The sequence below is a fragment of the Erpetoichthys calabaricus genome, chromosome 1, assembly GCF_900747795.2.
Source record: "Erpetoichthys calabaricus chromosome 1, fErpCal1.3, whole genome shotgun sequence".
In the NCBI taxonomy this organism is placed as follows: domain Eukaryota; kingdom Metazoa; phylum Chordata; class Cladistia; order Polypteriformes; family Polypteridae; genus Erpetoichthys; species Erpetoichthys calabaricus.
This window is the reverse complement of record NC_041394.2, coordinates 146,493,790-146,753,307: the sequence shown is the minus strand read 5'-3', so window position 1 is coordinate 146,753,307 and position 259,518 is coordinate 146,493,790. Positions and strand designations below refer to the sequence as shown.

Genomic DNA, 259,518 nt, shown 5'->3' with positions numbered 1-259,518 from the left:
ACTGGACAGGATTTGGAAAGGCACACACCTGTCTATATAAGGTCCCACAGTTGACAGTTCATGTCAGAGCACAAACCAAGCATGAAGTCAAAGGAATTGTCTGTAGACCTCCGAGACAGGATTGTCTCGAGGCACAAATCTGGGGAAGGTTACAGAAAAATTTCTGCTGCTTTGAAGGTCCCAATGAGCACAGTGGCCCCCATCATTCGTACGTGGAAGAAGTTCGAAACCACTAGGACTCTTCCTAGAGCTGGCCGGCCATCTAAACTGAGCGATCGGGGGAGAAGGGCCTTAGTCAGGGAGGTGACCAAGAACCCGATGGTCACTCTGTCAGAGCTCCAGAGGTCCTCTGTGGAGAGAGGAAAACCCTCCAGAAGGACAACCATCTCTGCAGCAATCTACCAATCAGGTCTGTATGGTAGAGTGGCCAGACGGAAGCCACTCCTTAGTAAAAGGCACATTGCAGCCCACCTGGAGTTTGCCAAAAGGCACCTGAAGGACTCTCAGACCATGAGAAAGAAAATTCTCTGGTCTGACGAGACAAAGATTGAACTCTTTGGTGTGAATGCCAGGCGTCGCGTTTTGAGGAAACCAGGCACCGTTCATCACCAGGCCAATACCATCCCTACAGTGAAGCATGGTGGTGGCAGCATCATGCTGTGAGGATGTTTTTCAGCGGCAGGGACTGGGAGACTAGTCAGGATAAAGGGAAAGATGACTGCAGCAATGTACAGAGACATCCTGGATGAAAACCTGCTCCAGAGCGCTCTTGACCTCAGACTGGGGCGAAGGTTCATCTTTCAGCAGGACAACGACCTTAAGCACACAGCCAAGATATGAAAGGAGTGGCTTCAGGACAACTCTGTGAATGTCTTTGAGTGGCCTAGCCAGAGCCCAGACTTGAATCTGATTGAACATCTCTGGAGAGATCTTAAAATGGCTGTGCACCGACGCTTCCCATCCAACCTGATGGAGCTTGAGAGGTGCTGCAAAGAGGAATGGGCGAAACTGGCCAAGGATAGGTGTGCCAAGCTTGTGGCATCATATTCAAAAAGACTTGAGGCTGTAATTGCTGCCAAAAGTGCATCGACAAAGTATTGAGCAAAGGCTGTGAATACTTATGTACATGTGATTTCTCAGTTTTTTATTTTTAATAAATTGGTAAAAACCTCATGTAAACATTTTCATGTTGTCATTATGGGGTGTTGTGTGTAAAATTCTGAGGAAAAAAATGAATTTAATCCATTTTGGCATAAGGCTGTAACATAACAAAATGTGGAAAAAGTGATGCGCTGTGAATACTTTCCGGATACACTGTATAGGTGAATCCATCTCTATCTAGATACTACTTTTCAGCAACACTCCTAAGTGATAACATTTTGCAACCCAAGCACAAGTTTGCATTGGCAACGATTTACTGTCTGGTCCTATCTCCCAGATACCTGTTCTCCAGCTATTACTGAATCTGACTGTCACCTTTCACTTTGCTGGCAATTGACCTCATGGTGGCTCTAGACAGGACCAGTGACTCCACTAGCACCCCTTACTAACTTGCAGCCATTACTAACTTGAGTGTACAATTCATATACCTGATTCCAAGCGTTTGGGCCATGATCTTAGGGGAGCTTAAGAACACAATCGTTGATTCAAAGAGCAGGGATGAGGATGGATGTACTTTAAGCCATGTCAGCCAAATACACTGCAAAAGGGAGAGAGGAGAAAAAACAGATAAAAAGTGAGGGCACATGAGTAACCTCATTCAATGAGTTTTTATATTGTACTAGGGCTAAAATCTTATGCAGTAGTCTTTGTCACATTAACATGACTTCCTCCTTTGCTGGCTATAAAATGATCAAGGATTCCTGTCACTTGCATAACTTTATGGTGGGTGTTATGATCACTCTATTATGATATTCAGATTGCTAAATTCCATCCTTTTTTAAATTAGAAGCTTGGAGACCAGCTTGGTATGGGTGTACAATTCTCCAGTTTTATTAATAATGAACCAATGGGAAACTACAAAATAAAGAAACAAATAATCTTCAGCAGATAACTCAATAGCATGTGAAACAATACATGTAAACCAGTCACAAACACACCTGAGTGCCAAAGGAGCATGAACAAATATTCGTAAAATAGCTCAATAACTGATGTTAGGCTACATGTAGCAATATATCATGGTAAATTCTCACATATATAAAATAAGGACTATGCTACCAAAAGCTTCAATAGGCAGAATGGATTTGGGTGTTTAAAGTAAGCACGTTGCTCTAGCAGACATGGTTTCATACTACTAATTAACATTGAGAATGGCCAACTGTAAGTCGACTTAAGAAGGCCAAACATCATGAGGCATGCATATTTCCAAGGACTGGTAGTGAGGGGAAATAATTAACATTGCAAAAATCTTGCTCAAATGTGCAAATGTGACACTTAGGTGGACTAAGTATCATTCTTCTATAACAGCATTTTTCTGTGGATACAAGCAAATTAGACTGCAAAGCCATAGACAGAAGAAGTACTCATGGAAAAGAGTTCTATGATATTTTAAGCCTTCCTGGTTTAGGGGTACTATTTGCTCCTGTACAGATTTTGGTCAAACTGAGCAACACAAAGTCAAAGAACTGCATGACTCAAGGAACTACTCTACAATTGTCACATAGACAGACAATACAGCTGCTGATGAAATGAAAGATCCAGTATGCTGTGAAATATAATGTATCTATGAAAATACTTATGTTTATAACACCTCTGAAGTCCTTTTAATTTGGAGAGCCCTGAAATGAAGCTTATGGGTGATGGCAATCACAATGGTACTGACACCATGATTTTAAGATGTGACGAGACATTAGTGATCATCAGGACATGGATCTGTATTTCCAGCATGCAACACATGAGAAGTTCTCAGGATAAACAAAGAAGTGGAGAATGATCTGGCTATGGACATTGGTGATCTATGTATCCTTGGAACACCAAGCATGGGTACAACTCCAGGTATTTGAAGATAATATCAGTGTCCTCTTCCTTTATCCTTCTTTCATCAGTAGCCGCTAGGGTTTACTACCCAGTATCTAGATGCAGCACCTGCAGCAAATGCTAAAACAATAGCTAAAAAGATGATGAGGGCAGTCTTTTGGGTTGGCATACCCAAGGAGGGTCTAATTCATCAATCAATGCTCTTTGTGTCAAATGTCTTTAAGGAAACAGCCAATCTGGCCATCTAAGCTGCAGTATTCACAACAATTGCTCATAACAATTCCAGTCTAGCCATCACAGTGATGCAAGTTATCCTTAGAGCAACTATCAGAGAAGGCTGCACAAATCTATCTGTGATTATAATATAATATTAAACGTCACTTATTCAGAGGTGAGCCCAAGTTGGTGTCAATTCTTTTTGCTAGGTTCCTGAGTTCAAATTTCTTTGGTTTCTTTGGTTTGTAGTATTCCAAGTTTCAGTCTTCCTCTGTGGTGGTTGAGGGGTGAAAGCACTTAAGCATATGAATGCTGGTATAACAGACAAATCCCTCTCTAGTGTACCCTGCAATTCCTTCTCCATAAAAGATGCACGTAGTCCATACGTTTGGCAACACTCAAAGCTAACTGCAAAGTAAGACTGAACATAGGAAATGTGAGAAGTGTCTTTTCATTAATGGTATTACAGAATCACAGCTGAATGAGGTCTGTGTGGTTATTAAACCATTAGGTTACAGCTGACAATTTAAAATACAGTTCTGCATAGACCCTATGCAAGATCCAAGAGGATATGGGAAAATTATGATATTCCACCAAATAGGCAGCCTCCTTACCAGCTCTGGTGAGACCCATCCACACTTATTCACCAGCTCTTACTGTCACGACCATGGCTCTGATGACATCACAGTGGAATAAGCAGTTAGGATGAATTTCTAGACTGACAACTCCTAGATAAATTATTAGTCTCTTTTTTGCAATAATATTATTTCTGTCTCTTCTGTGACATGATGTCACTTGTGCAGGCGCCAGTCCTTACATTTTTCCAAGTTTGTGCAATGCCCTAAGGTAAGGAGAGGTGGAAAACGTGATCATGAAAATATTTTAATCTGAATTATTCTGATCTGATAAGAACTAATCCTGACATCCAGTTGTACAGTAACTCTCATCAGACTGTCATAGTAGGAAAGACAAAAGCTTTTAAAGGTGCATGACTTTAGATTGCAGAAATAAATGCAAGTGTAGAAATGAGAAGCCAAGTTTTCCTGCTTAGTCCAGGTTTCAAATCTTAAGATTTAACTTTGTAGTTTGTGTGCTTTGAGAAAGAATGCTGTAAAAAATACTATTTAGAGCATACTTCATTACATTTCAAAGGAATCGAATACCGAATGTAGTACAGAAAATCCAGGACATTTTGAGAACTTACAGCAAATAAATAATTCAGTAAGCTGCATGGAATACAGTTAGGCAGATAGTCATGATTAGTTGACACACTTTCTGTAATAATAAAGAAAAAACTTGGAAGAGGTTCAGTGATATTATAGATTTCAACATATACTTTACATTGAACTTACCATTAAAATAACAAAAAAATGATGCTGGAAAAAAACAAAACATTTTAACACTGTGTCACTTGGATACTACTAGACTGTTGATTTGAATACCTGACACCCTGACAGAGTGAAAACTGAGAAAAGCTAATAAATATTGCATTGCTCTTTTATCTGAGCTCTGATGACCCCACCCTGTCTCAGTACTAATACATTCCCAAAGCAAAGTTACAGGTTCTTTTCCTATGCGTAAATGTATAATGTCTTCTTGGCTACTGAGTTTTCAAGATTATGTACAGTCATTTGAGCCATTTTTTTTTGTATGGACACATAAGTCATGTACTAAAAGGTAAACCCTAACCTTCTGATCACTTTAAGCTAAGAGTGTTAAAGATCATGCTTTACCACAATCAACAGAGTTACCTACAAATATGCCAAAAGCAAAATTAAAAACATTTTTGTACAGCACTCTTCACTAAGTGCAGGCACAGAGCACAGTGACATCTCTTCAGGTAAATGTAATTACAAACTTTGCAAAATACTAATTACATAATGCATATGTATTAAGGTGCAGATTTATTTAAACACACAAAGTAAAACAAAGTGGTATCAAGTGGAACCTAGGAATGTCTGTCCATTCCCGTAACTGAACTATAGGCAGTTGACAACAGAGGAGAGAAAAATAAAAACCTCCAGGGGCCTCATGTATAAACGGTGCGTATGCACAAAAATGTTGCGTACACCTGTTTACACACTCACATTGCGATGTATAAAAACTAAACTTGGCGTAAAGCCACACACATTTTCACGCCAGCTTAATCCTTGGCGTATGCAAGTTCTCCACTCGGTTTTACAAACTGCCAGCACCCAGCGTCAAAGCAGTGCTTTTGTTCCAGTGTGGTTTCCCTTTCTTTTTAAAATCCACATCCCTGACGCGGCTTTATCAAAAACACTGAAATTAACCACATATTGTCTTTTCACAGAATACTGATCTTAAGGGTTATGTATATTGATTTGTATATTCAAAGAAACGTAATTCTGGGAGGAGTTAGGGAGTGGCAGCAGGCACGTGCAGGTGCGTTACTTTTCACGCTGACCGGGATTTATGTAGCGGAATAACGTGGAAGTTGGCTTATGCACAGATTTATGCATCTGGATTTTTTTGTGCATATGTACATTTCTGTTTTTGTCCGTACGCCATGTTTTAGTGTGAATTCTATGCATGGCGTTATGCATGAGCCCCCAGGTCAGCAGCATTCCTGCAGAAAATAAGCCTCTGGGGAGTCCATGGTTAGTTAAAAAAACAGAAAGTCAAATGACAAAGTCAGGCACAGTCACTGTCTGGGAGACGTCGGCCAACTGGCCGCACACCACCTCCTGGGCATCTGCAACATCATACCTATCATCAATTGTGATCCAACCTGCCTATAGATTCAGTAACTGTTCATGAAGCTAGGAGAAAGTTTAACTGAACTATTAATCAGAACAATTCCTCCAGGTACATGCAAAGGCATTCATACAAACTTGAAAATCTTTCCAGTACACCTGCGATTAAGACAGTCTTTTCAGACTCTGTGGGAAATGTAGGAGGACAAAACCGCCTATCCAGTTAAGAGATACAGGGGGCCAGAGATGGGTAGAATCTGGTATGAGGCAGGACCCAAATCCTGGAAGGGGACCAGTCCATGATGGGGCAGACAATCTCACAGAGCCACAGTCGCTCATGCAGGGCCAGTTTAGACTCATCACAATAGATTTAATTTGACACTAATAGACAGAAAAAACTAACCTTTAATGTCAAAGTGAAAACAGCCCTCTGCTAAGTGGTCTACACCAGGACATTAACATTGTTGTTTTTAAGCCATTCGTGTGTAGCTTTGGCATTATGCTGGGTGTCATTGTGTTGATAGGAAAAACTCCTCTCCCAAGGTGCACAGTTTCTTACAGACGGCATCAGGTTTTCTTCCATGACTTTGATACATTTTGCTGCATTCATTTTACCCATTACCATTACAAACCTACTAAGGCCTGCTTCAAAGAAGCATTCCCACAGCATTCACGAAGATATTTATGGTTGGAATGGTGTGTGTTTGATAATGTACAGTGATTAGCTTTTACCAAAGATGTCGTTTAGTCTGATGACCAAAAAGATTAATTTTGGTTTCATCAGACCAAAGAACCTTTTTCCAACTGACCATAAACTTTCGCAGAGATGTCATGTGGCACTTAACAGTCACTTCCTCTTTGCCATTCTCCCATAAGGCTATAACTGGTGAATCACTCAAGCATCAGTCTCTCTAATCTCAATCACAGTGGCTTGTAACTCCTTTAGAGTTCCCATAAGTTTCTTGGTGGCCTCTCTCCTTAGTCTTCTTCTTGCATGATCACTGCTTTAGGCAGATTTACAGCTGTGCCATACACTTTACAATTCTTAAAGATTCATTTAAGTGGACTCCATGGGATATTCAGCAACAAAAATATTTTTTGTATCCACTCTCTGACTTGTGCTTTTCAGTCAGCTTTTGTGTAGGTTAGGCCAAGATGCTGAGCCACCATAAGCTGGATCTTCGAGCCACAGTGGCATTTGGACTACAGTCAATTGAAACCCCTTGACACCAGATGTGTGGCCTTTTTTGGACAAATGATGTGACTTCTAAAACCAAATAGATGATGCACAATGATAATCAGGTGTGTCATATTAAAGGGACAGAATACTTATGTGATCAATTATTTTGTGTTTTATATTTGTAATTAATTTAGGTTGCTTTGCAGAGATCAATTTTCACTTTGACGTTAAATAATATTTTCCTGGTGATCAATCACTTGATTCAGTGTTGTATAATAATAAAAAAATTCTATAGAAGGCTTTATTTACATTGTGAGTCTTATCATTCCAATTGACTTGGTTAAAGTGAATATTCTGTAGTTGATAAACTAGTCAGGGTGTTTACAGACCTTTGCTTCTACAGATAACAAGCTTTTCACCCCCCTTTCATCCTCTTCAGGACAGTTAGATGAGTTGCTTGTTCATGTGATTCACAGCAGGGCTGTAAGGTAAGAGCAAAATCCAGGGTTTGATTCATGTTAGAGGAGAAACAAGGATAAATGTTTGCTCTGCTGTAATCATGTACAACACAAGTAATGATCTAAAGCCTTATTTAATTTTTTTTTTGGCAGCTTACTGGTCTTTGCACAAAAACCCTACATGTAAGCTAGGGTTTCAAAACCAAAGACATTCATTTTAACATTTATTTTTCATTCTGAGTTGTTTATAACAATTTAAAAAATAATCATGTTCTCCAGCAGTACCATTTTGTTTTTCTTATGGGCATAGTTATTTTCTGGTCCCATTGCCATGATATAATTTTCCAATTTTCAGGGGGCATGTGCCGAAATTCATGTTGTATAACATTATCAGCAATTCAATGGATTCAGCCAGACCTTAAAGTGACTGGTTGTTTGTTGTTTATATGGTTCTGGCTCACGAATTACTGCTCTATTTTCTGATTGTATAAAAGGATAGACAAATATATGCACAGAGTGTATATATGTGTCTGAAATACACTGGAAGTTAATTGTATGTAGGTCATTGCTCAAGATCCCACTGCTGTGAATTTTCTTCTTACTCTCTCTCTCTCAAAATGTGTTTTGTAATGCATGAAATAATGAAATGCATCACATTTTTCATTCCAACTGATGGTACATTACAACCATTAACACTTTTTTATGAATCTCACACCAAATGGTGCATAACAGAGACATAGCAATCGGATGGACCCACAAATGCATGGACAAACACACTGACACTTATCCTTTTCTTGAGGTGGACACATTTACCTTCCATTTGCTCTTTTAGTAGTATCCATGTGAGATATATGCTTGGTTTCCTCTGGGTGCTCCAGTTTCCTCCCACAGTCCAAAGACATGCAGGTTAGGTGCATTGGTTATCCTAAATTGTCCTTGGTGTGTGTATGTGTCCTGCGGTGGGCTGGAGCCCTGCCTGGGGTTTGTTTCCTGCCTTGCACCCTGTGTTGGCTGGAATTGGCTCCAGCAGACTCCCGTGACCCTGTGTTAGGATATAGCTTGATGGATGATTACATGGTGATCATGACAATGCCAGCGATAGGTGTGTAATGACATTTTGCCAGTTTAAGGAGGGCTGAAGACATGGTAATTGGCTTTTATGATTCCTTTCTGGAAAAGTAAACTCTGTTAACTGTATTTTTATTTTGTCTGTCTGTTGTAGCAATAATTCCTATCTTAGGCTTTTGCACTTTTTTGTGCTTATCGAGCACAACATGTCGTTGTACTTTATGTTGATTGCCCAATAATGTGATCACCCAATTTTCCAACAGTGCAAAGCAATGTGATCATTTACAAGTAGTTATACAGGCAGACACATGTCTGACTACACAGGGTCAGGTAAGCGAAGCAAGCCCTTGCGGACTCTACCAAGCAGTCAGCAATATTACCTAAAAGATGCTTACAAAGCTTCAATTAACTCTAGGCCAAAATCAAAAAACACCTTTCAGAAAAATCAGTTTTAACATGGAAGAATCCAGAAAGAGATTATGTAAACCTTGGTCTACAAGATACAAACAACACAAACATAGAAAAAAATTATAAAAAATCATAACATTTCCCAAATATAAAGACAAAGGAAAAACAAAAACATAATTAATAACAATGTACAAAATTATATTTAAACAATACAAAACTTAATAAACCAGAAATAAATGTAATTTCTGCAACCCTTGCTGTACCAAAGTAACTTTTCAAAATATTAATAAGAGGCACTGTATTTATTTAGATTAACATATCCTGACAGTATTAAATTCATGGCAAAATGTTAGTTCAATTGAATTGCCAAAATAACTGTCAAGTGGTCAGTATCCCAATGTTTGATATTCTCAAAAGTAGCTTTTGCAGAACAGATAACAATTTTGTTAGGGACTTCATTTCTGCTTTAGAATTGACCTTTGCCACACTCTAACTATAGATTTTTGGTTTCTGTTTTGGTAACTTTTGAAAGATTCTACTGACTACCTGGATTCTGACAATGGACATTTTTTTTCTGGCAAAGATCTGCCCGCTCTCCAATCCTTTCATCTCCCTTTTCAGTGTTCTCCCTGGCCATTTTTGTGTCTTCTTTGTTTATTTTTCACTATGCTTGATGTGTTTATTTTTGTCATTTTGTATGTTTTTTTTATTTTTTTTATTCAATATTTATATATCTTATATTATTCCCTGATTTCTCTTGTATTTTGTGGGTGGAACCCCAACCAACCTTATGTCACCACTAAGGGACTGCCTTCAGCCCATAAATTCAGGCTGGGAGCAAGCCCTTTAGTGGCTCTTTGGTTGTCTGACTTTCTAAAGGTGTTGTTCCCATGAGTACTGACTTTCTGAATTTTTGAATTTATTGCTTGTGTTTTGATATTTGGTTATTTGAATTATGATCTGGATTAGCTTCCTGTCTTTAATTTTCCCTTCCTTTGCCATTTTTGATAGGTTGTTCCTCATAATAAATATTTTCATATTGTAAAGATTATCATTTGTGTTGTCCCATCCCAGGGGATTTTATTGTTTTCTCTCTCCCTTGAAGAACATTTTTGATATTTTGCGATATTAAAGTAGATGTGAAATTTTGAAACCAAAAGTACTTTTAGGATCATGTAGGCCAAAGCAGGCCAGTAGATTTTAAGGTCAAGCTTCCATAGGATCTTTAAGGGGCCTCACATCCATTTTGACATTTGACTGCATGGAATTGTGGCACCTCTACTTTGTGAAAACTTAATCTTTTTATCTAAACAGTCATAACAGTCACACATTGTCATTAGTCATGATCTGAAAGAAGGACTTTTCACTGACGTTTTCGTGAAAAAACTAGAGACGCAAAAAGGGATTTTTTGGTATGGTAGAATTTCTTACTGTTTTTAACTCTGGCAAAATGAAAATTTTATTATCAAAAACACTGCTGAAAGAGTATTCATATATTTTTGGAATTATTTTTTCATCATATTGACATGATAAAACTATCAAAACATGAAAAGGTGATTCTACTGAGAAACACACTCTTTTGTCATATGCAGTACTGAGTTTTATTGGTGGTTTTAGGTTATGAATGGAAAAGGACTTAATAACAATGTCACAATTTTGCTAAAACTAGCATTATGGCTGTACGTGCCTATTTTTGGCAACGTTGTTCTGCTGAAAAGTATTTCTTGAAGAAAACACACATGGGTGGAGAATGACATGTCAATATAACACCAATAGCAATATCTTAGGCATCTTATTCAAGTCTAATGATTGAGCACTTACTGTCCCTACAATTCTTTTTTCATTTGTGGCAAGAGCAGTAAATATATGGTACAATTCTTTATAATCAGATTATATTTTGAAAATCCTATAAATCATCTTGCCTTGCAGGAGGTGACCAGTCAATAATAGCTTCAATTTTGGCTGTTCCCTTTGATAATTCTTTATATAAACTGGAAAACAACATACTTTTGATAGTCTGGGAAAAAACACTAACATTTAATTGGTAAGATCCTTGGAACATGTGAAAAAATACAAAACAATGAATGAGTAAAATGCTATTAATCTACAAGGCATGCTGAAGCATTCATAGTGTCCAGTTGTTGTCTTTATTTCTTCTCTTTGTGATCTAAATCAGATTAAATAGATTATTTGCTTATAGGTACAGCTGAAATCCAATTTAGTGAAGAAGACTGAATGGCCAACTTGGTTCAGTGAGGGATTTATTAAAGGAAGTTTATATTTATTTAATGCAGTAATTTTCTTAATTCCCTATAATTTATACAAAGTCTTAAAAAGACATTTTTCTTTGACGAGAAATAAAAAACAGCTGTTATGGGACTGCTAGAAGGGCAAATACATACATTATATAACTTCAACTATAATTCTGCGTATAGAGTAAACACATATCCCTTGAGTAATAAAGCTCTAAGTGAAAGCTCTATACAACAGTCGTAATTCTGATGGAACAGTTTGACAAGGCTTGTGGTTTTCTTTTCTGAACATACAATATATAAAAGATTGGATTATTTTGTAAATAAAGAAGTTCAGGAACATTTTCATTTTACATAATATAAGAAAAGCTCTCCTGTTTATTTCCATATGTGTGTCAATTAATATTCTGTTTTTAGCAATGTAACAACCCATATATGATATTTTGTTCTAATAACTGAATTTGTATTGTTAGTCGCATTGGAGTAGGTGTAGAGATATTGGGTATTATGACATGAAGGAGCCCACCTGGAGACAAAGAGACATGGCTGAGGAACAGAGAGATGCAGGGCATGATAAAAGGTATAAAATGAGGCAAAAGAGGACATGGTGCCTGGGTTAGATTGCTAGCGTCAGTGAACATCAAGGTACTTTCAATGAGGTAATATCCAAACTTTGTTTCAATCTAAGCTTCTGTTTATTTTCAGAGAAGCCAGGGCATGCACCCAAATGTTAAATGGATGAAAACATACATCTTGAACAATTGATTCAGATCAGAGCCACACAGTAAGCTTCATGTCAGGTAGCTAATTGGCTTTTGGTTGCTACAGCTTTTGTTTTCTTAAGCCAGATGTGGTGCTTGTTCTCTCTTCTCCCCATGTGATGCGTCTCTGTCTCTCTCTCTCTATGCCAGTTATGATGCCTCTGACAATGCTTTTCAAATCCTTTTCCTTTATAGAGTGTCTTGGTGGCTAATCATGTAAAATTTAGTTTAATCAGCTGAAAATGGACAACTGATAATTTTCAATGGACTTGTTATTTATCAGTAAAGCTATTTTTAGCTACCTATTAGAAAATGTTTACATCAAGTTCTCAAGCACCTATTTCATATCTCCTTATAAGAATATACAGTACACGCTGATTAATTTATCTGAGCTTAAAAACATACACTTTAATAGTAATAACACTTTTTTATCATTTGACTTTATATTTGCATATCTTGAAATACTCTTCAATCTTTTTTGGATGCATCCCAGTGTTTCCTCTCTAGTATCATCCTCTGAGTCATTGTCATGTGTCTGCTTCTCCCTTGTTCATACAGTTTTTTCCACTCTAAAGCTGCATCTTATCTAAAAATATGGTATTCCTATATTAACACATCACATAAAACAAGTATTACAAATTTTGTTATGTTCACCCCAATACTTTGGACTCTTGTGTGCATGAGAGCTGACAACCAATGAGCGTTCAGATGGAAGTGCAACGTGCAATGTACAGAAGCTTTTCCCAACCTGTGGACCGTGGTAGCATTGCAGGTGGGTCTGATAAAGCAGTGCTGGAATCATGGGATAGATGGGCCCTTTCATTAGATTGGCTGGCCCAGCAATGACACAGCTGGGGAATGGCCAGTCGGAGAAAGCCGGCTAGTTGGCTGAGATCTCCAAGACTCTGACTGTATCTGGCTTGTTTGACTCCTTTTCTGCAATCTGGTTGTGGTTCTACAGTTAACTGATGGACAGATATTGTTGTTTTTCATTTATGGTAATTAGTTTCAACTTTGTTTGTAATGTATTTTAGCAAGTCTGCATTCTTATATGTGGTAGTTCTGTATTTAGTGTGTGGTGTAATCTATTCTTGCATTGTGCCTTGAGAGTTGTCATGGTGCTCTGTGCCTGCACTTGTTAAGGAATACTGTGCAAGAACAAAGTAGTCTGTACTATTGTGTTGTATTTCTGCAGTGGCAATTATAGATTGGCCATCTAGCTCTGTGAAGAGGATTACTTGTGTTCTGTTTTGTGTGTTGTATTTACCCCATTTTTTGAAACCCATTGCACCTCCAACCTACCTGAATTGCCTTTCCCATAATTAGTTCCATTTGTTTTTTAAAACTTTTTTCTTTTCTTCAAAAAACAGGGCCTTTTAAAGCCAATTGAGGAATTCCTTGTGTGACTTTGAGCTGCTTTTGTTGTCTGCATTATACCCCAGACTAAGCTCTGTCTCCCTGACACTGGTTCATTGATCGTGCTCAGTTCATAGCAGCTGCATCTCAGGTGGATCATGGCCAATCCTAGACGACCTTCCTAACCCCTGCTCTAGTGATTATACTTGATTCACCAAGAAGGATAAGCATTGAAGATCGTGCTTGATTCACCTAACGCTCTGATGCTGTGGTGATCTTGCAGGAGACAAGCTTTGTCGATCATGCTCAATTTACCAAGGGGGAGAACCCTACTCCCCCTGCTCAGGAGGACTCCACACCTAGTGGTTCGTAAATACTGCCACGTAAAAAACTGCATCATGACACCACAAGGGTTGGGAAACACTACGGTACAAGGTTTTAGACTGCACACGCAAGTAAGAGGATTGTTTGTCCAAAAATGTGTGTATTTGTACCATTGAAAAGAAAGGCTGAGGCGGAGGCTCAACTCACCATACTTGAGAAATGCTGGTATAGCCACAGGTAATATGTTAATTGGCTGTCAAAGTGCGTCGCGCTCACAATACTTTGGAAACTTGATACTGTATTGCAAAGTCATGATGGAGTCATGTAATCTTCTGTCATTACTAGTCATGCAATCTATCTAACATTCTCAAAGTGACAAGATCCAGCAACTGCAGCCATTAAGTGTGAGATGCTAACTGACTCAAAGTCCTATAATGTGACACCACTGCAAAGAACTACAACTTGGATGAGCATTATCTAACATTGTTTTGCCTTTCGAATGGTTTACCTGCTAATAAAGAAATAGTAAATATGATTTTAGCCAGATATTTTCATAAATATATTGTAACTTAAAAAATAAGATTACATTCATTAAAGTCAGTACATGACTTTACATTTCCTGAAAACTAATGTGGATGTGGTAAAGAAAAGCACTTCAGAGAATTTCAGTGTGCTTTACATCCCTGGCAAGTAGATGTAGTTATTTGGCCCATGGAAAGAAACCATCAGAATGTATGTACTTCAGAACAAAAGTGACACTGGACGTATTATCCTGAGAAATGATATTCACTATATGATGCAATTGGGAGGGATGCTATGTAACTAATTCCTTCTCATTTATCATGGCAACAGAACGTGGTGATGTGTTGCATGTTGGTTTGACATGCATGTAGGTGTTTCACTTTACACTGTTCATGTGATATAACTGCTACTACTGCTACTACTAAACTACTACTACTACTACTAGTGCTATTACCGTCTCCAGGTCCAGCATAAAGTTATAAGACAGGAGCTTGAAGTCAGGAGAGGAGCAGATACAAGGGTTCTGCTGGCAGAGACAAAGAGGAAGTCAAAAGATTGACTAAGTAAAATTTAGAAGGTGGAAAGCAGTGACCTAAAACTGTTCTTACTTGTGTAAGTGACCGAGCCACCACAAGAGTCCTAGTCAGAATGGAAGTCATTGAAAGGCCCACGGTGGCATAGTGTTGTTGTTTTTTTTTTATTTCTTGCATTTTCATTACAGTCATGCCTTTTGTGAAACCTTCCCTTGCAAGTTTCACATTTTATAAATTACTCTTTGGGACTTCCTTGGTGTCTTTCTGGTTACTCCAGAGTGTCCCCAGTTTGACAATATGAAGTATCAAGAGTATGTAGAAACAAAGATAAGACAGCCATAATACCATACTATATGTATTTGTTATGATTCAGACATAAATATATTTTACTGTCCTGTATTAATTTTTTTCAGAGTTTATAGACATTTTGAGAAAGTTTTGGACATCAAAGCCTCTCTCAGTATTGTTATTTTTATAAGTCTCTAGACAAATGAAACATATTGTTATCATTATGTGTTTGTTTTACCACAATGCTATGTTATTTTTCATGGGTACTGCCATGTTGTTTTTCTCATTGAGATGATGTCAGGCATGGCTCTTTGGGGTATGTCCTGGACGTCTTGTCATGTAACACCATCAGCACAGCACTTGCTCTTTGACATCTCAGATTGTTCTTATTATTTATCAATATGTTTGTCTTTTCTAGTGATTTATAATGTAAGAATTATAACAAGCATCATCTGGAGAGTTTGCCTAATGATTTTGGTTTTGGTTCATGGTTCTCTCCTTCTTCTGGTTTTAACATATGCTACGTTTAAGGTTTTGATGTATCTCCTGATCCCCTTTTTACCAGCTTCTTTTTGTAATTGGGGAAATTTGGCTTTTAAAAAAGCCCTAGGCCTATACCAGTGGTCCCCAACTCCTATCCTAGAGGACCACAGTGGCTGCAGGTTTTCATTCTAACCCTTTTCTTAATTAGTGACCGGTTTTTGCTGCTAATTAACTTCTCTTGAATTCATTTTAATTGACTTGTTTTTTAAGATTTGTTCCCCTGAATTTCTTCATCGTTCCTCTGAATTGCTACATTTCTTCCCTTAAATGGCACCCAAACAGAAGTGAAATGTGAAGTGAGTGAGCCAAATGAAGACCAACTAAGTCAGGGCCTCAAACTCCAAACAATTTCACTCCAACCAGTTGCTTAATTAGGCGCTGAGTCTTGTTGTTAATTAAACCCATTCTTTAATTCAATGGCTTGTTGCTGCTCTCATTGTGTAATAGCAGACATTTCCGAAATTGTTGATTTTTCTCTTTTCTAAGAGCACTGTGAAAATGTTTTGGGGACCTGAGCAGATCAACATTCCTGAGACCTTCATCTTCCTTTATTTTCAGATATTGAATTATGGACACAGTTTGATGGTCATGTTCTGCCTCATTTGGTATCTCATTATTGTTTGGCTGCTAATTAATGAAAAAGAATCAATTAAGGGACCTGAGTCTTCAAGAGCTAGTCAATTAAATTAGTTCAAAAGAAGTTAATTAGCAGCAAAAACAGGTCACTAATTAAGGAAAGTGTTAGAATGAAAAACTGCGGCCGCGGTGGTCCTCCAGGATTGGAGTTGGGGACCCCCTGGTCAGTTTGGAAAAGTTTTTTTTTTAATCCCATTGCCATTTTTCTTTGCAGCAGTACAGTATTAGCTCATTAAATATGCAATTGTAATATGCAATTTCTGTTTTCGTCAGTTACTCATTTTTCTGATGATATGAACTCAGTACTTGATTGTAGAACTTGAGACATGAAGCATGGTAATAAATTCACATTAGATGTTTAAAAACATATTGAATGAGATAGTAAGCATTTAAATCATAAACTAAAATTATGCTAGAAATACAAATAAAGGTCTCATCTTAGAAAAACTGAGACCACAAATATCTACAACAAAAGGGACAAACAAAAATCTTAACCAAAATTGGTGCAAAGTAAAATCCCTATTTCCCAAACTTTTGTTTTTAATTTTATCTTTTCAGTAACAAATTCTTTAAAAAATCATCTCACTGTAAACAAAGCTCAGATTATAGTTGCATACAGTATAATGCATGCACCTAAAAAGGCAATGGCCAATATAATATCACCATACAACCCAATGTGGTGACACAACCTCAAGATTTGCAGGAGTATTCTGTGTGTTCTCAAGAGAATCGCAAGATCCACACAGTGCAAAGATCAACAGATAAATAAAATTGATCTAAAACAAGCCAAATTAATTAATGTAAAATGTTGAAACAGCATGCGTATACATCTAGATTCTCAATGTTTCATTTTATTTTATTTGCATTTTTAATTCATACAGTATCTTTAATCATATGGACTAAATATGGCCTGCACACTAATATGCTGCACACTAATGCTCTGCATGCCCCAGTTTTTATTTATGAAACTATTGGTGTGTACAATATTCGGATACTGTATCTCTCAATAGTAGATGTCATTTTTAAAAGGTTGCTACATCTTTAAGATGTGTATTATGAGATAATACCTTAAGAGGACCAGCTGTGATCCAAAATTGAATTAACAGATTTGAATTCAGTTGTCTGTAAATTGCTTAAATAAATAAGAGGCACAAATTAGGGATTATGCTGTGTAAACTCCACACAGACGTCCACTGAGAAATAGTGATAAGTGCACCGCAATGCATTTGTTTTGCCTCGAGTTCAGTGAAAATGCCAAAATGTTCATGAAATTTAGTCAAATGTATTGATGTCAACGGGTAAGGACAAACTAAATTAGTTTTGAGTGGGTTATAAAGATGAAATCATCTTTTAAGTGTCCCTGGGAGCTAGGGAAGCAGATACAAACTATGCTTGACTGACTATTGTGGCCAAAAATGTTACCTGAGCTGTGCGTCAGCAGTGGCCATCTTGTATTCCTAAAATAAAATTATAGTCCACATCCTTTATCTCTCTTTGTGTCTTCTGAACTCCTATCACTATGACTAACTAACACTTGTAAAATCTGTGATGCAAGGGATTATATACTCAAGGTCTGTCTGTGTCACTACCCGATCTGTGCTACATAGCAAGGAGCATTACATGTTCAATCTATGCAGAACAATGAAGTTTTTTCATAATATTCTCAGTATGGTTGGCTAATGTTTCCCTGCGAGAATCAAAACATCGGGTTCATAGACAACTGGGACCTCTTCTGGGAGAGGCCTGGTCTGCATCCAAATAGATTTGGCACCCGGGTCCTCTCCAAAAACATCGCTAAGGTAATTCGTCTCTCTTGACTGTCTATTTCTACTCCTAACCCTTTCTGTAATGCTTTGCTAGGACATGATAATTCTTTAACAAAGTCTTCTGCAAAAGTGCACTGCATTACTACTGTAATAACTAATCTCAATGCATGTAAAAAATCCAGGCAGTGCGGCATAAACATGAATAATTTAATTACAATTACACCTTTAGATGAACAATGTATTAAATCTATAAAAACAGACTATAGCTTAAATAAAACATACTCACAGAGTGTTAAAAATAACTTAATTTCTATTTCAAATACCCATAAAATTCAGCTCTGCTCCTCCGATACATTAAATATGGCACTATTAAATGTTAGAGCATTAATCAACAAGACGTTTTTCATCAACGATCTTATTAGTGATAGAAAAATTGATTTTATTGCACTAAGTGAAACGTGGCTTAGCTCAGATGGTGCGGCTGTTTTAATTGAATCTGCACCTCTGAATTACAGCTTTACTCATGCGGATCACCAGGGAAAGAAAGGTGGCAGTTTAGCAAACATTTACTCATGCCGGTTAAAGTGTAAAGATGTCAGTTTTGGTAAATTCAAGTCCTTTGAGTATCTTGCCATTGTTATTCATGGAGATTCTCATGTTCTAGTATTATCCGTGTATAGACCTCCTAAATTTAATGCATCTTTCTTTGAGGAATTCTCAGACTTGGTGTCAATTTTAATTACGAACTATGATGCGCTCCTAATAGTTGGTGACTTTAACTTTCATATCAATAATCAGTGTGACCAAAAAGTAAAAGAATTCATGAACCTCCTGGACTCTTTTGATTTGAGACAGCTCGTTAATCAGCCTACACATAAAGCAGGCCATACGTTAGACTTAGTAATTACCAAAGGACTAAAAGTTGATGTAAAGTAGATCATTGATATTGGTCTATCAGACCATTTTCTTTTACTATTTAATATAGAAATATTGATAGAAAACATTCATGAGAAGCATATTGTTAAAAAATGCTTCTTTGTTTCATCAGCAGCTTTAACACTTACAAACATTCTAAGCAATCAGTCCGTTTATAGTGCTAACTACAATAGCAAGGATAATGTAAATAGTAAGGTGGAAAAATTTAATACTAAGGTGAGATCTGCTGCTGACATAGTTGCACCTGAAAAGACAGTTAAAAAATCTTCTAACATTGTTATACCATGGAAGACCCAAAGAGTGTCTAATTTAAATAGAACATGCCGGAGAGCTGAGCGTAAATGGAGAAAAACTAAACTAACTATCCACTATGAGATATTGAAGGTTAAAATAACACAATACAATAACACAGCCCGTCTTGAGAGGCGCTGCTATTTCTCTAGAATAATAAATAGCAATGCTAGTAATCCCAGAGTCTTATTCTCTACGATTGATTGTCTGCTAAACCCAGCTAACTCAATGGATTGCCTCCAGAATACTTCCAGTGAAACTGGAGGCTATTGCTGTATTTTTCAATCAAAAAAATTAATGATATTAGAAATAATATAGTATATCTCCCCAACACTGCGCATCCTCTTAAGCCCCAGTACTCCATTATAAACAAATTAAACTCTTTCACCAGGATAGATTTACCTGATTTACATAAAATAATTTCTCCACTGAGACCCTCCACCTGCGTCCTTGACCCAATACCAATAAGTTTTTTCAAAGAAGTATCAGGCGTGCTAATTGATAGTATTCTTGACATAGTAAATTCATCATTAGATACGGGAGTCTTCCCAGACTGTCTTAAGACTGCTGTCGTTAAACCCCTACTCAAGAAAAATAATCTCGACCCCTCTGCTTTTGAAAATTTTAGACCCATCTCTAACCTGCCTTTCTTAAGTAAAATTCTAGAGAAGGCAGTCATTATGCAGCTAAATGACCACCTCAATAAACACACTATTCTTGATAAGTTTCAGTCGGGTTTCAGAACAAATCACAGAACAGAAACTGCACTCGTTAAAGTAGTAAATGACTTGCGGGTAAATGCAGACAGAGGCCATTTATCTGTTCTCATCCTCTTAGAACTGAGTGCCGCATTTGACACCATTAATCACAATATTCTTAGAAATCGCCTTAGTTAATGGGTGGGCCTCTCTGGCAGTGTCTTCAATTGGTTTAAATTCTACCTGGCAGGTAGAAAATTCTTTGTTAGTAGTGGTAATTATACTTCAAAGACACATGATATTCTATATGATGTTCCACAAGTCTCCATCCTGGGTCTGCTGCTCTTTTCTATCTACATGCTTCCGTTAGTTTAGATTATCTTGGGGCATAACGTGAGCTACCACAGCTATGCTGATGACATGCAGCTGTATTTATCAATAGCACCTGATGACCCCGACTCTGTTGTCTCACTAACACAATGTCTTACTTGTCTTTCTAAATGGATGAATAGTAATTTTCTCAAGCTAAATAAAGAGAAAACAGAAATTTTAGTGATTGGCAATAATGGATATAATGAGGTTATTAGAAATAAACTTGATGCATCAGGATTAAAAGTCAAGACGGAGGTGAATAATTTAGGGGTAACTGTTGACTCTGACCTGAATTTTAAATCACATATTAATTAGATCACTAGGACAGCATTTTTTCACTTAAGAAATATAGCAAAAGTTAGACCTCTTATATCATTGAAAGATGCTGAGAAATTAGTTCACGCTTTTGTTTTCAGTCGACTAGATTACTGTAACGCACTCCTCTCAGGACTACCTAAAAAAGACATAAATCGTTTGCAATTAGTGCAGAATGCAGTTGCTAGAATCCTAACTAGGAAAAGAAAATCCGAGCACATTTCTCCAGTTTTGATGTCACTACACTGGTTACCTGTGTCATTCAAAATTGACTTTAAAATACTGCTTATGGTTTACAAAGCCTTAAATAATCTCACTCCATCTTATATATCGTAATGTCTGACACCTTATATTCCAAATCGTAACCTTTGATCCTCAAATGAGTGTCTGCTTAGAATTCCAAGAGCTAAACTTAAAAGAAGTGGTGAGGCGGCCTTCTGCTGTTATGCACCTAAAATCTGGAATAGCCTGCCAATAGGAATTCGCCAGGCTAATACAGTGGAGCACTTTAAAAAACTGCTGAAAACACATTACTTTAACATGGCTTTCTGTTAACTTCATTTTAGTTTAATCCTGATGCTCTGTATGTTCAATTCATAATAATAACTATTCATGGGGGCTCTAAAATCCGTACTAACCCTTACTCTCTCTTCTGTTTTTTTTTCCCGGTTTTCTGTGGTGGTGACCTGCACCACCACCACCTAATCAAAGCACCATGATGTTCCTACATTGATAGATTAAGCCAGAAGTCTACATGACCATCATCATCAAGTCCTTCCATGAGAACCCTAAATACAAAGAGGACTGGATGGTCTCGTGGCCTGGAAACCCTGCAGATTTTTTTTTTTTCTCTCCAGCCGTCTGGAGTTTTTTTTCTGTTTTTTCTGTCCTCCGTGGCCATCGGACCTTACTCTTATTCTATGTTAATTAGTGTTGTCTTATTTTAATTCTTACTTTGTCTTTTTTTTCTCTTTTCTTCATCATGTAAAGCACTTTGAGCTACATTATTTGTATGAAAATGTGCTATATAAATAAATGTTGTTGTTGTTGTTGTTGAAATGAAATGTTGTATGCTTTTCTTTTTAGTTAAACGCACAAGGGCTGCCAATCTGGCTGGATAACCAATTTGGTAGCGATATCCCACATGTGTGTATGTGCTGTAAATTATTTACACATGTGTAAAGCTGATCAGGCACATTACACACGCATTACAGTTCTGCGCATGCATGACACAAATTAGACAGTGTCACACATATGTGCGTGGGAGGCAGCTAAAGGGCCTGAATGAGAGTAGTTCCACACCAGACCAGGGGGTGGCACAGTGCTATGACTCTTTATCTCACTTCTCTGCAGACCTGTTATGGGAAATTCCGCCTGGCCTTGATGACATCACTTCTGGTTCTGGGCCTAATGACGCCACTTCCAGTTCCACCCCATTGATGACGTCACTTCCGGTCCCGGCCCTGATAACACCACTTCCAGTTCCGGACCCATTGAAGATGTCACTTCCTCTGCTTGCCGTTAAAATCGCCATTTTGATCACCTCAAATCAGTTCTATTGTGGAGTCTAACCTGTAATACATTTATTCAGCCAATTCTACAGCCAGGAAATCAATATATGGGTGGCTGCCCCAAACCTTTTGTGTCTGTTTGTCAAGTTTATGACAACAGGTAGAGCAGATCGGGTGGTGACATCCCCATCCACCATGGCTCTATGGTTCTGTGATGTTATGCTGACCTTTCAAAGCATCATAGAGAGCTGGGATAAAACGTTTGTCTAAACCAGTCACATGGCAAATTTTCACAGAAAAAATAAGCAAACAAGGACGCCCCAAAAAACCAGCAAATTTGCTGTGAAAAACACTTTGGCAACTCTACTGAGAAACTAGATCTGTGCTAACTACTGTATTCTGGATGAAACCATATCATAGATAATTAAAAAAAACAATTAAAGACCCAAAACAATGCTTAATATAGAGATATGACAAGATAACTCTAGTAAAAAAAGAACAAATGGATAGCACAGTTCAATACCACTGACAGATTGAGGAGATCGTTCCTCCCCCTAACTATGCGACTCTTCAGTTCCACCCGGGGGGGTAAACGTTAACATTTAACATTATACAAAGTTATTGTCTTTTTTTTTTTCACCTGCATTATTATCATTCTTTAATTTAATATTATTTATTGTATCAGTATGCTGCTGCTGGAAAATGTGAATTTCCCATTGGGATTAATAAAGTATCTATCTATCTATCTATCTATCTATCTATCTATCTATCTATCTATCTATCTATCTATCTATCTATCTATCTATCTATCTATCTATCTATCTATCTATCTATCTATCTATCTATCTATATGATATGAAAAATCTGGGCATTTGTACCGCAGCAGAGGCATTGTTTAATTAATATAATAAACTCAGCTTCCAGTTTAAGTAGATTTTTATTATTACAGACATAAATATGTTAACTAAATGTTCAACTAGTCCCTGCTATGTGAAACACTTACTCAACATGAACTTGAATTATACTGGATGATTTTATTGTAAATATCCACATGCTGGTTAAGTTAATTGGCCATTCCAAAATGATCCTTTATGAGTGTGGGTGAGTGATCCCTTCAACAGACTGGTTTCTTTCCTTGTTTGCAGCACTGCCAGAATAGGCTCTATGACCCTGACTTGGGTTATGGTTGAGAATGCTATGTTACTGTATATATCCCAGACCACCGTTTGTGAAGCCATGCTGTCTCCTCAAGCATGCTTTTCCTCCATTAGACATCTGTTTCATTCAGTTTTTTGCCCACCTGTCCATTACGTGACCTGACAAAGTATTAACCTCAGGTAAAATTCTCTCTAAGAAAACTAGAATGACAAATCTTATGTTTCATATTTTGGATATCCATGTAAGCGAAATTTTCCTTTAAGGACATGAGGTGTTGTTGTAACCCACCACTGTTAAATAGCTGTGGGTTACTACAAACTACTCATCATCTCACCCTCAAGTCTGGAACAGCCCCGCTTGTTCTTGATCACTTCTGTCATTACTTCATATTGCACAGACAGTGCAAATCTAATATGGTTTGTTTCGGGGCTGATATAATATTGAGTACCTGAAATTCAGTAATGACAGTGAAATGCTTTTAGAGTAATGCTTGGGTACATAGAGTGTCTAACCTACCCTGTAGCTATTTCAGAGTTTTATGGACAAGCAATGTACCGAAAAAAGAAAATTCAAAGCCGTCATACTCATCAAATAAGAGTAAACAATGGAAAAGTCAGCAGGGGCTTGGCAAGCTAATCATTTTACAAAAAGAAGTCTTTATGAAGCTCAATCATTTTTTTTTTCAACCCTAATCCCCTAAGGAATCCCAAAGTACTTTAAAAAGATTAGGGACAAGTACCGCAGACTGAACGTTTCTTGACTGGATTAGATTTTTTTTTCCTCCCAACTGTCTTTTTCAGTAGGCACCAAAGGGATAGTATGAGGGAATCAACCAGATAAAGGAGTTGCTCTTTGCATGCCTTATGAAGACAGGACTTGAACCCCAAAGTTCTTTGTGTGTTTACAAAAAGTTAACAATCAGTTCTCTTGGTCAGGAAAAGGAAACCCTTAGTTTAGCCTAGGAAATGAAGAGCAAACTTTGGGCTTAGATACAGGAGTAGCTGGAAACCTAGCAAATACTAGGGGACATAAGGGTGTTTCTTGTCTAATCAGTCTTGTAATCAGACCCAGCAATATCCATTTACTGCACATTTTTATCCCAGTCACGGTGACTGAGCCAGTATCAGGCAGTGTTATGTTTTACATATCTAAATGAATGCAAGGAAATATGCTGAACAGTCTCATCGTGATACTCATACTATAATAGCATCTAAATTACATTGTCACCTCAGACTGATCTGTGCTAGTGAGTTAATTCATTTTGAAATTCTGCAGACTTCTGTCACTCAAACACTCATAAATGTGAGTTTCTTTTTTGATTAAGCAACTTGGAACCAGTGACTAAAAAGCTATAAAAACTGTTATGTCCTGTATAAGACAACAGTTAAACATAGAACTGTAGCTGAGTTTCTGCGATTTTTCTAAAATTATGCAGCTACTAGAAATATTTCGCATGACAGGTACACTAGAAATTCCACAGTCCAGGTACCTTCATTTTTAAAGTTTTTGTGAAATTCCAAGCAAAAACAGTTCACATAACATGAAGAGAAAAATTGATAATATACATACAACAATAACATCATATCTGAGATGCTGGATCGCTCAGCGGGTGGTGGAAACTTAAAGCCGACGGTCTCTGAAGCAGAAAGCACTTAAGTAACAACTGAAAATGGAGAAAATGACATCAATACTAAACGTAAGTTCTATCTGCTCTCTGCCCGTTGAGGGCACGTTTATATGTTGTGTGTCCTGCAGCATGTACAGTTCAGTTTTTCTGGCCGACAGTGTAGACAGCTTCACCTGCCAAAAGTGTTTAGTTAATTTAGAGTTGGTCAGGAAAATACGCGAATTGGAGGACCGCGTTAAGAATCTGATAGCGATTAGGCAAACCGAAAATTGGATCAACTCGGTTTGTTTAGACAATTTGGTTACTTCTGATTAGGCTTCAGTCTCTCCTGGTCCCACTGTAGTCAGTGCACAGCCGAAGTCAGCAGCACCAATTCAGCCACAGGGTGAGTGGGTAACGGTAAGACGGGGGTCTAAGAATCCAAAATGTAGTTCCCCGGCACCCAGGTCACCAATTCAGACCCAGAACAGATTCTCAGCGCTCCGCAGCGCGCCTGTGGAAACTGAGAATAAGAAAGTGCTCATAATTGGCGATTCCATAGTGCGGAATGTTAGAATTCCAAACTGTGTCAAACCAGCAGTTAATGTTAAGTGCCTCGCAGGGGCCAAGATTTCTGGCATAGAGGCCGCATTGGACCATGTCGCCGACGATGAAGTATCTACCTTATTGCTGCATGTCGGCACTAATGATATTTAATCACAGCAATCTGAGGTATTAAAGAGGAACTTCATCTCTCTATGCATCAAAGCCAAAAGAAAATGTCGGAATTTAGTTGTATCTGGCCCCTTACCAAGATTCCATAGAGGGGATGTGATTTATAGCAGATTGCATTCCCTTCACTGCTGGCTAGAAACCTGGTGTGCAAACAAAAGCATAGCGTTTGTGAACAATTGGAATGATTTTTGGGAAAGGCCTGGATTTTTCAGAAGAGGTGGTCTTCTTCCTAACTGGAGGGGATCTTATGTATTATCCCAAAATATGGCAGCAAAACTGCCTGGTTGACTGATTAGAGCACCATCCAGGCCGCAGTCATGTGATCTTAAATCACAGGCTGTTGTTTATCCCACCTGTTACTTTCCTGAAGCTGTTACCCATAATCCTTGTCATGGGGCATCCAGTAAATTTAGTCTTGATACAGACCTTAAATTAATTGATAACCAAAAAATAAGGTGTATAATTAGACCAAGGGATAAAACCAGACCCTCCACCAGGGGCATCTGTAATAAAAATTTACTTCAAATTAAAACAAAAAATATATCAGCAGTTCAGAAAGAACCATGCAGTTTTAAATGCTGCTTATTGAACATTCACTCTCTTGGCACTAAAGCTGTTTTGGTAAATGATATTATATTAAGTACACCATATGAAGCGTCACCAGATGGCTACTTGTTCCTTCATAAGTCTAGAGATTTTGGTCGAGGAGGAGGACTTGGAATAATTCATTGTAACAAAATGCAAATCACTTCTAAAAATTTAGGCAACTTTACATCCTTTGAGGCATTCATTTTAAATACAGTAATCCCCTCGCTATATCGCGCTTCGCCTTTCGCGGCTTCACTCCATCGCAGATTTTATATGTAAGCATATTTAAATATATATCGCGGATTTCTGCGGACAATGGGTCTTTTAATTTCTGGTACATGCTTCCTCAGTTGGTTTGCCCAGTTGATTTCATACAAGGGACGCTATTGGCAGATGGCTGAGAAGCTACCCGGCTTACTTTTCTGTCTCTCTTGCGCTGACTTTCTCTGATCCTGACGTAGGGGGATTGAGCAGGGGGGCTGTTCGCACACCTAGACGATAAGGACGCTCGTCTAAAAATGCTGAAAGATTATCTTCACGTTGCTATCTTTTGTGCAGCTGCTTCCTGAAACGACATGCTGCACGGTGCTTCGCATACTTAAAAGCTCGAAGGGCACGTATTGATTTCTGATTGAAAAACAAACTCTGTCTCTCTCTCTCTCTCTCTCTTCCTGCTCCTGACGGAGGGGGTGTGAGCTGCCGCCTTCAACAGCTTTGTGCCGCGGTGCTTCGCATACTTAAAAGCAAACAGCCCTATTGATTTGTTTGCTTTCCTCTGTCTTTCTGACAGACTCTGCTCCTGACGCACACTCCTTTGAAGAGGAAAATATGTTTGCATTCTTTTAATTGTGAGATGGAACTGTCATCTCTGTCTTGTCATGGAGCACAGTTTAAACTTTTGAAAAAGAGACAAATGTTTGTTTGCAGTGTTTGAATAACGTTCCTGTCTCTCTACAACCTCCTGTGTTTCTGCGCAAATCTGTGACCCAAGCATGACAATATAAAAATAACCATATAAACATATGGTTTCTACTTCGCAGATTTTCTTATTTCGCGGGTGGCTCTGGAATGCAACCCCCGCAATGGAGGAGGGATTACTGTATTAAAACAGATTCCAACACAATTATAGTGCTAGTCTACAGACCACCAGGGCCGTATTCATTGTTCATGACTGAATTTAGCAACCTTCTATCTGATTTGGCTATAAATTATGATCATGTAGTACTGATGGGGGATTTTAATGTACACACTGATGTGGAAACTGACACTTTTAGCATATGTTTTACTTATTTGTTAAATTCAGTAGGATTTTGTCAGATTGTCAAAGGTCCAACTCATATTCATAACCACACATTAGATTTAATTATAACTTACAAAGTTGAAATTCAAAATTTAAATATCACTCCATTAAATGAAGTTATTTCCGATCACTACTTAATTACATTTGATTTAGTCCTGCCCTTGTCAACACACTCCCAGATTAAAACAAAGACAGTGCGACATCTAGATCGTAATTCTGCTTCAAAATTTATAGATACTTTGAGTAAGTCGAGTGTAACTACGGAAAACCATTCAGATCAGTTAACATCAAATGTAAACGTGGAAAACAATTTAGATCAGCTAACATCACATTATAATGTGACCTTGAGAGATGCTCTGGACACAGTGGCTCCCCTTAAAACAAAAGTGATCAAAGCACATAGAAGCTCTCCCTGGTTTAATGAAAACACTCGAGCTCTTAAATTAGAGTGTCGAAAACTGGAGCGCAGATAGAGAACAACAAAGCTACATGTCTTTCAAATTGCATGGACAGAGAGTGTTAATAAATATAAAAAAGCCCTCTTTAAAGCTCGCTCAGAATACTATTCTACATTAATAGATAACAATAATAAAAATCCTCGGGTACTGTTTAGAACAGTGGCTAAATTAACAAATGGAAATTCAGATCAACAGTGCAAAATACCAACAGATATTAACAGTACAGACTTTATGAACTTCTTCAATGAGAAAATTAAAAATATAAGATCCCAGATCTCTGCATCACACTACAAACCAAATACTGGCTTAGCAGACCCTGTCTCACATTGCATTCTGCACTTTAGTAATTTTAATCCTGTAACTGAGCAGGAAGTCTTAACTTTAATTTCTAAAATGAAGCCCACTACTTGTTCCCTAGATCCAGTGCCAACAAAACTAGTAAAAAGTGCAATGAATGTTCTTGCAGCACCTATTCTAAACATTACAAGTAGTTCATTACTGCATGGCGCAGTACCTGATACACTAAAAGGGTCAGTCATTAAACCATTACTTAAAAAGTCAGACCTAGACCCACACATACTAAATAATTATAGACCTATTTCAAATCTACCGTTTCTCTCTAAAATACTAGAAAAAGTAGTCGCCAATCAGCTTCAGTCACACCTTACACATTACAATTTATATGAGAAATTCCAGTCTGGTTTTCGCACTGGTCATAGTACAGAAATGGCACTAACGCGGGTTGTAAATGACATTCTGATATCCTCTGATGAAGGAAACTCCACTGTAATTATGTTGTTGGACTTAAGTGCAGCATCTGACACCATCGACCATTCTATTTTACTACACAGGCTAGAAAATGATGTTGGGCTTACAGGCACCGTGCTCGCTTGGTTTAGTTCTTATTTATCAAATCGATTCCAATATGTACAGAAATGTGCTGACAGTACACCATCAATATACACAGAAGTTCAATATGGTGTCCCGCAGGGCTCAGTACTGGGACCTTTACTGTTTTCACTTTACATGCTTCCACTGCGATCTCTCATTAGGAAACATAATGTTAATTTTCACTCGTATGCTGATGACACCCAGTTATACCTTTCATTTAAATCAGATGAAGTTTATCCGATGTTGTCTTTAATTAGTTGTGTTAGCGAATTAAAGGAGTGGATGAATGAGAACATCTTGTCTTTAAATACAGATAAAACAGAGATGTTAATTGTTGGAGGGAATGACGCTGATCATAACAATATTTTGTCATCTTTTAACTCAGTTGGAATCCCAATTAATTTTACTGAATCAGCCCGCAATCTAGGAGTTATCTTTGACTCTAGCATGTCATTTAAATCGCATATTACAAAGTTGTCCAAAACATGTTTCTTCCATCTTAAAAATGTTAGGAAATTAAGGCGCTTTCTAAATAAACAGGATTCTGAGAAATTAATTCATCCATTTATCCCTAGTAGGATTGACTACTGCAATGCAGTGTTCACTGGATGTTCAAACTGTTCTTTATACAGCCTCCAGTTAATACAAAATGCAGCTGCAAGAATTATTACAAGAACAAGAAAATACGAACACATAACTCCAGTTCTTAAATCCTTACACTGGCTCCAGGTTAAGTTTAAGGCAGATTTCAAAATCCTTCTTTTAACATATAAAGCATTAAATGGCCGATGTCCAGCTTACTTGTCTGAACTTATCATGACTTACAAACCAGAGCGCACATTAAGATCTCAAGATGCTGGTCTGCTTATGGTTCCAAGGATTAATAAAATAACAATGGGAGGTCGAGCTTTTAGTTACAGGGCCCCTAAACCGTGGAATGGTCTGCCTGGTACTATAAGAGATGCCCCTTTGGTCTCAGCTTTTAAATCCCGGCTGAAGACTCACTACTTCAGTTTAGCATATCCTGACTAGAGCTGCTGATTAACTGTACATACTGCATCTCTGTTGTTAGTCATTAGCACTAAAACATAAGTAACATGATAGTTAGAATTGGATATTAATCCTCACCTATTCTGTTTCTCTTCTCGGTACTCAAATGTAGCACTTGGTGCCATGGCCCACCTGTCAAGTTGTTTTGCCTGCCTAAGTTGAAGTCATCCCTGATGGAGGATCGCAGGAATCGTGAGAAAGAGGGGTCCTTTCATCGGATTGGCTGGCCCAACACTGTTTTAGCCGTGGAATGGCCAAATGGGGGAGGCAGCTTGATGGATGAGGTCTCCAGGAGTCTAAAATTATCTAAATCTTATTATGTGATATCATCTACTGCTCCGTACTTCTAAAAAAATTTTAAATTTTTTATTGAGGATTTGTTCTGTTTTGTGTATTGTACTGTATTGTATTGACCCCCTTCTTTTGACACCCATTGCACACCCAACCTACCTGGAAAGGGGTCTCTTTTTGAATTGCCTTTCCCAAGGTTTCTTCCATTTTTTCCCTACTAGGTTTTTTTGGGAGTTTTTCCTTGTCTTCTTAGAGAGTCAAGGCTGGGGGGCTGTCAAGAGGCAGGGCCTGTTAAAGCCCATTGCGGCACTTCCTATGTGATTTTGGGCTATACAAAAATAAACTGTATTGTATTGTATGCTACAGTTATGGGCTTTATATTCTAGTTACATTTCTTGAAATGAGTGTATTTTTTGCTATTTATGTTAATACTTATGTTGGTACTATACTGTATGTATGTTACTACATACCTTTTCCTCACAGTATGTGCATGTTTTTTTCTGTTAGCCCCCTTAAAACTGTTTCTTCCTTGCCACACAGCCACCCCTGTTGTAACTCCTTCTAAACATGAACAGAAGCCTAGTATTCTGTAAGTGCATGCTTCATTACTTTTACTCATAAACAGTAAGCTTTCTTAGTGCATAATTGTAATCGTATATATAATATTCTATTTAAACTCAAACACCATCACAATCAATTCAAAAGACGGACAACTTAACACTTCCTTATCAATGTCCATATTGTCATACTTGGCCGAATAGCCTACAATGTGAACTTTGCAACCTTGCTGAAAATGAAGAACTCTAGAGAGGCAACTTTTTAATTCTCCTCGTTTGGAAGATGATTTCGAAAAACCAAACATCCCATAATATTGATCGTACAATAAAACACGTAAGCTGGAATGACAAAAGTTCTCAGTCATGACCTCAAAGAGAAAAAAGGTTCTGTCACATCTTTTCGTTTCTGCGGAGACCCATTTGAATATCCATTTTCTGTTGAAAGCAGACTGATTTGGTCAAAGGTTTCATTCCAAATATACAAACAGGATCTGGAAAGTGAGAATTCTGATCCGCAGGGCTGTCCCCTTTGCAGCTACTGAGATTATAGTGGATCTTATTGTAGTGGTGGGGATACTAAATGAAACTGAAATATTTCTTGTAAGCATGTATTTGCCACAATTAGATAATAAGCAAAGTTTTAGTGCAGCGGTTCTCAACCTTTCTAGTGCCGCGACCCTTTAATACAATTTCCCATGCTGTGGCGACCCCAACCATAAAATTATTTTCATTGCTACTTCATAACTGTAATTTTGCTATTGTTATGAATCGTAATGTAAATATCTGACATGCAGGATGTATTTTCATTGTTATAAATTGAACATAATTAAAACATAGTGATTAATAACAAAAACAATATGTAATTATATATTGTGAAATATTTATTTCTAATTACAAATAAATTAAATTTTGTCTTTATGACTTACGTTTATTTGTTTTTCTTCATTGTGTATTGAACTGTATTCACCGTATTCATGTTGTATACTTATGTGAAAATGTGAAAAGCATGGCGTAGCATGGGTAACAGTCTTAATATAACAACAGTAAACTACATTGCTACAAAATTGTTGCGACAGTACACGTAAAAAGCTAACGTCAGTGCGAAGGTTGAGGCTGCTTCTTTCTCACCAGATCAGAAATTCTCGGGGCAGTCTTTGTAAGAACACAACGAAGATCATCTTCTGCAACAAGTCTACTTGATAACCAACAAGCTGGAAAACCCTGTTTCGCAAAGATATGTTGTTGGAACTGGAAGAAGAAGGCGCAACACAGTCTCAGACAGAACAGGATATGACTGCAAACACTTAATCCAGAATGTTGTAACTGACATTGAAGATAAATCATTTCTCGCTGCATCGCTGTTAATGAGTTCAATGAACTCCTCTTGTGCTGTCTCAGGAACATCTTCAACTCTGACTGTGAATGGACTTCTGGCAAGTGCAAACAGGGTGTCCGGTAGATTTGGAAAATACGTTTGAAATTTCGTCCGTAAGCATGTGCAAGTGTTCTTTCACAGAAATTATCATTTTAATCCTTTTGTCAGGTTCAATGTCATTTTCCTCAAAGAAAGCAGATAAATTTTATTTTCATCCAATTTTTTTTTTCCAAAGCTGAAGTTTCATTTGGAATGATCGGATCTTTTCAGACAAATCGAGGCATGCTGCATTTGGTCCTTGCAGTGCTAAATTTAACTCATTCAAGATGGCAAAGATGTCCACCAAGTAAGCTATTTTCTGCAGTTCACTTTCATCACTGAAAAGTGCTTCGAACTGCGGTCTTGCTTTCTGATTAAGAAACGTTTTTAGTTCATCACGAAGATCAAAAACACATTTTAAAACTTTTCCTCTCGACAACCATCTCACTTCAGTGTGAAATAGCAGAGCATTGTTGGACGCATCCAACTCATTATAAAGTTTCGAAAACAGTTGACCGTTTAAGCACTCGCTTTTACAAAATTGACGGAACTTACGACGCTTTTCATTACTTCTTGTAATTCTTGTGGCAGCGTCTTCGTTGCTAATATTTGTCGATGAATCATACAGTGAGTTCCTATGAGTTTTGGTGACTCATTCAGTACCAAACGTTGAAATCCTGACCGACATCCTAGCATAGCTGGAGCACCATCTGTGCAAACACCACAAACCTTTTCCCAAGAGATCTTATGCTCTTTCAGAAATGAACCAATTGTGTCAAATACATCACATGTAGTAGTTGTCGTTTCAACAGTGTCGTTAGATAAAGAAATTGCACTCAATTTTGTAATAAATTCGGCTCCGATCATAACTCGAACAATGTCTTTGGCCGCTGACAACAGTAAATCTTCAGCAATGGTGTGAGGTTTCATAGCTCTGGCGATTCTGAGAGCCACCAAATATGAAGCTTCAACAGCTGCCACGTTTTGTTGGTGGTACTTGCCGCCAGTGCCAGTGTCAGCTTTGCTTCTAAAATATTGGGTATCCTTGCCGGCAAAGCTCGGATGCTTGCTATCAAAATGACGTTTCACTTTGTTCGGCTTCATAGATTCGGCTGATAGAACTTCATTACAAATAGCACATTGCGGATTCTCAATTCCTGCTGTAACTATTGAAGTTAAACCATATTGTAAAAAATCGTCACTATATTTTCTTTTCTTAACGTTCTTCTCTACATGATCCATTGTCATGGGCTGGTTCGCTAATGAAAATATTATATAACAATAGCTTCAATAACACGGACTATAAAACGTTTGTTTATGCTTTACTAATTAGAAACGGATGAGATTTCAATTACGTCACGAAATACGTAAATCCCCGCAACGGCGTGACGTTACGTAAAACTGTGTACAGTAATGTAAACAGTTAAAAATAATAAAGTTACGACAATTAAAACGTTTGAAATTATTCTGATTCAATTGTCTGCAACATCTATCCTCGAATGACAATTATAGTAAAAAACTGTTAACTACCAATGGAAAAAATTTGTACAATAACAAGTTTTACACATTAGAATAAACAAAACCCATATTTCCAATGATCTTAGGCGACCCCTGGCAAATTGTCATTCGACCCCCAACGGGATCGCGACCCACAGGTTGAGAACAGCTGTTTTAGTGTTTTCTTTATTATTTTGAATATTAATCTGCATTTCACACTGAACCAGAGTATTCTGGATAAAATGTGTCTGTCAGGTAAATCTAAAGACAGAATGGATTGTTCAGTGGAATAATGAAAAACAGACAAAGAAAATCGATGATAGGGAGGATTATATTGTAGCTATGGAGCTGGACTTTTTAAATTCTACTTTATACTCATTGTATGATCTTGAGCTTGTGCTCCAATTGAAATGTGATGATAATATTTATATATAAGAACATATACTGGGGATCAAAGACATCTTTTTATAGCCACCATTATAATAATATGCCTGTGTATACTATAAATAATCAATTATTTACCTGTACACCACACACGGATGGTTGCAGCACTGGCACATAAGCACAGATAATGCACATATCACTGAACATAAACCTGACCAAAAGAGCTTTGATTCTAAGGGGTGTGAAAAGAAGACACAACAAAGTGAAAGAGTTGGAGCACCACCTCGAATGAACAAAAATGCAGCATGCAATAATTTGCGGAGACGTCTTTCCAGATTCAAGTTCAGAACAAAAAAACTGAGAACAAGATGGCCATTTCCCAGGTTATATAGTCACTCGGCAGTAAGGGGCAGGTCCAGGAGGACAGACAACAGAAGTGTCACTGCCAGTGATGGAGTGGCCGCCAGTCTTCCGTTCTACAGAGGTAGGAAGAGAGAAGGCATTAGACTGTAGCGACAAACCCTGGTTTGGTAGGTAATTACCATCCCCAGTGCTCTTAAGCTGCCTCCCATGTTCACACGTATGACAGGGTCTAGTGCTTTATGCTGAACAAATAATGCATGAATAGTGGTGGCATTTAAATGTAGGTAGCTTTGACAGCGTCTGGTTTCTGTTGCTCCTGCAACACATGTCAAAGCAGTTGCTCCAGGACAATAATTTACCTTCAACCAATTAGCTTACATATCAGCCTCTGAAATTGTAATGTTTGAACTTAATGGAAAGGCTTGCTAGTCCAGATAATTGTGGAGAACCAGGATAAATACCTATCAGATTAAAAAAAATAGAAAACTATCGAATTTTTCCCTCGCAACCTCCTTATTTTAAATACATTTGAGGATTCTTTTCCCAATTGAAGGGAAATTTAGCTTTTTGCACAATCTCAAGAACTACTATAACAAACATCCCTCCTCAAATATACACCAGAATTATTAAAAAGAAGAAAACTTCTTACTTGGCTAAATATAAGATAGCAGTCACACTGAGGCATTATAAAGGCATATAACCATTGGTATAAAGTGTTTCTTGACACACTTTTGTCGGATAATTCATTGGTCAAAAGTACTTAATGATAGTGTGTCAGAGAGAGGAGGTGCAACATTGATCAGTTTTATGTTCATTTTCTCCTCTTCTACTACTTCCACTGGGCCAAGAGTGTGTCCCATAACTGAGTCTACCTTTTTAATAAATATGTTGATTTGGTGGGCCTCTATTGAAGTGATGTTACCAACCCAGAACACCACACCACAGTGTAGATAAATCATACTGGCTATCAGTAAATGCCATTGAACATGTATACCCACATTAAAGGAACACAAAAGATCAAAAAAGATAACACTACTCTGCTCTTCCTCATATAGTTCTTTTGTGTTATGAGACCAGTCCAACCTGTCATTGATGCGGACCCCCAGGTACTTTTAGGGTTCACTATCTCCATAACTGCTCCCTGAATAGTGACAGGGTGCGGGGAAAGCTAATAAGCAGTTCCTTGGTTTTGTTAAGTTGCAGACAATTCTTTCTGCACCAAGAAACAAAGTTCTCCACCTGACTCAAATGTGCTGCCTCATCCCCCTTATTGATATACTTCATTAATGTCAAATCATCTGAGAATGTCTGCAAGTGACATGACCTGGTGTTATATTTATAGTCAGAGGTGCACAGATTGAAGAGAAAATGAGACAATTGTTCCTGGTGGTGCTCCTGTGTTGCTCACAAACGTATCAAAAACACAGAACTTGAGTCTCACCAACTGTGGTCTGCCTGACAGATACTCCATTATTCAGGACACCATAGGGTCATCTACCTGCATGTTTTTCAGCTTACCTCTTAACAGGGATGGGAGGTTGGTACTGAAAGCACTGGAGAAATCAAAAATCATAAATCATGATATTGCTGCCAGCTTTGCCCAGATAGGACTAAGCTTTGTGGAGCAGATAGATAATTAGATCTTCTATTGCAGTTCAGTTCAGGACCAGCCTCTTGAATGTCTTCAAGATGTGGGCTGTATGGGCTACTGGTGTGTTGTCATTAAGTGCCTTCTTAAGGACTGTAACAAAACAAGAGGTATCATTTATCATGTCTGAATAAGAGTGACTTGCCTGTTGTACAATGTGTAGCAAGTGGCAGAAAAAAAAGGTCTTTCTTTAGACACAAAACAACGGAATACCTGTTGTCAGGTAAGATTGTTACATAAAACGTTATCAAATCTTTCATTAAAATCTGCAGGGATAAATCAAAAATCAAAGTCAAAATAAAGCAAAAGTCAAAAGCAGAATATTTCCTAAATATTTCTTTTTGTCAATGGCTCAAATCCTAATCTCTTCTTTTAAAAAGATAAAGATTGCATGCCTGTTGAATACATTAGACCATCATATGTATCATTGATGCCATAATGTGTACAGGTCACACTGTATCATTTGCTTAGCAACCACACGGCATCACAGCAACCAGACACACATAATGATGGAACCCGTAGGAAAAGAAACATGCAAAATGACAAAGGGGTGATGCTGCAGTAATAACAAAAACATATGCAAAAACTAAATTAAGGCTGGAAAACTTAATTATGGCTAAATTAAGGCTGGATTCCAGACAGAATTGCAGGATCCACACATGCCCAATTAACTTTATCGTGTGTTACTGATGAAAGTGACAAACCAGTCAAGGAGCACAGGCGCATGCCCAGGAGAGCACCTCTGGATTAGACTCTCCAGTGTACCAAATATCAAACCTACTGGTGGTGTCTTCAGAGCCAATGAGGCCTCCACAGTTTCTTAGGATTGGGAATGAAAGTGCTCCATTAGAATCAGAAAAGTAGAGAGAGAGAAAAAGAAAGAACTGAGAGTGTGTTCACGGCCATTTTTTGGATTAATGTTATTTAATTTGTGAAGGATTACAAACGAAAGGAGACTCGAGCCTTAGCTGAACATTACTTCACATAGGAATAGCCATCTGAGCTATCACTTCAAAGGATCCTGTCTCTATGGTTACAGTTTGTGATTCCAGTAAAAGCTCCAGACTGTTGAGAAATAGCTGCTTTTCCTTATTAATGAGGCAGCACTGTCTCCCTTCACCATAACATTAATTTTTTTCTGCATTTGTTATCCTTTCACTGTTGACTTTTTCATTTCCATTCAAAATTTATGACTATGATTTACGTTTACTTGAATTTTTTGGAATGTGTTGGGAATTGTTTCATTTGTAAATATTAGTGTTTGGGGGATTCACAGATATTATTACTGTAAAATTTGTCGATTGCAGGGTGTTTGCTTTGGGTTAAGTGTACATTTGTTTGTTAATGCATATGCTTTCTCTTTTTTATCAGCTTTCCAGATTTACTATTTTTGATTATCTTACTAGTATTGTTGTTGTCCATTGGGGGGAATTTTGCATTGGATTAAGCAGTCTAAGTGACAGTGGAAGTCAGTTTTGGGGTTGATAACCCATCTCCAATTAAAATGTGATCTTATAAAGTTGAAAGAGATGAGTGACGTTTCTTATAGAAAAACTATTACATAAAAAGTATAATAAAAAGTGCTATTTTTTTAACCAAATGCCTCCAAAAAATAGTAATTAGGAAGCAAAATAATTATTCAGACTTCTCCCCAAATAAATTCTATAGGGGGACTTAAAAAGGGGGTTGTATTTGCATATTTAATATGTCATTCATTTTAGGCATCCTGCAATAATGACAATGACAAGTTGCTTACAAACTGTTTAGCCAGTATAGGTTAGAAAAAGAACACAGACTGTACTAGTTTGATTCAACTCATTTTTTGTGTGTTTGAATACTGTTTTATAACTTTTCCATTGTAATGCATATACCTGGAGATACATATACTTTATGCATTATAATAAAATCTCACACCTTATCTAAACATACACATTAAAAAAGCCAAATTCAACCTGACAATAAGCTGCATGCAAAATTTTGTGTTAAATTGAAAAATATTGTGGTCAATTTAAAATATAGATAGATAGATAGATAGATAGATAGATAGATAGATAGATAGATAGATAGATAGATAGATAGATAGATAGATAGATAGATAGATAGATAGATAGATAGAAAAAAATGACATGAAAATAATCAGAATATTACAACAGTATTTTTAGAGGTTATCATATTTATTGTGCAGAACAAAGTTGTGACAAGCCAATAAAGAAACATTGGTTTAACAAGCAATTCAAAATGTATAATCAATGTCAGCAACTACATGGGAATAGTAAAGCCATAAAGTTAGAAAACACTCGACAAGGTGTAAAAGTAGGGAGGGGGGAATGAAACATTTAATGGCAATACACATATTTCAAACTTTGCCCTCCCCCTACCCTTTGCTAACACAACTACAATGCACAAATCGTAGAAAAAAAAAAAAACATGAAAAACAAAAACCTTAAATGTCCAGTCTTACCAAGCAGTGGCCAGAAATACAGCAGAGAACAGTCTTATAAAATTTATCCCCCATAAAAATAAACTATATATATAAAAAATTTTATGATGCTCCCTCTGTTATCCTGGCCACAAGCATTTAAGCAGATATTCAGTATGAAAATGAGGTAACAGTAGGCCTTTGGAGGTAGTAATGTGTTCTTTTTCTTTCTCCAGATTGTTCAAAATCATTGTCTTCATTCAACTCTGTTCACTCTCTCAGAGCTACAAGCCTGACAACAGAATGACAGCGGCTTACTTGGACCTGCCATAAAATGAGGTTTCAAAAGCCCTTAAAGCTTCGATCAGCTCAAGTAACCATTATTCTTTCAGTTTATGGGAAATAAAATCCAATTGTCAGGGTGTTCCCTAAATATTCCCTGGTTTATGCTTTAGTGAAGTCCACTGCAGCATTTTAAAACATATCACATTATTAGCACCTCAATAATCCAGACATAATAAATGGTGGGAAGCTAATCTGTCGTTTTTCTCAGACTTATCGTTATTTACTTCCCTAATTTGACTCATCCTGTTGCTTTCATCCTATTCCTATAGCAACGTTCAGTGCTAGCAACCTACCTGTTGAAACACTCTTTCCATTTTCTACCATCCATTTTCTTAACTACTTACCTGGGTGAATGGCCTGGTGCCAGTTCTTTTCTGCACATACTTTTAAAACTGACACTTTGGTTGTGTTTACAGACAACCACATGAATTAGTAATTTATTTTGAAATACCAACATTATCCCAAAAGGCTTGTTCTCTAATACTGGAATGCATGCAGTGCTGGGCTGAGGTATCAGCATTGGAGCACAGACCACAACATTTCTCCGCATGAATAGAATTATTGAAAACGGTGTCTTCCGTAAATCAGCTGTGCTAATAATTCTAAAAAGGACAGTACTCTACAGTCTCTAGCCTGTTGCAGCCAGAAAATGCCCTGGGTACCTCATAAACACAAAGGTTGGAAAATGGAGAAATGGATTAGAGTAAGAGCTTAAGAAAAGATACAGATGAGAGATTTTTCCAGATTTTTCTTCTCTGCTAAATAATACTGTAGTAATTTACATAAACATATGTTTTCAAAAATACGTTCTGATGTATAAATAAGGTTCAGTGCATCAGAGTTTTGATGATTTCAAAATCTGCTCACTCAACTAATCTTTTTCCTAGGCACCTTCCTTATGCTGATGTGTTGAAGGGCAGGCGTCTGTTGTAGACTGGCACTGCGAAGGCCGGATGTGTAGTAACCCATTTTAGATCGTCAGAGCACCCCAGTGTCAGTTCTCTGCCGCAAACTGAACTCTTTAACAACTACAGTGCGACACTTAGTTTATGTGACAGAAGTTGTAGACACATCATAAAGCATTTCTGATGCTTTGCATAGTGGATAGATAGGCATATTGCATTGTGGCATCATTCTTAACTTGGGCACACAACTTATTGTTGTCTAAAGCTAGCAAACATTGGTTACCAGCGTAAAGTTTATTTCTGTGAATCTACAAATATTGCGTAGAATATGTCAGAAAAAAATGATCAGTTTGTCATTGACATCAACAATGTTTATGCCGCCATCAATGTGAACATGCAGTTCTAAAACAATACACTGCCATTCATTTTCTATGAAAGTATATTGACATTACATAATTTAGACTAATTATTTCATATTCTTTATCCAATTAGTTTGTCTTTGATACCCCATTTAAGAAAGAAGAGATAAGGCATTAGGCTTTGGTGGCATTCTGATATAGCCCTAATGACCTCATAAAATAGTTCACCCTGAGATACTACCCTTGGCCCAAAAGGTAATATATACATATTGTTGAGAGTTGCAACATTGATAAGAAGAAAGTGGAATAAATCTCTACATAAGAAGCAAATAAAATACATCTGTTTGAATGATATTATCAGGAAAAGCTCACATTTATGTAAAGTAAAAGAAATAACTAAATCAAGAATATCAACAAATCTACTCATTTTAAACATAACCATGATTGCATTATATAAAACCAGGTCTGTTGTGTTTGACCTACAAAGCTTCAAGTTTTCATTTTGAAGGTTCTAGGTATTCCATACAAGCATTAATGTGTTCCCGACCTTTTTTTTCCGTAGTGTTTTACATGTTTGCAAGAAAAGTCTTTCATTAGGGATCAGTTGCAGTCCTAAATGTGTAACATCATCAAAAACAATGCTGAAAGTCATGAAATAAAACTCATTCCTTTTAATGACTGGAGGTAGGCTTTTGTCAACTGGTTAGTCCATTTCTTTAGAAATAAAAATGCAAAACAAAACAAAGTAAAAATGAATCTGAGGTACAAATGTGGACAGTAACATATTTAACTATCTTTTCATCTACATATTATTTCATGTAGTGTCAAATATGAACATGGTGTTTAAAATTATGAGCAAATCAGTACAAAAATAAATTCAAGTTAACAATCCTTTTTTATGTATGTTCTATTGCAAAAGCTTGAATTCGGGTATTACATTAGACCGTCGTGTTAATCTTAAATCCTGCCTGGCGTACTCACAGCTGAAGCAAAAGATGCAAAGGAAAAAAAAAACAAAACAACATTAACACCCCAGAAATCAGTAATTAATTGCCCCATTTTATTTCCTGCATTGTATGTAGATAGCAGCATGAAGATATTTTGCTGTTTTAGACAATGACGGCATCAGAGGTAGTTTGAAATTGTGAATATTGCATTTGTTGCTGAAAGTGCTGGTGTGAATGAACGTAGTTTATATATTGCATTTCTGACAGAAACATGCAAAATGATCTTCCTATGTCATGCTATTGCTGAAATTGTATATTTAATATCTTGAGGTAACAAGTATTTGTTTTTGAAAGAACATTGTGATAAAAGTCCCTTTTAAGCTTTAGCTGGTTATGTAGGCTATTATTTTGTATATGTCGTAACATATTTTTTTTTACTTTTGTTTATTTCTAGAATAATATCATTGTATTCTTGTTATATTTTATTTTGAGAGGTTTTTTTTTCCTAATAAAAACATACATTTTCAGACCTGCTTAATCTAAGTCATGAACCTGGGGGGGTTGGAGCCTACCATGGCAGCACTGGGTGAAAATTGCTAGCTACCTTTGAAAGAGTGATAGGAGAACACATGCACACACACCCACCGATTTGGAGTTACCAGATAAACTAACCTGCATATCTCTGGGGAGAAGGGAGGAAAATCAGACCATTTACAGAATATTATGAACTTTCAGATCAAATAGACCAGACGTGGGACTCAAACCAAGGGACGCTGGGACTGTCAGGTAAGAGTGCGAAATGTTGTGTCACCACAACAACCCTGACAAAAATAGAACCCCAACAATTCTCTATTATGTGGATTTACACTATCTGAAAAAAAAAAATGCTCCACGGATCCCTTATACTCCTTTCCTTTTTTCCTGAAACTAAAATAAAACTTTCTCTTAGTCTTGACCACCAACAAAATACTACAAAGGTCAGAAAAGCAAATTCAATCATTGGATACGTTGAGATTTCCATCATCACTTGTAAAATTATCCTTAAGGGTAATTTTTCAGCTCTGAAATATTTTTGATTTAGAAGGGAATACATTCCTGTAAAAACGGAAAGAAAATCTTATCGCAGTAAAACTCTTTATATTTTCTGTATAATGTATAAAAAATAGAGATGAATTTCTTCAGTCTGAGTTAAGGTCTCCAATAATTATGCCAAACCTTCCAATGTCCGCTAAACTAATCAAAAAAGATGTCACACAGAAATGTGCACATTCCTACAAAACAGTAAAAATTCTCCAGAATTTTTTTTTCTTTTCTGTGAAACAATACACAGTAATTCCCTAAGGGAAATTCTTTACTTCTACATGCTACGTTTTCCGAAACATTTCCAAAAGGAAAATCATTCCCTTGCTCTTGGACTACAAAAACTTCCAGTGTAAAAGCCTTTACCTGAGCTCCAGGACCACAAAATTTCTTCACAGTGAAACCCTTTTATATCTGCACAAACCTAACTCCTTGATAAAGGCTAAACTTTTCCCATTGCCATGGAACAACAATACAGATCTAGTGAATAATTTATCTTGTGAGAAATCCTTTCATTTTTCAAGGATGATCGTAAAATGTTCTCTAAAGGGAATTCCTTTGTCTTGTCAATAGGAAAATACTGAAAAAATCTCCAGCGGGACACTGTTGTTCTTAAAGATTAAAATTTCCTTAGAGGGAAAATCCTTTCCCTTGATCAGGGAACAATACTTAAAGATTCTCCAGAGGAAACCTCTGTTTTATTTTTTCAATAATACTGAACCACTGTTTTGTTTACTTACAAAATAAAAAAAGAGTTTCTTTTCTCATTGGAATGCTATCAAAAATAGACATTGGTGATTTTTGGTTGAACGACTGTAACCCAAACAATGATGAGGTCAAGAAAAACAAAACATTCTTTTATCTATTTTCTAAAGCCAGTTTTTCCATTATAGGGATATAGATAGCTAGCACCCAATCCTGGCAGAGAACCACTTCTGGACGAGTCCATTACAGGGGATGGTCATGCATAGACCCAAACTCACTCACTCATTCCAAGCTAATTTGGGGTCGCCAATCAACCTAACTTAAACATCTTTGGGATTTGGCCGATTGAAGTACCCCACCCCCCAAAAACAAAAAGCTCAAATGTAGGAATAATGTACAAACATCATACAGAAAGGGACCAGGCAGAGTTTTGTGTCCAAAACTCTGGAGCTGTGAGGCAGGAGTGGGAAAAAAACACTGTGTTTATGTTATTAGTACCTTTACGTTGATCCCCATTGTTTCTAAAAATATTGTAAAATGAACATTTGAGATATGATCTATTTTTAAGTAATTATATATTCACCTGAGCAAAGTTTTGTTTCTGTGTGAAGCAGACCATTCGAATAAACGCTGGTATTTAAATGTGTGTGCAAATGTGGAGAACATGATTTCTGCAGTGGTGTATTTATTTTTCCTCTTCCATCAAGGGACTTTACAAAATCTATTTACACGATACTGTGGTTAGCTCATTACGTAATACATGTTGATTTGAAAATTACAGCAAATGAAAAATATATCAAGTAAAAAATAGATTCTATTAAAAAGGAACCATTTATCTAACATCTTTGGTGTGCTATTAAAGGGGTTTACTAAGTAAAGGTGTGAGTATTTGTTATTTAAGGCCTGTCAGTGATATACAATACAAAGTATGCTTTTCTATGAATGGCCTTGATATTAACCACATATGTTTCAAGTCTCCTTATTTTAATGCAGTGCACTGAATGACTGAATTCAACTCAAAGCTGAAATGACCTATTTATGCTGGCCTAGTAGCCCCATCAAACTTTATCAATATGTTACAAATAGTTACTCTTGATTTAGGCATACGTTCCAAACTGTGTTCCATTTTACAGCAGTGTTTCCCTAATATCTGGGACCATAAAGGACAAGACAAGAAAAGACAAATAAAACAAAATGTCCATTTGCTCTGTGTGTGTGATTCCTAAGGCAAAAAGACCATGAGAGAAAAAAAAAGTGGTCAAGGCCATGTCTTCTCCCTTCAAAAAATCCAACTGCTGAATGAGGTAGAAGTGAAATATTGTGGTTGCTTAATCTTCCTCCACAGATTCCTGTGATGATGTCTTTTCAGGTCCTCCCTGCAGAAAGAGAAAATGGTAATGTTTTATATTAATATTTTACTATAGCTTTCACAGACACCCAACACATTCATATGGAATAGCTCTGCTGTTTCGGGCAGAGCTATTGTATTAGGACTAGGGATGACACAAGAACCAATAGATTGGCGCCTAGTTGATACCAAAATTATGAAAATGTAACTGTACTGGCTTTTTTTTACAGTATTGGTGGGATAAAGTGAAAGTCACAAATGACTTTAGATGGCACAATAATATGTGAGAAAAATGTGAGTAAACACTACGTATGAAAGTGGTTCACACTGGTAATGATACATCCATCTACCCATCCATTTCCTAAACCCACTTATCCATGGCAGGGTCATGGGGCAGTTGCAGCCTATCCCAGCAAGCAACAGGCACAGGCAGGAAAAACTCTGGGCAGGGTGCCATTGTATCGCAGGGTGACACACACACACACACAAAAGGTATGTTGGCAAATATAACATAGCCTCTCACTTGTAATTAACTGAATGCAGGTAACATCGGCCCAGTTAATTTTTTTATTCTGGATTTGTGCACAGGCTAAGCAATAACAAGGTTTGATAACCTATGTAAGACACCTTAAACACAAAATAACAAAGGCTGTTTTATATCCATCCATCCATTGTCCAACCCGCTGAATCCGAACACAGGGTCACGGGGGTCTGCTGGAGCCAATCCCAGCCAACACAGGGCACAAGGCAGGAAACAATCCTGGGCAGGGTGCCAACCCACCGCAGGACACACACAAACACACCCACACACCAAGCACACACTAGGGACAATGTAGAATTTCCAATCCACCTAACCTGCATGTCTTTGGACTGTGGGAGGAAACCGGAGCACCCGGAGGAAACCCACGCAGACACGGGGAGAACATGCAAACTCCACGCAGGGAGGACCCGGGAAGTGAACCCGGGTCCCCAGGTCACCCAACTGCGAGGCAGCAGCGCTACCCACTGCGCCACCGTGCCGCCCCTGTTTTATATGAGTTTTGAAATAAAAGACTAAAATAAAACTGACAAGTCTGATTTCACACAGGATGCCTTACAGCCACATTTGGAAAAGTAAAGCACCACAGGTTTGTGACTATTGAAATTGGAATCAATTTGAACCACCTGTTAAATATGAATCCTAGGAAGTTTTTTAACCAGTTAATTATGCAAATTAAAATCTTACAATAGCAAATGTTATAAAACCTAACAGAGCAATCCTCTGTCAAACCAGATATTAAAAGCACATTGTAACAAAACAGCTTTTGAGAGTTTGTTTAAGAGAAAATGTCCTGAATTATCATTGTAATTCACTAATTCAAAAGCACAGATATAATAAAGTTTGAATATTTATTTTTATTTTGTGCCTATATACTGTAAGATGCAGGCTCTCACTATTAGACATTCTAATTGGAATAAAAAAAGTTTAGAAGCCTTCAAGTTTGCTAAAACTTTTGTTAGGGGTTCCCTTTGACTACAAATTTCCCCCCTTTTTTAAAAAAATCCTCATTTACTTTTTCAGAAATAGTCACCTTTTATCAGCATGTTTCATGTACCTAACGCAAGTTTCTTGATTTACAGTATAAAAACACAAACTGGAAGAGTCCAGCTGGATTTTTCTGTTTGTTTTAAGATTTTACCATTATAACAGCTGATTAAATACCTTTAATAAAAATTAACATAAAGTTAATACTTAATGGGACTAACTTAAAATACTTATACTTTATAATCTAAACTATTGCTGACAATTAATTAATTAATTTTCATTCATTCATTCATTCTTTTTACACTGCTTATCAGTGACTGGGTTGTGGACGCAATAGTCTTAGCAGTGAGGCCCAAACATCCCTTACCACAGCTACATTTACAAACTCGTGCTGTGGGATCCCAAGGTCTTCCCCAGCCATCTGGGAGTTAATCCTCCAAGCAAGCCCTGGGTCTTTCCTGGATTCTCTCTTCCCAGGTTGTTGTGCTCATAAAACCAACACAGGGAGGTGTCCATGAGGCATCCGTATCAGATGCATGAACCACCTCAATTACCTCCTCTCAATGTTGAGGGTAAGTGGCTGTACAATGAGGCTGCACTTTTCACCCTGTCTCTAAGGGAGAGCCTAGCCACCCTTCAGAGAAAGGTCATTTTGGCAGTTAATGCCCATGATTGACAAGTAAATCGAGAGCTTCCCCTTCTGATTCAGCTCATTCTTCACCACTACAGATCGGTGAGTCCACAGCAATTGAAAGAGTATGTTTCATCATACCAATAATGATTTCACATTTCTTTTTAGTACTTTGAATAATTTTATCAAAAATAATAGTTCAGTCTCTATGTTTTATGAAAGGCTGCCTGTCTTCAAATAAAATCCAAATGAAAATTTGCTGTTTTATATATAAACTCTCATTATATGACTTTTGCACAACAATGCCTCTATTTTCTCAGGAAGCTAAGGAGAGCTGACCTCCCCCAGAAGCTGCTGGTTAATTTCTATAGATACACTACAGAGAGCATCTTAACTAACTGCATGATGGCCTGGTACAACAGCTGCACCAAGGCTGCTAAAGAAGCTTTGCAGCGGGTCGTAAAAACAGCAGACGCCATTATTGGGACTGAACTGCCATCACTCCAACTCTTGTATAAGACTCACTGTGTGAGAAGGGCCAAAAACATTCTCAAGGACAAAACTCATCCTGGAAATTCTTTGTTTGAGCTCCTCCCGTCAGGAAGACGCTTTAGGTCAATCCGTGTATGCACAAACAGACTAAAAAATAGCTTTTTCCCATCTGCCATAAACTTTCTGAACTCTGAATCTCCTCAGTCTGAGCTCATTTTTAATTGAACATGTGCAATAAGCTATACTGGTAATGTGCAATATACAAATGTAATACAATATATAATATGTAATGTACTATTCATTAACAAGTGCAAAAACAATTTATGCTGCTGTACTTTGAGCAATAATAATTTGCTCTGGTTACTTGATCACTCAACACTGTATATGACATATTTTGAGTTATTTGACTTTTCTTTAAATGCACCTTGGGGCTATCACAAAAAGTCATTTCGTTGTGTTACACAATGACAATAAAGTGCTTGTTTTTAATTTTCATGTAATTTCATGATCAAGGATTCCAACAGTCACATTTATTTTTCATCTCACTACATTTTTACGTACAGTTAAGTCCATAAATATTTGGACAGAGACAACTTTTTTCTAATTTTGGTTCTGTACATTACCACAATGAATTTTAATGAAACAACTCAGATGCAGTTGAAGTGCAGACTTTCAGCTTTAATTCAGTGGGGTGAATAAAACAATTGCATAAAAATGTGAGGCAAATAAAGCATTTTTTAACACAATCCCTTCATTTCAGGGGCTCAAAAGTAATTGGACAATTGACTCAAAGGCTATTTCTTGGGCAGGTGTGGGCAAGTCCGCCGTTATGTCAATATCAATTAAGCAGATAAAAGGCCTGGAGTTGATTTGAGGTGTGGTGCTTGCATGTGGAAGATTTTGCTGTGAACAGACAACATGCGGTCAAAGGAGCTCTCCATGCAGGTGAAAGAAGCCATCCTTAAGCTGCGAAAACAGAAAAAACCCATGCGAGAAATTGCTACAATATTACGAGTGGCAAAATCTACAGTTTGGTACATCCTGAGGAAGAAAGCAAGCACCGGTGAACTCAGCAACACAAAAAGACCTGGACGTCCACGGAAGACAACAGTGGTGGGTGATCGCAGAATCATTTCCATGGTGAAGAGAAAACCCTTCACAACAGCCAGCCAAGTGAACAACACTCTCCAGGGGGTAGGCGTATCGATATCCAAGTCTACCATAAAGAGAAGACTGCATGAAAGTAAATACAGAGGGTGCACTGCAAGGTGCAAGCCACTCATAAGCCTCAAGAATAGAAAGGCTAGATTGGACTTTGCTAAAGAACATCTAAAAAAGCCAGCACAATTCTGGAAAAACATTCTTTGGACAGATGAAACCAAGATCAACCTCTACTAGAATGATGGCAAGAAAAAAATATGGAGAACGCATGGAACAGCTCATTATCCAAAGCATACCACATCATCTGTAAAACATGGTGGAGGCAGTGTGATGGTTTGGGCATGCATGGCTGCCAGTGGCACTGGGACACTAGTGTTTATTGATGATGTGACACAGGACAGAAGCAGCCGAATGAATTCTGAGGTGTTCAGAGACATACTGTCTGCTCAAATCCAGGTAAATGCAGTCAAACTGATTGGGCGGCGTTTCATGATACAGATGGACAACGACCCAAAACATACAGCCAAAGCAGCCCAGGAGTTTATTAAAGCAAAGAAGTGGAAAATTCTTGAATGGCCAAGTCAGTCACCTGATCTTAACCCAATTGAGCATGCATTTCACTTGTTGAAGACTAAACTTTGGACAGAAAGGCCCACAAACAAACAGCAACTGAAAGCCGCTGCAGTAAAGGCCTGGCAGAGCATTAAAAAGGAGGAAACCCAGCATCTGGTGATGTCCATGAGTTCAAGACTTCAGGCTGTCTTTGCCAGCAAAGGGTTTTCAACCATGTATTAGAAATGAACATTTTATTTCCAGTTATTTAATTTGTCCAATTACTTTTGAGCTCCTGAAATGAAGGGATTGTGTTAAAAAAATGCTTTAGTTGTGCTCACATTTTTATGCAATCATTTTGCTCAACCCACTGAATTAAAGCTGAAAGTCTGCACTTCAACTGCATCTGAGTTGTTTCATTTAAAATTCATTGTGGCAATGTACAGAACCAAAATTAGAAAAAAGTTATCTCTGTCCAAATATTTATGGACCTAACTGTACATTAAAATTTTTTTGCTTTCTAATGTGGTACTATCTTATTTTTGTATACATACCACCATTTTAAGGTGCTCTTTGTCTATTGCTGATAGTGGTTGCAACTGTATGTTGAACGGCCAGTAGTGTGAGATGTGTGATATAATTACAACAATGGTATAAATGGCAGCACCCTGTTGTTCAACTTTGTGGATACAATCTAAATAGTCTAGTTTTATTTTCATTTTAATCTAAACTTATTTTCTGGTCATGCACCGATTTCTGTCTCTTTGACCACCATCTTCACCTTTGGTCCAGTTTGTGAGTAAACTCCTGGTTTTGACTCTCTCATTTCATATCTTGATTCTTAACTTGATTCTTGCTCTCCTGCTTTTGACCTTAGATTGTTTACATTACCATGACCATAACATTATATCATTTCTTTTTTCTAAACTGCTGCCAAACAGAGCAGCTAGTAGAGAAATTATGGATTTTTAGTCACCACTGAACCAAAATGATCAAATTTAAATTTATGATATAATAGCTTTTTCTTAAGAAAATACCAGCAAATGAATGCATTTATTGTGAAATAAATACCGATATGTTACGATTTATAGTTTTCTTAATTTTTTTAATACTCTGTCCTAAATAAATTTTGGCTAATTATATGTCTGTTCCTGCATTTGCATTTATGAGAGACTTATTTATTTGTGCCTCAATGGCATTTTTTTCTTGGGTTCTGCCATTTTGTGGATTCCATTGTTATTATGAGGATCCTGGTTGCTTGGGTGTGATGTCTCCAACTTCAAGGAGACGATTGGTAAGAGATTAAAGGGTTATCTCACCGGTCACATTGCATCCAAGTTTGTGGATAACAAACCTATCTTCTTTTGTGACTTTCGAGACCTTTACTTTTGATTTCCCAGTTCTCAAATCATTTTCTCTTGTCCCTGACCTTTAATATTTGTTCTCATTTTGGCTTTGTTGATAAATCTGGTGACTCTCAGGTTTGATCTCGGTTAGTTTTATCTTGCATATATCCTGATCCTTTTCATAAAAAGTGTATTGTCTGTCAGTAAACAATGTTTCATTAAAGTTTTCTTAAAGTACTTCCTTTAACAATGCGGTTGTCATTGAAATATTATGATTGGTATGGATTTCTTTTTTCATGGCACAGTGTGACTTCTGATTATCTACTGGCAACTTCAGAATGCCTCATTTTTGCAGGAGCAATGAGCAAAGTAATTTATATTTCTTAGGCTTAAGAATAACATTGGACCATCAGACATTGTTCCGATGTGGTTTACTTTTTATTTATTAAATGCTTTCAAATTTGAAAAGTCTATCATAAGCAGTCTAGAAGTCGATAATGTATCCTTTGTGTTCCCTGGAGTGATAATTTTTTCTTCTCAGCATTTGTTGCCACTGGGAGTTATCGTTCTTAAACAGATTGAATGTAGATGATCTTGAGCTCCATTTATCATTAAAATCCTAATGATGTTTATTCTCTACATATAATGAAGTCTTTTAGATGTGAAGAAAAGAATTGCTAGGGATAGGAACTCTGAGCAATGATATTACTAATTATTTCAAAATTTAGACGTTCTTTTTAAGATTGTGTTTCTGTATTTTGCCACACCTAACGTTTAGTTATGAGCTCTCATGGACAGCTTTGCTGATTCAGCTTCCCTTGTGTTCTTTCAAGTGTTGGTATTTATTTTCTTGACCATTTTGTTTATTCTTGAATTATGATTTTGATATTTAAGATTCCTGAATTTTAGAATTTGGTATCGGGGTTGTTCCCCTTTAATTCTTTACTTTTGTTCTTTGTTTTTGAATTTTGTTTATCTTTTTCATTTCTGGAATTACATCTAAAGAGACACTGGAAAAAATATGAGAGAAGAAGCTATGGAAAGTACAATGTGAGATTCCAACAACAATCTTGGTTTAACACAGCACCTTTTCATAGTTAATATTTTAACTCCGGAGCATTATAAAGGTATACAGGCAAAAACTAAGATAGGTTACAGTTAATACTGGATAGTCAGAAATCTTTCATCAAAATTCCTAATCTTAACCAGAAATCAAAGTCCTTGCCCATTGCCAGAAAATCATCACCTAGATGCTAAAAATACATAAACATGCTATCTTGGGTTGGGACTTGTAATCTGGGACATTCTGAAAGTGCACAACAATTATGTAACTCAATGCACACTTCTAGTTGTCCCTGTGAAGCTACCTGGTTAGCAACTGCTAACAATGAAGCACAAGATGGTCGGTAAAAATAAATAACAAAAACAAATTCTCTGTAATGAAAAACCTTAACTGAAACATTAATTCCGAAAAAGTCACAAGTAGGCAAGAAAAATAAAAAAGTAATGTGGTCACAACAGTTAACAACATTTTAAGTCACAGATGCTGACTTTACAACTGCTTATTTTCAAAACTAAATGTCAGGCAAATTAAGACAGCTGATCAGGATCACATTGTTGCCTGGAAGAAGAGACTGAACCAGCTGCATTATGACATTGTACTCCAGTGTGTTAGTTGGGAAAGGTAAGTTTGTCAGCTGATTATTAAGGACTTATGTTACTATCTTAGAAAGTAATAATAGTTATAAAAGGAATACGGATATGTATACAAATTGAACTAGAACAAACGTTGACTGTAAATGTTGGTTAAAAATGGACAAATCAGTCATCAATACAAACCCCCACCAGCAATCTACCACATTTACAGCTGATAATGGAAATGAATGCAAAAAACAATTTAACACAAAAACAGCATTTTGAGGAAATAACATAATTAGAGGGAAAATGTAATTATGTACCTAGAATCAAAGTGAAGCTCCCATTATTTCTTTGCTTCTTCCTTTTCATATCAAGATTGTCCTTGAGCTTAGCAGCATTGAGCACAAAATGAAATTATACTCTCAACAGAACACTGGTGGCACTCTGGTGCAATGAGTAGCATCACTGCCTGACATCGCCTAGGTTCAAATCGCAGTCTTGACACTGTCTCTATGGAGTATGTATGCTCTCCCAAACCTGTGTGTACTCTTTTCCAAGTGCACTGGCATTTTATAACCATGTTTTAGAGATGCAATTGTTTAATTAGTTGGCATCTATTAAACTGTGTCAGTGTCATGCAGTCACATTCCTTCTAGGATTGATTCCTGCTTAGTGCTTGATGTTGCAGACATAGATGCTACGTCCTTGCAACTCTGAGCTGAGTTAGCTAGGTTTAATAATGGAAGGTGAGATCTAAACTTCTCAAACAGTGCATTCTTTCAAGCTAGTTTACTACCAAGATGGGGTCATTAATAATAGAGTCAGATGGGTTTACAAAGTTGAGAGAAAATGTCCTTATTACTTTTGCCACAATGTGCAATGCAGTTGACAACTAATGGCTGCCATACTCTTTGCAATTAATACAATTAAATAAATTGTGTTGCAAAGAGTATACATATTTTGATTTGTAAGCACATGAGGTTGGAGGGTGTTGGTACCTTTGGGGTCACAACTAGGTGAATTTATGCTGAAACCATCATTTTAGGTGCTTATTATTCCATAGCATTAAGGTACTCCACACATTAAAATTATTCTTCCAATAATGTTATGCTCCATCAAAGACAGAACCCACAGATACAGCCTGTTCCAAGCAGAAATACAGCTTTGTTGAAAAATGAAAGGATACCATATAGGCCTACTGTGAAATGTTTATAGATGGCCACCTTAAGAAAAAAAAAAGTTCCAGCTTTAGAGCAAAATACGTTTGATTTTCCATATGGCTTCATTTTGTCTGGGCAGCTAACTGACACAATTTATAACTCTCTTCCTTTCCCAGGCCACTACACTGGGCCATTCAGTAAAAGGCATGTCTTTAAGCTTGTCTGCATAATATGAGCGAACTTTCATTCATTAGTGTTTGAAACACTTCAGCTGTGAAGGAGCTCCTAAGTGCTACCATGTGTGACACCAGTGTTTGAGAGCAATGTGCTTGGCTTTAATCATCCAGGCCCGATGCTCTGCAAACCACCTTATCAAAAGAGTTTCCGACATGTTAAAAAAGGGGGGAAAAAAAGGGGGTGGTGTAAATTGAGGAAGCAAACATGATTATAAATGAATTGAAGACAGGTTACACAGAGTAGTAGAATGGTATCGAGCCATGTGACTTCACACCATTTTTGTTTAGTCTGCTTTAGGCTATGTGGGAAACATGAAAGCATGAAGCATGGATTGTGTTCTCCCCTAAGACCGACTAATACAGTTCAACCAGGCAACTGGAAATAACCTCTGGCCAGACTATATAAAAAAGGAGAGTGAAGGAAAAGAAAGAAAGAAGAAAAAAAAAGAAAGAGACTGAGGGGCGCCTTGATCAAAGCATTTGGCCACTTGCCCAAAGGATTTTTTTTTTTCGGGGTTGGTGTTCGAACACTTAAAAGTTCCAAATCAGCAAATTACTTCATACTTGTCATAAAATAAAGTTTCTATATACATGTATACAGCTACAATTTATGCTAGTTTGTACAGTGATGGAGAAATTATACTGATGAAAGCAACAAAACCAGGGCAATTGAATACTTTAATTTATAAGCTCTTTCTTTTCAGATCCCTCAGCCCTCTACCCAGCCCCCAGACTTTGCTGTTTGCTTCGCTCTCTCTCTCTTTTTGACAGCCTTGGTCATTGCGTCCCACAGGATCTCATGAACTAAACCTAGCAGGGGGTCTCCGCGTGTCAAAGACAAAACGGCATGGACCACCGCGCTGGTGGATGAGAAAACAGCTAACAAACGATTAGAGCCGGCTTGTTGTTTATGGTGGTCAGGTAAATAATAAATCTATATTTTTAAGTTTATTTTTCATCTCAAGTATAAAATACCATATTGGGTGCCAAAGGAAAACAATTATATTGAAGTAACATGCACAAAAGATAAACATACACGCACACACACGTACACACTCACACACACAATAATTTATAATATAGCATTCTCAAACCTGCCTATACAACTCAGTGTACCAGGAGGCCAAAGCCTATCCCAGCAGCACTTGGGCAAAAGCAAAAAAACAGCCATGGACACTAGATGCCAATTCACCCACAATTCAGAGTTACCAGTCAATGTAACCAACATATCATTATATTAGACACAAAACAGATACACATTAATATAATATAATATAATATAATATAATATAATATAATATAATATAATATAATATAATATAATATAATATAATATAATCCTCTTTAATAAAATCCCTGTGTGCGTCCATGTGTCCGTGTGTGTGTCTCTTCTGGTGAAGTACGCATGCGCGGGGCAGGGTGCGATGCTTCAAAGGCCGCCTGACGCGTCACACAAGACAGAGAGGGCGGGACCTATAAAATATCGTGCGGCTGATCCATTCGGATTTCAGTAAATGAGGTAAGACCTAAAACATAATGCACGAAAAATCCAATCGGTTACTGAGACGCGGAGACCAGCTTCCCCAAAGAGGTGGGATTAGTGTTTGTTGTTCACTCTGAGGATGTCAGATTTGCGATTAACAAAGTTGGCCTGGTAAAGTGTAAAGTGTTGTCCTAAATATACAAATTTTCTTGATATTAAAATAGGATGACTTTTAAAAGTAGATTTATTTTCGCGCACATAAAATCCGTTGCTGGGGAGACGCCATACATACAATAATCAGCTGCATGCCAGCACAGATTAAAATACTTGCTGGAGAGACATATTACTGTGAGAGAAAATTAAAGGCACACAATACAGTGACGCATATTACAGCCACATACAAGCCAGTATTACTGTAACAGAAAATAGACGGTCCTTTGCCATTTAATATAGACTGTTCCTACTAATGTTTATGCACTACTGTTCTAGCGCCCATTATTGTAACGGGCTTAATGTCTAGTATAATATAATATAATATATAAACGTCTAAGTGTGGAGGTATGTGTGTCTGTCCAGCCCGGAAGTGAGAGGTGAATTCGAGGTAAGGGCTTCGCCTCCGAGGAAACAGAAAACTCGCTTAGCCGGTAATAATAACACAAGCGATGCCAACAAAATGAAACCTCAGAAGAAAGATAAAGTCTCTCAGCTGCTAATATTGGCAAAATGGTATCCCTTTTACTTTTCCTCCTAACGCTAACACACAAGCGATGCAAGCACGTTTGCAAAATGAATCCTCCTAGGAGAGAGATGCCCAGAGTAGTTCCTTTCAATTACCTGACATCTCTACATTTCAGCTTTTTTTTTTCTGACAATTTCAATAGTTTCTAGGACCCCGGGCTTTTTATAGCATGGGCTTACACAGCTAGTGTAATATAATATAATTTAAAGAATGAAAAAGCAAGAACGGTGAGACAGAAGCTAGTGATGACACCTTATAGTTTTTACTTTGTAGATTTTCCCTGTGTGTTCCAGTTTTCCATCGTCCCGTGATGAACTGATGCAATTTCCAGGCCAGGTTCTTGCCTTATAACTGATGCTTCCAGGATAACTCCAGCCTCCTGACTTGGGTTATGATGTTTTGAGAATGCTATGCTATGTTGGAATGCTAAACATTTTACATGCTGGATCAATATTATGCTTATCATTTATTATGCAATATAATATATTATGTAATAATACTAAGTATTAACCAAGGCAATCATCAATTTCCTGATTTTATCATTTCATTTTATGTCAGCAGCATTGTACACAACGGGGAGAACAAATCCTGGCGATGATTCAAGTCTATCACACAACATACTGACTAATTTTCAGTTCTGGGCTGATAAACCTAGCCTACATGTGTTTGGGAGGTGAAAAAAAACTGGAGCTAGAGAATATATATGTGGACAAAGGGAGAACTTGCATTCATCAAACTGGGATTGAAGCCCAAGAAATAGCAGTGCTGACCACTGTTCTACCAAAATTAAATGGAAGTAGAAAATAAAAGTAAGAATATTGTCATCTGTTATCATATAGTCTGTTCATGGATATTATAATTATGAATTATAAATGTTTTTCTTTCATTTTCTAAACTAAAAAAAGAACAGGAAAGTCAGCTTGTTAAACAGTGGCAGCATTGACAAAAAACAAATTCTCTCTTCTCCTCTTCTTCAAAATGTAGTTCAAAGCAGGTTATAACTTCATATAGTGTGAAAGCATCTACCCAAGTTGAAAGTGAGTCAACATGGGTTCCAGCCAATCTGATCTCAAAAAAGGCGCTGTGGGGCACACAGAACACACCATGTGATACACAGACATCCTCAGCACAAATGTGTGAATTGTATTAAATGGGTTTGAAGTTAAAAGAATGACAGAATATTTTGATTGCCCAGTGAGGAGGCATGAGCATTTGCACCAAAGTGCCAGAATGTTCCTAAAAAATGCAGTGGCCTGCAAATGTATTACTTCCAGATTTTTTGATTAGAATTATTTGTTTCAATGGTATCCCAACCACGGTTAATGCCTGCCTTGATGTTGCCAGGATAAGATTTGACTTTGTGATCTGGTATTGAACTAAACGGGCTACTTCCATTCTGATTGCCTTATGGATTTCTTCCAGTATGTGTAACGCATCTTCTGCATGCACCTGTAAAATAACTTTGGGTTTGAGATAGGAGTTATTATAGCTTTATTAGTGTCTAAAAAATTATAATTATTATAGCTTCATTGGTTTCTTTTATTAGTTAACTTAAAATAACCTTTAAACACTCTGTCTTGAAAGCTTTGATTCTTAGATATTAAATTGCTGATTAAAATAAACTGCTTGGGCTCTGCCACACTGTCACATTATAGACCTGCCTCAAACAAATCTTTTCTATTATCTATAAAGCAAAATTAAAAACTCTACAACTATAATCCAATCTCAACATTATAAGGAAATACGAGAGACACAAACCAATGATAAAAGTGCCACATTAGATTACCCTGATGATGGCAACTTGTCCTTGTTCTATTAGACTTGACACCAAGGGCCATCAACTTTTAATTTACCAACTTGGAAACTCAGTACCTTTTTCACACTCTAGGAGTATACTGTATAATTGCTAGGCCTTGAAATATGCGAACAAAGCAGAGTCTAGAATCTCAGGAAAGTCGAACAATTTCCTGGATGAAAATCTACAATAATTCACAGGAATTCCCTGGGCAGTGAGTAAAGCCAGAAAATTTCATGTTAAAGCTCGTAAAACATCAAAATATACTCACACAAGAAACACTGATGTTTATATGAGTACTTGCACAATGGTAAATGAAAGTCTAGCTTAATCATTTCTAGGAAGTTTAATTATCTTCAGGGGTTAACTCTTTCAAAAACTAAAAAGTGGACAGATTTGCAATTAAGGAGCTACTTTCAATCAAAATTAAGGAGGAAATTGCTGAGCCTGGCTCCTGCAAAATGTGGCCATGCATCACCTGTGAAGCCATGGGGAATTGTGTGTGTGGTGATTGTTAGGTGAAAAATGAGGACAGCTAATATGCAGAAGTATTATGTGTTGGCCTAGCCTGGCTTAGCTGTTTTTCACTTTCCCATCCCTGTTGGGGAACTTTACTTTGAAAAGTAACTAAGTTACATTATTCATTATTTACAAAAAAAGTAACTAAATAAATTTCACAATTACTTATTTTAAAATGTTATCAAAAACAGTGCATTGATTTTGCATTACCTGTTCTTGTTTAGCACGAAAAATTTCACATTTCACTGGCCAGCATTTGTTATTAAATCTTAAGCCTATATATGAACCTTCTTGAAACTGACCTGAAAACATTGTCAAATTTGGTCATTTCTTGTGTTTTATAAATACACAAATACATATTCGTTATGAAGTAAATAGCACCCATCAATCCATTCCCACATATTTGTGGTGTGAACACTGGCCTCTGTGCCACCTGATCACACTGTTTCAAAATATCTATAACAAATAACTAGAATACAACTAAACTGACACTCTGTTTCTGTTACCTAGATTGCACAGAGCACACTCTTTTCTGACTGCCTGTGTGATTGTACCCTACAAAGAACCAGTGTACCATTCACCACATTTGCTTCTTGCCTTTCACCCTGCGCTGCTGTGATGATCACTGGCACCCTGTGACCCTAAACTAAGCCGATTAAATGTACCCCTCAGCATACAAAGGATTAAACGTATAGTTATAACCTTTGTTCAGTTCTTTTCAGTTGATTGCATGCTGCACACATGCTTAAGTCTCCTTCACTGGCAGCCACCAGATGGACGGATCATGCGTGTGCGCACAATGTTATACACGCAATATCTTTGCAAAAAAGGCAATGCTTCTGCAAAATAATGCAGTATTATTTGTTTTGGGAGTGTCTGGAATAAGCTTCCATAGTAATGCAGTAACACATCTCTCTTTTTTTTAAGTAACACAAGTAACAAATTACTGCATTAGGTTACTTGTTGCTTTAAAAAGTAATTTGACTACATAATACATATTACTTTTAAAGCCCCAACCATTGTTTCCCATCCACAGTGATATTTATGTCTTGAATTTACCTTTATGAGTATTTCTGATATTTTATGCATTTTCTTTTAGACACAAAAGTGCTGTTGTTGGCCTTTTAGGATCTCCATCACTTCATGTGAGATAGGACTTTGATGTGCTATTTATGCTATGAGTCTAAGAAACTGCCAGGTCACCCTAATAAGTAACAGGTTTGAACGTGAACCTCATAAATTTCTTGGACAGTTAACCCAGGAATTTTCTGGGTCAAATTATGAAATGGGCAAATGTTGTAATCAGTTCTCACAGCCAATTTACCTGTATGAGTTTCCTGAAAATGATCACAAATTTCTATGAGACAGAATGCTATGTTATGCAAGTTATCAAGTATTGATTCTACACTTATCTCATTATACCATCACTTATCCAAGATTGCCTTTACACATATAGTGATGTCAACTGCCACTGTTATACGAGAAATGCCACCACTTTATATTTGAAAAACATTGACTTGCTTTCCTTAAGCAAAGAACTAGTTTTAACAAATATATTTTTTTATACAGAAGATTATGCAAAATAAAAGCATAATGTTTGAAACAGAGCTATATGATAATAATGCATAAAACAAGTTAACCAGATAGAACCATATCTTACATTTGGTAGATAGACCCAGTTGTGGTGCATATCTGTGTATGGTAATTTAAATTAGGCTATTTGACTTCAAGACTAAATAACCAAATACATGAATTCCTACCTTGCAGTTAGAATGGTTCCAGTTAAAAAATGTGTTTTCCTTAAGTTTCTTGATTCTTTTCCTTGCCCACATTTTTCGCTTTCAGGTGTACCACTTAAGAATAGAAGCATTCTGTGCTGGTTCCTCAGATACTCCTGATTAACCTTCTACCATACCTTTAGTCCATGACTATTTATGGCATTAGTGATATACTGATCATTCAAATTTGAGTACAGAAGACCAGGAAAGCATATACTGGAAGAGCTGTTTAACTTAAAAGACACCATAGTACACCTTCCATTATGCAATATCCATCTATCCATTTTCTAAATGCACACTATATACTGTAAACCCAAATACATCATCAGACACTGCTCAGTCAAGCCCAGAATTTGACAGTTCAGCACTTGGACAGCTCCAGTAAGCTGGATTATCCCAACAACTGTACAAAAGTATTAGAAAGTTCAAATATACAGTACTAGCTATGTCATCATAAGACAATGAGCATCAGCAGTTATATTACTGTTGGTTTATCAGGTATATCAGAGGTACCATTTTACTAACTGGGTGCTTTTCTGTATACTATTTTTTTTTAACCAAGGGCTAATATTACTGGCAGGCAGTGTTGTATTCTGTTTAAGGCTTTGTACCTAAGATTTCAAACCCTGAGGTTGTGGGGTTCTGACCCTGAGAAAGTCACTTCACCCGCTTGTGCTCCAATTGGAAAACCAAAAGAAATGAAACCAGTTGTGTCATAAATGTTGTAAGTCACCTTGGATAAAGGCATCAGCCAAATAAGTAAACATGAATGTCAATGTATCTCAAATGTTGTAAGCTACGTTGGATAAAGGCATCAAACATCCATCCATTTTCCAACCCGCTGAATCCGAACAGAGGGTCACGGGGGTCAGCAGGCATCAAACAAATAAGTAATAATAATAACAACAGTACACAACTAAAAATTCTTTTTAAAAAATTATTTGCATTTATATAGCGCTTTTCTCACTACTCAAAGTGCTCAGCAATTGTAGGTTAAGGGCCTAGCTCAAGGGCCCAACAGAGCAGAGTCCCTATTGGCATTTACGGGATTTGAACCGGCAACCTGCCAATTGCCAGTGCAGATCCCTAGCCTCAGAGCCACCACTCCGCCTGAGAGTTGCTTACCACAAGCTGCACACAATTGTTCATAAGGAAAACATCCCTTCATTAGATCAATTCTAGCTTTTTTAGTGACTTGCCTTTTGTTGATGGTCATTGCAAAACACAATTTTGTAGGAAAGTATATAGGAAAATGCATTCTTTTTTATTGAAATGGGTGATCAGCATGAATAATGTGAGTAAATACAATATTATTATCATTGTTACATGTTTACAATTTAAATTTGTTTATGCCATTATAGTATAGTATAACATTTCTTTTCATCATTTGTTTGTAGCCCCTCTTTAAAGTCTGCAGATGTGAATGTGTATGCAAAGCATGCTTGAAGTGGATATACAAAAGTGCCAATACCCTATGTGTTACACTGAAGTGCCAGTAGTACAGAGCAGTTCTTCATTAGAAATTCAAGTGCCACTATCTAAGACCGATGTTTCTCCCTTAGAGTTTACAGCACCGCAATCTAAGAGGGGTTGTTTTTTGTTTCTTCGTTAATGTTTTAAGTGCCAAGGTTGAAGTGTGGGGATGGGATATGGAATGGTTTTCAGTGCAATGACTGGGGCAGTGGAGGTCGATGGAGCAGAATGTATAACTATGATAAGAACCAGGATACATCTAAAGGTTTGGTAGTTAATAGCAAAAAACAGAACTTGCTAACCATTAAGCTTTGCCAAACTTTCTCTTTCTGTTTACAATGTGATTCTTTTCTCTGCCCAGGACATTGCCTCGTCTTCAGTCATCTGTCCACCCTGTTCGTTGTTGGTGGTATTCACTTGGCCTGTCAGTCTCTTCTGCTGCATCCATCACTTGCATAAAGCATGCTGTCAGCGCAGAGCATGTCATTTAGCATAATATTAATAAATAATGCCAAATTTGTCAACAAATAAAATAATGTGTCTTCTAATTTTCTTTTCTCCATAGTGTCACCATATTTAAGTCAAATCTGGGGTTTTTAGCTTTTCTATTGTGGGGGTTGGGTGGCGGTGATTTACCCTTAATGACTATCCTGCCAAATTGCAGCTTTTTATCTAAATTGGTAATAGCATCTATCTAAAAATACTGTTGTAATATTCTGATTATTTTCATGTCATTTTTTTCTATCTATCTATCTATCTATCTATCTATCTATCTATCTATCTATCTATCTATCTATCTATCTATCTATCTATCTATCTATCTATCTATCTATCTATCTATCTATCTATCTATATTTTAAATTAATTGAAACATTTTTCACTTTAACACAAAATTTTACATATTGCTTATTGTCCTGTTGAATGTGACTTTTTTAATGTCTATTTTTAGATACAGTGTGAGATTTTATTATAATCTATAAAGTACATTTACTTCCACATATATGCATTACAATGGAAAAGTTATAAAACAGTATTCAAACACACAAAAAAATGAGTTCAATCAAAGTAGTAAATCGCAGAATAAACACTACAAGCCCTGCCATACCCAATGCAGTGATGTAACTAGTAATGAAAATCAAGTAATGTTATTGTTCCTCATGTTTGTTAAAACAACAAAAGTTATATAGCCCAATAGTGTTACTATATAACGACACTGATAAATTCTTGCCAGATTGCAAAACAGTTTAAAGTTAAAAATTTAAGGTAATATAAAATCTAATTTTCCTACTGAGTTATGAAATATGTATTTTGATTCTTCCAGCTAGTAATATCCATCCATATTACTAACCGAGAATGCTAAACCGGATGATGGACGCAGGCACATCCGGCAATGGGCCGTAGCTGCAAAAAGACGTACTGCGCCGGCGCAACAAACAGTCCGCATCCGGCAATGGGCCGTAGCTGCAAAAAGACGTACTGCGCAGGCGCAAAAACAGTCCGCATCCGGCAATGGGCCGTAGCTGCAAAAAGACGTACTGCGCAGGTGCAAAAAGAGTCCGCGAGACACCCAAAGCCACATATTCTAAAGTGAACATCAACACCTTCACACTAGACAGCATAGGTGTCAGCATTGGTGGATCTCCTTACAATAAAGCACTATTAACCGTTCAACTGCAGAAAAAGAAACATATTAACAGTGACTGCGATCCTTCTTATTACTTATCCATATTTCACATGCTGAGAAAGAAACAAGTCATGAATACACGGTCACGGGTACAAAACGAAAAGGAAAGGATAACAGGAACAAACACACGAAAACGAAAGAAACAACAAAATAGACGGCTATGCAGCATAGGTGGATCTCATTACAATAAGGCACTATTAACCGTTCAACCGCAGAAAAGGCTCCATATTAACAGTGAGTGCAATTCTCCTTATTACTTATCCATATTTCTAAAAGAAAAAATGTCTCGACTCCAAAAACGCAAAGCTCAACTAAAGCTTCTAACTAACGATGTACCTAAAAGTAAAAACTTTATGAACTGCATTAGATCCTACAATGGTTCATTTGCTTTTGCATATACCTGAGTAAATATCAGGCCACCAAAAGGCAATGGCCCATACTACTTTCGCATATGTGCACAAATACTGCATCGCATTGGAACAGTGCACCCTGAAACAAATCAACAACGCAAATATGCACAAATCTACATCCTAGATCCACATGACGCAAACTATCAATCAAAGTGCTGCATCGCAACAGGCACGGATTCAAAACGAAACACCTCCCGTCTCAGACATACGTTAATGGCAGCGAAGGCTACAACGGGCTTCTCACACAGCACAGGCAAATCGATTACAGCTCCAAAACAACACGTCCCAAATACTACACATGCAACAACGCGCCTCTCAAACGGCACAAGCAAAACATACACCAGGAAAATTCATTCGGATTAATGAATGTCATTTGCAATCATTGTCATTCAGTTCACTTCCCTGAAGAAACAACTGGAAATACAAGTTATACATTTACACGTTGTTGTCAAAAGGGTCAAATTAGACTGCCTTCTTTACATTCATATACTGAATATCTACAGAGGCTTATAACTGACGATGTACCTGAAAGTGAAATCTTTATCAACTACATTAGATCCTACAAATCGGTATCCACTATGAACATTAACGGTGGCACTGCACGTGACATCCGTCTTGAAAAAATGTTGTTTATTGATGAATGTTCAATGGCATGAAGTCACTTACTCAACACCATTCATAAACTTCTACAAACGTTTATGAATAATAATATTCGATTTGAAGGAAAGGTACTTTTATGAGGAGGAGATTTTAGACAGTGATTAGCTATTCTTCCAGATGCCATGCACTCAGCTATTGTTCAGTGCACCTTAAAATACGCAGACAATTGGCATTGCTTTCAAAAGATACAGTTAGTAAAAAAGATACGATGTCCAGAACCAGATCATAACAATTGCTTATTACAACTGAGAGATGGTACACTCACCAATACAGCTGGACTTCAGGCACATATTATTACAATTCCTCAAGCCTTTATCTGCGACAACTTAGTTACAGAGACATTTTGAACAGCAATCTCATTAGACCAAATGCCCCTTTTAACACAACGCACTATATTATGTCCAAAAAATATTAATATGGAAAACATTAATACCCAAGTCATTCCATTACTTCCTGGAGAGACACAACTCTTTCTAAGCTCTGACAAACTTGACTCTGATCACAACAATAACCATCTTAAATGACCTTACAAGTTCTGAGCTGGAATTACCTTTTACACTTAAACGGCGTGTACAAAGAAATTTTCAAATAAACCTTTACACTGTGCCACACACTTTATTGTTTGCTTTCTATTTGCATCATCTACACCGTCACACTATTCTATATCTCATTCATACATCAAGCTCTTTGTCATTCCCAACACCAGGGGTTGGCGAGCGAAGCGAGCAGGGGGCAGAGCCCCCTAGTAGTGTAAGAAATGATGGCGACTTTATCACTAGGTAGTCTAATCCCATCTAAAATTACTCCAAACACTGCTGTAAGGGTATTTGGAATGGTTATAAATCTGAGGCTATCTGATAAATAAGGAAATATGTTTCCTCAAAAATGTTTTAATTTAAGACAGTGCCAAAACATCCATATTACTAACCGAGAATGCTAAACCGGATGATGGACGCAGGCACATCCGGCAATGGGCCGTAGCTGCAAAAAGACGTACTGCGCCGGCGCAACAAACAGTCCGCATCCGGCAATGGGCCGTAGCTGCAAAAAGACGTACTGCGCAGGCGCAAAAACAGTCCGCATCCGGCAATGGGCCGTAGCTGCAAAAAGACGTACTGCGCAGGTGCAAAAAGAGTCCGCGAGACACCCAAAGCCACATATTCTAAAGTGAACATCAACACCTTCACACTAGACAGCATAGGTGTCAGCATTGGTGGATCTCCTTACAATAAAGCACTATTAACCGTTCAACTGCAGAAAAAGAAACATATTAACAGTGACTGCGATCCTTCTTATTACTTATCCATATTTCGCATGCTGAGAAAGAAACAAGTCATGAATACACGGTCACGGGTACAAAACGAAAAGGAAAGGATAACAGGAACAAACACACGAAAACGAAAGAAACAACAAAATAGACGGCTATGCAGCATAGGTGGATCTCATTACAATAAGGCACTATTAACCGTTCAACCGCAGAAAAGGCTCCATATTAACAGTGAGTGCAATTCTCCTTATTACTTATCCATATTTCTAAAAGAAAAAATGTCTCGACTCCAAAAACGCAAAGCTCAACTAAAGCTTCTAACTAACGATGTACCTAAAAGTAAAAACTTTATGAACTGCATTAGATCCTACAATGGTTCATTTGCTTTTGCATATACCTGAGTAAATATCAGGCCACCAAAAGGCAATGGCCCATACTACTTTCGCATATGTGCACAAATACTGCATCGCATTGGAACAGTGCACCCTGAAACAAATCAACAACGCAAATATGCACAAATCTACATCCTAGATCCACATGACGCAAACTATCAATCAAAGTGCTGCATCGCAACAGGCACGGATTCAAAACGAAACACCTCCCGTCTCAGACATACGTTAATGGCAGCGAAGGCTACAACGGGCTTCTCACACAGCACAGGCAAATCGATTACAGCTCCAAAACAACACGTCCCAAATACTACACATGCAACAACGCGCCTCTCAAACGGCACAAGAAAAACATACACCAGTAAAATTCATTCGGATTAATGAATGTCATTTGCAATCATTGTCATTCAGTTCACTTCCCTGAAGAAACAACTGGAAATACAAGTTATACATTTACACGTTGTTGTCAAAAGGGTCAAATTAGACTGCCTTCTTTACATTCATATACTGAATATCTACAGAGGCTTATAACTGACGATGTACCTGAAAGTGAAATCTTTATCAACTACATTAGATCCTACAAATCGGTATCCACTATGAACATTAACGGTGGCACTGCACGTGACATCCGTCTTGAAAAAATGTTGTTTATTGATGAATGTTCAATGGCATGAAGTCACTTACTCAACACCATTCATAAACTTCTACAAACGTTTATGAATAATAATATTCGATTTGAAGGAAAGGTACTTTTATGAGGAGGAGATTTTAGACAGTGATTAGCTATTCTTCCAGATGCCATGCACTCAGCTATTGTTCAGTGCACCTTAAAATACGCAGACAATTGGCATTGCTTTCAAAAGATACAGTTAGTAAAAAAGATACGATGTCCAGAACCAGATCATAACAATTGCTTATTACAACTGAGAGATGGTACACTCACCAATACAGCTGGACTTCAGGCACATATTATTACAATTCCTCAAGCCTTTATCTGCGACAACTTAGTTACAGAGACATTTTGAACAGCAATCTCATTAGACCAAATGCCCCTTTTAACACAACGCACTATATTATGTCCAAAAAATATTAATATGGAAAACATTAATACCCAAGTCATTCCATTACTTCCTGGAGAGACACAACTCTTTCTAAGCTCTGACAAACTTGACTCTGATCACAACAATAACCATCTTAAATGACCTTACAAGTTCTGAGCTGGAATTACCTTTTACACTTAAACGGCATGTACAAAGAAATTTTCAAATAAACCTTTACACTGTGCCACACACTTTATTGTTTGCTTTCTATTTGCATCATCTACACCGTCACACTATTCTATATCTCATTCATACATCACGCTCTTTGTCATTCCCAACACCAGGGGTTGGCGAGCGAAGCGAGCAGGGGGCAGAGCCCCCTAGTATCACCTAATGAAGAGGAAGCTACATGGCACTTCACAATTAAAATCCAGTCTCTGAAATATTTTAGATTATTTTAATCTGTAAAGGTGTTTCTGATCTATGAACAGTTCTAGGATGAATTACAGCATGTTTTGAAAAGATCAATGTGGGATGACTGTTGTGAAAAATCAAACTCCACTGACCTGAAATATTTATAAAGAGGTCTCATTCATCCAAAATCACCCAGCAGTGAATACTATGGCTTCATAACAATCTGGAAAGAGGATCAATATTCTCATCATTACTGGCTAACATTTTTTCCCATGTGGGTGTGGATCTTGACTTGTAAACACAAAAGTATGTTTGTTGAGAGAGAGAATTCCATATTTAAAGTAGTGTTGATCAAAAGAAGCAAAAAAGTTGTCAATATAAAGGTCTCTGAAGGTTGAGATGCCTAATGACTTCCATGTATAATTAAGGGAGGGCTGGTATTTAAAATTACCCTGTAGTTGAGCAGCATATAGCAATATCTTTACCTTAAAGTATTTCCTACATTGGTTCCATATTATGAGTGAGTGAAGCACGATTTGATTTCAAGCAAACTGGCAATAACTGTTGATGACTAGAGCTAAAAGGAGTTCTTACCCGATTTTTCTTTAGACCCAATTAAGTAGCATGTACAGTCCCATATACTTCCTTCCACTGCCTCAAATTACTTGCAACCCATTAGTAAGTTTGAAGTTAAACAGCACCATGCCACCTTCTGGCTTCAACCTTTGAAGTGTTATCTTTAGAATTTGTGGCCCTTCTGCCTTTCATATAAATAAGCAAACATGAGAATCAAGCTTTTTCAGAAAGGATTTGTTAATTAATATAATGGAAACACTCTCAACAATAACTAATAGTTTAGAAAGAATATTCATATCAACAATATTAATTCTACTTCCGCGAGAGAGCTGAAGACTTGATCACTTATTAGCATCTTGTGTAAAGTTATTCAAAGTGCACAAATTGAGTGTAAAAAGATCTTTAAATTTGCTTGTATCCGTTATTTCCAAATATCTGAACTGTTCTGAAAAAGTCAGCAGAAAATGTTCTTATATAATTTGGTGTACTACTGCATTAACTACTGTTTGATAAAACTGCTATTTTTGGATTAGTAACGAACAGAACCATATTGTCTGCATCAAAGGATATTTGTGTACATGATTTTAAATAATGAGAGGTACATTATCAGTCACAATCTACAGATTCTGACTGTATACAGTATATGTAGTGAAAAATAATATTAGGATAAAAATATGACATTACATTTGCAGATGATTCATTAGGAGTGGATTTATACCTTTATGGACATGAGTTTAATATACAGGCAGGTCATTGTCTATGTGGAGGTTTTATGTTCTTCCTCTCTTCACACGGACTTTTTATGGGTATTTGTCTTTCTCCGATATCCCAAAGATATATTAACCAAGTTGTGACTGCTCATTTGTTTTTTTTTATGAGTGCAGTGTATAGATTTAACCGTAGCTTGTTTAGAGTTTTTGTGTGTTCTTCAATCTATTAGTCCCTAATTCCTTTAGCCCAGTAAGTCCGGCAACCTGATGAGCACCCTTGTAATGTCACTACATTTCTGCTAATAGCTTCACAGCTCTACCAGCAAAAGGGAGTGAACAGATGATCGGAGCAGCTCATATATTTTATTGATGAAGAACATACGAGTGAAAAAGACGATGGTGTGATATCACATGGTCATTGAGCTCTCTACTGATGTTGTCAATATATCTGGGTGGTGCTCAGTGGCTTTAGTTGTTTAGTAGTGTCTATGTTTTTGTTAAATACTTAATTGTGTGCTTAAACCAGGGGTAGGCAACGTCGGTCCTGGTGAGCCGCAGTATGTGCAGGTTTTTGTTCCAACCCAGTTCCTTAACGAGAACTCAATTATTGCTGATGAAGCACATATTGCTTAAGTGACATTTTGATGCTTCATTTTAGTGGTCTCGCTTGTTAAGGTTCTCCAACCTTAATTGCTTATTTCAATCTTAAACTGCTGCATTCAGTGTTTTAATTGCTCCTTATTAGCAATAAGATGTAAAAGACAAAGCAGCCAGCAGTTCTCCAGCTAGCTTTTTTCCAATTACATCTGTGTGTGTTCATCATGCACTGTTTGATTTAATAAAACACTTAATAGAAAAATGTGACAGACTGAAAATGATCTGTTTTAGGCTTCATATCATTTGGATGATATCCTTGGAAAGGAAAAAAATCTACGATATAAGAGCCTTACATTGCACAGACTAACAAGCCATAAAATTAAATAAGGGCTGAGATTGGCAATGATTGGTTTCTAATTAAGCAATTGGGTTGGAATGAAAACCTGTAGCCACTGCGGCTCACCAGGACCGACGTTGCCTACCCCTGGCTTAAACCTATCAGAAGCTACCAGGAATTCACACTTACAAGTGATATGTCTAGAAGAGGAGCTTTTGGTTTTGGGTATAAGCAATGATGTACAGTAATCCCAAAATGTTTAATCGCAAACTTTCCAAGTTATGAGATTTTCAAGTTCTGTCTGCAAGAGTCATTAACTTTGGGGTGTCCTTTGATTGTGGTGGTGTTATCGTTTTTTTTAACATTGTATAAATTACTGTATTTTTCCAGAGCCTTTGATCTAGTAACAGGTAGTTTGGTTTTCAAGGCAACAAAAGGGATCTGATTTGTTCCATTCTTTCATTTTGTTTTAACATATATGAAAAATAAGCAGTCAAATTAGGCACATACAGAAAGGAAGTATTTAGATAGGGTTTTCCCATCTTTCAGAATAGGGTAAACCTCTGAAAGGGTTCAGTAATTGTAAACTAATCCAGACCACCACATGGAATAAACATCTGTGAACATATTTAGAAGGAAACAGATGGGGTGGGGAGACCTGGGGATCTTCTCCAAAACTATATATGATTTACAGTATCCTGCAGGAGTGCTAGTGTTCCTTGTGTTTATATAATTTATCACTATTTCCTCAGACAGACATGATTAGGGAGACTGCACGAGTTTCCGCTCTTTCTCATTCCAGCCATGTTTTTTTTCTACTTCATTCACTTTCAATAGAGGCTAAGCTTTTCTTGCTAAGCTTAATTGTAAATGGCTGTAGAACTTTATTTATCTTTCATTTCTGATGCAGGAGCACAAAACTAGGATGCCAAACCATGCAAACCCTAATATAATATAGGCAAAAGTACAACCAGGTTGATTTGCTGTGATCTCTGCCAAAACATTCATAATGACTCAGAGAAGCAAAAACATAACCCATCAGTTACTGGCACAAGGCAATAACAGCCACACAGGTTAAATTAAGATGCAGATTTGGCAGACAACATTCTTCTCTGGAAATAAACTTGGGTCTCTATTGCTTTGTGGTTGCCACACTGTTTGCTGCAATACCAGAACTTTTGCTTGACTTACAGTATTTACTCATAGATAAGCCACTCTTGAATTTGTAACCAAAATACCATGAAAAATGAATCACTCACAGATAAGCTAAATGTTAAAATTTATGACAAAATCAGTTCTAGAAAAGAGCAATTAATTTTGAAAGTAACAAGAAATCTAATGCAATTCTTATTTTATTTAAGTAAATATACAAAAGCATCTTAGGAAACCTTTACCGTAAGAACCCAAAATAAACACACATAATGGTAAATTACATAGACTATGCACCTCTAATTCTCTCCATAAAATAGTCTGCGCCTCAAACCATCCACACATCCAGTTAAACATTTTTCTTTTCTTTGTGCTTTCAGAGAATGGTTTGGCAGGAGATAGGAGCACAACTCTTTTCTTTTTTGACATTTTAAGACACCTGTGGTCATCATGTATTTTAAATGGGTAAAACTGTCTATCAGGGCCATATGTGACACCTCATGTAGAGGGATTGTGGGCACCAAACTACACAAAGGGAGTCCTTGTAGTTTGGGACCAAATAAGAACAGTATGAGAGAAGTGAGACAAAGAGACACAGTCAAAAATGTTGAGTTTTAAACAAAAATGGTGCAGTTTAATTACAGCTATAAGCATGCCATTTACCTCAGCCAATCCCAATTTACACGAATAGGTCCATGCAACGTGACACATTATGTCTCTGCAAGGCCTCTATTAATTTCAATGAGGCATCACATGTGTTCAACCACTTCTGGGGCCTCATGCATAATGGCGTGCATAGAATTCACACTTAAAAGTGGAAATGTACATACACACAAAAAAATTCAGATGCACAAAACCGTGCATAAGCCAACTTCCATGCACTTTAGCTTCGTAAATCCTGGCCAGCGTGAAAAGTAACGCATGTACACATGCCTGCCGTCCCACCCTGACTCCTTCCAGAATTTAGCATATTTTAATATGCAAATCAATATAAATATTACCTTCCCCATTCAGTGTTTGGTTAAAAGACAATAGCAAAAGCACGTGAAAAAAAGAATTTTAGCGAATGTGAAGTGGAGGCAAGGAAAAACGTACTGCTTGTTGGCTTAAGCAGTGATATAAACAACAAAAGGACGTTGATCAAGTGAATCTCAGAATTTCATGCTCAGAAAGTTGCACAGTGCCCAAAAAAACAGTGGTCAGATATTAAAGTCAACGTTAAAAGGCGAGTCGTAGCCCATAAGGAAGCGTATTAGGGTACAGTGAAAAGAATAAAAGTACAGGGACACAGTGAAAAAAACAGGTTGAAATGTCCACTTTCATCTTACAGTTTATTTTGTCATTAAAGTAGAACGTTGTGAACTTAATCTTAAAATCAATGTTAAATTTACTAGTTTCTCAGATCTCATTGTAACTAAAGTAGCACGTTAAATGCTGTGTATTTTATGTGTTCTTTCATGTGCTCTATAATAATAATAATTCTTTACATTTATATAGTGCCTTTCTCATTACTCAAAGCACTCTTCACACAGGGAGGACCTGGGAAGTGAACCCACAATCTCCTTACTGCAAAGTAGCAGCACTACCACTGTGCCACCTGTGATCTATGTGTGTAAATTACTACGTGCTTCTTAAACGGGCTTTCTCTTACACTGACAGGACACAGAATACATCACATTCATGATATTACAGCTTTCTGAACAATTTAAATAGTAAGATGTATACTTAATATCAGTTTCATGATGAAATTAATTAAAACATGTATTAAACATGGGGGCATGGTGGCACAGTGGTAGTGATAAGCTGGCGCTCTGTCCAGAGACTGTTCCTGCCTCCCGCAACCCTTGATGAAATAATTTATTGCTGCAGCACTGTCTCTTTCAAATGTACTAATCCCCAATTCCTGTCCTTCCTTTTCTTTCTCCACGTAACCAATCTCCACACAATAAGTTCTTTAATAAATATCAAGCCATCTGTAAGCTTAGAATGCTGAATCTTCAAAGCTTTTAAGGAACATTGAAATATCTACGTAGTACATGTTTAATTATACCATCCATCTATTCAGTAAGCATACAGCACGAGGTAGGAACAATCACTGGACGGGGCGCCAGCTCACTGCTTCTGCTGCGCCACCATGCCCACATGTTTAATTATTAACAGTATACATTATTTACATGAAACTAAAAATGTATCAGTATAATGTAATATACATACTTGAATGCATTTCATTTTAAAAATGATATCAAGAGCTCCAAAAAGATAGCTTTTGGAAATCTAAATCGACTTAGAAGCCAGTCATTATTATCTGTAAATATGTGCTCTCTTCTACTGAATTGAATTGAATTCCTTTGTTGTTATCCTCCATAAACTTATTTTTCTATAAAATGATATAATAATAATAATAATACTACGATAAGAACAATGAAAAATATGCAATAAGAAAGCATAAGTACAATGTACATGTACATATAGTGTAGACAGTGCAAATGGCTCATAAAGTGGCTCAGGCTGTGCAATATTAAAACTGTAGTGCAGGTTTATAGTGAGGTAATTGTAATTGTACAAACAGCTCTACCGGGAGCACTTGATGAACTGATTGAGTGTGTTTATACTGTAGCTCTTGGGATGAAACTGTTTCTGAACCTCGAGGTTTGTGCAGGAAAGGCTCTGAAGTGCTTGCCGAATGGGCGAAGTTCAAACAGACTTTGCGCATGGCTGAGGAAATGTGTGCTACAAGCTCTATCCTGATAATCCTCTACGCTCTCGACACAGCCTGCCGTAGAGCTTTCTGATCAGCTGCTGTATAACTGTGATTCCACACTCAGATACACTGGGTTAAAATATTCTGAGTGGTGCACTGAGAGTAACAACGCTAAAGCAGCTGTGGTATTTGGAATAGTTTGGCCATTCCGTGGACCATTATATTGTTACAGGTTGATTATAATCAGATGCCTTAAATTTATAAACGATATGTGGTTAATTTCAGTGTATTTGATAAAGCTGCGTCAGGGATGTGCATCTAAAAACGAATGGGAAACCTACACAGGAACAGTAGCACTGCTTTTACTCTTGGTGCCGCCAGTTTGCAAAACCGAGTAGAAACTTGCGTACGCTGGGTAAGGCTGGTGTGAGAATGTGTGAGGCTTTATGCCAAGTTTAGTTTTATACATCTTGAAGTGAGCATGGAAACAGGCGTACGCAACATTTTGGTGCGTACGCAGCGCTTATACATGAGACCACTGGCCTCTAGGCTTGAGACACAATGTCGCTTTTCAAACACTACACTAAGTGTTTACCTGCTTTTTATTTCAGTATCCCCCCTACACAGTAAACTAATTCTTACATCAGTGGCTGTTTAGGACCCGTTAGAGTTGTGTCTGGACATTGTGCAAAGCTATGTTGGCCTTTATAACAGCACAGGTGCTGAACTCTAGTATAAAAAAGTGCCATTTTTTTCCTTTCTTGACTTTCTCCCAAATGTTAAGGTTATTTTCCTTTCCCTTGGAAATGTCTGGCTAGGCACATTACCGCACCATGTACACATAATTCTGAAAACCAACCTTAAAATGAACATGCTCATACATTTTGTACACCTATATGAGTTGGCGACTCCATCGTACAGTGTGAGTAGTTGCTTACCCATGATTTCTAAAAATTGTACAGTGTATGCCCAGCGTAACAGAAACTTGAAAATAAATATCAGTCTAGCTTTAATCCAGCTATTTGCTATAAATACTTTGAAGTAATGTGATCTGGTGGCGCAGCGGCTAGTGTTCATACTGCCAATCTTCTTGGGCTCACATTACAAGATAGATAAAGGGGATGGATGTTATCGACTTCACATGATTTGCTAAACATATTTATAAAACAAAAGAAATGATCAGATTTGACCATGTTTCATGATGGTCCTATATGGACTTAGGATTCAGTGAGAAATACTGGTCAGTGAATTGTTCAGTTCCTCATACAAAAGAAGAAAAAGTAACACAAACGTAATGCACTGTTTTAGACACATCATATTTTATAACATGTAAGTCTACAACATTTACTTTTTTGTAAGTAATGAGTAATGTAACTATGTTTCTTTTAGAAGTAACATTCTCTAACACTGTTGGCACATGACTTGCTTTAATAATGTAGCAGCTTGGCTATGAAATACTTCAAGTTTCCAACAGAAAGCATTTTAACAGTTCAACTGAGTTAATTATTCTGTAATACAGAATCACACAAAAAGGTAAACATATTTGACAATCAGAATAAAAACCATAATGTTAATCCTACCTTAGCAGGCTTCTTCTGGACCACTTGCTGTGGCTATAAATAAAAAAGACAAAAAGAGGAAATAAGACATAAATTATTTCTGGAAATGAGTTATTATACTACTATCAAATACAAATTAGTTTGATTAATTAATGTTGTGAAACAACAGCAGCAACATTCTCCAACCCACTTAATTAATTAGAGAGAACGTCAGTGGACTTGGAGCAATGCACGATTCAGACCTAGACAGGGTGCCAGTTCGTTTCAGGGCTCACACACCTACTCAACTAATTTTTATCCAGCATTTCACCTACTATACATGTCTTTGGGTGGAAATCCTACACAGATGTGGGAAGAATGCACAAACTCCATAAGGACAACATCCAGGGGTGGGACTTGAATCCACGATGTTAGATCAGAGAGGCTTATCACTATTTCACCCTTTTGTTAAACAAGTTTTCAATTTTTATTTTGGCCTTTAAAACTGTCACCCACAGAGGGGCTGATTCATTACTGCCCCAACCCTTAGGAAAAGGACTATAATATAAGGCAGTCTCCACAGTATGGTTACAATGCTAAAATTAATGTATAATGAACTGTCAAGAAATAGTCTAGAAGTGGGTACAAAGGCCTGGGTTAAAGTGAGTGTGTGTGATTGTCTTAGGTGATTGCCTTTGGTGGAGGTTCAATGATGTATTTTAGAAAGATTTTAGATTTTATCAGGGTACTGCTTCTCTGTTTCTCTCAGACTGCTTCATTGGGAAGGCTACCCAGCATATTAGGTACTGAAATATTGCAGGGTAACATGTAGTCACTTACACTTAAAAGTGTTTTGCTTGGTTACCAAACATTATCATTTCAAACAAGTATATACTTTTAAACAGAAAGGAGGTAAGCTAATTTGTGTTCTCTACTACATAAAATGAATTTCTGTATTAGTATTTATCTTAATATACAGTAGTCTTGTTTATCATGATGTCCAACTTTGACTCCCTTAACTATGTTTGTTTAATGTCAAATTTTGGCTTGAAATGGGAAAGAAATTGGAATCAATATACACCCTGCCATTATGCAGAAACCAGAACACCCGCAATAGGGTGTTCAAAAATAGAATATAATGCATAGAAGGCAGCTATGTGCTGAATGAGGACCTACGTTAGACAAAAGATGTAGTGAAGGGAGTCAAAGCAAGAAGCCTTCATTATGCTTCATCCCTGGGTATTGCAGTAGCTAAAGTTTATTTTGGATGTATTTCATTCTAAAGAATGGAAACTAATACATAATGGTAAGGTGGATATTGATTCCCATTTCTTTCTCATTTCAAACCAAAATCAGACATTACACAAAAGTTGTATTTATTAAGTTTAATTTTTCATTATTTTGTTTTTTATTTTCTTTTATGTAAAATGATATACTTCTTTGATAATACTTTCTTTAATCATTTACTTGATATTATGTTTCTATGTGTTTTGTAGTGTTCTCCTATGTTTCCTGGTCCACCCCCACATTGTCACCACTCCTGAGACTCTGGCTATTTAAGCCAGAGAAATGGAGAGCTGAGGAGTGATGCATTAAGTGTTACCGGAGTCTTATGAGTATTGGTTTTTGTTTAGGATTGACTGGTTTTGCTTACATTTTTTACTTTGTTTCTTGGATTTGTCCTTGATTTAGTATATTGGAATTTGTTTGCTATTGGATTACCCTTTAGGCAACTCCTTTTACATATTTTTTTTCTTTTAGCATTTTTGTTATATTTTCTTGCTTTGAATAAACATTTTGACTTAAAATGATTATTTTTAGAGAATGTGTCCTTAGGGCAAACGTTTTTCTACAGTTTTTCCTTTCTCTTAAAAGGCAATTTTAGATTTTGGAGTATTGAAAGTATTTTTGAAGCTCTAACTCCTTTTTGTTTGTAGCAGTCCAGTGTGGTTTGAGGTGAGGAGTCCTCACCTGGCTAGAGGAGCCTTTAGGAGACCTTGCATCCTTTTTTGATATGGTACTGACTCCAAATCATAACTAAGCTTTTGTATAAAAAACTTTTAGCTTCCACTGACAGGAATCAAGATCTAATACATGGATGTCAGAAAAAGTGTGCTGCCATCCCATATAAGTGGGACATGATGACGCTATACATTATGTGACCTCCACAGGCAAAGCAACCATAAACAATATGTCTATGGCCATGCAAATATTGTCTCAAAATAGAAGCCGCCAACCAATTAACAGAATACAAAATGGTACTGATAATAGGTCATATCATGTCATTTTCTAACCTGCTTAATCCAGACAATGGTTGTGGCAGGGGCTGCAGCCTAACCCAGCTAGCATAGACAGGAATAAACCCTGGACAGGGTGTCAGTCCATCACAGGACAAAACGCACCAAATACACGTAAGGGCAAATTTAGCATCACCTCTTCACTTAACCTGCATATCTTTGGATTGTGGGAGGAAACTGAAGCACCTTGAGGAAACCCATACAGATACAGGGAGACCATGCAAACTCCGCACAAGGAGGACCCAGGACATGAACCCTGATCTATTTACTGCGAGGCAGCAGGCTGCCACACCGTTCTGTGCGTATTGATAATATATCAATGTATGTCAAATCTTTAAAATGACTACAAATCATTGTGACAAATTTGGTTTCCACATGTTCTTTTCAACTTCAGCAGGAATACATACACAGAGTTGATTGGGCTCACTGGTGAGTCATAAGTTCTAGTGAAACAAAAAAATCCATGCAGTGTTTTGTACAAGGCACCAGTATTTAGAAAGAAGATAGACATTATATTCACCCCAACTACATATATCCATACTTGCAACACTGTATTTTTTATATTTTGGAATGCATTGGTTATTGATATTGATGAACAAAAACAGAAGAACAGGATCCTGTACTCAAACTATAAGTCCTGCCTTGATATTCTTTGAAGTCATCAATACTACTGCTCACACCTCAGCCACACTGAAATTCTGCAGAGCTTTTTACTCACTTGACCATCTCTCTGACCTCTTACTCTCTCTTTCCTCCCTCTCTTCTGTTTCCTTACTCTCTTTTTTCACCCACCACTACGAAATCCCCACATTTTTGGCCCTGAGCACTGCATTCATGTTAGTAGAGAACACTATACCTCAAAGAAAATCTTCAGAAAGGCCAGCCAGCTCAGCAGATTTTCTAAGAATTAGGCCCTGACAGTTCATTCAGGAAAAGGACAACATTTGAATGGAAGCCAAAGCTGGCTGTCGGCCTAGCACATGTAGCAATGTTTTTCCCGGCTGCTTTTTGTGCAGAGTGAATGTTGGTTTCAGATCAGCCAAAAATGCACTGATAAATATTTCTCTTAATACGCTGAAGACAATGATTCCTTCAAGTTTCCTTGGCCATAACTTTAGATTTTGAATTTCTCATGTTTTACTTTGGCATACTTATACCAAACGACCTAATAATGTTAAGTATAAACCTGACATATTTAACAGACAACTTCAGTAAAAATGTGCCAACATAGGTAATAAACGCTGATGGTCCTCATTTGGTAGCTAGGCCAGAAGTAGGTATTACTTCAAATGCGACTGTTTGCTCATCAGGAAATTTACATTTTAAGGGTTACAAGAATATAAACATTTACTGTGGTGACTTTACAGTTACTGTGATATTTAAATTTAAAATGCAGATTACATAATATATAAAGAAGCTAGCCAGATACTTTTCTGAGAGAAAAGTTATACTATGCACATAGCAGAAATTAACTAAAATCCAACTCATATTATGTAAAGGAGGTTTGTTTTAATTAAGAAAGTGACAAATCATCAAAGAATAAAGATTTTGTGTTGCAAGACATCTATTCACAACAGACTCATTTAGAGCTACTAGTAATTCAACTATGTTTATTTATAATAAACCCAGTAAACAATATAGTGTATTCATTAAAAATACAGTACTGTTAAAATATAGCACAAAATGATGTGTATTTAAAACACAAAACATTCATCCAAAAATCCATTTTCTTAACCCAATTATGCAGAGCAAGGTCACAAGGAAGGTGGCAGGAAAAATCCTTGGACAGGGTGCCAGTCCATCATAAGGTGAGCACACTTACTCAAACACATTGACAAACACACACACATGCACACTCTAGGGTTAATTTAGCATCATCAGTCCACCTAACCTGCAAGTCCTTGGACTGTGGGAGGAAACAGGAGCACCTGAAGAAAACCCACACAGACACAGAGAAAAACAACTGAAAAAAACACCTTACAAAAATACAGGGGGTGCCAAAATGAAGTACCACATTTCTCAAGGTCATTGTGTGAGGTAGAGGCAGCTGAGTGGTCTGGGGTGGTGGTCCTTTGATAGGCGATCCCTTGTAGTTTTCATTCGGCAACATTCCTTGGTCCGGAGGGCACTGTGATTTCGCTGTCAAAGCATTCTTCAAGAACAACGAATCCATCATCACAACGCAATGAGCCTGCCGAACGCACTTCAGCATTCCTCCTAATGGTGATGTTCCAAATAGGAAAACAATTCTTCAGAGGGTGGCTAAATTTAGACAGACGGGTAAAACATTGAACAGAAAATCTCCAGGCTGTCGTTGAACTATACAAACGCCTCAAAAAATCCAAGCTGTAAGGGCATCAAGGATGTCTCCTAGACGTTCAGCGCGCAAACATGCTTCTGCCTTAGGCATGTCCAACATGTCTTTAAGGAGGATTTTGCATGAGGACCTTAATTTCCATCAATACAAAATGATGGTAGTGCAGGAACTCACTGAGGGAGACTGGGAGAGCCACAGAGAGTTGTGCGCAAATATTTTGCAAAACGTTCATCGAGATGACACCGTCATGTGCAGCAACGAGGCACATTTTTATTTGAATGGTTGCGTAAATAAGCAAAATTTTCGCTATTAGGCTGAAACCAACCCTTGTGGACTTCATCGGTGACCCCTGCACAGTAAGAATGTTAGTTTGGTGCGCAGCTGCAGAATTTGGCATTGTAGGCCTTTACTTTTTTGACGCTCACCGTCAATTCAGAACGTTACATTGAAATGCTAGAGAACTTTCTGCGGCCTGAACTGGAAGGAATGGATGTGGTGGATGCCTGGTTTCAACAGGATGGAGCAACAGCTCATACAATGCAGAGATCCACGCAAGTTTTAGGGGAAATGTTTCTGAAATGAAGCTGATGTCCCTGTGTGGCGATGTTGGGTGGCCTTCAAGTTCGCCTGATTTCGCTCAGTGCTATCTCTTCTTGTAGGGCTATCCCAGGTCGAAGGTATACACACACCAACCTCAAAACCTTGAAGCCCTCATGGACACTATTCTCCACGAAATCGCCGCTATTCCCCTCGAAATGACAGAGCGAGTCATGCGAGAGTTCAGAAATCGTCTCCATGAGTGTATCGCAGTGAAAAAAATCTATTTTGTATACCCTTTCTTGTATCTATATGAAGTTTATTTTATTTTGTATCATTTTTGGAGAATAAACATTTGAAATGTGTTACATTTTTTTGGCTCACCCTGTACATGCAGTATAAAGAATTGGAGTGATTTATCTAACCAAAATTAAGTTAAAATAAAGACATGAAAATGGAGTACCTAAATAGCCAGAGGGAGACAGTACCGCTTCCAGAGTCAAGAAAAGAGAGTGGTGGTTAAAAGATGGGAGAAGAAGCAGGCAGGAGAAAGCAAGAGGAAACAAGCTGGTGGACGGGAGTAGAGCACCAAGGAGGAGCAAGTGGCCAGTGCTCAGTAGGGGGATGTGGGTCACTCCTGTTGAGCGTCTTTGGAGCAGGTGCGACCATTATGCTCTGGAGTTGCTCTTGCCAAGAGGAGCCTTTGTGACGGCAGCTGTGGGAGTACAGAGTACCTGCGCCAGGTGGAGCCTGGATTGGCAGCGGTTTGGACGGAGCAGGACTTGGTGGTTACCCGCGGACACCATGGGATTGGCAGCAGGGGACACGGGCCGGAAGAGATGGGTGTATGCACCTGCTGGTCGATGTCTCTCTGGGCTGCGAGGTCCAAATATGATAATCCGGAGATGCTTCAGTTTTAAGGGAAGGCACCAGCGCTTATTGATTTTAAATTTGAGTTTCCTGTACTGCAATGTTTTAACCTCATTTTTAACTGATTTTTCTATTTATTGATTTTAACCTCCAACATGCACTTCATTTTATGGGTTATTTATTGAACTTTTTTGAGCACTATACTTTGGGACACTTTTTTGTGGATTTGTTTTTTTTTTTATAATAAAAACACTTGCACTTTTCATTATCTCCTTACTTGGTGTGTTTTGTCCTCATCTAACATGCTCATCTCGGTTACGGTACTGACCGTGTTGGGTTCAAGAGGCTCCCAGAGGCAAATAGAAGCAAAGATCCTATCTGTACCGTCACACACCGCACTTCTGTTGCAAAATTGGGTATCCTCCAATATGGGAGGTCATCAAGTGACATATAGTAACTCAAACAGGCTTAAGAGATTTACATACTGTAGCTGAAACTGAAAAAAAAAATTCACAACTGCCTATGACTAACAAATACCACCTTAATGTAAAAATGGAATAAATAACAGCCATTATTTAAAACGTCACACAAAATCAAACTGCTGTTACTCACAAAACATATGACAAACAACAACAATTTATTTTTTGTACAGCCCAGTCTTTAACAGCCCCCCAGCCTTGACTGTCTGTATTTATAGATATATTTTCCATGAGCTTTCGAAAATGCGTGCCATGGTTTTGACATTCCAATGTTTCTTGGTATTGTGTCATTTTGAGAAGTGTAGTTTTGCAAGATTTTTTTTCAATGTCTTAGGATTCCTACTGTTCATTTTGTCATATAACCATTATGTGACTCACATGACGTTAACAACATTAAGGGCTATTTGAGAATGAACCTACGTAGTCACTCATACTTACATATTTTCTGATATTTTAATCCATTAATTTTTGCTAGTCATAATCTGCATCTGAGAGTGTGGCAAGTCTAAATTGATTTCAGTTTAAAATTTTAATGTTATTAATACAGTTTCTAAACATGTTCTTGTTTGGTAAAATTCACGAATACCTATTCAAAAATAGCTGTGAATTCTTTACTTTCCCACCAAGAAATACCTAGAACACTGACAGCTATCATTCTGTATGACATGAAAAGCAATGTCTGTACTTTATATATATATATATATATATATAGTTTATACTGTATATTCAAATGTGCTGTCACAGCTGTGCTCATGCGTATTCTTCAAGGGATGTTTAACATAAAGGGACACTAAAGGGATAGAGACTGTGACCTCACTTTATATTCTTTATTTCCACCAGCTGTGAAGTCTCCCCCAGCTCACGAGCAGGTCCCTAATTAGCGGATATGTAAGCCATGCCCACCGGCCTGCTCTCATTAGAAGTACTGAAGGAAGTGCAGGACAGTTCATGACCTGGGAGGAAGAGAGGGCAAATGTATCAAGCACTAATAGAGCAGCAGACAGACAAAGAGAGAAAGAGAGAGAAAAAAAATTTGAATAATGAAGGAGAATTCATTCACTAATGTTGTCACACTTGACATTTTTGCTAAGAGAGAAAAAGAATGATTCTGCATTTTGAGTTTTTTTGCTTGTTTCCAATATAAGGTAGTGTTTTCATTAAAAACTATTAGCTTTCTTGGGTTGTTTTAATCAGTCATTCAAGCCCTGCAGGCCATAAAAATGAATTCAGTGATTTTACCCAACTGTTTAAAAACAGATTTTTTTACTTTTGCAGATTAATAGAGTTTAATTCAGTCAGTCTTCGGAATATTTGTGTTTCTGTATTGTTTATTCTATATCTCTGGTTATGTTTGTTTTAATAACAATTCTTTGCATTTATATAGCGCTTTTCTCACTACTTAAAGCGCTCAGCAATTGTAGGTTAAGGGCTTTGCTCAAGGGCCCAACAGAGCAGAGTCCCTATTGGCATTTACGGGATTCGAACCGGCAACCTTCCAATTGCCAGTGCAAATCCCTAGCCTCAGAGCCACCTTATTTGCTGTAAACAACCACAAAATATTTCATTCACTTAGGAGACTGCACATAAATTACTCACTCTCCTTCTGGGATAGCCATAGTTCATTGAATCAACAAGAGCTTTAAAGATCTCAATTGAGAATCTTCTCTTTGATATTGCACTGTAGACTGATTAGATTACCTGGCTTTATAGATGCCACTTGTCTTGTTTTTCTTTTTGCATATTAATCCTGCTCAGCTAATTTAACCACTTTTAACTTTTTCAAACTGGTTCTGAGACTTTACTTTGGTTTGTCAGATTTATCCTAATTGCAAAAGCAATTTAAGATACCTATTATGATTCTTTTTCAACCTGTGTCTTTATGCCTCAGGCCATCATAGTGGTTCAATGGGTAGCACTACTGCCTCCCACCCTCGAAGTCCATGTTAAACTTAGGGCCAAGCCCACTTTTTGTAATAACCTGGCCTGGCTTACTAGATAGGTCATTATACTCTCAGACAGAGAGCTTAGGCCAACACCAAATCATCAAAGTTCAGTCTTAAGTGCCTCATGTCCTGCCAACACTGTAAATAAGATTTGAAATGAAAAGTACTAATTTAGATCAAATAAAGAGCAGGGATCTTAAAAAAACCAAACAGTTCCTATAGACCTGCACTTCCCTAAATAACAAAATACAAAAATATTGGAAAACTTTATTTATACTGTAGGTCTAATTAGACAGGTCAATAATTAGATTCTTGCTATTTTCCCTGGAACATACAGTAAGAAGAATATATATAAAAAAAATAAAAAAAAGAATGTAACTATTATACCAAATACATACTGTACTCAACAAAACAAGCAAAAATTCAGTTTGAAATAGTCACTAATACTGATGAATAATGTATGGGATGAAATGCTCGCAGATAACAGATGCAAAGTGGAAAAAAAGAGTGTTTTTCCAAGGAGAGAATAAACAGATATCACCTTTCTGAATCTTGCAATTCAGTACTCAGCAGTGTTGGCGATGGCGGTGAAATCCAAATGTTTTCGGTTGGACAACCTATTATACAATGACAAAATACCAGAGTACTTAGATGAGAACCCAGGTTAAATCCTTGGTGGTGAAAGCAGATGTCTGGTATCAAGATTCAAAATCAATGCCTTAAAGACGTTTTGTAAAAAATAAATCTAACAAACTCCAGCTTTGTTAGGGCACTGAATTTTATCCTTCTTGAACTTGAATCAGTTGGTGTAGAAAACAAGAAGTATTGTTCTCATATAGTACTGCTGTCAGTCACTACTTTCCATTCATTACACAGAACAGGGACAATCTACCATGCATATACAGTATATTTGTATCTATACATTGTCACAGTTCACTCTACCTCCTTGTGAGAACAAATTTACGACCAGGGGAATAACAGAGGAGATTCCTAAAGAGTGAAGAGAAAAATGATTCTAGATTTCTCAGAGCATGTTCTTCTCTTTTTCTAGGAGGGTGCCAGAAGGAATAGTGAAATGACAAGGTCCAAAAAGGAATTGGGGTGACTGATGGAGACACAGGGAGGTAATCCCACCTAGCAGTGTTAAAATCAAGAGGCCATTTGTCATATTCAGTCATGTGATGCATCCTCAGTATAAAAGAGGTTCTCCAGGAAAGCAAGTCAGTTTAATGCCATAGAAGGAACCAAGATGGCCCTGTTCTGTTAACTAGGGCACTGGCTACTACAGAAACCTATCTAAAGAGTATCTTATCTATGTTATATTAAAGGAAGAAGAAGAAGATTCTATAGCAGGAAGGGATCTCAACCTCAATATCATTTCAGAGCAACCCCTGGAAAAATTTAAGTCAAACAAGCACTGGAATCATTTGAAAAGAATATAATCTGGGGCCCCAGCATGTCCCACCATTGTTGACTCTTTACATTCATTTAAAATGCTAGATGCCCATAGCAGTTTCTGGACATTATGCACACACTTAAACTGTTTACATATTTTTCAAGGTGTAGAAAAGGCAGGTTAAAAGACTTACTCATGGTCTCACCATTCCCTTAACCAATATGTCACATATGGTTCAATCTGTCTGACATAAGAATCCCTTGCTACCACTTTCTGATTTGAGGAACTCAGCTGAGTTCATTGCAATTTTATAAACATTTTTCTCAATCCGAAACTGTCAGCATATCTACTTCCATGGTACATTTCTTTACTTACAGGGGTTCGTTGAATTCCCGTTGGTCCCTGTTCACCAGTACTGTACTAGTATGTGGAATGATTCCTCATTCAGATATTTTTAAATGACTTTTTCTTTAAACAAATTCTACTACACCTTTCCACTATCTGTGCCGATCTTATATTTGCTGTACGCCAAATAACCCTTGCTATTCAGGAAACCCATCAAAATATTACCATTTTGATGTACAGTGAAAGATGAGTACAGTCTTGCAACCACACATAATCGTAAATGCTATTAGACTGATAGCTCAATGCTAGGATTCAAGGTTACAGCAAATTTCTAAATGTTACGTGCAGTATCTATTACATAATAGTGCAGTTAATAAACACATCGTATAGGTAATTTATATACCCTCATAATGGCAGTCAAGAGTAAATGACTAGTTGTCAATACAGAAGCATTCTGTGAACCTTACAGGGATTAATGTGCTGGGGACACTGGGGAAGGGAATGAGGTGACACCAGGAACTAGCTGACTATGTTTTTCTTTCTCCACAACCAGTATGACCCTGATGTGGAAGAATATTTCTAAGCACACCTCTAGACAGCATCTTAGAAATAAGCATTTTACTAAATGCCTATATGAATTAAGAAACAGCAACTGCAGTAGCATTAAAATAGAAAAAGAGATAATTCTGTAGTCCATTAAAAAACAATGACCTTACAGAAAGTTACAAAAAGATGCAGAAAAGGAACAAGATATTAACTTTATAAGTGTCACAATTCTCAGTTTTGAGCTTATTGTTTACTTTTCTATCATTACGTTTATTATGATTTCAAAATTGTATGTTGTTATTTTTACATTATGTTTGTTACTTTACATGTAAGCCATTTTGCTAATGTTTTCCTTGTAGGCACTGTAATTTTTTGTTTCTATGCTGTCCTGCAGCTCCAGGTATACTATGTTTAGGATAAACAAAGAATATAAAACAATCACTGTCTCTCTCTTTTGTTTGATACTGAGCTCTTTTTGCTCATTTTAGCTACAGCTTCTTCATTGTTTTTCACTGCTTTTTGTCTTTACTCCTAAAACCTGTTTAAATTACACCTCCTGTTCCTATTACTCCAATTTCTGAACTGTTGACCTGCCAGTATTTCTTCTGTTGTAATAGTGAGTGTTTATTTACCTGCTTTATGATGGGTGGAAGTGACAGAAAAGGAAACCATTCAGTATCTTTTGTTAACTAGCAAATGAATGAACGTTTTTGAATCATGAATAAAAATTAAAAATAAAATTCTAAATTAGCCAATACATCCTGGATTGGTTGCTACTTCTGCTATCTCACAGGTCAGTCTAAGCAGCTATCTGAGCTTTTCAAAAGCAGGCCATTTGAAAATCCTGTGAACAAATGGTTTGTTTAGATCCTGCTTTCACTACAGTGGATCAGGGACTCTTCTTCAAATAATATGTTTCTTTCTGTGGTACTACAGCTGTTTGCCCACATCACATTAAAGCAGAATTAAAAGCAAAACTAGATGGAGTTTTCTGAGTGTTTTTATAGTAACAAGTGGGCATTGGGCTAAACATTGTGAATTTTAGGTGTCAATATAAATAAACAAAAAATTTCTTTAAGAGTATGCTGTTGTAGAATGTATTATTACATCTGTCTATTTTCCAAAATCTAATTTCAAATAATGGGTCATGGAGTTAAATATCAAGTATATATTTAACAACTGCTTACATTCCAGCAGAATTTGCATTTATTTACCTGTTTCCCTATTACAACATGTTTCCACATTTTCTTTAGAACATTAGAACACTCTAGATGAGAACAGGCCATTCAGCCCAACAAAGCTTGTCAGTCCTATCCACTTATTTCTTCCAAAAAATCATCAAGTTGAGTTTTGAAAGTCCCAAAAGTCTTACTGTCTACCACACTACTTGGTAGCTTATTCCAAGTGTCTATCGTTCTTTGTGTAAAGAAAAACTTCCAAATGTTTGTGCGAAATTTACCCTGAACAAGTTTCCAACTGTGTCCCTGTATTTCTGATGAACTCATTTTAAAGTAACAGTCTCAATCCACTGTACTAATTACCTTCATAATTTTACACACTTTAATCATGTCACCTCTTAATCTTCTTTTCCTTAAACTGTATAGGCTCAGCTCTTTTAATCTTTCCTCATAATTCAACCCCTGTAGCCCTAGAATCAGCCCAGTCGCTCTTCTCTGCGCCTTTTCTAGCGCTGCTATGTCCTTTTTGTAGCCTGGAGACCAAAACTGCACACAGTACTCCAGATGAGGCCTCACCAGTGCATTACAAAGCTTGAGCATAACCTCCTTGGTCTTGTACTTTACACATCGTGCTATATAACCTAACATTCTGTTTGCCTTCTTAATGGCTTCTGAACACTGTCTGGAAGTCCATAGCTTAGAGTCCACTATGATTCCTAAATCCTTCTCATAGGGTGTACTCTCGATTTTCCAACCACCCATTGTGTATTCAAAACTAACGTTTTTACTTCCTGTGTGTAACATTTTACATTTACTGACATTAAATTTCATCTGCCACAAATCTGCCCAAGCCTGTATGCTATCCAAGTCCTTTTGTAATAATATAATGGATTACAAATTATCTGCTAATCCACCTATCTTGGTATCATCTGCAAACGCAACCAGCTTGTTACTTATATTCCTATCTAAATCATTTACATATATCAAAAATATATAGCAGCAACTTGATAACTTGACTTAACCTGATATTGATTGTTGAAATTCATACTAAATTGCATCTAGTTTTTCTTTTAAGGTTGGTGGAATGGGGTCTTGTGATGATAACTTCAAATATTTTAATATTTCCTTTCACCTGATTTTTGCATTATTTAATGCAAAGGTGTCTGGTTCTTTGTGATTAGATGGCTTCTCAAATAGTTCTTGGTATCCAACAGAGTTTAAAAAAAAGAAAAGTATGTACAAATGGGAAGAATTTAAACAACCCTGCAGGGTGTTCCAAAATATTACCGTAACATGATCTCGCATCAAGAATGTCATGCCCCAAAGACTCCTGCAAAGTTTTTTTTGCCATGATCAAAAAAGGGGCTCCTGTCTCCCAGCTTAATAGTGCACATATCAGAATTCACACAGTTGGAAAAAAAGCCTAAACATTAGATTTAAAAAAAGGGGAAAAAAGGACTTTGAACAGCTTGGGAAGTTTTGGACAAATAATCCTGGTGAGTATAACAGGGATCAACTTCCACTAATGAGGTAACTGTGAAAATCATCCAGCTTCTGCTCAGTTAAATCCAATCCCTCAAACCATTGCAACTACATCTTTCTTATTCTGCATTTCTAAAAGGCTTGGTGCCAAGAATGTGAAAAATATTGAAATCTGCCAATTCAAGTCAAAACGATAAACAAACTTATCACAGGTCATTCCACTCAAGTGGAAAGGCCCCAGTAACTCACTGGAGATTCCAGTCCCTAAACGGTGAAGTGTTTTCAAATGTAGACTTCACTTGACTTTAATCTGAACCCAAACCCTTTTTAGTCAAGTGGAGGTTTTACGTGTCGTTTCAGTGATTCTAGCTCTTAAATCATAGAGAAGCAAAACAAACACAAAATGTAGAAACATTTTTAATATATGCATCAAAACTAAAAAATGTTTCTTTTCCAGGGTTTTTATGTTCTCTTTGGTGTTTGAACACTTACTGTACAAGTAAAAGTTGCATTTTAAAGTGCTAGCAATGCTTTATTCAATCAGTTATTTTTATCATGAATGATGCCTTCTGTAGTTAGAACTGATATAAAACATTTTCAAAACAACCAAGACAAGCTAATAATTTGTCATATTTACTTATTTTTCTGGCATGCAGATCTAAGGTGAGGAAAGGCAAAGTAATAAAAATAGATACTGATTGTTCTCATTGTTTATCTTAATAATGGTATTTCACCAAGTGTAGCATTCATTCTGAGTTATCGTTTTCATTCTATTTTGTGATCTAATCAGTATCAGTGGGCCCATCTTTTAAAAGGTGTGTCCATTGGTACAGATTTTGATGCCTCATGTACTGACACCTCTACACACACTCAAACTCTATAGACATCGATAACATACCTGAATGGACAAGTGGTTGAAAATGATAGCAAAAACTCCAAAAAAAAAATTATTACCGTGTCAGAAACCAAAAATCCAGGGTCATACACTCAAAATAATCTTGGCATTTACAAAGACAAAAGATATTTACATGCAACAATAAATAAATATAGGTGATGGTGACTATGTACACTTACACAGTGGATCAAATTAAAAGTGATGAAACAATGAAAAACCATTCTTTTTCCTTCTGCTTCAGAAAGGACATAAATCAAAAGGACAAAAAAGAACAGCTATCAAAAGCAAAAAAAGTGAAAAAATGGCACAAGCACAAAAAAAAAAAAACAAATCAATATAACTACAAATATATACAAGGATGATATTGAAAGACAGTATCTTTGTTACTTGTAGCTCTTTGCTACTAAATGTCCGTTGGTCAAAAGACAACCACTGCTTTTCTTTTTCCCATTTTATATGCCAGGCACAGTTTACCTGGCCACTCTTCCACCGTTGTGCCTGGCACACCTAACCAGAGACGCCGCAGTGACACCCACCTCATGTTGCCTCTCTTTCAAGTGGATGCCTTGTATATTTTGCTGTATATTTTGCACACATGCTCACAACCCCACTTTCATGTAACTTCCTAAATTCTCTTTCTCTCTGGGATTTTAACTCTTATGGCTCTTTACATTTGCACGACCGACTACGTGCACTCTTTCATGCCAGTACCTTCCCTAACATATGCAGACTAAATGGACATTCTTCTTCAGTATGCAAAAAATAACATCCGAACTCGACGGTTCAAGACAAGCAATAAGTTGCCAGTTTTAGTATAAGTTGCTTCCCTCCCTTGTATTCATGTTGCTGCCCCGGCTCTTTCTCTCCCAGAGCATCCATGAAGCTACCCCACAGGTAGCTTCTCAAATAATTAACTATAAATTTAATAATTAACTATAAAAAAAAGAAAAGAAAAGCTACAATTAGTTATAGTCTTTTCACAAAATGAACTCTGTGATATGGCCTATCACACAGATGCTCACTGTGCAGCTTCCATGTCTGCACTACAATTTCCAGAATTCATGTTGCAATTATATATTTCATATATTACACATTTCACAGAAAAACAGAGAAGAAGGTCAATTATAATTCATCAGCATTATTTTCTGCTTCAGTTGTCTTTTCTTTATGGAAAACTTAACATTGATAGCCCAGGGGTTAGCATTGCTGCCTCACAGATCCAACTTCCTGGCAACCAATTGTTTTCTGTATGTGGTTTCCTCTGAGTACTCTAATTTTCTTCTCGTATACCTAAAGATGCATGTGTGTGGCAGGTTAATTGGTGACTGCAACTTTGCTCTGTACAAGTGTGGTGTATGTGTGAGTGGATCCTGTTCTGGCCTGGTAGCCTGACCAGTAATGATTCCTGTCTTATGCCTGATACTGCTGGGGTGGTGTCTGTGACCAATAATTTTATTTTATGTTGTAAAACAGAAAAGCCTCTATGGATTTAGGAGTGGCACTTCCCAAAGAAAGACCTGTACAGACAGTGCCCAGGCTACAATTCAAACCTAGGATTACAAATCTGTGAGGTAGCAGCATCAACCACTGCTCCACTATGCCATTCTCCTCAAAAAATCAAAATAGAAATATTTATAGAGCAATTACAAGTTTATCATTATTAGCTCTGAATTAACTCCACTTGGAAGTGTATGTAAGTGTGCTGTGATAGAGTAGCACCCAGTTCATAGCTGGTTCCTACATCATGTCCAGTGCTGACAAAACAGGTTCTAGCCCACATGATCCTGAATTGGATTAGATGGCAGATGCATAATATAAATAATTTTAACAACTAGCATACAAATGATATTCATACTATGTACTACACAACATCACTTTAGGGTAAACTTATTTTATGAAAAGTCATAGACTTTTTAACACATGCTATTGCTAATTTTGGTGACACTATGTATTGACAAAAAATTCAAAGGCAGCATGGCACTGTAGATTTTTAAAGCCCAAACGGAAAATGAGAAGAGAAAACAAATCAGCAATGGAAGAAATGATAGGCATAAACAGGAGGTCTGGTGTATTGATAGAACTTGTAAGGTGAAACATGTTAGTGCCTCTCACATGCACACGGCTATTGAAAATCTGGTAGTAGATGCTTCATTTTACTTTAGTTTGTAAATATCAATAATAATTATCAATAATAAAAATAATGCCAATAACTACATGTAAATATTTCATGCAATTATTAATTGTTCCATCAAACCATTCCTAATTATACCCTCTTAGTCCAGGTGAGGGCGCTGTGGATCAGAACCTATCCTGTCAGCACGGAGCACAAGGTGGGAATCAACACTGGAAATGTTATAATTATTTAATAACTGTAGTTTCTGCTACCACCAGTGACCTTGAACTGCAAAAAATTAGCTCAGAAAATGAAAGACTGAGTGAGTTTACCAGTCATTATAAAAACACTAATAAATTATACAAAAAAATGACACACTATAAATAATTTAATTAAAACTAAACTGGAATTTGAAATTTGAAAGAAACAGAAATGAGTATGGATAGGAGTGAGAGAAATATGGATTTGGTACTCTGTAATGAAAGAAGGCACATCCACGGACAGAAATGGTGACTTATGCAACATTCAAGCACTATTGGACAGACTAACAGTAAGAGTTCCTCAGTCAGAAATGAACACCCTTCGTAGTGGTAGCTCTAAACCAAATAATTCAGAGAAAACAAGGCCACCTGAATTCTCCGAGTTGTAATGCAATGTTGACCTTTCACCTCAGTTACCAACATAAAATTAAAAAAAAAATAACTTGGTTAACCAGAAATGGCATTTTAGTGGTGGAATTGTATTGGCAGTGACACAATACGCTTCTGATGTATTTAATATACTTGTTATATTGATATAATTAGCTTAACTTTAAACGCTTTTTGTGCTGACCAAGTAGGAAAGCAGCAGTAACCTTGCGTTTCTTACAAAAATCGAGAAGGAAATTTACATGAATACAACAAAGAGGAATGGTGAGACATCACAGGTGGGAACTCTGAAAATTACCATAGCAAATTAACGTGGTGTTCATGTTTAGGTAACCCCATTAATGGTTACCAAGATCAGAGGTCCCAACACTTGGTCATGGAAGCAGTAATTAATTAAATAGCTGAATACTAGTCTAAGTCTGAATAGTAAGAACTTCCTTATGAAGAAGTTCAAATCTGGCAGAGGATCTGAAATTCTGAATGCCCATTTTCTCCTTTTTTAAAGCAGAAATTTATAGATGAGTGCACAGAATTAAAATGTTTGAAAACCACAGTCAAGATGACACTGAAGTAAAATTAAACAAAATTGGCAGTAGATGAATCATCTACCTTAATGTTGTGAACTACCAAAACTGAAAATGTGAAACAAAAATATCAGTATTAAAAATTTGGATTGGCGTCTATTAGAGTTGAATTTGAAAGTCAGTGACCAATAATATATTTTTAGGTTTTTACCATATGAAAGAAGCTAGTAAACTAAAATAAAAAATAAAATCTCATCTTCAATGCTTTGGACATTTCTTTAACTTTCATAAGTGTTTCTGATATCATACTGAAAAAGTGGAGCACCAGACTTGACAACAGCCTGTGAAAAAGCACTGTTATTAATGAAAATACTACATTAGTAATAAAAGTCCTTCTGTGGTAAATGAATCACATTCCCTGGCTAGTTCCACCCATTGGTTACCCTTGACCTCCAGTGCACTGTTTATTTGGATTTGTTTAACATATAATCAACAATGTCATGACTCAGTCCAGAGAGATATTACTAAATGTTTTGAAAGTGTGGCTGTTTTCTTTGCTTTCTTTCACTCTATGGCGCTATTCAAGAAAAGTTCCTTGACATGAAGGATAACTCCCATTGGAACCACAAAAATGTGAAACTGCACTATTAACATTCCATAAAATTTTAACTGAAAACACGTTTCCTAAATTTGATTGAATGCCACCAGCACACCCCCTCAAAACAAATATAAGCTAAAAAGTAGTATTTTTTTTCATGAATATCCATTACATAAACACAATCTTGCATAAACGTCAATATCAAAATTAAGAATGTGCAAAAATATGAATGAATATAGTAAGAAATGAATGTAACATCTAACATAAAACTGAATTTATACTTTAGATTGGGCAAGTCAGTTAAAGTGCAGATGTAAACTGCACAGATACGTTTTAGTACAACCTGGAACAAAGTTTTTTTTTCCTTAGAAAACCCCAAATTGTTGTGGAGTTTAGAAATGGAAGAACTTCTTTCCAAGTGATATTTGAGAGAGAGCGAGAGAAAGACGTAATACAAACTCTAAAGTTAGAATGTGGCAAAGCACTGAGAAGCAGCTGTTGCAAAGTCAAGCTGCCTAAACAATATTTTAATAATTTAAAATATGCCATGTTCCTGGACATCTTGGACACAGTACTTTTTGAACCACTCCACAGATGCATCACCAGCTGGTCCCTTTTGCCTGTGTAGAGAGGAAATGCCAGTAAACACTAAAACACTTAACAGTTCAAAAAGCGAGTGTCACAGCCATAGCTATATAAAATACACTACGTACAGCTGCCAGCTGTCAAGTCCTGAGAACATCCTTGGACTTCAGATAAGGGGATCAGCAGCTAGACATAGCCCTGCCATCTCCCACACACCCAGACCTTGTTGTGTTAGTTGTTCAAAATCAGTCAGCGAAGGCACTTCACCAAGGAGAAACTGTTTTTCTATTTGTTGTTAACTTAAGTAAGTGCTGCCATCTATTTTTAAAGTACAGCTTAGACAGATCTATTAAAAGAAATAAAATATGGAGCCTTTTTTAAATGTGCGCTCAGATTGATTATCAAACATTTAAGACCAGTCCCAAAAACTCATGTTTACCAGGAGCATATGTCATGTATTTTCCCATATTGTGTAAGGAGTATTATACACTTAACCTTTTTTTTTTTTACAGTTTCAGATGGTCCATTTGTTTAAAGAACAAACAGTACATACTCTTTTAAATACAGCAGTGTTCTGATGACAAATGGTGCAAGAGGTTCTAATGCACACCAAACACCACATAACCAGACAGATGGCTCAAGTGCATCTCACTCTACACTTCAAAATATTTTCAGGAGCCTGCTGCTTGTTTAAATAGCATTGAAACTGACTGCGCACTGTACTATTTCACTAGTTCCATGAAAATGACAAGCCATCCAAATATTCATGTACCTTCTTCTCAGTGAGCCTAATTCAGCTTAACGGCATCTACTCAATAGAAAGTCACTGAATGGATGAACCAAGCCACTAAGCTCCCAACCAGTACCTGTCTGTCTGTATTCTTTATCTGCCTCATATCAATTAAAATGAAATCTATTCCGAATTGTATTCTATAACTGAAATTCTCAATTTTAATCTGTGAAAGTCAATCTCTTGCTCCCTGAATATCCTAGCCTAGATGGCATCAGTCTTTATATCTTACTTCAATATATTATTAACAGTTTGTATAGTTCCTATTGGCATTTTACCTGAGAACTTGTCACAACGCTCAGCGCCTACACTTAGTGAACTGAATTTGACCTAACAAGTTCTCTTTTCTGTATTGACAATCAATTTCTCATTGGTTTGAATATGAAAAAAAAAACTATGAGACTTGCTTTAGTAAGTGCATGAGTGAATTACACTGAAATTTGGATAACAAAACACAGGTTCTTTTACTGGATGAAAATTTTGAAAACAGCACAACAGTACTGATGATTGTTAATTTTGGAGACAGCAACGTTAATTTGCCTCATGCCACAGGTTATTAAGGCTTAATCTTCCACAGTCACAGTTTCACTCTCTAAGATTTATTTTGTTTTAGTTAAAATATATTACAACATGACTTTTTTTTTAATAACCGGAATACAGAAAAGTTTGATCATGCATTTGGGTTGAATAGAAATTACCACTGCTATGCATCACTGTAAGACTATTTGAATAATTTTCTTAATATTATACAATTAATTTAAACAAGGCATGAAGGATCATAACTAGAAGTAGTAAATTTGATGATGTAACTCCAGTGCTTACATCACTACACTGGCTTCCAGTTAAGTTAAGAGTTGATTTCAAAATAAGCCTTTGGACAAATTAAGTTATACTGTAACTGGCTTAATTCTTACTTATCATATGTAGTGTATTAATAACTATAATACAGTGTAATCACAAGATACAAAATTTCTTAAAATTTGTACACTAAAAATACCAATACAGTAGGGAGAGCTTTAAACTAGAGGGCACCCAAACAATGGATAATTTATAGGCCAATATTACAAAGACTCCATTAAACTTAGCATTTAAAGTATAGCTAAAGACTGTTGCATTTTAGTCTATCATCTCCTTGTTGTAGCAACGCTGAGGCTATTCATATTGGGTTTTACCTTACAGTACAAAAACAAACACTTGTTGCTAGTATTGATACGGAAAAAACATTGGCAATACAGTACACTGTATGACTGTTTTTATTTGTTTTATTCCTATTACCTTTTTTATTTTCTTGGTATCATCTAGAATTGTGCAGAACTGCAACATCCATTTGAAATAAGACCTGAGAGTAGAAGCTAAACACATTTTGTATTGATCTTGCACATGTTAGGTGGCACTTGTTAGTTCACAAGTTCATGCATGTAGAAAACCCAACACAGAACACTGAATTTATAGCTCAGTGCAATGGAATATCATAAAATAAAATATATACAAAGACAGCTACTGAACTTACCATTTGAATAGTTCAACTTGACTGAGTCACCACAAAAGTTAGTAATTAACATTGCAGCTCACTGAGAAAAGCATGCAGGACAAATACACAGTGACAGATGTGCTTAATAGTGTGTAAACATTTAAGATAAGATGAACCCTCTTGGTAACAATCACTCCAGGCCAAATTAAATACACATATAAATATTAAATACACATATAAATATTATTTCAATTATTATATGCAAGCCTCTCATGAATAGTGACTTTACCACTGAATTACATACCAGAAAGATAATTAAAAATTAAATACATAAATGAAAAAAGTGTCAAAAGAAAACATAACATGAAACACCATACACAAACGGAGAAAAAACACAAAACCATGTAAATAAAAGGGTAACTGTGTACTGGGTAATGTATAGCACCACATAACGTTCAAATCCTCACAAAATGTCTAAAATAGGTATCTGTCTTATGTCACTATTATCTCTTGCAGATGGTGCTAGGCTGAAAATATATTGACTTATACATAGAGGGAACATCATCAGAAGGCAATAAACATAAAAATCCATTCATCCATTATCCAACCCACTATATCCTAACTACAGGGTCACGGGGATCTGTTGGAGCCAATCCCAGCTAACACAGGGCATAAGGCAGGAAACAAACCCCGGGCAAGGCGCCAGCCCACCGCAGTAAAAATAAAAATAATAACATTTAGATGTGTAGGCAACCCTGTTTGTTGTTTTTACAACACTCTTCTCCACAGCACCTGTCCAGGATGGAGAAAGCAATCCACTAGTTGTGCTGCTGGGAATTCAGTTTTGCATGCATTCTGGGAAATATGAATTCTGAATACCTTGAAGAAAACATAAGACGATACATTTGTCATTGTCTGCATTTATCTTCTGTTATGGTCAACCCAAGTTCCTCCGCCCCGTTCATGTTTAAAGCGCAGCTTTGCCGTTTGCTCTTTAGTGGTACTACCCAAAATTGCACTGTATTGCTCTGCAAGGAAAATAACTACTTTTGTTTTTGCCAAACAGTAACTTTTATTCAGTTCAATTTTATATGTTTCTATTCTGAAAAACACATGCATTAAAACTATATATACATATATAAAAATATGATTTTTAAGAATTTGTTTTGTGGGGACAAACATCAGTTTATGGAAGGCCTGGTGGCTGCAAAATCCCCTCTCATGGTGCAGACCATGGTGACAGATCAAGCATCACACCTTGGTTCCACTAATGTCTTACACACACTACTATCCTACACAATAATATACTAAACATCCCCAGGGAAGGGCTAGAAGGCCAGGTGGCTTAAGTCATCTTTTTTGTCTTAATGACTATGGACCTCTGAAATTTATTTTCTACATGATCCTGCAAAATGCAGGACTTAACTTTTGTATAATGGTGTTGTTTACAGTCATTTGGCTAATCTATGTCTACTGTTTACTTATATTGCCACTATTACAGTAACAGTCCATCAACTCTCTCTGAACCCTGTTTTTTGATTACAGTGCTGTGGCAACTGGAGCTCATCTTGGTAGGTGAAGGTAGGAGCCAAGCTGTATGGAACAACACACTGCCAAGTGCTACAGAATGCACTTTATTTGCAAAGCTTCTTTAGAAGTAACACTGTTTGTGTACTTAGAGAATGTTAGATATAAGTATGGTATGTTAAAACTGCTGTAATAGCTGTATAGTGCAATTTAAAGGACGTTTGACTAAAGTGAAACAACTGCTTTTCAAGATCCACACACTAGACAAGTGGAGATTCTCTTAATGTGTTTTCAATAGATGGTTGCAGAAATATTTCATGGTCAATTTGCTTATAAGAGCTCTACTCCTTTAGACACCAAATTCACATAATTACAAATGTTTATATATTTTGGACAGTGCAAAATTAATCAGTTTTAATATACTACAGTTAAAACTGTAAGAAGAAATTAGGGGACTGAATTTCTTCTCCCATTCTCAGAAACGATAAATAATAAAACAGATTACTAAAATAATAAGATTAATTAATCATGCCCTTTCTAATCCAGTAGTATAAAGTAATAGCATTACAGCTATACTGTTTGGAAATCCTGCAGTCTGAAGTCATTTCAAAACTGCAACCTAAACTCCCCACAAAGCACCTTTAGTAACTAATGAGTGGTTGAGAAGCACCTAAAAACAAGAGCCAGGGAAGCTTTGACCACAAGTTCTTAGTTATAAGGGTTCAGAAAACCGCTTACTTTTGTTATCTTAGTAAGTTCTAATTAAAAAATGAAAAATGACTACTTAGGTCTGGGATTTTTCAAAATTTATCTCAGTGGTATTGAAATTCCTTAAGCCATCTGAGTCCAGTTTCATTGTTTATTACAGTCTTCAAATTAGCACTGTACTTGACTTATGCTATATTTCCTTTTAGCAGTCAACTTTTCACTTCATTCTAACAGCTGTAGTGGGTATTGCAGAAAGCAGCTGTTAGGGAAACACTCCTCTAAGTTCCTATCTGAATCCTTGGATCCTCCCTGAGTGAGATATAAAGCCACAAATCAACTCTGCAAATGAGTAAAATGATAAAAAAAAAATCAGATCTGACAGGCTAAAAGGAATTAAACCTCTATTCTTGGATGTAAAAGGCTCTATGGGGACCTCATCCAGGTCTTCAAAATTCTCAAAGGCACTGATAAAGCTGATCCATCACACTTCTTATTAAATTACTAACTCAAGGACATCGGTGGAAGTTAAAGGGAAGTTCATGCAAGATGGAAATGGGGAAATACTTCTTCACATTAAGGGTCGTGAGAATGGTATTGAGTCACGTACTTGAAGCAGAAACTTATATTTTATTTAAGTATTTGGATGTGATATTGGATCATTTTAGCTGTTAGGTACGTTAATGAGCTTAGAGGGCAGGTCTCCTTTGGTTTGTAGAATTTCTTAAGTGCTTGTGATCAAACTACAACTGACATGTTCTCAGTTTTTCAGTTTTGGTCTTTAGCAAATAAACACAATTCTTGATCCAGTTTATCCAGTACTGTCTCCAAGTATCTAAGGAATAAGGACATAAGGTACATGTCCTAGAATCCAAAAGGTATGATGTGTTAGGAAGGTGTGGTGTGGGTTAAATGGGTCTTGAGTATCAATAAATGACATACAACCTTTCTCATAATTTAAACAATGTAACTAAAACCCAATGTATTGTTTTATAAAAATTAATAACATTTATTCATTTTTCAGAAACTTACTAGGCCACATTCTTCGAAATATTTAAGACCCTCTCAACATCCCAAAACAGACAAACGTGAGTTTTCACTTGTGCATTTGGAACCTCAGTTTTATGTCTCTGTGCCCTTCTGAAGTCTCTCCCTCTCTCTTTATGTTCCTAAGCTATAATATGCAATATGCCTTTTTTTATATCTTATAATTTTATGCTTAATGAGTACTATGAGAAGTCAAGCAAAATGACACCTTTTATTGGCTAACTTAAAAAGTTTACAATAATGCAAGCTTTCGAGGCAACTCAGGCCCCTTCTTCAGGCAAGATGTAATAATTAATGAGTAATAACACTAACACCTTTGTCTACTGTAGCTGTTTTTTATTAATAGGCAGGCTAAGTACATTTTGAGGCTTGTCTGACTCATTTTCTATAATACGCCTGTGGTTCTACAATAAACTGATGGCCAGATATAGTTTATTTTTCATTTATGTTAATTAGTTTTGTGGGAGTGATATAATCTATTCTTGCATTTTGTCCTGTAGTTTGTACAATTGTATTTCTGAGGAGGCAATGATAGATTGGCCATCTAGATCTTTAAAGAGGATTGCTTATGTTCTATTAAGTGTGTTGTATTTAGCCCATTTTTTGACACCCATTGCATGCCCAACATACCTGGAATGGGGTCTATCTCTTTGATTTCTTACATTTACATTTTTCTCTATAAGGTTTTTTTTTCTTGTCTTCTTAGAGAGTCAAGGCTTGGGGACTGTCAAAAAACAGTTGAACTGTTAAAGCCCACTGAGGCATTCCTTGAGTGATTTTGGGCTGTACAAGAAATAAATTATTGTTGCTGTGATTTTAAAGAGGGTCCTTGATTTACTGAATCAACTGTTGACTGCTCTGTATGGCAAATGTGAAAAGCAATGTATTTACATAACTGTACTTTGTGCTATGCAATAGCATGAAAATATATTTTTGAAAACATCCGTAACACTATACTGTGAATATTGGGTGGCAACATGTTGCTCTAGAGCAAGAACCACAAGACATTTTTAACCACATCAGACGAGTAAGTACAACTATATAACAATTAGCCTGCACCAATACCAGAAAATGTGTTCAGTGTCTAACCCTCAAACATTTGCAACCATACTATAATTGGAGAATGTCAAACCATTCAATTTTACTCGAGAGCATAAAACAGTGGGAGTCGTGCCATGCTGGGAGAGTCCAAGACCACAACGTTTTACTTCTTGGTCTAATACACAAAATATGTAAATCAATAATTACAGGGAAGATGCCTAGCAAGGTGTCCCCCGAAACCCTGAAGTTCAACAGTGGCTGCAGGTTTGTTTTTTTTTGTCTGGAAACATACTCTTAATCAATGGCTGGTTTGATTCTCTTTTTCAAAGTTTAATTACTTCCTCTGTGGATTTAAGATGTCCCTGTAGTATGTGTTTTACTTTCCCACAAAAATTTGCTCAAAATAAGCCAAATTTAGAACTTTTGTGAACAGAACTTTAAGAACTCGTTCCATTTAAAGGTTTTTAAAAATTAGTCTCATTTTATGGAAGTGGTGCAGGTGTCCTGGAGAGCTAATATAGGCATTACTAATCATAGGTGTGGTTGTTTGTTGCAAATGACCTGTTCTTAAAACCTATTTGGATAATAATTACAGATTAGTAACAAACAAGCAGTCTAGATGGCAAGGCTGCTTGTGTGTACCGTAAGGCAGATCAACAATATTGCACATTTTGTTCATGTTGATGAACATGGTTGAGTATCCCAACTGAAGATGATAACAATGTTAACAAGTAAGGTTGATTACACACTGAGAAAAGCTTAAAATCATGTGATCTGGAGGTATGAATGTGCTATAAAAGCCAGGCTTAGAGCTATGCAGTACACTGGAAAACAGAACAATCTGCCCTAGTGAGAATTTGAAATGTTACACTAGTGTAGAAAGGAGTACACTGCTAGGACCAGTGTGTCTTTCTAGATAACAATTAACTGGAAGTATTTTGCCTTAGGCATGGATGTAAAAGGCTGGTAAAATAAAATATATAGTACATGAAAAGTTGGCCCTATGTCCAGAAGAGGCAGCAAAGTATTCCTATGTTTAGTTTATGTGGACTTCTGTCACATATTACGTGGGTCCCTTGAAACAGATGCTGGGGAAGAGGGGTACTGTGCTCTCAAAAGAGAGATCTCTGGTAGAAAGGTGGCTCCATGAAATCAACAGGGGTATTCCTTATATTGGTTGTAGGTACTGGTATTGCTCCTTAAGTATCCTATGAGTGTGGTTTAAACCTAGCTTTTGGCAATCAGTATGTTAAATGTGTAACTGGGATATGAAGAGCGTCAAATGCTCAACTAGCAGAAAGAAGAGAGGAAACAGAGTTGAGGGAGAGCATACTGAGGTGGTAAAATGCATAGTAAAAAGGGTAGTAAAAAGCGAGTGCTTACTGTGATACTTTGTGGGGGGTTAAGGGATGCAAACCTGTGCCAAAAGGCTCCGAGAGGCTGGTATCAGGACCTTTTACTTTTGTGTTGTTTTTGAGGTTTAGGTTATTTTTTCTGATAATGTTTATTATTTTTTACCTTCATTTTGGTGATCTGGTTCTTGTATGTTTGTATTGTTGGCTAAGACCATCTCCATCCCTTTGCTACCTGTGGTGGCTGGAAGTCTTGACATCTGTTTAATCTGGAGACATATTATCTGCATTTTGTGAATGTAATAAAAGAAAACTTGTGTGAATAACACTTAATTTTGCTTCAAGGTAGCCAAGAATTTCATGCGTGGTTTTAATTAGAAGTTTGGTTAATATTTTGGGTTTTGCCAATTTTTTTAAATTTTTTTTTAGCAAAGATCCTTGCCTGTTCATCTCATATACATATTTTTGTTGTTACACTCACAGGCCATAATATTTTTCCCTGGCAATTTTAATTGTGACAGACCAGCCAGAGGATTTGTTTTACTTTTTGAATTTTTTGTCCTCTCTTTGTTCATCCCTTCCTTGCATTTAATTTGCATCTAATAAACTTAACCCTTTTTCATTGCTTTGGTAATTTTCATTTTATTCTCATTATGGAGAACAAAACCTCCTCCTAGCTAACCCATATTAGGGCAACAACAACATCCATTTTTATATATCAGTATTCCACACTGAAAATAGCCATGCCAGAGAGAAATTAACTTGTTGGATGTTAGAAGCATATTCTAAATAATAGGGGATGCATTGGTGTAGAATCAAATGACATATGACCCTTTCTTCTTATCATGTGGAGATCAGATTGGTTGTGCAAATAAGTCCTTATTCATTTCCACAGTGTCCAACATGTGGTTTATATGTATTTGAACAAGACAAGGACACATGCCAAGATATGAGCACATCTAATTCTGTTAGACAAATAGCCCTGAAGGTTTTCTCAAATGAAATAGATGGCAAGGTCTTTAACACATAAAAAAAGAAAGCTCGTTGATTTATCCCAGTCTTTACTGAATGATGGCATGGCATATTAAAAAAAAACGGGTGATAGCAGAGATCTGCAGCCCTTTTAACAGTGCAAGTGCACTGTTCTTTTGTACAAGTTGGAGGACACTAATGCTTCCAAGCTGCTGTTGGTCAATGTAAGCAAACCAAAGAAGCAAAAAAAAAAAAAGTCACCCTCTACCTGGGTGGCTTTTTGCTTGTCGGTATTAGGGCTGATGATGGAGAGGCACAGGAAACAGCCCAAGCCCTGTAACATCATGCAAATGATTGAAATGGACATGTTCTATTTAAGCAGTTTTACAGTAATATTAAATGACAACATGAAAATGGCAACGGTTTATGTGGAAAATAATATGGGAAGGGATGTAAATGTTTATGAATTAGCTCCTTCCAGTACAAATGTTATGATAGCTGCTGTCTACTGGAAACCACAAGAGCAAACACTTATTATTTTACCAACTTTATTTTCTTTTTTGTCGGTCTGAACCAAGATTTACAGTGATTAATTAAAAATAAGTAGATGATTTGGCTAAACTTAATCCCAAATTATAAGATCTTTGCATAGAGTAGAACTGCAGGGTAAAAACAAGGAAGATACTTCATACAGGTTTAAATAAACCCAAAACATAGTGCATGTCAGTCTTCCTTGTTGAAACTTTGCAGTCACCCAATGTGAATAAAGTTTAATGACCTGTCTGGAGATATTTAACATATAGTAATGAAAAATGGAGGTAAAAACGGAAAATTTATTTCTTGTTTTTTCTCAAAGCATCTGACATGGACAAACCTGCATGAACTCAAAATCTTCTCTACTTTATTGTTTATGCAGAAAATCACTTCTAAGGCCTAATATCTCCTCAAACTACATTATCCATCAAATCGCCATAATCAAACTAAGTTAATCCTCCATGTCACAATAAAGTTTACAACTTTAAAAAGATCTATATTTATAGATCTTGGATAACATCAAAGTTTTAATATTTCCAAAGTTTTAACTTTTAGGAATGGAACATTCAGAACGATATCATACTTGAACAGTTCACTGGCGTGAATGTGTATGGCAAAAATTGTGCGACGATGCTGTAAAACACCCTCCAGAAGGAGAGGAGGCGCTGTCACTAATGATATTGTCTCTTTCCCTTCCAGCACCCTGGAGAAGACGCCTAGTGAGGGCAATGGACTCTGTCCCTTCCGGTTAGAGAAGCATAAAAACGAGAGGCCGACAGAAGGTGGCACCTCATTCTAGACCCCTACTCGTGAGTGAAGATGCTGCAAACTAAACCAGATGTAACAAAGCTCCTTTGTGGTGGGGCATTTCTGTTTAGTTATTTCTCTATCGTGTGACATTTTTGTTTATTCCAACAAATAATACTGAACAGGGTGACCCGGTTGGCGCTCCAACATTTCTTCAGTTGAATTGTTGTACCTCACAAACCCACACCAGGCAACCAAAAATCAAGGAGAAAGACATCAGTCGGAAGTCTTGAGCAAAAGCAAGAGTCAAAAAACTGAAACAATGTTACTGCTAGGGTCTACTTGGACAATAAACTAACTATTCCATTCAAAAAAAATATATTTTTTTTATCCCCAGGGTTGATGAAGATTAACAGTGCCATAAATTTATAACATACTGAGCATGAAGTCACAAACATGACAGTGAGATCAGGAGTTGTGTAAACAAATAAGACTAAAATGTGAAATGAAACATTACAAAAATTTATCAAAATGAAACTTATACAACAACAATAGAATCTGTAAGTTGAAAAACTACAAACTGAATGAAAATACACAAAATGTATGTGTCATTAACGGTGGATGACTTCATGTTGGACCTATAACTAAATGACAAACTAGAACCCTGTCTGGTCCTAGTTGCTAGCTTATACCTACTAAGATGTACTGTAGCTTTGAATGGATTAAGGGGTTTCACTAATCACTATACTGGGGGCATGAGGCAAACCTTCTCGTGGTGCCCCTGTTAATCTGCCCTACCAGACAGAGACCAATTGCTACACTACACAATCCACTGTAGGGGTGGTAAAAGGATAACTAATCACTATACTGTATTTCAAAACTTGTAGATTACTGTAACTATAAAATAATATTCTTAATATCTTTTTCACTTTAAACATTTTTGGGGTTTTCTGGTTGCTTTTGTGTTACAGAAAATCAGTTTTCACCTATTTTCATGTTTGAAAAGGTTTTTGCTGTAGTCTTTACCACTTTGTCTCATGTGTCGTATTAACAGTAGCACAACACTCCTGACATTTATGTTTGTAACAAATTCTTTCAAGGGCTTCAGTAAGGTAGAATAAGGTATGACATTTAACTATGTGAGAAGATATAATATTGTGAAACATTCATTGAATAAAGTTGAAGATACTGTGGATCATTTAAAACAGAAAGATCAGAATTTCAATACAATGACTAAACGATGTAGAAGAAAAACATGTGGCCTTGAAGATACCTCTGCATTCCATAATCATATAAACATGGTATCAGAGCAGAGGTACTTAAGAAGTTTTAATGAACACAAGTAGTTCAGTCCAACATACTCACTAGACATTTGTGAAAAAATGTCAAGTTTAAATCTGTAGGAGACCGAGGTATTATATACAATCACCATATCTACTGTATGTCAAATGAAAAATCAGCTTGCTTTCTAGGTTGCCTATTAAATCCACATCATTCCCTAAGCTAAAACCCCCACTAGGGTTCACCATGTTATGTGGGCCGGATTCTAATGAATTTGGGTTTTTTATGTCTTTCAAAAAAGTGTTCTGCAGCACTTTACCTTATTGCATACCTAGTGTCATTCCAGTAGCTAATGCTGGTTAGAGAGATTTTTCACGTTCAATCCACAGATTCTTGTGTCTTCACCAAAGGGGCAGGCACAGCAAGGCTGAATGGTCTGTTCATTACTCTACCTGCATAATATAAAGGACTGTGAAGTAAACCACTAATTATTATTTGCTTAAGCAATGGAAAACACTGTGGTGGCGCGGTGAGGGTTGGGCGGTGGTGTGTGTAGGGTGGCACTCTTAAAGATTCACTGTGTGACTATGAGAAAAGCACTGATCCTAACCGGTGTTCTTTCTTGAGATGACTGAAAAAAAAACTGTGATCAACTATGCAGCCATTGATGTCTGCTTTTTGAACAGTGAGCTAAGAGGAAAGGCACAATATAAAAGTAAACATTTTTACTGTTATTACTATGAATGCAATTACCCTCTAACTGGAAAAAACACAAAGCTCAAAGTTAAGCTAAGTATGACCTATTTATTTTTCTTTTCCAACGCCTGGAAAAGAATTTACAATAACAAAGAGTCACATTTACAGCAGAGATGATGTGCCTGATGCAGCCATTTTCAGGCCTTGTTCATGAGATCACAGTTTATGTTTCACAAATTGAAATTTTCAACCTTTCTTGCTGTACTTAAAAAGCAACACCTACATCAGATTTTTTAAACAACATAACACAAGAGTAAAACAAAATGGTATCTGGCAGTGGTGGTGATGGATCAGTCAAGGAGGTGAGTTTGTACATAACCGAGCCAAGGTGGCAGATTCTTTGGAAAAACTACAAACACTGATAAATGTACTAAGCACTTCAGGTAAAAAACAAGACCTGAAATCAAGTATAAAAAGTAAAAAACATTAGAACTTAAAGACAAGGTTCCATAAAGGGAATGAAGAACCTAGTAGAACGGATAGCAAGAAAGACAAGTCTGTACATTTTCAGTAAATATGTCTGTTATTTCACACAATAACATTTTCCAAAATTAGATTAACGTGAAAGCAGAAATGGCTGGAGATTCCAATATAATCAAACATGAGCAGCTAATAACATAAACAAGGAGATCAATCATAGGACAACAGCATAGAGCATAGCATTATAGACATATTTTTTAAAATTTAAAAACTGAGGAACTCAAAGGAACACATAAACATATTTAAAAAGTGTTAGGTGAGGTTAGAAAGTGAACACCTTTCTAAACTATAAAAAGAATTCCACGTATCCCTCTGTTATCCAACAGTTATTCTCCCATTCATAGAAATGGGGGCTATGGGCCATTCTGGTAGCATTGGCTGCAAAGGAAAAACTCACCCTGAGCAGAGCGGAAAGAATAAGTGGATCAGAAAAAAATGAGTTGGAAACATTTAGGAAATCAAAATCAAAGAAGTAAGAGCCAGCAAGCAAACGGAAACAATTTTGGTTAGTGATATTAAAGGAAGAGATTCATATAAGAATATCAGAAGAACAGCAATTGACAGAAAAAAATGGAGAATATCTATGAGATGAATGAGATGCTCATTCTGCCCTTGGTGTCAATGTTTTTAACACTTCACTAGAACATCTTTTATTTCACTTTGACATCTTTCCACATGAGATGCAAAATAGTATTTCTTGCCTTTATTACTTTAAGAACATGTGTCCTTCCACTTTTTTAACTCATTTATCCAGTTCATGGCCAGGGGAGTGTTGGTGCCTATCCCTGCATCACTGGGTACATGGCATGAACCCATTAGAGGTTACAATAACGCCCATACCCACACTCACTCACACAAGATCAGTTTCAGGATGTGATTAACCTAAAATTCACATCTTTGGAATCTGGAAGAGAAAACTGGAGAACAAGGATTAAGACCTCTATCAACACTTGAAAGAATCTGAAAATTTCTCACAAGCATTTCCCAGGTTGGGATTTAAGCTCTGGAGCTGTAAAGCATCAGCACCAGTCACCATATCACCCCATAGTAAGACTAAGCATCTCTCAAATAAATTGTTTTTTTTTTTATATAACATGAATTTTGTTTTCTTTTTTTCTGTTTTGAATGCAGTTATGTTCCCAGTAGTTAATTCCATGTATACCAGGTCAACCCATTTATTACATGTTCACTTAAACAATGACACATCTTACCAAACCTCATCAAGCAAGTCCCCTTCTGTACTGACCTTTAAAGAAGGCATGAACACTATCTGTTTAACTATCTGAGGAAACAAAATGCACTTCGTAAGTAAATACACAAAGAATTTAAAATGAATACTGGAATGATTGCCTTTAGCACACAGGTGTTGAACTCCGGTCCTCGAGGGCCGCAGTGGCTGCATGTTTTCATTCTAACCATCTTCTTCATTAGTGAGCCATTTTTACTGCTAATTAACTTCTTTTGCTTTAGTTTTAATTAACTTGACTCAGGCCTCTTAATTGTCTCTTTTTACTTAATTAGTAGCCAAACAATAATGAGATATCAAACAAGCCACCATATGACAGAAAAAACAGAAAAATCAACAGGTTTGGAAATGTCTGCTGTGGCAGAATGAGAGCAGCAACAAGCCATTGAATTAAATAACGGGCTTAATTAACAGCAAGAATCAGCTTCTCATTAAGAGACTGGTTGGAGTGAAATTGGTTGGAGTTTGAAATCCCAGTTTAGCTGGTCATCTGTTGGCTCGTTTCACGTCTCATTTCTGTTTGGCTGCCATTTAATGAAGAAACAAATCAATTCAGAGGACTGAATCCTTAAAAACAAGGCTATTAAAATGAAGGGAAAAGGAGTTAATTAGCAGTGAAAACTACTCACTGATTAGGAAAACGGTTAGAATGAAAACCTGTAGCCACTGCGGCCCTCCAGGCCCGGAGTTCGACACCCCTGCTTTAGCACATTCTTGACAGGTTTTTACTCAGTGTGCTGCCAGGAATGGTAGGATTCACTAGATGTGGTAAATTTGTAAACAAAAATTAGGCAATATATTTCAAAATTGAACATTTCAGTTTTTATCACTCCTTGCTGCTTGGTGTACCAAGTGAGATTTTTTTAATTCATCTGCACACCAAGTATGTTTCATATAGTGTTTGCAAGTCAACCCACAAAGTAAAGCGGATTGATAGCAAAGCCAAGTAAACCCTCCTCTGACTTATGAGGGAGTTTTTATACATTATAGCGATAAAGCATGGGCTGAAAAAAAGCAAGTTACAACTAGGATTCAAAAAGCTTTTTTGTGGGGTTTACAGCATAAAAATTCAATTCAATTAGTTTATATATATATATATATATATATATATATATATATATATATATATATATATATATCCATCCATCCATCCATTTTCCAACCCGCTGAATCCGAACACAGGGTCACGGGGGTCTGCTGGAGCCAGATCATTTATGACTGTGATGTTATCTTTGTGAAACTTGTATGTTCTGCCTATTTAATCGTCAGTTTCCTCCCTATATTGTCCATAATCCTTTCAATGCCCCCTTAGCTCTCAAATACTAATGGTTACATGTACCAAGAGACTACAGTATTTGCAAGCTTCCCTGAATATCTTAGAACTACTCCTGTATCGCTGCCTCTTCACACAGAATTAGCACAAGCTCAGCAAAAGGGAAAAAAATAGGAAAATCAGCCAGTCCAACAGAAAGCACTGTTTATATTAAAAAAGGAAATTATGGTAAGAGGTGGTATCCATCCCTTGAGAACTACATGTGGGGAACTCACAGAATGTGGAAATAAAGTATTAATTTTTACATACTGTATATGGACATGGTGACTCTGAAGGCTACAATGAATAATGATTTCAAAATAAAGTTAAACAGACACTTTATCCAGAACTGGAATTGTATGCAGACCTCACGCTCTATTCAATGAAACTCAACCAGGTCTCTGCTCTCCATCATTCATTGCAATCAAGCATTTCATTCTGAACTCACGATTTAACCTCTTTGGTGGTACTGCAATCTGCACACCTACAATGCCTGTAATTTTTCTGTTGAAAATGCCTCTTGAATTAGCTCTTCATTAATAAAAATAAAATAGGTGTTACTTCTAATAAACTAAACTTTACATATTTTTAGAGAAACAGCAGTTATTATTTACAGTGTATACATTTATCTGACTTTAGCCTAACTTCCCCCCTCTTCCCAAGCTTTATTTCATTATTCGATGGCTGTCTTAAGTTTAGTAGCTAATACTCTGGTGTGCCCCCTCCGCCTCGGTCTAGAAGTATATACCCTACTGTGCCCACCAGTTTTTCACTGAAGCAGTAAATTGTATCTCTATGTCCCTTGAACTTTATTTTGCAAGTTAAAACCACTGTGTGCTACTGCTTCGTTCTATGCTAACCCCATGCTCCCCTCACCCCTGCCAACTTCTAAGCCACTTTTGGAATGTCCTGTTCTTCTCAAATGGAAAATTCAGAACCTCATCTGTCTTCAAAAACATTCAGTTCCTCTGAAAACAACATAACTTGAACATACATGTGCTTTCATTCAAATTTTGTGACTGCTACCATTAAAAGGTCTTTGGAGACCCAATTTTCAGAAACTACCAAGAAAATAAATCTGCCCAGTGTCAAGGAAGGCGCTTGAAATGCTGACCTTTCTAGTAACTACTCAGAATGATTGACTGTGAAAACTTCAATCTTGATCAGCGTTACATTTGAGCTAACAGTAATTTTCCAATATAAAACTTGTTGTAGGTTCAGAACTGATGACATGTCAGAGCAAAAAAAATGCACATTACAGGTTTGACATTGATATTCTAACATCCTGCTAGGAGTAATGTATAAAATAGCTAATGTGCAACAATAAAACAAGAATATCTCAACATGTGCAAATTTATGTGATATATAGTAACGTTTATGGTAGAAATTACACGTTTCATTGGCTTACTCTACTTCTCTCTGCTAATAATTTCCGGAATAAAAAAAATACTCATTTTGTTTAATTGGAAGAATCGTAACCCACCTATTATAACTCAATGGGAAAGTAATGTTTTATACTTTGTGAATATGGAAGCTATATATTTGTGCATCAAGGAACATTCCAATTTTTTTTTTAATTTTTGGTACAGTTATTGATTCTAAAATAAGCATATTTAAGTATCTACCAAACCCTTTCTGCTGTTTCAGCAGACATAAAGAACCACTTCAGATTGGGATTTATGTCACACAGTTTTCAGAATTTGTTAGGATAAGAGGGTCGAGTGTTTATTTAGATGGAATCTTTTTTGGAACACGATGTTTGTATTACTGTATCAACACTATAATTGTATCTTTTACTGAATTTTGTTTTTCTCCTAATACAATATTAAAATTAATTAAAAAAATAATTCTTTTTAATATTAAATGATGCTACTTAAGCTGACAAGAGCATATTTGGACCTTTAAAATGATAACTGTGATGATAAGACAGCTGCTAATTGAAAATACTGATTTCAAATGCTGCCTCAGGGATAGGTACATTGGGTGGAATTTAACAAAGGCAGTAAGAAACATCAATTCAGATACAGAATCAGTCACCAGCACTAGGTAGCAAGGTTTACATTTAGTTCTATTTATCAAATAAAGGCTAGGTCCCTGTTGCGGACACCACTGTCACTTACTTAGCAGCGAAGTCTTATTGCTAATTTTTAAATGTAAATAATGACACTCATGTGAACATCAGCAAAACTCCCTTAATACAAACTAGGGGTCAATATGTACATTTTTGAAAATATATGACAGAACAAATGAAAACAATTAGGTACAGAGAACTGAAAGCACTTATGTAATTAATAATGCTGCCAACACAATGGTAGTTAAAAACAAGGGTTGGATCCTGTCATTTAATTATTTATTTGGGTAGCACAGGTTTGATGCAACAGAATTCATAACTGTAGAAAAACAGGCATACATCGATCTGGCAAACTTTAGTATTTAGGCATCATTCTGTAGGTAGCAGATGCAGATCAAGTACCTGTTATTCTTAAAGAAAGCTGTGTTTTATGCTAAGAGTCCCCCCTTTAATTGTTAAGTTAAACTGCAATAAGACAATATCACCAAGGCAACAACAAAGTATGAAAAAAAAGCAAAAATGCTTCAAAATTCAAGAAATGAAGGCAAAATGATTAGAGACCATGACAAGGGTTATGAATCAAATAAATAAGACCCAACATCAATGGTAAAATAAATACAGCAGATCACTTAAATCTCTAGCTTAAAAATTCATTTCAGATGCATCTATATAATATTCAAAGTGGCCATAATATGAGTTGCAGAATGAAGAGTAAAGTCTGGTTTTAGAAGATTTCTGTCTGTACCCGTTAATAAATATGTCGATCAGTCACCTGTCATGTATTGTCATGCTGCAGTGCTCATTTCACCCTTACTTCACCTCTATGTTTATTTTAATGTTTGCATTTTTCCCATTTTAGTTACTGCACTGCATATGACATAATGCTACTCACCTTGAGTGATGTTCACTTACTGTAGTTAAGCTTCAGAATCTGCTAATAATTTGATGTATTGTAAGTTTTTTTTTTTTTTACGTTTTGTGTCAACTTTGCATTGGTAATTTCTCAAAGTATCTTCTGCTTTGCATTTGCCTGCTGTACTTCAAGAGAGAGTGCCAGCTGTACAGAATGTGTGCCTAATACTGCCAATACTGCTAAGCCAAGGGGTCACATATTATCTTGCTATGTTTCATTAAACAATTCTCTTATTAAATTCAATTATTTTTGTACATAATAATATAAGGGTGGTTTGATTATTTGCCTTCTTGTGGTGCTCCAGATTGCGTGGTAACGCTATGAAGTAATAATAAGGAGTATTTTTAACAGCTTTCATTCTTCATGTGTGAATTTCAGGATGCTTTGTTGCCAAGGAAGTTGGTCGCTAATATGCATGGAATTCTCAATTCATTTAAACCAATGAAATAAAGACATATCGGATTAGGTCATTATCGACAGAATCAAATTGTAGTAAATAAAGAAGCCTTAATGTAGTCTTCTTAATGAAATCTGGTAGTAGACCTGTTAATTTAACTGCTTATTCAATTATGTAATTATTTAACAGAGAGAACTTGGGAACAGCAAAGAGAGACGTTTCAGGGTTTTGCTTGTTATTGCAGAATTTTACCAGTGAGCCTATACAAACCAGTGACCTTGATTACCTAGTTAAGAATGGTAAAGATGTTTGTGCTATATATTCTGCCATAAGATGTGTCATTAAAAAGGATGATTCTTCTCTTTGCAGCAAAAAAACAAAGCAAATGACAAGAAGAAAATAAATCTGATCCTGTTACTTTGATTTTTCATATCACAGTAATGCTTTGTATAACAAAACTAATCGATTCTGACGCTACAGAAAATGTAACATATATAATAGACTACATTTGCAAAGCAGATAATATTGAGCATAAAAATGTCAAGATTATGCAAATCTTGTTCTGTTTGTGCTTATTATTTATTTAACTATTTCTACCATTATTTATGTTGAGTCATATTATCACGCATTTCCATTTTGTGTTTTTTTGGTATAATCACCACCATTTCTTGTTTCTTGTTTTCTGTTTGTGAGGTTGTTATGCAATACTGATAACTAGGCACAATATGCATATGCCATGTAATTCATGATATTACTGCAGCCATGAAATATAATACAACGACGTGTTTAAAATAGTGAGCATACTTTGAAAATTAAGGAAACACTTTGTGAATAAACATAGTTCTCAGCAATCTCCTAAAGCACTGGGGTATCTGATATTAACTTTATTTCAGTTTTGATTAAAAAACTTGCCAAATACCTTGAACTTGACAATCAGTATAATAATGTCACATGTTTTGACCAAGGCATTGCCAGACTTCTGTAATTTATCAAAAAAAAAACACTCCCCTCAATTTACTATTTTAAAGTTCATTCTCTAAAGAAAAAGCCATTAATGTCTATGGTGCTCTTGACAAGATTACAGCAAGTAAGACAACCTACACATTTCACTAAACTGCATTTATATATCATTCATATTTTTATATGAATTACTAAAGAAGACACACGGAAAACAACATTGAATAAACCTAACCTATGGAACATCGTAAATATCTTGTCATGACATATGGATTAGCAAACATACTTGCTTTTTAGTCGGTCAGGGATATTTTTCATAATGTTTCAGTTGAATGTTTTCAGTTTATATTAATAACACTTTTTCAGGAGTTTAGACCTTATTAAGTATACTAGAACAATGTGTTCAGGTTTAAGTAAAATAATATGTTTGCACGCTAAACCTCCTGAAATATTAATTACGTGTTTCTTTAGTAATATTTTGGCTGAAGCTGTTAGGTAGGCCAAGATATCTGTAAACTTTGAAAATCACTACAAGAGATTCTATAATACATTTCTAAAGGTTAGTCTCTGATCATGGCACTAACAAAATGGCTAGCAATACTTTTGTCTATTCACCAGGAGCACTGTTTTCTTTTGTACAGTCTTCTTTATCTTTGCATGTTTTCCCTTTTGAAATGAAAGTGTTTCTGAAGTTGAAAAGGGAAAATTAGTATTACGGTGTTCTTGAGTAAATTTAAAAATGACATGCTTGTGCTTTCTTTTCTACTAAACTCTCTCCCTTAAAAAAACAGATGCAGGTAAAAATGAATTGTAATCCATTAAAGCTATTAAAGATGTCTTTGGTCAGAGGGATCAATGCATCATTTTATTGTTTTCTTCAGATGGCATTTCACCAATAGAAGCACTTTTATGGGACCCATTGTATTAATGTGATGGCATCTCGTTTCATTTAATTTCAAAATTTAAACCAGAATTAATCCACCAAACTCAGCATTTCATTCAATATCCTGAAGAGTACCTGCAATGTTAAGTTTAGTCTCTCTAGGATGACTGGAGTCGCTTGTTGTTACATGTATAATTTTCTCATAATGCTCTTTTCTATCATCCTATTAAACAGCTCTCATATAAATGTTTAAATGAGTAATAAACTATTTTAAAAGTTCACCTGAGAATTCAGATGTTCCTTAGTTATTTGCCAAAAAATGATCTACTTGCCAATCTGTAGTAATATGTTGCCTTCTGATAGATATAAAAAAAAAACAGCTTATCTATCACTAAAACACCAGTGTGTTTCTTCGTGCTGGTTCCAAGCCCGGGTAAATGGGGAGGGTTACATCAGGAAGGGTATCCGGTATAAAATATTGCCAAATCAATATGCAGACAACCATACAAATTTCCATGCCAGATCAGTCGAGCCCCGTGTTAACAACGACCGCCACCAGTACTGTTAGTCAACAGGGTCCTGGCGGAAATTGGGCTACTGTTGGCCGAAGAAGAAGAAGAAGGAGAAGAAGAGGAGGAAGACATGTCCGGAGGCAGGAGGAGAGGAGGAAGGTAAAGAGAGTGGAACTGAGGGTAGGAACTTTGAAAGTTGGCAGTATGACTGGTAAGGGGAGAGAGCTGGCTGATATGATGGAGAGAAGGAAGGTTGATATATTGTGCGTGCAAGAGACTAAATGGAAGGGGAGTAAGGCCAGGTGGATTGGAGGTGGATTCAAATTGTTCTATCATGGTGTGGATAAGAGGAGAAATGGAGTAGGGGTTATTCTGAAGGAACAGTATGTCAAGAGTGTTCTGGAGGTGAAAAGAGTGTCAGACAGAGTAATGATTATGAAGCTGAAAATTGGAGGTATGATGATGAATGTTGTTAGTGTATATGCCTCGCAAGTTAGGTGTGCAATGGATGAGGAAGAAGATTTTTGGAGTGAGTTGGATGAAGTGATAAACAGTGTACCCAAGGGACAGAAAGTGGTGATTGGATAGGATTTCAATGGACATGTTGGTGGGGGGAACAAAGGAGACGAGGAGGTGATGGGTAGGTATGGTGTCAAGGAGAGGAATGAAGAAGATTAGAGTATAGTGTATTTTGCCAAAAGGATGGACATGGCTGTGGTGAATATGTACTTTAAGAAGAGGGAGGAACATAGGGTGATGTACAAGAGTGGAGGAAGATGCACATAGGTAGATTACATCCTATGCAGAAGAGTCAATCTGAAGGAGATTGAAGACTGCAAAGTAGTGGCTGGGGAAAGTGTAGTTAAGCAGCATTGGATGGTGGTCTGTAGGATGACATTGGAGATCAAGAAGAGGAAGAGATTGAGGGCAGAGCCAAGGATCAAATGGTGGAAGTTGAAAAAGGAAGACTGCAAGGTTGAGTTTAGGGAGAAGGTGAGACAGGCACTGGGTGATAGTGAAGAATTTCCAGACAGTTGAGAAACTACAGCAGATGTAGTAAGGGTGACAGCAAGAAAGGTGCTTGGCATGACATCTGGACAGAGGAAGGAGGAAAAGGAAACCTGGTGGTGGAATGGGAAAGTACAGGAGAGTATACAGAGGAAGAGGATGGCAAGGAAGAAGTGGGATAGTCATGCAGACAGAGACATGCAGAAAGTAGATAAGAGTACAAGGAGATAAGGTGCGAGGTGAAGAGAGAGGTGGCAAAGGCTAAAGAAAAAGCGTATGATGAGTTGTATGAGAGCTTGGACACTAAGGAGGGAGAAAAGGACCTGTACTGATAACTGATAACTGACAAAGGGACCGAGCTTGGAAAGATGTGCAGCAGGTTAGGGTAAGAAAGGATAAAGATGGAAACGTACTCACAAGCGATGAGAGTGTGTTGAGCAAATGGAAAGAGTACTTTGAGAGGCTTACGAATGAAGAGAACGAGAGAGAGAAGAGGTTGGATGATGTGGAGATAGTGAATCAGGAAGTGCAATGGATTAGCAAGGAGGAAGTAAGGACAGCTATGAAGAGGATGAAGAATGGAAAAGCCGTTGTTCCAGATGACATACCTGTGGAAGCATGGAGGTGTTTAGGAGAGACAGCAGTGGAGTTTTTAACCAGATTGTTAAATGGAATCTTGGAAAGTGAGAGGATGTCTGAGGAGTGGAGAAGAAGTGTACTGGTGCCGATATTTAAGAATAAGGGGGATGTGCATGACTGCAGTAACTACAGGGGGATAAAATTGATGAGCCATAGCATGAAGTTATGGGAAAGAGTAGTGGAAGCTAGGTTAAGAAGTGAGGTGATGATTAGTGAGCAAAAGTATGGTTTCATGCCAAGAAAGAGCACCACAGATGCGATGTTTGCTCTGAGAGTGTTGAGGGAGAAGTATAGAGAAGGCCAGAAGGAGTTGCACTGCGTCTTTGTGGACCTGGAGAAAGCATATGACAGGGTGCCTCGAGAGGAGATGTGGTATTGTATGAGGAAGTCGGGAGTGGCAGAGAAGTATGTAAGAGTTGTACAGGATATGTACGAGGGAAGTGTGACTGTGGTGAGGTCTGTGGTAGAAGTGAAGGATGCATTCAAGGTGGAGGTGGGATTACATCAGGGATCGGCTCTGAGCCCTTTCTTATTTGCAATGGTGATGGACAGACAGATGAGATTAGACAGGAGTCCCTGTGGACTATGATGTTTGTGGATGACATTGTGATCTGTAGCGATAGTAGGGAGCAGGTAGAGGAGACCCTGGAGAGGTGGAGATATACTCTAGAGAACAGAGGAATGATGGTCAGTAGGAACAAGACAGAATACATGTGTGTAAATGAGAGGGAGGTCAGTGGAATGGCAAGGATGCAAGGAGTAGAGTTGGCAAAGGTGGATGAGTTTAAGTACTTGGGATCAACAGTACAGAATAATGGGGATTGTGGAAGAGAGGTGAAAAAGAGAGTGCAGGCAGGGTGGAATGGGTTGAGAAGAGTGTCAGGAGTAATTTGTGACAGATGGATATCAGCAAGAGTGAAAGGGAAGGTCTACAGGACGGTTGTGAGACCAGCTATGTTATATGGGTTGGAGACAGTGACACTGACCAGAAAGCAGGAGACAGAGCTGGAGGTAGCAGACTTAAAGATGCTAAGATTTGCATTGGGTGTGATGAGGATGGATAGGATTAGAAATGAGTACATTAGAGGGTTGGCTCAAGTTAGATGGTTGGGAGACAAAGTCAAAGAGGCGAGATTGCGTTGGTTTGGACATGTGCAGAGGAGAGATGCTGAGTATATTGGGAGAAGGACGCTAAGGATTGAGCTGCCAGGCAAGAGAAAAAGAGGAAAGCCTAAGAGAAGGTTTATGGATGTGGTGAGAAAGGACATGCAGGTGATGGGTGTAACAGAACAAGATGCAGAGGACAGAAAGATATGGGAGAAGATGATCCGTGGTGGCGACCCCTAACGGGAGCAGCCGAAAGGTGAAGAAGATCTATCACTAAATACATGCAATCTTCTCAATTGCAATTAATTATTGAACAGGGAAAGCTGAGTTAAGAGTTGCAGACTGACAATTTGACAATGCACAGCAAAACAAAAATGAAGAGGCATACTTTAAAAAATTTAGCCATAGCATATCAGATTACTCAGATGCCATTACATCATGTTGATAACTAAATGGGTTACCAAGCACTGAAAGCTCAAGAGAACCATTATTTTATCTAATTTGGTAAGAAACAAAATTATAGAATCATGTACATTTTGATAAGGATGTTATTTATTACAAGGTAAACTTTTCTTTGTTTCTGCTCTTAACCTTTTCTTCATCCTTCGACTCTTTCATCACCTTTAATTTACTTGTACAACCTTGTACAGTGGCAGTCACTTTGTGAAAAGTCTAATCTAGGTGTCCAACCAAATGCCCTTTATAAAGACTGTTTAGCATTTGAAAAATATACAATTATTTGTTTACTAGGACTTTTTATTTTACTGAACCCACTGTAATTATAGGCATGTATTGTACATGAGGGCTCACCTAGTAATAATAATAATAATAATAATAATAATACATTTTATTTATATAGCGCCTTTCCCATGCTCAAGGCACTTAGTAGACAAATTAATACATGATAATGCTTAGGCAAGGGGCTTCTGCACAGGATTTGTGGTTGGATCCCGGTGATCACGTGACCAAAAGGAATTATAAAAGGTAAAACGCTACCAAAGATATTTAGTTCATCTCTGTCCAAGGGTCCAAAGAAATCCCCATCCAGACAACTCAGGCACGGGCTTATTAAACTGCCTGCTTAACATAATACTTACAGGATGGGACTGCATTATAAAGATAATCACCTCTGATAACTGGACAACCAAAGACATTGTTTTTCTTAGATCTGATTACAGAAGGACATATTAAAAGCATCCGGCATAACTATAATGGAAAGCCTATTTAAAGATCTTGTGTTTTGGCTGTCTCAGCACCCTCCAGTGGTCACATTTTCTTCTTGTTTACCTTACTCTTTAAACTTATTAACTTTCTTCTGTCTTAAAGCTATTTAACATGATTGACCCATTAGACAAGAAATCATAAACTAACAAGTGTACATTCATTAATTTGCTTTAATATGTCACACTGTATGGTATAATTAACAGTATAACCTACTCTTTCAATGTGCCTATTGTATATTTGTACTGAAGAAAAAAGTATACTGTATGCAGGTTCTGGTACGCAATGTAAAATTAGGTGTGTTATTTTAGTGAATCTACGACTGAAGGTAGGAGTTGTATGGCGGTAACAACAATAGCAAGTGTATTTGGTCAACAGTGTAAACTTAAATAGGTTAATGTTGACTATCATATAATTACTTTTCTAAATCCCTAACCTTTTAAAACCAGAGAATCTTATGCAGTAAACAATGTCTAGCATCTAGCTAGCTCGATAAATAGATCTATAGTTAATGTATTTGGCCATGCTAGTATAATTGCATACTTCACTAAATAATACTGGTCTGCAAAAAAAAAAAAAAAAAATTAGTTTAGGTTTAGGTTAGATTTGACCGTGCCGAATACAGTATCTCTGTAAAAGCCATTTAAACAACAACTATCTCTTTTCTGGACAAAATTCTAAATATACATTTCTGGCTATTTTGAAGAATATGAAAAGAAAATAAATACTGATTAAGAGCATAACAAATACCTAATTTTGGGTGGTTTCCACCCCAGTGCACATTAATGTTGAGGAAAACTGATATAAATGAAATGTACTATTATTGTGGCACCTTTCTTTGCTAAATCAGTGCACATTATGGTGTTCATCTATAACAGACCATGACGTGCATCAGCTGGCCTGGGAACTTTGCATTTCAAATATTATACTCAGCAGCACAAGAAAACAAGCTACTTGAATGATTCTGATCTGTTTTTTATGTTTTGCTTTTTGATTTTGAACTGCACTTAATAAAAGACTTTGCTTTCTGGTTGTTCGCATCAGTTTTGGTTGCCATTTTTACTTTGTGTGTTTTGATCTTGCCTGTCTGACAAATTTTTTGAGATTCCTTATTAACTTCTTGTACTTACTTCAACTCATTTTGATCACTCTTCAGACATTCATGCAACATAACAGCTATGAGGTTTATGACCCTAGCAAAGAAACCAATAATTTAATATTTTCACAATCAAGCATTTCATAAATATCTATATATTTTTAATAATGTGGTGCTGTTAAACATGCAAAATTTGAACACAGTTTGTTTCTTAATACTTTTAAATAAAAGTTCCATCTAAGCTAACCCGGCCAAAAAACACACACACACATCCTGTGTTGATTCACATTTTGTCTATTTTTTATAAAGTTTTTACTTATTTGTACTTTTTTTCCTTTGCTTTTGGAGCGTCACTGATGCCTTGATTGACTGTCTCCCTGTCAGCTTAGAATGAGCTGCAGGCCTCACTGCACCAGCCACTTTCTTGAACGAACAGAGAGAGTGGCCCCAAGCCACAGGAGAGGGCCATGTGACACCCCACATTGTGCTTTACTTGGACAAACACTTGTCTCTTTCATTTATGACAACGGAAGCTATCAAACTGAAAACAAGTATGGGCTGTTCCAGAGTTTAATGTGCAAATATGGCCAATTACTTTACAATGCTGGAGAGCACTGTCCTGAATGACTTGATAACCTAAAGCTAAACAGTGAGGTTTTAATTGTTTCTATTCAGTTTTGAATTTTCAAACTGCAATATATTAGTACATTTAAAGGTTAACTCTATTATATTTCATTTTTGATTTAGTTTCATCCCAACATTTAGAATCATTAGAAAGTGCAAAGAAAATAGTCATTGGATTAATCATTTTAAAGAAAAATGTCTATATAATGCGTATAAGGGAAGTACTATAACTCCAAAACTAACAATAAGGATTTGAGTGTGAGTCTAAGTTGACCCAGTGACAGACTAGTGTCCTGGTAATGAGAGGAATTTGTTATGTGTTATAACTGTCTACACTACCCTTCTTGAATGAAAAGCTCTGCTTCTAAAAACAATCCTTCACATGCAAAACTTAGTTTCAGAATTTAAAATAGTGGCTTGTAACTTCTCCGTTAGGGTGCATTCATTTTAGCTGAGATTAGATATATAGCTTGATGATCATAAAAATCAGATTTAAAAAACAAAATAGTGCACAATTAATGTGTTAGAAATCCTGTGTGTGTGTGTGTGTGTGTGTGTGTGTCTGTGTGCATGTTAATGTAAAGTGAGGGGCGATAGTGGTAACGATTCAACTTCATTAGTGAAGGCAATTTCTAAATTCATCAGCCTATTGCCATCCTGACATCAAGTAAATGAAACCCGGCATGCTGGGAAAGTAAACCTGTCTGAAAAGGCTCGACACGACAGAATTTTGGCCTCTCAGCACAACAAAACTCTTGAGCAAATCCTCCCAGACATGCTTCTGAATAAAGACCACATGCACTGTTACTTGAGAAATGGAAGTGTAGAACAAGCAATGTGTTTCCAGTGTGGAGACGGCCCATCCTCACAACAGTGGCTTTGTGATCTCCTCAGGAATTTTCCCCACCCCCAACTTGGGTTTTGTTGATCATGAAAAGATCCCATTAAAGACCCGTAGCCCATCAAATGGCAGACCCCAGAATGAATGGCACCTATCCCAGCCAAGGGTAAATCCAGTGATTAGAGGGAATTTGCCAAAGGGCTTTTGTAGGGGAGAAAAATGCCTACTCCAGGATGGAATGCTCCACATTCCTGGGAGTACAAGCTGTCTTTTGTTGCTGATTCAGGGATATTCTGGAGCAAATAAAAGCACAGACAAATTGGATCTCCTCTGTTCTGAGAGGCTACTCTGTTTGAAGTAAAAACTTGTTCCCAGCATTTTATTTGCTACAAAAAGAAGGATTTTCTTTCCAGTCGTCAATGCTTGGTAGGTGTAAAAAAAAAAAGGTTGTATCATTTTGATTTGAGCGCAAAAGAAGCATTACAATCCCTACATTAAAATGGGCAGCTTAAAAGAACAAAGAATAATATCAGCATTCTGTGTAATTCTGCAGTAGTAAAGACAAATACTGAGATTAATGTCAAAAATCTCCTCTCACCCAGCACCACTGTCCAGATGCTACTGGCAGCAAAACATACCAGCATACCACTTACATAGATTTTCTACACAGCCTATAAATTCTGTACTTTTATGTATGTGAACGGATACAACATGAATTTTTTAATTGAACTGAAACATATTATTTTATTCCACTTCATTTTGCATATAGCACAGTGTAACAAAAACTGAAGCACATGTGTGGCCGGAATGGCTGTTTTTGAGCTGAGAGAAATGATTTACATACATATATCATTGAGATACAATGCAGAAAACATATTTTTAAAAAAACTGCTCATGGGATGGATGGAAACAGTCCTGTATCAGTCTTATATCTTTCTAATGCACTTGCAGTTTATTCACACTGTTTTCTGTATATGGCGTGGATGCTGTGACACAAGTAGAGAAGGCAGTGTGGTGGACACTTAAGGCAAAATGAGCAACACAACATACCTTTGCCAATTTAGAAATTCAAAATCATTGTGGTGGGATTACTAGAAAAGTAAAACTTTTCTGTTTTCTTCTTGGTCTGCATTCCATTTCACTGGATTTGGCACTTTAATAAGACCAATCTGAAATGTGCATCTTAAGAAAATCTTTAAGTGAACATTCTTTGAACTCTTTGAAAGTTGTTTTCCTTTTTAAGAAATAGGATTCACTATATTAGCCCTGACAAGGGATGTAATGACCAAGCAGAAGAGAACCTTTCTAAAGCAGAAAATATACATGCAATCGTAACTACCAACTATACTACAGGTAATCACACATTTATACTACAAGTAACAACACATTTTCTGTGAAAATGACATTGGACACAATAACGGAGCAGTTAGAAACTTGTAATCTGGAGTAAAACAAAACATAGCAATGCTCTAAAAATATACATGCTATAACTCAGGGTCACAAGGCCCATATTCTATCCCAGCAGCAAGGGTCACAAGTTAAGAACAAATTCTTAATAAGGTGGCAGTTCACTGCAGGGCCCACTTACACATTCTCTCAATTTAAAATCATCAATTAAATGAACCTACATGTTTATTAATTGTCTGATTTTTGCGAGATATAATCTGCTCTCTATATACAAAATCCTAAGCCTAAAAGTGCAACGATTTTGTGCAACAATTTTATGTGACATGTTATGTGACTTTTTTGTCATGCTTTAAATCAGGCTTTTTTTAAAACCTACATGTATGTATGTTTGGTATCATCCTTTTCAGAATTTATCGAACTTTAATGTGATGTTGTTAGATTTTCAGATTCTTATTCCGTTTTTAAATTATAAACTAAAAAATATTAAGAACTCACATCCTGTGAGACGAGACTTTGTGCCAAAAGATTTAATCATAAATAAAAGACAAAGAGTAGGACGGCTCCTGTACAGGCTTTTAAATGTTCAAAGCGCTGCATGAGATGCAGATCATGTAGCATGGCAGCAGCACCAAGCCAGCAGCTGATCAAGCAAAGAGAGGGTAAAATAAAACAAAACTGTACTTGTTTCCCATTGTATCACTGTTTAAGAGGGGGTTTCAGAGGAGCAACTGCGTCTCCTTGGGTTGCATTCTGCCCCCTCTTCACAACGTGAGCGGCAGAGACGCGAAGTGGCTGGCACGTAGCGCAGGCCGGGGGGTTGGCGAGTGAAGCAAGCAGGGGGGAACCCCCTAGTACGTCTATACAGCAAGAATTTATTAATTGAGTGGCAGAGATTTTAGGGATGCTCTATAAGAGAAGTCAAAGGTAGCCTAGTCTCATGGGGCCAAATGTGATTCTCAAACCAGAATACATGTCTGGAGGCAACCTGTTAAAAATGTTATAGTGAATATCAGTGAAACCCAGTGCTGCAAAAGCTACACCCACAAGGCATCTTCCTAAAACACCTGCCCACAATTCTTTCAGTCCGTTCATTTAGCGAATCCGTTTTTTATTTCAAAAATAAAAAAAGCTAAAACTGCTGGTATCCATTTAGGAACTCACTAGCTCAAGGTTAATTGAAACTTAATAATTAATCTGTACACTGTATTGACAGAAGAGGCAGACAAACAGACACACACACACCCACCCATAAACACACACACATAGACCACCGCAGCTAAACATGTTTGAGAAGTTCACCTGTTTGCCACGATATCTTTCTGCCATTTTGACTATTGCATAGCATAGCATAGCAACAGCAAATAGAATTTAAATAAGCATTGTGGTCCATGGAGGGCGGCACGGTGGCGCAGTGGTAGCGCTGCTGCCTCGCAGTTAGGAGACCCGGGTTCGCTTCCCGGGTCCTCCCTGCGTGGAGTTTGCATGTTGTCTGCGTGGGTTTCCTCCGGGCACTCTGGTTTCCTCCCACAGTCCAAAGACATGCAGGTTAGGTGGATTGGCGATTCTAAATTGGCCCTAGTGTGTGCTTGGTGTGTTTGTGTGTGTCCTGCGGTGGGTTGGCACCCTGCCCAGGATTGGTTCCTGCCTTGTGCCCTGTGTTGGCTGGGATTGGCTCCAGCAGACCCCCGTGACCCTGTAGTTAGGATTCAGCGGGTTGGAAAATGGATGCATGGATGGTCCATGGATATACTACATTTTCAAATGCTGCAGCTACAGTATATTCTGGTATAGCATGTTTGCATTTCCAATTAGACAGTAAACTTAACTTCCTTTAGTTTCTCATTTGGACGTGCAGTAAGAAGTTGCAGCTGTGCAGCCTTGTCCATGATATTCTAGGGTTGTTAGGCAGATTTGTTGATTTGGGTGTTTTGAGTACTGAAATCAACATCTCCTGTGGCTCTTTGTTATTAGCTCTACTAATGACAGTCCAAGTGAAGGGGTGTGAGACACCATATATTTCAAATGCATATTTTGTAGTTTATAATTCCACAAACAAAACTGCCAATTCTTTCATACTCACATTGACTCCTACACTTTTGTCGTAAAAGATGAACAACAGAGAGCACACACAGCACCTGCAATAACGAATTCTTCATGTTTACCACTCATCCATTGATGTCTTCAAATTCCAATGTATAACCTTCGCTTGAAGTTGGTTATGTTTGTTTTTAACATGTGCAATGTTCTTTCTGCACACATAACTCACGTTTATATGTTTAATAGGGTTTTGTTTGGGAGATTTGTTCTCAGTCGGACCAAGTTAACTATGATGTCACCGTCACAACGGTAAAAGAGTACAAAAGATAGATAAAACTAGAAAAAATATTAAGGTGTTTCTAACATTAAAGGAATATTCCATCAAAAATAATACTTTTTATATGTTACTTACCCCAAACAGTTTGTAATGAAAGCCAACAGAAAGCATTTAATCTTATGTGAAAACATGAGATTAAAAAATTTTCTTGATCAGCACTGCACACTACATGGTGTATGTAACATATGCTATAGTTAAATATAATTTTTGGGTGAAGTATTCCTTTAAATATTTGGAAACCTGCTATGTTATTCTGTTCTTATAGGGGTTCAAGTAGCATTTAACAGTAAAGGTGGTGACAAAAGGAAAGAAAAATGTTTTGGAAAATAAAATATTGTTTACTTTCTCTCTTTAATTTTGACAAGTTGAAAACAACAGCTATTGTATTATTAGGTTCCGAATGAAAAGTATTTGACTGTTCAATATACTAATAGAATTACATTCATAATTGCATTGTTTTGAATAAATTGGATGACTTGCTGATGGCAGTATGAAACTATGCTGATCGCTATCATTAATAGCATTCCCAAAGATGTTAAATCTGTTTCTAGCCAGTGATCTCTTTGCAACTTATAAACAAAAGCAACTTTTCTTGCCATTAGATAACAAAAATATAATGCAGATTTCACTACTACTGTAGAGCCATCACCTTGACTACAATACATATTTGCTTTCTATAAAAATATAACTGATGCATCAAGGGCCCAAATCCTCTGACAACCCTGTACAAAAACCTGCATTCATCAGTGTCTGATTAAAAAGTCTTTAATGCAATTTTGGTTATTCCATTGATTCCATATTTTGCATGTAAATGGTTGCAATAGTAGGTAAACAATGTGTGTAAGTATGCTACCTTAGCTTAAAATAGGGTATAACTTTATAAATGTTGCCATGGCTTTATGTTAAATGTATTATTATTTGTTTTTATTCCTCTGTTAAACAGAAAATAACCAAGAACTGCAAATAAACAACCTTAATACCCACGATCTCGCTTGTGTTGTATAAGCTATAAGAAAGTATATATTAGTTGACGGCTGGATGGTATTAGCAACCTAACTTGTAACAGTGCAGAATGCAAAGAGACTTTGTTTAATTAAATATTTATCAGCATTTCAAATATACCCCATATATTTCAAATTTATATCAATATTTGATTACCTTTCTCTATAATTTGAAGTCTACAACAGCATCCTCTGATTACTTTAATCTTCATAAAAATGTACAAGCACATTCAGAACATAGCTGTGACAAACAAGTGAACTAATCTACTTTATATATCAACAGAATACACTTAAATCATACTTTATCTTCTAGCACTAGCAATTGTAACTGTTTGAAAGAAAAGATTTAGGTGACTATTAATTTGTGAAACAAAGCAAATAATAAAAAGGTAAAATATGAACATATTAAACTATTTTTTTCCAAAACAAGTCATAAACTTTTATTTTTTATCAGGGGGTTATATTTGCACTACCTGGCACAGGAAGGTGTGTGATGGATCCGAAGTAAAATTCAACCCTCATGCCCATATACTTACCAGTTATTTTGATGTTAGATTTCTATTTTCTGTAGACTTCTGAACAATTAAAAATGTAGTCACTAAAAAAAAAGGAAATATGAATAGGCGGGCTCTGTTTTAACTTTGTCGTATACATTATTGAATACTAGACATTAAGCCCGATACAATAACGGGTGCTAGAACAGTAGTGCATGAACATTAGTAGGAACAGTCTATATTAAATGGCAGGGGACCTTGACCTCATTCTGTTTCTTGTCTTAATTTTTTTTTGTCCAAAATATTTTTGCAAGAAGCTTTTTTTTAAAGCTCATTTTCCTGTTCTTCTATAGATCTATTTGCTCTTCTGAGTCTTTCTCTTTTAGCGTTTTTCTGACGCTCATTTTCTTTTTCTTAAATTGATCTATTTGCTCGCATTTTTCTTTGTCTTTGAGCCTTTCTTTTGTTGATGTTTACTTGCTGAGCTGACCGTTCTTCCGGGAGATGTTGCTTATAATATAAATGTAATGAATTATTATTATTATTATTATTATAATCCGTAATATTTTCTCTTACAGTAATACTGGTTTGTATTTACGTAAAATGCCTGTAATTTTCTCTGACAGTAATACTGGCTTTGATGTCCGTAATATTCATTTAATTTTCTGTCACAACAGTGGGCAATCAGCAGAGTATCCCCGGCAACTGATGTAATGTGTGGTGTGCAGCTGATAATCGTGCCTGTGGCGTCTCTCCAGCAAGTACTGTGCAGTTCCCCAGCAAGTATTTTAATCTGTGCTGGCGTGCAGCTGATTATTGCATGTGTGGCGTCTCCCCAGCAACGGATTTTATGTGCGCGGCTGCAACTACCCAATCAGCACTCTCCCCAGCAATGATGTCCTTTATTAAAGAGTGCCCTACGCATGCACGCTTCACCAGAAGACACACACAGACACATGGATGCACACAGGGGGTTTATTAAACAGCATATATACTGTATAATCATCCTCGGGTACCACCCAGATATGAAATTCTGACTCTGGCCGAGAGGGGGAACTAACTGTGTTGTCTTCCTTTGCCTCCATAGTGCTAAGAAACTGCCCAGTGATTGTACATTCCCTTGGGGATTAGTAAAGTATCTATCTATCTATCTATCTATCTGATGACTCCCTTTCTGGTCCCAAGACCATAAAAATCCAGCTACCTAGAAGGAGACGTCACTTGCTGACTGGAAACCTGAACAGATGGAGAGCCTTCAAACCCCAAGCAAAGTGAACGAGGAAGCCTTAATAGACAGAGATTTTGTTAGATAAAATGGAAGAGGGTAACACTTTTTGTTTCTATTTACACACTATTTTATTTAAAGTTTGGAAGTAAACAGAATGGCTAGGTTGGCACAATAACATTATTTGGTTTTTCAACTGGTTGCTCCCTCAGACAACCACTAAATATACAGTACTGTGCAAAAGTTTTAGGCAGGTGTAAAAAAATGCTGTAAACAAAGAATGCTTTCAGAAATATAAATAATGATTGTTTATTGTTATCAATTTACAAAATGAAAAGTGAGCGAACAAAAGAAAAATCTAAATCAAATCAATATTTGGTGTTACTACCTTTTGCCTTTTGCTACCAAGGTGAGGTTGTGGAAGACAGTTTCATGTCATGGCAAGATTGAGCACAGCAACAAGACACAAGGTAGTTATACTGCATCAGCAAGGTCTCTCCCAGACAAAGATTTCAAAGCAGACTGAGGTTTCAAGATGTGCTGTTCAAGCTCTTTTGAAGAAGCACAAAGAAACGGGCAAAGTTGAGGATCGTAGATGCAGTGGTCGGCCAAGGAAACTTATTACCCTTCGAAATCGGAAGATGTCCAGCATTGCCATCAGCTCAGAACTGGCAGAAACCAGAGGGACCCAGGTACACCCCTCTACTGTCCGGAGAAGTCTGGCCAGAAGTGGTCTTCATGGAAGAGTTGCAGCCAAAAAGCCATACCTCCGACATGGAAACAAGGCCAAGCGACTCAAGTATGCGCGAAAACATAGGAACTGGGATGCAGAAAAATGGCAGCAGGTTCTCTGGACTGATGAGTCAAAATTTGAAATATTTGGCTGTAGCAGAAGGCAGTTTGTTCGTCAAAGGGCTGGAGAGCGGTACAATAATGAGTGTCTGCAGGCAATAGTGAAGCATGGTGGAGGTTCCTTGAACGTTTGGGCTGCATTTCTGCAAATGGAGTTGGAGATTTGGTCAGGATTAATGGTGTTCTCAATACTGACAAATACAGGCAGATACTTATCCATCATGCAATACCTTCAGGGAGGCGTATGATTGGCGTATGATTGGCCCCAAATTTATTCTGCAGCAGGACAACGGCCCCAATCATACAGCCAAAGTCATTAAGAACTATCTTCAGCGTAAAGAAGAACAAGAAGTCCTGGAAGTGATGGTATGGCCCCCACAGAGCCCTGATCTCAACATCATCGGGATTACATGAAGAGACAGAAGGATGTGAGGAAGCCAACATCCACAGAAGATCTGTGGTTAGTTCTCCAAGATGTTTGGAACAACCTACCAGCCGAGTTCCTTCAAAAACTGTGTGCAAGTGTACCTAGAAGAAATGATGCTGTTTTGAAGGCAAAGGGTGGTCATACCAAATATTGATTTGATTTAGATTTCCCTTTTGTTCATTCACTGCATTTTGTTGATTGATGAAAATAAATGATTAACACTTCCATTTTTGAAAGCATTCTTTGTTTACAGCATTTTTTCACACCTGCCTAAAATATATATATGGAAGAGGGCGGCACGGTGGCACAGTGGTAGTGCTGCTGCCTCGCAGTTAGGAGACCCGGGTTCGCCTCCCAGGTCCACCCTGCGTGGAGTTTGCATGTTCTCCCCGTGTCTGCGTGGGTTTCCTCCGGGCGCTCCAGTTTCCTCCCACAGTCCAAAGACATGCAGCTTAGGTGGATTGGCGATTCTAAATTGGCCCTAGTGTGTGCTTGGTGTGTGGGTGTGTTTGTGTGTGTCCTGCGGTGGGTTGGCACCCTGCCCGGGATTGGTTCCCTGCCTTGTGCCCTGTGTTGGCTGGGATTGGCTCCAGCAGACCCCCGTGACCCTGTGTTCGGATTCAGCGGGTTGGAAAATGGATGGATGGATATATATGGAAGAGAAGGTCTGTGATACGGTTTGCATATTTGCAGCTGGAGATCCACAAAGGGAGAAAAAATGAATCACGTATCATAAAGTAGTTTTTATTTCTGAGCTTTCAACCCCTGCCAGGGGTCTTCATCAGAGGATAATGCTTAGACTCAATGAAAGTGAGTCCTTTCATCTGACGGCGTTGCGATGTTGCGATTCTTTTTGAAGTTTGTGCTATGTATACCGCTGAGCAAGAACTGCATGGAATGCTATAAACTGCGTTTCGTGTTTCTGCTATCGATTTCTTGTTTTTAGCATTAAACAGGACCGTGCGCGGATTGTTCATGGGTTTGTGTGCTATTCTGACGCCTGACTTGGCCAGGATGCACGCTGTACCTTCAGACACCTTGTGGTGATAAGGGAGTGAGTGCCAGGTGGGGTGGGGGTTCTGATTCAATTCAATTGTTTGCTGAGTTTTTTGGCGTCTTCTGTGTAAGCTCCGATTAATGAATGTTTTTGAGTATCCGTTTGAAGTGAAAAGACGGAATAGATAGCGTCTCTCATTCATTTTTGTTTCCTTCGTATTACAATGGGTGTGGACTCTTCTGAATAGAGTTTTAACACAGCTCCGTTTATGAGATACCGGGTAGTTGCTGGTGAAGTGTAATATCTTGTCTGCGTAGCATTCTTTACGGTAAACACTTGTGGTCAGGGTGGCGTCATTATTTTTTTTGATGTAGATGTCCAGGAAGCTGATGTGTCGGTTAATTTCTTTTTCCATTGTGAATTGGATTGCAGGGAATATTGTGTTGATGTGGTTGTAGAATTCATTCAGCTGGTTATTTTTTTTTTTAGTATGACAAAAGTGTCATCTACATAGCGTATCCAAATTTTGGGTGTGAACTGGGATAGAGCCATGTTTTCAAATCGCTGCATTACCAGTTCCGCTAGAAGTCCTGATAATGGCGATCCCATTGGCATGCCTTCTTTCTGAGTGTAGTATTTGCCATTAAAATGATATTAGGTGCATTATGTCTTTAATGGACAGTTTAGTTCTTGTCTCTATGGTGGGGTCGCTTTCCAGTCTCATGGGACAATGTACAAGTCAAATTTAAGGCCAGTACTAAAAGTGCCAGAGAGCTGGCCGAATCTTGGCTATCAAATGAGAACGCCATCAACAGACACTTGGACATAAATCCAGCATATGCAAACTTAAGATGAACATGTTCATAATAAATAAACTGTACACCCAATAACCCCCTCCCCTCCATCACACTGACTTAGCCACCCCCCCCCCCCCCCCACACCCCCTCCACGTAATGTTTTGCTATATATTGCCTTTGATTCTTGTAAGTCTAAGCAGGAAGGGGTTGAAAGCTCAGGAATAAAAACTACTTTATGATACGCGATTCATTTTTTCTCCCTTTGTGGATCTCCAGCTGCAAATATATATATATATATATACTAGCAAAATACCCGCGCTTCGCAGCGGAGAAGAAGTGTGTTTAAAGAGGTTATGTAAACATATATATATATATATACATAAACATATATACATATATATATACATATACACATCCACATATATAAACATATATATATACACATACATATACACACATACATACATATACATATATATATATATACATACATATATATATATATATACATATATATAGACACATACAGACACATATATAGACATATTTGTATATCTACATATATATACATATTTGTATATCTACATATATATACATATTTGTATATCTACATATATATACATATTTGTATATCTACATATATATACACATATATACATATATATACATATACATATTTGTATATCTACATATATATACACATATATACATATACATATTTGTATATCTACATACATACACATATATCTATCTATGTATATTATATATATATATATATATATATATATATATATATATATATATATATATATATATAGCTGATTACCCAGTGGATTCGCTCACTGAGTGCAAGAGAAAAACATAAAATGTATGTATAAAATAAGTTTAATTGCCAAATTTATTTTTCCACAAATAAAGAGCACTTACAATAACATAGAAATCAATATAAACAACATTAACATCATTATCATATGAGAATATGAAGTAATATAAAAGAAGCACATTGCATATAAATATAAATTATTAAACAGTAAAATGTTCTTCTATAATATGCTACCGTGGCTATTCGTTTGTCTGTCCAGGATTTTAAATCAGCTGTGGCTCGCAAACCGTTTCACCTATTGACTTGAAATTTGGTACACATATACTACGTCAAGTCTACTATTCGCTTTCCCACACATATGAACATACATATATATATATATATATATATATATATATATACACACACATACACATATATACATATACATACATACATACATAGTGCGTTGCAACACGGGCTGTGATTGTTACATGGGAGGGAGAGGACAAATCACAGCTTCCCGCTTTCTAATCGGGCTTGTGATTGCTGCTTTGACGGATGCCCAGATCCCACAGTATTTCCCCTTAGGAGAGGCGTTAGGCAAGTGTAATTGAATAGCGGTGCTGCAAGTTATTACTCTTTTTATCTTCATTTTATTTTATTGTAGAATCAACTCACAGCTGCGCGCACCAGTGCGTGCGTGGCGGATGCGTACGGCTGACGTTTTCATTGTCTACCACCTTCGCTAATTATTCTTGAGGCAGATTGAAGACTTAAGTGCCAGCTTAACTGAAAAATTAAAGAAAACATATTAAGTTTTAAAAAAAATCAGTTTTAACGGGAAAAGATGCCGACGAAAGAAGAAAGCAGCGGGACGCTAGGGTGAAGAGCAAGCGCATCAACCTCTGAGCAAACGAATGGTAAACGTACAGTGAAAGGGGATAAATACTATGAATGGTCATGTCAAGTGTATTCACTCCACGTTATCGTGCAGTGCGCTGTTACTGGTATTTTGATAAAAGAATCTGAATAACATATAAGAAGCGTATAAATTATTAAACAGTAAAACATTAACATTTAAGAAGTAAAGATACATTGAGTACTACTGTAGTGCTTTCGGGTATAGTACATTTTTTGTTTGCCCATTACATGCATAAATGTATACATTTTTTGGTGTACCTACCCAAGAACACGCGACATGACCCGGCAGTTAAAAATTTATCGCTCCAGCAATTTTAAGTCCGTTACAAAGTCATCTAATATGGTATTGCAAACGGCAGCGGGAGCGTTTCTATAAACTCAATTTAAACTTACTGTTTACACCGTGCTTTGAAGATGCATAGTATGCGACACGTGTTTCGCCGTAATTGTGGGCTCATCAGGAGTACACAGTCACTGCACTCCCTTACTGGAATCGATCCTCGGACGTAGAGGCGAAGCCCCTAACGTTGTGCCACAGCGTGTGGTTCGTTCATTTGACAGCATGTAGATCGGGGAAATTACATTGCAGGCATTCGTAGTCTGATTCACAATCTGATTGTATGAGTGGTTACCTACCAGGTAACGCTTGTGGTTGGTGAGCAAGTCGGCTAACTTCTGCCGCGGTGCCCTCTTTCAGTTGCGAGAAGCAGATCATACAATGGTTGAAATAGTTTAATATATATAGCAAAATCACCGCGCTTCGCAGGGGCGAATATGGTATTGCAAACGGCAGCGTTTCTATAAACTTAATTTAAAGTTACGGTTTATACCGTGCTTTGTTTCATATTCTTTTCCTACCTTATCAATTGTGTAATGTGTTTTTTGAACAGGTTTGATTTATGGAAGTGATCACTCCTGCTGCGTTCAGTCACTTCACGTGAGCCGCTCTCTTGTGTGATGTTGCGATGTCCACGGGTTTATTTAATGTTAGCTAAGACCCGGCAGTTAAAAGTTTCTCGCTACAGCAATTTTAACTCTGTTACAAAGTGATGCAAACTCTCGTTTATACCTCGTGTCTTCTCATTAAACTTGTATCTCGCGAATATGGCATTGCAAACGGCAGCGGAAGCGTTTCTATAAAGTTAATTTAAGGTTACGCTTTACACCGTGCTTTTTTATACCTCGTGTCTTCTCATTAAACTTGTATCTCGCGAATATGGTATTGCAAACGGCAGCGGGAGCGTTTCTATAAAGTTAATTTAGACTTACGGTTTACACCGTGCTTTTTTATACCTCGTGTCTTATGAAGATGCTTGTATGCGTCACTCACTTGCTTCTTATTGTTTCGCTGCCTTGTCAATTGTGTAATGCACGTTTTTCCCGCGTGTGACTCGTGCTGTAAATGTCTTCCTTGTTTTTAGTTCACGTGATTACGTAGGAGGCGTGATGACGCGATACGTGACTCCGCCTCCTCCATTACAGTGTATGGACAAAAAATATGTTCCAGTTATGACCATTACGCTTTGAATTTCGAAATGAAACCTGCCTAACTTTTGTAAGTAAGCTGTAAGGAATGAGCCTGCCAAATTTCAGCCTTCCACCTACACGGGAAGTTGGAGAATTAGTGATGAGTGAGTCAGTCAGTCAGTGAGTGAGTGAGTGAGTGAGTCAGTGAGGGCTTTGCCTTTTATTAGTATAGATATATATATATATATATATTGTCACACACATGCGCATGGGAGGTAGCTAAAGGGCTTGAGTAAGGGCAATTCTGAATCAGACCAGGATGTGGCAGAGTACACTGACTCTTTTTCTCCCTTTCCTGCAGACCATTCACGGGGAGATTCCACCTGGCCCTCTTGACGTCACTTCCGGGTCTGAGCCTATGGAAGAAGACCTTGCCGGCTCCGGCCCCAGTGATGTCACGTCCGGGCTTGAGCCTATGGCTGAAGACCCCTATGAACCTGACCCCTTTGATCTCACTTCCTGTCTTCCCCTTTAAAAGCCTCCACCCTTTCCCTATTCCCTCAGTTCTGTTTTGGACTCAGTTTTGTGCACATCAGTGCTGTTATACACTTTGCAACTAGGATACCAATATACAGGTGGCTGCCCCAAACCTTTTTATGACTCTTATGTCTGGTTTTTGCGACATTGGCGTAGTTGGCATGATGGAAAGTTCCAGGAAGAGAAGGGGACAGAACCTGCAACGTACCCAGGTGGGAGTGTACTGTGGCCGAGTTTTCAGGTGGGGAGGGTGTCCCATGGTTTGGAGAGACCCAGTATGAGCTCCGCTCCCAGCATGCATAGCCGGTCGACCTAGGCAGGCCAGGGAGTGTGCAGGAGGGGCTCACAGAATTGTCTGCTCCGGTTGGGGGAGGCAAAAGGGGCTTATTATGCTCTCTCAGAGGAAATTGCCCACCTCCCTATGAAAACAGAGCCCTGATTTCTACCTAGGGGTGCCCCACACTAGCAGGTGTCTAAAGTGAGAAAGTTGAGGTTCCACCCAGAGCGGCCGACCCACAACCAAGCCTGGTCATTATGGGCAACGGTAGGGCAGTGGTTACGGCCACATGAGAACAAGCCCTACCAAATAAAAGAGCAGGTGGCCTGCTACCTGCTCCTGAAAGCACTACCCCATGGCTTCACCCAGCCGGTCTGGGGTAAACAGTTTAAGAACATGACAGAGCTCATAGAGCTCCTGGAGACGCATAGGACGCCCTCACAATCTGAGGGAGCAGAACTGTCCCTTAGTCAAACTCAGCCGGAGTACGTCCCGAAACCTATCACCCCCCCGTACAACCCAGAGCTTGTGCCGATGTCTCCGGAGGTGCAGGTGTGCAAATCGCTTGGGAACGAGGAGGAATGCAGGTGGAGGGGGAGGAGGGGTTGATGTGCTCTGACTAACCCATTGGCGGTCCCACACACAGGCGTGGTGATCATAAATGGGTACAAGACCACTGCCTTACCATTACCATTGTTGTCCGCCGGTTTATGCTGCCGCGACAGTGGTTCAAAATTAAGACCAGTATAACCTGTGTCCCCAGAGAAATCCACTGGTACAGGTCCACCGCCCGTGTCATCAGCTGCAGAGGATCGGTACAGAAATTAACCGTGGCAGTCCTCCCAAATCCACCACATCCGGTGACACTGGGGCGGGACTGGTCTAAAATTAAAAGCGGTGAGACACATACCACTCCTGGTTTTAACCTAGGCCTAATTGCAGATGGGAATGAGCCGTCTCAAGCTCCCTCCACGCCATGTAACCAGCTGGCGGAGAGAGAGACAAAGCGGCCTCCCTGAGTGACGTGGCAACTCCCAGACCATCACGTGCTGATACGTCATCCACCAGCGCCAAGACGGAACAGGAGGAAACCGCATCCCTTGAGGTTGGCCCGTAACCCTTTCTCCCTTTTGTAGTTTCAATTTAGAGAAATGCTAGCTTCTTTTAAAAGGGAGCAGTAGAATGACGATTCCTTTAAGTTTGCCAAAAATACAGTGGTCCAGGTCAACGGCCAGCACACTCACCAGTCAATGCCACAGGGTCCTCACTTTGTGTTGGAAAACGACCTTCTATATCGCATAGCAGAGCATGATGAGCAGGAACGAAGGCTACTGCTAATCCCGCAGACCTTCTGACGGCAGGTCTGTGAGTTAGCACACGCCCACCTCCTAGGTGGCCATTTGGGCACTGTGAAAACCGTGGAGCGGATCAAACTCTGTTTTTATTGGCCGGGAATCAATGAGGAGGTTCGTCGCTTTTGCACTTCCTGCTCGGAGTGTCAAATTCCTAGGAAGGACCGCGCTCCTCTTGTTCCTATTCCCCTAATTGGTGTCCCATTTCACAGAATTGGAGTCGATTTAGTCTGACCCCTAGAACCCTGAGCCCGAGGACACAAGTACATTTTAGTCCTCACGGATTATGCTACCAAATACCCCGAAGCTGTTCCATTGCACTCAGCTAATTCTAAAGCCATCACACGGGAATTGGTAGGGGTCTTTCATCCTCAAACCGATGTATCATCCTCAAACCGATGGTCTGGTAAAGAGATTTAATCAGACTCTCAAACAAATGCATCGTAAGGTGGTCAACGAGGATGGAAGGAATTGGGATCAGCTCCTCCCCTCATCCTTTTTGCCTATCGGGAAATCCCACAAGCCTCTACGGGGGTTCTCCCGTTTTGAATTATTGTATGGGCGACAGCCCTGGGGCATATTAGACATTTTAAAGGAAGGATGGGAAGAAGAGGCCCTTCCCTCTACAAATATATTGGACTATATTGCGCAATTATGCGATAGATTTGGTAAAATCCTGCCCCTCCTTAAAAGTCACATGGAAGAAGCTCAAGCAGCACAGGTCCAATATTACGACCGAGGCACGTCTCTCCGGGAGTTCCGCCCGGGAGATCAGGTCATGGTTCTAGTACCTATCTCCCACTCTAAGTTACTAGCCCATTGGCAAGGTCCATATGAAGTTAAGGTGAGGAAAGGACTCGTCGACTATTTGGTGAGTCAACCCAATTGTCGAACGAGGGAGTGGGTTTATCATGTAAATCTGCTGAAACCGTGGAAGGATAGGGATCCTGATCCTTTCTCCGGTCAGCCCCGCTCAATCTTTGGTCACGAGAGTAGCCTTAACTTTGGTGCGGATTTAAGTCTCAGACAGCGATGGGAGCTGGAAACAGGTATCCTGTCCGTCCTGGAGGTAGTGAGTGAAAACCCTGGAAGGACCTCTCTAATTGAGCACGACATTGTGACAGAGCCCGGGGCTGTAGTCCAAGAACGTCCGTATTGCCTTCCTAAGGCAAAAAGAGCTGAAGTGGAGCTTGAGATCAAGCACATGCTGGAACTAGGAGTAATAGAGGAAAGTCATAGTCCCTAGTCCAGTCCTATCGTCTTGGTCAATAAGCCTGATGGGAGTTGGAGGTTTTGCAATGACTTCTGTCGGCTTAATCAAGTCTCCCAATTTGCTGCTTATCCAATGCCACGAGTGGACGACCTCCTCGAGAGGCTAGGACAAGCTCAGTATTTGACAACGCTGGACATGACAAAGGGGTACTGGCAGGTTCCTTTAACGGACTTCCCGAAGGTTAAGACCGCGTTTAGTACCCCTAGCGGACACTGGCAGTATCGTGTCTTTCCATTTGGGTTACACGGGGCTCCGGCAACTTTCCAGCATCTGGTGGACAAAGTGCTCAGGCTCCATAACTCATATAGTGCTGTCTACCTGGATGACGTGGTCATCTATTCCAGCACATAGACGGAACACCTACAGCAGGTAAAAGCAGTATTGTGGACACTTGGTGAGGCCGGACTTCAGATTAATCCAAAGAAATGTTTCTTTGGATTGAGCAAAACCAAGTATTTAGCCTATCTGGTGGGTCAGGATACCGTGAAGCCACAGTGCTCCAAAGTAGATGCCATTTTGAAATGGCCCAGTCCACGAACCAAGAGGCAGGTTCAAGCCTTTCTTGGGCTGGCGGGATACTACTGACGGTTTGTGCCCCGGTTCTCGGAGAGAGCGGCGCCCTTGACAGTTTTGACAAACATTGTGGTATGGACTGACAAGACAGGAGCTGCATTTAGTGATTTGAAGCAGGCCCTTATGTCCACACCTGTTTTGAAAGCACCTAACTTTTCTTTACCTTTCATCCTCCAGACGGACGCTTTGGACACAGGCCTGGGGGCCATGCTGAGCCAAAGCTTCGACAATGTGGAACACCCCATCATGTTCCTGAGCCAGAAACTGTTGGACCAGGAGACCAGGTATGCAGCAGTGGAGATGGAGGCTTTGGCAACTAAATGGGCAATTACTGAGCTGAGGTACTACCTGCTGGGCTGGGAATTCACCCTTGTCACGGACCATGCACCTTTACAGTGGATGGCCCTGCACAAGGAGTTGAAACCGCAGGTCACCCAGTGGTCTCTTGACCTCCAGCCGTACAAGTTTTCGCTCATTCATCGTCGGGGCTCTCTTCATGCCAGCGCCGATGCCCTTTCTCGGGTTCACGACCTCTCGGTCAGGGTCACCCGACCCGACGGGTCTAGGATGAGGCGGGGGCTTGTCACATACATGCGCATGGGAGGCAGTTAAAGGGCTTGAGTAAGGGCAATTCCGAATCAGACCGGGATGTAGCAGAGTGCACTGACTCTTTTTCTCCCTTTCCTGCAGACCATTCATGGAAGATTCCACCTGGCCATCTTGACGTCACTTCCGGGTCCGAGCCTATGGAAGAAGACCGTGCTGGCTCCAGCCCCTGTGATGTCACGTCCGGGCTCGAGCCTATGGCTGAAGACCCCTATGAGCCCAACCCCTTTGATCTCACTTCCTGTCTTCCCCTTTAAAAGCATCCACCTTTTCCTTATTAACTCAGTTTTGTTTTGGACTCGGTTTTGTGCACATCAGTGCTGTTATACACTTTGCAACTAGGATACCAATATATGGGTGGCTGCCCCAAACCTTTTTATGACTCTTATGTCTGGTTTTTGCGAAAAAAAAAATATATATATATATATATATATATAAATAAATATATATATATATATAAATAAATATATATAAATAAATAAATATATATATATATATATATATATATATATAAATAAATAAATAAATAAATAAATAAATAAATATATATATATATATATATATATATATATATATATATATATATATAAATATATATATATATATATATATATATATATATATATATATATATATATATAAATATATATATATATATATAAAAATCCTGGGATGAGACTTTTTAGCCTGGGAAGAGATGTGACTTCAGAGAGAGATACTTTCATGTCCCGCGAGATGAGACTTTGTGGCAGGAGATTTAACCACGCCCAGGACTGGAAATAAAAGACAAAGAGTAGATGACAAAGTAAAATGTCATAAAGAATTCAAAAACGTTGGCACGATACACATGCAGAGCAGGTTAGAGATAATGGAAGTACTAAAATTGAAAGTCTCAAAAAAATGATAGTAAAGAACGCATTAGCGCAAACAAACGGAAATTATTACTCAGTGAAATAACGGAACAGCAAAGTGAGCGAAGGGAGCAGGGTGCGAAGCCCCCTAGTATATATATAATATATATATATATACAGTATATATATATATATATATATATATATACATACACACACACATAGTGACAGACAGCCAGCAATTGTACTCAGGGCACTGCCTCCCCAGGAGCACTAGATGGCAGCCTCCCTTGGTTACAGTGGCACATCCATGGGAGTTGGTGTCTGGCACAGCCCTGTTGGGTTCTGTGGCAGCTTCCAAGGGTAGCTGCAGAGGCCTACTTTATGCTTTCACCACACCTAGGAGTGATTCCAGACCTCCCTAACGAGCCACCTGGAGTACTCCCAGGTGCAGCATAAAAGGACCCGCCTCACTTCACTCGAGGAGCCAGAGTTGGGAGGAAGAGAACGAAGCTTGCCGGAGGAGGAGTGGAGGAGAAAGAAAGAGAAAAGGAAGGAGAAAGAAAGGGAAAGAAAGTGCTGTGTGCTGTAGACTGTGCTTGATTCTTTGTACTGTGCTGCTGTGGAGAACGAGGAGAAGTGCTTCCTCATGTATAATAAAACGTGTGTGTTGCTGAACTTGTGTCCTGGTGTCTGTTGTGTCGGATGTTTGGGGAGTTGTGTAGCCCCTGGTCACCACAATATTTAAATAAGTATATGTTGAAAAAGAGCAATACTAGGAGAAAAAGAATAAAAAGGCACCATCAGCATTGGCTCAGGGTTAAGACTTTCCAGAAGCTCCAGGATAGACACAAACAGTCAAATTGTAAACAGCACGATATGTCACACTTATGCCAGCAGAGCAACATAGGAGCTGCTAGGGTGCCACATAATATGTATGTGTCATGTGGGCATGTGGGCATTGGGCATTGGCTTGGTGGAAGCATACAGTGTTCTCCCAACACACTAAAAACCAGGAGACCTGGCTGTTGGCATGTCACTTTACAGATTTCTGATATGGAAACACCACTCAGCCATGAAAAGGTGACAGTTACAGAAAGGACCATGCTCCCACTATCATAGTGCAAGACACTACCTGGCAGTCCACAGACTAGCATAAGGAAATGGCAATAGTAACTGTTATAGGAGATCAATCTTAAAGTCCTTGAAGAAAATGTAGGGTGGGTGTTTAAACTCACATTCAGAAGTTCAAGGAGTACAGCATCAGAAAGAGAATAAGGTGAACACTTAGCTGTTGGGAGAAAGGGCTGCTGAGGAGGACACAGATAAGATGTGAGAAAGGGCATGCTTTAATAGGATACTATTGTGGGCAAATGTCTGAGTCACCTCACCAGGATGATAGGGGTTGATTACCCATGTAAATAAACCAGAATTTGTTGTTTTTTTTTTTTTTTGTATTTTGTGTTTTGTCTTTGGTGTGTTCCTCCCTTGAGAATTTTGTATTAATAGAGGAAACATTTACATTTATCTTTCACTTACTTTGGTGCATTTTCAGGAGTGGAGGACAGCCATAAGGACACCCTTCCACCACGTTGAATATAGTATACAACAAAATAGAGACACAAAACATTTCATTGATTTACTGCTTCAGTTTTTTTTTAAGTAGGGACTATTTCACTCAAGATCCTGAATCTGTCCTAAATCAGCTAAATGTAATTAATGGATTATCAGAAGATGGTATCTACCCACTGCTGGGCACAACTTGGGGATTGAAGAACAGTGCATCACAGGGCACAGTCATGTGGACACCCACAATCACTCATAAAGATAATTATCATCTTTGAATCCTGTTCTCGTCTCATAGCGAAACTTATTGTCATGACTAGTGGTTTGTAGTAGCTGAGAAACAGCCCATATACTGTATGTGAATGTCTGCTATGAAAGTAGGTGCCTTTCTAAACACTCAAGGACACCGAACAATAGATAAAACACAGATTATAAACAAAACTAAAATACAAAAATTAAAATCAGACAGAGCAATTATAATCAAAGAGAACCAGCAGTCTTAAACAAATGAGTTTTAAGTTTAGATTTGAAAAGTGAAAATGATTCAATATTTCTAAGCACAGAGCTGGGGAGCAGAGCAACTGAATGCTCTGCTCCCCATAGTGGTAAGACAGACGAAGGGGACTTATGGCTATGACAAGATGTGTGCGTACTCTGGTGGAGGGGAGTTGTGATGTTCACGGTTCTCCTTATCTATGCAGCTCTCTTTCACAGTACTATTCACTGCCAGCTAGGCGTTCCCCAGCTACTGATCCTTGGTCCACCAAACATTGATGGTTACTGATTAATAAAGCAAAGAATATTTTCTTAGACTGTGGTTGCATTAGCTTGCTCCACTTTCAAGTGATGTACTGTATGTTGCTGACAAAGCACATATTCTATCTATTAAAATGAATCTGTAGCACAGTCTATAGCTTTTCTCTATCTAATTGCCATTTGTATATCTCTCTTTAGGTCAAGTCTCGTCATTAATGTTTTTTAGTACTGGGAATAATATGGTGGAAAATCTTTGTTTTTTGGAGTAAGAGAGAGAGTGCAGTGTTGGGTATTTTTAAGTAGCCTAACTGATTTCCCTCATTGGTTGGACATAATTTTTTTATCTATTAAAACTTTCACAAGTGCTGTAGTAGTGGTAATGCTAAATGTGGTGTAGGTGGGTGGGATATGGATAGCCACAGAATATCACCACTGAAAATCATTCAGGGTGGTCTGTAGCATTCCTACTGTGGAGAAAGCATACACCGGCTAGCACAAATTCAGTAGTATAGCCCCCTAGGGGGTCCAAGTGTTGGCAAAATGTACAAAATGGAAATGGCTTGCAGACTCAAGCAGGAAAGTACTCTCTCACTTTCTTTGTGTCCACTGTTAAGAAGCTTGTGTGGTCCACGGGCTAAGGCAAGGGGCTTGAAAGCAAAAGGTTGCAGGTTCAAATCTCACCCAATGAATTTATGAGATGTCTAGAAATTCACTGAACTTGGTTATGCTAAAAAAACGCAAGATTGAGAAATTCAAATTGTATTTTTTGCGCAAAATGTACACAGTAGGAACTCTCTAAGCATGGCGAGTGCACTAAAAGAATGGCACTAAAAGAATGGGATGGTGTTCAAGAAGGGTACGGTATGAAACACAGCTTGATTATCGATCGAACAATGAGTTCACTTTAAAATCAAACGCAAACTCACTTCCATAATGGGTATCACATTTTTATTAGACTGAAGGGGAGCAGAAAAGCCAAAGAACTTTATTAATAAACCCACACAACTGGAAAATTATATTACTGTATTTTGCAGGGGTGCATGCTCCCTAATAGCTTGGTTCTTCAATAATGTTAGCACAATAATAAAGTCACGCACACCTTGAAACAAGCATAGCACATGAACATTACAGAAAAACAGAAATAAGCAAGAAGCAAACAGCTGTGAAGGCACTGCATTAAAATCATTAGACAAGAATTTCTGGTACAACACGAACAAAGGAACAGAACAAGTTTCTGCTCTGAGGCTCTCCAGCTTGGTTTGGAGAAAACATCCACTGTGACGAACAGAAAGGAGTAGAAAGGTTTGATATCTGTTACCATTTTAACATCATATTCAAATAATATTTAGAAAATCTGGGCAATTAACAGTACAATCTCATATGCACCCCTTCCTCCCAGTCTTTCCCTCTGTACCTAGAGATTCTGGCAAGTTCCAGACCGCCATCTCTAAACTTGCTTTCTAATTTCTCTCTGCATATTTACATTTCACCTGAGCCTTGTTTTGCCACTCATAGTGTCATATTCCAAGTACAACTTGAATGAGCATATATGGATGCATATAAGCAAGCAAAATATAAATATGTAAATATAGTGAAAAAAATCACATATAAACCATCACAATCATTTAAATCAGAAATTACAAAATTAAATATTGATTATATTTGCTGCACACTATGCCTAGTATGATTTTCTCTCAATTTTTTTTCTTTGCACAGTCAGGAATTTTGACGAGCAACCAATCATATTTTCCACTAACTAGCTTAAAAAAATAGTTTGGGAGACACTGTATGTTTTTATTTGGTACAACTGAGATTTATAAGGTAAAGCAGATTTTTCCCCTCTTAAGGGAAAAAAAAGCTGGAATGTATTTCCAACAAGTAAAAGCTTATTCATCTTATTGCCGACTTCGAGGAGTGACTGAAATCATTCCTTCCTGGTTCTTCAAAACTTTCACAGTGTCAATGTGCGACAGATCAATTTTTGTTATTGCTGTTGGAATTCATTGTGGAAATCAACTGCATTTGAAAAACTTGCTTTTATCTGAAAGCATTAAAAATGAAAATTTTTTGCATGACGTTTTATGAATATATATTTTTTAATAAGATTTTCTAAAAACATGTTTTCCATTAAACACTAGAACAATGAAGTCAAAAATTTCTCTTTTTTGCAGCGTACATACATAAGCAATTCAAATGTGTGTACTTACATAGGTAATTCAGATCTGAGACAAAAAGATGAAGCATAAGCACATGGAATGTCACCTATGGAACCTGGTATGGTAGTAAGCACTCTCACAAATTAACTTAAAAGTAAATATTGGTTAAGCTTAATGCTAAGTAAAGTTTAGCGTTTAGTTGCAAATCTTTTATATTCAATCCATGAATTAAACCCAACTCACCCATAGTTTTTACCAAAGTAAGGTTTGCTGTACAGAAATGCTTTGCCAACTCTTTAGTTCTCAATAGTCTTTTGTTTGAGGGAAAGTTTGCTTTAACGTTCCTTTTTAATACATGAAATGCACGTATGACTGGAATTAAAATCAGAATATTTACTTAACTATCCAAAGATCTCTAATTCTTTTTTCAGCTGAGCTCTTTGATTGTATTGATGGTTTATTTTAAATCATTTTTCTTCTGTATAATGAAGTACCATCCAGTGACTCTTGAGGCATTACCTTTTGCACAAGTAGTCAAGATGTTTCTGTGTAACCCTGCTGTGTAATCAGATATAAAGACAATTATGCCAAATCCAGAGATGGTTGTCCATACACAAACTCTAAAAGATAAACTCTCCTGGTATATCACCGTACTTTATCCATATTACTAACCAAGAATGAGAAACCGGATATGGACGCAGGGACCTGCCCGTGGACGCAGGAGACATAGTGCACAGGAGCCACACAAAGGCCACACAAAGCACCCCTCCCCAGAGTGAAACAGGAGAGACAACGAACGTGCGCAGGCACCATTCAAAGCCCCCCCCGCCCCAGAGCGAAATGGGAGAGACCACACACAGCTCAACTAACGCGCGATCCACCGAGAACAAAGGAGTTACGGCTTAAAAACGAAAGAGCTCCACTAACATAAATAAAAAATGAGGCCACGCGCCCATAGGCAACGACAAACAGAACAGACTACGGTGTCCACAAAGGTTCACAAATCAAACCCGAGATAGTACGGAAAGCAAATGAGCTCCACTAACATAAATAAGACATGAGGCAAGGCGCCCATAGGCAACGACAAACGGGAAAGACTATGGTGTCCACAAAGGTTCACAACTCAAGCCCGAGATGGTACGGAAAGCGAATTGTACTAAACAACGCGATCCACCGGTGCATCGCAAGAATGACGGCTCAAAAATGACACAGCTTAACTAACTCGCGATCCACCGAGAACGAAGAAGTTACGGCTTAAAAACGAAACAGCTCCACTAACGTAAATAAGAAATGAGTCAACGCGCCCATACGCAACGACACCGCCACACAAAAAAGAGGAGTCAGCCCCTCGCACCAGAGTAAAACGGGACAGACTACGGAGTCCACAAAGGGTCACACATCAAGTTTAAATACCTTACAATCTGCTGCTTTTAATAAAATTGTTCTTGCCACAGATGACGACAGCCCCATACCCAAATGCTTCTTTCTTGACGGCCCTGGAGGAAGCGGAAAAACATACCTTTGTGAAACACTTATACATTTCTTTACTGCAAAACGACAATTAATTATCGCATCAGCTACAACTGGAGTAGCAGCTAATTTGTTAATAAATGGTCGCACATGTCACTCCTTATTCAAAATTCTGGTCCCAATCACAGAAACATCGGTGACCACTATGAAAATGAACAGTAACAATGCACGTGACATCCGTCTTGCAAAACTGTTAATTATAGATGAATGTACAATGGCGTCCAGTCATTTACTCAACACCATTGATTAACTTCTGCAAACGTTGATGAATAATAATATTCCCTTTGGAGGAAAAGTACTTTTATTAGGAGGAGATTTTAGACAGTGCTTAGCTATTGTTCCACATGCCATGCGCTCAGCTATTGTTCAGTCCAATTTGAAATACGCGGACAATTGGCATTGCTTTCAGAACATACAGTTGGTACAAAACATACGATGTCCAGATCCACAATATACCAATTGGTTATTACAACTGGGAGATGGAACCCTTACCAATACAAATGGACTTCACCCAGATATTATTCCAATTCCTCAACCCTTTATCTGCGACGACTTAGTGACAGAGATATTTGGAGCAGCGATCTCATTAGACCAAATACCCCTATTAACACAGCGGACTATATTATGTCCAAAAAATATTAACGTAGATCACATAAATAACCAAGTCATTGCATCGCTTCGCTCGCCAACCCCTGGTGTTGGGAAATACGAAATAGCTTGATGTATGTATGAGATATAGTGTAGTGTGAAGGTGTAGATGATGCATATAGGAAGTAAAGAACGTACAGTATGGCATATTGTAAAGATTTATTGGAATATTTCTTTGTACACAACATTTGTAGTAAAGATGGTGTCTTGTCCTTCAATGAGTTTTCCTTGGCATGGATTATTTATAACCTTAACCTTAATGTCAGATGAATGTCGAACTCGTGAGAAGGCAACATAAAGTTGTCCATGTCCAAATATGGGCTCAGAGAGGTAGACGCCAACCTTGTCCATGGTCTGTCCTTGTGATTTGTTGATGGTCATGGCAAATGCAGGTTTAATGGGGAATTGGCATTGTTTAAGTGTAAAAGGTAATTCCAGGTCAGAACTTGTAAGGTCAACGCTAGGAATCAAAACAGTATCGTTAGCATGTGATCCTGTAAGCACTTTTGCTTCAATAACATTGTCTGTCATGGTGTTGATGACTAAACTTGTACCGTTGCATAAACCTTGTTTAGTGTTAAGGTTTCTTAATAGCATGACTATTGTTCCGATTTTAAGGTTAAGATTGTGTTGTGGTAATCCGGCTGGGTTAATAGTTTTCAAATATTCCAAGGGGAAATTAAGATGGTCATTGTCGTCATCAGAATCAACTTTGTCAGTACTTAGAAAGAAGTACTTCTCCAGGAAGTAATGCAATGACTTGGTTATTTATGTGATCTACGTTAATATTTTTTGGACATAATATAGTCTGCTGTGTTAATAGGGGTATTTGGTCTAATGAGATCGCTGCTCCAAATATCTCTGTCACTAAGTCGTCGCAGACAAAGGGTTGAGGAATTGGAATAATATCTGGGTGAAGTCCATTTGTATTGGTAAGGGTTCCATCTCCCAGTTGTAATAACCAATTGGTATATTGTGGATCTGGACATCGTATGTTTTGTACAAACTGTATGTTCTGAAAGCACTGCCAATTGTCCGCGTATTTCAATTTGGACTGAACAATAGCTGAGGGCATGGCATGTGGAACAATAGCTAAGCACTGTCTAAAATCTCCTCCTAATAAAAGTACTTTTCCTCCAAAGGGAATATTATTATTCATCAACGTTTGTAGAAGTTTATCAATGGTGTTGAGTAAATGACTGGACGCCATTGTACATTCATCTATAATTAACAGTTTTGCAAGACGGATGTCACGTGCATTGTTACTGTTCATTTTCATAGTGGTCACCGATGTTTCTGTGATTGGGACCGGAATTTTGAATAAGGAGTGACATGTGCGACCATTTATTAACAAATTAGCTGCTACTCCGGTTGTAGCTGATGCGATAATTAATTGTCGTTTTGCAGTAAAGAAATGTATAAGTGTTTCATAAAGGTATGTTTTTCCACTTCCTCCAGGGCCGTCAAGAAAGAAGCATTTGGGTATGGGGCTGTCGTCGTCTGTGGCAAGAACAATTTTATTAAAAGCAGCAGATTGTAAGGTATTTAAACTGGAAATCATAGTCTGCGCAATCTGTTGTTCTTCTTTCAGATCTATTGTTGTGGAATGTAGATTTGGTAATGAATCTGGAACATTTGGTAAATTGAAGTTATTCAATGTATATCCAAGGAGCATTAGAGCCAACCGAATGTCATTCAGTGCATAGGCTTCACAGTTGATGCAGGAATCATTTTCTCCATGTAGCTTGTGGCATATATCTTCTGTCATTCCTACTTTGTTTGTGTTCCAGAGGTTCAATGGATCTGATGGGGAGGAGAACGCACAGGTGCTGCATGCATCTACGTTCATTGTATCTGTCCATCTGGGCTCGTTTCTGTAGCTGTGTTAGTTGAGCTTTTCATTTTTGAAGCCGAGACAGTTTTGCTTCCGCGGTTTCAGACGCGCGTTGTAGGCGCCTACGTTTATTGTTTTTTTTCCATGTGGGCTCATGTTTGTAGTTCAGTTACTCAAGCCGTATCATTTTGCACCCGTGATCGTGAATTCATGACTTGTCTGTTCTTTATCGTTAGTAATATGGGTAAGTAATATGGATGATCGCACTTACTGTTAATATGGAGCGTTTTCTGTGGTTGTCCTGTCAATAGTGCATCACTGTAATGAGATTCACCTATGCTGTATAGTTTGTACGTGTTCGGATTACGTATGTTTAATACGGAGCGTTCGTTTATTCTTATTACCCATCAGGTGTTGCGCCTGTGTTATCTGTGGTTGTCCTGTTAATATTGTATTACTGTAATGTGATTCAGATATGTAGTGTAGTTCGGTTTTTTGTTGTTTATGTATGATGTCGGGTGTTTGCTTGCTGTTTTTTAGAAGCGCGTGGATTATGCTGTGTAGTGTGTACGTTTATTTCAGATGCGCGTTGTAGGCGAATGCTCCTTTCGTAGTATCTGCCGTTTTCCGTACCACAATTCGCTTTCCGTAATATCTCGGGCTTGATGTGTGACCCTTTGTGGACTCTGTATTCTGTCCCGTTTTACTCTGGTGCGGGGGGCTGACTCCTCTTTTTTGTGTGGCGATGTCGTTGCGTATGGGCGCGTTGACTCATTTCTTATTTACGTTAGTGGAGCTATTTCATTTTTAAGCCGTAACTTCTTCGTTCTCGGTGGATCGCGCGTTAGTTGAGCTGTGTGTGGTCTCTCCCGTTTCGCTCTGGGGCGGGGGGGCTTTGTGTGGCGCCTGCGCACATTCGTTGTCTCTCCCGTTTCACTCTGGGGAGGGGTGCTTTGTGTGGCCTTTGTGTGGCACCTGCGCACTATGTCTCCTGCGTCCACGGGCAGGTCCCTGCGTCCATATCCGGTTTCTCATTCTCGGTTAGTAATATGGATACTGAATTGTTCTCATCAATTGCTATCATAATTACCTATTTTATGATCAGAAAGATCAGCATCAGAGTGGTAAATAATTACTGAAATGTTATAGAATAGTTTGGGTAACTTAGTTCCTTGGGCACAAAGCCTACTGACGCTCACATCCAAATTTTATCCCCATCTTTTTCCCATCCTCCTTATAAAAAGTGCACTTAAATCAAATCAAAATAAATTTAAATATTGTATCCTAATAGTCATGCTATTTAAATTTGAATTATCCATCCACTTCCACAATGTAAATTTTTGTCCATTAATTATCAAGTGATTACTGTACTTAAGTGTATACATTGAATAAGACAGGCAATTAAACAACCATTTAACCCTATTTTAAATTTCATTGAAAAACATGGAGTATAATTCAGGAGCTATAACTAAAGAATCAACAGGAGGAAGAAAGAAATAATCAGAGCATTCTGTGTAGAGACTTATTATGGCTGCGGTGGGTTGGCACCCTGCCCAGAATTGTTTCCTGCCTTGTGCCCTGTGTTGGCTGGGATTGGCTCCGGCAGACCCCCGTGACCCTGTGTTCGGATTCAGCGGGTTGGAAAATGGATGGATGGATGGACTTATTATGGCTAACAAGTCAAACTGGGGATAAAATAGAACTGTATCAACTAGAACATCAAATAGGAAGTTAAAATAATGAACAATTGGACCTATGTAGGAAGTATGAGAAGAGTAATTTACAGGAACTCAACGACATGTCTCTGTCAATCAAAAACAACAATAAACCTGCTCTTATTATTATTGAGGAGAAAAAAATGGCTAAACTGAGGAATTATCAAACAGCTACAAAAATGGCCAGTGCTAAATCAAAACTAATGGACCAAGTGTTCAACAGAATAAAAATAATTACAAAATAATCAAAACTAATTAATCTCAGAATATTTTACAGTACATTATATGTGAATGTTTCTTTTAATTACAACTCACCAAGCAAAATGAAAAAGAGATAAACCACTACAAAGGAATTAAAAATATATATATTTTCCCCTCTCTCTTATCATTTTTCATTTTTAAACCAGTTTAATTGCACCACCATACTGTTACATTCCATCTGAACTAGGGTGGTGCTGAGGTGTCACCCGTCACATGGCTGCTCTCAGGTTCTAATCTGGGATCTTGAGGTTGTTTGTCATGTGGTAGGTGTCAATATGTTGTATCAACGCATGCTCCTAACTTCTCTCTCTCTCTCTCAAGGAAAGGGGGGGGGGGGGGGGGGATTAGGGCTAAGCCTATATGGCTAGTAGATAGATAGATAGATAGATAGATAGATAGATAGATAGATAGATAGATAGATAGATAGATAGATAGATAGATAGATAGATAGATAGATAGATAGATACTTTATTAATCCCAAGGGGAATTCACATACTCCAGCAGCAGCATACTGATACAAAAACAATATTAAATTAAAGAGTGATAACAATGCAGGTATACAGACAGACAATAACTTTGAATAATGTTAACGTTTACCCCCCCCCCGGGTGGAATTGAAGAGTCGCATAGTGTGGGGGAGGAACGATCTCCTCAGTTTGTCAGTGGAGCAGGAAAGTGACAGCAGTCTGTCGCTGAAGCTGCTCCTCTGTCTGGAGATGATACTACCTAGTGGATGCAGTGGATTCTCCATGATTGACAGGAGCCTGCTCAGCACCTGTCGCTCTGCCACAGATGTCAAACGGTCCAGCTCTGTGCTTACAATAAAGCCTGCCTTCCTCACCAGTTTGTCCAGAAGTCCTTCTTTTTTATGCTGCCTCCCCAGCACACCACCACGTAGAAGAGGGCGCTCGCCACAACCGCCTGATAGAACATCTGCAGCATCTTATTGCAGATGTTGAAGGACGCCAACCTTCTAAGGAAGTATAGCCGACTCTGTCCTTTCTTACACAGAGCATCAGTATTGGCAATCCAGTCCAATTTATCATCCAGTACTTGTCACATGAGGAAAACCAATACTTTAGACCAATCCTTTGCAATGGCTCTTTATGCATGTGTGCTCTCACAAGGAGCCAATTTAGAAATGTCAATCAACCTGACACACACACACACATCTTTGGGGACGCAGGAGGAAAACTTGAGTATCCAGAAAAAAGTCCACACAGACAAAGGGGGACCATTCACACTTCACATAGACAACAACATGGCATAAAATTTGAACCCAGAATGCTGCATCCATGATGTATGAAAGAACACTTCTTTGTCTCCCTGCTACCCCAGAAATTAGTCCTTTTTAGAAGATACAGTTTTATGTTACTTTTTTGTTTGAAAGCTGGGCAATATACCGTAAACAAATCTTAAAATGGATGTTTTTATAAAATTGTAAGTGCATAATATACTGTTGGAAATTCTTGCAAAACTAAAAAAACAACTAACTAACTGAAAAGTAAGGAATACTTGATCTATATAATCCACAATGGCATGAATTAACAAAAGTGAGTCAGTATTCCAACTGTATTATAATAATAGTTGCGCTAGATAAAGCAATAGGGTGTTACATATGGCCACTATCCTCTTCTATGTATGAAAAATAAAGTAATATAATTTCTACACAAGCTAAAAAAATAATCCTATATCATTCAAATATTTTCAGCCTTTTAAAAGTAATTCACTCAAACAGAATTCTAAATGACTCTCCAACTCAGTGGCATGCAGAGCCATTCCAGCCAAGAGCATTGGCTGGCATCCTAATATGCAGTTACGGCGGCCAAAAACATGCTGAGAGAATTGGGAGCCTCCCAAGTAAACAAGGGCATGTGCTCTCACTGCTCTGACTGGTAGATGAATCATAGCTGCACGACTCACTCCTGCTTAGTAATACCATTAAAGACAGACTTGTTAACTTGCCATGAAGGCAGTCAGAAAGTAACATTTGGACAAAGGCAGCCAAGCAGGTTGTAAGTTTGAAAGCAGGAAGCTGCAGGTTCACGCGCCAGCTCAGTTGCTGACTCACAGGTCAATTAACTGCCAAACACACATACCGAGGCTCAGTTAAAAGTAGCTGCGAGGTCATTTTAGATAAGCACTCTACTTTAATCACTAGAAAATTCTTTTTGATCCAGTTCATAAAGAATCATGTGAAAATTTAAACTTTAACAAGTGCATTTTGTTCATGACTAATTTTAAAAGTTTCACTCTAGGCCGTCCTTCATTCTAAAGGGCTACTGAACATCCCACTGTCTTTTTTGAACAGAATTCATATAAAGGAATAGTATGGAAGCGCACATCCAAACAATGTGGGTGCTACAGAAATGTTAGCGATGTTAAAGTTAATAAACAGAAGCTCTTGTCCTGTACTGGACAGTAAATGGTCAGTTAGTATGACTTTACGAGCAATTATGTTCCTGTTTCTCTAATTTGTCTTCTGGAATTATGTGATGCACAGATGATTAGCATCTGTTCACAGCTCTAGACATGACTTGGTTGCTGTGTCTAATGTGTACATTCTTCATTCAGTATGTCTAGGTGACTTTTCTTTAGGTAGTTAGGTTTCACTTCCCATTCCAAAGACACTCAAGTCAAGCTTTCTGGTGACATTAAACTGACTTTTGTTATAATATTACTTCAAATTAAGTTTTAATGTATTGCCTTTGTACTGTGTGTACCTACTATGTTTTCTGATCCTACTATGAAAAAGTCAACTGTTTTCAAGTTTACCATTCTCATTACATAGTACTGTATAATGAAATTCTTACTTGCACGTCTCCTCATTATAGTGGCCGTGATACAATACTAACAAAAGACAAGCAAAACAAAAAAATATCAGTATATATAGGATTCAACACACAAACTGTATGTAACAGAAACTCTTCTAAATTTTCAACCGATGGCCAATGTAGCTGATGTCAGCATTCAACACCTCCAAAGTCAAAGTGTTGGTTTGGTGTTATGTGGAGAATTAATTTAGAGTTGGAGTATTATTAGAACACTAGAACAGTTATGATGAGGATAGGTCTTTCAGCCCAAAATGCTTGCAATTCACTTATTAAGTATGTTTTTACAAAAAAGACCAAAATGCCACCTTAGATGGACTGGTAGCGTGCAGTCGAGTGTATCAGTTCACAATTACTCCACACCTTAGTGACAGGGGACTAATGTGGCCTTGTATCACATTATTGGGCTTCATAGTTTAAAGAAATGATTCTAAAGGTTGTTTCGAGCTGCTATCATAGAGCAATATAATTCAACAATGATAGATAAACTTTAACTTATTTGATTATCATTTTTACATGAATACAAGCCAAAAAACATTTCACATAATTGAAAATGAGAAGACATATTCATGATTAATTATGCTTTTCTATTAAAACAAATAGAAAAAAATGTGTGTTTAATCATTAAACTATAAACATCATCTAGGTCATTAGCCAGCACAGTAGAAGATAACAGTGTAGCAGCAATGAAGTTTAGATTTGGGTGCTCATGTATAATTCACATCAGGATTACAGATTTGAGATATGACATTAGGGCCATACTTAATCAATGAAATTGAGCCATTACTCTGTGTTTGTGTGTGTCATTAAGAGTTTTGATTACTCAGAACATTTTAGCCAAGAGTGGCTGGTGGCACAGACTATGGGTGCTTAGGATACTTGCTTCTGGTGGAGGCGTGTGTTATAGCAAAATTATGCAGCCGCATTAGTGCAGACATGAAGTCTTTAATGAAGAAAATTAAATTCACTTTGTTTAGGAAATGTGCAGTGGGAAATCTTAATATGCCACTACAGTGGTTAATTAGGGTCAGTCTGTAAACACCTCTAAATACTATCTGGGTAATTTATATGTTGGAAGTATTTTTCTATGGTCCTCGTGATAATTTCAGAACATGATCCATATGCAGGGTTCAACACTGATCTTTGAATATTCAATACTGATAACACAACATTTACATTTGGGGGAAAAAAGAAATATGTTTGGCACAGTAAAATCACACATGCATGTGTTTAATACATAGTCTTTAAATTTCTGCAGCTGAAAATGACTGGTCACATAACACAATGAACTCAAATGCATTGGGGACACATTAGCACTCCAGGTTCGTGGACCAAGCTTTAAACAACCACATGCAAGCAAATGGAAGTGCACTTTAACATGTACGTTAGCTGTGAAACCGCATATTTAACTAAACTCACTAATAGCACTTGTTTTAATTCAGACTTCATGTGCAACCTGATTGTAGAGTGGGAAAATGGGAACAACCATGGCATCCAGCAAGCCCAGCTTCATCACTCATCCTGGCCATCTAACCATGGGAGACCAACCTTATTCCAAAATAACAGATCTGACTCATCTTTCCTTACCTGATTTGTTTTGACTGAAGCGATCTTCTGCAAATACACATACAATGCTATCTATGTGTTAAATATTTATTATTTCATTCTATACCCCAAATCTAGTTAAAAAATATTGTATTTTAAAGAATCCCTGTTGTATTTTGTTATGCATATCAAACTTTTATTTTCAAATTTTGGTTTTCTGTTAAACAATGTAATGTCCAACACCTAGAATAGTAATGATAAATTTACCTTTTTCAGAGCTTTGTATAATCACTGAACTGAATTTCCCCATGGGATTGATAAAATGTATCTAATTTAATCTAATCTAATCTAATCTAAATATTGTGTTGTGGATCACCACAACACAATATTTAGATTAGATTAGCTATCAATCAAGAAAGAAAGACATAGAGAGAGTAAGAAAGGAAGCTCTACTCAGACACTAATCAAATAATCAATTAAATAATTGTGGACGGGCAGCACAGTGGCGCAGTGGGTAGCGCTGCTACCTCACAGTTAGGAGACCCGGGTTCACTTCCCGGGTCCTCCCTGCGTGGAGTTTGCATGTTCTCCTCGTGTCTGTGTGGGTTTACTCCGGGTACTCCGGTTTCAAAGACATGCAGGTTAGGTGCACTGGCAATCCTAAATTGTCCCTAGTATGTGCTTGGTGTGTGTGTGTGTGTGTGTGTGCGCCCTGCGGCGGGCTGGCGCCCTGCCCGGGGTTTGTTTCCTGCCTTGCGCCCTGTGTTGGCTGAGATTGGCTCCAGCAGACCCCCCGTGACCCTGTAGTTAGGATATAGCGGGTTGGATAATGGATGGATGGATAAAACATTGACTCTTATGTGTAAAAATATACATATAATCAGGAGGTGTACTTTTGTAAATTTAAGAAATAAATAGCATTCTCCCTTCAGCCACTCAGCATTCCTTAATTGTCAGCATAGTGGTTCACACACAACACTTGCAGAGGGATGTTTAATCAAATGTTTCCTCTGTCCATACACTAACTGATTCAACCAGTGACTCACACAGCTTACTACAGGGAAAAAGGCCAACAATTTGTTAGGATTTACTGCCACGACAAAAAGGAAGCCAAGTTCAACATGTTGCCTTGAAGGTTTGCCTGGACTGTAAAAGTCTGTGTGTTTGTCTGCGTGAGCGAAATTCCCAAGTCCGCCTCCTGATTCCTCTCTGATGGCTCTGGTATGGACTGCTATCATGTGGAGTGCTTCATGCACTGCCAAATTCTTTTTTGCTATTGCATGTCTCCTCCTATTTCTTTGCCAGCTTGTTCAGGGTCCCCACGGCCAAGAATAGGCCAGAAACCGCGGCACTAGATGGATATCCTCCCTTTCTTACTTCCCATCTAAGCAGCCAAGGAAGGGAGTTCTCAGCATGTCCACACCAATGTAGGAAATGAGAGGGTAGGTGGGAGTGAGCAGAATGAGAACTTAGGAGAAAGAGAGCAGCAGCAGTGGCTCTGTGAGTAAGCGGATGAGGACAAGGTGTAGGTGGCATGTGTGGTGAGCACTGTAGTAAGGAGGTGGTGGTCAGGAAGAGTCAAAATATGATGAAAAAAATAGAAAGAGGAGAAAATAGAGGTCCTGCCACACAGCTGTTTTCACTTTTTTACCCTATGGAACCCCCCACGCAGGTAAAGGCTGACGCAGCCTTTAACTGCCTGCTGCGTCTCCCCCGACAGCACAGTAAAAAGTGTGCGTCTGTTTCTTTGATTTTCTTTTTCCTTATAGATGTTGCTTACACTCACCAGAGCTCGCCTGTAGCTCAAGACATTCAGACAGGGTCCATCACTGCCAGCTGCAGACATGCAGAATTTACGAGCCTTGCTGCTTTTTGCGTAACACCACACCCACCACACACACACTGGTCGACTAAGTATATTTTCAGCAGACGGTAATGATCCAAGAAAAGCTCTGTAACTACTCTCTTGCTGCTACTCCACACTATACCTGCTTTCAGTGCAAGTCTTGTAAAGGCGACCTTTTTTTCCTGGAACCCGGCAGCCTCCCTGTTTAAATTTGCTGAAATGGACACTGCAAATAACTTGTCCCTGGTAGACAGGATGATTGAGAGGCATTCCTAACCAGTAAACCTGCCAGTAACAGTAGTTTATATTCTTTCCCCATTTTTTGACCCAGTCTTGAGAATTTGCTTTAGCTTCTCACATGTCTGCCAAGCAGAGCTTCATGCTGTCAGAGACATTTTAAATAACAAAAGGTGGTTAAATCATGAAACCTGTGGAGCAGTTGAAAACTGTATGCCTTTACTTTCTGCAGCAGCCCATCACCAAACACATCCATCCATTTTTCATTCTGGTACTGGAATTATAGTGATACGCAAGTCTCTTTTTAAAGATCAGGATGTAGCCAATGCCTACAACAATAAAAATGCACCTGAACTGTGAGCTTTAACTAAATGTCATTTGATTCCATAACCTGGGAAATGACTTACTTCTTTATGAACCAAAACTTGACATGAACCTGCGCACGTTCGTTATTAAGAGTGACTGCAAGTGACTGATTGTAAGAATTGTCATTTGCAAATTTGCATTTAATTTAAAATAATATCCACAAATTTAAAGGTGCACAGCAACATATGCTGTGAAGTTATCAATCATTCAGCTTCCACAAGGGGAATACAAGTGCTATAAAAAATGTGGTGTCTCTCTCTGCCTGTATTAGGAATGGACATTCATGCAACTTAACAAGTTCATGTAATGTTATACTTTAATTAAGTGTATACAGTATTCATTTTTTGTCTATTGTTGGTATTATTACTGTCACTAGCCTGTGGGAAATATGCAAGTAAGAAATTCAAGTTCATTTGAACTTGTGTTTTTCGCCTATGCTATGTTGCATGCTTTTCCAATCCACTTGCTCTGGAGAATTTTCCAAATCCTTAGAAAGCTCAGCTCAGCTCAGGTCAGCTAAGCATTTTTCTCAAAATGAACAACCTCACTTATTTCTCCGGTCTTTTCTATTTCTCTATGCTTTGCACCTCTTTCTGTCCATGGCTACTGTAAACTTTCTTCCTTTTCTTTCTCTGTGTGTCTGCACACATGGTCTCCTGCTATAATCTACCAAAGTTTACTTACAAATTGATCTTTTCCTTTCTCTGTGGTACACATATTTTTTGTTGTATCATTCAGGATGCAAAAACAAGTTATTCTTAGGTAGTTTTTAGTATGAGATTTTACATTGCTTCTGATAGATGACTGGCTTTTCAGCAGATATCAGACATGCTCAAGGTGAGCAGTAGGCTGACATCAGAGATGATGGTATGGCAAAAGTATGTGAAAGCTAATTACAGTTATTGTAAGGTTAAAAGCAGTGTTTATGATGCTGAGCCACCTTTTATTAGCTTTGTATCTATCTTAAAGATGTCTTAAACAATCACTTTTTGTAGCACGTCTTATTTTTCAATAATGATGCTGAACTCAAGATGGAATATCAATTATCTGCTATTCTCGAAATAGCTAATTTTGCTTTCATTATACACTGTATCAACTAATAATGATTCTATAATGATGATGAAAGGACCTGCACATGGCATTTATATTACAAACTAGAGCAAAGAGGTTTTTTCCCTTTCTATCCAGAAAGTTGTATTAGAACCAATGCATGGATTCCAGCATTGATTAAAATTAAGCTGCTATGGTGTTATCTTTTTAAAATGTGAACTACACCCAAACTCATAAAAATAACAAGTCCTAAAATCACTCAATACTTAAATATTTTTGTGGGTAATCCATGGATACCTAACCTGATGGAGAACTCTAACCAAGATGCATTCTCCTAGGAATAGCCACCAGGACCTGAGATAGTATCATATTTTATAGACCTGGAAACAGACCAAAACGGCAGCCAAATGTACTTTTTTGCCCAAAAAGGCAAAACTGTGCTCAAAATTAAGATCTTCTTTATAAAATGTAAATCACGTAATATTTTGTTTTTGTTGTTTTAAATATTTAATATGGAATGTTCCTTGCCTTTGTTGAAGTTTTAATCCACAGTCCCCAGCTTTAGCATCACCTAGAATCTCTTCTCTCTATGATACAATATATAGCTGCAGGTGTTACAGACCTAAAGACTTAACTTATCCTCAAAAAAAAACTTGGAATATAATTTAATTATTGCAAAGCAAAAGGTAAATATGAAATTCTAGGACTCCTGAGAGTATAAGCTGTTATGGAATGTTTGCCTAACGTCACGTCTATATTTTGCATGCATGGGCTATTTCCTACTATAAGACGCATGCTACTGCTGGAACGACCTTACTTGTGTATATTCTCAATCAACCAGTCCAGCCTGTTTTCACTACATAAACACATAATGCTGTAAATACCACACTAATTTGTACTCTGCACAATGACACAAATGATAAACTAAAGTTAAATACCGCAGGCAGATCTTATGGCAAGCCATAGTATTTCAGCACATATCGTAACTTAAACTAATTAGCAACCAATCCAACTGCCACTTGTTCACAGACATTTTGAATATTACTTTTGTCTTTTTTCAGCACTAATTGTCAAACTTAATGTTTAAGCATTTATCATACCTCCACACCAACACTGGAACACCATAATGAAAAGTCCTGTCTCTTTTTCTCTTTACTCTGTACACCTCAAACTATAAATATAACACCAAGTCAAATCACTTGCAGAAATTCTCAATGATTCTGCACTTATGGGGTCTATGGATAAAGGGGATGAGATAGAGCCTAGGAGTTGGGGGGAGAACTTTTTTTCTTGGTGCAAAGAGTATTGTCTGCATCTTAACATCAGCAAAACCAATGAACTGATTATTGACTTTCACTGTACCAAAGAGCTTCTATGTCCATTCATTGAAGTGGATGTAGAAGTGGTGCACTGTTATAAGTACTTGGGACTCCACATCAATAATAGGCTAGAATGTGGGAAGTGACATCCTTCACATCTTCTACAATCCTGTGATGACCAGTGCAGTTTTCAATGCTGTGGTATGGTGGGCTGGTAACAACATTTCAGGAGAGGCCCACTGAATCAACAAACTGATTGAAAGGGCAAGCTCAGTTATACCATGGATTCTGGACCCCCTGGAGGTAGTAGCAAAGTAAAGAATTGAAATAAAACTGAGTGCCATTATGAATAATGTTGCATATCCTTTCTCTGACACACTAACACTGAGTACTATCTATCTATCTATCTATCTATCTATCTATCTATCTATCTATCTATCTATCTATCTATCTATCTATCTATCTATCTATCTATCTATCTATCTATCTATCACCATTTATTCCACTTACTCCAACATAAAACAATATAAAATGATGTCTTAGGGCAGTGGCTGGAACCTAGAGTCACTGGACAAAACTCACACGAATATGGTGCTACATGTGCAGTGAAGAGGCATTGCAAGTCAAGAGGTGGCACAACAAAAGTGCACAGGACAAAGGGGTGAAACACTATACACAAATGGATAGATAACATAAAACCATACAAAATATAGAAAAACCATACTACCACACTATGTGCAGTCTCCTGCAAAAAGCCTACATGTGGCATCACCGAGAGAGACAGACAGGCAGGCACTATGAAACATGAGCAGTTATAGCCCTTAGACAGATAGAATGCCATAATTATTTATTAAGAAAGTTGGTGATCTGAAAGAATTGTCAAAAGTAGGCAAATCAATGAACTAAAAACACAAGAAACATACATGAGCACTGAGACACCTCTCCTTGCCCTTCCCCATGTGCACTACAGATGATCACGGACTATACTCTAATGTGCATTTGCCAAAAAGTGGTCAACTTGTCGCTACCCTTTCTCCCACATGTAAATCACTGGGGCTCCCGACTCTTCTTCCAAGACCATTCTGATGCTCACAGTATCTCTTAACTCCCTCCAGCTGGCCAGCTGCTCCTGGATTCTCACACCAGTACTTTAGTTCCTCCATCTAATTCCTGTCATCTGCCTGGGGGGTCTTCACACAGACTATTCCTTATATTCACCTCCTGCATACTGCAGGAAACACCAGACCACCAGGTAATTTCAGCACATTGTCACAAGGCACAAAGCATAAGGCTAATACCATTTATAGTTTTTGTAAGGGATTTTATGTAATGTGGTATTATAAATTTCATAGTACATTTGGTCTAATTTACATGGTTTTGTGTATTCTGCTCCTCATCACTTATATGTTTTGTTTTGAAGGTTTTGCTTGTGGCACTATAAATTGCACAATACAGGGACAGTTTACTAGCTGCAAGAATTTTTTGCTGGGTTCTTTTTTTCATCCATGCATTTATCACTGTGTCAGCTCTCTTTTGTCCCACACAATTTTTGCTGGTGTGCCCATTGGCTGATAGTTTAAAGCAGTGCTTCTCAAACTTACCTGAAAACCTCATGTGGCTGCAGGTTTTTGCTACAACCAGTCCCATTTTGCCTAGTGTGTCATTTTACCTCAAATCAATGTGTGTCGGTGTGTCATTTTAGCTCCAATAGATGTACATTAAGTGATTTGTCTTTTTTTTTCTTCTCTTCTCTTATCTTTGTAAAGAAAAGTATTAACAGGTTTACATTTATAAGACATTTAGAAATATGTGTATTTTTGCCATAGCTTTAAATACTAAACTCTCTTTTTGCTGTTTCCTGTTAATTTGCCTGTTTCTGTGTAGTTTGCTCCGTCTATTGTATTGTAATTATCAGGCTGGGAATTCTGAGGGCCATGTGGCTGGACAGCTACTGAGCACTGCTCTTTCTATCGGAGTAGTCCATTATGCAAATAGAGCATCTCAGTGATCTCATGAGGAGAAGAGGAGATCTTAGGGAACAAGAGTGGAAGGAGCGCAAGAGATAGGATTGTGGGTGGAAGGTGCTGGAATGGAGGTGTCCTCCCTCAGTGTTAGTTTTGGAAAGTAGAAGAGCATGGTTTGTCTCAGCAGCATGCATGAGTTTGTGTGAAAGGGAGCAGCATGGAGAGTACGAGTGAGCAGAGGGAACAAGAGAAAAAAAGTGGCATGCTTCAGGTACATAACACTGAAGCAGAAGACAAGCTATGTTGATAGGTTAAGGTGGTCCGAGAGTGATTTAAAGCGTCTCCCCTGACTAGGAGAGTGGGAGTACAGTTGTAAAACAAGAATAAAAGCTCTAAACATGTGCTTGTGTTGTTCTTCCCTGCCTGGTTGTGGGTATGATAGCATCCTAATAATAACAAGTAGCATCAAGCAGAGCAGGCACCCAAGCAAACAATGCTGAATGCTGAAAGGCTGCAACTACTTTAGTAGCAGATCCACTAATTAGTAATTAATTAATTAAATAACCAGAACACCAGGAAAAGCAGAATGAAAATCATGGTGATAATGAAAATCTTAAAAATCAAGGTTAAAAAAATGTACCCATGTAACATACATAAAAGCTTGGTACATTATAATAAAACTTACCAAAACTTTTGTGATTTCTACACTGTCCTCAAAAAATAAAAACTGGGAAACAGCAGCATGCTTAAAGATCCAGGAGTCCAATTAAAAACCTGAAGCCACATGGGGTCCCAAGGACTGAATTTGAGAACCACTGGTCTAGGGCATTACTCAGTGATCCACAGAAATCACCATATTTCTACAGATGGGACAGGTCATTTCTGTAGGTGTTGTGCCAGCCTGCTGCACTAACAGTCACTCATCTCAGGATGCTGCTTCTCTAATTCTCCAACATCTTTGACAACACATGTAAGAAAATGTCTCAATAGTTTTTGCTTTCATTTCATTTCACTGCGATGTCCATACAGTCAACATGTAGTGCAATAAGTTGGATTAACCATCTAGCCCAGGGGTCCTCAATCACGGTCCTGGTGCGGGGCCACATTGGCTGCTGGTTTTTATTCCAACTAGTTTCCCAATTAGAAGACAGGCTATGCTGATAATGAGACTTGGTATTTAACTGTTTAGCTTGTTAATGCTTGCATTCATCCAAGAGAAATTTTAATTGCACTGTACAGTTTCCTTCTGTGAGAACATTATCCATGTGTTTTGTGGACCAGAATAGATTTAAACTTAATGGTCTTTCCAATTCCCTTCTCATTCATTTCTAAACATTTTTTTTATCACAGATACTTCATGGTAAGCACATTAGCTGGTGAGCTGCTGGTCTATTGGTTATCTGCATCTCATTATAAACTAATGTCTGATTAAGGAAACATGCAACAATTAAAACTTAAATGCAACTGCTAAAATCTAAAATAGGCAATTAAGGGTTCTGAATGGTAACAGGCAAGAGAACTAAAAAATTAAGCCCAAAAAATGTATTGCTTTAGTAGTAAATAAAAGGGTTCTAATTAAGAAATTGGTTAAAGTTAAAACCTGCAGCCATAGCAGACCTCCAGGACTGTAATGGAGGACCTCTGATCTACAAAGTAACTAAAATTTGTATCTGATGAATGAAAGCACTAACAAGGCATAGAGTTAAACACCAACTATCATTATCAGCAAGGACTGAGTTCTAATTAGGACACTGGCTGGAATGAAAACCAGTAGCCACTGCAGCCATCCAGGACCATGATTGAGGACCCCTGCTCTAGCCTGAAAACAAACACAATGATTCCAATCATGCCAAATGTGTCTAGTTGTTCATATGACTTGTATGTACCGCAGTTCTACAGAATCAGTACAAGCAATGATCCATCCTCACTCAGTTATCATTGTACTCAATTAGCAAACAAAATGAGCAGCAGCCTAGTGCTGGTCATTAGAGTAACAAATCATTTGTATACTTGGTCATGCTGATCTTCCATGACAGTTTTCATGAAATTTGGACCATTGCTGTTAGGTACAACTGCTTTTGTCACTGAATGACATTAAACTTCTTAACCAGAGGAATGCAATAAAAGCACAAGTCATAACTGAACATCCCATGCTGTTTGTAGTACTGAATGTACGGTAGATAAAGCTGGAATAACATTCAACAGGAAAACAGCCATGAAGAATGGTGGTTGACTGAGTGATGCAGTGTTAGGGAAGCATAGAGGCCCAGCGGAATTTAAAGTGGCTTAATGTTTAAGGAGTTAAATTTGGGACACCAGGTTGCAGGTTGAATGTCCACAATTTTTTTCAGGTGAGGCTTTATGTTATCCTGTTATAGAAATGCCTAACTCTGTAAAATGTGCTTTTGACATAATGTATAAGATACAATTTTTGCTTACATAGAAAGAAGCAAGCTAATGTGTAGAAACAAAACTAAACAAAACAAGAATTTTGTGTTGCTCAATAAATGAATTTGACAAATGTATTGGTACTTCAGACCAAATCAGTTCACTACCAGCCCTCAGATTTTCAGCACGCTGAATCTGGCCTTCTTTTTAAAGGTTATTTTCTAGTGATGTGCCATACAAGAGGTTCTAGAAAATACACCCATATTCTCACAAGTGGTGCAGACTTTCAAGCAATCTTGAATGTACTTTCTTACCAATTTGCAGGAGCGCTTCAAGTGAGTTTGAGTCTTTTTCCGTGTCACAAGACAGCACAGAAAGGCAAAAGAAAGATTTTAGAGCATAATAATCCTGATGGATGAATAAGGAAACCTTACCAGCAGGAATGCCTTTCACCAAGGGGTTAAAGTAATTTATTTAATCTTTCTTGAGGAAATTCCTGCAACTCTGGTCAGGCTGCAGTCTTCATGGACCCATTGGATTTTTTTTTCATTTCCACTCCCACATGGGGAAATGCTGATTTATAGTCTTTGTGCCTTTGCCTTTTTCACCTCTGCACCATCATAAGTGAAGATGACTGCTGCAGATAAGGTACACAATTCACAATCCCGGAAAGTGTTCAGCTGGATGCAGGATGTCTGCTTGGCGTTTTACGTGAATTCTTTGGCACTCTCCTCTTTGTATATTTTCTTTAGGATATTTATGCTAATTTATAATGAGGTAATGCTGCAGTAACATATGTTCCTTGCATAGTTTCTGACTAAGAGACGTTATGCAGATATACCAAACTCAGCCTGTTTTATTTTCACAATTTTGTGATTTTAAACAAATCTGGGAATCAGATGCAATTTGCATTACATTTTTAGAACAATGGTAAAGAGCAAAGCTGTTTAAGAATCTTTGCCACTATTAACAAATGCTGAGCATACAAAGCATAATATCTGCCAGATAGTAACAACCTAAAGGAAACCAACCAGCAGCTGCTTTCACACCCTTAAAAGAAACTACAGAAAAAGACTCAAAGAGAAGGTTCTGCTTGCCTGCTTTGCTTCACAATACCACAAATGCCAATGATTGTGTGTGTAGGGGTGCATTTCTTCTGTCTAATTGCTAATTTAAGCAATTTGCAAAAATACGTCTTAGAAAACACCTTAATGCAGTATACAAAAATGGTTATACCCAGATCGCTGGGTCAAAGGCACTTCCATGATATCTGCAAAAATGACCGTTTAGACTGACATGCTTCCTATCCTTCTTCCTCCTAGACGTCAAAAAGGAAACATCAATTGATTGAAACTTCCTTTTTGTATACACATTTTTCCACACTGAACAATCAGAAAACAACTTGTCTTGCAGCACAATGTCAGAGCACTTCTTGTCATAATCAGTTAAGCAGCAGACAGATCAGCGATGGGTAACAGAAATGCAAAAAGGATACTTCATTGAAGTGTATTTTAAATAATAGAAGAATCCTCCTGTAAAATAGTGACAAAGGCTTTGAAGCCTCTGATCAGTTCACTCTTTGTACAACAATATGATAAAAAATGTCTAAATGATAACATGATTTTTAATTTCCCTTTGGCATATATTTAATCTAATGATGTCTTGCAATAACCACCTGAACACTGAGAGAAAGATGTCCACTCAGCATGATCCTTAGAAGCAAGTGTGAGCTTTGTATGTGTAAGAGTCTTCAGCCATTTAACAACTGACACAATTCTGCTAGTGACCTTAGTCACTCCTTTGGCCTGCCATTTTTCCTTCGCCCCTCTTATACTTGTCTGTATTAAAAGAAATACAAGCTGTGTTTTGAATCTTGTGTTTTTGGACCTTTTTCCTGCTTTTTGGATTGTACCTTTGCCTCACAGTGTTGGTATTTTTGCTTGTTCATGTTCTGCTCTTCTGTGCTTCACCGTCACATGTCTACTTTTGAAATGCTCTTTTAAATCACTGAATTTGTTAGTAAATAATTTTATTATTTCATAACTCTCATTTTGTCAGCTAGCCCTAAACTGTACACCAGCCAAGGTGTGTGCTGCATGTTGTGCTTTACAGGGCAAAGCTTTGCATTTGGCTTGTGTTCACATCAAAACATAATTCATTCAGATATATATATATATATATATATATATATAAGGAAAATGTAACAGAGTCAAAATTTACGAAGGTCAGATTTACATGTCTTAGACAGCCTTCAGCATAATTTGACCACTTCCATAATAATGCCCATCTGTATCTTTGTATCTTTGTGTCAGGATGTAGGTCTGCGAAAAAGACAGCTTAAAATTAATCACTCCAGTGAAATCTGTAAAAATCTAAAAGCCTATTGATTAAGAGCAAAGCTGAGCTAGTAGATTTTGCTCTGCAGAAATAACTACACTGTGATGGACTATAGCTTTCTCCAGGGGATTGTTCTTACTTATACATCCGATGATTGCTGGGATATGCTTCAGTTTCCCTGTGCCCCTGCTATGGATGAGCAGGTCTAGAAAATAGGTGGCTGGTGTTAAGTGAACTTGCTATAAGTAAGTATATTCAGGGAATATATTTTACATATTTGTCAAATGTTCAGCTCCAAGTTTTCAATGGATTGACATGTTTTAAACATCCCTAATCAGGATTTGACTACTTTTGGAGTAAAGTCTGCGTATCATTTTATTTGGGCAAACAGAATTTAAATTTCTTCAGCAATATACAGTTTCTTCAATTTAATTCCACATGATAAAATCACAGATACAGTATATTTAACACATATACTGGACACATCAGATTTGTGTACAAAATAACAAGCCGTAAAACAATTTGCAAAAAATGAAATATTATAGTAATACATATTACAAACATTATGGATATATTTGGTAATTTTCAAATCTAAGTTATCTTCTCACAATCATGGTATGCTTTATTTTTCCACAGAAAATTATGTTCTTAAGTGAATCATTTCTTTATCATTTAAAATATACTGTACCTGTTCTTATGGTTTAAAATAAGGTCTACAGGGCATCCATGCAAATGTGAAAACAAAAGTCTTAAAATTCAATAAATACATCCCCTTTAATGTAGCACATTTTTTGGTTTCAGAAGACATACACTCAATTTCTGAAGTGTGTTTCTGACAACAAAAAGAAAGGGGAAGTAATAAATGTTATCACACTATTTTAGCATTGCTGTTCACTCATCTATATACAGTGATCACTGTGGTTAAAGTTTTTATGGAAATATGAAAGTAAAGTAGTCCAAAAACACATGTGTCTAAAGCTTTTCCACCTCTTTCCCATTCTAATAAAATGTTTTGGAAATATGGGATAGGGAATCAGGGATCAGGGATAGGGAAAATTAAATTTACAAAATCAAGTGTTTTCATTTTCAATCAATCTCAGTACATTAACGTAATGCTTTCAAGTCAGACTTGGTGGCAAGAAGCATTGGGTTTTGCAGAGGGGTGGTGAAATACATGATTATAATACCAATAAGGCCCACATTTTTTGTTTCACAGCAAATATGCCTGGGAATGCATATGCAACAGACTAGAACAAATATACCATCAGTGTGCTGAAGACCTTGCTTTTTCTAAGTTTGTGGCACTCACTATTCCAAAGATGACACTTTGTTTCTAAAGCCTACTGCAGTTCCAAATGTTTTCTAGGTGAGCCACTGCATTGGAGCCAAAAGAGAAGCAAGGTGAAAAACACAGCTCCATAGTGTTAGCAATGGAGATGTTGTTTACTAGCAAACGGAGTACTGTACAGATGAGTTACTTTTATATAGGGCACCATGGAAGCACAAAAGGTTAGTGAGCATGGGGGTATTTCTTCCCCATCTTCAAAGATTCTTCAAAGATATGAAGGTTTAGGAAATTGTTGATTCAATATTAGTAGGACTGGGTGTATGTGTGTGAGTAACAGTTTATTAATCTAAATCAAGAGAACAATCTTACCATAACAGCTTGAATAATCATAAAATAACAGCAGCAATTGTAGCATTCACAAAAAGAGTTACATAAAAATTTTCACCTGGAGATGAAAGGTTGACATGGAAGGAGACAGGTAAGAAGGTGAAGAACATAGCCAAACTACTTTTAAAATGAGAGAATCAAACAAATATATGATTTTTTTTCCAAAAAGGACATGAATACTCTTATAATATGTCTTTATTGTTAATGAGTGATACTTGAGAACATCTTTGACTTGAAATGACCTTATTCAGTAAGTTTTAATGCTTTTGTTTTTATGTTTCCATCAATGCCCTGTAGACCCCATTTTAAACCACACGAACAGGGACAGCATTTTTTTAATTTATAAAAAATACTTCACTGAGGAACGATATATTATTATAATATATGAGGGATGTTCAAAAAGTTTCCGCACTTTTATATTTTCGTTGGAAACGGTGAAGGCAGGAGGAGTAGTAATAGGGCATTAAAATGCTGGTATGATGCTGGGAAATTGCATTGCAAACGAAGATGACTATACAGAAAAGTGATGTCATTTGTTTTTGAAATTCTTAATAAATAGAGTTAAAAAAAGTGCGAAAACTTTACGAATGTCCCTCATATAATTTATATCATGATTGTGAAAAAAAATCTTGAAAAACACAAAATGTATCCTTTAAAATCAATTAGACATACAGTAAATCACAAAATATATATATAGCCTGGACAGCCTGTAGGTCCGGAGTAATTACATTCATTGCATTCGTAGACTGAGTCTCGACGACCTGAATTGTGTGGGTGGTTACCTACTAGGTAACGCTTGCCAAATGGCAGACCAACTATAAGCGTTACCTGGTAGGTAACCACCTGTCAAATAAACGAACCACACGCCATGGCACAGCGTAAAGGGGCTTCATCTCTGACGCCAAGGTTCGATTCCCCAAGTGGGGAGCTGTAGAGTGTGTACGCCTGATGAGCCCAAATGAGGGTGCTGCGTACTCTTTGCATTATTTGACAGTAAACTATGCTATATATATATACAGTATATATATATATATATATATATATATATATATATATATATATATATATATATATATATATATATATATATATATATATATATATATATATATATACACTGTATATATATATATATATATATATATATATATATATATATATATATATATATGACCTATTAGGTTTCACCACTAATATGACTATCTATTGTTGTTAACACTTGAAAAATTTATACACATTGATAACTGGGGAGACCCAATGGTGTGATGGATAGAGCTTTATATTCTTGTCATCACCGTGTTTGTAATTACAGTCTGTAATTTTTACCTCTAATTTGACATGGTGTAAGTGTGTATATGCATGCAAACCCACCAGAGAGTACAAATTTCACAAATTAGGAAAAAATCTGCTATTATCATAAATATTAAAAGTAAATATTAAAACACTTTATTAAGCTGATCATTGTAAAATGAACAACAACAGAGCTACTAAATGTAATAGGTATTCAGTATCAATGGTGCCTAACCATTCAATAAAAACATAAGGGATAGCTAACAAGAAGAATAGGCTTTACAATTCTTCTGAGGGTACACTTTTTTTTTGGTACAGTGTTTACTATTTCAATGATATTCACTTATTGTAGTTACAGCTTAAGCAGTTTATAGTAGAGATAATACAGAAGCCTACAATACAATAAATTATGAATGGAACGAAGGAGGAGTTTGATGGACAAACACAGGTACTTAATTAACCTTTGCCTTGCAGTTCTTGTTCTATACCTCTGTCAAGTATGTAAAGGTAAAGGTAGACCTGCCTATTTGCATAACCTATTGTATGCATTTTAAAATTCTTTAATATAGTTTTGTTAAAACTATAAAGCAATGTGGTTAAGTAATTGCATGGCCATAATGTTGCTTATTATGAGCAAAAAAAGTGAATTATTATGTTTTTACATCTCAGTTTCAACTTTGATTCAACTTCAACTTTGATTTAGACAACAAAGTACCAAAACATCCAGAACAGACAGATGATCTAAACTGAGAAAGTTTAGATTTTAAAGAAAAAATGGGCACAACAAGATGAATTGACTGGCATTTGAGAAATAATGCCAGTTTTTTAAGAAACTAATTATAAAAAATGCATTGTTTATTCTGATTTAATCATAAAGCAAAATATAGAGTATAAAACAACTTTCAGTAAAGTGCTAATCATAAAAAACAAAAATAAGTACAGATACTGACTGAGAATGTAACATTATTTTTAAAAAGGGAATGTTGTATTTAAGTATAATGAAATAATTACTAAGGATAAGTCACCAAAATATTGGAAACCTTTTAAAACTAAAACCTGTTAAAACCATCCCAACTTCTAATAAATAAAGCATAAAGAATGAACTTTATAAATTAAGACAAAACACACAGCTTTTGAATGATGAATAACACACCTTCCCTCAATCTGCACTCCCAGACAAATAATAAAATGAAAACAAGCAAAAAAGCTGCTGTAGCGTGGAAGCTAAAAGCTTGGGAACACAAGCCCTATCGCTTTTCTCCACATTCCACCCCTCTGCTTTTTCCCAAGGACTCAAGCAGAAAATCCTTTTTGTTCTTATCAGTTCAAACAAGAACAATGAATTCCTCAGCCAGGCAAGAATGTGGCCAAGGTGCCAGTAAAGCCAGCCTGCAAGGTGATGTATGGTCCGCATACTACGGGGCAAATAAATCATTTTACAAAAAAAAAAAAAAGGAATGCATTAACTGGCTTAGAGTTTAGCTTTTCTGCTCTCTGATGAAATGTATCACCTGCTGGACACCCCTAACCCCAATTATATAAATTCCCAGCCTGATTACACTGCCTGAGATTGCTGGTGTCACTGCTGACACTCAAATACTTAAGTGATTTTAAGAATGCAAAGATCAGCCATATTTCCAATTTTTATTATATTGTTTTTTTCTGAGTCAATTATAGACATCGATTTATTTGAGTGTTCACTTATTTATTAGTTATCAATTCATTTTATATTTACTTAAATGAAAATTACATTTATTTCTTCATAAAATAATTAAAATACAATTTTTACTGAAGCCTAAAAGGCTGATCCGCGGTTATTTTATATCAATCAATAAGAGTTTGCACTGAAGAGGAAGTATGACAAGAATCTTATAATTAATGGCTTTGTTTTATACAGATTTCTAGTTTTCCTGATTTTAGACTCAATTTGGGAATTCTGAATTCAAATGTAGTGTGAAAGTGATCAACATTGTTTGGTAATCAGTCTTGTTATTTAAAGGAATCATCTACAGTAAATGTCATGTGACACAGTACATTGAACACTGTGAAACAAATAATGCGCTGTTTGCCACGCATGACAGTTTATGTAGCAATTTTAATTTCTAATGATCAGGTTTAGATATTCCGGACAATGATTGTAACAGCTAAACCTTCATAAGAACTGGATGGAAAGAAAAACTGCAACCACCACAGTCATTCTGAACTCGAGTAGTTCTACAATTTTAAGATACATTTATTTTTGAGGTATTGCTCTTTTTGGCTTTTTCTTTTAGTTAAAATGCTGTTTCCATTAATGCTTTATGCCTGGTCAAACAGTCAGTAAAAACACTTTTCACATTGTTGGAATAAAGAAGACATTTCATGGGCCGGGCAGAATTTCCATTATTTAATCCAGAACGTGGACTGCCTCCACGGAGTGCACCTACCCTTCTACTTGAGGTATCTCTGGATAGCAATAAGATATTTGATATAGTATATGCTTCCAGGTGATGGCCTTACAATTATTTTATTTGAGAGTTGTGGAAGAATATTATTGTCTTTTTTGACACAGTCAGGGGGAGTTATCGCTCCAAGGTCTGATAAAAGTGTTGTAGCCCAGGATCAAGGATTGTACTGTAGGCTAGGGCCTTCTAACATCAGCATTACTGGACATCTTATGTTCAATTGGAAAGGTTAGTAATGCAGTTCATGTCTCTATATGTTCATGGTTTTCCATTAAATCTGCTATAATGGCTGCAATACAGACTTAACATGCAGCAGTTAATCACTTTCTGCCTTCAGCTTATCAACCTTATCAACTCTTGCTCAGATTATAAGGCACATCTTTAAATATAATCTTCATTTGGATCTTGATCATTGTTTGTCCGCGAATTTACTGCCTTGTGTGGTGTTCCTGCTGTGTTCAGTAGAGGGCAGTAGTGATGGAGGAGGAGAGGAAGTGAGGGGGAGGATCGTTTGATGAGGTTGGAGTGTGGTGATTAAAGAGGATTGAACTAAAGGAGACTACGTGCTGTTTGTACTGGCTGAATACACAACACCTTGGTTGTTACTTTTGTTTACAAACACTGTCGATACCACTCATTGTGTTTAGATCTGGCGTCGACACCACTCTTTGTGTTTAGATCTGGCGTCGACACCGTACTTTGTGTTTAGATCTGGCGTCAACACCTGCTTCGTTGTCGAGACTGTGGTTTTTTGTGTTTCTATCGACCGTCGTTGGCAGCACTTCGTCCAAATCGAATGTTCACCCACTTCTTGGAGTCGGCAGTCAGAGTATATAAGTCGGACACACTTCTGTGATTTTCCATCAGTTGGCGTTTGGAGTTCAAGAAAGAAGCATTGGTTCTTCCTTACTCTTTGCATTGCCACAAAGCAACCTGCGAGATTGGAGAAAGGTTGAGAAGAGATCGTGAGAGGAAACGACAGCGTCATGAATACGAGATGGACTGTGAACGGAGAGAAGCAGAAATGCTCCTCCACCACCACATAATTACTATTTGGACAGTGATTCCGAGTAGGCCGTTCCTATCGAATCAATGTCCAAGGGTTTTGTTTTGTAATTTTGTTTCCCTTATAAAAAATCATAATGCTGTGCGACGAAGGGCCCAGTTCACAACTGGCAGCCGCGTTTAAACAGGGAGCCCTTCACAGACAACTTTAACACGCGCAACGTAGTTGGGCGCACATGGCTAGTAAAAAATAAACCTTATATACAATTTAGATTGAGAGTTTCTGCAAATCCATGGATGGATGGGTGGCTGGATGAGTTTTTATTTACGAGACGGCACAGTAAACTAGGATTTTATTCTTAGCTGGGTCTTCGGTGTTGTTGACTTTGCCAGTGTAAGCCTCCTGCCTAGTACACACCATTGCTGGAATCAGCTCCAGCTCACTATAATCCCATAATAGAAAAACAGTTACTGTGTTTCTGTAGAGGTCTTTGAGACACATCAAAGATGGCATATAAGACAGTGATGTGTATTTTAAACAAATGCAATTACATAGGAGTTGCACTGAAAATAAGTAACACATATACAATTGTCAAATCGATAGTTTAAATAATGCTTTCTTAGTTATATAAAAAATGCAAATGAGATAAGACCAATTTGTCAAGTTCATTTGGATATCTAAATTTAACCTTGTTTTAAATATCTAATTTAGGTGTTTTGAAACAGCCATCAAGGTGTTCACTTCGACAGCTATGCACACCACAGCAGTTAGTTGCAAATTGCCATGAGCATTTCATTGAAATCATTTTGTTGGATCATCCTTATCAATGCATTTGAGAATCTCAATGGCCTGGCTTCAGTTCCCACATCACAATATTGACCACAACTAAACTGTTTAAAGTTCTTTTAACCTGACAGAGTAGGATGCAGCCTTAGTCCTAGGATACACATGGTTGTACCACAATTCTGCATAGTCTTAAAGAGATCTAACCAGTACATTATGGAGTTTGAGCTTAACAACCCTTACTTTGAATCCAACAGCTAATAGACACTTTTTTTCCTTTTAACTGGTCTCGCACATTGCCTTGATGATAAGAATAATGTGTCAACATAAACTTCTAAAATCCCTTTAGAATTTGCATTCTTTAAGTGTAGCCCAACTTGTATTTATGAATGATGTTCTCTTTGCTTTTATTTATCATTTTGCACTTATCTGCATTAAGCTGCAATTCTCAAGAGAACGTCTTTTGATGCCTCTTCCATATTTGCCGTTTGTTCAGTTTTGTTATCATCTCCAGATTTCACAAGTTTACTCATTATGTCATTAATGTAAATCAGTCAGGGTTATATGTTCAAGCACAGATAACTTATGAACTCACCTCATATGCCATATTCTCCTACACTTCATAACCTTAACAATATTCAACTCAGAAACAAATTTCTTAAATACCCTTTGATGCCTGGGATCTCTAACTTTAGAATTAGCTTCCTTTTGTTTTCTTCTCTAATTGACTGATTAATAATGTTTAGCATATTTGTTTGTCAGTCTACATCTTAAAATTGTCTGAATTATTTTTCACTTTATAGAGTTGAGATTTCGTGGTTGAGGATCTATCTATATATATATTTTTTTTGTGAACCAGAGTGACTAATGTCAAAGGGACTTTTCTCATCTAAGTTATTCTGAGAAAATATGTTATTAATAGTCTAGAATTTTTTTATTTTCTTGTACTACTGATAAAATTAGGCCAAAGGATTTTGTTGCTGTTTAAAGAACCTAAAGCTTGAAGTAAGTGTGACAACTGTGTATGTTGAAGTATGTGGTACTGTTATACTGTATTGAGGATTACTTGTGTTTTGTCCCATGTATTGTATTATACTGACCTCCTTCTCTTTGACACCCACTGCACGCCCAACCTAACTGGAAAGGGGAAACAAGGTTTCTTCCATTTTGTTCCCTACTAAGTTTTTTTTTGGGAGTTTTTCCTTCTTAGAGTGTCAAGGCTGAGGAGGTGTCAAGAGGCAGGGCCTGTTAAAGCCCATTGTGGCACTTCTTGTGTGATTTTGGGCTATACAAAAATAAATTGTAAAATGTATTGTAACTCTTAAAATCTTTCAGCACAGAAGTTGCTTTGGGCATTCCATTTATTTCCTCATTTGTAAATATTTGGTGAACACTTAATTTAATTCATTTGTTATTTCAATGATGAAAATCAATAATTTTTGATTTTTCCTTGTGTATCTTTACACTGTGTTTAATGGTTTGCTCTATTTGTTTTAGCATCTATAGCCATTTTTCTATTTTTTTCTTAATATTTGGGATATTTCTTATATTGGTTTCAGTACAACTTAAGTAATACCTGTTCAAAAAATAGGTATAAAATCCAGTTCCATGTGTGGTGAGGTGAGGTGAGATACCTACATAGTCACTTCTTAGCCTGAAAAATTTAGAAAGATTTTATTGGAATGGCACAGATGAGCTTCATTGTTAATATTAACCTTGTAATGCTGAGGCTTTATAGTGAGATTAAATATCACTTTAAATTTGGAAGAAAACCCATAGGCAGTGCAAAAATGGTTAAAAATGTTGTGGTCATCTCTTCCTGCATGATGGGAAAACTTTTTTAAAAATTAAACAAACTTTGGTTCACAGTTGCTAAAATGTTTTCCCTTGTTCTGGTAAAAATCAGTTTCTGCTCTGCAACATTCTAGCAAAATACAAAACAAAAACCTTACCAAATCCTTTTCATATATGAGGAAATGGTGAAGGATTTCGCTGTATAAAATTCAGTTCTATAAAATTAATTTTTCCCTCATAATTCATTTTATTCCACAATGGCAGTTGTTAGAACTTTTAACTTTTCAGTTTAGAGCTTCCCCACACTATTTGTTAAAACCAAATACATTTATACTTGTATAATAGTTGGTGATTTAGCCTAGAATTAATATTACTATATTTTTGACATTGTCATAGTAATCATACTTATCAAAATATATGGATATTATATGGTATAACAAAAACAATAAAACACTCATCTATCCATTTTAGAAAGCCACTTTGTTCATCATAGGGTCATGGGAAGCTGGAACCTCTCCCTGCACCACTAAGGGAAAAGCAAAATCTCACCATAGATGTTACAGCAGTGCTTCACAAACTTGCTAATTCGTGTCTACAATTTAACCTAATATGCATGTCTATGGAATGTGGAAGGAAACTGAAGTACTGGGAGAAACTCCTTGACATTGACCATTACAGAAATCAAACCCTGGACATTTTTACTTTCTATAGCAATTGAAAACAATTATGTGCTACTGCATGGTAGTTCCCTACAATACTGTTTGTTTTCCTGTGAAGCATGAGTCAACAATAGCAAACTCAACAACCAGGAGTAACCAGCTCGATTAATTAAACTAACCCAGAGATCTTTGTATTGTGGCTGCAACTGTCTGTGATTCTGATGAGACTATAGAAAATTTAAATTGATAGTGTCTCTGTACCTAATCCATTTTAAATTTTATGTATTTGTATAAAATTATTTTAGATGAACAGAAATGCAAAAACAAACCTTGATAAGAGTCAACAGATATTTTATGTATTGATTAAGTATGGTATGATTTATGCATAGGTGGATTTAATCAATTGAGAATAATATAAACCAACAAATAAATGTTTTGCACTGGGCAGATTTTAGAATGATGGAGTGGATCAGGAGAAAAGAAGTTCAAAAATATATAAGTCAGAAGGTCATAATTAAGAATCTATCATATATTTTGCTGATCTTAAACACCACAGCAACTGATGCTCAAAATAGCATTGCCCGACAAAGCAAATATGGCATAATGGAAAAAGATTAAATATATATAACTAATTGAAAACAAGTTTCAATCAGAAAACTGACACCAAACTTGGGTTCTACACCCGCAAACACCTATATTCAGATATAAATTGTAAGTAACAAGCTCGTGGATATAAGAAAATAATTTAAAACAAACATAAACGTAACAATGAATATATCAATGTAATAAGGGAATGTGTTTTTTTTTTTGATTAATAAAATAAAAGTAATGCTTCCAGTCAATTGAAGTATTAAGAATGTCAAAAAGTTAGAAACAATGTGTTGTAGCACTTGATGTTCTCCAGAAAATAAAACTGCAAAATGCAACAAACACAATATTACTTAAACTTATTAATATGTACTGTAATAGAATATGATCTCATGAAGAATATGTATTTTAATTATAAGCTCTATTAAGCAAGAATACAACAAAGTACAGTTTATTTTGCCAGGAGTATACAGTATGAGCTCACATTTTTATCATCATTTTGTCATTTTTAGTATTATAGAATAAGTGAGCTGTTTTTTTAAACAAGAAAAGTCACTTTTAGAAGGCAAATTGTCAAATGGGGCAAACACAGCTTTACACCTTGGCTAAAACTATTATGTATTCAGATATTCTATTTATGCTGATTAAAAGAGTTCCCCTTTGAAATCAAACCGATTTCACTTGCCAAACCACCCCGATAAACAATGGTAATGGACCACACCTCATTTGTTAAACTCAGACACGCAGAGTCATGTCAAAGTGGTAGTTCTATAAAATGATTCCTTTCAGAAAATGCAATAGCATATCTTTGAATGATAATTGTAAACATTTAATAGAAGTCTGCTGGTACCTGAGGATATAAAGTTAATTTAAAAAAAGTGTTAATGTGAAAGATGACTACTGCAATCGAAATCCTCCAATCAGGTATGTGTTTCCAATATTTTCAGATTTTGGAATGAGGGTTATCAAAAAAAACAAAGAAAACTGTCCATCAGTATCAATTTTATGAACGTAGTATTTCCAATTTAGTTGTAAGAAACTGCAAAGAATGTTTTGTTCATTAATTCAGAACATCTTTACAATCCAAATTATACTTGTTTATTTGTGATGTATGGCTGGTGATATCGCTTAACCTCAAAAATTGTTATATATATTTAGAGGAATATTTATTAGAGGAAAATTTAGTTTATATACAGCTTAACCTATAACCTTAACTACGGTGGTAAAATGTGAATATTCTACCTAAACCTAGTGTATTTTAAATCACACAAAGATAAAATTAAATGTGTCATAACAGCTTTGTCAGAACCATGATTTGTGCTACAGCCACACAGGCAGTAGCACACAATCATATTGTTAAAAGAAATCTGGGGTACCCTCATGCTGCAACCATCGCCAACTTCAACATTGATGTATTAAGGCAGTGGTTCTCAAGTTCAGTGCTGGGAGATTACTGTGGTTGCAGGTTTTCATCCCTAGCCAGGTTCTGTTTTGTAATTTAACTCTTATCATAATTAACTAGGCTGTGATTTCCCAGATTCTGTGATTTGGTGTCAATCTAGAAATGACAAAGCTGGGATTGCTGATTATTTTATTGGAAAATATCAAGGAATAATGTATGTGACATGGGGATAGTTTACTGTTTTTATTCTGTTTTTTTAAGATTTTTTATCATTATCATCATTACAATTTTTATTCCGCTTTTCAAGGTGTTCTAATTACTTTAAGCCACTACTCCCTAATATGCACTGAAGTAGTTATGGCTTTTCAGCATTCAGTGCCTTCACCCGCTACATGTGCCTGCTCCTATTCATCAGCAAGTTTTATTATTAGGATACAATTTAGGGAGAAAACACCAGAAAAAATGGATTAATGGAAAAAATTACAAAAGATAATTAAATATTTAAAGCTATGGCAAAAATCAAAAGAATAATTATTATGATATAAATATCAAAACTGCCATTCTTTACTGAATGCAGAATAAGAGGAGAAAAACACTGGCTAAGTAAACAAGGAGATCAGTTTTAGGGAAAATGACTCACTGATTGTGAAACTGACTATAACAAACTGTGTTGCCACAGTGGGCCCCCAGGACTTAACCTGATAACCATGGCAATTTAAGAATATACAGTAATAAGTTTGTGATACTAAAACACCACCCTCATACAAACAACTCCTAGCTAGCATTCACTGTACTGCTCTGATCCCAGTGATAGAGGAGTGCGATGTTATAATGACAGCATAAAGATGTGGTAAAATTTAAAGAAAGAGCATAGCCACTCATTAGTTCTTCTCACTTTCTGGTCATGCCAGTAACTATCAGAAAATACTTTGGAACCTACCTTCTCAGCTTATGTGTTATCAAAAGTATAAAAAGACTACATCACAAATGAAAGCATCATTATTGCCTTACATAACTTACAATAATGATCATGAACGAATCATAAGGGACTTTATAGATTAGGTAAATCAGTGTTTCTGGTGTGTTCTCCAAGAAAACATGAGATTAAAAAAATTTCACAGTTATTACTACAAACAATATGGGGTAAGACAGATAAAAATAATTTTTGGATAGAGTATTCCTTTTACGGAGACACCTTCTCAGGTCAAGCCAACTATGCCATCTTGAATGACTAAATAAATACATATAGTAATTACTGTATGGAAATGACACCCATTAATCTAAGCGATATCACGAACACTTCATATGTTTTAATTTTAAATGTTTCTAATAATCCTTTGAGAAAAATAAGGCATAAACCAGGATGAAAGAATTCCCCAAATTCAATAGTTCCCCTCCACTCTTCACTGAAGCTGATAATCTATGGCAAACATTCAAATCCAAATAATAATTGGTAGGATCTCTCACCTTGAAGGAGGTATTTCCTGTAACAGTCTTTGGATCTTCATGGGTATATAAATTAGGAGAAAAAAGATGCACTATATCTGAAAATGTTGGCTTTAAAATATAGACCATGGAATAAAAAAATAAGAATAAAATCAAATATAATCCTGAATCAGTGATGAAGACTGTGCCCAAAACGTTACGGTCAAAAGCACATAATTTTATTTACTATATTGCATATGGTGGCTCATAGTAACTCCTACAAAAAAAGATCCATCCACAGATTACTGTATACTATTTTTATTATAGTCTACTTTATTTACACTTTACATTCAATATTTTGAGGGAAGCATGATGGCAAGGTAGCATTTCTGCATTATAACACTTAAGCTCTTGTAAAAATCCTTTTATGTGGAGTTTTTGTGTTAATCAAAATGTAAGTTTATTTGGATGTTTTCCTGGGATTTCTGTTTACCCCAAGCTCTCAGTCTGATTGCTAATTCTAAACTAATACAGTATAGTGTAAAAATGGGTAAGTGTATGTTGCCATGGCTGGTTCCTACTTTTCACCACTGGCTTTCAAAATAGGTGTTGACTTTCCAAGATCATGTACAAAATGTTTAGGAAAGCAGATGGATGAATATAGTGCATTTAATGAACTGAAGTGTAATTGTAAACATTTGCAACAACTGCATACTAAGACTGAGTTTTTTTAAGCTTAAGTCCCACAGCTAATTACATTTACACTGAATTGTTTAAAATGATTAATTTTCTAGTTATTTGAAATAATTGTGGCTGCTAGACAACATCACCCTCTCTTCCAGATCTGGTAATATATCAAAAATTTTGATATATATTTGCATGATTCCGTTACTATGCCATGCACCAGAGGAGGTGGAGTAAGGCATCTAGAGAGTTAGAGAGAACAAGAGAAAGAGAAAATGAGCAGTGCCCATATTTATCAAGTATCTCAGAGCAGGAAAATTCTCCTAACTGGCTCAAAAATCTCAGAGTGACACAAATTTGGTCCTGCTCTAAAAGTCTTGTATCAGTTTTCCTAGGTGAGTTAACTACTTCTAACTTCACCAGGATTTAGGAGAGCTCATGAGCTCTCTTAACGTGCTAGGAGCTGCCAAAAAATGGCACTCAGGCAGAGATCAACAAATATATTCAGGGAAAGGCTGAATGTTTTGGAAACACTGGACAACAATGAACTTATAAAAAGATCTCAACCTGAAATACAAGGAATAATATCCGTAATATTGTAATATTCTTGTACGTTACAAGAAGCCATGCACTGTCAGCTGAAATGAAGAATTCAGTAACATTATGCTTCTTGGCCACAGGGAAAATGAAGCTTTGCAATAGGAATTATTTGAGTATTTTAACCAAGCATTTCTCAAATTTTGCACCAAACTTTGAATGTCCATACACTGTGTGTGGTAATACCCAGATTTATACATTTCTCCACCACTCTACTTGAGTTAATGTTAAAGCAAGCGTCATTCATGCAAACTGGTATGCACATAAAGATTATTGCTCCAAAAGTACACATTCGCCAATCGCAAAATATTTCACAGTATATACACACCACTGATCATGGATGTAAACTGCACTGTAGTAGGCAGCATATTACCACAACGATAAGAGGGGCTGGATGGGTGATTAACAGTGAAATGTCACTCAGGTACACTAGGCTTTGCATTCCACAAACCCCTGGAACATTCACTTTACACCTCACAAACCCGAAAAGGTTCAAGAAGATAGCCAGAGACTCCCGGGGTATTAAGTAACTGAAAAATAAAGGGGGATTACAGAGAAAGGCACAACACATGAGTCTGGAAGATGATCATGGTATGAACATGACTTCAGGAACAGTGCAGAAATAGCCATGTGTAGTTTCAGTAACTGTTACATTAAGAGGCATTTCCCATGGCTGTAACAGTTGAAGGGTAAATCTTCTGAAACTACAGCTGTGGATCATTCATTGTTAAATAAACGTTATCTGTTATCAGGCTTTACTCTCATTCAGTGTGTGTGTCTCAGTCATTGCATCTCAGTGTTCTTTGCAAACATTATTCATGGTATTGCAAAGTGGCAACAATTACATGCAGTATGCTAACTTACTATGTTTTCCTTCTTCTTCTACTTTGAATATTATTATTTATATTATATAATTATTATTATTTTTGTGGAGATGCCTTAGTGTTAGTATCAAAAAACTGCAAAACATTTTCACAAGTGTTAATTTGAAGCAAGGGGTTCTTGAAATCATGACGTCATCCATTTTGAGGAGTGGCCTCCTATTCCTTGCTGAGACTGGGACTAGAACACTCTGCAACTTCTTATATCCTACTCTGAGGTAGGACACATTCTTATGTTAGACTTTTAGTTCTGTCCCTAGGAGTAATTCTCAGATCCTTGATAAATACAGCCCCTACAGATGAAAAATTTTAGCAAATAGGCAAAAACAACATACTAATAGAGCAGGCAGTGGTCAGAATACCAAAACAGACAGAAAGAACCAGTAATCAAAGCTAGGTGAACTAAACTAGGACAATAGTCAAAATAATATTGCAACGTTTATCACATTAACTTGTATTAATTGCTCCTAACTAATACAACATGTAACATTTGCTTTAATTTGAAAATCCAAAAGCTTGAAGGCTAGAAGCTGTGCACCTCCATTTTATATATGCTGGATATGAAGACACAAAGATGCCACGTTAATGGCAATCGGCATAGTAACCTTAAAGAAGATGACTATGGCCATGCCATGACAGTTACCAAATGCCACTGACCCCTACATAAAACAGAGCTCAAAATGCTGCCACCAGAACAAATGTAAACAGTTAAAAAATTAAACACTCCATCCAAGGATCTCAAAACCCCAGATTTATTTCACAATGCAACAATGTAATTAATATTGTCAAAAGTAAGAGGCAATCTTTCAAATACAGCAAAGAGTAACCTTTTTTATTTATAAATCTTGCTGTCCACTCCAGTGACTGATCTGCTGTTTCTGATGTTGCTCAAAGTCACCTTCGTCAATCAGTGGACTCAAGCCATTTTGTACTCTAAGCAGACATAATGAAGATCACAGAGGAAATTTAGCAAATATCAGCATGGCAATGACTAATAGCTCTACTGTATTTTCAAAAAGGAAATTCCATTTTGCAAATCTAAAAACTGTCAATACCATTTAAAATTTTAAACTTAACTCAATCTCTTTTTAAAATTACGCCTTCCTTAATTTCTGTTTAATCAAAAAGACGGCAAATCACATTTGTACAAAAGATGCATTATGGATTTTTTTTCATGTGTAAAGTAAAGCAAAGCATTGTGATTTCATATTGTTGGCTTCCTTCATTTTTTTCCTCCCCTCATAGTCCCCTGTGCCTCTGAGATTTGGGGCATTCCTCGCTTTGTCTGCTCTGCTGTTTGGAAAGTCAGGGTCTCTGCAAGACCTTTTGTGTGGTCTCTGATAATGTAATCAGTCTAAAACAGATAAATCATTCATTAGAACAGCAAGCAACTTCCTAGCCAGCACTGTCTGCTGCAACTTTGAAGCACTAAAGCCAAACCTGGCAAACATCAACGACTCCAGCATATTGAGTTTCCAGTTCTTATCTTCAGCTTAAAGATCTTAATCAAGCCATGTGACTAATCCAAATCTCAAAAGCAATCTGAGATGGTTAGGCTAAGAAAGAACAACGTGGATTTATTTCTACAGAGCTGGGTACGTATTTCTCTGTTTAAATTCCAGTGTGCTGAAATGGAACCATCTCACTGGCAGTAAATCTAATTTTGGTCAACTAATTGGAAAAGCAAATGCATTATTGTCACCTGATGGCTCACAGGTATGATCTGAACAATATAAATAAACGACATATCTTTCTGTAGGAACTGCAGCTAAAGATTGTAGATCGGCTTACATTTAAATAACTTAAATTTTTGGACAAGTTCCTGAATTTCCAATTTTGAACTAATATGATTAAGTTACTGAGTATGTTGTATAGCCTCACTGCTCTGTATAAAACTGTGTGAATGCTAAACTTTACAAGTTACTGAGCATAAAAACAGTTAGGATAACTGTACATTATTAAAAAGCCATAATAAATAAAAAGTGACTAGGAATGAAAATGTCAATTTTGGTAAACAGTGCAGAATATTATTATGAAAAATAATGGTGTCTACAACTTGTTCATGTAAATCACTTATAATGATACCATTTCAAACAGTGCTACATGAGTTAAATACAGTTTGAAAAATTCAAGGATGAAACTGAATTTTGCCACTGGCCCCTATGAGTAATAGGATGTGGCAATAATTATTTAATGTTACAAGAAAGAGCATGAACTGCACCCACCACACACCGAACCAGGTTTTTTTACAGTGTCTGGTGTGCCAATCCTGCCACCAAGCCCCAAGTTTTCCCTGTAAGTTAGAGGACCTGCTTGCAGGGCTGGATGCAGATTAATGTGAGAGTGAGAGAGGCGAGAGGTTGGGAGCAATACTCTAGCCTTATTTTCTTTCTCTGGAGCAGATGAACTTTTGCCAGAACAGGCTTTTAACTCCTCCCTGGTGCTTTCAAGGAATTACTTCTGGGAATCCTGGATGTCATAAAGAAGACCTGAGAAATTACATTTAGAGCTCTCTCTGGTTGTTCCAAGGTTCTCCCAAACTCAAAGCATTTTAAAAGGGGGCAGGCAACTGCTAGGTACTCTGACCATAAACAACCAGGGACCAAAAATAACACACAGAGCACCCCTACTGCATGAAATTCTGATCACAGCTTGTAACCCCTCTACAGTATACTATATTATTGAAAGGTGGTTTGTTAAAATTTAAACGTCAAGTGCCAACTGAACTATATAAAAAGAAATTAATTGAGTAGTATTCTGGAATAAATAAAACACATGTCATTGTTAACATAGAACAACAAGCGACTCAAAAACAAGCATTTTTCAAACACTTTCAACTCTGTGTGCTTTCACCTCGTGGGATCAGTCAAGTGTGTCAGATAGGAGCTGATAAATGTTACTGCCAAACCAATGAAAGCCAGCATCCAGATTACTTCTGTGTTAGGCAGCTTTTCCCGTGCTGATAACAGTTATGTTAGTGTTAGCTCCTAGCAAACATTTCACAACACAGCCAAAGCTCAGTCAAATCAAAATACAGTGGCAGGGGAAAGGATTAACTAGGGTCTACATTTATTCACTAATGCACACTAGATAAGGGACAAGGGGCACAAGGAAAGGGTATAAAAGCAACTGAAAAGCTGAGGGAACACATTCTCCTAGGGCTGAATGAGCGTCATTATTTAAAGTTTGTCTCTGCCTGGAGTTCTCCAGCAGCTTCAAATGTTGTCGAATGGGATACCACCTCATGGTAATATATAAATAATAGTATTACATATGTTATAGCCATGGCTTTCTAATAAAAAAATGCCATAGGTCTAACCTTTCTCTGACTAACTTTACATAATTTTAATTAATTAATAAAAAATTAATAATTTTTAATTATTTTAATTTAAATTATTTTAGCCATTATTTGGCATCACCATCCATTCTTTTATGAGTAAAATTGTAACTTAGTTTGTTTTCTGAACCGCAAAATGTTAAGCAGACTTGATGTTGGTACAACCATCAGCATGTACAATAATGAGGTATGCCATTCTAATCGCACAAGGTATGCTTACACATACAGTATCGACTTCAACAACAACACTATTTTGATTATTATTGATAGATAATGTGAATACAGCTGACAACCGCAGCAACAGAGTAACTTTAGCAAAGATATTTCAATGTATGTGAAAATCAGCAAACTTAAAAATTCAGAGATTACCCAAACACAAAGTCTTCATTTGAGCAGTGCCATGCGATGACATAACTAGATAATGTAGCATACCTGAGAGCAGGGAATGCATTGCTAATGTTGCCGATGTAAACATTTTGTTATATTTGCTGAGATAACTTAAGGCTACATCCACACTATTATTTTTCATTTAAAAACAGAGTTTTTAAACAAAAACAATCTCTGTCCACAGTAGCATTTTCACATTTCGGCTTCATTAGCTGTCATTTCATGTGCAGTATGAGAGGGGCTGTGATACCCGATTGCCTCTCATGACTGCACTGCCGGACAACCAAAAGAATTTCTGTCATGTCAATCTCAGCGAATGTGCTTGTGCGATCTGAGCACATATAGGACTGTCAGCTCTATCACACAGTGTGATTAGTCACTTGACCATGATTTCTAAAAATCACACAAAACACAATTTAGATGGATGCATATAAGAAACACAACAAGCGCCATGGAAAGTGCCTCCACTATGCCCTCTATCTTGGAATACGTTTTTTTTTTTTCTGCAAAGGGTGATAAATCAGGGGATGAAACATTGTAATGAGCAGGATTCAACTGGGAAAGAGCCAGGTAATAAACACAAACCAACCAGAACAGGATGGAGTCAGCGTTTTCAGAAATCTCCATTTTTGCTTGTCCACACTGAAACATTATGCTGGCATTTTAAAAGTCTCCTGGTCTGGAGAACGTTTTCATTGGTTGAAAATGCTGGGATACTGTGAATAAAAGGCTAAAATGGAGGCAAATGTCTGTTTTTTTAAATGAAAAACACACAAGTGTGGACGAGGCTTTAGATGTTAGCTAATCAAACAAGGAAAATGGAAAGAATGATTTTAAAGTCCATAAAATCCCAAATGTGTACAGCATATATAACGAAGGCCTGTGAGCCCAGCACTTTTTTTCCCAAATTTATACATAAACAACATTTCCCCTGGGCTACTCTTAGTTATGCTTTTGCGTCTGTCACAGCATACTTCGATAGCCAAAATTACCAGGGGCTAATGCTACTTTGTGCACAAACCATGTAGCTAATAAAGCAAAAACTACAACAAAAAACTAGGCTCTCTTGGCCAAGATAATGTTTCCTAAGGTGGTGAAATTTTTGACAGGAGCAAAGAATAGAACAGAATTGTTCATGGGGGTGGGAGGTGGGGGGTTCAAGCAATCCTGGCTGGGATACTATTCTTGAGAATGCCAGTAAAAATAAAGGAAATACTCCTAGACATGTTGAAAATGAAAATGTTCTAAGATACAATCAAACAAGAGGTAAAGAACAAGTAAAATGCAGTACTCACCCATTTCCGGGGCCTTCCTCTTGGTCTCTTTTCTCCAGAGGGCTCCACTTTCTGAGAAAAAAAAACCCAACAGAATATCAGTTAATAAGAAGCTGAAGTTGGTCAAATCCTTGTTCCCTGTAATAATCAATTTTGCTTTCTGAAATAAATAATAATTGGGTTTCATGTAGAAATAAGTTTAGGAGAGAGTAATTCTTAATTCATTGCGTTAGTTGAAATTCTAAAATGCATTAAAAGTGAAGAATATGTATTGATGAATTAATCAGCACATGTTTTCTGTGTAAAATGTATGTATATCTAAAACTGTGTTTCTTCTGTATTTCTAATGTCACCAGACTTATTCTGTCCTTTTCTCATTAAAAAAAACATGCAAAATCTTTGAAGCTTTCATATAAAAATGTGTCCTTATTTGAATTTATAAGATGCCTTTGAGCATAAAGCCCCTCCTTCATGATGTAAGAGGCTGAGTTCAAAGCTAATTGGTTGCAGATGATTGACTGTCCAAAACCAACAACTGTGATGTTGTTCCAGAAACAGCAGAAACACAGTGATATCAGATCCACCATTCCTAAAAGAATGATAAAAATTTATTAAAATATTTAGTATAAAAATTTGCAGACCAGAAGTGCATTTCCAGAAAATGACCAATCTTAGTGAATAACAAACGAGACAATGAGCAACATACTGTAGATAAAGAGTTTCTGAAGCCTTTTGTGATTCGACATCTAATGAACAAGTATAAAGTACTTCTTTGTTGGGCTCCTCCCCAGCATCCACATCAGAAAAGCAGACTGTTGATAACAAGAACATAGATCCCATGTATTTTAAATGGTCAAACATATGTTATATTGTCACACCAGACATGTACAAATTAAACAGACACATGTGCACACAAAATAAAGAAAGAAAATAAATAAAGAAATGTTGTTTTGCAGGTTTGAAGGAGCTGCCAAAGATCTGTACGGGCAACAGAATCACATCTTCAACATACCTAGTGTGTACTTTTGTGTGCAGTGTTACCTCTCCTCAGTCACGGTTTGGTGATTCATCACTGGAGTTACAAGGTATGTGCAAAGAGGACACCCATTTGCTTCCCAGTAACCGGTCACCAGCAAATGCACTATCCTTTGCTATCTGACACACTCCAGAGTTGGTCCAGATATATTCATCATGTGTACTCTCAGGGCCACTTGGCCACACGGTACATAAAAAGTTCCTTATGGTTGGTTGCATATCACCTGGACATTTAACAATGAGAACCTATTACAATAAGAATGGATGAGATTCGAAAGGCAGGGAGTGCAAATAGGGATGAGCATTGTACCCACTGCATCTACAATGTGAGGTATGCCGGCAGTGGTTTGAAAACCCATTTTAGAGTCATGCCAAGCACTCATTATTACTATTATTATTATTATTATTATTTCGATTACACTTTACTCCAAGGTAACTTACAAAATTTGAGATACAATTGATTACATTTATTTTGTTTTTCCAAATGGACCACAGGCTGGTGAAGTGACTTGCTCATGGTCACACAGTTTCAGTAGTGGCATTTAAACCCACAACCTCAAGTTTTGTTGGATCAAATCACATCAAATCAAATAGCCTTTTATTGTCAATTCACTATATGTGCAGAACATACAGGAGAATCGAAATACTGTTTCTCTCTCATCTTTGTAGTACGTGGTGCAACAGTACTCTGGGGCCTCATGCATAACACCGTGCATAGAATTCGCACTATAACATGATGTAAGCACAAAAGTGGAACTGTGCTTATGCACAAAAAAATCCAGATGCATACATCTGTGCGAACGCCAGCTTCCACGTTCTTCCGCTACATAAATCCCGGTCAGCGTGAAAATTAACGCACGTGCACGCGCCTGCTGCCCCACCCCAACTCCTCCCAGAATTATGTCTCTTTAAATATGCAAATCAATATAAACAGCCCTTAAGCTCAGTGTTCTGTGAAAAGAAAATGGCAAAAACATGGGGGAAATTGAAGACATTCAGTGAAAACCAAGTGGAGGCAAGGAAAAACTTACTATATTGTTTGTTTAAACAGTGGTGTAAACAACAAAAGGAAGTTGATCGAGTGACATAGCGTGTCAGAGAAACTTGAAAGCTCAAGTTCACAAAGTCACACAGTGCCCGAAAGTTGTCAGATATCAAAGTCGCCGTGAAAAGGCAAGTCATGGCCCACCGTCTGAGTGTTAAATGAAAGCTTATTAGGGTACAGAGAAAAAAAAAAGGCACACAGTGGGAAAAAAGCACGAAATGTCAACTTTAATCTCGAAACTTCCACTATAATCACGTAGTTTATTTTGTCATTAAAGTAGAACATCATAAACTTCATCTTAAAATTGTTTAATTTTCTAGTTTCTCAAATCCCATCGTAACTAAAGTAGCACGTTAAAAGCTTTGTTTTGTATTTGATCTTCTATGTGCTCTATGTACCGTATGTGAATCACTACGTGCTTCCGGGCTTTCTCTTCCTCAAACAGGACACAGAATCCATTACATTCGTGATATTACAGCTCTCTGAATAATTAAAATACTGAGAAGTATACATCATAATATTTTCATGATGATAGGAGTTAAAACATGTTATTAAACATGGGAACACGGTGGTGCAGTGATTGTTCATGTCTCACGCAAGATGCTTACTGCACCGTGCGCGACCTCTGATGAAATACTTTATTGAAGCAGTACTGTCTCTCTCAAACATACTAACCTCCAATTCCTGTCCTTACTTTCCTTTCTCCAAATACCCAATTGCCATACAATCAGCTCTGTAACAGATGTTACGCCATCTGTAAGCTTAGAATGCCGATTCTTCAAAACTTTTAAGGAACATTGAAATATCTTTGTTGTACATGTTTAATTATTCTATTCATCAATCCTTCCAGCACCAGCAAGAATACAGCGCGAGGCAGGAACAATCTGTGAACGGAGCGCCAGTGGCTTGCTAGCGCTGCAGCACTGTGTCATCACATGTTTAATTATTAACAATATAGATTATTTAAATGAAATTAAAAATTAAAGTTTTATCTGTATAATATAATAAACATATTTTGCTGCATTTCATCTTAAAAATGATACCATCATCATATGTAAATATGCACTTTATAAAGTGGATAAGGTTGTGCAATATTATCACTGTATCGCAAGTTTACAGTGAGGTAATTGTACTTATAAGTACAAACAGTTCTACAAAGAGCACTTGATGGACTGATTGAGTGCGTTTAGAGTTCTTGGGATGAAACTGTTTCTGAACCGCGAGGAAAGGCTCTGAAGTGTTTCCCGTGTGAGAGAAGTTTTATAGACAGCATGGCTGAGGCAGTGTGTGCTTGATGCTGTATACTGATAATTCTCTTTCCGATCAGCTGCTGTACAACTGTGATTCACACTCAGATACAGTGATATCGAGTGGTGCAGTGAGAGTAATATGGAAAAAGATGATCCGATGTGGCAACCCCTAACGGGAGCAGCTGAAAGAATAAGAAGAAGGTGCAGTGAGAGTAACAACGCTATTGTATTTAGAATAGTTTGACCATTCTGTGGACCATTATATTGTTACAGGTTAATTACAATCAGATGCATTAAACTAATAAACAATATGCGGTTAATCTCAGTGTATTTATAAAGCTGCGTCAGGGATATGGATCTAAAAAAGAAAGGGTAACGTTACCCAGGAACAGTAGCACTGCTTCAACGCTGGGTGCCGCCAGTCTGCAAAACCGAGCGCAGAACTTGCGTACAACTGGGCATGAGCTACCATGGAAATGTGCGTGGCTTTACTCCAAGTTTAGGTTTTATACATCGTGATCTGAACGTGGAAATGTTCTTACGCAACATTTTTGTGCGTACACACCGTTTATACATGAGGCCCCTGGTCACTGTATGCACAGACTTGGATGCAGTAGCTTTGCTGAGGCCATGTGCATCACCAATGATCTGCAGGAATCCACTGGTGGTGTAGAAATGTATATCTCAGAAGGTGTACAGTGGGGCTGAGGGCAACATTCTGATGTGTTCCTCTTTCCTATTTGTTTAGTACCCGACCAGGGAAGGTTATTATTTTACTTTATTTTATTTTACCCCTTTGCAACCTGTGTTATTATTAATTGTTGATTACTGAGATGATCCAAGGAGATATCTGCCTGGAAAAGACCAAGCTTTTGGCTTTCTTACCGATGCTGTTTCAAATGGCATCTGTGGTTGAGATGCACACTTTTCTGGACAGCTGCCATTGTCATTACTGGCACTAAGGGGTGTTTTGCTTTCCAACTTTAAAGGATGTGACTGATTACAAACAGAGTTTCGAATTAACTCATCAAAGCTAAAAAGAGCCCCTTCTGTGTTCATCCATCCATCCATTTTCCAACCCGCTGAATCCGAACACAGGGTCACGGGGGTCTGCTGGAGCCAATCCCAGCCAACACAGGGCACAAGGCAGGGAACCAATCCTGGGCAGGGTGCCAACCCACCGCAGGACACACACAAACACACCCACACACCAAGCACACACTAGGGCCAATTTAGAATCGCCAATCCACCCAACCTGCATGTCTTTGGACTGTGGGAGGAAACCGGAGCGCCCGGAGGAAACCCACGCAGACACGGGGAGAACATGCAAACTCCACGCAGGGAGGACCCGGGAATCGAACCCAGGTCCCCAGGTGTCCCAACTGCGAGGCAGCAGCGCTACCCACTGCGCCACCGTGCCGCCCGTGTTCATTTATAACCTAAGTTATAATTTTTTTATTTTATTACAATATCAACCTATTATTATTATTATTATTATGATTATTATTATTATAATGTTGTCCAAATAAGAGCATCAGTGTGTTTTTGGGTTTCACTTACAGTGACCTCTGTGTCTCTGTGATAGAGTCACAGGCAAATGTCCAAAAAAAGAACAATGTTAAAAATAATGAGTAGGTCTTATCACTTGTTAATTTACAAATGAGATTAAGTATGTCTTTAGTTACAAAGGGTTTCGGGAAACACTTGTTAATTAACCCCCGGATAGCACTGTGAGCTATGAAGAAAATGGTATGAAAACATTGGTCAGTATGAGTAATAAGAAGAAGAAGCAGAAAAAATATTAAATTGAGAGTGAGAGAGAGATTAGTTGAGCTGACCTAATACTGAACATGCACCCCTGTAATCATTATGTAGAGTTTTTTGTTTGTTTAAATACAAATGCTTTTGGATATTTTTGTGTATTCTGTATTTACCCTTTAAGCATGCACAAGCTACATACCCATTCTGCAACTCTGCAACTAAAACAGACCTTAAATGGTACCTTCAGGTGCTGTGCCAACAAATCAAGTATGTTGCAGCTAATTACGAAATACACAGGACCAACAGGTTAAGGACCAACTGATGAGAGTAGACAGACTGAGGAAAGACTAAGGAAAGAATCAAAACACAAAAGATCTGAGACAAACAAACTAATTCAGCGGATAAAGATGTTGAGTGCTTTTAAAACTAATTTTTCAAGTGGAGTTTTTCCTTTATTACAAAGTTTGGATGCCTTGAAACATGTGATTCAATCTCAAAAAAGTGGCTGTCATGCCATGTCACATGCCACACAGTGCATGATTTTGTGTGCCTAGGAACATAGTGTTATAGCAGCCAGTACACAATATAATGGTGCCTGACATAACCAATATAATGGGGAAACAAATAAAAATAAGGTATACAGTACTTAAGCTTACACCCACACGCACTAATACAAGATAAATTTAGATTTGTCAATTAACCCAATTGACAATTAACCTGATGTTCACGATATGCTAATTCCAGTAATACTACACAAATTTATTTACTATTTCTTTACATTTTATATGCAAACAGCATAAAAAACCTTCAGAATAAGGTTTTGTTTGCAATGATTACATATACCTATTAAATGTTGTAAATATTTTATATTTTCCTTGTACATTTTTAAATTACACTAGAACAGGCACAATTATTACAAAAAACATGTATGAAAACCGCAGATAAAAAATTCATTAAACATTTAAAAACCAAGAGAAAGGCAAATTATCTCTGAAATCACCTCACCTTGAGTTCAACTCATGAATAAAGTAGTAGTTAGGTGCATAAACAGTGATGAAATAATTTATTTTCCTCCTGGTTTTTCAATGTTTTTACCCATCTTCATAGATGTTCTCTCTGTATCATGTTGTCATTTTGTCTGTTCTAGCTGCAGTATGATTTGATAATAATACTGCTCATATGTGAGTGTTGATCCAATACTGTGTAGCTGAATATGTACTGGCCTAACTGAAGGCAGTGTGGGTGGGCACTTGCACAGGGACACAGTCACTGTCATTACATGGTTGTTGTTTTGTAAAGCCTGTTTGTCTTCTTAACAGCAGGGTGACAAAGCCAATGGTGTTATCATTTCCACAATTCCATGAAGCTTAATTTTGACAATTGTTCTTATGATGATGTTAATTCCTTAACTGGATTTATTTTAATTTCACATGAGGTATCCTAATGCAATTTTTTACTCTTATTCCCAACACTGTATTGACATGTATATCTGAGAAGGGCATAAACAGGAACAAATCAAATAAAAATAACATCTCTCTAAATCTTTATCTTTGTTATTTCTTGTTTGTTTCAAATGGCAACATGGTGTACTGCAGTCATAATGGATTTTTGTTTGTCTTGTCCAAATGTGTTTACTTTTTTAAACAACACGTAAACTGACAATGATACAGCAAACTGTGATGCAGAAAACAGAGGGTTTTCCCCACAGTCAGTGAACTTGACACAATAGTACCATTTAGATGAATGATGTTCTATTATTTGCTTAAGTATTATTACCAGTATTACCAGTATTGTTATTTGCTTGACCCTGTGTTCGGATTCAGCGGGTTGGAAAATGGATGGATGGATGGATGTTATTTGCTTAATTAAGCAAAAAAAAGACAAGAAGATTAAAAGACATAACGTATTTCTAAACTTATTTTCCCTTTTTTGGCATGCACTGGTGCTTTACATTGAATGCTTATGGGGCACGGAGGGAAAGCTTAAAAATTTACCAAATACATCCATTTTTCAAGCTAAGACAATTGTCAAGTATTGATCCACGTCTTGTGATTACGCACACATTGTAAAATATTTTATACATGCTATTTCTGAACAAAAAAAATCATATTATTAGATTTGGCCATTTTAAATGAAGACTAGTTGTGTGTGATAGCTCATACTTAGTCTTTCTTAACAACCTTTCACATCCACAGTATGTAGTTTCCTCCCAAAAAACCAACATTACAATAAATATTTTGGGCCACGTGGTTGGTTTTGTTTTGAATTACTTCCGTATTTATGTAAAAAGAATGAGAAAAAAATAGTACCAAGAATATGCAATAAAATTATTACTTCCAGATCCCTTTAGTTGTCAGAAACTTGGAAGACGTGGCTCAAAACTTGACAACTGTCTTGGCTTGAAAAATTGACATTTTTGGTAAGTTTTTAAGCTTTTCCTCTTTGCGCCATACCCCCACTATAAAGTGCCAATGTGGGTAATGTATTTTTTTTTATTTATAGAAAGTGCTTAATTTTAGAACACAATTTTGCATTGCAAATAAATATACATCACGTTTGTGAAGAAACAACTTGAAAAATACCAAACTTATCCTTTAATAAATGCTTGAGAATCACATTCAGTTCTTTTTTTTTTTTTTTTTGTCCAGCACCTCATGACTCACGGAAACCCCCGCATATGATATACCATTTGACTCATCTTGATTTCTAATTATACAATACATCAAGCTTTTACGCAGGAAATGACATCCACATACCAATAGGAGTCTTCAACATAAATAAGTAGAAGGACTTTAAATCGTATACGCCACATCAACTGACGCCAGGCGTTCACCTCCTAATGGGATATAACGGGTCAAATTTATTCCTTTTCACAAAACTTTAAAAAAAATGGGTATTGGTAATTTAGTTAATTTTTTTAGTTAATTTTAATTTTGTAGAGTTTCATTTTTTGCAATTTCAAGGTTACTGATCATGAATATGATCATATTTTTGTTATTTGATTCTTTACCAATGATCATAGTCCTCTAAGAGCTACTCCCAGAATATTAAAAATTACAAATATCATACATAGTCATGTGGGCTATCATTTTAGACTATTTCAAGGTCAGTGGTTATGAATATGATGTTATTTTTGATTTTTGATCCTATACTAGGGATCTAGCCCTGTTGGACCTTTATGAGAGGGTAAGAAATAAACGTTTATTACAATCAAGAATATTGAATCTTGAAACATTTAATATTAAAGCATTTTTAATAACTCAAATATTTAACACAACTATTCTTCTTTATTATGTATTTCTACCTCCTTTTCTTATAAACACCCCAAATTAGGCACTTACACTAATTCAGACTTTCAACCAATTGCAGATACATGCTGATACAGCCCTTCACTGAATCCATGTGTTGCATACTGTTTTACTGTCATTTTGTTGTTACTAGGAACCACATAGTGTTCAGTGAACAGCACTGCTTCTGTGGTAATGTACTATTATATCAGTCTAGTGTAATGGACAGCCGGGTCCCATGCCCGGCAGGGATGCCCCCGCTGCATCTGTTCCGGGGGAGCAGCCATGGACAGTTCAATACCTCCCCCGGGACGCTTGGTGGCAGCCTCCCTGGCAGACGATGATTCCCCAACCTGGCGCATGGCTCCATGGGAGATGGAGTCCTCCACAGCCTGGTTGGGGGCTCGGATGGCCGCTAGAGGGAGCTGCATGGAGTCTGCAGCCCGGCTGGTCGAATCTTCAGCTATAAAAAGGGCCAGCCACCACCACTCAGGGAGTCAGAGTTGGGAGGAAGGAGACGAAGCTTGAGGAGGAGTGGTGGTAAAAAGGAGAAAGGATTGTTGCTGTGGTGATAATTGTGCTTTTGTGGGACTGTGTATTGCCTGTGGGTCACGGGGAAGACGTGCGCCCACGGGTGAAGAAAATAAAACGTTTGTGTTTTAAGAAATACGGTGTCTGTCTGTCCGTGCCTGGGGCCTGGTCTTTTACACTAGATATATTGAAAACAGTCTTTCTATCGAATCAGATACAAATTAATTTTACATTTTTATAGGCCAATACTGATATGGTGCTCTATTTATCATGCATCCCTAAACCTCATTAATCATCAAGCAGTACCAGTAATTTCCCATTAGCCTTACTTTACTTGATAATTATTCTGCTTTATTGTAATGCACATACAGTTGCTGCAACATTTTAAAATGTCTGCCAAGCTATTCCCCAGAACTGATTTTTGCTTTACTACTGATAAGCTCCAGCTTCCCATGACTGTGCAATTTCATTAAACAGGTAAGAGGATGGATGAAAGCTATTCCTCAACAATTAATTTGTCTATTATTCTCACAGCTGAGGTTTAATAACAATAGCATTGTTAATTATTGCGAGGTTTTGTTGTGAGGTAATGTGAATTAAAGAAGAATGATTACCTTTTGAAAGTTACTTTTGATGTTATATTAAGTTTTTTTTTTTTTTTTTTTTTTAACAATAGAAAGTTACTGAACTTTAAAAACACTTTTTCCATAACATACATTGAGTCATGTCTGAGGATTTCAGTTGTCATGATTTCGAGCCAGCAAAATCGGATGAAAGACTCCAACCCTTTTACCTGTCCATAGGAACCTTCACACTAAGACTCAAATCAAGTCTACCTTTCACTATAACCTTTTTTTATTCAGGATTAGGGAAACCAAAATCTTTGTAGCAATTTAGAATAATTGAAGAGTTACATGAACAGGGCATTATGGATCCTTCATATACTACAGTATACGCATCTCAACTGTTTAAATTTTACATTATCATTCAAATTAATCGGAAGTCTCACCGCTTAATCTTTTTCATCTTGTATACATGAGCAAAACATGACTATAATATTTCACCTGTTTTGCTACTACTATATATAAATTGTTTTGGGTATTTAAAATCAAGAATAATTTTCTTCATAAGTATCAGCCTTTTCCTTTATAGCCATAGTTGTTCACAAACCAATGCATATTATAAAACTGTATGAGAGTTGAGGGTGAAGTAGTCAATATAAATCTCTTTGAGCTCCAAACAGATGTTGTCCGAGGAGATGGAGTGTCTAGGGTTAATTTTAGTCACCATTGAAACTGAATGGATCTCAATTGACTCACTACTGAAGTGTTAAAGCCCTAGTGTATGGGCGTCCAAAGAAGACACATGAGCTGCAAACACTGGAGCTGTGGAGGCCATATTTCGTAAGAGTTTAATATAAATGCTCAAAAGTTTTTGTCTTTGCACCACTTATTGCTAGCAACTACAATTCAATTAACGGCAGACAAAACCATGCAGGTGTAAATGGAATTTAAACATTCATGATAAATGACTGTACTTGTCACACTAGTGCTGAGCATCTTTCATCTCCAAGGGTTTGCTTTCATACAACATGAAGCAGCAACCTAAGGTGAAAGACAGGGTGGGTTGGAGAGTTAGTGTGAAGGGTCCTAAAGACAAGTAAAAGGGTTGAAGTGTTTATCTAACTTTGCAGGCTCAAAATCAAGACACTTGCCAGGTCAAGTAATTTCAGAAGTTTACTTCCAGTTCAGCATCAAGATATGCACTTGAGGATGCCAATGGAAACTTAGGGCAACAGTATCTAAGTAAGACAGTAAGCTAAAGGCACGTCTTTAATCAGAAAGAAATGAGAGTTCAGTAAGAAGCAATGGGTCAAATAATCTGTTAGGAATATTCTGTTATCTTTATAAAGATAAGGATGTGAAGTACTTGAATCAGGTAGCTACTAACTTTGGACTGAATGATCTCCCCTCATAAACAAATCTTTGTTAGGTTAGTAGGTTCTTAAATTTTTGCCTGCCTTTGAACAGGAACAGGGCCCCACACATGGAAGTAATGTACACATTGGGAATAAAACAGCCTTTTATAAACACATTTTAAACTATCCATTATTTCACTGTAAGTATTTTATATCAATCCGACACTCCAGCAAGATCAATCACAAGGTTGCCTTGCACAGCACTAAAGGCAGCTAACATTTCCTTAACTACATGTGGACAGATCCTATTAATGGTCAAATACAGTATTTAGTATTAAAATTATAAAAACAGATGGGGTGGTAATATTCTACCTGAAGAGTGCTTCCCATGTCCTTACTTTAAATATTTAGTTGTACTGTATTTTTGGAGCAGGATATGTTAAAGGTATCTCTTTCTCATGCTCTCCCTCTAAATGTCTTGAGGTTCAGACAGAAGTGAGCCCACCCACTGAGATGATATCTATTCTCTTATTGCTTCTATTTGCCAAAAGGCAGACTCGGGAAAAAATACAAAAGAACTTCTTCACAAAAAGTGCTACAAAGATGGAATTTTCTGCTGATACATGCTCAAGCCCTGAGGACTGGTAAGCTATAAGTCTTGGATATACAGATTTTCAGGTTGGCTCAAAGTTTATGAATGCTTTTATAGTGGCTACAATAGAGATAATAGCAGCAGGGCAGGACAATGGCACAATGACTTAGTGCTACTGTCTCTATGTACAAGGGTTTTACTACAAAGTGCCATGTTCTTTCCTCCATCTATTTGTGTTTTCACCAGGTTGTGGTGAGTAAGTGTGTGTGTGTGTGTGTGTGTGTGTGTGTGTGTGTGTGTGTGTGTAAATGTGCTCTGTAATGCACTGATGTCTCATCCAGTGTTGATTCCTGCCTTGAAAGCTAATGTTTTGATAATCTGTGGAGTCTACCATGGCCCTGAACTGAATTGATCCTTTCATTTCCATGATGAATCTAAAAGTGAGATGCAGGGCTTCTTCCATTTCCACTAGTGGCTTACTAGAACTGAATCTAAATTTACTATTCAGTAATGCAATGTTTCTGCATTTGCCTATATATTTTGATGATCTTAGATTGTAAATAGCTGAGGACAGCTCTAATACAACACACAATGTTCACAAGATGGAGAAAATGAGTTCTAGGGAATAACATAAACTTGTAACACAAGAGAAGAAGTGTGCAAATGGGTTGAGGGAAACCAGTTAAGTAATCACCGTCACAATCAATACAACTAACTAAAGTTATCCAAATGACACTACCTCTTACAGACCTTATCAAGTGATAAAATAATAAAAAAATAAGAATACACTTAATCTGATCTGTTTGTTGATACAGCAACCATAATAAGAGAAGGGAGTGAAAAAAGTATTTTTAACAAGATGAGACGTACACAAAGAACTAAAAACCCTCTAATAACTTATCTGCAACTCTAGCTGTCTTAATGTGTCTTGATATTAGCACAACAAAAATTATTAGAAGCAGGTTTACACATTTGGGTTCTGATGAACTTCATGAAGGAATTAAGCAAACATGGCTTAAAAGTTAAGGACATTACTCGAAGCTGCAAGATGGCAAGTTCAAGGTTATCCCTGTATTACTGTGAGCTCTCAGAATGTGACACAACATAACTGCAATAGTATGTATTTACTGTAAGTGTAAAACACTTTAACTTTGGGTAAATGACACTTTACAAAATAAGCACCTGATATTTATGATTTCTAACAGAAGTAATAACATGCTCAAAGAATGCACTGAGTTCAATGTCAGCCGATTAAAACATAAAGATACAAATTCTTCAATAAAGCAGGGCATTGATTGTGTTATAACTTATACACACACACACACATTATATATAAATACAAACCTAAATTACTGAGATGTGCAAGCGCCAGCCATGAAACTACGCCAACAACACTATACACATGTTATATCTTGCTAGCAGTTAATTTCTTGGAAACAATCAAGAAGCATTATAAATCTTGGAAAGAACATTCCTGGTAAATGAAAGCCTGTTTTTGCCCCACCGGAGTCCCACTACATTTCTACTGCTTAGAATTATGACATTTCAGTTAGCTGACAAGAAAGAAATCTTTGTTAAGTCAGAGGTGAATGAAATGACATTAAAAGGAAAGAGGTGTGGCCCAACAATAACTTATATAATGTAGACCAGAAACTGAATCTGCACAGTTGAAGGCAATTAACAAGACAAGCCAAGCAGTAAATAATTTAATGGATATAAAGTGTGTCTTGGACATCTCACTATTGTTGGGCAGAGACCCAAATGTAACCAAATCCAAATCAGCTGAACTATATCCACCTTGCAAAATGATCCTGGGATAAGTCAAGATAAACCATGCCTAGCTAATTGGCTGGGTGAAATAACTCTAGGCCACAAAAGCAACCGTATCATACTTGTTTACTGATTAGCCATAGAGTCTTTGAATTTAAGATTAGCATCTATTTAATGTATTCATAAAAATATTATGTAGGTTTAGACTGACTTGTTATAAGAATACTAACACCACAAGAACAATTCTTGATACATGGAATACAACCAGCTTGTTTTCTATTCATATAAGTCAAACTACTCAGATGTTCAATATGCAAAAGTTATAAATCAGTAACCCCCTTTTCTCTACCTCAGCCTATTTTGTAGAGTAACAAAGTCCTGATTTGAAGTTATTGTTCGCTACCAGAAGACAGTTGTCTACCCTGTACAAATGAAAGATTGTATTTGTATTTGCATTGGATTGCATACAAACATACCTCAAGTGGAAAATTTAAAACATATATAAGGTTTCTTGTTCCTGAATCAGGCGATGGAGAGATTGACCTACACGAGGGAATATGAAATCCTCAAAAGAATATTTCACATTAATAGCTACACTTTGCCCATATTCGCATGTATCACCACACATTTTTTGTAGTGACCAAAGATTGAAATCCAAAGACTTTAATATCATAAAAACCTATAAAATCTATGAGGAATATGAAATAAAATAGATGCTGCTTTGAAATACGTAAATCCAGTTTGATCATCATTTAAGGAAGCCCCTGGATGCCTCCTGTTAGAGATGTACCAAGCACAGAGTTCTGATAATAGACCCTGGGCTAAGAAGATGAATTGTATCTCTCATTCACTGTGGAATTTCCTCATTAAGAGCTGGACTCTGTGAACTTAGGGAAGTCTGCTTAGCTGAACTCTTACCATTATCACCCTCACTGGAATAAGTACATTGAAAATGAGATAAGGTGGTGTGAGCAACACAACACAACTTCAGAATTTTTTATATGCTTGTGATTGGTTTTAAAGCAAGCGAATAGATCTAACCACTAACCCAGACAAACAGCCTGTCAGTTAAGAAGTCTGGATTCAGCAATCATCAAATGTGATGCAAAAATAATCTAATTCACATTACACTGCAGAGTACAAAATATAATTTCTTAAAGAATAAAAATGTTCAGCACAGGCCTTGCATGCTTACTTCAGCATTACCTGAATGAATTCTTGCTCAGTTTTGAAAAAAATCTAAAACAATACTTGTAAAGAGAATTATATCTTTTCCCACTTGATACTATACTGCATAATAGGGTGCAGTGCTTCTCAAACTATGTTCTTCCAAGGCCCACTAAGCAAAAAAACAAAGATCCTCAAAGCCCCCTTCCCTCCCAATAACCTGAAGGAAAACAAATTATAGTAAAAATTCTTTGAGAGTGGCAATCAGCCTTGGGTACCTTTTAGTATAAAACTAATCCCATAGGGCTTTTTAAACACATTGATTGACTTTTGTATTGAGATTAAGCTCTGTTTTTATCAAACTGAAAAACCAAAGGGCACTTTCCTCCATTAAAAAGTGACGAAACCACAGAGAGGAAAGAAGGGACACTACTAGGAAAGGAGATTAAAGAGTGTTTTTCCTAGACTTCTAGGAACTCTAGGTCCTCATATCCATGAAGCCCATCACTTTCAATTCCTTCAATTTTCAAATCAAACAGATACCATGCTTCCCAAGGAGGGGGGGGGGGTCTTGTGGCCCCCAGGGGACAGCAGGCTTACAGTTTGAGAAGCAATAATATATAACATTTGGTTGCCACTGAGCTGTACAGTACAAATTGGGACTCTTCCAGTTGTGCAAAATAAGTCTTTGTGCAGGAATTTTGGTATATGACATTACAACAGATTTTGCATAGTTCTCTTTCATCTCATTTGGTATCTATCTATCTATCTATCTATCTATCTATCTATCTATCTATCTATCTATCTATCTATCTATCTATCTATCTATCTATCTATCTATCTATCTATCTATCTAATAATTATTCGTTTAAACTCTTCTCCTTCTTCAGGAGTATATATATATATATATATGTAGCATACAAATGCAGAAATATCTAGTTTTACCTGTTTTCAAACAAATGCTCCTTCTTCTGTCTGATGTGAAGTTCTGCATCAGATTTCACTAGATTACCAGATTCTATGGTTTCTGGTAATCCCATAATTCTGACTGTATTCCTTCTTGATTTGTCTTAAAACCAATCAGTAATTAATTTGTTTTTCCAAAGCAGTTATACTTGCATCAGTAACAATGTTTTTCAAATTGTTTCATGCAGGTTGTAAGCATACATTTGAAATATTCAAGGTGAGCTCCAAATACTTTTATGTTTTCAGTTTTACTCATTTTACTGTTTATCTTTCATTTTTCTGTTTTCTGTTCTGTACTTTCATATCTATCCCTAGCACAATTATCAACATGCTCAACTCTGGAGTGTCCTTCATACAATCTTTCATGCTGTGTTCTGATGGCATTATATAGTGTGTTGGTATTTATGTGTGTTTGTCAGGATTTTAGCTTTGTGGTAAGAATGTAAAAAGTTCTCACTTCTGACCTCACATTCAGACTCACTGACAGTCGAGCAAAATGGTGACACTGACCCCTCCACAGTGGAGGAGACCAGCTATTTTGGGCTTATGCCCCATTTCTACAATTACCTTGTGACAGATTATGACACTTCACTGAATGTTTATGTAGACTAAAGAAGCTCTTTAAAGGTCTTTTGCTTTTCTTTAAGGTTTTTTGTTCTCTTTGTTTTCTTGGTATGGTGCTCTATACGTTCAGAAGTTCCACTAGAACTAGGTTAGGGGATCAAACATTAATAAAAAGCATTTTAAAAGCAGTACTTCCAGCAAAGTACTGTCTCAGTCATCCATATTTGAGTGTGGATGAGACCATTTCTTTTACTTCCACTTCTGAGTCACTTTTCTCCTTTATTGTTGGCTTTCTCATTTAAGATTTAACAGTTCATCTCCCAGTTCAGTATATCATATATATTGTTTTATGATTAATTATTATGTCATACACCTTGCTTGTTTTTCTTTTATTTTTCAGTTTTTTCCTAAACACATATAGTATAATGAGTACAAACTTCTAGAAGAGAACAGGGTTTTGAAAATGGTAGATTTAAATGTGCAAAATTTTACACCAAAAGTCACAGACAAAAAAAACAGATCTCTTCTTCAGAAGAGTAATAGTTAAAATGGAAATTGGAAATAAAAATAGACAATTAAAGCCCAGTGCTGCCAAGATAGGCACCCTTTTAACCCTTAATTGCATTAAGTGGATTGGAGAATCAATATTGCTTTAAATGCAAAAGTCAACTGTAGTTTGTTTTTTTGTAGTAATATTTCCCTGTGTGTCAGCTCATAACTAAAGCAAAAACAAAACCATTGTACACTTCAAACATGAAATTGCCTCTATTATCATGTCTCCATTTTACCAAAACTTGCACAAGGTTGTTAATATAATTTTGGTCAATTTTCTCAACAAAATCAAACATATTCTGGCATCTAAACTGAATCATTTAAATCAGCCATTCTTGAAACCTGTGGTCTCTTTATAACCATAAACACATGCTTTAAACTACTTTAATTGACTCTAAATTGGGTTAGCAAGCTGTTTCTATGCTATGCTTATGTCTAGTATTATTCTAATACGCACGCAGCTTACAAAATAACGTTACATTGGTCCAGTTTTTACTTACACATTCCTGCTAATGTGGATCAAATGAACTGCCCCATTACTGACAAACAAATAAACACAACCGGGCTTTCAAGTATATGACTAAAAGTTTTACTTTTAACACTGAATGTATCATGGTAGTACAGTGGTTAATATTGCTGCCTCTCAGTTCACAAAGTTCTGGATTCACATCCCAGTCTAGTCATAATCTCTGGGCAGTTTGAATGTTTTCCCCATGTGTGCATATGTTTCATCTAGGTATTTAGGTTCCCTCTCACAAATCAGATATATGCAGGTTATGTTCGTAGGCAAATGTACACTGTCCTATATTGGTGATTATATGTGTGTGTCAAAACTTGGTATGGAACCTCATCTTGATATTTTCTGCATTACGTCCAATGATGATGCCATAGGTTATAACCCTGCAAAGACTCAAGCAGATTTAGAAAACTAACCAATGAATTAATGTGTTTCTACTATTATTCCTTGGGTCTAGTTTATAAGGGCTTTATCACTCTGTATAAAATAACAAAAATTCCTAACACAAATGTACTGAATCCTTTCCTGCTTAAAAAGGGGATGAAAGGAAGCACATGTACTAATTGTACTAATGTGGTGCAGAGAAATGTCAGCAGATTGTTTTTTACAAACCTGAAAAAGAAAAGAAAAATATCCATTCTAAAAGATTAAGGTGTCTGTTTTCTAAATAGGAAGCATACCGAGAAAAGTTTCAAAATCTACCACATAGTATTTTCTAGTATATGGACATTCTCCAACTGACGACATTTCCATTTACTCTCTTCCTATCCTTTGCTCTTTGATCTGTGTTTCTTTTGTCTTTCTCTCTATTAATATGCAACTCATCAACTGATTCATTTTTTACTGTAGTGTTTGTTTCTTACAATGAAATGCTCTACACTAAACAAAAGCTGGCAGAGTGAATATACAGCTAGGCTTTGCAAGCAAACCAGCAGATCTATCACACTGAGATTTAACAACGCGCTCTTCCAGGCCTCCAGATCTTTTCTATGGGCAGCCAAACACAAAACCTTCAACACAAAGGATGTCAATCTCTTGTCACCGAAAAAAAAAAGAAAAAAGTTACATGTGATTAGAAAGGAAAGCAGGAGACATTTCTTTATAGAAGGTTAATTAGACTAAGGAAACTCACCATGCCAGGACCACACCACATTTCCAAATAGCGCTAGACTCTAGAGTCAAAAGCCACTTAGACACAAGATGTGATCAGGCTGCCGTGCAAATATCAAATAATTGCAGGATTTACAGCTATTACTAAGATTTAAAGGATGTTTTGTATCCATGGCAAAACCATAACATGATAATCTGCCTTTATAAACATCGCACAATTCTACAATACTGCATTGTATTTTATAGTTTTTCAGCAGATCTGCAGTGGCTCCAACTTAAGCTGGTGAAGAAATTACACAACATAGCATTCTCAAACCTGCCTAACATAATTCAACGTTGCAGAAGGAAAGAGCACATTCTGGAAGCACTGGTCACAAGGAAGGTAACTGCCCTGGAATGAGCTTGAATCTATCACAAGGCCCACACACACACCCATACAGGAGCCTGTTTAGAACCACCATTTAACCCAACATCTATGTCTTTGAGGACTTGGAAGAAAAATCTGAAAATCTGGAAGAAAACTCACAAGGAAATGGGGAGAACATAAAAACTCCATATAGCTTTTGAGTTGGAGAGCAGTTTGCTTCTGTGATTTTATCTCATAAAGATAAACATTTCCCCTATTGCAGTCAATTTGTTAAAAAAATCTAGCATTGTGACAATCCTGACACTTCTACTTTAAATGCCAACCATTTTCTAAATCATATGTTGGCTTTGAACTGAATCCTCTCATAAATAAAGAAGCTTGTTTCTCCACTAAGTTTGTAGAATCAGAAATGCCTAATGGCGTAGCTATTTTGTGATATAACTAGGTAGAAGTTTCTTGCTATAATTTCCTACATTTTATAGCCCTATCTATAACTTTTCCTAAAGACGTTTATTTACTGTATACGTGGCAATGTATCCTCCACAGCCCTTCCAATCTACTGTTATTTTATGCAAAGGGTTACTTCAGTGTAAAACAGCTTATGAAAATACCATCTTCAGCACTCTCTTACTTAGAAAAAGTTGGATGGAACACTAAAACAGGCGGACACTCTCCTTTTTAATCAAGCATGGAACTGTGCTTTCTTCCCAGTGATGAAAAAGGGCCACCCACCATTGAAGACCTCTGTTTAATCAGCATGAAGCCCCACCTCCCAGGCACCCTGCATAGGAGCTGACATCAAATGATCCACAGTCTGGTGACCCAGAAGTAAGATTGGACAGGCTTCCATAGAAGGAAAAGGAATGGAGAAGAATGACTTAGAGAAGTAAAAAAAAGTAAAAGAGAAAAAAGAGAAAGAGAGAGAGAGAGAAACAAAAAGGAAAGTCAGCACGAGGCTGGGTCAAATGAAACAAATAATTACTGTACAACTCTGACTAGTAATGTCAACTACTTCTAGAAAAATGTGGAATTTAAACAATAAAAGGGCTGTACAACTGTACAACACTGAGCTACAACAGAATCTTCAATGCTTAAGTAATTCCAGAAAACTACATTTGTAAGAAAAGTTTCTTAAAAACATGAAGCTCCATATATTGGAAATGTCCAGACAGTCATACTAAAAATCAAGGAAGGCAAATAACACCTAGAATTTGAAATTAAACATAAGAATTGATGTCTGACTTAGAAATTGGTTTGGATGAAAGTCATTCTTTAGGTTGAAAAGGAGTGATAAGCTAGTACAGAAGGCAAGAGGATCTTTCTTATCATAACTGCAATAGTAATTGTAATTGGTTGTTGAGCAAATCCGATGACAATGTCCACTTTTGTCTATTGATGAGTTCTTTGGTGAATAGTACTATCTTGGACCCACAAATCCTACTGTAGATTGGACATGTATATCCGGTAGCAGCAGCCATGTGTGTTCCTCCTTAGTCTACTCTGGCAGCCCTTTCCTCCTATAGAATATGTATCCCATCTTAACACATCTGCTGGCAGGTATTATGGTCAGCTGTAAAATCCTCCAGGTCCTCAGATCTTCAACTGTTCATTATAGCACTTCCTTTGCTCCCCAGCAGAGCGTCATCCACGATGAAGATGGCTATACAGCACTCTGCGAGGTAGCCAATTTGGGGGCATCTTTACCACATGTCCCAACCATCGTAGATGGTGCTTGTTGATCATGGCCGCAATACTTATCCAGTTCTTTTTTTTTTGAGTGTTTCAGAATGAGGCACACAGTCACACCAGGTAATTCTCAAGATGCACTGTAGGCAGCATATATGGAAGTGTTCCAGAAACTGCCAGCTCCTAACTGCAATAGAACTCACTAAACAAATAAAATTATCCTGTTTCACAAGCTGATTTGTGCAAATAAATGATGTGATATGAACAGGGTCAGCTCTACGCATTTATTATAAAACCTACTTAACCCAGGTCTTGGGTCCAGTGAGAAACCAAACAATAGATGTGGTCCTAGTTCACTGCAAGGCAATATTTATATACACACTCAATCATACAGAGCTGTTTTAGAGTCCCCAGTTCACCACATACATGCATCTTTAAGACATTGGGAAGAACAGTGGAGTATCTGGAGAGAAATCCACATAGTAATGGGGAAACTCTACAAAAACAGTACTTGGACTTAGACCGAAAGATCCAAATATCACTTTCTTCTAATAAATGAAGTGGGACAGAAAAACTGGAATACTTAGAGAAAACCTTTATACAAACTCTAAACAGGAGGCATTTCAACTCAGACTGAAACAAGAGAGACCACAGTATTACTCACTGAACACCTTACTACCCAAATTGCTAAAGTATGTTTCCATTTTAAGTAATATGAGTACCCAGTGCTCATTTGTCTCATGGTATTTTGATTTTACTTGCAAGAAATAATAAGGCATACTTTTGCATTGCGTCTTTAAAAGTGTTTGCCATCACAAAACAGATCTTGAAACAATAATTCAGCCCTAATTTAATATAGGGCTTACTTAATATTATCAGTCTAAAACTTTCATTCACAATAAAATACACCTCTCTAAATTCGGTTGACCTCTGCTATCACAACTCTGGTAAAGTCATCTCAATTCACCAGTTCCCAAATCTGCTTCATTCAAACTTGAGTAAATTTAACTGAATTTTAAGAGTCAGCAACGCTGAACATTCCTCTCACAAAACACACGTTTGAATTTTTTAGGTGTTAATCTTAAATATAGCTTTATATCATCCATCCATTCACTTCCAAATTCACCTTTCCTTACTGGGGCTACAGAGAGTTTGGGCATTATTTGACAGCAGCTTGGTTAAGGTAAAGGCTAGCCTAGGATAAAACACCACTAAATCATTAGGAACTTCTAGGTACTTGCACACACTCTTATTCATGACAGGCCAGTTCAGTGCAGCTAATCATCCCAAACGCAGAGCATATCTTTGCTCTGATGGTGGAAACTACAGCATTCGAACTATCCTCAATATGGTTCCTTATATTTTATGGTCTTACCTCATTAATCACATAAGATCAGCTTCTTTTGTCTTAAACATTCAAGACTCGGTTTGGATCTTGTCGCACTACACACTTTTGCCATCTTTCAACTAAACTTTCTTTATCCTTCCTACAGTGGAAGGCACATTCAACTTTCCAGTTTAAATTTGACAATCAGATCTCATCTAAACAAGAATATCATCTTACAAGTTGATAAGTGACTTTTTCATCATAAGCGTATGTCTTTCACTTGACCAAAATTTGGTCATCATCATCAACAACAATTCTACATTTACTTCTAACCAAAGCTCAAACCATAATCTCACAACTCATATATTTCATGTCAGATTCAGATCTCATTTGAAGTAAATTACACTAAAGATGACTCACTTCAAATGTACAATGAAATCTGCACTTTTAATGGCAATCCATAAGCAATATCAAAATGAGTGGCAAACATTATAGTCCAAAAAAACAAAAAATGAACCTGGGATAGTATCCTTTCACTATCTATCTAGATGTTCAGTTAGCTCTACATTGAAATATGCAAGGATTTGAATGCATGATAATTCATACCACCACCTTAAACAACAACAACATGATGATGTCATATATCCTGCCCATAAAGTCATCTGCCATTTCAATGTGACCAACTATGGGTGTTTTTACTACATTATGCCAGCACCCATACCAAACAAAACAGTGGTGTAATAAGTAATTTATATCAGATCTCCTCCTAACATCAAGCCCTACTCCTATATAAAAATAATATCATGACTCTAATTCTGTTCAGAAATGTTAGCTGAACTGAACACTCAACAGGGAACTAGCCTTAAACCCCAATTCTGACTTAACTGGTTTCTCGTTGTCTTAGTGAAGATGCTATCAGTTTTTTCCATAGGAAGAATTAATCACTGAATCTCTAGAAATTTACAATTTACATTGGGATTCAGGCTTCACAATACATTATTCCCATGATATGAAAAGTACTGTATGTTTATAAATACAAAAGAGCGTTCTCTGTCTTAACCTTGCTTGCTGCTATGAGGGGCCAAACGGGTCATCAATCATATATTTTTGTGTGTAATGTATTGGTTTACATGTGAACACTATTGGTTTATGAGTATTTACTATTGGTTTGTGTGCGTACAGTACTGGTTTCATTCATATGAACTACATTGGCTGTATAGTATCGGTTTGTGCGTGAACTATATTGGTTTGTCTATGTATACTACTGGTTTGCACATTACCTACATTGATTTACACTTGTGTACTGTATCACTGGTTCAGGTGCATTTGTTATTGGTTTGTTAGTGAACTGCATCAGTTTGTACTCATATAGTATCGGTTTGCATATGAACTATATTGGCCTGCATTCATATACTGCTGGTGTGCTGGTCTAGCAATATTGGTTTTGTGCTTGAACTCTATTGGTTTTATGAGTGTACTAGATTGATTACATGTCAGAATTGTACCAGTTTTATGTGTGTACTATGCCAGTTTTGTGTATTAAACATACTGGTTATACATACGCACCCTGTTGTAGCTTTGTGTATGAACAATATTAGTTCTGCATGCAAACTATTTGTTGTTCATGTGATCTTCAGCAGCAATGTGAGGGGCAAGAAACAGGCAGAGTCATGAAGCATGAAGAGAGCCGGGTAGGAGCAGATCTGCTTTAAAACAGCGCAATATTTTCTATTTCACATTATATGTTTGCAAAAGGACTTGGTGGTAATTACTACTGCTTAACAGTACCTACCCTTGAGTCTGAAAAGAACACAAGGCTGAAGTTAGGTACGTATTCGTCCATCTTCTTATTCGCTCCCAGCTACATGTTTGCGTGCAACCAGCGACTATACTTATTCACATAGTTTTTGCAAACCAGTTACTTATTATAAAGGCAAAATATTCTACATTTCCGTATGACACCTTTATCCAACACACAACATTTAGATACTACTGGTTACATGTCTTTTGCCCAGTACTTCCCTGTACAGACAGGTGAAGTTACTTGTTTATGGTCACACAGTGTTAGTATCAGGACTTGAACCCACAAACTCAGGGGTTGAAATGCAAAGCCTTAACCACTACACCACAATGCTTGCACAACTACAACATGTATATTAATTGGCATAATATAGGAAGGTAGTCATTCTCAGTAAAATACAGACTACATACAAAAGAGCAAACTTGACTAACACGAAACACTGAGATATGGTTGTTTTTGCTTCAAAGTAGAACAAAAAGAAACACTACAAATCTCTTTGACTTGGTTACTGACATTGCTGTGATATAACCAGATATGCCAGATCTCAGCAAGCGAATGCTTCCAAGTTTATGAACCCGGAAGTGTGAAAGTGGTCTATTAAGCTGTTTTAACGCATAACTCAGTGTCCTGCCTGCTTCTCTTCATGATCTATTTCTCTACCGTTTCTAGAGTTTCTGTTTCTTTCCCCTTCCATGGCTGTTTGTCGATCATGTGAACAAGCTATACAGTTCACACACAGAACTGATATACAGTAGTTCACACTAGTGAAAAACGATTATTTTCAGTGATTCAATTCATTTAATTCAGTTCACTTCAAAAACAACACGATGCGATATTCTACATTAAAATCTACAAGTCTGTAACAACTTTAACCACCAAACAATATAAACAATATAAAAAGCAAGCAACAAAATAAATAATTCACACATAATTATAATCAAATAAGCAAACATTTTTCTTGTCTAGATGTCAAAAGAAACATCTTTTATGACTAAATAAAATTGATTTCAGTTTTAGATTAATCTCCTGCAATTTACTTCTTTTATATCTTGTCCTTTCTGATGCACTCTCCCATAAATATATCATCAGTGAACAGAACTGAGATTCAATGTACTGCAAGTCTCTTGTCTGCAGCTCTTTCCTCCGTTCAGTACACAAACTGATTCTTTTGGTGAACTAATAGTCCAATAGAATGCGAGTGTAAACCGATGCAGTTCACACACTAACCAATAACAAATGCAACGGAACCAGTCATATACATACACAAATCAATATAGTTCATATGCATGTAATATACAGACACAAATCAATTTAGTTCATATGAATGAAACAAGTATTGTACACTCAAAAATTGATAAGTAAATATTCATAAGCCAATAGTGTTTGTAAACCAATAGATTATGCTCAGAAATATATGATTAATGGCATGTTTGGCTCCATATAAACTGCTCCTAGTAGCATCTGAGCATGTCATAAGATATGTAAGTTTGTATTTTGATGGTCCCAATACAGCTTAATTTGAAAGCAAGACTCTCCATGCAGTAGTGCAACTATGAAACAATGTTTCAGTTTGCCATACTTGTCTGTGTGTGTGTGTGGGGGTGTGTGTGTTTGCGTGTGTGTGCGTGTGTGTGTGAAACACATAGCCTGTACTCCCAGCCCACTTTCACTTACAGTGACATCTTTTGTGTGCAGAGTACTTTTACGTTCCCAAAATTATAGACAGTAAATAACGGTTCTGCCAAAGTACAATACATTTGGCATGTTATACTTTAGTTCCCATTTTTCAATCAGATTTTTAAATTCCCTGCTTTTGATGAAAGATATGTTTGTTTGCTTTTCTGTTTCACTTTAGTCATGTGGGAATGTCATACAATACATAATACAAGAATACATTCAGTATTGGCAGTATGTTAGTACCACGACTTTTGATGCAACAAATTTTTTTCTCATACACAGAATCTACTGAAAGATTAATAAGTATAATTGTTAGCTAGTTAATTGGTTATGGCAATGTCAATGTGCAAGCCAATTAGCATCAAGTTTGATTTCTATGATACAAACAAGCTGGAGTACTGTTCATTGAATGCTCATATTCATATTGATGTCATTTGTGAACAATTTTATAACAATAAAATAAATACAAACTTCTTCTAGAAACATGTATTTCTTAATTCCACTGGGTTTTCGGAAGTGGTCAAGATGAGGGCTAAGTTAAGTTTTTCCATAAAGATTACATTTTTCATTGAATATTACACTTTGCAAGCAATTACAGTGTTGATTTAAACACTTCCATAAAATGAACTAATTCTTTCTTTGCACAAACATTGTTATCATTTATATTAATTTGCTGATAATAAACATCTGAAACCCCACTGGTTGGTTTATTAGGCCCATACTGCCTCATAAGTTTAAGACTGATAAGAACTGACAATATAAACTCATGCCACCAATATAACCTCAGCCTAACACTTCTTGCCTGGGAACTTTGCTGTCTCATACAGCTGTAAACTAACTTTGAAGCTTTACTCTCAACCTTCCTTTGAACTCTGCTTTGCACTTTTTCGCAGCTCACCAAAAACCCCTTCACATCATACCACCACATTCTCGTCATGAAAACTCTTTTCTTAATACTATAAATGAAGTCCCACTTTCACATACAGAAACTCTGTACCTTTTTATCTCTTCAGCTATACTTTGTATTTCAATGTTTAGCAAAACATTGCTAAACTCAGCAAAACTTACATCTACTTTTCAAACACACAGCCTAACATCAAAATCATATCCACTTGCCTGCATAGCTTCAATGTGTCATGCATCACCGTAAACTCTCCTCACTAAACTAAGTTAATCTTAATTGGTATGCTGTTGCCAATGATGCTTAATTCTCCACTCTAGTTTTCTCATTTAAATCCAGCTCTTAACTTAAATTTCAATTAATATTTCGCTTCAGATTAACTTTGCACTTAAGAATCTTTTCTCAGAAATAAAGTTGGTTGACAGTGTTAAACTTTATTCTCACACTAAACTTAAAGACATCTCTCCTTAGGATGTCATTTTCTCTTTACACCATTCTAATTTAATTCAGCTCACATATCTGTCCTTTGCTTTCAAAACTCCAGTATGTCACATGATATGAGAAATGCACTCTCACTTAAGAACTACACTTAACAACACACAATAAATTTAGACATACATAAATCAATAGATGTCTTCATCAAAAATGATCAGAAGGATTTGAAGTAATGCATGCCACATGAATCAACCCCTTAATGGGATACAAGGAGTCAAAGTTACTCCTTTTTAGAAAACGTCAAAAAATGGGTTATCAGTAACATACGCATGTGGAGTGTCATTTTATGTTATTTCAAGGTTACTGGCCATTAATATATTTTTGATACTTGATTATTTACCAGTGGTCCTAGCCCTCTTACAGCCACTCCCAGAAAGCTAGAATTTACACATTTCAAACATAAGCATGTTGGGTATCGTTTTAAACTATTTCAAGGTCAGTGATTATGAAAATGCTATTATTTTTAATTTCTGATCCTTTACTAGGGAACTAGCACTCTATGGACCTCCATCAGAGTGTGACAAATTGAACATTGCTATCGCAGTCATCTTGTGGTGATTAACTTTTGCAACCTGTCCTCCTACACTTGTTCAAAACAGTCCCTAGACTAATATTACTCATTTATGTTGACTTCCATTGAATAAAAGCATCTGCTAAGAAAATAAATGTAAGCATTAACGTGTAAATACAATCAAAAATATTTAGACTTTCAACATTTAAACTGAGCCAAAGATTTTGATAATTTCATTATATGGCACAATTATTCTTGTTTATTATGCACTTCTATCTCATAAACTAAATCATTACATTTCCCAAGAACACACCAAATTAGATTAGATTAGATTATTTAGTTCAAAAAGCACATTTAAAACAACAGAGGTTGCGCCAAAGTACTGTACAAAGAAGTATTAAAATACACACAATGCAAACAATCATACAGAAACAGATTAATAAAACAACCAATTATAACATCCACCACAATCCCATTATACACAGTGAAAGGCGGAAGAAAACAACTAGGTCTTAAGTCAACTTTTAAAAACCTCAATATAGGATGAAGACCTGATGTCGAAAGGCAGGTCATTCCAAAGCCTCGGAGCAATAACTGAAAAAGCTCTGTCTCCCCAAGACTTCAGCCGAGATCTTGGAACTACAAGCAGTAGGTGTCCAGAAGACCTCAATGCTCTTGGTACCGAGTAGGGGTGAAGGAGGTCGCAGATGTATTTTGAAGCAAGTCCATGCAAGGCTTTAAATACAAACAACAAAATTTTAAAATCAATGCAACATCTCACCAGTAGAGTGGAGAGAGGCTAATACAGGGGAGATAGGGTCATTTTTTTCTAGATCCAATTAAAAATCTAGCTGTGGCCTTTTGAACCAGCTGAAGGTGTGATGGGGCAGATTTGGGCAGACCCACCTATAAGGAATTACAATAATCTAGCTGAGATATGATAAAGGCATGAACGTCTGTTTTCAAGTCCTTCTGTAGTACTAGGGTGTTGCATATTGTAATATTTTTAGTTAGCCAATAAAAGGTGTCATTTTGCTTGACTTCTCACCAAGTCTTTCTGTGAAAGAAAAGATTTTAGTTTTGAAATTTGCCTTAGTTGGTAAAAACTGGTCTTTACTACCAAAGAAATCTATTCATCAAAGCTTAGCGATGACTCAAAGATGATACCTAAGTTCCTGACATCAATATGAAAAATTGCTGCCAAGGAGCCTAAATGAGTGCCAATTTCAACTGCAGATGTGGTAGGACCAAAAATAATGACCTCTGTTTTATTTCTGTTGAATTGTAAGACATTTTGTGCCATCCAATATATAATATCCTCAAAGCATTTCAACAGCTTTTTTACAGATGAAGTGATGTCAGGATAAACTTTGAGGTACAACTGCTTATCATCAACATAACAACATCATGTTTGTAAGGATAGAACCTTGTTGGATGCCTTGTGTGAGAGAAGTTCCCATCTACATTAACAGAATTATGGTGGTTTACAATAACTCAGACTTTTTATATCTTAAAAAATCAGTTACTGCCCTTCTGTCTTGTTAGTGAACACAACACAACTTGAATTAAACATTTACTCTGTAAACATCATAATAGTGGAATAATATACACAATACAGAATGCTTAATATTCATATGAAGTGTCAGCAGTTTCATAAAGCATGAAAATGGAAGAATACTTAACCTGAATAATATACATTCAATTAGAATGGAAAGTAAATTTATTTTTGGGTCCTTTTTATTACAGCATACAAGTAAGAGCTAAGCAGAGGTCAAGATAGCATGACAAGATAATATTCTCTTGATAGGTATGTCAAAGTTGCTTAGCTTGTCTTCAGTTGGGCTGCTAAGGCGGTGTTTGTTTTTTAATAAGTCCAGCAAGCACTGTAGTGTTTCCCATTACTGACTTCCTAACAAGCACAGTTTGTTTTCAGTTTGCCCTTAGGATAGTTTACTGAGCCCATAGAAAATCCCACAAAACTAAAACAGGGCATCAAGCTCTGAGGAATTTGTAGCAGACAACAACAAAGACGAACCCAGGTCACATATATGTCGGCTCTGATTTAAGGCTATTTACATGCCAAAGCAAAACAAAGCCCCAGTCCCTGTCAGAGTATTTTTAGCTTGCCTTTGGTGTGGATAATACATTTTTAATTTGAGGGTGCAATGGTCTGCAAGCATATACCCAATCTATTAACCATGAGAGCCTATGCATGTCTGCTTTTCTTTCTCTCTCTCTTACTGCCTTGTCATGAGCTTCAATTCGTCTTGGACTGTGTGAAAGGTTTGCATATTTTTAAAGATCCTTTAAAAAACTGCAGGCCACACACTGTTCTTTAAAAATACCACCACTCTGTGCCTTTGCCTGACTTAAAAAGAGGTTGTCTGTATTTACATTTTGAATCTCCAGAAATACTAATTGCATTAATTGTATTCAAATTGTATTAATTTTTCAAGTTTTGTATAATAATTGGACCCATCTCAATAGGTTTTCCGACAAATGCTATTTAAACATCACTAAACAAAAGTCTTCTGAAAAACATTATATAAAATCAAAATTAGCTGTGAGATTACATAATTTATATTTGAATGATCAATTAGTTATTTCATTCTTTAAACCTTTACCCTGTCTAGTGCTTAAAACAGTACAGGAAAATTCACACTGAAAAGCACAGTTTTGCAAACCTATCAAAACCGAAATAAAAAAAAAGTTGGTGAAGTTCTCACTTAGAATCTGGACATAAATGACCCTGAATTTGAAAAGGCAGGAAGGTTACAAAGAAAGAAATGTATGTATGTGTGTGGTTCCACCATTAAAGTTAATCTTTTTTGTCATAAAGACACTTAATAAAACTTCATCAATGCTGAGCAGATGAATCAAAGCAATTTCATATCTGTTGTTTAGATCTTTAATAATTTGTATTTTAACTTCTAAATACTCTTTATCTGAAGTAGCCCAAAATGTGTTGATTTACCTTGCTATAATGGAATTTTGCAGAAACAGTAGATATTATAAATTTGTCAAACCTGATTAATTAAATTTTGGGTTGCAACGGGGGAAGAACTGCTCTCAGCAGGAACTAGTCCTGGACACTAATACAAACAATTGCACTCATAATCAAAAAGGGACAATTTAGAATATCCAGTTATACTAAACTACACATCTGTACACATCCAATGCAGATACAGGATGAACTCAGAAAGTCCAAACAGACAATAGCCAGGCACAGTATCTGAACCGTGTATGCTGGGAACTGAGAAGAAACTGTGCTAGCCAATGTACTATTGTGCACTAGTATATTTCAAGAAAATTGCTTTTTAATTGTTAATGGTTTAAGCGGATCACTTATTTTTACCAGTGCAAGTATACCAAACCTGTTCAGTTGTCCTCTTTGAAAATGGCATCTAACAGATAATGTTCATATATAATGTTATATATATATGAATTACTGAAATAATTTATTGGAAAACTTCATACCAACACTATCTTCAGTTACTATGGCCTCTGGGTGTTTATAAATTATACAAGATTCGATAGGTGAGGACTACTAAAACATATCCTTTCATAGAGGCATGAATAAAAATGTTTTAAGATATCATCATAGACTATGATTTTATGACCCCCATATTCCAAAAGGTCTAAATTTTACCTCTCAGATTAAAAGAAAAAAATGAACATTCAATTGACTTTTAACCTGTCTTTGCCATTAAGGAGAAGTCTATTACATTATCCATGTCCCTAGTATTCACTTCCTTGGTCTTTTTCACATTTTACTGTGTAACGATAAAGACTTTAATTTAATCAGCCAGGAATTGTCATCATTAGTACAATAAACTCTGTAATGTCAAAGTAAAAGCAAACTGAACAGATTATTCTAAAAATAGAAAACATAATAATCATAGAAAATAAAGCATTAATCTATTTATTTTGATACATGCAAATAGGCTCTAGTTCAACTCATTTTCTTTAGACCTTAGCTATTAATGGAATGGAGTTTACAAGTGTGTAGTTATAGTGCTTGACAAGGATTCAGATCTTTCAGTATAGTTTCTAACAAATCGTCATAGTAAACATCCATCCATCCATCCATCCATTTTCCAACCCGCTGAATCCGAACACAGGGTCACAGGGGTCTGCTGGAGCCAATCCCAGCCAACACAGGGCACAAGGCAGGAACCAATCCCGGGCAGGGTGCCAACCCACCGCAGCATAGTAAACATAAAAAGTATATCCAAGATATGTTATTTAAATGGTACCAATCAGGGAAATGGCATAGGGACATTTCCAAGACAATGCAAAACCCCAAAACATGGTAAAGTTATTATAAATAAAAGAGATCATTTGGAATTCATCACACTCTAAGGCTAAATCAAAGCTGAATTCCTGATCTAATGAGATAATACAATTATCCTTCTGTCCTCAGCATTTACATGTATAATTGTTACAAATGTAACATACAGTAATTCCTATTGTGAGGGCAGTATCATGGAATCTTTGGTGTACCTCATAGTCCCTATGTAAAACTAAGTAACCCTGTGCAATTTGAACAAAATTATTCTTGGTTGTACTGTCCTGCATCCACTCAATTTCACCCAAAGTTATCTAAACGTTTTCTACTTTTGTTTGCAGTTTGTAAAAGTTCCCATGTTTATGTAGGGTACATTTCCACAAACATCTTTCAGAAGAATAAGAATGCATATCTTGCTCCACATCCATTGCTAGTCAGATTTTTCTCCTTAAAGTATCCAACAGAACAGTAAATTAAGATATGTTATATATACACTAACATTGCATATAATATAACCAATCAACTAAACTGGTTTACTATGCATGAAGTTGACTTACCTCGCTATACCAACATTAACTCAGTCACCTTGGCATTTTTTTTCAATGCAAAGCATATTTATTTAAGAATTTCAAAAAGAAGTATTACAGAGAGACTACCACAAACCAGAAAGCTTCCACTATAGTATATAAGAGAAACATTTAACAGCTATGTTGGGTTACTTTGACAGATATTGAATCTATTACAGGAGCATCCACTTTGCTTTTAGTTGCTCTTCCTAAATATCTGTCCCTTACATTCTTCTCATTCTTTACTTTGGTATGCTGGCAATCAGTCTTATAGCTCCAAACCCAATATACACTGGCAAAGGATTACCCATTTAAACCTCCCTAGACAACCCACTCTCCAGTAATCCCTGGAACTGCGGTTATGAATTATGGACTTCCCCCATAAAGTCCTCTTGATAAAATCAGTACTTTCCATACATCCATTCACTATAATAACCAGATCAAAAGGAAGCTTCTAGGGTTGCTACTGGGGCACCTCTTCTTGTCAATACACAGCAGAGCACCGTTACTTCCGAGGGGTTCATGCTACCACCTGTTGATATTGTAAAATGTGGTATAGAATGAGGAATGAAGGCCAGATTAGCTTTACCACTGTGCAGTATCAATGAGAGACGCCAACTGAACATAATGATACTACCATGAAAAACAACAGCTTATCAACTTGAAGAACTTCTAAATTAGTGACAATTATCAGGGCCTTATCTAAACATCAGGCAGTGCTTCACATTCCACACTAGTCAGTGAATGTGTGGAGGTAAAATGTGATCTCTATTAATGTGGGTTTCTTTGAATATTCTTCTTTGATCTAACGTTTCAAAGATGTGCATCTTCGGTTAGTTAGTTTCTTTGAAACTGACCTGCTATAAATGACTACAATTTGTGAGTAAGTGTACCTGGCAATGAACACTCATCTTAACTACAGTTGATCTTTGCTATGCAAAATGATACCCTTGGCTCTGTAGAGAAATAACCGCATTGAAAAATTGGATGAATATGTACAATATTTACCATATATTACATAGGCACTCGAAGTGCGCCTTGTCCATTTCAATTACAATCTGTTTTGTTTGTTTATAGTGTGAATTAATCAGCTTAGATTTTTTGTCATTTTTGTTGTGAGCGGAAGGAGGTTTATCACTGTACAAGTTGCTTTCTGTTAACTAACCTTTTTACACTTCTTAAATTTAAAAATTATCAGAGGAAAGAAAATCAAGATCAATGTACCTAAAGGATTTTCTTCTTCTTGAAGTTTCATTCCACCATGACAAAGAGTGAAAAAGGTTGCAAGAGAAGTGGGCTTATCTTTATATAGTAAAACAAATACAAGCGATATAATCTAATCTAGTGCAATGTTTAAATTAAATTATAATTATTTAATATAATACATAAAGTATTAACATTTTGCCACATACACTTAAATGTGAAAAAGGTGTATTATGTATCTATGTACACATCATGTTTGTCAATTTTTTTAATTTTTTGTTTTTTATTTCACCTTATACAATTTCCTGTATTAGGTATTTGTTAGTTTTCGCATAACCCTTGGTCAGCCATTGTAAAGCACCTCTGGAGCAATTACAGGTTAAGGGTCTTGCTCAAGGGCCCAGAAGAGAAGGATCTTTTTTGGCAGTGACGGGGATTCAAACCGGCAACCTCCTGGATACCGGCACAGATCCTTAGCCTCAGAGCCAACACTCCACCACATATGACACTTGAGAATGCTTTTGTGGACTTTTCCTAAAAAACAGGCTTAATACAAAAATAAAAATCTTAAAATTAAACAGTATAGTACAGTATAACATCTTTATTTTTACCTTACCTCACCTTTTTTACCTAAGATGTGTTCATCTCTTTTCTGTACCATGCAATAAGTGTAATCTACTGTGAGCCTTCACTTAGAAACAGCAAGGATTTACATGGCTAAATGAACTATCTGTAGCAGTAACTACTCCTTATTTTTAGTTTTTTTTTTTTTGTTTAAGTTATATACAGTATATACAGTATATGTGCCCAGTCGGGATGCCAAGAAGGACCGGGAGAGGGACTATGCCTCCCCCGGACCATGAGAGGGCAGCCGCCCTGGTTTGTGTGGGGGCCACGGAAATTGAGCATGGAAGCTTAACCCTATAGGGGCTGTGGCCACTGCCAGGGGATTCCCAGAAGACTGTGAAGCCCTGGACGTCAGCACTTCCGCCACACCCGGAGGTGCTGGCGGAAGTATTACCAAGGACACCTCAAACATTTTAAAGGTAGTATATAAATACGGTACTGGATCTGTATGTAATTCTTTAGGTTCACACTTAACTTTTTTGTATTATTGTTTCACAATTTAAAAAAAAAATTACATGAAAATGCTGCCCTGAACAAAGGACTGCCTGACGTTATTGCCTCGTTGCTGGCCCTGGATACGACAATATTTTTTAACGCGTTGAACAGACCACATTAATTGTAAAAATTAAGCATTATCTTTCCTAGGTCTAACATATATTCTGCATATGCTGGGTTCCAATCCAAGTGTCTGTTAATGGCCTTTTCATTTGAAACCCATGATTCAGCCTGCTCTCTGGCACTCTTAGTATTAGCCCTGAATTTTACTTGTACAGTGTCACAGTTAAACGTGTGCCCTGTAGAACATATATGTGTGTATATCAGAGACTGAGGGTCTAAATATTTCAATTACTTAATACTTTTGGTTTTCGGTTTGGCCCTTAAGCTGCTAAAGGAACTTTCTAATGATGAGTTCTTCCTATTTCACCATATATTTCTGTCTTATGCCCTGGTTACCTCTGTCACTTGATTCAATTTATAGATCCCTCTGTCTACAAACTGACAGGTCAAGACCACAACACTATGGAAATATTTATCACTAACTCAAACAAAACCTGTAGTCTGAAATGAGTGGGTGAAAGTTTTTTTTTAATCTGCATATTTACTATTTCACAAATAGTATGCAGCCCCATTACTAAACTGAGGAATTATTTTACTGAATAGCTTTGGAAGAGTATTACAATTTGGGGCAGGGTGCTGTCTCTTCAAGGGGGTGCAAGTATTAGAAAGTGGAGAAACAAATAGCATAACTACAGCCATTCCTATAACAGCAGTTTTCTTTTTTTTTCCAAAAACACCGGAATAGAATGGGAGCCACAATCATCCCATAGATATTTATGTTCCAATTTAGACAACATATAATAAGACATATTCACAGGTAAGCCAATCACATTGTGTAAGATCTGCTTACCTGTGTGCTTGTTCCTGCTCATTTTTTATTAAATCCACAAAGAAAATATTATAACAACAATAGAAGAAGTTTAGTTTAAGGTTTGTTTCAAGGAGCCCAAGATTAATGGCAAGCCCCCTCCTACAGGATGGCCATCTACTATAAACAAAATCACTTTTTTAAATTGTTTATTTTGTCTGATTCTATCACATGTCACCAGACACACATTCCAATGCTTGCTAATGACTAAAGCTAGAGGTAAGAATGGAAAATGCATCCATCCATTTCCTGAACACACATTAGCCTATGTCTGTTCATGAGGGTATATCAATCATGCCCAGCACTGGAGCATAATCCTGTAGCAAAATATACAAGAAAAGAACCCACTGTGGAGTCTAGTCTATATTCACTCAAAACAGGCCATTTAGACTTGTCCATCATCTTGAAAACATGTCTGTGGACTGTGGGAACAAAACCAGAATCCCTATAAGATCACCTTGTAAACATGGGGGAAAACCTAAAATCTGAAAACAAAAGACACCCTATTAGAGAATCAAACAAGGGTTCAGCAGTCAAGTGGCAACTCTATCTATTGCATCACTATGACATACTCAAGACTGAGAAAAAACATAACATTTTCACCCCTGTAATAATCCAACTAATTATAAAATTGAAGATTCAAAATTCCTAAACACAAAACAGCATTCATCCATTTATTTGACTATTTCAATTGTATTAATTCCTGCGAATAAAAAGAGCACTTAACTGTTTAAATGGCTTGCAGTGTTGTAAGAAGTCTGAGTATATCTTGGCTAGTATCAGGTACAAAAAAAATGACCCAACTCTCCATGGGGTACTAGTCTACCAGTGTAACATTTACACATCCACACACATTTACTAATACTAAGGGAGATTAGTCACCAGTTAACCTAGCCTTTGGAGGAATCATAGAAATAAATCCAGGAAAGGAGGCAGGCAAATTCTGTAAATTGCAGACAAAGCTGGAATTCAAACCCTAGTACCTTACACTGTGAGGCTAAAATGCTAATCACCATACCACACTGCCACCCCAACTAGTAAATATTAATAAATAGTGCACATTTTTATGATAGACAAGCACGTTTTTAATGCTACCCCCTGTTGAAAAATAGTAAAGAACAGAAAAGGTAACATTAGTTTAATACTGATGCTTATGCTCTTATTTAAAGATACTTTTCCAAAAAAGTTTGAACTTTTAAAAACTGAACAGTATGAACAGCAGAATATTCATATATCTATTTATTGAAATGACATATACACTATATCAATATTGGCATGTAAATTCCTAACCCTGCAAAAATGAATATTACCACAGCAAAAGGTATAGACACTCTTTCACAAACACGCTTCACACAATTTCTTAAAATGATTTGATTTTTTTTTTTTTTTTATAATTTTTGGATTCTTAATGTTAAAAAAGCAAAACCAATTATCTTATCCAAACTTGCCCAGGGCCCTGGGGCATGCTGGTATAAGTCTTTAAACTCAAGAACTACAGGAATGCTAAATAAGCTCCTCACACACGCTCACACTCTAATACGTGACCTGATCGCCTTGGCTGCACACACCTTTCCCAGAACAAGACGATTAACTGCTTTCAGGGACTCGATTGTAGGTGGGAGGTGATTACAAGGAATTAGGAGTGAGAACATTTCTTACTGATCTGCCGTAGATCACAAATGTTAGCATTAATAGCATAGTGTTTTCCAAGATAATGAAGGCAGCATTGATATTTTCAACATTTCTCAATCACAGACAGCAATCTTCCTGGAACAATGTCTGTTTTTCTCTGTTTCAAAGAAGGAGGCGTGATCCTAAAACTTGACTTATCAAACAAAAATTTATCGAAATAATATTATGATAAACACAGGAGAATTATATTTGAAGGGCAGCACTTCCACAGTACTGGATTTAATTCATAGCTAACCATGATCACATTTTTAAAATAATCAGATTAACAAATGAAATGAATTGGGCAAAATTAATTAAGCAGCTGATATTTTGCCTCAAAACAAAAAGTCTATTTTTTCAATACACACAAAACAACTTTATCATCTGTCCATCCATCTATCCTTTTTGTAACCTGCTTAACTAACTAGGTCAGAGTAGTGGGGGCCACAACCTATCTTGACAGCACTAGACGCAAGGTGGAAACCAAACTTGCTTTCATAGATTTTAGTCACTTTCAAAATAACTTCATTCCTATTTTGATCTATTCATGTCTGTTGTGCTTTATTTGATGTAAAAGTTCAAAAATAAAAATTAAGTAAAAGCTGTTTGTCATTAGTCATGTTAGTCATTAGTCACATAAAACTGTAACTCTGAACATTGATGTGTTTGTGTTTGCACGTATTGTCATAAACAGACACAGGCCTAGGTGTGATTTTTTTATTCATTTAACTAGTTGGTAAATTAATATCAATTTACTTTTAGGGGTAATCAGCTCCTAATCTGCTTGGGAGTATATGATTTTCTAATTAAAATGAACACGTGACACAGGCAGGTATAAAAAATAGGAAAAATATGAAGTGCACAGAGAGGGAGAGAATGACGTGAGAATCTACATGTCCTCAACTAAGAGTTTATATTCAGCAGTTAAGCTTGGATGTTATGTTGGACATTCTGGAAAATGTGCCTTTGTCTTGAGAACAGAAGGACATTTACTGAGAGGTTAGGCAACCTCTAAAAGGACACAACTTTATAAAATGTTACTTAACTGAATTCACAGGAGAGCAAAATCACTATTACAATTAGTGTCTGAAAATGTATACTTCACTCCCTTAGTCTTATAAATGCTGCAACGGCATAACTGTTAAATACAAAACATTGACACTACTAGACCTATGCACCTTTCATATATATATATATATATATATATATATATATATATATATAACATAATGTTTTCTCAATACTACATTTTTGTAGACATTTGTCACTTTGTGATACATTTGCCTGCCTCTTACCATACTGATGCATTTTTTTAGGGCCCCACTGGTGCAAAAATTGACTTTCCTCACCTAAAGGCCCTTCACATATGCCAGGCTCAGCAGAGAACCATCCTCTGTCCACAGACACAACCTGGTACTAAACTGTTCCACTATATATACAGTATGTGCTAGTGTGTACTATTGGAAAAAATTCTAGTCCCATTCACAATACGTACATGCTTTCTGCACCTTGTTGCTTAAACAGAGATGTTTCTACCCATAATAATAATTGGCTGTGTAACAGTACAAGAAGTACTATAAATAAAAAATTGGGTGTCTAGGTTCGTTAAAAAGTTGGTCTAATGTGATAGGTATTATTAAAATAAATATTTTATACCATTTTGTAAACTTACTAAGTAATATATGGCTGATGTGAACATAAAAACATTTCCTGAATTAAATTATTCTCTTCATTAATTATATTATTGGAATAGTAGCAGATTTTCACTGCCTGCAAATCTGAATTGAAAATAATGAATTCTGAATGTGGATGCAAAGTGGGAAAGATAATTTTACTACATATACACAAGTAAGATTTAAGGCCAGTACCAAAAGTGCCAGAGAGCTGGCCGAATCTTGGCTATCAAATGAGATCGCCATCAACAGACATTTGGACATAAATCCAGTATATGCAAACTGAAGAAGAAGTTCATAATAAATAAAATCTTTACAACCAATAACCCCCCCCCCCCCATTCACACTGACTTAGCCCCCCCCACCTCGCCGTTGCCCCCTCCACTACGTAATTTTTGCTATATAATGCCTTTGATTCTCGTAAGTCTAAGCATTATCCTCTGATGAAGGCCCCTGGTAGGGACTGAAAGCTCAGGAAAAAAAACTACTTTATGATATGTGATTCATTTTCTCCCTTTGTGGATCTCCAGCTGAAAATATGCAAACCGTATCACAAACCTTCTCTTCCATATATATATATATATATATATATATATATATATATATATATATATATATACATATATCCATCCATCCACTATCCAACCTGCTATACCCTAACTACAGGGTCATGGGGGTCTGCTGGAGCCAATCCCAGCCAGCACAGGGCACAAGGCAGGAAACAAACCCCGGGCAGGGCACCAGCCCACCGCACATAAATATATATATATATATATATATATATATATATATATATATATATATATATATATATATATATATATATATACTGAATACTAGTAAAATAAATATTAGCTAGCGTATACTACTAATTTGTGAGTGGATTTTTTTTCCTTTATTCTGTTTTAACTGTTTTGTAAAAGGTACATTTTTCACATTCCATTAAACACTGTTAGTAGCTGATAAAATGATATCCAATAAATATAGCTCAGTTTATTCCTCAGATTCTGTCTTTGTTTAAGAACATTTATCTATGGAACTCAGTATGAAAGGTACTATTCCAGGCAAATATTCACTGTGTAATTTTTCAGTTATGCTGAGCATCAGTGAGCATCATCTTTAAAATTGTTCTGAAATAGATTTATTTGTTAGCTTATTGTGACAACCACAACACATGAATGGTATACAACAAATTCTTCAAAATTAGTCTTTCCATATCTCCATAATAAATGTTTAGAATAGCAGTATGTTTAGGTACTGAAAGCAGCATGATCTAAAATGCCTTTAAAGGCACTCAACAAAATAAATATGCATGAATAAGACATATTTTTTGATAATATTTTTGATATTAATAACTTCAGCTGCATTAACTACTGGTATACACTATCATCAGCTATACTGTATGCTGTTAATAAAATACTTGCAGATACAATGTATGTTGAATAAAAAAAATTAGCTGAGAAAGATAGCATAAGCTTTATCACAAAATGTTAATGGTTATCACAATTAAAACAGTAATCACTCAAATTACAAGTCTTTAAATGCAGAAAGCAAAAACACAACTTAACATTCTTAAAACCAACTAATTAATTTCAATATATGGGTAAAAATGTAAGTAGGATGGATGAGTAAATTAAGGTGTATACAACTTTGCATCTCTTAACACAGTTGACCTTAGCACAAAAAGCACCTCAGGAAATGCAACTTCTTCTGTGGTAAACCTAAATAAACCTGGAGACCCAGTGTTCTGTGCATGAGGTCTCTAGGAGACCAGTGACAAGAAGCACATAGGAAACACAGTGCACCTCACCTTTTGAGCTGCCTTGGAGGGCCCTTTGTTTTTACTCCCTTTAGGTCTTCCTCTTGGTCTTTTAGGGGCTGGCTCTCCACTGATTTCCTGTATAAATAAACAAATAAAGGACACAACAACAACAGTGAGACGATCTGCACTCACAACTTTCTCAATGCATTGACAGCTCTATGGAGGAGTCTGCTGTGAAATACTGAAATAATATGCAGAACATTACACAATGAAAATTTTGGACTGAAATTGCTAATAACTTTAATCAGCCTACAAGTTTTTACTTCCTAATTTATTAAACTAAAGACTAGAATGATAACTACATAACAAGTGAATGATTTGAAAGGAGTCTTCAAACACAATGCCAACTTTCTTTTACTGTATAATTTGTCTTGCACCTCAAAAAGGCTTAAATGTATGCCTACTTGTGTGCTATGAACATATGAATATGAGTGTATAAAAAAAAAGACTTTCACTGAAGCAGACACATTAATTTAGTTAATGTATACGTAAGTTTGTGTGTATTTTTCTGTACTTGGTAATAAATAATGTAGTCATTTGCAAAAGGAAATTAATCATTTAGATTTAGGACTCAAAATGTTTGCAAAATGATTCATCCTTATTTTAAAACTCAGGGACTTCTAAACTTTGAGAATTTCCTTCAAAATACAGGATGTGGTGGAGCTGATTAAACAAATTAAATCCCTCTTAAAACCATTAGAATTTTTTTTTAATTTCCTTCAATTCTGACTTTTATGCCTCTAGCAATTTGCTGGTTAAATTTTAACCTGAGAAAACTGCTTAGATGTAAAGTTAACTTCATATGCTAAGATAATTATAATAAATGTAATGCTATGCAAACCTTCAACATGAAAATAGCAATCTTTCAGATATGCTGTTAACACCCATCTCTTGAAAATACACTGCATTAAAAATTGTAGCTGGCCATGTATGACATTAGATAATAAAAAATTGGTCTTAATGAAGTTTAAAAGTACCGTACATTATAAAATGTATGGTTTTGGATGTGAATTAAACTCCATTTCATGTGCATATACAGTAGTAATGCATAAAAATAAAACCATATAACTATTTCTGCAAAGAAATCTTTATGGTTTCCTTAAAAAGTCACCATCACAAGAGAGAGATGTACTGGTATTGGGATGTGTATTTCTACACTCTATACACGTGTACGTTATCCTTGTGTAATCATAAACTAGCACATTGAATAGCTAGCTGATCATTATACTATTATTGAATGCAAATACATAAACATTACTTTTCACCACGAAAAATAAACAAGTTGTCTATAATCTGGCTGTATACTTCTGAGGAACTACATTAACCACTACCCCACCACTGAAACCACACCGCTAATTTCATTATTTGTTCCACAAACCTCATTCATAAAAACGTGGAATCTTGCTTGTAAAGCTGTCCGATCTAAACTAATCTGTAGAAATGTAGTGGAATTGCGTTCGAACTTTCGGAAATGTTAGATATCCAGCTCAACTTATGTCTTAAGTGAATTAAGTACTGCACACATTGTTTAACATAACTCGGCATATCGTGTACTTTATGTCAGTGCTATAGATAGATAGATAGAAGTCTTATTAAAGTTATTAAAGTCTTACGATTGCGTTACAGTTTATCGTCTCACGCTGAACTGTAACAAATGGAAAGCGAAAGCGGGCGATATGAAGTCAAATCGTGGAAGTTTCCTAATGCTTCCCAAAGAATGGAGAGGGGAGGGAAAGTTCGAAAAAGTTCGCCCGTGCAACATGCAGAGATCCGCGATCAACTTTTTTCCAATACATTTAAGGAAGAAACAAATGCCGATTACTCGTATAAGCTGCACTCTTATAAAAGAAGATAACTGGCCGCCTGGGGAGAGCGGGGATCCCGGCTGGATGGGCACGCAGCGCGCACGTTTTGCCCTTGCAACCAGCCGCATGTTGTTTTTTGTGTTGTGCAGTCTATAAACGAGCCGCTTGGTAAATATTGGCACACACACACACACACAGTCGAACCTGCTTCGGAGGGAAAAAGAAAAACCATCTGAGAAGTAAAGCTCGGCGTGCCCCGATCGGAAGTGTTAACAACGAGTGCTGCAGCTCCGAGCCTGTCGGGTTCCATCCTTCACAGAAACACTAAAAAGCGCAGTTTGCCTCAAAGCACACCGCACAGTTGTGCGAGCAGCTTAAGATGTGCAGCGACTTAAAACATCAGGTTTAAGAAAAGCTGGGGGCGAACCGCATGTTTAAGTGAAAAGTAAACGTTTAAACAGAAATGTCTTAGACTATGTATTTGAAATAATGAAATGCCTCGATTTGTTTTTTATTTGTCATTCTTAAAAAAAATAAGAAATGGACTGACTTGCTGTTGTTTCCGCGGTCTGCCCCGACCTCTCTTCTGAGGCTGCGTCGTTGCAGGTTGATCCGGTTGAGAAGCGGTAGACTGGCCACTCGTGTCGCCCCGTGTGCTCATCCTGACTTGGCTGGAAAAAAATCGCGATCTTCGGCCCCTCGACCTTAAGAAACGCGGTTCTGCACTCGCACCGCGTGCCGGACGTCCTGGTGATCAAAAACAACGGGAAAGGGACAGTCCTCTTGTGTAGATACGTATAATCAACAAAATCTCATTCAGGTAAAACAGTGACCAAGCAAAGGTGGGGGAAAAGCCTCGGGACTTAAAAAGTGATAATGCACAATCCTTGAAATATTTACGGTACAGAGAGCTTCTGATGTGAAGAAAAAAACAAATCCCATAGAGTCGTGTATTATTTTGTTTTACTTTTGCAGTGCATTTAAATGAGAACAAGGCACATTGGAAAATTAAACGGTGACACTACACCTTCCTGTCAAGATCACGGAATGTGCTATAGCTTAGGGTCTGTGGATTACATACTCAACAGCTATTATATGAGCCTGGGATGAGATCTTTTTTTTTTTTTTTCTTTGCTGGGGCTGGTAAAATTACGAGTCCGGCCCACGGACTGAGCAGTGATGGGTAAAAGAGCACCTTTTCCCCGTGGGTGGAAAACATAGGAGGGCGAGGGAAAGGGGGAGGAGGATGAATGGGTGGTGGAGGTGGTGGTGGTAGTGGTGGATGGAGGCGGGGCTGGCGGTTGTGAAAAATTACAAGGAGGAGGCGGCACAAAAAAAAAAAAAAACTGGAGGCCAGCCAGAGAAAACATTAGAAATTCTGCGGCAAGGAAGAGACCACATTGAGACAAACTCACGTGTCTGGGACCATTCAGTATAATGGCTGGAATCCAGCAGGTTTAAAGGGCTAGGCTAGGGAATCCCAAAAAAATTATAACCACTGTTACAAGCCGATTTAATCAATGTATGACCACGTCATATAACATTTACTTCGAGACAATACTACACTTCTCGCTTAGGTGGGAGTATTAGGGTATACTGTTCCACCTTAAAGCGCTTCAACAACATATAACCAGTTTTTCAGCTACATTTGTTTATCTTAATTATTTTTAATGAAACGTGTTATACAGTATATACAATGCATGGATTCAAAATTTTGATAAAAAAATGTCATTCACTTTTGTAATTAAAAAATACGCGCTAATTGTTTTCAATATTTAATTGAAAGTCAACCCATTGAGGCACATATATAAACATTTTCGTTTTTACCAGTCATCTGAACTACGCGAACATTCATTCACACTACTAAAAAAGAAAAATCGTTTCCTCACACAAGCTTTGCTATAAACAGCTTAATAAAAATCCAAGGTAAACAAGAACTCTTGTTAACAGTTAATTGGTTTGTTTTTACCCTGGATGTGACATTTTAAAAATTCCCTCCTAATGCGTGATAATTGCAACCTAAGGAACGTACTTGTCAAGCGATAATTTTACCTGACCTGCTCCGAACACACAATATCCTGACACGATTCGGGCGAAATTAAACTTCACGTTTATTACAATGAAACAGTAAAGACAACTGAACAGAAAAAAATGAATATAATGTGCCATTCATTTAAGATGGCTGACACATATCCCCTTCAGTAAATACGGTAACATTGACAGAAATATTTTCCAATTGAAGACCGTTGCTTTTTTTTCCTTACAACCATTCATTTTCGATTAGTGGGGTCGAAGGAAACGGGGAGTTTGTTCTGCATATGGCGTATGGCAAGAACCAACCCCGGACGGGCAATATTCTATTGTGTTACATACATACATATTTATTAATTTTACTTATCCACTTATTACGGTGTAATATTCCCTACCTAGGCATCATGGAGCGAGATGCACACGTACACCTTAGCACAATACACCACTTTGAAATAAACGCTTAACTTAAAGCACTTGTCTTTGGCATGTGCAATATACCAGTAGAGTCAACCGTGATAGGATGGTCAGGCAGTGATATGACATTAGATGACACTCAGATTAGGTAAGACGATCTGCATATAAAATGAGATAGATAGATAGATAGATAGATAGATAGATAGATAGATAGATAGATAGATAGATAGATAGATAGATAGATAGATAGATAGATAGATAGATAGATAGATATCCATAAGTAATTTCGATTTTCCTTAATCGCTTTAATACATTTCTTAAAACGATATTGAATAGTGGTTACCTACAAATTACACTTGTAACTGAGCTCTTTTTGAGTCACAGCGGCTTTATGAGGGACTATGGCCATCAACGGGTAGAAATTGTTCCTACCATGCCCCTTATTTCGCCGTGATAGGCTTCGGACCCCTGAGAATGAGGACAACACATGACTTTAGTGCTAAACAGTAAGACTTTACGCTGAATACATATTTTGTTTGTGTAGTTGGTCATAATTTAATATAGCAAGTTACTTTTTTCCTTACTTTTATGATTGTCTGTTTTTGTAATGGTTTAGTTTATGTACTCGGCGGAATAATATATATTTTATCATTATCTGAGAAAATAGATAGATAGATAGATAGATAGATAGATAGATAGATAGATAGATAGATAGATAGATAGATAGATAGATAGATAGATAGATAGATAGATAGATAGATAGAAACTTTGTGAAGATAAAAGTTCAGATGTTTAATGTGAATTTAATGTCTGAGACTGCAAGTTGTTTACAGCAAATTCCGCGAGCATTTGGCTAGTAGTCAATGCGTCATGTCTTTGCTTGCGCCAGTTGCTTAGTTGGCAAAACAAATAAACAAGCAGAGTCAAAATATGGAGAGAAATCCACGACACTGAATATCATTTTGTGTTCAACAGATTCGTTTTTAAATAGTTCATGCTAGAGTGGTGGGCATTGCTTGTGAGCGTGTTTAATTACTATGAGTGACAGAGCTAGATGGTGCGCAAGTGTGTGTATGTGTGTGTGTGTGTGTCTTCATTAGTAGTAGCAGACAGAGAGGCAGAAAGTAAACTGTGTGTGCGCGTGTTTCTAGCTGACTTGAGCTGTGTGCTGCTAGCCCGACCTCCAGCAGCCAGATCAAGCTTTGAAGTTTTCCGCCCATCGACATGAAGTGAGATCAATTACAGAAGAACAACAGTGACAAAGAATTTGGTGCTTTACGTGAAGGAACTTTCCCACGATCAGACTCGCCATCTCAACAACGAGGCATGGCCGGTTTTCTCTACTTTTTGCTCAATACAATAGACCCAAAGATTTTCAAAAAGAGGGGGAAAAAAACTTTGAAAAGCACAATGAAAGGAGACCTTTTTTTCTGAATGCATATTATAGATATATAGTGCATTCATACCAACTACTCTATATTTTCATCAAAGCTATTTTTTACTTAATTGTTAAACAGAAATCAAAATACACCTCGTAACCTTGAAGTCAAGTATGACGGTTTAAAAATGAACGGATTATAATTTTGTTCGGTACTAAATGTTTAAAATATTAATACACATCTCTTGAATAAAGCGTGCGCGTGAAAGTACAGCTGTAAACTAATACGGCGTACTTCCTAAGTAAAAAAAATCAATGAGTCCTTGCCAGTCGTAAGCAACAGAGTCATTTTCTAAAAAATGCATGTTTACAAATGTTAGTTAATGGAACCGGCTTATTTGTTTATCGTTTAAAAAGTGGACGTGACAGCATTTTCGTCACGAAAAAAATACTCTCAGATCTGTTGTTGGTCAACTGTATGAACTTTCTCGTGTAGGTTCCTGGGTTTTCTAAAAAAAAAAAAAAAAAAAAAAAAAGTGGTTAATTTGTCTTTTGCTTTCAGTTCATTCATAAAAAAATCAGCGCCGAGACCCCCGGGAAGGTTTCGTTTGGTGCGCCTCCCTCCGAAAGTCACGCCCCACCCCTCCAGACTGCGTGGCGTCGCGGCCGAGAGCGAAGGAAACCAATCCGCACAGTTAGTGGCTGCGGCCGCAAATTGCTGCGGGGAGCGCCTGGTACCTCACGGTTCAGTGCAACTCGTAGCACCGTGTCGCGCTTTTTTCTTTTGTAACATAAACACGTTTGAAATGCCGCGTATCTACTATCTCCTCCGAGCAGCGCCACCCACAGACAAGGAAGCAGATGCTGAGAAGTGTAGCCATGTTAGTGGAAAGAAAGAAAGAAAGAAAGACTACTCATGCGCCGTTTTCATACTGTAAATATAAACATTGTTTTTACTCACAGTAATATGACACAGTGATAAATTTAAAAACCCCTTCGTAAATTAATTCATCTTGAAAAACATATTTTGATCATTTTTCAAACCCAAATACGCAAGGGTTTTAGATTAGATGTTTCACTAAAAGGTAAAGTAGGGAGACTCTTGTTTAAATGCAAATTTCAGCAAGTCCAGGGTTATTTCCACTCCAGCCTTATTGAAAGTGCTGCTGGGATAAGCTCCGGCTCAGACTGACCCGTGAATTGAATTCATCGAGTTTGAAAACGACTGGTTGGCAGGTTGAATGGAAAGATGAATGGGCTAAAATAAATCTTATGCAAGAATGTTGAGCTTAATAGAATCTATGTCTGTTACCTCAGCCTTTTTATAACTCAGACACTCTAATTAATCAGATTCATGACTTGTTTAATTTATTTAGAGTTTAAAGCAGGTACTGTATTTAGTTTATCTATCTATCTATCTATCTATCTATCTATCTATCTATCTATCTATCTATCTATCTATCTATCTATCTATCTATCTGTTTCTTCTTCTTAAAAATTATAAAATAGCTATTGTCTCACACACATAAAATAAACATTTACACCAAATACAGTCATAAAAGAAAGTAAAATTAAAAGCTACCAACTATATTATGTTAAATCAACTCCTCAAACAAATAACTTACTTCACTTACACTGTGTAGAGTTTGCAGGTTTTCTGTTTGCTCCTTCAACATCATAAAAAAATATGTGCGTTAGGTTAATGGGCAACTCCTGTTTTGCCTTTTTTCGTGAATTTTGGTGAGTTTCCTCAGATTGGCACACTATCCATTGGCACATTATCCACACTACGAGGGATCTGCACTGGCAATCGGAAGGTTGCCGGTTCGAATCCCATAAAATGCCAAAAGGGACTCTGCTCTGTTGGGCCCTTGAGCAAGGATCTTAACCTGCAATTGCTAAGCGCTTTGAGTAGTGAGAAAAGCGCTATATAAATGCAAAGAATTGTTATTGTAAAAGAATTGACTGTATCCAGTCTTGCATCCAAAGTTCTGGAAATGGATAGGAGGAATCATGAAATAGATTAAGCATGTTTGAAAATTGAGCAAATGTGTGGATAGTTCTTGAAGTTACATTTCTAATATGTACCACATAAATGCTTTGGAATTTATTGTTCATAAGGGTCTAGGAAAGAAAGCATTTTAGTAATTTTCACATTTTCTCTAATAGTCACTGTATCATACAGTAATACAACATATCAGTTTGACAATGGGAGACATGGGGCCTGGCCCTCACCAATGAATGCACTGTTACTACAATAAGTCTCAAATAAAATGATTTTTTTCCTCACTTTTTTAAGGCCACAGTTAATGTAAATATGTTAATAATCAATAAATTAGACGCACATTGATGCAGGGTAGCGCTGTCACCTCATAGTCTAGGGTCGGCACCCTGTGTGGAAACTGCATATGGATCCACGTGGGTTTGTTTCGTTTTCCTTCCACAGACTAAAGATACACAGTTTACGTGAATTAGTGATGCTAAACTCTCCCCATTGGTGTGTGTGTTCGCCCTAAAATGTGCTGGCATTCTATCCATTAGTTGTTCCTGCCTGTGTTGATTGCTTTCTGGGATAAGCTGCCACTGACCCCTACTCTGGATAAGCTGATTCAGAGGATGGATAGATCATCTCTCTTTCTTGCGCATCACCAATCCTTAAAACAGAATGATATATACCCTGTACAAGTTCAGTTACATGTTAGTTTATTGTTTCACATTTAGATTAAGAGAGGCCCACTGTTTGAAGGATGAGTACCAGCACCTGCTCTTACTGTGTCAGTGAGTACCAGTACGGTATACCCACAGCGCTGTAAACTTCACAGGAGCACCCCTCACCTTGCTCTTCAATGGAATTTAACTATATCATAGGCTTTGAAGTTTCAAAGGGGACCACCCACTCACCCCAACCCCATCCCATTCTTCGATTGCATGTTGTTGTATTGCAGTGCTCAAAGTTTCACAGGAGATCTACCTAGAGTCCCGGCACCTTTTCTTAGGGTACCAGTGTATGAAGGGGAAAACATCTCTTTGAAACATTGTACCACTAGTAATTTGGTTCCACTTCAAGCATAGGAAAGGTGCTTATGGTTGCCTGTAGAAACAGTGTTTTTTTTTTTTTTTTTTTTTTTGTAGAAACAGCAACATGATGGTCTGAACAAATCTCCATTACACATAACAAATGCTGTACCGCTGTGACAAAATATATAAATTTAGATATAAACAAAACAAAAGATTTAAACAAAAATGTGCTGACTCTTCAGATATTTGAATATTATACTATGCATACATTTTCTAACTTGTTAAAATAAGAAAGTGCTTATTTTGCCACAGTTAAAATACAAACTTAAAAAAAGTAACATTTTCTGTCATTTAAATATCATTAATATTATTTTTGTCTTTTTTTCTAATTTGAGAGTTTTGAATGTGTTAATGTAAGTGAAAATTACTTCATATTGTAAATTTAAATTGCAAACATTTTACCTTAATTGACTTGCGATGTGATGTAATTCTGTAGCAGTACAGCTGAGACTCTAAAAATGTAGTTATTTTTATGGTTCGTATGACCCCCTAAATGCCAAACTCTGCCTATGATTTTAGCCTTTGGTTTTGATAATCAGCATGGTGAAAATTTCAGAGTTATGGAGCAGTAAATTAAGGAGATTTTGAGAAGCATGACACAAAAAACAATATGATTGACAAGCATATAGATAGATAGATAGATAGATAGATAGATAGATAGATAGATAGATAGATAGATAGATAGATAGATAGATAGATAGATAGATAGATAGATAGATAGATAGATAGATAGATAGATAGATAGATAGATCTGTTTGCTTAATAAGTCACTATGAGTGTAAATTGTCATTTTTAACCTTTTTTAACCTATTAAAGATGGTCGATGTACCATAAGGGTATTCGTTGTATAATGCATGAATAAATAATGTGGTAAAAAATTTCCAAACACAGAAGAGACCATGCAAGTCATTGCAAAATACAAAGTTATTTTGCTTCTGGTACACTGATGTGTTTTTCACTCAGACACTGGTTTCACAAATGAATGCTTACTTCCAGCTCCAATATTCTTTATATCCCAACCAGTATGGAAGGGACCAATTCAAGCTCAGAGGATGTGACATCAACAGTCCTGTGAAGGCTCAGTCGTGGAGGCAAAAAAGGATAAGGGGTTACTGACAATGCCTTCTAATGCTTGGAGGTGGTAGTGCCCTTTTTGTAGCAGCCCCCTACTTGCACTTGTGTAACACCTATAACCACTGCTGTAGTTGGAAAAAGCACTAGCACATATTTAGAGTATCAATGTCAGTATAGGACAGTACTCTGATCTTACACAACAGGCACGAATTCATGCAATCCTGTCTCATATCTATATACTGTATATAAAAGTCAATGTGTGTATGTATGTACTGTATGTTCCAGCATCACGTACAAACAGCTGGAGCGATTTTCATGACACTTGGTACACATGTTTCTCATTGGTTGACTTAAAATACTGTAGGGTGAAATCAATCCTAACCCACCCCATTCTGGGTAGGGTGGGGGGTGATCTTGCGATCATGTATGCATGTTATCATCCAGTTGACACTCGGAATGACCACCAGAGGGCGAACTAGAAGTGACTGCCATTCTTTATGTTTGAGCACCACCACGCCCCTGGTGCTTTTGAAATTAAATAGAGTTGGCTGGTTCCGAGCGTCAACTGGATGATAACATACATACAAGACTGCAAGACAAACACATTAGTGAGTCTTCATTGTTTGTTCATTTATTTTTATTTTTAAAGTTGTGTTTTTTTAATTATATTTTTCTCAAACAATTAAAAAAAAAACACTTTTTTTTCCTCCTGGGCAATGTTGGGTATTTCAGCTAGCAGATAATAAAACAAATGCCATATTTAAATGCAGACTTCTTCAGTCTGCATCTCAAAGAAACAAAACAAGAAAAAGGGTAAAGAAAAGAAGGTAAGAGACACAACCTTTAGGTTTTGTCAGGTATGTGTCTAAAAGATTAAAAACCAGGTTACAAATATAAGACGGAAGTAAGGTAACAAAATCCAGAGAATTGAAAAAAAGTGAAAGACAAAATTAGTTGTGTTAAAACCTACACCATTATGTAATGGTCTGTAGATGGCTTTCATGACATGTCTTCAAACCCAGAATAATGGCAAGGAAACCAAATGTGGATACAAATAAATATGATTACAAAGAGAAAGAGAGGTTGCGAGCATGCACTGATACAGTGCATTGCCACTCCCACCACATGACAAACCACCTCAGGATCTCAAATTAGGACCCAAGTGCAGTCGTGCATCGGGTGACACCTCAGCACCACACTAATTTGAATGGTATAGAACAGTGTGAGTTTTTTTTTACAGTGGCTAGAGTGCCAACCTTGAAACCAACCCCCAAGCATTCCCTGCAAGTTGGAGGACCTGCTTGCAGAGTGATGATTACAAAACAAATAATAAATATAATGAGGAAAAATTAAAGGAGGTTTCAAAGTAAAAAAAAATTGAGGGGAAAACTACAAACCTAACAGTCCTCTAGGGCCTACCTAAATAGTATTGTTCCTTTCTATAAAATGGAGTGCCTCACACACGCACACCCAGCGCAAACATGCTCTAACACTTCCCTTGTCATTTCCATCACATTCTCTTCATAATATCTGTATGTCTCTTTTTCCCAACAGTTAAATATCTATCAAGCACTCCTCCCAACTCAAACTTGAAAACGTTCCTGTCTGGAAAGAGACATTTATGCTCAGACGAGAAGCCATTTCTAGGTCATTCTTGGCAATCACTTGCAGGTTCAGGAATAAGCTAGAAAATTCCCCAAGCTAATATCTCATGCTCTTTATACCAGTTAAAGTTAGCTCCAATACTGGACTCCAGCCTTTCATTAAAGGTCCTGGCAACCTCTTGTATTACTTACCAATTATCCAAATATCCAAGTCGTTTAGTATCCTTGTAGTATAGTTTAATTGGTTATTAAGTAATGGCACACCTGTAAATCTGCTTAAAGCAGGTCCATCCACAAAAACTGAGTGACTATGCAAGAAGAAGGCTAGTGATGGAGGCCACCAAGAGACCTGTGAGAACTCTGAAGGAGCTACAAGCTAGAGGGCATGAAAGACAGAAGTGGTAATGCTAAAGCAGCACATTCATTAACTGTTGGCCCTTAAATAGTGCTTGGGCAGTTCCTCAGCCATTGGTTCAGATGTTCCTACCACCCTAAGCTCAACGTATACTGCACAAGGTACACAACAAAGGACAAACAGCATAGAACCCTGGCATAACATAACAGATGAGCCATAGAAGCTGCTGTTTGTAATTCCTAGAATCCTAAGTGCAAGTCTCACCTGTGTGGTCTGTATGATGTTTAAGTACAAGGCCAATGTATTGTGTATACATTGGTTCATTTTAGTTTAAATAATTTGTGATATATATCTTCTGTTCTTTTTCCATTTTTCTGTGGTGGCGATCTGCGCCATCACCACCTAATCAAAGCACCGTGATGTCCCTACATTGATGGATTAAAGTCCACGTCACCATCATCATCAAGTCCTTCCATGAGAACCCTGAATACAATGAGGACTGATTGATGTCATTTATGTTAGGTAGAATGCCTAGAGGGGGCTAGGCGGTCTCATGACTTGGAACCCCTGCAGATTTTATTTTTTCTCCAGCCGTCTGGAGTTTTTTTTGTTTTTTCTGTCCTCCCTGGCCATCGGACCTTACTTTTATTCTATGTTAATTAGTGTTCTCTTATTTTAATTCTTATTTTGTCTTTTTTTTCTCTCTTTCTTCGTCATGTAAAGCACTTTGAGCTACATTATTTGTATGACGATGTGCTATATAAATAAATGTTGTTTTAAGTACAGTAATGTTTAAATGTAATTTTATTAATAACTTTGAAATATTTTTCTGTAATTAATAATAATAAAGCATTATAAGTAGTAAAGCATTGTGGATTATTGGTGATTTTACTATTAAAAGGCAATTTCCAACACGTTCCAACTGGTATTTAAAATCATGGTAAGAACATCTGCAAGAATGAAACTCATTTGTATCCAAAGGCCTGCTTGTACATAATACTAAGTTGTAGTCAAAAAGTAATTTTGAAATTCTATGATCTATAAACAAGAGTGTGATTCCAAAATGCTCAAAAGATTCTGAATAGAAATCCACAATCTTGGACAATGCAAATTCTGTGCCATCAGCTTATAAACTGGTACACTGGTAAATCAACAAACTAACACAAAAATTGAATTCTGCAAGTTCCAAAACTCCCCAAACCAAGAAAAAAAAGAAAGAAAACACAATGCACAAAAGAGTTCCATATCATAAGAATTACAGTAGATGCTGTGCAAGTTCTGGAGTTGTATGATGTCATGATTGGCAGTTTTTGTTATTTTTTCATTCATTTTGAGTGGCCATTTTGGTCAGTGTTTATGCTCATTCAGGGTTTTTCTATCTCAGAGAATTCATTTTTGATACTGTTTTATTTATTTTTTGCTCTGTTTAAATGTTGCTAAGACAATTGCGTGTTATATACATTCCCTGTGTGTGTTCAAGGTACCCCAGAAATAGATTCCTCATGGCAATCAGAATGAGTTGTTGTTAAGATAAACTGTACAGTGGCGTGAATATCATTGTTCACTTTAGACCCCAGTGTCTGGTCCTTAAACCCAAATGTGATGGAGTATAGTTGCAAGTATACCTTTGTCCACTAGAGGGAACTCTGAGGTGGCTGCAGAATTTTCAATGGTGACTGCTTCAGAAGTAAACCCTTGGGGATTTTTAAAGACTGCACTCACAGCCCCAATTCACCCAAACAGACTTGTACATATATGTACATAGAATAGGTACATGTACTCTAATTATTTGTATTCACCCAGATATTTTGCACTTCTGTGTTTTAATTCAAAACATTTTTTCTTCATGAAAAATTCTCTTAACAGTGCACTCTTCAATTTTATATGCCGGTACTAACTTCTCAGTTCTTTGCGTGTTAAAGCTGAAGATAGGTTATGCCATTTACATCAGTTGTTGCTGTGATAAATATAAAAACATTGTCTATTATTGCAATTGACCGAAAACAATTATGGATTGCTTTGGGAAATGAATCTTGCATAACCTTGTCTTACTAAAACAAAAACACATGTTGAAGTAATTGTGCTATATAACTGAGTTTTTAAATGATTAGTTTTGTTAGTAGATATCGAATGAGACAAAAGCAAACCGAAAATCTTATTTTCCACATGGAAGTTTAACCACAATGAAAATATTTTTTACACCATAAGACCTAATCTTATCAGTCAGGATTTCAACAGGAAATACAGTATTAAGTAATTCCTTGTTTTTCCCTCATATTTGAACAGCATAAACATTTATTTTTCTGGTTTCAGTCTCAGGGCAGAAGATGGTATGGTGGCTTTCTTTATTCTCAAGCAATTATTAAAAATATGCAAAGCAGTGTGACAGATAAACCATTAACCATTATATAATACACACATTCTGTATATATACTAGTTGATCCATTCTGTGATAAATGACAGAGTATTGTTCTAATACATAAAGTGCATAAGTGACATCTAACTGAAATTAGATAGAGTGTTTCTGCAGTCCCTTTTGATGTCACTTGCAACATCATTCTTAATATGCCCATTTTAAAGCATTTGTTCCTTGTACTAATAAATTGCATTGCATTTTCCCCTCTAATAGATGATGCATACAGAACAACATTATATCCTAAACAAAGACATTTTAAATAGAGGAAAATGTCAGGAAATAAGGTTGAGAGATGAAGTACTAAACACATTGGAGCCCACAAACATAGCTGATGGTATGACCGCAAAGGTACCAAACTCGGGTTCTGGGAGGCCAATGTGCCCTCTTTTATAGTTGTTAATGGAATTTGTTATTCATTTACATGATTTATTCATCCTCTTATTTATTATGTACTTCCTTTATAATTCTTTTTTTATTTCCTATGTTCTTTCAATTTAAATTTTACTATCATGTTGTAGAGTCAGTTTGTCTGTTGTCTCAGTTATAGGACTTTTGGGGTATGATTCCCAACAGTAGTTCTAATGTTTGCAATGCACCATGAGTTAGAACAAAAAATGCAATGCATTTTATTATTACATGCATTACAAAATAAATTCCAAAATGGTAATTCACAAACATTAATGTTGAATCCATCCATCCACCCATTATCCAACCCGCTATATCCTAACTACAGGGTCACGGGGGTCTGCTGGAGCCAATCCCAGCCAACACAGGGCGCAAGGCAGGAAACAAACCCCGGGCAGGGCGCCCGCCCACCGCAGGGTGTTAATGTTGAATATGTCAAACAGAACGTAACTAAGGAACAGACAGAACATGTCTTATACTATATACAGTAGGTAAAAAGCAAAGCAAAATATCCTTATTCACATTTTCTGAATAGAATTTTAGTGTTACAACAACATTGTCATTTGCAGTGCCGTTATTAAGGAAATGTCAAGAAAGGAGTGTGACATGCAAGTTGATACAATAACTAAAAATTTAAAAACACAATGACCATTGATTTCATCCACAGCACTTCCAATTTTAAGAGAAGTACACCCTAATAATATAATTGTCCTTATTGTTTTTTCTTTTATTGACAGATATGTGCTGAGAATTTTCAGGTAAGGAAGACAGAAGTTGCAAGGTAAGGCAGTTCTATTCACTAATCAGGGTGTCGGAGAGAGACAACATGTTGCATATTGATTAGCACATGCAATGAAGAATTTCACTGACCTATGACAATAATGATTATATAAACCTTTAAACATTTATATATACAGTGACTGCCTTCCAGGAGGTGCTCAAATAACCAGAACGCAATTTCTTAGAGTAAGCTTTAAAACACATCCATAAGAATGCTATTAATATTTTTCTGTTTAAAAGTTACTTAGTAAAGCAGTCGCAGCCTCTAGCCACAGTCCTTATTTTCTCCCATTTATTACAGTTGAGCTCTTGATAAGTTTAACCCAAATAATTTAAATCAATTCAATCAAATAGCAAATCCAGGGTTTCAAGTAAATGCTTCCAATCCCCACATGAAAAGAGTGTAGAACATGCTTTGGAGCGTCTGTAGTTCCTTGTTGTACCCTCCATGCTTTTCCCTGTATTCCCTTCTTGGTTCCTCAGTATAGGACAGAGTGAAAATGCAGATGTTTATGTGAAACTTTGTTAGCCACCAATTTGTTCTGTTAATGGTAGTCTTTTCAGGCCCTTCCATAACTTTTGCTTTCTCTAAATGTACATCTCCCTTGAACTATTCATTAGCCGAGAATAACATCAGGAAAGCTAAAGAAATACAAAGCATGTTATTATAGAAAAATACAGCATTCAGATGGAAGCAAAAGCAAATTACAAAGTAATATGAAACTATAAACCTACTGCCCCTTTGGCTTTTTTCTACTTTTTGGTTCACCCTATGGCCCACTCTACCTTTCGCTCCATTTTATACCTCTGCAACTCTGTGTAGACTCTGCCCTCTCTTCCTTCTGCCATTTCAGTATTTGCCACCTGCCCTTCTCCTGACCCAAGGAGCCTCTAACTGACAACAGCCCTTAAACCCTATCACAAGGTCACTTCCAGCCATGCCCTGAAATCACTTCTGGAGTTAGTGCTCTAAGGGCTCGAGCTTAGAGGTCTATCTAGAGGCCCCTGATGTCCCGAGTCTTCTATAACCCTTAAAAGGCCATTTGTGTGAGGGACTGCGTATTCCTATAGGTCTGTAACTTATGCAACTATATGCTGTATAGAACCCCCACAATGTTGCAACCTGTGTTGTATTTTCCTTGCTCTCCACCTCTCTGTTATTTAAGGATCAGGGTCTTCTCTCCTATATGTTGTGGGGGAGCATGCCATGTGTCTACCCCAGATGAACAATCTCTCTGTCTAGAGTGGTGGACCTAATATGTATCTCTGTAAAGGTACCTTTAATACTTATAAAATACAACACCACCAGAGGTTCAGTATACCAATAAGCATTCTTCTCACCAGGGCTTTATATGATAGGTTTGCAGATCAAGGACAGTTGATACCTGGTGTCTGATTTGAAGCTCAAAGGGCAAAATGTTTATTGGCTTAACTGTATGGTGCATTACCAGTCCAGAAAGTGAGAACTCAATCCAGGACAAAGACATCGTTTATAGGTAAAGTTAGTTAAGGGGGCAGTAGGTAAATGTTGTTGCCTCAGGAAGATTTAGTTATAAATGGTGTACTTATTTGTGTAATTATGTATTAATTGTGTATTAACCCAGTTATAATGTCAGTAATAGGTAGGTTGCTCACTCAGTAACTTTTTTTCTGCAACATTTTTATAACATGGTTCAGGAATTAATTAAGCAAGTGGTTCGTAAAAACAGATTCAAGAAGTCAGACTTTGACATCATTATATAAACACAATCATGACAGCAATTTCACTTGATGAAAGAAGACATTCCAAACTCATCATCTACAAACTTTCACATGAAAGAATAGAAATGGAAAGTTTGAATGACATGGTTTGAAATGTATCAAATAAAATATAAGCAGTACAAAAAAAGTTTAAGATTTTTACAAGTGTGCACTGTATGGCTTTGTAATTAGTTTATGGCAGGAGAATATATAAATCTATTGCCAGCATAGTTCATTATACTAAAAGATATGAAATAAAAAACTATTATAGTTATTTGCAATCTTGAAATATAGTCTCCCATTCATTCATTTTTAACCCCCTATCTATTTCAGATTCACAGAAAGCTGGTGCCTACCTAGCCTGGCAGTGCTGGACAGTGAACCATCACTGGACAGAACACCATTCCATTGTAGGGCAAACTCACGTACACAGCCACACTAACTTCACTGGAACAATTTTGGCATGCCTAAAATCTAGTTATTATGCTATCCTTTTCTGTTTGATTATGGATGAATAGAGCACCAAATGTAGGAATTTGGGTAAGGTTGAGGGCAATCGTGAGGATAAGCTTTCATAGAACACTAAAACACATGATCAAAGGAGTGTCCTGTTTCCTGAACTGCTTTCATAATAACTGCATTTTATCTAATCATATTGATTCTGTCAGTGTTTGTTAGAAAACCTATTTGTTTTGGTACCTTTTGTAAAACATTATTCAAAGTTAGGCATTATTTTGGTTGAATGATATCCATCTGTCCTGTGTATGACATTAAACTGTATCTGGCCCTGAAAGCAGTCCTCCAAAAAAAACTCATGGGGGTTGGTGCAGGATTGGCATTCCAGCCACCGTAAACAAACTTCATGCAGCTCTGAGATGACAGACTGGACTCCTTTGCTGTCTGTGGAATTAGCTCTGCTGAAGCCATCCATAGAAAGGCTGCTTCCATTATGAAGGGGATGGGGCTCCTGAGGAAGAATCAAAACTGTCAGAGAGGCAATGGGGTTGGCTCTATTGGGGATCAGAACTGGTGTGGTGCTGAGGCATTGCCCGCTGTACAGCAGCACTCGGAATCCAGTATCCCGAGCTTTGTTATGTGGTGGATGTGGCAACACACTGTACCAGTGCATGCTCTCCTGATCTGACTTGACCTGATATTTATATGTGATTTCATGTAGCATCTAACTTCTTTTACTAGTAGAAGCTAAACACTTTTATATAAATGCGAGTAAAATCTATATGTAATCATAAATATAGAAAAAAAGCTTTATATGTCTGCAAAGCCTTTTAAGCCACAAATTAAAGTCAAGCATTGATTGTGTAGATGCCACAAGGGCTGGATGGACTATGGTGTTATGGGTCCACAGCTCTCCAGCAAAGGCCAGTTCGTTTTAAATAAATAGTCGCCGCGCTCGCGGCTTAGCGAGGGGATGTGGTAACTGTAGCGAGCCACAGGGCGATCTGCGGTGTGGGCGTTTTTCACCTAAGTGCACAGGTGAGAAACTGCCCACATCCATGATTGTTCCTGTGGCTAATGGGCTGCAGCTGCCATGTCCTCCCCGCATATATAGCGAAGCGCGAGCCGGTTAAGGGGGAAAAAAGAAAAGAAAGGGAAGAGAACGGGAGGTAGGGAGAAGGACAGGAAAGAAAGAGAAGTAAAAGAAAGAGACTGAAAGAAATGGAGGTTGCAGGAAGGAAGAATGGAAGGGAGAGAGAGCGAGTGCGCCGGTGCGAGTGAGTGAGTGCACAAGCTCACAGCAGCTGAACAGACAACCTGGGTGTGAGGCCGACACCCCAGGCGTAGTTGTTGTCACTCCCGCAGAGCTTTATGAAGGACGGGAGTGACGAGAAAGTGGATGATTCTCCACGGAAGACCGCGGGGAATAGGGATTTGGGAACGTGGTGTCCACCATGTGAGAGCCTTGGCCGTTGGTGGATTTCTCAGGTCACTGTCAGGGTATGCCGACCGGAGCCGAGGATCGGAAAGGCTACTGACAGTTGCAGTAGGAGCAGATAGAAGGCCAGCTGCAGAAAGAGCGTCTTGCCTGTAGAGCAGCCCAAACGGGAGTAGCAGGGGGACCGCCAGAGTAACTAAGAAGCACCGGGATTGTCATTTGTTTTTAAAGACTGCTTCCTGTAGATGTTTGAACCTCGTTTTAAAGGATTGTTGTTTTTGTGTCTTTTAACCTCCACATTTCTTTAATGGATTGTTTATTTATTTATTGAACTTTGAAAACTGCACTATTGCACTTTGTGATTTTATTTTAATAAAAGCACTTTGCACTTTTTAACCATCCTCTTGCTCAATTGTTTATTGCCTCACTGTCTAGCTCATCGGTGACATTACCGACGGTGTTGGGTTCAAGGGCTCCCTAACAGCCGATGGGAGCATGGAGCTGAACCCGCATCGTCACATGGACATCTCGGCCAGGAAAGGGAATAGACCTGGAAGGAAGAATCGAAAAGGTGGACGGACAGCCCATTAAAAAGAGAAAATGTGGATGGAAGTTTTTTATTCCCCCAACACGCTAGATGGCAGCAGCCCCGGAGTTCAGTGCACCGTAAGGAACCAGCAGGACTAGCTGGGATATGTAGTCTGGCAGAGCAGCCCTGCTGGGGTCTCTAGGTACCATGAGAGGATGCTGTAGAGAGACAAGCTCCCTATTATGGACTTCCGTACATCCCGGAGGTACTTCCATCGGGCAATCGCCCTGGCACTGGAAGTATTCCCGGATCCTTAATAAAAGGGACCGCACTCCCTTATTCAGACGAGTAGGAGCTGGGTGGTAGAGAGGCAACACTTGACTGGAGGATGGCAGTGCGGTGGTGAGAGAGTTATTGGAAGGAGAAGGAAAACGTGTGGGTTGTGCTTTTTGTACCATAGCAAAGGTATTTGTGGTTAATCACACACCTAATAAATGCTAAGCTATATAACAAAATATTGTGTCTTGATCAGTCAGCTTCAAGGTTCATTCTAAAACATCTTTCCTTGAATGCACTGCTTTATCCAATGTAACTAGTGTAAAGGAGTTTTTATGTTTCACTTCTAAAATGAAACTGACCATCTGTCTATTAGGATCTTTTCCAACTAGCTTCATGAAAACTCTTCTGCAGAAGTCATACATCCAGTACCACTTGTACTTTATGTTTGTTAAATGGAATTACCTGCAAATCCTTCAAAGTAGTCATTGCTAGAAATGTGTTAAAGAAATCAGATTTAGAAGCAAAAACTCTTGATATGTGGAGAAATATTCTAGAAAGTTGGAGCAATTTTCTTTGCACATGTTTAGATAAATTGTAATCTTACCAATTCAGTTATATAATTAAGTTATTGATTTATTGAGTTGAAACAGTGGGTGACTGAAAATTATTTGTCTATCCATCCATTTTCCAACCTGCTGAATCCGAACACAGGGTCATGGGGGTCTGCTGGAGCCAATCGAAGCCAACACAGGGCACAAGGCAGGAACCAATCCTGGGCAGGGTGCCAACCCACCGCAGGACACACACAAACACACACACACACACCAAGGCCAATTTAGAATTGCCAATCCACCTAACCTGCATGTCTTTGGACTGTGGGAGGAAACCGGAGCACCCGGAGGAAACCCACGCAGACACAGGGAGAACATGCAAACTGCACGCAGAGAGGACACGGGAAGCGAACCCAGGTCTCCTAACTGTGAGGCAGCAGCGCTACCCACTACGCCACCGTGCCGCCCCTAAAGTATCCTCTTCTCTCTTAAAGAATAAGTTTCGTATTTTTCACATCTAAGTTATTTCTTCACAATCATGGTATATATTAAGTTATTACATGAAATTGTGTTCTAAACTGAAGCATTCTTTATAAACTTTAAAAAATAACTAGCTTGCTGTTGTGCTTTGTAATGGAAGTAAAGGACTCTGGGGTCTAACTTGAAAATACAAGGATTAATCCTTACCAGATATGTTAATGTTTCAAACCATGAGTGTCATTTTTAAGACAAGAGTATTGATCTGTGTCTTGAGATTATAGACCTATTTCAAAACAGTATATCTATGTCAGGGCGGCACGGTGGCGCAGTGGTAGCGCTGCTGCCTCGCAGTTAGGAGACCCGGGTTCGCTTCCCGGGTCCTCCCTGCGTGGAGTTTGCATGTTCTCCCCGTGTCTGCGTGGGGTTTCCTCCGGGCGCTCCCGGTTTCCTCCCACAGTCCAAAGACATGCAGATTAGGTGGATTTGCGATTCTAAATTGGCCCTAGTGTGTGCTTGGTGTGTGGGTGTGTTTGTGTGTGTCCTGTGGTGGGTTGGCACCCTGCCCGGGATTGATTCCCTGCCTTGTGCCCTGTGTTGGCTGGGATTGGGCTCCAGCAGACCCCCGTGACCCTGTGTTTTGGATTCAGCGGGTTGGAAAATGGATGGATGGATATCTATGTCATTTTAGAAAGGAAAAAAGCAAAATGTTTTTTCTGAAATTAAGCCATTTTAAAAGGAGATTGGATGTGTTCTTCATTTATTTACCTGCTTGTCTTCTTCTGCAATACCTTTAATGACTTGAGATGTGGTTTAACCTTGATGAGTCTTCTTGTAGCACTGTTACTAACATTATTAAATATTGATGCCCAGATGTGAACTTCACATCTCTGTTCTGTTAAGAGCTATACAATAATCATTGGATAAAGTCACATTTAACCCTTCACTCAGTCTTTCACTATATGGAAGCTTATTCCCACCACTCAAGTAAAAATTTTTATTGAGTTATTTCAGAAACATGTTGCCTGCTATGGCTGCTATCATTATGCTCACACATTCTTCAGCAGTCTTGAGAGAAAACGGTTGAATACACACATAGCTTGCGCTCAAGTGACAAGAATTTATGGGCATACTTTTACTTTTAAACTGGTTGAAGTACAGATGCTTTAGCATAGGCAGAATGGTAGTGCAAAGGTGTCATTCCTGCCTCACAGCACCTGGCTCTGCATCGCGTTTGCATGTTCTTCCCGATAGATTCATTGATATCAGTGACGGTCAATGAGTTTACTCACTCAAAAATGTTGTCCTTGGTACTTTTCATTACCATACTTGCATGAAAAGGAAGAAAATTCCATCCATAGCACTCACAGCGAGAAGATAAGTGAGCAAGACACTTGTCCTCACCATAAGAAAATAGTAAAAAGAATCTGTGAGAAAATGTGTTATTTCCAGTTTACTTTTGTTGGCACAATCATGCCTCAGAAACGCAAAGGCATGTTCTCTTAAACTGAAAACTTTGCTGCTTCAACGTGGATATATTTGGTATGTTTAAAGGGTTTTGTTTTTATGTTTACCTTCATTATAAAGCACAAGAACAGGGTGGTTATTTTTTAAAATTTATAAACATTCTACACTTTAGAATGTAATTTCATGTGGCAAATTAATATATAACATTATTGTGAAGTCATTACTTTGACTTAAAAAATACCAAACTTACAGTATGCTTTATGTTCAACCCCCCCCCCCCCCCCCTTTCCCTCTCCCTGTCTCTCTTTCACTCTCTCCATGACTTTTTCTCTTATTTCTGACCTCTCTTCCTTCTGTGAATTACTTCTTCACCCAAACCATCTCCCTTCTATGATTCTATTTCTGTCATTATTTTGCATTTATATATTCATTTTAATTATGTACAGTAATTTTATTTGTTATTTTGATGATGCCACTGTACTACTATTTTGTGTTCTGACTCTGATCGTGGGTGCCATCATTTTCTATTTTTTGTGTGAACAAGGTCTTATTGTTGTTGGCGTCAGTGTCTATCTCCATTATGTGATCACCAGTTACATGAATTGTGATTTTATTGATTCAGTCCTATTTAAGATGGAAAAATGATATCTTATGTTATCATAAAAATCTGATTTTCTGAAACTGTGCAGAGCTTCATTAAAATTTGGCAAGAGTTAATTAGTTTTATTCTAAAATTAGTCTACTCTGCTGCTGCCAGTGTTTCTGCTAAACTCATATTGTTTTAATTAATAAGAGGTTATTTTACATAGATGGCCTTTTTTATTACTAATTAGGTCTCTGTTTTGTGCGACACTGATAAATCTTAATTGTTTCTGCTGTATATGGGACGGATTTTATTTCGATTAACAGACATTTAAAATCACATTTCAATTTTAAAAATTTTAAAAAAACTACAGCCATATTAGTCCTAGTTTGTGGAAACTACGGAAATCTGTTTTGGAGTGTAGTTAGTGCATGTTCATTAATTTATTGGTGACCTAGGGACTTTGAATTTTAACTTTGATTTTTGTTTAGCATTTTGTCTTTGGTAGTTATTGATAGTTGGATCTTTCTGCTCCTGACTCCTGCTTGTCTCAGACCATGCTTTTCTCTCCGTGTCCTGGTGAATCTTCCAGTATTATTTGCTTGTTTGTTGTGACTTCATTACCTTGGCAGAACACTTTTGACCGTAGAATGCAAGAGCTTAAATCCTTTCAGGACCACTTCCAGCCTGAAATCACTTTTAGGCTCAGGAGCAATGGTATTCTTGCTTAAAGGACTACCAGTTAGATGTTCTTCTAGCAATGTTTGGTGTCACTTAAGTACTGTGCTTTCTGTTGCCAATGCCTCCAAGGCAGCTTCTCCTTAAAGGGAAAATGTAATTCCCTACCCTCTTTGATGTCACCTTTTGAACTCATTCTCTGCTGGGTCACTTGCCTTCTAGGGTTCTAGGGGAACATTTCATATTTCTGACTGAACTGTGGTTCTTTTGTTTCCTCATGCTGGTCTTATTTGCCATTCTAGGGTACCCAGCATATGTACAAATTAGCCCATGTTCCCATATTAGCACATATAGGGTCTTACAAGCTATCAGTGTGGCCTTTTTTCTGCCATGGGAGTGCTAAGTAGGAATGTTGCCTAGCTTGCATCATCCTTGATATGCCTCTGGCATTTTTTTTTGTTTGTTTGATTTTATAAAGTTCCTCTCTCAGAAAAGTAAAACTGACTCTTGGAATGCTCAATGTTCATTTACTACTCTTTACTTAATTCAGCTAACTAAACAGAACTACAATATATAACTCCAGCTCCTAATTTGATACACTGGCCAGTTAAGTTTAGGGTCAGCCTTAAAATTCTTCTTTTCACACGTCAAGTCATAAATGTCTCAGCCCACCAAGCCTTTTGTTGCAGACGTTGTTAGTGCCTATACATTAGAACGCACATTGTAATTTTAACATGCAGGCCTCCTTCAAATTTTGAGGATAAATAAAGCTAGGCAGAGCCTTTAGCTATAGTGCACCCAAACTCTGAAGTAATCTACCTGCCAATACCAGAGCAGCCCCATTGGTCTCACAATTTAAATTAAGACTGTATTTGCAATTATTATGTAGCCTGCTGGGCTTAGAAGTGGAAGTCCATTTTATTAGAATAACTTGAATTGAATTGAATAATTAATTGCCAAAGCTTTTCAAAGTCCATCAGGCAGACTTCAAGCAACGAGTTCAAAGTGGCCTGCATGTTTTCTCATTAAGGCTCTCAAGGGGATTTATTAAAGTAGGAGGTTTTCAGCTGCAATTTCTGACATTGCCATTCTAAATTTATCACTTGCAGTTAAAGCCAAACGATAAAAGCTGACAAGTATTGTAATGTGCTACTTCAGAGGATTATTATGAAAGATAACCAGTAATAGTGATGTAAGAGAGTTTAATAGTACACAGGAAATTCACTTCACAGCTAAGTGAAATATCCCTGCTTAAATAAATCAAGAAAATGCATGGTTTAAATTGGTGTATGACTTAAGAAAGCATTTAATAGAGTTCAGTAGTGCAACCTGCTTAGTCTGAAACAGCATCAGAGATAAATAGAGCCTGTCCTTGAAACATGGTGCGTATGGCATGAATTGGCCCTTGATTTCATAACAGTCCATCACGCAGAAAAGCCATGCACACCACATTCAGTCATACCAAGTAAGTCTAGTGGAACCAAAAAATACAGCCTACTCTTCTTTTGAGATATAAAAGATAATCAGTATCAGTAGAACATTAAAACTCCACACTGACAATCTGACAATAGCCTTACCAGAGTTCTAATCCAAGGCTCTGACAGTATATGTTTGCACTTCCCTGTAATTAAATTAACTAATATGAAATAATTCATATTAAGATCTGACCCTCTATCTCCATGGCAGAAATTGTGGTGGTTTATGAGGTTGTTAGGTTCTTAACATCCTTTTTGTTGTTTTGTTACATACACATGTACATGTTTTGTTACAAACGTTATTTTGATAATAACTTTGATGGAGAATACCATGCCAACACAAGAGGCAGTGCATATCTTACAGACAAGTTCAGTCATTTGGTTGAGATGAGCTAGTAGTGAATTGTAATTTAAAAATATTTGGTTTTTGTGCACCTCCCTAGCCACAGATCTAATTAGTAAGATTTGTAGTTGAAAGCGGTGATCCCATTCATTATTGTAGTCTATTCTTTTTATATTATTTTCTCTACAATTGTCAAATCAAGACTCTATCAGAATGAATCCATTCTATCCATCCATCTTCTGTACCACATAATCCATTTTACAGTCACAGGGTGCTGGTGTTTATTCTGGCAGCATCAGGCACAAGGCAGGAACCAGCCTTAGATGAGGCACATGCCTATTACAGGGCATATTTGCTCACCCATACAGACAAAGTGTAGAGTGGCCATCTAATCAAATTTGCACATCTTATGAATATGGGAGAAAAGCCAGAGTACCTAAATAGGTGCAATCAGACAGCAAGATGCAGGCCTGTTACAGTTTCATGCAGAAATGACATTGCAATCAACATACCATATGCTGTTGAACATAGTAAGACTTTTATAAGAGTTGATAGCTTTATATTCTTCTTTCCACCTTTAATCACCTATGAAGTCTGAATGTTCTCTCCATGTCTACATGGATTTTTCTCTGCCTTCTCCTGTTTTCTTCCATATGTAAAGCATTTGCGTGTATTTGGTTAACTGGTTTGTTCCAAATTTGGTTCTCTGTTTATTAATTGTGGGTTGTGTGTATAAACAGTCTTTACAATAGATTGGCATCTTGTACAGAACTGAGTTCTGGCTTATGCCCAGTACTGCTGGAATAAGCTCAGCTTCCACCATTGCAGTTCTGAATTAGAATAAGTAAATCTGAGAATATTTGTTGGTTTTAATCAAATTTACATCAGGCTAGTATTTGTAGTGAGTTTAAAAGCATTACTTTTTAAATAGTAACAGATTTGGATTTGCCGGTGTCAACAGGTCTCTGTGTGCCATGTACTGTATATTATATGGAGAAGTTTATGATTTTGGTATTTTATGACATGCATCACAGGACACCAAAGCCTAAATGTATATTGACAACAGGCGGCACGCTGATAATTATTGGTAGTGTGGTTAATCAAAAGAAATATATGTTGTCTTACTACATACATTAAAATTTAACAACTATTACTTAAACATGTGGGGCCTCATTCATAACACCTTGCGAGAAATTCACACTAAAACATGGCATAGGGACAAAACTAGAAATTTGTGTATGCACAAAAAATTCATATGCATAAAACTGTGCATAAGCAAAGTTATACACACTTTCCCCTTATAAATTCCAATAAGCAAGAATTTTAAAGCATAAGCACACACCTACAGCTCCACCCTAACTCCTATCCAAATTTCACCTATTTGAATTTGCAAATCAATGTAAATAGCCCCTTCCATTCAGTTTATTTTTTAAAAGACAATGGCAAAAGCATGTATAAAAAAGAAGAATTTCAGCGAATGCAAAATGTAGGTCCTGCTCAGTGAAGTGGAGGCAAGAAAAAACATACTATTTGGTGGTTAAGCAGCGGTATAAGGAATAAATTGAAATTGATGGAGTGGTACAGTGTGGTGGTGGCACTCAAATGTTCAAGTTCAGAAAGTTAAGGAACAGTGAAAAATCTTCATTATAAATGTTTAATAATTCAATTCAGGGTCGCACCAATCCCACCAAGCATCGCGCGAGAGGCAGGAACAATCCCAGGATGGGTCACCAGCTCGTCGCAGGGTGAATGCGAACACACATATAAACTAGTAGCATCAATTTAGCATCACCAAATCCCCAGACCTGCATGCCTTGGGAAGGAAACTGAAGCATGCAGAGGAAACCCACCAAGAAAACATGCAAACTGCAGGAAGCGAACACCCCCTTACTGCTTCTGCTGCACCACCGTGCCCCCACATGTTTAATTATTAACAGTATACATTACTTCTTTAATGTATTTCATCTTAAAAATTATAATTATATAAAGTATACATCATAATTTTCTAACAGCACACAGCTCCAACAGGGTAAATCTTCTTCTTCTTCTTTCGGCTGCTCCCGTTAGGGGTTGCCACAGCGGATCATCTTCTTCCATATCTTTCTGTCCTCTGCATCTTGTTCTGTTATACCCATCACCCATCCTCTCTCACCACATCCATAAACCTTCGCTTAGACCTTCCTCTTTTCCTCTTCCCTGGCAGCTCTATCCTTAGCATCCTTCTCCCATTATACCCAGCATCTCTCCTCTGCACATGTCCAAGCCAATGCAATCTCGCCTCTCTGACTTTGTCTCCCAACCGTCCAACTTGAGCTGATCCTCTAATATACTCATTTCTAATCCTATCCATCATCACACCCAGTGCAAATCTTAGCATCTTTAACTCTGCTACCTCCAGCTCTGTCTCCTGCTTTCTGGTCAGTGCCATCATCTCCAACCCATATAACATAGCTGGTCTCACTACCGTCCTGTAGACCTTCCCTTTCACTCTTGCTGATACCCGTCTGTCACAAATTACTCCTGACACTCTTCTCCACCCATTCCACCCTGCCTGCAATCTCTTTTTCACTTCTCTTCCACAATCCCCATTACTCTGTACTGTTGATCCCAAGTATTTAAACTCATCCACCTTCACCAACTCTACTCCCTGAATCCTCACCATTCCACTGACCTCCCTCTCATTTACACACATGTATTTTGTCTTGTTCCTACTGACCTTCATTCCTCTATTCTCTAGAGTATATCTCCACCTCTCCAGGGTCTCCTCAACCTGTTCCCTACTATCGCTACATATCACAATGTCATCAGCAAATATCAGAGTCTACGGGGACTCGTGTCTAATCTCATCTGTCAACCTGTCCATAACCATTGCAAATAAGAAAGGGCTAAGAGCCTTTCCCTGATGTAATCCCACCTCCAACTTGAATGCATCCGTCACTCCTGCCACAGACCTCACCACTGTCACGCTTCCCTCATACATATCCTGTACAACTCTTACGTACTTTTCTGCTACTCCTGACTTCTTCATACAATACCACAGCTCCTATCAAGGCACCCTGTCATATGCTTTCTCCGGGTCCACAAAGAAGCAATACAACTCCTTCTGGCCTTCTCTAAACTTCTCCATCAACATCCTCAGAGCAAACATTGCATTTGTGGTGCTCTTTCTTGGCATGAAACGATACTGCTGCTCACTAATCACCTCACTTCTTAACATAGCTTCCACTACTCTTTCCCATAACTTCATGCTGTGGCTCATCAATTTTATTCCCCTGTAGTTACTGTTAAATATCGGCACCAGTACACTTCTTCTCCACTCCTCAGGCATCCTCTCACTTTCCAAGATTCAATTAAACAATCTGGTTAAAAACTCCACTGCCATCTCTCCTAAACACCCTCCATGCTTCCATAGGTATGTCATCTGGACCAACGGCCTTTTCCATTTTTCATCCTCTTCATAGCTGTCCCTTACTTCCTCCTTGCTAATCCGTTGCACTTCCTGATTCACTATCTCCACATCATTCAACCTCTTCTCTCTCTCATTCTCTTCATTCATCAGCCTCAAAAAGTACTCTTTCCTTCTGTTCAACACACTCTCCTCAGTTGTGAGTACGTTTGCATCTTTATCCTTAATCACCCTAACCTGCTGTATATCTTTCCCAGCTAGGTCCCTCTGTCTAGCCAATCGGTACAGGTCCTTTTCTCCTTCCTTAGTGTATAACCTGTCATACAACTCAACCTATCATACGCCTTTTCTTTAGCCTTCGCCACCTCTCTCTTCACCTTGCGCCTTATCTCCTTGTACTCTTATCTACTTTCTGCATCTCTCTAACTATCCCACTTCTTCTTTGCCATCCTCTTCCTCTGTATACTTTCCTGTATTTCCTCATTCCACCACCAGGTTTCCTTTTCCTCCTTCCTCTTTCTGCATGTCACGCCAAGCACCCTTCTTGCTGTCACCCTTACTACATCTGTTGTAGTTTTTCTAGCTGTCTGGTATCTCTTCACTGCCACCCAGTGCCTATCTCACCTCCTCCCTAAACTCAACCTTGAAGTCTTCCTTTTTCAACTTCCACCATTTGATCCTTGGTTCTGCCCTCACTCTCTTCCTCTTCTTGATCTCCATCATCATCCTACAGACCACCATCCTATGCTGCTTAACTACACTTTCCCCTGCTACCCACTTTGCAGTCTTCAATCTCCTTCTGATCAACTCTTTGGCATAGGATGTAATCTACCTGTGTGCATCTTCCTCCACTGTTGAATGTAACCCTATGTTCCTCCCTCTTCTTAAAATATGTATTCACCACAGCCATGTCCATCCTTTTGGCAAAATCCACTATCCTCTGACCTTCTTCATTCCTCTCCTTGACACCATACCTACCCATCACCTCCTCGTCTCCACTGTTCCTTTCACCAACATGCCCATTGAAATCTGCTCCAATCACCACTTTCTGTCCCTTGGGTACACTGTTCATCAATTCATCCAACTCACTCCAAAAATCTTCTTTCTCAACCATTTCACACCCAACTTGCAGGGCATATGCACTAACAACATTCATCATCACAGCTCCAATTTCCAGCTTCATAATCATTACTCTGCCTGACACTCTTTTCACCTCCAAAACACTCTTGATATACTGTTCCTTCAGAATAATTCCTACCCCATTTCTCCTTCCATCTACACCATGATAGAACAATTTGAATCCACCTCCGATCCACCTGGCCTTACTCCCCTTCAATTTATTCTCTTTTTATGCACAATATATCAACCTTCCTTCTCTCCATCATATCTGCTAACTCTCTCCCCTTACCAGTCATACTGCCAACATTCAAAGTTCCTACCCTCAGTTCCACTCTCTTTACTTTCCTCCTCTCCTCCTGCCTCCGGACACGTCTCCCCCCTCTTCTTCTCCTTCTTCTTCCTCAGCCAACAGTAGCCCAATTTCCGCCAGCACCCTGTTGGCTAACAGTACTGGTGGCGGTCGTTGTTAACCCGTGTCTCAACCAATCCAGTGTGGAAATTTGTATTGTTGTCCGCATATTGATTTGGCAAAATTTTACACCGGATGCCCTTCCTGACATAACCCTCCCCATTTATCCGGGCTTGGGACCGGCACGAAGAAACACACTGGTTTGTGCGATCCCCTGTGGCTGGGTTTCCAACAGGATAACTCTTTGAAATCTAAATCATCATGGGACAAGAAGTCAGTGTGATCTGTAAATACAAGCTCTCTTCTCATTCTTCCATTTGTGATGTCTTCTAGTAACACTAAAGCAGCCATGGTAGTTGGAATAGTTTGGCCAATCCATGCACCATTATATTGTTACAGAATGATTACAATCAAGTATGTTAAATTTGTAAACGTTATGCAATTAGTTTTGGTGTATTTGATACAGCCTGCGTCAAGAATGTGAATGTAGAAAGACCACAGAAACAGTAGTATTACTTTGAAGCTAGGTGCCACCAGTTTGCAAAACCAAGCAGAAAACTGCATATATATGGTATGAGGCTGATGTGAAAATGTACGTGGCATTACACCAAGTTTAATTTTTAGTGAGCGTGGAAATGGGTATACACAACATTTTAGTGCATACGCACCGTTTTAGTATATACGCACCGTTTATACAGTACATGAGGCTGTAGAGTTTACATACAGTAGTTCTGTTATAAGCTAGCACAGTATGTTTTATAGACATTTTTTTGTAAAGTTCCTTGATAGTTTAGATTTAGAAAGTCACAGATTATTTTGTCATGTCCATAAATTCATATTGACATTTTATTATTGTTTTTACTTGTTGAATTTTTTTTATCAATCCATGGTTGTCAACACTGCAAAAACCCCAAAATATTTTTTTAATGTTTGGTTTCATTCTAATTTAATAATTATTTTTTCACATTATAATGATTTTGTTATTGCCTTGCACTATTTGTTTTTTTGTGAGCACTTTTGAGGTTCAGAGAAGCCTTTTGTTGTTGCCAACATGTGACACCCAGATATTGCATGTTCTAACATTGTCTATCAGCATAAAAAGGGCAGCATTGCTGATGCCCAGATTGGCCAAATTTATAGATAAAACAAACACATCTGATAGAGATAGATAGATAGATAGATAGATAGATAGATAGATAGATAGATAGATAGATAGATAGATAGATAGATAGATAGATAGATAGATAGATAGATAGATAGATAGATAGATAGATAGATAGATAGATACTTTATTAATCCCAAGGGGAAATTCACATACTCCAGCAGCACCTTACTGATACAAAAAAACTCAGTCTGTCAGTGGAGCAGGACAGTGACAGCAGTCTGTCGCTGAAGCTGCTCTTCTGTCTAGAGATGACACTGTTTGTTATACACATCTGTGTGTATACAATATTTTTTAAATATTAGAGTACATGTCTTTGGTAATTAATTTAAACAATTAGTTTGGTTACCATTTTAGATTTTAGTGCATGTCACTCTGATCTCCCAATTTCTTCCTTGGCTAGATTCATCTTTGATTTTCTCATCTCCTTCTCTGATTTTGTTTATCTGCCTCCATGGCCTTACAAAATCAGCAGCAGAAATAGGCAGAGAAGTCATATTAAGAAAATGTGCATTAGCACAGATAATATTTCATGTGAAAATGATTAGCATCAGATCTGTGTTGCATGATGTTCAACATATAAATGCTAAGCATAATTTTTGAAAGGAGTAAGACTGATTTAATGAAACTTTGATTATTAAAATTGATCTTATATGTATATAAAGATAGCCTTGATATTATTAAAAGTGAAACATTTCCTTTTGTTTTAATTGTTTTCATTTTTACAATAGATAGTTTGAGTTGTTTTTATAAGAAGCATGCATATTAAAACTATATCTTGGCAGGGCTATTGCTTTCCATCCTTAGCTGCAGTGTGCAGAAGAGTTGTTATACATAGCCGAGGCCTGGCATAAACTGATGATGGGCACAGTCTTCTAACTGAAATGGCCTCAAAGTAAAGATTCAGTGTATCCAGGTGCTCTAAGGAGGATTCATTCTTGAAGAATATGTTTTAAATTTAACATTACCTTTGACCTAGGAATTTCTAGAGGTTTATAAGATTGACCCTGACCTTGCCTCAGATTTCAGAGCTTGGAATTGTGTGGCAGAAAGTAAAACCTCTATGGAATTGGTGGATAAATTAAATGACAGCATTATTTTTAGAAATGACCATTTAGGGGTAGGTGGGTAACAGGGAAGGCAAGGGGGCTACACCTTGAAACAGTTTAGAGATACTGGCACCAGTGAGAAACACCCACCAATTTTCCCATCATTTTTAGTAAATAAACCATCCTTTAGCCTCCTTTTGACTATTTCCCCATGCCAGCCTTTGAAGGGCACAACATCATTTTGTGTTATGATATGGTATATCCTTTAATTCACCTGGGAAACAAATAGTCTTACCTAAAGTAAATATCAATTTTGTTGTGAAATTTAGACTACAGTTCTTGTTACATGTCTTGGTTTTGACAAAGCATTTGTTACAACCTTCGTATTATTTTCATTACATTACTTTTCCAATCTTATGCCTTCTAAACTGCTAGCTATTGTGAGAGAATAATTTAAAGGTAACAATAGTTAAGTATTTTGGATTGCAGTGTACATTGAACTATAAGAATTGGTTTTGGAAAACAACTGAGATGGTTAAGTAAACAAAGGAAGTAACAGAGTGAAAGATTGATGTAATACACAAAATGTACTGAAAGATGACTGAGAGATAACTAAGGAGTGAGCAGATGTCGTTTGAACAACTAGAATACACAGTTGTTATATAAACAGAAATTTCAAGGGTGGTGTCTCAACCCAAAGGGCATAAGAAGAATAAGAATATAATAAAATAGACTTTTATTGTATATAACTCATTTGGGTGTAAACCAATGAAACCACCAGAGTAAATGTATGCATTGATTGACACTGTCATGTAAATTCAGTTGCTTATAAAACAGACCTACACCCTTAATATTTTGAGCATTCTTATCATGCTGCAACAGACTGAGAGATGCTCCCTCCTCAGTATGGTGCTGCAAGGGTAATAAATGACATGGATGGACAAACTTTTCTCCTGCCTGATTACTGACTCAAAAGGGTTTTATCAGACTTGTCCTGTTAGAGGATACATTTCTTTCTTTAATTAATCTGTTTGATTTTTTACCACATTTTACACTTCTATAGCATAGCAATATCCAATATCTATAGTATTGAATATTCAATATCTATAGTATAGCAACATCCAGACATGCATTTTATTATTTTCATCACATCTCTTTAATGTTCCGTTAGAATTAGAGAGACCTGTGTACAATACAAGTATTATAACATTAGAACAATTTTGATGAGGACAATCTATTCACCAAAACATAGCTCACCAGTCCTATCCACTTCTTCTTCTTCTTCTTTCGGCTGCTCCCATTAGGGGCTGCCACAGCGGATCATCTTCTTCCATAAAATAACAACAAGTCTAGTTCTGAAATGACTACTCTCTTCTACCACACTATTTCAAATTTTATTCCATGTTTCTGTGGCTATCTGAGTGAAGAAAAACTTTCAAATGTTTGTGTGAAAACTACCCTTAACAAGTTTCCAGCTATGGCCACATATTTTTGTTGAAGAACCTTATGTATTAACTAAGATCCATTACAACCAAATGCTTTCTGTGGTGGACCACTGGGGCCCTTACCCAGCTGGGACGCCTGATAATGGAAGGACTGAGGGAGAGAGCTTATTCCAGACACTTTATCTCCTGGAACATTAGAGG

The 259,518-nt window shown here is 37.2% G+C and overlaps 1 protein-coding gene, 1 long non-coding RNA gene and 1 pseudogene across 2 annotated transcripts; 1 reads left to right on the top strand and 2 right to left on the bottom strand.

Annotated features, from left to right (window-relative positions):
* Window positions 1–31,598: 31,598 nt before the first annotated feature.
* Window positions 31,599–33,414, bottom strand: LOC114651183 (protein ZBED8-like; annotated as a pseudogene).
* Window positions 33,415–40,740: 7,326 nt separating this feature from the next.
* On the bottom strand, window positions 40,741–228,783 carry hmga2 (high mobility group AT-hook 2). Its single transcript, XM_028807034.2, has 5 exons — window positions 227,727–228,783; window positions 225,360–225,446; window positions 185,287–185,337; window positions 74,215–74,247; window positions 40,741–44,200 (listed from the first exon to the last, which is right to left on the bottom strand). Exons 1-5 carry the CDS (start codon window positions 227,835–227,837, stop codon window positions 44,153–44,155), a joined length of 330 nt encoding a protein of 109 aa, XP_028662867.1. The 5' UTR covers window positions 227,838–228,783; the 3' UTR covers window positions 40,741–44,152.
* Window positions 228,784–231,235: 2,452 nt separating this feature from the next.
* On the top strand, window positions 231,236–242,988 carry LOC127526819 (uncharacterized). The gene is made up of 3 exons (XR_007934258.1): window positions 231,236–231,693; window positions 240,669–240,712; window positions 242,785–242,988. It is a non-coding gene; the product is annotated as an uncharacterized LOC127526819 (long non-coding RNA).
* The last annotated feature ends 16,530 nt before the right edge of the window (window positions 242,989–259,518 follow it).

Excerpts from the sequence above, each read along its gene's own strand:
- hmga2 (XM_028807034.2), bottom strand. The coding sequence starts at position 227,837 with ATGAGCACACGGGGCGACACGAGTGGCCAGTCTACCGCTTCTCAACCG. Across the intron at positions 185,338-225,359 it reads CCTCCAAGGCAGCTCAAAAG|AAAGTGGAGCCCTCTGGAGA; the intron begins GTGAGGTGCACT and ends TTTTTTTCTCAG. Across the intron at positions 44,201-74,214 it reads TCCAGAAGAAGCCTGCTAAG|GGAGGACCTGAAAAGACATC; the intron begins GTAGGATTAACA and ends CTCTTTCTGCAG.